Source organism: Geotrypetes seraphini, chromosome 4 (genome assembly GCF_902459505.1).
Source record: "Geotrypetes seraphini chromosome 4, aGeoSer1.1, whole genome shotgun sequence".
NCBI lineage: Eukaryota > Metazoa > Chordata > Amphibia > Gymnophiona > Dermophiidae > Geotrypetes > Geotrypetes seraphini.
The window spans coordinates 166,416,857-166,660,649 of NC_047087.1; the positions used below are offsets into that span (position 1 = coordinate 166,416,857).

Sequence of the window (243,793 nt, forward strand, 5' to 3'; positions counted from 1 at the left end):
ATGGTGGTAGCAGCTCTGATACACACTACAGTTTTGTAAAAGAGAGAGGGGTTAGTTTGTGATGACATATTCCATACTAGGCGAAGGTGTTTTCTGTGTTCTGTGTGTTCGAAAGACACGGTTTTTTGTTAGGATTGACTGCAGGATTGATCTGTACTAATCTGGCTTGTTTAGTTTTACAATGGGTGTATTGATGTTGTACTGCTCACTGCAGTATGTAAAATGCTGCCTTTTCCTAGGTACTCATGTGTGACGTGTAGATTGTTACTAAAAATCATGTTTTTCATTCAGATGGAGGAGTCATAAAATGATGGGTCCCGGGTGTCACATATGCTAGGTACGCCACTGGCTGGGGGTCCCACAGGACAGGTCTAAGAACCAGTTGTAGAACATTTGGATAGAAAAGTGATACAGAGGCATTATAACATTCTTAATCCTGTTAAAAAAGGGATGGTTAACAAGACTAAGAATGTCATAATGCCCCTGTATCGCTCCATGGTACGACTTCATCTGGAGTATTGCATTCAATTCTGGTCTCCTTATCTCAAGATATGGTGGCGCTAGAAAAGGTTCAAAGAAGAGCGACCAAGATGATAAAGGGGATGGAACTGCTCTCATATGAGGAAAGACTAAAATGGTAAGGGCTCTTCAGCTTGGAAAAGAGATTGCTGAGGGGAGATATGATTGAAGTCTACAAAATCCTGAGTGGAGTAGAATGGGTTCAAGTGGATCGATTTTTCACTCTGTCAAAAATTACACAGACTAGGCGACACTCGATGAAGTTACAGGGAAATACTTTTAAAACCAATAGGAGAAAATTTTTTTCTCTCAGAGAATAGTTAAGTTCTGGAACGCATTGCCAGAGGTTGTGATAAGAGCGGATAGCATAGCTGGTTTTAAGAAAGATTTGGACAATTTCCTGGAGGAAAAGTTCATAGTCTGTTATTGAGAAAGTGATCTGTGGAAACCTCAGTGATTCAGCACCAGCGCTGCAGCGGAACCGGGACCAACTACAGCTAAGTCTCAATTGTATCATATGTAACCCTGTTTGAAATATTGAAAACTGGCTTTATTGACTTCCTGTAGGTTTTGGGTTAGGCTGAAAATAGAATCTGTGTGTCCGCAAAGCAAAGAGGACCAATTGTTCCAGAAAGGATTTTCCTTGTAGAGCTTTTTTAAAAAAAAAGATTCATGAAGATGAACTGAGATATTTTTTATCCATGTTTTTTTCCCCTCTATTACTGCTACCAGTGGCTCGTGTTAAGCGAGTTTAGCACGGTTAATAGAGCTAATATAATTCAGCTTTCCCAAACTAGTGTCAGCACATTTCTGTATTAGTAATTGAAATCACCCATTATTATACTATTGCCCAATTTGCCAGCTTTCCTAATCTTTGAAAACATTTCTTTATCTCTCTGCTCATTTTGTCTTGGGGAACAGTAGTATAACTAATGTGACCATTTATTTTTTTCATCAAAATGGGACATCTATTGATTGACAGTCCCCCCCCCAATCCCACCCTAGCCCTGCCCCCAATCCCGCCACAAATTTCTTCCATTCATTTTTCATGTACACATAATATCTTATTAATTCATAATGGTAACCATAAAATAAAAAACAAAACAAAACACAAAGCAGAGAAAATGGTAATTATCATTTATATTTGGGAGTTTTCAAAGATGTCAAGGCAGATGATTTTAAAATATGCAATGTCACCTCAGTAACTATAGAAAAATAGACAAATATAGTACAAAATATAGATAGCAGTTATAAATTCTCAAAACTGACACATTTTGATCACTAAATTGAAAATAAAATCATTTTTCTTACCTTTGCTGTCTGGTGATTTCATGAGTCTCTCGTTGCATTTCCTTCTGACTGTGTATCCTTTCTTTCATTTCTGTCTTTCTGCACTCAGGCACAACGATTGCCCCTTCCTATTCCCTCCCTCCTTCCTTCCTATGTCCTTAGTGCTCCTCCCTGTGTCCTTAGTGCCCCCAGTGCCTTCTTCCTATGTCCTTAGTGCCCCTCCCTGTGTCCTTAGTGCCCCAGTACCTCCTTCCTATGTTCTTAGTGCCCCTTCCCGTGTTCTTAGTGCCCCCAGTGCCTCCTTCCTATGTCCTTAGTGCCCTTTCCTGTGCCCTTAGTGCCCCCAGTGTCTCCTTCCTATGTCCTTAGTGCCCCTTCCTGTGTCCTTAGTGCCCCAGTGCCTCCTTCCTATGTCCATAGTGCCCCTTCCTGTGTCCTTAGTGTCCCCAGTGATCCTTCCTGTGTCCTTAGTGCCCCCAGTACCTCCTTCCTATGTCCTTAGTGCCCCTTCCCATGTCCTTAGTGCCCCCAGTGCCTCCTTCCTATGTCCTTAGTGCCCCTTCCCGTGTCCTTAGTGCCCCCTGTGCCTCCTTCCTATGTCCTTAGTGCCCCTTCCTGTGTCGTTAGTGCCCCCAGTGCCTCCTTCCTATGTCCTTAGTGCCCCTTCCTGTGTCCTTAGTGTCCCCAGTGCCCCTTCCTGTGTCCTTAGTGCCCCTAGTGCCTCCTTCCTATGTCCTTATTGTCCCTTCCTGTGTCCTTAGTGCCCCCAGTGCCTCCTTCCTATGTCCTTAGTGCCCCTTCCTGTGCCCTTAGTGCCCCCAGTGCCTCCTTCTTATGTCCTTAGTACTCCTTCCTGTGTCCATAGTGCCCCCAGTGCCTCCTACCTATGTTCTTAGTGCCCCTTCCTATGTCCTTAGTGTCCCTTCCTGTGTCCTTAGTGCCCCCAGTGCCTCCTTACTATGTCCTTATTGTCCCTTCCTGTGTCCTTAGTGTCCCCAGTGCCTCCTTCCTATGTCCTTAGTGCCCCTTCCTGTGCCCTTAGTGCCCCCAGTGCCTCCTTCTTATGTCCTTAGTACTCCTTCCTGTGTCCATAGTGCCCCCAGTGCCTCCTACCTATGTTCTTAGTGCCCCTTCCTTTGTCCTTAGTGTCCCTTCCTGTGTCCTTAGTGCCCCCAGTGCCTCCTTCCTATGTCCTTAGTGCCCTTTCCTATGTCCTTTGTGCCCCCAGTCCCTCCTTCCTATGTCCTTAGTGCCCCTTCCTGTGCCCCCAGTGCCTCCTTCCTATGTCCTTAGTGCCCCTTCCTGTGTCCTTTGTGCTCCTAGTGCCTCCTTTCTATGTCCTTAGTGCCCCTTCCTGTGCCCTTAGTGTCCCCAGTGCCTTCTTCCTATGTCCTTAGTGCCCCTTCCTGTGCCCTTAGTGCCCCCAGTGCCTCCTTCCTATGTCCTTAGTGCCCCTTCCTATGTCCTTTGTGCCCCCAGTCCCTCCTTCCTATGTCCTTAGTGCCCCTTCCTGTGCCCTTAGTGCCCCCAGTGCCTCCTTCCTATGTTCTTAGTGCCCCTTCCTGTGCCCCCAGTGCCTCATTCCTATGTCCTTAGTGCCCCTTCCTGTGTCCTTAGTGCTCCTAGTGCCTCCTACCTATGTCCTTAGTGCCCCTTCCTATGTCCTTAGTGCCCCTTCCTGTGTCTTTAGTGCCCCCAGTTCCTCCTTCCTGTGTCCCCTCACTGCCTTCCAGTCTTTGTCCCACCCTTTCCCCGAAGCCAGCCTGCCTGCCTGCCTACCTCCCTCCCTCCTGCTGCTCCAAAGCCTGCCTGCCTCTAGCACCCGATTCAACCCCCCTCTTGTCCGCCCCTGCTGCTGCCTGCCTACTAACCTTCCTCCTTCCCTCAGTCCAGCGCCGATTCAAACCCCTGCCCACTGCTGCACCTTTTTATTTTTGCTGCCCAGAAGCCTTCTTCCCGGCGTCAATTCTGACATCAGAGAGGAAGTTCCGGGCCAGCCAATCGCTGCCTAGCTGGCCCGGAACTTCCTCTCCAACGTCAGAATTGACGTCAGGAAGAAGGCCTCTGGGCAGCAAGAAGAAAATGCAGCAGCGGCGGGTTGGGGGTTTGAATCGGCGCTGGAGGAAGGGGAAGCAATTGCCTGTCCCGTTGTCCTGGCGCTCAACTTCGGGACGCTGTCCCTGAAAAAGGGGCATTTTGGCATTCCAAAGCGGTGGATCGTGCCAACGGGACGGTTGGTCCAATAACGGGACGGTCCCATTGATAAAAGGATGTATGGTCACCTTAAGTATAACCCTATCTTTACATTCCTTCTCTTCACACATGGAATTTCTATCCATATTGATTCCACACTGCTATCTATGTCATGTAGAATGTATATTTTATTTGATTCAATTCCCTCTTTAACATATAGCGCAACCACCACTCAAATTTGATCTACTCTATCCTTGCAATATAATTTGTACCCAGGTAATACAGTGTCCCATTGATTGTCCTCCTTCCACCAGGTCTTAAGTATATAGCACTGAATAATGAGGTAGATATTATAGGCATCTCAAAATCTCCTATTTAATTTTTTAGGCTTCTAGCATTTGTAAACATACACAACAAATTGTGTTTTTTCCTTGTAACTACAGGCAGCTGAGAAGACAGGGAAAATTGGAATCTTTTACTCTGCCTTCCTCTTAAACACTCCTGGCTTTCTTTCACCATTATTGAAACCTCTCTATCCTTCAAGGATACCTCACACTGAACTATCCACTCTTGGGTGACTGTCAGCTTTCCCCCACATCTCAGTTTAAAAGCTACTCTATCTCCTTTTTAAATGTTAGCATCAGCAGACTGGTTCCATCCTGGATAAGGTGGAGTCCATTCTTTCAGAACGAGCATAAAACTTCGCTGGAGTGAGGTCACATTTCTGAGACCACCCTCCAGGCAATCTCAAGAACTAGCTTGGCTTCTGGAAACTGCTGGAAACCAAAGACAGTTTCAAAGGTGCCTAACTGTCTGCATCTACCTTCCAATTCCCTTGGAAACCCAGGTGCAGGCAGCTTAGCATACACACACAGGTCAGAGGTCCACACTCCCAGCTGTAGAATACAGTAAAACACAGCACTGATATTTTAAAACTGCAAACCTCACAACTTCCAAACTTTTACACCATTTACTTATAGTCATGTGGAATATATACACTACTCCTTACCTCAAATGCATAATATTCAGCCAGGGCTGCAAATGGTATCTGCTCTTAACACATAGTTTGCCTGGCAAAGCCATTGCAGTGTGAACCAATGTCTTCTCTTATTTGTGTCTAAAGTATCACCATTTAACTTAATGGCCTGTCTCCTAGTGTCTCTAATTGCTGAAAGAGTTAAATATTCCAGGGACAAATGGGAGGTCAAGTAAGACCGATGACCTCAAGGCCTGAGATCTAAAATGTGAACCTAGTCTCATGGTGAGGGTTTTCAGGAAAGGTACTAAGGAGAAATGAGTAAAGCTGGTAGCTGTAAATGTCAACAATGATTGATAAAATTTTAAAAAGAAGGGTCATCCAGAGGGATGGTCACAGGCCCTACATAGCAATTACAGATAAAATGTAGACACATATGGCAGTATGATCACACATGGAACCTACAGTGCAACAGCGGTCTTTATGCACCCCTTAACATGTGAGTGATATGGAGGTGAACAGAGAGCACAGAATATGTGAGTACGGATGTGGACATGTCTAACATGTAGGATTGTACAGGAAGTGAGTCTTTTTCAAATGAGGGAAAACTGTGGAATGAGAGGGAATTGGATGATGTAAAGAGGTGATATGCTCAGGAATAATCTGAGGAAATATTTTGTCTGAATTTAAGACACACCATACTCCCACCATCTCCACTGGAAGGCTATTCCACACATTCACCAACCTTTCCATAACACAGTCCTTGTATCCACCATGGGACAGATAGTTGGGCTCTTGCAGGGGAAGGATATAAAGGATGCTGAAAATGGAGAAACTGGATGGGCCATGTGGTGCTTATCTGTGAGGTTATTAAATTTGCAGATGACACCAAACTATACAGCAGGGTTGAAAACATGGAGGACTGCGAAGATCTCCAAAAGGATCTGACAGCGCTGGAGGAGTGGGCCAAAAAGTGGCAAATGAGCTTCAACATAGGGAAATGCAAGGTCATGCATGTAGGGAAAAAGAACCCGATGTTCACTTACAAAATGGGGGGATCACCGCTAGGGGTGAGTAACCTTGAAAGAGACCTGGGAGTGATGGTAGACACATCATTAAAGGCGTTGGCGCAGTGCGCCACAGCCTCAAGGAAGGCGAACAAAATGTTGGGAATCATTAAGAAGGGTATCACGACCAGGACGAAGGAAGTCATCCTGCCACTGTATCGTGCAATGGTGCGCCCGCACCTGGAGTACTGTGTCCAGTACTGGTCGCCGAACCTCAAGAAGGACATGGCGGTACTTGAGAGAGTCCAGAGAAGAGCGACTAAACTAATAAAGGGTATGGAGGATCTCTCATATACTGATAGACTGAAAAAGCTGGGGCTTTTCTCCCTGGAAAAGCGGAGACTTAGAGGAGACATGATAAAACCTTCAAGATCATGAAGGGCATAGAAAGAGTAGACAGGGACAGATTTTTCAAATTATGGGGAACTACAAGCACAAGGGGGCACTCGGAGGAATTGAAAGGGGGAAGGTTTAGAATAAACGCCAGGAAGTTCTTTTTCACCCAGAGAGTGGTGGATACATGGAACGTGCTACCGGAGGACGTGATAAGCAGGAGCACGGTACAAGGCTTCAAAGAAGGTTTGGATAAGTACCTGGAAGACAAAGGGATTGAGGGGTACAGATAGGAGTAGAGGTAGGTTATAGGGATAGGATTAGAGGATTAGAAGTAGTTACAAAATTAGACAGGGACACTGTTCAGGCAATTAGGCCTGATGGGCCGACGCGGGAGCGGACCGCTGGGCAAGATGGACCTCTGGTCTGCCTCAGCGGAGGCAACTTCTTATGTTCTTATGCTGCTATGTTTGTATGTGTCTGTCCCAGATAGCTGAATGCAAAGTGCACTGTACATATATGCACCATATCCTAAAGTAAAAATAAATAAATAAATAAAACAAATATAATTTTTTTTTTCAACATTTGTTGTCTGGTTTCTGCTTTCCTCATCTTCTTATCATTCTCTTCCATCCACTGTCTGACTCTCTATCTCTCCTTCTCTTTGCCTCTTCATATGGCATCTGCTCTCTTTCTATGCCTCTTCCAGAAACTGTCTATCTCTCCTTTCCATCTTTCCCTCTCCCACCATTGGTCTGGTATCCATCTACTTTTCTCCCCTCCCTCATGGTATAGCATCTGTCTTCTTCCCTTCCATCTGTCCCTCCCTTTCAGCAGATTTTAGCATCTATCTCTCTCTCTCCTCCTTTCCTCTCCTCAGATTTGGTGTCTGTCTCCTTCTTCCTCCCAGGTCTGGTATCTGTCTCCTCCCCTTCCCCCCTTCTCTGGCAACTCTCTCTCCTCTCCTTTCCTCCTATTCTTCCCTGGTCTTCCTTCTCAATTTATTTTCTGTCTCTGTCTAAATTATTTCTTACTATTCAGTCCTCAATTTTCCTCTTTCATTGTGTCTACCTACAGCTTGCCACCTCTTTCCCTCACCCCCTTCCAGTATCTAACTCTATCCTATTCCCCCAATCCAGCATGTGCCCTTTTTTCTTTCAACTCCCCACTTTCTTTCAGCGTCTGCTCCCCTCTCTCACCCCTTTCCATTCAATGTCTTTCCCCCTCTCTCCCCCACTTCCATTCAGAATCTGCCCCATCTCTCACCTCCCCCACTTCCAATCAGTGTCTGTCCCCCTCTCTCTACTCCTTCCATCTACTGTCCACCCTCTCTCCCTGCCCCATCCACCGTCTGCCTTCTCTGCCCTTTCCATCCAGTGTTTACCCTCTCTCTCTCTTCCATATGGCATCTTCCCTCTTTCTATGTCCCTTCAATAAACTGTCTGTCCTGTGCTCCTTCTCTCCTTTGCACATGATTAATTTCAGCTTCACCCCCTCTCCATTTTTCTGTCTCCACCCCTTCCCCTATGCTCTGGCATCTCTCTCTTCTTTCCTTCTTTCCTTCCTTCCTTCCCACTCAACCCCATGGCATGGCATCTCTCTCCTCTCCTCTTATATTTCTCCCTCCCCCTCCATTATCTGGCATCTCCTCGCCTTCCTTTCTCTTCCTGCCTCCTTCCTTGCCCCTGGTCTCACATCTGTCCCCTTCCCTCCTTCTCCATGGCCTGGTATCGCCTTTCCTTCCCCTCTCACCCATGGTCTTGGCATCTCTTTCTTATCCTCTCCCTCCTTCCCTCTCTCTCTCCAATTGGGTGCAGCATTTCTCCTCCCTCCCCCCCCCCCAGCAGTGCAGCTTTCATAACGTGCTGTTCTTGCTGGCTTTGGACTTTCCTCACAGCCGGAAACAGGAAGTACTTGAGACTCGGCAGAGAGGAAAGCCTAATGCCAACAAGAGCAGCCAATTGTGACTGTTGCCACTGCTGGAAGCTGTCACTACAGGAGTGAATGGACTGCTCCTAACGCCTGCCATCCCCACAGCTCAAGGAGCCATCCATGGTAAGGAGCCTTCTTTGGGCCCATCTCTTTTCCCCTCACAAATTCTTTTCTTCCTCCTGGGCCCCCGACTGCCTGCTGAGGTGAGGTCAGCTTCCCTCCCTTCCACTCCCCTCGCTGCCCTCTTGCCCACTGCCTTAAGTGAACTGAACCCAGGCCGCGTGGCTCTAACACTGTGCACAGGCTTCCATTCTCCAAAACAGGAAGTTATGTCATGAGGAAGAGGGAGGAGAAGGGAAGTCAGCGTGCACAGTGTTAGAACCCTGCGGTCTGAGTTCAATTTGCTTATGGGCGGCAGGCGAGAGGGCAACAAGGGAGTGGAAGGGAGGGAAGCTGACCTCACCTCACCAGGCAGTCCGCGGCCCTCTGCAACTGTGGAGCCCAGGGCAGCTGCCTGTTTGCTCCCCTCTAACACCGGCCCTGGGGCCCCCTTGTTTTCAGGTCCGGGCCTACCCTTTAATATGGCCCTTGCAATACCTTTCAAGTGTTTAAACATCTCTATCATATCTCCCCTATCCCTCCTCTCCTCCAAAGTATACATATTTAGGTCTTCCAGTCTCTTCTCATACTTCTTTTGGTTCAAACCCCTTACCATTTTCATTGCTTTCCTCTGGACCACAGCAGGGTAAACAACTGTGCAAAGTTCCAAGCATCCTTGGTGGTAGCAGAAAGTTATCATGACACCCGTAGGCCACACATCTCTGTTCAGGCTGATACGAAAAGTGTGGTTCAGATGCATCTTGAACACAGTCTCTTAAGGTAACTCTGATATGAATTGGAGATCTCTAATAGTAATCTCCCAGCCTCCCTTCAGTCTCCATGTTGTTTATAGAATGCGGCACCATGTGCCAGCTGCTGAGGCTGCAAATCTTGCATACGATCGGTATGCTTTGCGTAAGACTGGCCAAAAGGTTTTGCTCCACAGGTGAGAATGTTGAGAGGTCTGTTTGGGCAAAATCAGGAGGTGAAAACACATGAGACCTACATGTTTATAATTTATTCAGATTTGCTATGTCCACTTCTATCACCATAGCCTGAGGTGGATGAGTGAGTTCAGTTTTGGGGAAATATGACCTTGCCCATTTGTTTTCTATTTTCTGTCTTTTCCCATAGCTGTTTTGCAACAAATACAGTGCTGCATACATCTGGTAGTGCTATAGAAATAATTAATAATAATAGTAGTAGTAGTAGTAGTAGTAAATAGCTATTGTACCTGGCCCATGTCTACCCCCAAGTTATATGGGCTGGTTCTATTAGTTCAGCAGTCCTTCCTCTGCAGCAGCACTACTCTCTATGATATGGGCTTGCTTTCACCAGATACTTGTTCCTCCAGTGTTAGCCTTGAAAGTTGGTAGAAATCATATAAACATAGATTTGACATCTATCAGCTTCAAGGATCAGAAGGTCAGGCACTGTATAGGAACAAGTATCTGAGGAATGTAACTTAAGAACATAAGAGTTGCCAAACTGGAACAGACCAAAGGTCCATCAAGCCCAGTATCCTGTTTTCAACAGTGGCCAATCCAGGTCCCAAATACCTGACAAGATCCCAAGGAGTAAAACAGATTTTATGCTGCTTATTCTAGAAATAAGAAGTGGATTTCTTCTAGCTCATCTTAATATTATTATTGACAGAAGCCAAAATGTTTTTAAAGCACTCACATAGACAATAGGTGCAGGGTTATAGGTAACTAAATAAATACAATAACATTGCAGGTGAGCTGCTCATGTTTGGCAAGCCTGTGTAACCCCTTGTACTGTTGTGAGGGATACAACCTGAGAAGCCTGGCCAACAGAGTTAGGAGATCCAATGTAAGCTATGTGACAGTAGGCTCATTTTGGGGAAATCATTTGGAAGCCATGTTAAACATATGACCATGACTCCAGATATATCTAATATATATATGAAAACCAAACATAGTACAGTTAAACACACTGTTATAATGTTTTATTTGGTGTGTGCAGTTTGAATGCCCCCAAAAAGACAGACTGGGTTAGCAACATACAATTCAAGCATATATCAGAACATTACATAAATGACAGAAATTAATATTCAGAAGAGGTCTATCACCATGATTCAGTCCAACAGGTGCCTCCTAATGCTCTACTCATGTAAAAGACCCCGTTTTCCACCTGGTTGTCGGGGAGCTCCTGCTCCCCCCTCCCCCCTCCAATCACACAGCATTCCGCTGCCTATAATTTAAAGATCAGAACATTTATTGACACATATACTTTATATATGTTTAGAAGATCCCCTCAGGTTAATTATTCTTCTGTCCTTGACATCTCAGCATCTCACCAAGGGATAGTTTTGCCTTCCCAATCCACAAAGATCCCATTGTGTTTTTCACTGAGGTTGCAGAGTACTTGCAGCATCCCGCTCACACTCTGGTCTACAGTCAGAGGAGCCTATAAGATTAAAATGGTACATGTTAGTAAGTGATGCCAACTTAGCAACTAGTGGGAGATATACAATGTTTCAGACATAGGTGCCCAATAAGCATCCTCAGCCAAAAGTGTGACCTTCATAAGTCAAAAACTTAGAGCACCTAAGAACCTTTTCTCTCAGCAGCAGTACTCTCTCTCCACCAACTCTCAGTGCAGGCACTGTCCTGGGCCAATCCAGATGCTGGTATCTCTCCTCTATCTTGCCTTAATTGCTGTAGGTAGCAGTTCTGCAGCGATTCATACAGGCTGCCTCAAGACCTATGTCTTCCCTGTGACACATCCCATCTCCTGTATTGCAATTTCTTATTTCTGCATGGATGGGATGTATCATAAAGAAGACTGCATGTTTGAGTTACCACAGAACTGATGCCAGTGACAATCAAGGCAAAGATAGAAGGAACATTAGACCATATGGAGGAAGGAACAGGAAAAGATGCTGGAACTAGGGGAGGAGGAAAAAAGGGGACAGACCTGCAGGATAGAGGAAAAGAGAAGTGCTGTAACTGGGGAAGAAAAGATGCAGGTACTGTTCTACTGGACCAGGGGTGGGCAGCAATAGAGGTTCTGGCCCCAGAAGTGAGAGGCGAGATATGGGACAGAGGAATAGTGGACCCAGAGAGAGAGACAGGACTGGGAGAGGGAACAAAAGGGGGAAAGGTACTGAATAGAAGAGATGGGGACAGATACTGGACCATGAAGGTGTGAAGTGGTAAGAGATAAGAAGTGGAATTGGGCCCAGGGTACAGGGTGTGGGAGGAAGGGAAGAGAGAGGGAAGGAACAGAAAGATTAAAAAAAAAAAATTGCTGAATATGGAGGGAGCGGGACTTAGAGCCACTGCTGGACAGAAAAGGGATAGAGTTAATGCTGGGCAGGGGGGTTAGGGACACTTAGGGTCAATGCTGGATATAGAGGTATGTCAGGGATATACAGGGGCAATGCTGACATGGGGAGATGGGGAAACACAGGGTCAGTGCTGAGTGGGAGTCCTCCATCTACAGTTCTGCCAATGGGGGGTACTGTTTCACTATCACTTTTTCAATATGAAGGACAGGAAAGATCTGCGAGACTCCAGGGAACCTGTTTGTCTCTAGCAATTGAAAACACAATATTGAAGCGCTGCCGCCTACTGGCAGCAATGCAGTTGGAGGACTCCTGTTCAACTTAGAGGAAACAGTGACGATAGGGTCACAAATGGTAACACAGGATGAATGAAAAGGACTCACAGGGTCAACGCTAGAATGAGGGGGTTATAGGGACACACAAAGTCGATGCTGGATATGAGGGAGGGGGGATAGGGACACAAAGGGGCAATGCTCGTTACAAAGAGGAGAGATAGATACACAGGGGAAAATATAGGACAGGTTAAAGTAGAGACACTGTAGGGAGATAGTAACATAGTAAATGACTGCAGATAAAGACCTGCATGGTCCATCCAATCTGCCCAGTAATCACATTCATTATCAAGAACATAAGAATTGCCGCTGCTGGGTCAGACCAGTTGTCCATCGTGCCCAGCAGTCCGCTCCCAAGATGACCCTTAGATCAAAGACCAGTGCACTAACTGAGTCTAGCTTACCTGTGTACGTTCTGGTTCAGCAGGAGCTTATCTAACTTTGTCTTGAATACCTGGAGGGTGTTTTCCCCTATAACAGGCTCCGGAAGAGCATTCCATATTTCTAACACTCTCTGGGTTAAGAAGAAACTTCCTTACATTTGTACAGAATCTATCCCCTTTTAACTTAAGAGAGTGCCCTCTTGTTCTCTCTACCTTGGAGAAAGTGAACAATCTGTCTTTATCTACCAAGTCTATTTCCTTCATTATCTTGAATGTTTCGATCATGTCCCCTCTCAGTCTCCTCTTTTCAAGGGAGAAGAGGCCCAGTTTCTTTAATCTCTCACTGTATGGCAACTCCTCCAGCCCTTTAACCATTTTAGTCGCTCTTCTCTGGACCCTTTCGAGTAGTACTGTGTCCTTCTTCATGTAAGGCGACCAGTGCTGGACACAGTATTCCAGGTGGGAGCGTACCATGGCCCGGTACAGTGGCATGATAACCTTCTCCAATCTGTTTCTGATCCCCTTCTTAATCATTCCTAGCATTTTGTTCGCTCTTTTTGCTGCCGCTGCACATTGCGCGGACAGCTTCATTGACTTCTCGACCAGTACTCCCAGGTTTCTTTCCTGGAGTGTCTCTCCGAGTACTGCACTGGACATCCTGTATTCTTGTATAAGAATGTGCGCGCATGGCAGGAATGGGTGGAGAAGGAGTGTATAGGGTTGGGGTCAGAGAAGAAGGCTCTCACCCTTGCTACACTACTGCTGGCATCAGCTTCACTTCCTCACTGCTGGAGCTGACATTTAAGCAACATGGATTTACTAAAGGGAAGCAAAAGTCAGAATAGAATTGTCCAGATCAGAATGATGTGCAGTAATAACAGTGTCCTCCAACTCATCTGATAATATAAGAATCTTTATTCATCCAATAGTACAATGATACCTCCAATGACTCAATGACTCGACATGTACATGTTTCAGCCAACACTTAAAGGAAGAAAAACACACAAAAGGGTTCCAAATCATTTTACGTTGGCGAGCACATCCTTGACGAACAACTAGTTGTTTTCAAGGAAAATTCTTTCAACAGATTAAAGGAACCACCATGGGTTCTTCAATGGCTCCAGACATCGCTAATCTTTATGTAGCTGATTTTGAGGAGAAGTTTTTGGAATCACATCCTTTTCAAGAAAATATTGCACTCTATAAGAGGTATACTGATGATGTGTTCATTTTATGGAGGGGTGATAGTGAGAAATTGGCTGCTTTTCATCAGTGGCTTAATACATGTGATGTTAATTTGAAATTTAAGATGGAATATGATGATCAATCCATCTCATTTTTAGACATTCATATTTATAAAACAAGGTATTGCTTTAAAACTTCAATCCACAGGAAAGATACTGACAGGAATACTTACCTTCATTTTACCAGTTTTCACAATAAAAGTTTGAAAAAGAATCTTCCATATTCACAGTTTTTAAGATTACGAAGATTGTGTACTGACTTTGATGAATTTGAACGACAGGCACCATTGATGACAAGGCTATCCAGAGGATTGTGTGCAAACGTGTCTTGAAATGGCACAAACCAAACACAGAGAGGAGTTGCTAAATCTGGTATTGGTTAAACCTAAACCAGCTCTAGTGTGTACACTTAGATTTTCTCACCTTTCTCATGATATTCAAGATATAATTAAGAAGAATTGGCATATTTTAGAAACTCATGAATGTTTCAGGAAGATCACACCTGTGGTTGCATTCTCTAGAAATAGGAACCTCGGGAATATGTTAGTACCTTTCACATTTCCGGATCCAATATTGAATAACATTGGTCCATTTAGACATACACCTTGCGGACATTGCTCAATATGTAAACATAGCATGACTATTTCAAATTTTGTACATCCTGTTACTGGTGTTAATGTCACATTAAAAGAGCATAGTGACTGTAATACTACCCAGATGATTTATGCAATTATATGTCCATGTCTGAAGTGGTATATTGGTAAAACTAAACGTATGATTAAAACCAGTATGATTGAGCATAGAAGCTGTATTAGTAGGAATATACAGTCTGGACCAGTAGTGGAACATTGGTATGAAAAAGTGTTACATGCATAACTTTAATACAGTCATTCCCAGTGGGTTGAATATGGAACTTGATCTGAAACCGTTTATGTGATTTTGTTTATTTATTTCTTACTAGTCTTATAGCCCGTTACATTAACTAGTGCTAGAATATATATGTGTGTGTGTCTGTCTTTATTTCTTTCTCTCTCTCTCTCCTTAGCCGCTTTCTTTCTTTCTGTCTTTTTTTTTCCTTGGCTGTCCATCAATACCCCTTGCCTGCTCCCCCTGTCCATTCTCCCTTCCTTTTACTTCTCCTGTGTCCACCACCACCCCTTCACTGCTCTCCTTATGCAGCAGCAGCCCTTCTCCCTTTGTTTTACCTCCCCACTGTCCAGCAGCACCTCTTTCCTTCTCCCCCTGTCCAACATTAGGCCTCCGTTCCTTTTTCTTCACACCCCCGTCCATCAGCACCTCTTTCCTTCTCCCCCTATCCAGCAGTAGGCATTCCTTCCTTTTTCTCCCCCCCCTCCTCCTTCTTATCCCTATGATACACTTACCTTGCTCTGCCCCTGATCAGAGGTTCCCGACAGCCGCCCAGTTGTACCCATTGGAAAAGTTCCCTCTGCCGCATCCCACACCCCTCCTGATGCGACTCCCGCTGTCTTTCTTTCTGTCTGTCTCTGTCCCTGGCCCCCTTTGTCTGTCTGTCTTTCTGTGTATCTCCCTGCCCCTGTGTCTTTCTTCTTTTCTTTCTGTCTCCCTTCCTCCCTCTGTCTGTCTGTCCAAAGCAGCATTCCCTCCCCCTCCATTTTCCTCCCCCCACACCAGTTCCCTGTACAGCAGCATTAGCGTTTCCTCTACCCCCCTTTCCCTTCCTGCGGTCCCGACTACAAACGCGGTTCCGAGTCCTTTGCCGCCCCCCTTTCCCTTCCCTTCCCACGGGCCCGACTACACATGGCGATTCAAGCAGCGTGTGCAGCAGTCTTCATACGCTGCTTCGGGTCCTTCTACTGCCCTGATTTACTCTTGCACGTCCCTGATGACATAATCAGAGACACGGCAGAGCAAAACAGGGCAGTAGAAGGGCCCGAAGCAGCGTGTGAAGACTGCTGCACACGCTGCTTAAATCGCCAGTCGGGCCCGCGGGAAGGGAAGGGGGGAGTGGCAAAGGACTCGGGTCCCGGGCAGCGGAAAGTTGCTGGGCTCCTCGGTGGGGGCCGCGATCCCTCTCCTCCCAGACCCCCCCCCCCCCCCACCCGCTGGAAGAACGGAGATCGGCGTCTAGCTGCGGTCCCGGCTAGGATAAGCGTGCATGTGCACTCCTGCGACCACAGACCTACTGATCACGGAAGCACGCAAATAGGAGTGCGCATGCGCGGCTAGCCTTTTATTATATAGGATTGTTGCTTCTTTTACCACTTTACATATATATGTCAAATATATTCTTTGGGATATATACTTAGGTGTTTATGTTATGCCCTGAGCGGACTGCTGGGCACGATAGACCTCAGGTCTGACCCAGTGAAGGCATTGCTTATGTTCTTATGTATTATTATTTTGTTCATTTTTTTCACACTATTGTTGCATATGTATGACTGGTATATGTTTTGGTTCTTATGTCAAGCCATTTGTACTATCCATGTATTATAATATTTTCAGTATCCCTCTTTAGGATTGGTTTTGTGATTATTTTTATGTATTGTTTTCATATTCATGATTTTATTATCGTGTTATGACTATTTTATGCACACGTATGTTCAATATATGCCTTTTATTATTTATATATAACATTTATGTATTATTATAACATGGTTTACATTTTTAATCATTCTATGTTTTTTGTATATGTTTTAGCCTTACTGGTTTTTATATATTCTTTAATATATTGCTTTATGTGTTTAGAATCATGGTTCATTTGGAACTGTCCGTGTTTCGGACAACACACCTTCCTCAGGGGTCCATGGTAAATAAGGAAAACGCATAAAAATAAATGACAGACAAATGACAGGCAATTGTTTGTCATTTATTTTTATGCAGTTTGCTTCATACCTTATTTACCATGGACCCCTGAGGAAGGTGTGTTGTCCAAAACACGGACAGTGTCGGGTCCTTTGGTCGGTAATAAGGTTGTATATTACTGCATTTTAATATTGGAACAATAAATTTTGCCTGCATCTTGTACATAGCCTGCAGTTTTTGTTTGGTTTTTCCTTGTTGTTTGGTATACTGCAGAGTTTGTTGGATTTTCCTTGTTTTGTCATTTGGAACTGTAACATTCATGTTGGTTTATCTGCGATAATCATTAAGTTTGAAGTCTTCTGTATGCTTATTTCATGCCCATACATTGCTAGCCTCTTCTGGTAATATTTAGATTGTCCTTTTGTACATCAGCTGTCCATGCAACGTGCTACGTCATGCGTTTTTGAATGCTTTATATTTAGATCCTTCAATGGGCTTTCTTTATAGCAGCAGGACGCTCGTCACCTGATGTTAGCACTTGTTTCCTGAGAAATTGTAAGTAAATTTTGGAAGGATTTCAATATGTATTCGGTAGTTCTGTCTTAAGTAAGAGTTTTTTAGCCTGGTTTCCAGTTAGGTTTTGCCATTTTATTTTTATGCCGTTTTTAAATTCATGAAGACCTTAGAAGCGTATGTCGGTTTGTTGTTGTTTTTTCATATATTTTTCATATGGAGCTTTAGTTTCTTCATATATTTTTCATATGGAGCTTTAGTTTTTTAGTAGTTCATGTTTTTTATGCGCACCCCTCCCCCCCCTTTTTTGCTCGCAACAAACACAGTTTATAATTCAACCGCCTGTTTCAGCACATTTTATTGCCCACGTCTTTTTATTTTTTTATTGTTTTGTTTCGTTGATACTTTTCATAGTATGGCATTCGTTGGTTAAGTTTGTTCCCAAACATGTTTCAGCATGTCGATTGACCTTTTTTAAAAAACATTTTCTATACAATTTCAACCCGACATCAGTCTATAATTCAACAGTCTGTTTCGGCACATTTTATTGACCATGTCTTTTTATTTATTTAATTTTTGGGTTTCGTTGTTTTCATATATATTTTTCATTAGTTGGTTAAGTTTGCTCCCAACATGTTTCAGCATGTCGATCCACCTTTTTTAGAAATTTCCTATACAATTTATTCCTGCTTTGGTATGGGCTTTATTTATCAGTAGCCCCAGTTATTTATTTATATAACTCTGTAGCTTTGGTCAGTCTTCATATGTTGTGTCTATAGATTTCTTTTGGTGATTCAAGCATCGGTTTCTCCTTTTTTTCCTTCCTTTTTGGCAAAATCTATCTGAGCGGAAGCACATTCCAGATATTATCATTGGTGGCTCTTAAGATATGTTTGAGCATTAATTTTTATTTTTTTATTATTTATTAATATTTTTTATTATCTTTTTAGGCTTTCCTATAGTTAATGAGGCTTTATTGCATGATGAAGTTCATAGCAATAGATTGCATATTAGTTCATATTGGTCTTTTTAATGGGTCCTTGGTGCTTTATTTCTATTTTTTTTCTTGCTATTTATTATTCATATCTCAAGGATGCTTATGAGATTGGAGTTTTCTCTCTTCATTTTATAAAATGCTTTATGGTTGTAGTAGTTTTGTATTATTAATTTTATAAAGTTTGATGTGTTCTACTACATCATATTTATTTATGAATTTGATAATTGCATTATTAATTTTTAAGTATTGTTTAAATATTAGTTAATGTTTTTAATATGCACATATTCTTGGTGCTATATGTCATTATTGCCGCTCTTTTTAAGGTGTCCTATTTTATAAATATGCATTATCTGTTGTTGGTTCTTTATTCTTAATGTATTCATGATTTGATGCATTATTTAACATGATGTTGTTATTACTCTTTTTATATGTTTATATACATACTTGTAGACTCCTGAAGCGGGCCTGTTGGCCAAAACATATATATGTCGAGTCATTGGATGTTTCATTGTGCTATTGGATGAATAAAGATTCTTATATTATCAGATGAGTTGGAGGACATTTTTATTAGTGCACATCATTCTGATCTGGACAATTCCATTCTGTCTTTTGCATATTTGTTTGTGGTTTTGTTTTCCCCTGTTTCGTTCCTTTACTAAAGATAAATCATGCCAAACAAGTCTGAATGAATTTTTTGACTAGGTAACCAGAGAATTAGATAAAGAAGTGTGCTAGATATAATTTACTTAGATTTCAGCAAAGCCTTTGACTTGGTTCCTCATAGGAGGCTCTTGAACAAATTTGACTAGCTGAAGTTAGGACCCAAAATGGTGAACTAGTTTAGAAACTGGTTGGCAGTCAGACGTCAGAGGGTGGTGGTTAATGGAATTTGCTCGGAGGAAGGAAAGGTGAGTAGTGGAGTGCCTCAAAGATTGGCGATGGGGCCAGTTCTGTTCAATATGTTTGTGAGCGATATTGCGGATGATACCAAGATTGGTAACAGAGTGTATAGGGAGTGGAAAACATGAAAAAGATTCTGCAAAAGTTGGAAGAATGGTCCGAAGTCTAGCAACTAAAATTCAATGCAAAGATGTGCAGAGTGATGCATTTGGGGAGTAGAAATTCTAGGGAGATGTATGTGCTGGAAGACGAAAGAATGATATGCATAGATGGGGAGAGGGACTTTGGGGTGTGAAGGGACAAAGCAGTATGAAAAGGCAGTGGCTGTAGCCAGGAGGAGGCTAGGCTATATAAAAAGAGGCATAACCAACAACAGAAGGGAGGTGTTGATGCCACTTGTCATAGGGAAGATCCTGTGAGCAATGAGAAAATCCTACAGAAGCCAGTGACAGACATATGTGGGTATTTGTCTCCCATCCTGTGTGTACTAAACCTATACCCGATTTTATTTTTGGTTTTATTTTTTTAATATTGTAATTTAAGCTGCCCTCTTCCCTAATGTTTTAATATCAATTGGCAGTATATGTGATATATGTGGATTTTATTATTTTATCTGATTTTTATTTGATGTAAATCGCATTGAAATGAGATTTTGCGATCTAATCAAAGAATTTATTAAACTTGAAACTTGAAACATAAAAGTCAGCGGATGTGCTCAGATTCCTGCACAGCATAGACCTAGTGCACCACTCAGGCTAGAACTCAGGGAGAGCAAAGTGGCTAAGAGTACTGCACAGTCTGGTATTCTGCAACCATTTACCATCATTTCCTAGAACTAAACCTACCATCTACCTACCATCCTACCTACTATCTACCTACCTACCAAAGCTACCATCTACCTACCATCTACCATTTCCCAGTACTAAACCTACCAGCAACCACCTACCATCATTTCCTAGAACTAAACCTAAACCCATTACATCAGGAGCGAAAACTCTAGGTAAACAGGTCAGGAAGAGTTAAACCCCTATAGCTAAGGCAGTTACCCTGAATGGTAGGCAAAGAGCTAGTTCAGACCAGTTTAGAGCATTGAGAAGCACCCAGCTAATCAAGCAGAGAGTCACACCTTGGGTTATATAGAAACATAGAAACATGATGGCAGATAAAGGCCAAATGGCCCATCTAGTTTACCCATATGTAGTAACCATTATCTCTTCCTCTCTCTAAGAGATCCACATGCCTATCCCATGCTTTCTTGAATTCAGACACAATCTCTGTCTTCACCACTTCTTCCAGGAGACTGTTCCACGCATCTACCACCCTTTTTGGTAAAAAAAAAAAAAGTATTTCCTTAGATTACTTCTGAGCCTATTACCTCTTATCTTCATCCAATGCCCTCTCATTCTAAAGCTTACTTTCAATTGAAAGAGACTCGACTCATGCGCATTTACACCATGTAGGTATTTAAATGTCTCTATCATATCTCCCCTCCCCGCCTTTCCTCTAAAGTATACATATTGAGATCTTTAAAACTATGTTGACCTTGATTATCACATTGCAAGGAAAGAAAAGGAAGGTTCCTTTAGCAGCATAGGAGAGCAGCATTAGAAACACCCTGTAGCGAAGCCAAGAGGGAGCAGGAGTGCTACCACAGTTCCAAGGAAACAGCAGAACCCTATTGAACCTGAAGCATAGGTAGACCTTTTGATAGGGAGATGCAATGGAATTGTCTTAGGGTTCTGACCTTAAGGAAGCCATGGAAGTGGAGGAAAGCTTGAGCTTTTATGAAAATGATAATGAAGATTTAGCTGCTTCTGAGGAAGTAGAATGGACACTGCTTAACTGGCTAAGGCACTGCTCTGACAAAGTGAAAGTAAGCTAAACACTATATCACACCTTTATGTTTAAGGAAGCCAGGAGAAGAGACAGAGGAAACAGCAGGGGAGAGACTGAGGAAAGAAACAGCAGGGGAGAGAAGGCAGGAGAGAGCTAGGGGCAGCGGCGAGAGTTAGCTCCGCCCACCCCCTGACATCATCCACCGGAGCTCCTCCTTAAAAGGGGAAGGGCCAAAGGCACTCAGCCATTTGGCGAGTGTTGAAGGCAAGCATTAAAGGCGCTCGCCTTAGTGAGAGCGCCTTTGCGAAGGGCCTTAAGAAGGGACGAGTCATTGCAAACGAGAGTGGAGGGCAACCGCAGTAGACACAGAGGACATACAAACAAGCAAGGAGAACAGAGAGTGACCGCAGCAGACACAGAGGACAACCGCAACAATCACAGAGAACAGCCACAGCAGACACAAAGGACCACATCAGCCACAGAGGATAGCCGCAGCAGATGCAGAGGACAGCCACAGGAGTCACAGAGGACAGCCACAGCAGACCGGCAAGTGGACAGCAATGGAAGCAGCAGACAGAAGCAGGAAGTTGAGCTACCCAGTTTTTTGCACCATCTGCCATATGTATGACTACCCTCCCCCCCCCCCCCCCGGGAGGCGGTCTTATGTATGCACTCGATGCGGGGAACTGGAGAGCCTGAAGAAACAAGTCAGACTCCTGGAGGGCAGAATACTGGAATTGGAAGCTCTTCAAGCAGTGGAGGAGGAGGACAGGGATGCAGAGAACATCAAGACAGAGGAAACCATCGAGGAAGAAGTCCAGGAGTTAGAGAAGTTCATCGAGGAAGCATACAGGGAGGCCCTGGAAAATCACCAGCAACAGTGGAACTGCCGAGATACACCTACAGAGAGTGAGGACCATCTGGAGGACAACTACAAGGAAGAAATGGATGAAACAGTAGCGAGATCTGGAAACAGCAGAGGGAACCCACAAGAAGATGAGTCCGGTGCAAGCCAACGCCAGGATGAGGGAAGATGGAAGTGCACAGAGGACATGAACCTATGGCTGGAGAGATGGACATACACCAGGGACACGGACCTGCGGCTAGAGAAGCAAGAGAAGTCAGAGAGGACAACAATCGTCATGGGGGACTCAATCATCAGACAAGTCGACAGCCACATAGTGGGAGGAAGACAGGATCGGGTGGTGATCTGCCTACCGGGAGCCACGTCGACAGGATCATCGACAGCGTGGATGAGGAAAATATGGTGGTGGTGATCCATGTGGGGACAAATAACGTGAACAACAGAAACTACAACAGGGAAGTACTGAAGGACCAGTTCCGGATGCTAGGAAGGAAGCTGAAGACCAGAACACAGAGGGTAGCGTTCTCAGAGATCCTGTCAGTACCCAGGGCCGACGAGAAGAGGCAGACGAAGTTGCAAGCAGTCAACGCGTGGATGCAGCACTGGTGTGAGGAAGAAGGATTCCATTTCGTGCGCAACTGGACAACATTCTGGGGGAAGAGCAAGCTATTCAGGAAGGATGGACTCCACCTCAGCGGAGACAGAATGAGGTTACTTGCAGGCAACATCAACAGAGAAATTGAGAAGTTTTTAAACTAAGAAGAAGGGGAAAACCAATAGTCAACCGAGAGTTGATGGTTCGGGAACCGGTATACCCAGAGGATACTGTGCAGAAAGACAGCGGGGAAGACTCACCGGATCATAGGCAAGACATAAATCCTGACAGATCGAAAGGGACACAAGAGGGAAGGAAATGCAAGAAAGTAATAGGCCGCAAACTCAAGAACACAAGGAGCCAAAAGAATAAGATGGGTGAATTAGAAGCTATGGCACAAAAAGATAACCTTGACATCATCGGCATCACAGAAACATGGTGGAATGAGGAAAACGTCTGGGACACTGTGCTACTGGGATACAAGCTATACCGCAGAGACAGAGTGGCTCAAAAAGGTGGGGACATTGCCCTATACGTCAAAGAGGGAATTGAGTCTACCGGAGAGAACACGAAGAATAAGTTAGAGTCTCTATGGGTCAAAATTCCTGGAACAAATGAAATGGAAATGAAGATCAGCATCTACTATCGACTCACAGGGCAGTCCAGAGAAATTGATGGGGAAATGACGGACGAGATTAAACTCAACTGCAAGGGAGGCAACAAAGTGTCATGGGTGACTTCAATTATCTGGGGATAGACTGGAACCTAGGCACCTCCAGCTGCGGTAGGGAGACCAAGTTTCTGGATGCTGTAGGTGATTGCTTCCTGGAACAATTTGTCAAGGAAAATACGAGAGGAAATGCAATTCTGGACTTAATTCTAAATAGACTACAATGACCAGCACAAGGTGTAGAAGTAGAGGGGATGCTGGGAACCAATGGTCACAATATGATCCACTTTGACCTGGGCACAGAGGTGAAACATCGATCCAGAATGACGGGCACGGTGCTGAACTTCCAAAAAGGGAATTATGAAGGGATGAGACTTATGGTGGAGAAGAAGATTAAGAAGATGATAAGCACTGTAAAGACGCTAGAACAAGCATGGTCCCTTTTTAAGGACACAGGTACCGAGGCACAAACTCTATATATACCATGTATCAACAAGGGATCCAAGAGGAAAAGGAACATGTAACCGGCGTGGCTAACTGTAGCAGTGAAGGAAGCGATCAGAGACAAGAAGACTTTGTTTAATGAATGGAAATGGTCGAAAACAGACGAAAACTGGAAAAAGCACAAACAGCATCAAAGCAATAATAACAATAATTTATTTGTAAGTCACCATACCGGGGAGGTTCTAAGCGGCTCACAACACAAGAAATAATACATACAATTCCGTAAAAAATATCCTGGTAACATACAGCAAGGAAACTATACATATATTTCAATAATGCATCAGAATAAAAAGCAGACCATATAAATAAAAATGCAAATGATAAAATAACATAAATTAAGTTAAGAGAGAAGCATTAAGATAGCTTATTAAATAACTGAGTCTTTAGTAATTTCCTAACATCTAAATAAGAAGTTTCTAACATCATTTTACCGAGCCATGTATTGAGTTTGGCAGCCTGAAAAGAAAAGGTTCTATCAAGGAACTTCTTGTAATGACAGGATTTTACAGAAGGATATGTAAATAGCTGTGCTCTCCATGTGTGGGCGAGAATATAATATTGAACAATCTATAAAAATATTGGGTGTAACTCTTGACAAACATCTGATTCTAGAAAAACATATAGACGTGGATGGGCATAATCGAAAGGGACATCTTAGTCCGTTTAGTTCCATCTCACAAGTCGTCCAAAGTTAAAAAGAGCCTAAGACACATTTTCGAAAGATACGTCCAACTTTTTTTTACTTTTGAAAATCATCTAATTATACATCCTGCTGATCTGATCGTTTAAGCCACTAAATTGTCTATCTTTATACCACATTTCTGTCCAACCTTCCGTCCAAGTCCAAAATGCCTAGAACAAGCCCTGTTGGACGTGGGAGGGGTCTTCAAAGTGATGGACTGCACACCCAGACATGCCACCTAAATAGTGGGTTACCTTACAGGGCACTGCTGTGAACTTCACAAAAAGGGTGCCATGGCTTCTCCTCACTACAGCTCCCTTATAGGTGAGCCCCCCAAACCACCTCTGGAATCCCCTAGACCCACTTATCTACCACCCCAATAGCCCTTATGGCTGCAGGAGCCACTTATATGCCAGTAAAAAAGGGTTTTGGGGGTGTATAAGGCAGTGCACATGTTTCAGTATCAATGCAGTGATTACAGGGGCTTATGGGCATGGGTCCTCCTCTCTATGGGTCCCTAACCCACTCCCAAGATGACTTAAGCTGCCTCTGGGCTGGACGACTAGGCTTTCCTATGCCAGGCGGCCAGGTGATGATGGTTTGGAGGCTGAAATTTAAAGATGTGAATAAAATTTTTATGGGGGTGGGAGGGGGTTGGTGATCACTGGGATAGTGTGTGGGGGTCTGTGTTATGTGTTTGCAGTGCTTATCTAGTAAGTTTAGGTGGGTTTTTGTGACTTAGACCATGTTTTACATGGTCTAAGTCACAACGTCCAAGTTCCGTCTAGGCTCTGTAGTTAAACTTTCGGTTATACATGCTGTACGACTAAGTCTATGCCGGCCCACGTCCCGCCCAACTCCCACCCTCGACACGCCTCCCAAAACACCCCGTTTAGCTTTGGATGTTGAGCGGCACTAAGAAGGCCTAGGTCGTTTAGAAATATGTCCAAAACCCGGTTTTATTATCGGCGCTTGGACATTTTTGAGAAATGTTCGTCCAAGTGCCGACTTAGACCGGTTTTTGGACATTTTTATCTTTCGATTATGAGCCCCCTACTGTTTAAGAAATGTATCTTGGTTTTATGGAAGCTCCGCACCATCAAGAAGTTTTTTGATGAACCTTCGTTTCGTTTGCTGGTGCAGACATCCATTTTGAGTATTTTAGATTACTGTAATATTAAGGCTTTATAAAAAAATACTCAAAAAACTGAGATTGATTCAGAACACTGCGGTTCGCCTCATTTTTGGACTAAAAAAATGGGAGCGCATTACCCCTTTTTATCAAAAACTTCACTGGTTGCCAGTAGAATCCAGAGTTTTGTTCAAGTTTTCCTGTATTTGTTACAAAGCAGTCTTTGGGATGAACATAAGAACATAAGAATTTGCTTTCGCTGGGTCAGACCAAGGGTCCATCGAGCCCAGCGGTCCTCTCCCGCGGCGGCCCATCAGGTCCATGACCTAACCTGTTGATTCCTACTCCCTTATATCCTGAAAAACCCCTTTTTTTCCCTTTATCTATGCCCTATTTTGCTCCTGTGTCCTCCTTTATCTGTAGCCTTCAATCCCTTTATCCTTCAGGAATTTATCTAGTCCCTCTTTGAAACCCCTTAATGTAGTCTGTCCTATTACATCTTCCGGAAGTGCATTCCAGGTATCCACCACCCTCTGAGTGAAGAACTTTCTAGCATTGGTTCTAAACCTGTCCCCTTTCAATTTCTCCGAGTGCCCTCTTGTTTTTGTTGTTCCTAGTACACTGAAGAACCTGTCCCTCCCCACCCTCTCTATGCCTTTCATAATCTTGTAAGTCTCTATCATGTCACCTCTGTGTCTCCGCTTTTCCAGGGGGAAGAGCCCCAGTTTCTCTAACCTTTCAGCGTATGAAAGGTTCTCCATACCCTTAATCATTCATGCCGCTCTCCTCTGGACCCTCTCAAGTATCGCCATGTCCTTCTTAAGGTACGGTGACCAATATTGGACACAGTACTCTAGGTGCGGGTGCACCATCACCCGATACAGCAGCAGGATGACTTCCTTCATTCTTGTTGTAATACCCTTCTTGATAATACCCAACATTCTGTTTGCTTTCTTTGAGGCCGCCACGCATTGCGCCGTTGGTTTCATTGTTGTATCCACCAACACTCCCAAGTCTTTTTCAAGGTTACTTTCCCCCAGTACCAACCCCCCCATTTTTCCCTATATGCATGTCCTTGCATTTCTCTATATTGAAGTTCATCTGCCATTTATTCGCTCACTCCTCCAATGTTGTCAGGACTCTTTGCAGTTCTTCACATTCCCCTTTAGTTTTAACCCTGCTACAGAGTTTAGTGTCATCTGCAAACTTTATAACTTCGCACTTTGTCCCTGTTTCCAGGTCATTTATAAATACATTGAACAGCAGCGGCCCAAGTACAGACCCCTGTGGGACATCGCTCGTTACCCTTCTCCAGCCCGAGTAGTGGCCCTTCACTGCAACCCTCTGCTTTCTGTCTGCCAACCAGTGTTTAACCCATCTATGTACGTCCCCTTCCACCCCGTGGTGCCACAGTTTCCTAAGTAGCCGCTCATGAGGTAACTTGTCAAAGGCTTTTTGGAAGTCGAGATATATGATGTCTATGGGGTCCCCTTTGTCCATCTGGCTGTTTATCCCTTCAAAGAAGTGTAGTAAGTTCGTTTGGAATGATCTTCCTTTGCAGAAGCTATGTTGGCTCGTTTTCATTAGCCTATTCCTTTCTATATGCTCACAGATACTGTCTGTTATCAGTGCTTCTACCATCTTGCCCGGCACTGAAGTCAAACTCACCGGTCTGTAGTTTCCTGGATCACCTCTCGATCCCTTTTTGAAGATAGGTGTGACATTTGCTATTTTCCAATCCTCCGGGATCACCATGTTTTCAAGGACAGGTTGCAAACTTTTTGGAGTATTTCCGCTATTTCAGTTTTCAGTTCCTTTAATACCCTTGGGTGGATCCCATCCGGGCCCGGGGATTTGTCGGTTTTCAATCTGTTTATCTGTTGGAGGACATCTTGGAGACTTACCTCTAATGTCGATAGTTTTTCTTCTGGGTCTCCGTTAAAGATTTCTTCGGATTCCGGTATATTGGATGTGTCCTCACTTGTGAAGACTGACGAGAAGAACATGTTTAATCTGTCAGCCACCTCCTCTTCCCCCCTTATCACTCCTTTTATGTCCCCATCGTCCAACGGTCCCACTTCCTCTCTCGCCGGTTGCTTCCCTTTAATATATCTGAAGAAAGATTTGATGCTACCAGATTATCTTGCTTCTCAGTTTCCTTTGAACTATTCTATTAAGAGTACACGTAGAATAAATCTATTTAATTACCCTTCACTAAAATCATGTCAATATAAGAAGTTTTTTGACAGAATTTTATTATTCCAGGCCGCTAAATTGAATACTTGGCTTGGAAAAAACACGCCTGTTTGACATGTTTACATTTTAGTTACTGTACGGTTTAACTTCTTGCTTTTTAACTTTATATCGATGCATTTTTGACTGTTTCAATGTATTTTATATATATTGATTGTATAAATATTCAATGTATTTTATACATATTGATTGTTGTGAACCGCTTTGAACTTCTGGTATAGGGGTATACAAAAAAAAAAAATTATTATTATTAGAATGACTCAAAGGAAAATGAGAAAGTAACCTGGTGACAGCAGGTGCCATAAAGCAGTAAGAGGGGCCAAACGAGACTACAAAGAAAAAATAGCCAAGGAGGCAAAAACTTCAAGCCATTCTTTCAATATATTAAGGGGAAATGACCAGCGAAGGAAGCGTTGGGGCAGTTAGATGACCATGGAATAAAGGGAGTGCTAAAGGAGGACAAAGCCATTGCCGACAATCTGAACACAGTTTTTGCATCTGTGTTTACCAAAGAGGATATACACAACATACTGGAAGCCGTCAGGCTATACATAGGAAACGAAGACAGAAAACTGACAGGGTTGACGGTCAGTCTAAAAGAGGTATGCAGGCAGATTAATAGGTTTAAAAATGATAAATTCCCGGGACCGGAGGGCATCTATCCGAGGGTAATCAAGCAACTGAAAGGGACTATAGCTGAACTGCTTCAACTAATAGCCAATCTGTTGATCAAATCAGGAAGGATTCTGGAAGACTGGAAGGTGGCAAATGTACGTCGATCTTCAAGAAAGGTTTGAGGGGTAATCCGGCAAACCACAGACTGGTGAGTCTGACCTCAGTACCGGGAAAGATGGTAGAGGCGCTGATAAAGGAATGCATCATTGAGCACCTTGATGGGCAAAATCTGATGAGGACCAGCCAGCACGGCTTCAGCAAAGGAAGATCTTGCTTGACAAACTTGCTACACTTCTTTGAGGGAGTAAACAGGCAGATAGACAAAGGAGATCCCCATCGACATTGTATATCTGGATTTTCACAAGGCGTTAAACAAGGTTCCGCATGAACGACTACTTTGAAAAATTGTGAGCCATAGAATCGATGATGAAATACATTAGAAAACTGTAATGTACTTCCGGAGTCTTTCATAGGGGAAAACACTCTTCAGGGATTCAAGACAAAGTTAGACAAGTTGCTGCTGAACCAGAACATACGCAGGTAGGGCTAGTCTCAGTTAGGGTGCTGGTCTTTGACCAGAGGGCCACCGCATGAGCGGACTGCTGGGCACGATGGACCACTGGTCTGACCCAGCAGCGGCAATTCTTATGTTCTTATTAAAAACTGGTTGGCAGATAGGAAATAGAGTAAATGGACAATACTTGGACTTGAAAAGCGTCACCAGTCTAATACTTTTATTTTTTTAAAATCTTTATTAAGTTTTCAAGGCTAATAAAAAGTGCAAAACATTATATATACATTAATAATAATAGTAAGCACTTATAATCAGTCTAATACTGATTACAATACATGGTGGAATATAGTTTGTTTAACTAGATCATACCACAAAATTTGGGAACCTTAAATGATTACTGTAAATCACATCTTTGACTGTAGCTATAAGTCAAATACTGAGTTTACATCAATAGTTGTTTCTTTCATTTGTATTTGTACAAGTTGATTTCATCTAATTCCATCAGATGTAGACTATTCTTTAATGTTAACTTACCATTGTTTAACATTGTAATTTCTGGTGTGTATGTTACTATCAGTGACGTACCGGGGGGGCAGGGGGCGGGGGGGGGGCCGCCTCGGATGCACGCCTTAGGGGGGGTGCACAGCTGGCCAGGTCCGGGTCATTTGGTGCTGATCCACAGAAAATTCCTGCTGGTCCGGCAAGATCGGATTGGGGCTATTGGCAATGTCTGGGCTGCAACAACAATGAGCTGCATCGGCAGCCCCCCCGCGACGCAATTCATGATTGGCAACAGCCCCCCCAGCACTGAAATTCGGAAACGGGCCTCCTTCTCCCCCCAGTATCAACAGAACTTCAGATCAGCAATGCGGTGCTCAGCCCAAAGCTTCCCTTTGACTCAGCTTCCTGTTTCTGCCCAGGCAGTTCGAGTCAGAAGGAAGCTTTGGACTGAGCACCGCGTTGCCGATCTGAATTTCTGTTGATGTCGGGGGGAGAAGGAGGCCCGTTGCCAATCTTGAGTGTCATCGCGGGGGGGTTGGTGGGGCGTTGCCGATCTTGTTGCCAAAATCAGAAAGAAAGGTAAGAGGAAGGGAGAGAGATGGGCCTGTGGTGGATGGAGAGATTGAGAGAAGGGGGCAGATGATGCAAGTGGGGGAAAGAGAGAGAAGGGGCAGATGATGCAATTGGGGGAAAGAGAGAGAAGGGGCAGATGATGCAAGTGGGGAGAAGGGGCAGATGATGGAAGTGGGGATAAGGGGAAGATGATGGAAGTGGGAGAAAGAGAGAGAAGGGGTAGATGATGGAAATGGGGAGAAGGGGCAGATGAGGGAAGTGGGGAGAAGAGAGGAAGGGGCAGATGATGGAAATTGGGAGAAGGGGGAGAGAAGAGGGCAGATGATGGAAGTGGGGAGAGAGAAAAGGGCAGATGATGTAAGTGGGTAAAAGGGAGAGCAAATGCTGAATAAAAATGGAGAAAGAGAACACATACTGGATGAAAGGAGGGATAAAAAAAAGGACATATGCTGGATGGGGGAAGAAGATAGAGTTAGTGAGATAGTGGAGGGGTGAAGGAAAGGGGTGGCATGCTGTGGGTAGACACAGTGAAAAGAGGGAAACTGAGGACTGCATAGTAAGAAATAATTTAATTTAGACGGAGGCAGAAAATAAAGAAGGAAGACCAAAGAAGGAAAGGGAAGAGAGAGAGAAGAGAAAGATGCCAGAGAACGGGGAAGGAGACAGAGATATCATATCTGAGCAGAGAAAATGAGAAGAGAGAGATGCTAAAAACGACAGGGGGGAGGGAAAGAGAGATGAAAGGAGAAAGATGCCAGACCATGAGGGAACAGAGGGAAGATGATGGATGCCAGACCAAAGGGGGGGTATAGAGGAGAGATGGCAGGGGGAGACAGACAGTTTCTGGAAGGGGCAGATAGTGAATGGAGCAGGCAGAAGCTGGATTGAAGAGACAGGGCAGACTCTGGAAGGAAAAGAGTGAAAAGAAGATAAAAGCAGAAACCAGAGACAACAAAAGGTAGAAAAAAATCATTTTATTTCTATTTTGTCATAAGAACATAAGAACATAAGCAGTGCCTCTGCTGAGTAAGACAAGAGGTCCATAATGCCCAGCAGCACGCTCATGCGGCGGCCCATCAGGTCCAGGACCTGCATATTATCTATACCTTTCAATCCCCTTTTCCTTCAGGATAACATCTAATCCTTTCTTGAAACCCAATACTGTACTCTATCCTACCACACCCTCTGGAAGCACATTCCAGGTATCCACCACCCTCTGGGTGAAGAAGAACTTCCTAGTATTGGTTCTGAATCTGTCCCCTTTTAATTTATCCGAATGCCCTCTCGTTCTTGTAGTCTTCGAAGGTTTGAAGAATCTGTCCCTCTCCACTTTCTCTATTCCCTTCATGATCTTGTAAGTCTCTATCATGTCACCTCTAAGCCTCCGATTTTCCAGGGAAAAGAGCCCCAGTTTTTCCAATCTTTCAGCATATGAAAGGTTTTCCATACCTTTTATCAATCTCTTCACTCTTTTCTGAACCCTCTCGAGTATCGCCATGTCCTTCTTAAGATACAACAACCAATATTGGACGCAGTATTCCAGATGTGGGCGCACCATCGCCTGATACAATGGCAAGACAACTTCCTTCATTCTGGTTGTAATACCTTTCTTGATAATACCTAGAATTCTGTTTGCCTTCTTAGAGGCCACTGCACACTGTGCCGACAGTTTCATTGTCTTGTCTACCAGTACCCCCAAGTCCTTTTCTAGGCTACTTTCACCCATTACCAGCCCTCCCATCGTGTAGTTGTACCTCGGGTTTCTGTTTCCTACACGCAAGACTTTTACATTTCTCTACATTGAACGTCATCTGCCATCTCGTCGCCCACTCCCCTAGTTTGTTCAAGTCCCTTTGTAAATCTTTGCAGTCCTCTTTAGTCCTAGCCCCATTAAATAGTTTGGTGTCATCTGCAAATTTTATTACTTCGCAATTCGTCCCTGTTTCTAGATCATTAGAATATATCAGATTTGAAATATATATCCTGCTAGAGACATAACTGGGGACTGCAAAGCCCAGGCAGTGCTTCTTTAGCTTCCAGCTGGCTTAGGGTTCTCTCGGACCAGGGGGCACTCCCCTAACACTATTCCTGTCATGTGTGACTGCAGTATTCTGTTAGCATGAGATTTCTGTGTAGCATTCTGTAATAATTTGGCTTTTTCAGTTTTCTTGATAGTAGAGTGGACATATGTGAAGGGGAGGGGAGACAGGGGTTTTGTTGGTCCTTGCTCTGTATATTTATATTTATAAAATGACAATTGTACAGAATATTGTTTCTTTTTATACTTTAATAAAATACGTTCAATATAAAATCATAACTGAGGCTTGTGCAGATGGGATCAGATGGTTTGCGTGGACTGAGCTTGCGGAGACGAGGCGGAAATGTGGTTTTTTTTTTATTTCAGTCTTAGTAGTTTGCCGGTCCACAAAGTAATTCTTTTATTTCTGCCGGTCCACGGGTGTAAAAAGGTTGAAAAACACTGCTTCTCCTCGCTAAAACTCTGTCACTATAAAAGATTCATAGACAAAACCTTCGCCTACCAAGCAGCCAAGCTCAACACATGGCTGGCCCAAATGATACTCGAGGCCCCCCTCATACTTCGACTTCAGAAAATCTCTCAAAACTTACCTTTTCAGCAAACAAGACCCCTAGCAGCCCCACCTGCTCACATTTTCCTCTCCCCCCCCCCTGCTCTCCCCCCCCTTTACAGCTCCTCTCTTCCCTGTCTTCAACAACCTCCCTCCATCCTCTGTCAATTTCGGTTTTACTTGTTACTGAATTGTTTTATTTGTTTGTAAATCTGCTTGAAAACGTAGATCCTTTTTTAATTGATGTAAACCGCCTAGAACTCGCTGGGTATGGCGATATATAAAAAATAAAATTATTATTATTATTAAATTATTAAAATTGGCAGCTGCGCTGAGTTGCAGGAAGGTCCCCCGATGACTTGTCTGCCGGCTTTGCTCCGGAAGAAGTAAGTTATGGACAGTAGAGAAACAACAAAACCAGTAAGCTCAAATGTTTTGATCAACAACACATACACACACTCTCCTAGAATAGGGAAGAAGTCATAATGCACTTTGCTTAATTTAATTATATTGCTTCTGGCACTAACCACTAACCAATGAGTGAAATAGCAAGTGCCACTTTCCTACCCACCTCTGGTCCTCCCATATCAGTCTGCACCCAACCTGGATAGATAGCAGTACACAGGATGCCGTCTTTCATGTATCCCAATGCCTGGCAACGTGTGAGCATGTTCAGAGCAGTCTGCAGTGGAGACATTCAAAAGATAAGACATGGATCCACAGTGAATTCATTTTGATTTTGGAAAATTATTGGATCTAGGTCAGATTTCTTTGAGAATTGGGAGAAAGTTTGATGGATTTGTTCTGCAGACCTTGAACAAATACACATTTTCCTTCCAACTCAAAACAGGCAGAATTCTACGTGGTTTAAGTTCAACATCTGAGAAATTCAACATCCAGGGTTATGACAGCAATTCACCCAGTTCTGTACAAGAGTCTATGGAGACTGTACAAGTATAGAACTGTATTTGCCAAAGAGCAGTTCTTTGGCTTGGCTTAGTCCATTGCAGCTCAGACTTTTCCAGTGATTCATATTCTAGACTTTTGTATGTGGAAAGTACAGACAATGATATGTACTAGGACAGAAATAATTCATGTAAGATTGGGATAAAATAAAAACTGAAAATAACAGATATAGGAATTGCAGAGGATAGATTATATACAGAAATAGAAGAGAAGAAACTCAAAATCATGATGAAAAAGTAGTTAAGATGTATGGTAGGAGCCAATTTTACATCAGGATCCCACGCTGAAATTTTTTTAAAAAGTGCCTATTTGTTTCCTATTTTATTGAAGCAATATAGGCAACAATATGCTTTGGGTATAGGCAGCCTTTCAGAACTATACCCAATAACACAAAAATTCTTTCACATAAACTTTCATTTGCTCCAAATGAATTGTAATATGTCTGTATAAATCTCTTCCATATTCTATATAATAGGTCAGCCAAAGTTGGGCACGCAAATATGAGTGCTGATCCAAGATCCACTTGCAAGCTAATTAAGTTACTGAGCTGTTAAACAATTCATAATTGGTGTTAATTGGCACTCATTTGAAGTTACATGTGATCTGCTTGCACACTATTTTATAACATGGTACCCAATTCAAAGGGGTGCCATGGGAGGGGCATGGGTGGGCATTCCAAGAATTTAGGCACAGTGTTATAGAATTCTGTTATTTATGCGCCCAGCTGTCTTTAGTTGCATACCAGCATTTACACCAAGTTTTAGCAGGCATAAGTGCTCATGCCCAAAAAGTTAGGCATGAGATCCATGCTAAACTAGTATTCTGTAAAGAGCTCTTTGGGCAGAGTGCCCTTTGCAAAATACTATTTTAGCATGGATGTTACTAGCGCCTAACTTTGAGAAATATTTACTGTATTTTTCCCTCTGTGTATATATACTTTTTTTTTTAACCGGTAATAAAATATGCATACACATTACAACTATGCCCCCAGCTTTACTTAGGTTTTAAAAGTATGTGTGCTTTGTAATAATGGTCACTTGTTTGAGCATATAGCCTCTGTGCAATTTTTTAATAAACATTTTCTACTTATAAAATATGCATTACATGTGGAAAATATTTTATAAAACTTCCCCCAAAGCATAGAGAAGGGACTGAGGTAGAGCAGAACAGAACAGAATAATATTACTAGCTTGTCACTGGTTAGAATTCCGTACCTTGCTGCAACGGTAGGAAACAAATGGCCAGCAGAGAAAGGTTTCTGAAGTTTTTTCTATAGATGCCCCCATCGTTGACATATTTATCACAGCAGCTCTAGTCCAACTCATTTTGCCCTGAGGGTTCTCTTGAGCTGCTTTCTTCAGCAAGGGTAGGAATGCCTGCAAAGAAATACAAACTGTGTCACATTAGGGGCAATGTTACCCGTTCTGAGCTCGTTGGGGAGGATGGGATATAAAACTAACCAAATAAATAAATATATCGCTCCTTACCTTAAGTCAGGGGTGTCCAATGTCGGTCCTCGAGGGCCGCAGTCCAGTCGGGTTTTCTGGATTTCCCCAATGAATATGTATGAGATCTATTTGCATGCACTGCTTTCAATGCATATTCATTGAGGAAATCTTGAAAACCTGACTGGATTGCGGCCCTCGAGGACCGACATTGGACACCCCTGCCTTAAGTATTATACTCAATTTGGTTACTGTATCTCAAAAAAAGATACCGCTGAATTAATAAAGACTTCAAGAAGAGTGACCATATTGATAAAGAGAAAGGACACCTCTCCCTCCCACATCCAACAGGGCTTGTTCTAGGCGTTTTTGACTTGGACAAAAAGTTGGACGAAAATGTGGTATAAAGTTGGATGATTTAGTGCAGGGGTAGGGAACTCCGGTCCTCGAGAGCCATATTCCAGTCAGGGTTTCAGAATTTTCCCAATGAATATGCATTGAAAGCAGTGCATGCAAATAGATCTCATGCATATGCATTGGGGAAATCCTGAAAACCCGACTGGAATACGGCTCTCGAGGACCGGAGTTCCATACCCCTGATTTAGTGACTAAGACGATTTTCGAAAGGGGAAAAAGATTTGGACGTATTTTTCGAAAATGTGTCCTAATCTGTTTTATACTAAGGGTGACTTGCAACTTAGACATTCCTTTCGATTATGCCCCTCCACATCTCTTTCCCTCTCATGCCACACATCTATGTCCAACAATTCTCCGTTCCTTTTCCCTCTCCCATTGGCAGCATTTATTTCTCTCCCTTCCCACTACTCTACCTGGGCAGCATCTCTCTTTTCCTCCTTTCTTAACCTCCCCCCAGCCCGAGCATTATTCTTCCCAACCCTCTCCCAGTATATGTAGTATCTATCTTTCCCAACCCCTGAGCATCTGTCCTCCCTGCCTTCCCAACTCCTTACCCCCTGCACCCAGCTTCTCCCTACCAGGCACTGCACCCAACCCTCTTCCCTCCCTCCCCTGTCTGGCTCTTCACCCAGCCCCCCTTCCTTCCTTCCCTCCCCTGTCAGACTCTGCACCCAGTCCCCTTTCCTCCCCTTTCCTCCCAACCCCTTTCTGGCTCTTCACTCAGCCCCCTTCCTTTCTTCCCTCCCCTGTCAGACTGCACCCAGCTCCCTTCCCTCCCAACCCCTGTCAGACTCTTCACCCAGCCCCCTTCCTTCCTTCTTTCCCTCCTTTGTCAGACTCTGCACCCTGCCCCCTCCCTCCCAGGCTCTTCAGTACACTCTGCCCATCTTTAAAAAGGGATCAAGAGGTGACCCAGGAAACTACAGACTGGTGAGTCTGACCTCGGTTCCGGGGAAAATGGCGGAAGCACTGATAAAAGAAAACATCGATGAACATTTTGAAAGAAACAAACTTCTGATAACCAGCCAACATGAATTCTGCAAGGGGAGATCGTGCCTAATGAACTTATTGCACTTCTTCGAAGGAATTAACAAACAGATGGACAAAGGAAACCCCATAGACATCATATATCTAGATTTCCAAAAAGCCTTTGACAAGGTGCCCCATGAACGCCTACTCCGGAAACTGAAGAACCATGGGGTGGAAGGAGAAGTACATAGATGGATCAGAAACTGGTTGGCGGGTAGGAAACAGAGGGTAGGAGTGAAGGGCCACTACTCGGACTGAAGGAGGGTCACAAGTGGGGTCCCACAGGGCTTGGTGCTTGGGCCGTTGCTATTTAATATATTCATAAATGATCTAGAAACAGGGACGATGTGCGAAATAATAAAATTTGCAGACGAGACCAAACTATTTAGTGGAGCTCGGACTAAAGAGGACTGCGAAGAATTGCAAAGGGACTTGAACAAACTAGGGGAATGGGCGACGAGATGGCAGATGAAGTTCAACGTTGAGAAATGTAAAGTATTACATGTGGGAAACAGAAACCCGAGGTACAACTATACAATGGGAGGGATGTTATTAAATAAGAGTACCCAAGAAAGGGACTTGGGGGTAATGGTGGACATGACAATGAAGCTGACGGCACAGTGCGCAGCGGCCGCTAAGAAGGCAAACAGAATGCTAGGCATAATCAAGAAGGGTATTACAACCAGAACGAAAGAAGTTATCCTGCCATTGTATCGGGCGATGGTGCGTCCGCATCTGGAATACTGCGTCCAATATTGGTCGCCGTATCTTAAGAAGGACATGGCGTTACTCGAGAGAGTTCAGAGGAGAGCGACGCGTCTGATAAAGGGATGGAAAACCTTTCATACGCTGAGAGATTAGAGAAACTGGATCTCTTTTCTCTAGAGAAGAGGAGACTTAGAGGGGATATGATAGAGACTTACAAGATCATGAAGGGCATAGAGAGAGTAGAGAGGGACAGATTCTTCAAACTTTCAAATAATAAAAGAACAAGAGGGCATTCAGAAAAGTTGAAAGGGGACAAATTCAAAATGAATGCTAGGAAGTTCTTCTTTATCCAACGTGTGGTGGACACCTGGAATGCGCTTCCAAAGAGCGTAATAGGTACTGGGGTTCAAGAAGGATTGGACAATTTCCTGCTGGAAAAGGGGATATAGGGGTATAGATAGAGGATTACTGCACAGGTCCTGGACTTGTTGGGCCGCAGCGCGAGTGGGCTGATAGGCACGTGGACCTCAGGTCTGAACCAGTAGAGGCATTGCATATGTTCTTATGTTCTTATGTTCTTCCTACCTCCTCCTGGTCAGTAGCAGCTGATTTATTCCACCGCTGAGCGGCAACCTGTAGGAGAGCGCTTCAGTGCTACCTACTTGGCACTCAGTGGCTTCTTTGACTGGGTTAGCAGTGGGCAGGAGTTCAGAAAGCTCGCTCCTGCCTGCTGCTCCCCTGGATCACCAGGGATCAAATTTTGGGGGAGGCCAGGGCCCTGTGGCCCCCCTCCCCTATTCCAGCACCTATGTATCCAAACATCTCCTTTGCGAGATGACTTTAGAGAGGAACTTGGTAGAATCTGGTATAGGGTGGATCCAATACAAGCACAGAAACTTAATTTAATTAGGTATTTATATATTATCTATCAAGGTTATATAAACAGTTTACAATCAGAGACTCAAGCATTTTTCCCTATCTGTTCCAGTGAGCACACATTCTAACATACTTAGGGCAATAGAGGATTGAGTGACTTGTCCAGGGTCACAAGGAGCAGTGTGGGGTTTGAACCCACAACCTCAGGGTGCTGAGGCTGTAGCTCTAACCACCAAGTCATTCCTTTCCAGGATGCACGTAAGGGCTATGAAGAACACTGTTGTGAGGTTGAAGGAGCCTTCTTAGTTCATCTGCTAAGATGTCGTGTTTCCCTGCAAGATAAACTATTCTGAGCAGTATGTTGTGAGCAATTGCCCAAGTCCATATTTCCATAGCTTCCTGGCAGAGAGGACGAGACTACGTGCCTCCTTGTTTATTCAAGTAGAACATGGCAATTTGATTGTCAGTGCAAATGAGGACTACCTGATTCTGAAAGTGATCCTGGAAAGTGCGGAGGGCATTGCAAAATGCTCAGAGCTCCAGCAGAGTGTTGGCGATAGTTCTCTCATGAGGAGTCCAGACTCCTTGAGTGTGGAGGCCATCAAGATGGTCTCCCCAGCCCAGCATGGAAGTGTCTGTAGTGAGAAGCTTCTGGTGTGGTGGAGGCTGGATGAGAAGGCCTCTGGAGAGATTGGATAGAAGCATTCATCACTGGAGGGAGTGACAAAGGTCTGGGGTCACCTGTATAATTGCAGAGAGAGATCCAGTGGCCTGAGTCCACTTGGATGAGAGAGTCTATGGGGGAACTCTGAAGAGCTGACATGCAAACAGAGGATGTGAACCGTCAAAGTCATATGACCCAGAAGCCGTAACATTTGTTATGCAGTAATGTGTGGTAGGGAGGAGACTTTCTGGCACAGGTGGATAAGATTGTTGATTCTTTGTTGAGGTAGAAAAGCTTCACTGAGTAGAGTCTAGAAGAGCTCCTATGAACTACAAGATCTGGGTTGGCTGGAGATATGACTTCAGGTGGTTCACTGCAAACCCCAGCAATTCCAATAGACAAACTTTCACATTGATGGCATGCTGAGCTTGTTGCGATGATGAGGCCTTGATCAACCAGTCATCTAGATAAGGGAACATGTGCGCAGAGTTGCAGCTATCATTACCAGGCATTATGTGAACACTTTCAGTGCTAATGCCAGGCCAAATGGTAAGACTCTATACTGGAAATGGCATGAGCTCACTGGAAAGGGAAGATATTTCCTGTGGGCAGGTATGATTGGAATGTGAGTGTACACTTCTTTTGAGGTCTGGAAAGCAGAGCCAATAATTCTTCTCCAATAGTGGTAACAGGGTTCCCAGAGAGTTCATGCAAAACTTCTCTTTCACTAAATATTTGTTTGAGAGCGCGAAGGTCTAGAATTTAGAAAAGACCTCTGGTCTTTTTCAGTATCAGGAATTACTTGGAATAGAACCCTCAGCCCCTCTCCTGCAGAACAATTTTTTCTATTGCATTGAGCTGGAGAAGGGCTGAGAGCTCTTGGTGAAGGTTCTTCTGGAGGGAGCTGAAAAGAGACTCTCTTGTAGGGTGGTCCAGAAGTTTCTGTAGTAAGCGCAGAGCAAAACCCAGAGCCAATACCTGGCACATCCATTGATCTGATGTTATGAGAGTTCAACGTTGGTAGACGTGATGAAGCCTGCCTCCTACTGGAAGATCCAGAGGAAGCCTGAGGGAGTTGATGCAATACTCTCTAGCAGGGAGGCAAAAAGACAATTGCTGTTTGGATTGATTCTGAGACTGTGATTTCTGTTGTCTAGGATGTCTCTGATTATTAGAGCTTGCAGACGAAGAAGGCTGGTTGAAATTATGTCTGGAATTGTAAAAGGAAGAACATTTAGAGGTAATGGAATACTTTTGAGAAGACTAAAATTTTTGTGACATCTGAGCCTTTGATAAGGTAGTCATATAGTCATATATATTTCTTAATTTTGTCTGCAGCTTCTTTGATGTTGTCCCAAAAAGGTAAATTACCTTTACATGACTTCTGCCTCAAACATGCGTGTAAGTGGTTCTAAACACTTGTATCTTCAGGCTGCCAGCCAAACCAATAAATGTGATTGAGACCTTAAACCCTCTAGCTCCACGCATGTTGATGAGGTGAGGGAACTGCAGGTGGCACCCAGTAAAGCCCTCAGGACTGTCATGGGGCCACATAGCCTGTGCTCAAGCTCTGGATAACCATGAGCAAGCTCTACTATCAGAGGAATGGTCCACAAGCCTCCAAATTAATAGTGCAGGCTGGCTAGGCAGCCCTAAGGGTTGCCCTGCTAGTTGCAGACTCAATCCAGAGAGGCCATGTCTTCTCACAGTCAACCCAGCCAACTGATTAACTGTTCCCCTTAACTGTATCCATGACATCCTGGTTATCTGTCTTATACTAAACTAAACTAAATTAAACCTTGGGTTTACATACCGCACCATCTCCACGAATGCGGAGCTCGGCACGGTTTACAGGAAGAAGGATGAGAGAGGAACTACAGTGGAGAGATTAAAGAGTTAGGTGTAAAGGGGGAAGGTGAGAGGCCTAAGAGGGGGGAAGTGTTACAGTTTTGAGAATAGCCAGGTTTTTAGGTGTTTGCGGAAGAGTTGGAGGGAGCTTGAGGTTCGGAGTGGGGAGGTGAGGTTATTTCAGATCTCAGTGATTCTAAAGGGGAGGGATGACCCAAGTTTGCCTGCATGGGAAATACCTTTTATGGAAGGGAAGGATAGTTTAAAAATTTGGGAGGATCTGGAGGAAGTAGGGGTTGGGGAGTTCCAGGATAGAGGGATAACAGCAGGAAGGATGCCATGTAGGATCTTGTAGGCCAGACACGCACATTTGAAGTGGATCCTGGGGATTACTGGGAGCCAATGGAGCTTAGACAGGAGTGGTGAGACGTGATCAAATTTGCTTTTCGCGAAAACAAGCTTAGCTGCGGCGTTCTGAATCCGCTGAAGTCTGTGAAGGCTTTTCTTGGTTAGGCTGAGGTAGATAGAATTGCAATAATCCAATCTGGAGAGGATGATGGATTGTACTAGGACTGCGAAGTGTTTTTGGTGAAAATAGGGTCTGACTTTCCTTAGCATGTGAAGGCTGAAGAAGCATTTCTTCACCAGGGATTGGAGATGTTCGTTGAAGGATAGAGAAGAGTCTAAGGTGACACCCAGAACTTTGCTTGAGAACTCGAGCTGTAATGGGGGGCCAGAGGACAATGGGATGGAGGAAGGTAGATGGTCTAATTTTGGGCCGAGCCAAAGGAGTTTTGTTTTGGACTCGTTTAGTTTCATATGCATTGTGAATGCCCAGGATTGGAGGTTCTTTATGCATGAGGATATGTTCGTGGAGAGGTTAGTGAGGTTTGAGTCGGTCTCAAGGAGGACGAGGATGTCATCAGCGTAAGTGTAAAGAGTTTCAAGGGGGGATAGTTGGAGTAGTTTCAGGGAGGACATGTAAATGTTAAAGAGGATTGGGGAGAGGGGTGAGCCTTGTGGGACACCACAAGTCGGGGTCCAGGGGGAGGATGAGGTGCCGCTCATGTTAACTCATGTTAATCTGTTTAGATTGTAAGCTCTTTCAAGCAGGGACTTTTTTTCTTCTTCTTTGTGACTCTGTACAGCAGTAGGTACATCTGGTAGTGCTCTAGAAATAATTAATAGTAGTAGTAGTAGGCAGAGCTGTCCCAGGAGCACTGGGAACTTCTGCAGCACTGAAAGCCTCACAGTCCAGATAAAATACCCAAAAATAATAAAAATGATCTCAGAGCAGATCATAAAACCACCTTCCAACTTGCATGTAGAAGGTACAACTGAGGAGGATCTGGAGCCCCCAAAAAATTTCTACACAAACTTGCAAGTGGGGATATATGACCCACCTCTCAAGACTCCTGTAGGTAGATAGATAGATTAGATAGATAAGAGTGTTGTGATGGGAAGGAAATCTTATACTATGTCTACATACTCATATTTTCTGTTGCAGCATCACATACATTGGGGAGAGGAGAGAATGCACCTCCAATACTTGTCCTGTAGTGAGGTAGTTTGTGAAGACACTTGCTGCTGCTTGTGCTGTAACCAGACACAGTTTTGTGTTTCTTTTATAGTATATCCTATCACATAATGAAGGAAGCATTATAATATGTTACCTTGGTCACCAACATTGGCCCAACCACATTAGTTGTAAAGGCATTTAGCAAATCTTTTTCATCTACTGATTCCAATGTATTGTTTTTGCATATCCCTGCGTTATTTATCAGCACATTCAGTCCACATCCTTTTAGTTGTTTCTCAACCTCCTTCATGGCTTCTGCCACACTTGCAGGATCTGTTGTTTCTAGAAAGAGAAAAGAGTGAAGGATATTTGATTGTATACTTCCCACACTGATTTGCTTTATAAAATCTTTGTGAAAATCAATCATTATTACAAAGGTGCAATTCTTTCATATCTCTGACTTCATGTTTTTTAATTTTATTCTAGTGAGACTTTTGAGCTGTTCTATGATATTTACTTATTCAAATCACTTTTTACACACATTCTATTACTGCAGAACAAAAGTGGAATATGAATAATAATAATAACAATTTATATACTGCAGGACCATAAAGTTCTATGCGGTTTACAATAGTTAAAAATGCTACAAATTAAGTAAAACTTGCAAAGATTAAGAACTAGTAATGGAGAGTCCTAAGGATCAATCATTGTGTAATGAGATTATACAAATCAGCTACCTAAATACATCAGGAACAGATATGTTTATAGGTGTCTCCTAAATTCCCCATACGTGTTAGCAAGCAGAAGCAATTGTTCTAGATCTTTACCCCTTAATGCTGCCTGATATGAAAGAAGTCTGGATGTGTTCTTTCTAGAATTGATGCACTTGAATATAAATTGCTTGGAGCTTGTATTTGTAAAAGATGTGTACTAAATCTAAATCCAGACAGTGGGATAGCTGTTAGTTACTGTCAAATAATGCTGATCTAGAAAACAACATATCCTAAGCTTGTCATTAACCCCTCTAAAACTATCACTGCTTGAATCAATGGATATCTGTCATGTCTGTCTCATGCCCTCCCATTTCTCAGGACACATATTATGCTGGCAGATTCATACAAATAAATGTCTGGTCATATGTATTGATTTCAGGATACCATTACTTTGAAATCATGCTTCATACCTCTATCATACCTCCACGTGGTTCGCCGATACTTGAATGAATCAGCTTAGTTGACTTTTCTCTATGGGTCCAACATTCAGTGCTATTTAGCTGGCCAGGGACAGCTCCTGGTTGACTAAATTGCACACAGCCAGCTATCCAGTGAGAGATTTCCGGCTATCTCCCGCTGGACAACCTGTTTGGCGAATAGCCTGATGACCAGCCATGTCATGCGATAGTCAGTTACCATCAAAATTCATCAGCAGCATGTCTTGGTTGCCAGATAGATCCACATAAATAGCAGGTCTATCTTTGACTGCTTTAACTTAGCCAGCCAGCTGGTGAATATCAATCTGCCAAACAAATCCTCCCAAAACAAATTCAATGCTGGTCGCCGGATACAGTGCCGGTATTGAATTTCCAGGTTTGCCGCAGACCACGGGAGACAGCTGGCTATCTCATGAAGTCTCAATCAATATTGGGTGGCAGACATTTATCACATTGTGATTTATCTGTTGTAACATCATCTTATGTTTTGTTTTTGTTGAAAATGCTACAGTCAATCCAGAACACTATCACAGGTACAAAAATTTGACATATAATCTCCCCCCCCCAACTCCTTATTCATTATGGCTACCCATACCTTAGAGTCCAATTTAAAATTTTGAGCCTAAACATAAGGTTCTTCACTCCAGAAACCCATTGTACCTGGCAGCCTCATTTTCACTATACACCCCATCAGAGTGCTGTGATCCACTCAAGACATATGTTTCTTCAGTCCCTCTGGGCTTGTTTAGAATCCACTTGCCAAAGTGCCTTTTCTTTACTACTCTGACCCTCTGAAATATGCTACCTGTCCTACAAGAAATTCTGTTCTGGTATGAAGACAAACCTTTTCACACAAGCCTTTGGTGTTGTGCTAGGTGCTGTGAACACCTAGGGTGGAGTTCTTGATTGTCTTTTGAACTATGACTTTCCTTTCTTTCTTTTTGTCTGGCCTCACTCCATTTTTCCTCTTTCCTATTAATATCTTGATATTCCTTTCCCCCTTTGTTTTTGTATAAATTGCTTTTATTGGTAGACCTTGAAAGGTGGTATACAAAAGAACCAATAAAAAATATATATGAGTCCATACTCACAACAATTTAAATGGCCAGAAATGGTTTCTGGTCAGTTAAATCACCTGTTCAGGGCTAACTGCTCATTTGTAGCAGCACTGTTAATTAGCACCTCACTAAAACCTGGCTGTTTTAAGGGCATTCTGTGAGTGGGGTTGGCACTTGGCAAGTTAAATGTCAATATTCAGCACTTAACTAGTCAGGGTTACCACATAAATGGACCACATGAAAGTCAGCCCTATCTTTATGTGATGCTTCATAGCACTTAGGGCTAGATTCACAAAAGTCGGCAATCATCACTAAACCTGTTTTCACAGGTTTAGCGACTATCGCTGCTACCCACTTGATTCACTAAACGACCCACCGCGTGTTGTCCGATCCAATCCAACCCATGCAAATTAGTAAAACCCCATGCAAAATAGTCAAGCGATTGATTCGCTAACAATTGTTGGCTATTTTGAATCGGATTTTACTATCCTAAAACCCGACTGCTGCAGACCTGTCGGTAACTGTGTTACCGATAGGTCTGCTGGTTTTTTGACAGGTCTGCCTGTCTTATTTATTCATTTTTTTTCCATGACACAGATATTTTGCGTGTGTTACATATGCAAAATATCTGCCTCATTTTTTTCTTTTAAATGAGTAAAAGATAGTCAGAGACCTGTCAAGAACCTCTCCCCCTATGACCCACAAATGGCAGAAGGAATGCCTGGTCCTCTTGCCATTGGCGCCATTGGCCCCCTCTTCCCCAACCTGCCCTGGTCGGCCAAACACCCCCCTGCCCGCCCGCCCGCCAAACACCTGACTGCGCTTAAAAATATGACAGGAGGGATGCTCACTCCCTCCTGCCATCGGCCCCTCTCCCCCCAAACAAACAGCAGGAGGGATGCTCACTCTCTCCTGCCAGTGGAAACCCCCTCCCCCTCCCCGTACCTTTAATAGTTGTAAGTAGGAGGGGTGCTCACTTCCTCCTGCTCCTCCAGCCTCCTGCACTGCAATGCAGGCCTTAGGCCCCGCCCTGGTGCATCATGTGATGCATGGGGAGGGGCCTAAGGCCCTGATTGGCTCAGGCACCTCGGGCTCAAGCCTTGCAAAAAAGATCGTGAATCAATTGCTGTTTCAAAATTGGCCAGAGAATCAGGCAACAGCAATTGAATCACTATCTTTAGTGAATCTGGGCCTTAACTGTCTATGCTTTAGTTGGCTTCACAAACCTGGAAATTAAAAACTGAAGCCCAGACATGGCCCAGCACTGAATTTCCAGGCATAATGTCAGTGGTAATCAGCAAAACGCTGAGCGCCGTTGGCTAAACATGAGGCATTATGTTTGTAACAGCCAGTAAGGAAATACACAGTGCCAATATGAAACCAATGAAATAATACTTCTGCTGTGACGTCAGTATTAGGGAGGCAGAACACATTTGACTATCTAGAGACATTCCAACTTCTTCTGAAAAGAGGAAGTGCCATAGTATAATCAGAGGGAGGAACCAATGTGAAAAGAAACTTGACTACTATAAAATTCTAATTTGTAACTCAATATTGAAACCCTTGTCTTAGATTTTGATCTATGTATGTTCCCACTAAGCGGAACTTGTGAGTAATCACTCATACATTTTAAATGTTCATTACATGGTTGCTCTCAAACATACTAACCCAATATGACTTTCAAACATAATTAAGCTATAAAAAATTAATTAAATTATATCTGTTACCATATGTGTGATGTTTTTTGTACTATATACAGAAATGCATTGCTACTACTGGAATCAAAACGTGTTGGTTTTTAGAACTTTTCGCTCACACAAAAAAAAAAAAAACATTTGCACACACCCAGCCATTCCTTAGAGAGAGCATTGGTTTTGATCCTCCTTGGCCTCTGGCTTCTTACTATTAGATGAGAACCTTATGGCCAGAGCCTTAACAAGTAGAAGCCTGTATGCTGTGACATCCAGGCTAGTATTCTGAAAGGCATGACATAAGAACCATGAGTCAAAACTGGTTAAGTTTCTGCCCTGTTAGAGGGATCATAAAAAAACCCTCTAGTATCCATTGCCCCTTCTGTTTGCACTCAAGAGGAAAGCCTGGATTATACATTTAGTATTTCAGCAAGGTGCCCTGATCATGTGGAGGAACATTTTCAATACAGAAAATGTTCCAACTTTTTATTTCAAAAATGGCCATTTGCTACATGATTTTGAGCTAAGTGCATTTATTTTTTAGGACCATTTTCGGGGGAGGGGGAAACATCCAAGGGAAAAGCACACAAAATTAATCCATTAATATGTATGGGTGGGCCAGCATTCTTAGTAAACTGACCACTCAGACATCCCAGAAGAGCAGTAGAGCACCCTAGGGGCACTGCAGTGAACCTAACATTAAAACATAAGAATTTCCATACGGGGACAAACTGTAGGTCCATCAAGCCCAGTATCCTGTTTCCAACAGTGGCTAACCCAGGTCACAAGTATCTAGCTAGATCCCAAGTAGTAAAAACAGATTTTACATAAAAGGTCTCAGGAACACATCTCATCATTACCCCCTTATAGTGTATGGGAAGCCCTCCAAAACTTACCCAAAACCTACTGGACCCAACTGTATACCACAACAATAGCCCATATGCCTGCAGGTTTCACCTATGTGTACGTACAATGGGTTTTAGAGGGCTCACACTTTCCACCACATGTGTGCTAGTTAGAGTGGGATATAGACCTGGGTCACCATCTCTATAGACCACTACACCGACTACTAGGCTATTCCAGGAGCCTGTTTGCTGGTCTAATAGAACTGGCCGTAACATCTGAAGCTGGTTTACAGGCTAGTATGTACTGTTTCTTTCACATCTTTGGTAGATGGAAGGGGGTCAGTTAACACTGGAATAGTAAGGGGGAATCATGCTTTATTCTTTCCAGTGGTCATCTTGTCAGTTTGGGCACCTTTTTGGCACTTATTCATTACTGAAACAGGCCTAGCTTCAAATGTCCAATGTTTGCCTGGGACGATTTCTATAATAATAATAATAATTTATTTCTTATATACCGCTATACCGTGAAGTTCGAAGCAGTTTACAATAAAGATACATTTGACAGTACATGGGATAGAAACGGTTTACAATAAAGATACATTTAGTCAGTACATGGGATGCAAGTGGTTTACATTAAAGATTCATTTTGTCAGTACATGGGATACAAGTGGGTTACAGTAAAGATATATTTTGTCAGTACATGGGATGCAAGTGGGTTACAATACAAGTGGTTTACTATCAAGGTGCATTTTGTCAGTGTAAGGGATACAGGTGGGTTACCATCAGTACATGGGTTACAATAAAGATACGTTTTGTCTATAATGTTCCATTATTGCAGAAAAATGTCCAAATCATAAACCCACTCTAGCCCCACCTAAAACATACCCCAACATGCCCCCTTGAGATTTAGATGCATTACATATGAACAGCATAAAAAACCGTCTACAAAATTGGTTTCAAAGAATGGCAAACCAAGGGCAGGGCAGTGGGGTGTCCTGCCTTGGGTGCAGACCATAAAGGGGTGCTTACTGCTTCTACCAATTTTCCCTCTTGTGCAGCCCCAAGCCTTCAGTTGTTGCAGTCTTCATCTCCACTGGGCCACCACTGCTGCCTCTTTTTCTTGCAGCAGGGGTATAGCCACAGGTGGGCCTAGGTTGGCCTCCTTCCATAGGAAGCAGCAGCGATTCCCAAAAGCTGCCTGTTGCTGAGTCTTGCCCAGGCAGAAACAGGAAGTTGTAACAAAGGAGGCGGGATGTGGCAGAGGAGAGGCTTCCAGGTTAGCGGCAGGCAGCATGTGGGAATTGCTTCCGCTAACCCATTGAAGTAAGAGAGTTGTGAGTGGGGTGGGGAGGGAACGAATGAAAGATTCTGTAGGCAGAAGGAGAGCTAAGATAGGAAAAATTGTTGGACATGGGGTGGATGGGAAGAAGGGAGGAATGTAGAAAAGGGGTAGAGTGGCGTGAAAGACAGATTAAGTTTTTACCTTGATAATCTTCTTTCCTGTAGACAGGTGTAGAGGTCCTGAATATTTGGGTAGTAACCCTCAAACCACTTGTTTCATGCATAAGGCAACAATCATTTTCTTCGGCTCCGCCTTCTTTCTCAGTGGGCTGTGCTGTAGCCCTTCAGTTTGTAACAAAGCAATTTAAAATGCATATGGATTGTGAAAAATTGCAGGCAGGAAATTAGAAGACTGGGCATCAAAGTGGCAAATTGTGAAGAATAACTCGAATCATAGTTACCAGATGCTAGGGTCCATGTTGGGGGTTAGCACCCACGAAAAAGATCTGGGTGTTTTCGTAGACAATATGATGAAACCTTCCATTCAATGTGCGGTAGCAGCCACAAAAGCAAACTGGATGCTAAGAATTATTTTAAAAAGGGATGGTTAACAAGACTAAGAATGTATCGCTCTATGGTTTGACCTCATCTGGAGTATTCTGTTCAATTCTGGTCTCCTTACCTCAAGAAAGATATAGTGGCTCTAGAAGATATAGTGGCTCAAAGAAGAGCGACCAAGATGATAAAGGGGATAGAACTCCTTTCATATGAGGAAAGACTAAAGGTTAGGGCTTTTCAGCTTGGAAGAGAGATGACTGAGGGGAGATATGATTGAAGTCTACAAAATCCTGTGTGGAGTAGAATGGGTACAAGTGGATCAATTTTTCCATCCATTTATTTTCAAGGGTCCTTGTATAAAAAATTGAATGGGATCCTTACAAAATTTATTTGGCTGGGTAAAACTGCTAGAATAGGTTTAGTATCTTTACAAAAATCACAATCAGCGGGGGGGGAGGGGGGTAAATTTTCCAAATTTTTATAGATATCATCAAGCCTTCATTTTGCATCAGGATATGTATTGGATCCTTCCTGAACTCATAGATAATCTGCCGGATTGGCTGATCTTAGAGAGTCATCTTATGTCCCCATTATGTTTGTGCCACATTTTGAGTATCAAGCTGCCCAGAATATATAAGGATAATAGTATTCTTTTTTCCACCTGGAACACATTAAAATTAACATCTATTCCAATACAACAATCCACATGTCAATCCTTATGGTTGAACTCCAAGATTCAAATTGGCGAGTCTAAGATCCTCTGGAAACATTGGCTACAAGCAAGTATACATACTTTAGATCAGTGGTTCCCAACCCTGTCCTGGAGGAACACCAGGCCAATTGGGTTTTCAGGCTAGCCCTAATGAATATGCATGAAGCAAATTTGCATGCCTATCACTTCCATCATATGCAAATCTCTCTCATGCATATTCATTAGGGCTAGCCTGAAAACCCGATTGGCCTGGTGTTCCTCCAGGACAGGGTTGGGAATCACTGCTTTAGATGATGTGATCTCAAATGGGAAAATTCTAAATTTATTACAACTGCAACAATCATTTGGCATCTCAAAGTCTGAAGCTTTTAAATGGTTGCAGTTGAAACAGGCCAATCAGAAAGGGTTCCCTGATTGGCAAAATTTTAAAAAATCAGTATAGCTTGCTGGGCCTATGTTTCCAGACAGATTTCCAAGAGCATCAGGCCACCAAGTGGTACAAATTAATATCTGAATATTTAAATAAAAAAACAAAAACAAGCTTACAAGACATTTGGAGCATTGAGATAAAGCAGCAGATTTCTGCTATTCAATGGCCACAGATTTGGACTTGGAGAATGAGATCTACAGCATCAGCATCTATGAGACAAACCTGGTTCTTTTTGTTACATAGAATTTTTTGGACCCCAGTTCGTTTACAAAAGTTGGACAGTTCAAAGTCTAATAGATGCTGGCACTGTCATCTTGAAATAGGGACACTGGATCAGCTGTTGTTCTATTGTCTCTTAATACTCAATTTTTGGAACTCAATATGGGGACAAATTAATTTGATACTGGAATCTTCGATTCCGTTGTCCTGTGAGATGGTAATCTGTGGAACATTGTTGTCAACTAAACCTCCGTTAGAAAGGTATAAAAGCAGACTCTTTATCATCGTGACTGGGATAGCCATGCAAATGATTACCAAGAACTGGAAAAATTGGGACTTAATTTTTCCTTTTGGTGGGAAACTTTATGTTTATGTTATAAATATGAAAAAATGAATTCAGATATATTGTGTCATAATAAACTATTTAAATTAACATGGGGTCCATTGATGAATTTTGTTAACTCTGATTAGTTGGATTATGCCTTTATTTCCTATTTGATTTGCACATCCAAGGAGGGGGTAATATATTTTGTTGTATTCATTGATCAATTGAAGTGCAGTCTATGACATTAATTGTATGTATATATTTAATGCACTGTTCTCAAATTGAAAATTAATAAAGATTTATTTTTTAAAAAATTACAAAGACTAGGGGACACTCAATGAAGTTACAGGGAAATACTTTTAAAACCAATAAGAGGAAATATTTTTTTTCACTCAGAGAATAGTTAAGCTCTGGAACACATTGCCAGAGGTTGTGGTAAGAGCGGAGAGCATAGCTGGTTTTAAGTAAGGTCTGGACAATTTCTTGGATGAAAAGTCCATAGTCTGTTATTGAGAAAGGCATGGGGGAAGCCACTGCTTGCCCTGGATTGGTAGCATGGAATGTTGGTACTCCTTGGGTTTTGGCCAGGTACTAGGGACCTGGATTGGCTACCTTGAGAACGGGCTATTGGGCTTGATAGATCATTGGTCTGACCCAGTAAGGCTATTCTTATGTTCTTATGTTCTAATATCACCACAAAAAACATAGAAAGGAGGGGAATGGGAAAACTCCCCTACCAACACTAGTAGTTCTGTTCTGTTTTGTAAATAACATGCATAAACACATGGACTAAAACCAGCAACCTAACTGAATGCAACTTGCACCAATAGTTAAGGATTTTTATACCAACCCTTGTTGGGCTCTTGACCTGAAGAAGCCTCTTCGTTCTGCAACCCTACTTGATATGGGAATGCAAACATATGTTAAAATATACTTGACTGAGGCAGACCATTCAGTATATTGCCGTACTTGTCTTTAAATTGCCAGCAGGTGAAAGTATTATTGACAGGTGGGTTTCAGGACCTCTATACCCACCTAAAGGAAAGAAGATTATCTAGGTATGAGCCTAATCTTTCTTTCCAGTGCAACAAGTATATAGAGGCCCTGAACAGTTGTGACATACCTAAGCATTACCTCAGTAGTTCCGGGGGAGTTTCTAGCCTTGCCTACATAGGGGACAGGACAGATAAGCCTGCTTCCAGCACTGGGGACCCAAAAGCTGTGTCCAGGTAATCTGCTACATCAACCCTTTAAAATTTGGAGGGTGGACCACATAGTTGCCCTACAAATCTTTTCAGGCAGAAGTAGCCACCCCGTTAGTGGAGTGCATGTGCAAAGAGACTAGAGATTGTTTACCATTCCCAATGTATGCTGCCAATATGACCATGCAAATCCATCTTGAAATTGATGCTTTGGAAGCTGGCCTTCCCCGCCAACTCAGATTCATCAAGACAAACAGGTGATGGGGGGCGCTAGAGGGCACAGAGAGACATGGCAGCTTGATTGCATCGCTCCGGCATCGCAGATATAAAACCGTTTATTTCATCAGTGATCAACTTGTATAGCAACACAAATTTTTCCTCCAGGGTATTTCTAACATGTCTGCAACCAAAATCAACAAGAGGCATAAGCCAGATCCTGCTTCCATGAGCAAGAAATCGGATGAAAAGGATGAGGCAGAAATTTGCGCCATGCGTGAAACGCTTAATGAAACCAGGGTGGAAATAACCGAAATGAGATCTGACCTAACCTCACTGAGGACGGACTTTGCACAAATTAGGCTGCAGGTTGACGAAATAGAAGCTAAACACACAGGCATGCAGGCTAATGTATCCACACTACAACACCAGTTTAAGCGCGTGGCAATGCTCGAAAAAGAGTTTGAAGAGGCAAATTTGAGGTCCCGTAGGAATAACTTGCGGATCCTCGGTGTGCCGGAAGGCAAGGAAGGAGCAGACACTCTCAAGTTCATCAAACCATTTATTCCAAAATTACTAGATCTACAATTTTTGAGAGACTTTGAGCTCGATAGAGCACACCGAGTCCCGTTCTTCAGACCGACAAATGCGCGTTACCCCAGACCTATCATCATATGTTTCCTGAAATACAGCCAGCTTACGGAGGTAATGCAAAAGGCAAAGGCCAAAGCGCCACTTAAGATGGATACATACATCCTGATTGTGCTTCACCTAAGTAAAAATACTGCACAGCAGCGCAAGCAGCTTCTCGCGCTTCGTCCACGACTTTGAGAGTTGAAGGCACAGTTCGGCTTGCTGTATCCAGCCACAATGAGGGTTACCCTGAATAATACTACGAAGAATTTCACCGATCCCAAACAACTCGCTGACTATTTGGAGGAACATCATCCCACGAATATTGATAGAGTTTGACTTCCGTCTACTTACATCGACAAAGGTTGCTGAATATGAACGTGCATGGTTCCTGGGCTCGTATCCAAGTTTTCTCACCTCGTGGCGTCTGCTCCGTTTCATGAGTAATATGGCCAGAAATGAGGAACGTGTTCTTTTTGTTGTTGAACACTAGTTGAAAGTTTATGATGTTATGATTAACTAGTTCTCCTAATTATTGCTTTTCTTTATCGAGAAATTTACTTAATCTCATATTTGATAGCATGATCTCTATGACAATTAGCATTGATGTAATTACATTTCTATCGTTAATGCTTCTATAATCAACTTAATCGATAATGCATCCCTATGCAGTGCACCGGTATTTTATTTTTACTCATGAATTTCTGATCTGAAATGCTTAATGAATTCCGTATTATACATATTCTAGTTATCTGAACTTTTAAGCGCTATCATTACATTGCAGTGCATTTTTCCACTCCTCTAATTGTAATCATTATTCTTCCTTAATTGAAATATTTGTCATGAGTTGGACAAACAATGATTTTAGCTTAATTCACCTTCGCTACTTGTTTTGATTTTAATGCTCATATATAGTATGACTGATCAATTCCTGTTTATTTGAGATAGAATAGATCAGTGATGGCTAACCTTTTTGAGCCCGAGTGCCCAAACTGCCGCACAAAACCAAAGAATTTCCTCAAAGTGCCAGCACATCAATTAAACCTTAATAACAAGATTTTAGTATTTAAAAACTCTTTATAAAGTTGCCTGAACTATGTAACATCATTTTTAAAGGTTGGAATCTTTGTATTGTCAGAGAATCAATTTGATTCACAATCCTTTGGTTTTCATTTCAATTTATTGGCAATTTATAATGTTTTAATGATTTCATTCAATTTAATGAATTTAGGAAGAATTTGATTCAGTTACACAATATATTTTAAATGTATTATTCACATAACATGTCAAATGTATCCTGAGTAAAAAAAAAAGATAAACTTCTTAAAACTGTTAACTGTGTCAAGACTCGGTGTGTATTCCCAAAGAGTCTATACATGTTTTTTTGTAAAATTTACAATCAAATTAGAAAATAGTTAAATCATTACATTTCTAATAATATGATGTAAAGAAAACAAAAGACCTTTCAATTAAACCAACCGTTTTTATTGGAAATTCCAGATTGGAATACAACAGGGCCATGTAAAGTCCCTTTTTTAAATAACATCTTTAAATAATATTTAAATAACTTAGAAAGTGTCTTAACTGCAAACTGAAAACACTGCTTCATGTAAACATATGCATTGGGCATGCTCTGAAAAAAATTAATGTGATTTTTGTTGTTGCATGCATGCTGATAACTTGTCAATCCTTGGCTCATAGTGCGTTAATTTCAGAGCAACACATGCAGCACTCATGTCATCCGTTAATCTGTTTCTAGCATCAGATTTTATATGATTCAAAGCCGAAAACAGCTGCTCACAAGCATAGGATGACCCAAACAAAGTAAGAAGAGCAATCCCAAGTGCTTTCATGGACTTAAAATTGTCTGGCAGAGAATTCCACGCTTTTAGGATTTCATTTTCAGAACTGCTAGCAGTGATTTCATTTGTCACCCTTTCACACTCAATACGTTCAAGAGCCGCACGCAGGTCATTGAATTTACTTTTCCAGATAGAGCTTTCTTGAAATTCCAGTAGCTCCATTTCCAAATTTTGAATATCCAACCACTGTAAGCAGGAAAGATCAAGATCTTCAAATGTGGACTTTTCTGGGGAAGTGATAAATGAAAGGGTTGTCTCCATCTTACGGAACTGAGAAAATCTTTTACTAAAATTCTCCTTTGCTTCGGCTACAATGGTGGAATATGCTTTGTGGATTTCCTGGTGTTTTTTATGACTGTCCACAAATGTTGTAGAATTATCCAAATGTATTTTTAGGTTGGGAAAATATTTTAGCTGTCCACTCTCAAGGTCTTTTTCAAAAACATGCAATTTTCTCTCAAAAGCTTTGATGTCACTAAACATGCTTTCTGCTGTTTTTCCCATGCCTTGTAATTTTTTGTTTAGTACATTAAAGTGGTTAGTAAAATCTGTAAAGAACATGAGGTTGGTAAGCCAGCCCATGTTGGTGAGTTGAGGATAGTCTTCCCCCTTTTCGTTCATAAATAGCCTAACTTCTTCCAAGCAGGCCACAAATCTCTCTAACACTCGTCCTCTGCTCAGCCACCGGACATTATTGTACATCAGTAAAGTGTTATATTGTGCCTGAACCTCATCAAGAAGGGCTTGAAATTGTCAAAAATTAAGAGCACGCGCCATGATGAAGTTCACCATTTTTGTTACATCTTTGAGGACATCGTCAAGTTTTTTGCTGCTTTCTTTGGCGCAGAGAGCCTCTTGATGTATTATGCAGTGAAATTGAATCAGTGGATGTTTTGCTTCCTTAGCAAAGAAATGAATGAATCCTGATGTTGTCCCCACCATGCTAGGTGCTCCATCGCTAGTAACTGAAACCACTTTTTCTGGACTTATGTCTAGTGATGAAAAAGCCTCCATCACAGCATTGTGGATATCTATCCCTTGTGTTCTTCCAGGCAAAGACAGCAGTTTTACCAGCTCTTCTTTCATGATGTCACCAGTAGCATAACGCAAAATGAGCGCTAGTCTTGCATGGTTAGTAATATCTGTACTTTCATCCAAGCACATGGAGTAGAAGGGTGCTTTTTGTAAGTCGCAAGTAAGCTGTTGACTAACATCAGCAGCCATTCGCAGAACCCTATCTTTTGCAGTATTTCTGCTTAGCGGCATCTCAGAGATGCGCTGCACAATTTTATCCTTGTTTTGGAAATCATGGAAGAATGAATTACTCCCAGCCAAAATTGCCTTTTTGATAAAATCTCCATCAGAGAGGGGCTTACCATGTTTTGCCATGCACAGTGAAATTTGAAAGCTGGCAACTGTAAGATGATTAGTTTTTGAAAGATAGTTGCTAAAACTAAGAGACTGGGAGTGATATTTCTTTAATTTTCCTACAAGGAACTCTTTTCTTTGAGTTAAACCAAGTTCAGCAACACTGTTATGGTTGGTCTCAAAGTGACGTTTGACACTTGATGTGCGAGACACAACACTTTCATTACACATAATACACAATGCTTTCCCACTGCGTTCAATCACTCCATATGTCTCTGTCCAGGCCTCTTGGAATGGTCTTCCACTATCTGTTTTTGCTTTTTTTGCTGTAATCATTTTCTTTGTTCAAGACTTCAAGTCTACAAAAAGATAAAATTTGTATAATAAAAAAAATCTAATGAAGTGCTGTATACAAATCCGTCCCCATAAAAAAATATGTGATTGGGGAATTTTACTAATTGTAGACATCCGTTTTGGTCAAAAAAATATACTGTCCGAGTGAAAACCGGACTTGTGCAACCTGAGTGTATGGGAAAAGGACTTTTATTTTTCATTATTGGAGCCTTTGTTATTTTATTATGATGTTTACAAAAGCACTGTGAAGGGCCACATATACACTTTACTGTTTTTTGCTATATTGAGTTTTCCATAAGGTACAGCACAGAGGATTAGTGTGTTGGTTGTTCACAGAGAGCACAGCCCTCCTCTCAGCTTACTGAACTTCTCTATGCAATCATCATAAGCAGCTTTTATATTTCCTTGAATTTAGCATGTCCCCCATGGAAGATACAGAGGTTTTTACAGAGGAGCACATTATTAGACACATTAACATCCCCCCATATCCTCACCTCTCTAGCATGGGAGCACTAGGAACTGTTCCTGATTACAGATGTCACATGTGGAGTCACACTACAGCCTCACTGAGTTCCTGTGACAGACTCAGTGTGAAGCTTCTCTTCCTCCCCCCACTTCCCCCTCACACACTGCCTGGCTCATAGGATACTAAGGGGAAGACAGGCAGGCTAAATATCCACTCACAGGACTGCAGCCAGCACAGGAGGATGGGCCACAGCCCACCGGGACAATGCCCGGTCCTCCCAATGGCCAGTCTGGCCCTGTTGCCAGGTGAGCTGCAAAGCAGACACCGGCACACTCGCCTCCCACCACGCCGCATATCTTAATTGCGGACTAGAGAATTGCGCGGGGACAGAAATCCCACCCGTCCCCGCCAAAGTCTCACCCGTCCCCACCCGTCCCTGTGAGGAATCCCACCCGTCCCCACCCGTCCCCGTGAGGAATCCCTCCGTCCCCACCCGTCCCCATGAGGAATGTCCTCCGTCCCCGCCCATCCCCGTGAGGAATCCCCTCCATCCCCGCCCGTCCCTATAAACTTCAGAAATAGTTATTTCATTTAATTATGCTACTGAATTAAAGGCTCTGGTAGAAACCCATTTACAAATAAGCAAAAAGACTTTATTAATTTGGAAATATTAATTGGGAAGAATACACACTTTGTAAACGAGTTTCTACCAGAGCCTCTTTTGTTTATAAATTTTTATCAACACAACTAATATACTACTTTATCCTGAAGCAAAAAAAAAAAAGAAAAAAAGAAATAGAATTATTTTCCTACCTTTGTTGCCTGGTTTCTGCTTTCCTCATGTTCTCATTCAGTTCCTTCCATCCACTGTCTCTCTTCCTTCTGCGTCTTCCATTTGCTCTGTTACTGTGCCTCTCCCTTTCTCCCCCCTTCCAAATTGGTCTGGCACCCATCTTCTTCCCTCCACTCCCCCCATAGTCTGGCATCTCTGCCTTCTTCCCTGTCAGCGTCTTCTCCCCACTCTCTCTTCCCCATTTCCTTTCAGCATCCTTCTCCCCCCCATCTTCCCCATGTCCTGTCAGCGTCCTTCTCCCCCCTCTGTCTTCCCCATGGCCTTTCAGCATCCTTCTCCACCACCCCCCACATCTTCCCCATGTCCTTTCAGCGTCCTTCTCCACCCCTTTGTCTTCCCCATGTGCTTTCAGCGTCCTTCTCCCCCCTCCCATCTTCCCCATGTCCTGTCAGCGTCCTTCTCCCCTTCTGTCTTCCACAAATGCTTTCAGTGTCCTTCCCCCCCACCCCGTCTTCCCCATGTCCTTTCAGCATCCTTCTCCACCCCTTTGTCTTCCCCATGTGCTTTCAGCGTCCTTCTCCCCCCCCCAGTCTTCCCCATGTCCTGTCAGCGTCCTTCTCCCCCTTCTGTCTTCCACAAATGCTTTCAGTGTCCTTCCCCCCACCCCGTCTTCCCCATGGCCTTTCAGCATCCTTCTCCACCCCTTTTGTCTTCCCCAGTGCTTTCAGCGTCCTTCTCCCCCCTCCTTCTCTCCCGCCCCGGGTGCAGCACAGCCGGCCAGGTCCCTTACTTTTGTGGTGCTTCCCCGACCGAAAGACCGACAACAGCCCCGGTCTGACAAACCTCCCTGCCCTTAACCGCGAATCTAAATTTCCTTCTTACAGCTGCTGTAAGAAGGTAATTTAGATTCGCGGTTAAGGGCAGGGAGGTTTGTCGGACCAGGGCTGTTGTCGGTCGGTCGGGTTAGCGCCACAAAAGTAAGGGGACCTGGCCGGCTGTGCTGCACACGGGGTGGGGCGGGGCAGACCGCCCCCCTCCCTTGATAGCCACTTGAGCCGCGAGGCTACTCCTCCTTACCTACCCTGCCTGCAGTACAGAGCCGAACGGAAGTCTTCCCGACGTCAGCCCTCCCTCCCTCCGACGTCAGCGCTGACGTCGGGAAGACTTCCGTTCAGGTCTGTGCTGCAAGCAGAGCAGGTAGGGAGAAAAGCCGCGCGACTTAGTACATCCAGCCCCGCAGGAACCCCTCGACCCTCGGAGGCGTCCCCACGGGATCCCCGTGACCCGTGCAGCTCTCTATTGCGGACCTTCCCGCATGCCAGCTGCAAGGCTTTCGCGTGCCACAGCTGGCACACGTGCCATAGGTTCGCCATCGCTGGAATAGATTGTTAGATTAATTACTGATTGCAAATGAATTTCTCCTGCTTATTTATTCAATCATTTTCCCCTTATCATTGATACAACATATGAACTGCTGCTAATATTCAACTCTCCTTACTACTGATGCTTAATTGATTTAACCTTTGATTCCTCTATTAATTGCATTGAATGCATTTTACTGAAATACCAACTAACAATATGCTGACAATAATTTATACCCTCAATATTAATAATGACATATTATCAATTCAGGTACTGCTTTACTCATCAGACAATCCTAATATCATATTGATTTTCACTACTGGATCTTGGTATAACAAATCCTTCTGTTTATTGTCTTCATTGCGCTGATAGCAAATCATACAATTGATATTTAGAGATTTGCTCTTGCAATAATGAAATGATTTCACAATCTCCTTTATTACTTATATATGGCAACATTGCAATACTCTTCTAAGCCCTTAATCTATGTTGCATTATTAAACTAAATACTTTTGGAGGAGGATGTTCAAACCCAGTTTTAACATCACATTGACTTTGTTTTGATAACTATTAGACTTCTTTCACTTTCATGCTAGCGATATTATCAGGGATGTACTTCTGGCATCTTTACTCTAAGTATTGTTATAAGTCTTGGCTTTTATGTTGAATTTGCAGCTAACATACTTTATACAAAATGGTACAATATACCTGACAGCTTAAGTATGATACCTCTGAGTTTACTTTCCTTACAAAGCTATGCTTTATTCCCCTACTTTAGTGTTCTGTATGAACGCCTGTCAAACTTACACACTAATATATAATGGATGAATATTAATAATCAATCTTTACTTTCTTGCCGCAGTAGCGATTGAGCAACACTCTCACGCTCTCTAACCATGGTGTTTTTCTACTATCAGCTTTTCTTACAGCTGACTAGTGGTATTGGTCACTTGGATGTCATCTTTTTACCTGTTTGCCTTGTTAACACCCTTTTGTCCTTCAGTCTTCAAGCAGAGACACTCATATATTAGCTCTCTACTCAGCAGTGTTCCTACCTGAAAATGTACCACATGATTTTCCAATGCTAAAAATAATATCATTAAATGTCAAGGGATTTCATAACCCTATAAAAAGGAAAAATATATTGGACTATGTAATGAAGAAGTCCCCTGACATCGTGTGCTTTCAAGAAACACACCTCAATGCTCTTGAATCCTCTAAATTGAAAACTAAATGGGCCATACCTGTACTTGCTTCTCTGGCATTGCATAAGAAGAATGGTACAGATATCCTCATAAGATCCAGACCCGACATAAAAGTATTGTCCCAATCTAATGACGCTGAGGGCCGCTGGATAAAAGTTAATTTAATGATAGGCCACACTTCGCTAACCCTAATCAATGTATATGCGCCTATTGCAGACAAGCCTGAGTTCTTCAACGACATCATGCAGACGTTACTGGAAGATAATTCCCAAGCACACATAGTAGTGGAAGACTTCAACTTAATATTAGATCCTGTGAGTGACCGAAAATCATTAGCCATGCACAAACCTACTAACTCATGGCATAGCCTACATAATATGATCTCGCAGTTAAAGTTAGTAGATGCGTGGAGATCGATGCATGGCAACGATAGACAATACTCCTTTTATTCTCCCCCACACAATTCCTATTCCAGAATTGATTTCTTTTTGGTGAGCAACAATCTTGTTAACAATCTTTCACACACGGACATTAATGAAATATCAATTTCTGATCACGCTGCCATCGAACTAACACTAAACATTCAAATTGGAGATTTAATAATTCATTATTGCAAGAACCTGACTTCGTACAACATGCTCGGACAGCAATCCAAGAATTGTTTTCATTCAATAAACCTGAAGATATGAGCTGGTTGTGCTTATGGGACGCTTTCAAAGCTTACGTTAGAAGGGTCACTATATCTTTTCAAGCGAGAAAACAGAAAGAACTTAACAAAAATATTTTGGAATATGTTAACACAATAAAATCACTGGAAATCAGTCATCAGACAAATCCAATGGATATGATCACACTGCAGAAACTTCATAAATCAAGAATGGAATATAACTTGTTTCTTAGCAGGAAAGCAGGAAATGCCATCTTTATGCAATTAGCCAACTATTATAGTGATAACAACAAGAGTGGGCATACCTTGGCTAACTATCTCAAAGTAAGAGAGGAAAGACTTAATATACACACCATTATCGATGCAGATGGTGTCTCCACGTCTGATGCAAAGAAGATCATACAATGCTTTCAGGAATTTTATGAGCACCTATATACCTCTGAGGTTACTTTATCAGCAACTGACACATTACTTCGAGATCAAATATGCCACTCTACTATCACAGAAGAGGATAATAAATACCTATCCTCCCCTATCACTTTGGAAGATATTCATACGTCGCTGAAAGGGATAGCAAAAAAGAAATCACCGGGGCCGGATGGCCTCACATCAGAATTTTACAGCACTTTTCAGGATATACTGAGCATACAACTTCTTGCTTTCTTTAATCACCTGATTAGCTCTGGTCATGTGGCTGGATCTTTTACAGAGGATAGTATTATAGTCCTTCCTAAGCCAGATAAAGATCCTTTACTTATCCCTAACTATAGACCATTTTCACTAATAAATGTAGATGCAAAATGATATGCTAAGATCCTAGCATCTCGTTTACAAGGGATACTACCTAAACTCATAGGAACAGAGCAGAATGAATTCATAACAGGCAGGATGGCCAGTGACAATGCTAGAATGTTTGCAAATGTGTTACAACACGCCAGTCAATGTCAAATTACACTATTAGCTTTGGCCCTTGATGCTGAAAAGGCATTTGACCTAGTTGAATGGAACTTCATCTTTGACACACTACGTTGGTTTGGAATTGGCAAGGAATTCATAAATATGATCAAAATACTCTAAACTGCTCCCACTACAAATGTGCACATTAATGGTTCGTCCTCAGCTTCATTTCATCCCACAAGAGACACGAGGCAAGGATGCCCACTCTCACCACTTCTTTTTAATCTTGCATTAGAATCGTTACTGATATCCATATGCAATAACCCCAATATTATAGGAGTTAAACAGGGTCAAGTTGAAGTGAAATTTAGAGGTCTGCACGGGAACGGGGATCGCAGGAATCCCGCGGTTCCCGTGGGGGTCCCGTGGGAATCCCCCCCTAATCCACGGAACTCCCATGGGGATGGAAGGCTTTGGAAGCAGGGTTCGTCCATATAATATAATGGACACGTCAGCCTTAGTAAAATAGGGGGTTTATAAGTTAATTACCTGAACAGAAAACAAAAAAAGGGTTCCACCAAAGAGAAGGCTAAAAGATGCTGGGAACCAATATGTGGAAGGTGATGAGGAGAAAGCGAATGTGCTAAACAAATACTTCTGTTCTGTGTTCACAGAAGAAAATCCTGGAGAAGGACCGAGATTGTCTAGCAAAGTTACACGAGAAAATGGAGCAGATTCTGCGCCGTTCACGGAGGAGGGTGTTTATGAGCAACTTGAAAAACTGAAGGTGGACAAAGCAATCGGACCAGACAGGATCCATCCCAGGATACTAAGGGAGCTCAGAGAGGTTCTGGTGAGTCCTATTAAAGACTTGTTCAACAAATCTGTGGAGACGGGAGTGATTCCTGGGGATTGGAGGAGAGCGGATGTGGTTCCTATTCATAAATGTGGTCACAGGGATGAAGCAGGAAACCACAGGCCGGTGAGCCTCACTTCAGTTGTTGGAAAAATAATGGAAGTTTTGCTGAAAGAAAGGATAGTGTACTTCCTTGAATCTAATAGGTTACAGGATCCGAGGCAACATGGCTTTACAAAAGGTAATTCGTGCCAAACGAACATGATTGAATTTTTGGATTGGGTGACCGGAGAGCTGGATCGAGGACATATGCTAGATGTAATTTACTTGGATTTCAGCAAAGCCTTTGATACATTTCCTCATAGGAGGCTGTTGAACAAACTTGAAGGGCTGAAGTTAGGACCCAAAGTGGTGAACTGGGTCAGAAACTGGCTGTCGGACAGACGCCAGAGGGTGGTGGTTAACGGAAGTCGCTCGAAGGAAGGAAAGGTGAGTAGTGGAGTCCCTCAGGGATCGGTGCTGGGGCCAATCCTGTTCAATATGTTTGTGAGTGACATTGCTGAAGGGTTAGAAGGAAAAGTGTGCCTTTTTGCAGATGATACCAAGATTTGTAACAGAGTAGACACCGAAGAGGGAGTGGAAAATATGAAAAAGGATCTGCAAAAGTTAGAGGAATGGTCTAATGCCTGGCAACTAAAATTCAATGCAAAGAAATGCAGAGTAATGCATTTGGGGATTAATAATAGGAAGGAACCGTATATACTGGGAGGAGAGAAGCTGATATGCATGGACGGGGAGAGGGACCTTGGGGTGATAGTGTCCGAAGATCTAAAGGTGAAAAAACAGTGTGATAAGGCAGTGGCTGCTGCCAGAAGGATGCTGGGCTGTATAAAGAGAGGCGTAGTCAGTAGAAGGAAGAAGGTGTTGATGCCCCTGTACAGGTCATTGGTAAGGCCCCACTTGGAGTATTGTGTTCAGTTTTGGAGACCGTATCTGGTGAAGGACGTAAGAAGACTTGAGGCGGTCCAGAGGAGGGGGACGAAAATGATAGGAGGCTTGCGCCAGAAGACGTATGAGGAGAGACTGGAAGCCCTGAATATGTATACCCTACAGGAGAGACAGGGGAGATAAGATTCAGACGTTCAAATACTTGAAGAGTATTAAAGTAGAACAAAATCTTTTTCAGAGAAAGGAAAATGGTAAAACCAGAGGACATAATTTGAGGTTGAGGGGTGGTAGATTCAAAGGCAATGTTAGGAAATTCTACTTTATGGAGAGGGTAGTGGATGCCTGGAATGCGCTCCCGAGAGAGGTGGTGGAGAGTAAAACTGTGACTGAGTTCAAAGAAGCGTGGGATGAACACAGAGGATTTAGAATCAGAAAATAATATTAAATATTGAACTAAGGCCAGTACTGGGCAGACTTGCACGGTCTGTGTCTGTATATGGCCATTTGGTGGAGGATGGGTTGGGGAGGGCTTCAATAGCTGGGAGGATGTAGATGGGCTGGAGTAAGTCTTAACAGAGATTTCGGCAGTTGGAACCCAAGCACAGTGCAGGGTAAAGCTTTGGATTCTTGCTCAGAAATAGCTAAGAAGAAAAAATTAAAAATTTAAATTGAATCATGTTGGGCAGACTGGATGGACCATTTGGGTCTTTATCTGCAGTCATCTACTATGTTACTATGAGATTCCACAAAGAAAACAGCAGCACAAACACAAAAGAAACTGGAATTGATGATCCTGTCAGAAGTAATTGCTGCTTTTTATGGGGACGGGCGAGGATGGAGATAATTCCTTGCAGGGATGGGTGGGGATGGAGAGGATCCTGAAGGGGACGGGTGGGGACGGAGAGGATCCTGGCGGGGGTCAGTTGGGGATGGAGAGGATCCTGGCGGGGACGGGCGGGGACTGTCCTCGCGCAACTCTCTAGTGAAATTCTCAGCCTACGCTGACGATGTCTTGATCTATACGACTCCTGATTCGTTGCAATTTCTAACGGAGGCTATAGAATCATATGCTAAGGTGTCTGGATACAAACTGAACACAAACAAGACCGAGCTAATGCCGTTGAATATGCTGGTGCAAAAAGCGAATGTTGAGAATTATAATTTTCAATGGTCACCTAAGAAACTGAAATATTTTGGTATAAATTTCAGTAATTCCATTCTTCAGACAATGGAATTGTGCTCATTACAACTAATGCAAAACATAAATTCTTTAACTCTTCGATGGTCTCCATTAAAATTATCCTGGTGGGGTAGATTAGACTCTATAAAAATGATATTAACCCAGAAAATCAATTATATATTGAGTATGTTGCCGTTTTTTCTATCACCTTCATTTTATAAAAAAATTGACTCTCTATTAACCTAATTTTTATGGATCAGAGGAATACCGAGGATTGCTCTAAAGAAATTGAAAGCGTCAAAAAAGGATGGAGGGGTAAACTTCCCTTGCTTTTATGACTATCACTGTGCATCCCATCCGAAGCTTGGAGGAACCTTTGGTCTAGAACATCTAAGATATGTCGATTAGAGAATGACACAGTGGCGGTTACCCGTGGCTAGCCGTGTTTAGCTGCGGGTAACCCGCCAAAACGAGGAAAGAAAAATAGCAGTCGCTGCGGGGACAGGGACAAGGCCATTCACCGCCCCGTGGAGCGGTGAATGGTCTTGTCTCCGCAGTGAGGCATCAAGGATCGTGTGGTCCCCGCAGCCCCTGCCCGCCCGATGGATCTTAGCCAGCTCCCTCCCTTCACCTCACCTTAGTTTGCAGGCTTTCCTTTTCGGCGACCTGCACGCTTTCAAAGAGCCGCGCACACACGGCTGCTCAGTGTTCAATCTTCTGCTCTGACGCAACCGGAAACAGGAAGTTGCAGCAGAGCAGAAGATTGAACACTGAGCAGCCGGCGACGGGCAGATTCTGGCCCGGGAGGCCGATGGGTTCAGGTCAAGCGCCCCGAGGAAAATGGCCTCATTGGTGTGAGAGTGATGGGTGCCCCTCCCCCATGGATCCGCCGCCCCCTCCCCAGAAGAATGCCTACGCCTGGCTCGTGCAGCAGCACCACAGCCCCTGCTTCAGGCTCTTCTTGAACCACATCGCTGACATAATGCACCTACACGAGGGTGCCCCAAAGGAGGAGCCGGACGCGGCCCCAGCAAAGGCCCTGCGCCGGCCAAAATGAGAGGAGAGGATAGTCGAGGAAAGCCGGGCTGCTCATCGGCATTGATGCTTCTGGCAGCAGAGTCATGTTCAGTTGCGCAAATGAAGAGGAGGGCGGCAAAGTGCAACCGAGAAGAAAGAGCGCCGAGAAAGAGGGCAGGTTGGCCAAGGAGCAGCCTCGCCCCGCTTCCTTGCTCTCGAGTCCAATTCAAGGTGAGGCTTTTGGCCCCTTCCTTCTGCGCTGGCAAGACTAGGCATGAGAAATCAGTGCTAGGAAGTAGATAGTGGGGGGAAATGATGGGTTTTCAATGGGTGAAAACTCCAGAGGGAGCTCAAGAAGCTCCTTTGAACTTCGGCTGGTGAAGGAAATGCTGGCACAGGAAGTAGAGGGTTCCTTCTGCTTTCTGGGACTCATTTGTAAGTAAACTTCCTTAGACAATGACATCCTAAGCCTTCCTTCACAACCACCCCGGGTGCTTTTTCTCTATCTGCTCCTCATCAACTAGCCCTGGTCTTAGCTGTGGATGATATCTCCTTCAATTTATTTATCCAACTAATACCAAAGAAGGTTCAAGGTGAAGAAGGTAGATAGATAGGCCACGCGAGAGGAGCTGAAGGGTAGTAGAAAGGAACAGATGGTAAAGGAGGGAGGGAAGGGTGGTGGTGGAAAGGAATAGAACAGACATTGAAGGAGGGTGAAGGGAAATGTGGAAGACAAGTGGGGGAGAAGATGCTGGAAGGGAAGAAGACAGATGTCAGGCTATGGGGGAGCGGAGGGAAGAAGATGGGTGCTAGACCAATTGGGGGGGGGGTGAAGGGAGAGGCACAGTAACAGCAAATGGAAGACGCAGAGAGAAGACACACAGTGGATGGAAGGAATTGAATGAGAAGATGTGGAAAGCATAAACCAGACAACAAAGGTAGAAAAAAATAATTCTATTTATTTATTTATTTATTTTTTGCTTTAGGATAAAGTAGTATATTAGTTGGGTTGATAAAAATTTATAAACAAAGCCCTGCCAGCTGAACATCTCTTTCTCTAGTTCAGCAGCCAGAACTTTGATTTATAAGAAAGGAATAAGCTAAATGCTGCGGAGACGGTGATGGGGCGGTGAATGGGATGGCAGTGGCGGTGATGGGGCGGTGAAAGGGATGGCAGTGACGGTGATGGGGCGGTGAAAGGAATGGCGGTGATGGGGCGGTACAGAGGATAGATTTTTTTCCCCGTGTCATTCTCTAATGTCGATCTGCTGCATATTGTCAAACCACATTCTTCTTATTGCACAGAGCTTACTGGACCCCACAGCGTTTATCTAAAATCAATACTAATAATGATGGTACCTGTTGGTCATGTGGTGGTACTGATGGCTCCTTATGACATATGATTTATGATTGTCTTTCACTGCGTGATTACTGGAGCTGTATATGGAATAATATTTGCTCAATATTAAACATCGCTCAACCACTCTCCTTCAATATTCTCATTCTGGCTAGTGAACAAGGACAATTGACCTTTTCTCAAGACGAAAATGATCTATTACGTCTACTATTAATAATAGCCATCAAAATAATCTTGACCAACTGGAAGAATCTAGCTGCAACCGAATATAATACTTGGTGGAACACTGTATGTCTGGTGGCCAAATATGAATGCATTGCTGCGGAAAGATCTCATGCTCTAGGTAAATTTAATAGGATGTGGGCTCCTTTAATGCCTTATACTCAATCTCCATATCACCTTGAAAACTGATTTATAAATCGGAATGAACAAATACAATACTCCCATACACAATGAATTATACAACATAACTCTGCTAGCTTTTTTCCATACATCGGCTGACCCAGAAAGAAGTGAACCTTTCTTTCTTCACTTCTTCCTCATCCTAATTGGGTATACTCAGTTATATTTCCTACTAATGATCTTCATTCCTCTCACCCAATTTCTCCCTTTTTCTCTTTTTATTTCCTTCTACTTCTTATCAACTCGCTTGATGCTTTTAACCTACTCAACAATATTAAATGTTACTTGATTTCTTGTTATTATATGGAATAGCATCTTGTGATTATGACTATGTGCACTACGATGTTTGCCTTTATGTATAGTTCCGTTTATTTTGCTAAAACTTCAATAAAACTTATTGAACATAAAAAAAAGACAAACAGATGATTAGTTGGACAAAACTCATTGGTCACTTCGAGATACCTGAGAAGACATCTAACATCCAGCAATTGCAAAATCTTATCTTTATTCTTGGGCCCCATTGGACTGAATGCTGGCAAGCAAACTTACTGATTTACATGGAAAGACAAAATGACCTTTGGCAAGAATGAAAGAACCCTTCGTATTGATACTCCGACCTCAGAAAATCTGAGGAAGGGCTCCCTACAGGACAAAGCCTGTAGCTTTGAAACCCATCTCGCCAAGGTGAAAGCCAAAGCCACTACATTGTGAGGTCCATGAGAGACATTTCGTGTAAGAGCTCATACTGAGCCCCCCTCAAACAGCCTTCAGAACCAAGTTAAGATTCCACGTTGGACAAGGTTGTCTCACTGAAGGACACAGCCACAACACTTCCTTCAAGAATCTGGTGACATTCGAATGAGCTGCTAGAAGGACTTTATCCACCCTCGCTCTAAAGCACAAGAGTCCTTCTATCTGTACCTTAAGGGACTCGACTGCTAGACCCTTCTCGAGAAGTACCAGGACTAAAGTAATCAGTCCACTTTTCTACTATTGCACAAAGCTCTAAATGTTTTCCAAGCCTTTGCATAGGCAGCAATCATTGCTGGTTTCTTTGACTTGAGGAAAGTAGTAACCACTTAGTCCATGTAGCCATTACCCTTTAGAGTCTCTCGTTCAACAGCTATGACATATGCCCAAAGTGTTCAGGATCCTTCAAGGCAATCATCCCCTGCAAAAGCATAGTTGGATAAAGAGGCAACCTGAGACTCCTGTCCCAATCTGGGTCTATGCGATTCACCAAGCCTGAGTGAGATGCTATTTTTTTGAATGACCCTTTCTATCATGGGCCAAGGAGGAAAAATGTACAGCAGTCATGTCACTGGCCACCACTGCATCAAGGCATCCATGCCTGCACTTCCTGGTTCATATCATCACTGAAGTACTACACAGTCTTCTTGTTGGTTGTTGTTGCCATGAGATTGAATGATGGGTGGTCCCACCATCACACAATGCAATCGAACCTTCTCTGGAACAAGGACAGCTACAGGGGATCCAGTGTTTGCTGGCTCAGATAGTTTGCCTGAACATTGTCCACTCCCACTACATGTGCGGCCGAGAGAGCCTATAGTGAACTTCTGCCCATTGGAATAATAAGTGGGCTTCCAATCACAGGGGAAAACTCTTTATGCTTCCATGCCTGTTTTGACATATGCCACTGTCGTGGCATTGTATGAGAAGACCCTGACCGCTTTGCCTTCCAGATTGTTTTTCAGCATCCAAAGCACTAGACCAGTGGTAGGCAATTCCAGTCCTTAAGAGCTGGAGCCAGGTCACCCACAATAAATATGCATGAGATAGATTTGCATCTCAAGGAGGCAGTGCATACAAATTCATCTCATACATATTCATTGTGGATATCCTGAAAACCTGACTTGGCTCCTGCTCTCGAGGACCAGAATTGCCTACCCCTGCACTAGGTGAATGGCTCTCATTTCTAACCAACTGTCCATTTCTTCTGAGAGGGCGACCATTTTCCCTATTCTAGATGACCAATGCAATAACCTCCCCAGCCATAAAGACTGGCATCCATTGTGAGGATCACCCTAGAATCTATGTGAAGTTGCATACCCCTGGCCAGCGTGCTTTCTGGAGCTACCAAACAGGCTGTGCCATGCATTCAGAATCCAGGCCTTCAGTGGAGTCTGAGGTGACCATCGGGACAACAGCATGTTCTGAAGAGAGCATTAAGTGTGTCTTCACCAATGACACCACCTCTATGGGTGCCACTAGGGTCTAGCACCTGAAGATAATGCCAGGTCATGAGAGCCTGCACTGCTAAGATTTCTGCAATTTGGCATTGCAGCTTCTGTCTATGTGGCTTGGGAAGAAAAACACAGCCTACAGCCATGTGAAATCAAATTCCCAGGTATTCCAGGAATTGAGTTGGCTCCAGATGGCTGAACCGAGAATTGATTATCCAGCCTAGAAATTGCATTCCACTGTAATCTTCCCTTAGGCATTGGACAGGGCTCTGATTAGTCAGTCGTCCAGACATGGGTGTACCTGGATCCCTGCCTTGCGTAGATGTGCTGCAGCAACAACAATCATCTTGATGAACATCCGAGGCACTGTGGTGAGCCTGAAGAGAACAGCTAAGAACTGAAAATGTCTCTCCAATAGCTGGAACCAGAGGTACCGCCTGTTAGCAGGGATGTGTAAATAGGCCTCCATCAAATCTAGCAAGGCTAAAAACTCCCCCAGCACTACTGAGGTAATGACTGGCCATATGATCTCCATGTGGAAGCATGGAACCGTCAGTGCTGCATTGACTGTCTGTAGGTCCAGGATTGGCCCCCAGTCCTCAGAGTCTCTTTTTGGGCACAATGAAGTATATAGAGTATCTGCCTAAGCCCAATTCTCCCTCAGGTACAGGCTCTATGGTTCAAATATCTAAGATCTGCTTCACTGTCGCTCAGATCTTGATTGCCTTTTCTAGTTGACCAGCCAGAGAATCCAGAAATAAATCTTGTAATCTTCCTGAATTATGTTTAGTACCCACTAAGCCAAGCAAAACTCCTCCCAAGCCTCCCAGAATTCCGATAGCCTCCCTCCAATCTACATGGTTGTGTCTTGGAGGCTGCTGAAGGGCATCTGATATCTCTTAAGATCTGCCTAGACCCCTGGTAGGCTATCTGACCAGAGGATCCCTTGTATGCTTGCAAAAATGCCAAGAGCCCCAAAATATACCACACCTGGACCCTTTAGTGGTCCTGGGACAAGCATCCAGCAAGGTCTTCGGATGTCGTTCCACCACACTGGCCATCAGATCATCCAAACCCTTGCCAAAGAGCATTTGTTCCTTGAAAGGTAGCCTGCTCAAAGTGGCTTTGGATGAAGAGTCACCTGCCCATTGCTTGATCCAGAGCATTCTGTGTCATAAAAATCAGAATAAAAACATACATACCTGCCTCAAGAAATCAACACCTGGCATCGAAAAGCCTAGTACAGCAGAAGAGAGAAGGCTTAAGTCAGGGATGTCCAACTTTGGCTTCACTGGGCCACATTGGCTGAAAAAAAAGTTTCTGGGGCCGCACAAACGCTGCAGCAAGACAGAGGAGGAAGCAGGCAAGACGGTAAACACCCGAGGCAGCAGAGGAAAACACTGCATCACCCTCGACCGTGGCCATACAAAATACTTCACGGTGCCGCATGCGGCCCTCGGGCCACAAGTTGGACACCCCTGGCTTAGGTAGTCAGAGGTGGGAGTGGGGAGAATGGGCTAGTGAGAGAAGGACCCAGGCCTATAAGCCACTCTAACCACTGCATTCATGGTGAAAAATGTGAGTCCACCAACCCACTCCCAAAAAAACCCCAACTCCTACTGTACTGCCATTTAGGTGCCATCTGCAGCCATAAGGGCTATTGGGGTGGTAGCAGGTAGGTATAGTAGGATTTGGGGAGTGTTTTGGAGGGCTTAATATGGCCTGCAAGGGAGTTTTGGTGAGATGTTTATGTGGCACCCTTTTTGTGAAGTTCACAGCAGTACCCTGTAAGGTGCTCCACTACTCTGTTTTCATGTCTGGATGGCCAGTCCATCACTTTTCTGGACCCTCCCATGTCCAAAAGGTCTTGTTCTAGGCATTTCAGACTTAGATAATTTTTTGGATGAGAATGTGATAGACAACTTGGCGGTCTGGACGATCAAACGGCTGGACGTAGAAGTAGACGATATTCGTGGAAAAAATATTTGGGACATATTTTTAAGAATGGAATTTAGATGCTGCCAACTTTGGGTGACTAGCACCCTATGCCAAAACGGACATAGACGTATATTTTTTTATTATACCACTCCACGTGTTTGGTTATTGCAGACCAATTTCTGTAATGTCTATTGCTGGAAAAGTGAGAGAACGTGTGGTGTGTCACAATCCTATCCCTAAGGCGCAGCTTTTGCCAGGACGCCTTATAGCTAAAGCCAGCCCTTCCATTCAGAGTGCTAACCATGGGGATAGGGTTGTGACTAAGAATAGGGAAAAACCTTACTTTCCCTTTAATCCTGAAAATGCTGATCTCAAGGGGGTAGAGGGGTGTGAGGAGAATCACCTAGAACAGCCTCAGAGAAATCTCTCTCCCTCCAGTAACTCCCAGCTGAAGGAGATAACGAGAAAGCCTAGGAAGACTAGGCAAGCTTTGCAGGCAGCTCCTCCTCCTCAGAGAGCAGGGTGTGTTCGCCTGGATACTTTAGAAGCTGCTCTGAGGAGGAGAAAGGCAGTTCACCCTGGGCCAGCCCAGGAGGAGGTCACTCCAGGCTATTCTCCTGAGTCCCAGGACATTGAAATGCAGGAGATTGACACTGACCCTTTTGCCAGCCAGCCAGCACAGCAAGAACCCATGGACTGTTTGGAAACTCCCAGTCTGCCTGAAGACATTCTAATGGAGGAAAGCTAAGTGGCAGGGCTGGGTTGTTTGGGATTGATAACATGTTCTATCTGTTGATGCACTGCTAAGGAAATGTCCTTTTAACTGAGAGTTTAATGGGACTTGTGCTGCCCTGCTTATATGAGGCAGGAAGAAAGGAAAAAAAAAAAAACGTTTTTGTTTCTGGGCTTGTTTTTGGTTACAAGTTCCAGCATAGTTAAGCTTGCTTTGGGGTTGAGTATGCAATTAGGAGAAAAGGGAGTAATTCATCGGGGAGAATCCACTTTCCATACAGGTTGGGTTAGTGGGGCCATTAGTGGCATTCTGAAATTCAGAAGATTAATTGGTGGATTCACTTGCTCCCCCTTCCCCCACACCAACTCCAGGGAATTGGTGAGAGCCAAGCTAACATAGCTTGTAGGCTGGTGTACAGAACTGTTGAAAGTGCTAGCCGTAGTGGGGAGGTTGTTGTCTGAAAGGTAAAGGCAACATCACTTATTATTTTTCCTTACCTGAGCTGTTTGAATGAAGCTGAGAGCGGACACTTAAACGTTTGGTCAGCCCATGCTCGTGTTTTGTATGGATTTATTTCTTGGCCGCTGCTGGGAGTATGGACGGACTGGAAGTTAACTCCCAGTGTCATACCACTGAATAAAGTGAGCATTGCATGGGAAATGAATTGACTCTTTTTGCCTTTTTGTTTTTTTTATTATTCCATGCCTTGAGAGTGAATGTCATACAGCAGGACTTCCTTCCTTCAGGGGAAGCACGCAGAAGTATCTTTAATGTGAACGTGGTCCGGTCCTAATTGAGGTACAGGTATCGGGTGCGTTACAGGTGTTGGAGCATTTGGAGGATGTGGTTGAGAAGTAGAAATGGTTGGATAAAAATCAGTATGGGTTCAGGAAATCACTTGGGGTTAAAACTTTGATGTTGTCAGCATTGTTGTCAGTTTTTTGACAAGGCATGTATAAGGGGACTATGTTTTGTCTACTATATTTGGATGTGTCAGCAGCTTTCAACACTGTTGATGTGGGGATACTATTGTGTAGATCAGGGTTGTCCAGTGTCGGTCCTCGAGGATCCCCAGAGTCTGCAATTCATTATATTCAGTGTATTTGCATGAGATTTATTTGTATGCACTGCTTCCATTGTATACAAATAGGTCTCATGCACATTAATTTGGGAAATCCTGAAAATCTGACCTGGCTAGGGCAGAGGTTGGATGCCTTTGGTGTAGATTGTTGAGGGTAAAGCGAGTGGTAAAGTGTTGAAATGGTTCCATTCATTAATGGGGCGTAGATTTGTGGTTAAGAGTAGAGGGGGTATTCCCAGTTATGTTATTATTGAAGGGGATGCTTCAGGGATCAGCCTTATCAGCTCTGTTGTTTAATATTTATATGGCATCTTTGGGAAGAGATCTTGGAAATTTAGAGGTTCATTATCACATCTACGCCAATGATGTGCAATTACAAGGGGAATTAATTGGGTCTCTGTGAAGTTGACATTGTATGACATAAATTGGTGACTGGATGAGGGGAAATGGATTAGTTTTGAATTTAGATAAGACTGAGATTATGTTTATTGGAAAGGATCAACCTCTGATGCAGGCTTCAGTGATATGGGTGGGTGATACAAATATACTTGTATTGTCACAAATGAGGTTATTATCTATTTGCACTCAAAATTAACAATGCAAGCGTATATTTTGCCGGTGGTAAAGGCATCATTTTTTCAACTACGGATGCTGTCTAGAGTCAAGCCAATGTTGTCTGTGTGATTTTAGGACAATGGTACAATATCTGGTGATCTGTAGCAGTGGAATAGTAAGAGGGGGGGCTGTCTACCCCAAGCGTCATGTTATTGGGGCGCTAGCATCCATCCTCCTCTCCACCACCCTGCCTCTTCCCACTCCTCGCCATGTGTGCACCCCCTTCCCTTCCCCGTACCTCTAGTTGTAGCTGTTGCTCGTGGCAGTCAACCACGTGCTCCTCCAACCCTGTCGGCTCTCCCACTGACATCACTTCTGGGTGCCGTGCATAGGAAGTGATGTCAGAGGGAGAGCTGACAGGGGTTGCAAGAAGCACATGGTTTACCGCCACGAGCAACAACTTCAACTAGAGGTATGGGGGAAGGGATGGGGACGCACGAGGTGAGAAGTGGGAAGAGGCAGGGCGGAAAGGGAGGGTGCCACCACTCAGGGAGCCTCTCATCCTCACTACGCCACTGATCTGTAGACTCTGCTCTGTGGTTAGGGTTGGCACAATCAAACATATGAGCATTGCAGGTAAATCAGAATACAGCTGCTAGGATGATTACGGGAGCCTCACGTTCTGAACATGTACAACCACTTCTGAAGCAGCTACATTGGTGGCCTGTAATATATAGAATTGAATATAAAATCTTACCAATTCATCAAGTTGTGTATGGCCATTCCTCCTGGCATCTGTCTTAAGTCTTAACAAAATTATGTACCTAGCAGATATTTATGATCTGAATCTGCTTTGAGACCATATGTGACTACACAATCCTCTGTGATTTCTATTTCTGGTTCATGTTTGTGGAATGCTTTGCCAGAAGCCCTTAGACTGTGCAGTAATGTGGGAACATTTAAGAAAATGCTAAAGACTAACTTGTTTGTAAAAGCCTTTTTGCCCCTTTGACTTGTGTGTGACTGGCAGTTGACAGATATGATGTGTTTCAGATATTTATGATGCCATTATTATGCCTTGATTGTGTATGTTGTTGTTATGCTCCACTTAGGTTTTAAGTGGAATACAAGTTTTTAAAATAAATTAAAATGAATGGGGATGTTAAACACAATCCAGGTGATTATTCAAATTGATTAAAGTGGGCAGGAGAGGCTTCTGCTGCTTAAATCACTTGTCTCTGCAACCCAAAGATATTCAGCAGTATTTAACTGGTTAGTATTGCTGAATATTTGTGGTCAGTGAGTGCACCAGGCAGCTTACTTACCGTCTTTACGTTCCAGGGGCAGAGTTGGCACTTATGTAATTAAGAGCTGATATTCAGCCCTTGACCACATAATATACCGTAACTGCTTAAATTGGGCCACATAAATAACAGTCCCATCTTTACGCAGTTCAGGTTATGTGGCCAACCTAAAAACTGGATATTAAAAATGCTAGCCTCTGGCATTGCAGCCGGTAGCATACATAAAAAAAAAAAAGATCCTCTTGTGTGAAAGTTTTTTGGAGGGCCGTACTCCGCTTTCTAGAAAGGCTTTTTGGCCAATCTCTTCCAATGTCGACGGTAGGCTTACTTCTAGATTGGTCTGAATCTTTGAGGGTGTCTGCTCGGGGATATCGGATGCTGATTTGGAAGGCTTCTGTTGTAGGTAAGAAGATCATACTTAGTGTATGGATGCAACCGACCGCACCTGCTTACTGGGCTTGGAGGAACCATTTTCATAATTTGATGTTCTTGGAGCAACGGCATGCACGCTTGTCTTTCAAGCGGAAAAAAGGTTTTTTGCAGATCTGGGACTCCTATTTTCAATTGCTTTCCCCTAGGGCCAGAAGTCTACCAATGAGGTTCACCAGTCCTTTATTTGCTTACATCCTCTTTCCTGACACCATTTATTACTAAAGGAAAAAATTGAGGAAAAGGAGGGTTAGTAAAGAATCAAAAAAAGCAGGAGAGGGATGGATGGGAAAGCGAGGGAGAAAGAAATTCTAACCAGGCGGTCAGTGAGATGAAAAAAGGAGAAGATGTAGTTATTTTGTATAACTTCTTTGTTATTATTTATTGAGAGGTGGTATAAAAGATACTTAAACATGACATACCTAGCTTGATCACAGAAAGGTTGGGATGCTGTGCAGCCAAATTTGTCAGTTCCTAAAATATAAACATGTTAAAGATAAGTACAAACCCATTATATAGATGAAGTTCATGAAGTTCTCAAAATTTTAAAAAGAATTTATCTATTTATTATATCCCATCATATATACAGTATACAAGATTATAATTTTATAACTTCAAACATGCATAAAAGGTAGGTGCCTACTTTGTGGGCTGTGGTAAGTTTTTAAAAGGAATATATATGAATATTCTGCTGAGAGCTTATCCCGCTAAAGACATTAGCAGACTTTTATACCTGAACACAAGAAATGCACTGCTGAGTCAGAGCAAGGTCCTACAAGCCCAGCATCCTATCTCCAACAGTAGCCAGTCCAGAAGTCAAGTACTCCGAAGATCCCAAAAAGGTAAAAAGGATTGTGGATTTGATATACTGTCTTTTTGGCGTACAAACAGTTTTACATTTATTACACACCAGTGGCGTACCTAGCATATGTGACACCCAGGGCCCATCATTTTTTGACACACCCCCTCCCCCATCTATATGAAAAATATGATTTTTAGTAACAATCCACATATCGCACAAGAGAGTACTTAGGAAAAGGCAGCATCTTAAACACTGCAGTGAGCTCTAGAACACCAACACATACATTGTAAAACTAAACTAGCCAGATCCCAAAAAGTCAATTGACCCTGCAGTCAATGCCAACTGAAAACTATGGTTCTTTTCATACAGAACAGAGATACACCCACGCCCAATATGGAATAATCACAAACTAAAAATAGAAATACGTAGACAAAAATTAAATTGAACAGCCAAGAAACCAGACTCTGCATACAATGCAACACCACAACACCACAAAAACAGTAACACATGTCCTCTAATACTGTGCAAAATATAAAGACAGTAGATGTAAATTTGAAAAAACTGATACATAGCAATCACCACTTTATAAATTTACAAATAAAAACAAAACAAATAATGAGAAATAAGAAAATATAATTTTATTGGACTAATCCATTTTTCAATTAGATTTCATAGACCAAATCTTTCTTCAGGACAGTACTGTTATGGTATCCTGTCCTGACCTGAGGAAAAGGGGTTAGTACAAAAAGTTGCCTTATTTCCATTTCCTATTTATAAAATTATATCAATACAGTTGCAATACTACTTGATTCTAAGTAAAGCAACAAAAAACTCTTTCTATCTTTTGTCATTTCTGCTTTAATCATGTTCTCTTCTTTCTATACAGCATTTGTCCTCTCTCCCTTCCATGTAACATCTGTCCTCTCTTTGCCCCTGCTACCCAGCTTGTGCCCTCTCTACCCCTTCCATCTACTGTCCACCCTCTCTCTGCCCCTTGCATCCACTGTTCACCCTCTCTCTGTTCCATATGGCATCTTCCCTCTTTCTATGTCCCTTCAATAAGCTGTATATCCTGTGCCCTTTCTCTCCTTTGTACATGATTCATTTTGGCTTCACCCCCTCCCCTATGCTCTTGCATCTCTCTTCTCCTTTCCTTCCTTCCTTCTCACTCCACCCCATGGTCTGGCATCTCTATCTCCTTCCCTTCTCTCCCCCATGCCCTGGCATCTCCCTCCTATCTCTCCCTCTGGCACCTCCTCTCCTTTCTTTCCCTCTGGTCTGGCATTTTGTCTCCTTTAGTTTCCCTTCCTTCCCCCCATGCTCAGTCCCACTCCATTATCTAGCATCTCTTCTCCTTCCTTTCTCTCCTTCCTAACACCTGGTCTGGCATCTGCCTCCTCCCCCTCCCCCTGACATCTCTCCCCCCCCCCATGGTCTGGTAGCTCCTTTCCTTTCCTTTACTCCCATGGTCTTGGCATCTCTTTCCTCTCCCTTCCCTGGTGTTCCTTCTCCCCTCTCTCTCCCCAATTGGGTGCTGCAGCAGCAGCACTTCTCTTCCCCTCCCCAATTGGGTGCTGAAGCATTTCTCTTCCCCTCCCCCCAAAAAATTGGGTGCAACAGCAGAACATTTCTCTTCCCCCTCCCCTCCCCCATTGGGTGTAGCAACATACCTCTTCCCCCTCCCCCATGGATGCAGCAGCAGCATTTCTTTCTTGCCCCCTCCCCAAATGGGTGCAGCAGCAGCATCTCTCTTCCCCCTCCCCCCTTGGGTGCAGCAACAGCATCTCTCTTCTCCCCTGCCCCACTTGGGTGCAGCAGCAGCATTTCTCTTCCCATCTTTTCCATCGGCAGAGTCGCAAGCTTCCCTCAATTGTTGACCTCTTGCTGCTCTTCCTTTGGGCCTTCCTCATTGCGGGGTCCTGCCTTCGCGGAAACAGAAAGTAGGCAGGACCTGGCAGCCAGGAAGGCCCGAAGCAAGGAAGAGCAACAAGACAAGTTTTAACTTCCCTCCGTCGCTGACCTATCTCCCTTAGCTTCCCTCCGTCGCTGACCTTAGCCCTAGTGAACTCATGCTCGGGGGCTCAAACTTGTGCATGATGACTTCTCTTCTCCTCCACCCCCCACCCCCCGAACTTAACTTCCAGTTTCGGAGGGAAGAGAAGGGAAGCTGGCACGCACACCTTAAAGTCTCAAAGCATGAGTTCGCTAGGGACTAAGGTGGGAAATCGCCAAGCCGGTGAGAGGTGGGGGTTGTTCTTTTTTAAAAAAATGTTGAGCAGCGGCAGGATTCGCGATAGATGGCAACCGGGTGATCACCTAAATTAGCCGGGCGCAGCACCCGGCTAAAAGGCCCTAGGGCAGTGGTAGGCAAACTCATTAGTCAAAAGAGCCAAAATTGGCACTACAACGATTAAGATTTTTTTTGAGAGCCATACCCCGTGCCCGCTTGCGCTACAATGGCTATGTCAACCCGATTGACACCCCGCTCATCCACACGTAGTCAAAATTGATTTGTGGCAGAGCCTAGAGAATGACAGGGGAAAAAATTTGTCTCTGTCCCTTCCCCGTCAGCTCAGTCCCCATCCCCGCAAACCACCTGATTCCATCCACACAAGCCTTGAATTGTTTTATATTGAACTTATTATATTAAAGTATAAAAAGAAATAATATGCTGTACAATTGTCAATTTATAAATCAGCATCTTCTCCCTACTCTCTCTTACCCATTTTCCTTCAGCGTCCTCAGCCCACTCTCTCTCCACTTCCCTTCAGCGCACGAATATAAAAACAAGCATGCAATTTTATATCATTTTCATTCTATTCATTTATAGAAATTACAATCTAAATAATGCCAGTCACATAACAAAACATGATTTTATACAAATAATTCCCTGCACAGTCAAGCCTGCAAGGATTACTAGATGTCTTTCAGCAGCTCCCCTCCCTCCCTCCCTCCCCCTCACCTTCGTGGCCAAGTCAAAATGATCTACCAACAATAAAATTTTAAAAACACAAAGCACACTGTACACAGAGAAAATGTTAATTATCATTTATATTCCGCGGGTTTTTAAAGAAGTCAAGGCAGATGACTTTATGCAATGTCACCTCAGTAACAACTATACAAAAATAGACAAATATACCCCCTCCCTTTTTACTAAACTGCGATAGCGTTTTTTAGCGCAGGGAGCTGTGCTGAATATTCTGCGCTGCTCTTGATGCTCATAGGCTCTCTGCGCTAAAAAACGCTATTGCAGTTTAGTAAAAGGGGGCCATAGTGCAAAATATAGACAGCGGATATAAATTCTCAAAACGAACACATTTTGATCACTAAATTGAAAATAAAATCATTTTTCCTACCTTTGTTTGGTAATTTCATCAGTCTCTAGTGAAGCTTTCTTCTTCTGACTGTGCATCCAATATTTCTTCCCTTCTTTCAGGCTCCTGTATGCTTCCTCTCCTCCAGACCTCATTCCCTCCCCCAACTTTTTCTTTTCTTTCACCCTGCCCCCTTCTTTCTTTCTCTTTCCATACCTCCTTCTCAACATCACTGGTACATCTTACCCATGGTTTAGTTCATATTTGACGGATCAGACCTATTCTGTTTCTCATTCTGGTATTCTTTCCAGTTCTCATCCGCTCTTATCTGGTGTTCCACAGGGTTCTGTTCTTGGGCCTATTCTCTTTAATATCTTTCTCGTGCCCCCAACACTATTACTACATACACTCAGCTTTACCTTTTCATTTATGCTGATGATATACAGTTATTGCATCCTTTCAATTCTAATAATCCCAATGACCATTCTCTGATATCTGCAAAACTGGATGAGGTTTTTGACTCGTTAACCATAGATAGATTAAAAATCAATTTTCAGAAAACTTTTACCATGATCTTTTCTCCAATTAAGCATGCATTGAGTCTTCCAGTTCATATTTTTAGTTTGAAAGGTAATCCTTTATCATATTCAACATCGATTAAAATCCTATGTGTCACCTTGGGTTTTCCAAAGTAATTTCATCTTCTTTTCTACAGCTTCATCAGCTTCGCTCAGTCAGGTCACTATTAAATCGTAATTCTTTACGAATCCTTGTACATTAACTAGTTGTTTCTAGATTGGATTATTGCAATTCATTACTAATTGGACTTCCACAGTACCAACGGTGTCAACTCTAGCTAGTACAAAATACTGCGCTTAGGCTTCTTTATAATCGTTCAAAATTTGATCATATTACACCACTTCTCAAAATTGAGCTCATGCTTCCAGTCTCTTTCAGGATACCTTCCAAATATAACCTCACTTTTCAGATTCTGGACTCTGGTTTTCCTCTATTTTTATTTTCTCATTTGATTCCATATTCACCCAGGAGGGAGTTGCATTCCGCCAATCAATCCTTACTACCTATTTCATCCTTTAGGCAGTTGTTTCTGGATATTTACAGAGACTCTTTGGTTATCAAATGGTATCGCCCTTCCTTTTGCATTTCCCCTATATTGTTCTCTTTCCTATCGTTCCAGTAGATCCTGTGTATTTTAATATATGTTACCCTAGTTTACTAGTTTTATTATGTACACACCGCTTAGAAGACTGATAAGTGGTATATAAAATTTTTATTAAACTTGAAACTCTAGTTTCTCTGTAATGGCTCCAACACTCTCTTCCATTATATATGGGAACAGAAAAATCTCTTAAGCCATTTAAGTCTCACTTGAAAGCATATTATTTCAAAATGGCATTTGAACCTAGTTCCTAATAGTTTGTCACTTTGCAACTTTTTCCCATTACCTGTGACTAGGAAGTCATTGTCTTTGCAACTTTTTCTCATTACTTCTGACTTGGTAGTCATTATCCTTGTAACTTTTTCTCACTACTTGTGACTACTTGTGACATCATCTTATGCTTCTCTCTACTTTTCTTACTTCCTATTCTTTCCTTATCCTTAATCTACCCTCTTGTTCCTATCCTGCTTGTTTTTTCCCCTCAAGATATTGTAAACCTTTCCTGCTCTTTATTGTCCTCTTGTGCCTAGTTTGGTTAATTGGTCTGCGCACAGTTCCCTTGTTATGTTTTTATTTTATTGATTTTAAATATAGCCCACTGTTTTTATTTATTGTACACCACTTTGATTTGACTTTTTTGTTAAAAATGGCGGTATATCAAATAAAATAACTACACTTCTCTCTCTGTATTCGCTGTGATAGGGGATTAACAGACCTGCGAATACAGAAAAAACGCAAATAACTTTTTCATATGTTATTTGCTGTTTTCTTTTTTTTTTTTAATAATCTTTATTCATTTTCAAACAATAAGTATATCAATATGTTAAATCAAATTAATCATAAATATATCACTTAATAATCATCAATAGTACAAATAATATGCTATTATCATCCACCCTTCCCACCCCTTTCTATTATATAATCAAATACATTGTACAATATATAATAAAAAAAACTCATAAAATTATCCCCCCACCCCCCTCATAATTGAACCTGTAAAATTAAGGGGAAAATGTCATCTAATCAGAACAATATTTTGTTAATGGCTCCCACACATCTTGAAATTTTCTAAAACACCCTCGCTGTATTGCAATAAATCTTTCCATTTTATATATGTGACATAGGCACGAAGAACAAGGAACATGAATATAAGATGCTAGGTGTGACATTGAGCAAGAGCGGACAGGAAAGAGACCTGGGGATACTGATAGACCGGACACTTAAACCGTTGGCACAATGCGCAGCGGCTGCAAAGAAAGCAAACGGGATGTTGGGCATGATTAAGAAGGGAATCACAAGTAGATCGGCTAACGTCATAATGCCGCTTTACAGAGCAATGGTCAGGCCACACCTGGAGTATTGTATCCAATACTGGTCTCCCTACCTAAAAAAGGATAACCCTGCTGGAAAGGGTGCAGAGGCGAGCTACAAAGTTAGTAAAAGGTATGGGAAATTTGAGCTACAAAGAACGCCTTAGAAAACTGAGCTTGTTCACCCTTGAGAAGAGAAGAATGCGTGGAGATATGATAGAGACTTTTAAAATACTAAAAGGATTTGATAAAATCCAGCAAGATGCATTGTTATTCACGTTGTCAAATGTGACTCGGACAAGAGGTCATGTACTGAAATTGAGAGGCAACAGACCCAAGACAAATGTCAGGAAGTTCTGTTTCACACAGCGAGTGGTGGACACTTGGAACGCTCTCCCGGAGGAGGTTGTGACGGAGACCTCCATTATAGGATTCAAGGGCAAGTTGGATGCATACCTCCTTGCAAATCACATTGAGGGATACAAGTAAACAAGGTCTCATCTGGGAACACCTGGGTCTTCATTAGGAAGCACCTAGTTGGGCCTCCGCGTGTGCGGGTCACCAGACTGGATGGACCAAGGGTCTGATTCGGTGAAGGCATTTCTTATGTTCTTACTCTAGTTCTTCCAATTATAAGTACTATCTTTGAAAGGAGAATGTATGTAAAAACAAAGCAGCATATCATAAAATACAATAGTATGCAAATCTGCTGATGGTGCATCTTCAGGGCCATAATTATATTGAGAGTCATTCTATTCTTTCTTATTGGCCGTAGTGATGACACTCCAATATCAAGGGTTAAGCTGGAATCCCCATCCGGATATTATATCATTCAAAAACTACTCTTTCCCTCAGGAAAACCCCCAGAAAAAGTAAAGATGTTTGGGATCTTGAGGCTCACCATGAATCATAACTGGAGGTCTCAACAGCTTAATCTCCATTGGAATTTATGAACGAACCATTTGCTGAGTCCTCAACAGTACTCTTCTAACAAATTGATGTCCCTGAGATTTCTGAAAGAAAGTTTTGTATCAGCAACCAGGGCCTGACACACGCATTGTCCCCCCGTAGATATTCTGAGAAGTAGGAACCAGTAATGTATGCCTCAGAACCGGCAATATCCATATATTCCAGGTTAAGGACGCTGGTCAGAAGCACGTTGAAATGAATCGGGAAAGGCAGTTTCAATTTATACTGGAGAGCGAATTAAGTCTCAGCTTCGATGAGATCTTCAGTATATATCAAAACTCGCCAACTAGCTAAAGCTCGTCACCTCTGTCTCAACCCAGAACCAGAAATTTTTAATCAATAATCCGGAAACATGTGATGGGGACAAACCAATAAGTTCTCCTTCAACGATTCCCCAGGCCTTTTCAGGAGCCCTCCAGTCAAAGGACGAGGCAAAAAGAAAAAAGAAAATCGATCCAACTTCCGTTTCTGAGACCCACCGTGATTTTTCACACGATCCAATGTGGGCATCTACACCAGGGCTCTCTCTAAAGCTCCCCCACACTTCTTCCAATACAATTGAATTCAGAGCCATAGCGATCACCACTGTGAGTATCTTCTCTGTTTCATTTCCGCATTGTATCTTTTATTTGACTTTACTTAAAGCCTCTTTATATTTTATTTACTTTCTTTCTTTAAACAATAACCAGTTTAAAGAGGAGGGAACAGAATTCAATGTTCTCATAGATCCATATTTAGAACTTCCAAACGTCAGATAGTTTCTGCATACATTAAATTACAGCATCAGGTATTTTATTAAAACTTAGAATCTTATCCTGTTTTAAAATGCTTCTAATTCCAACTGTTCTAATTCAGTTAAAAGTCTGTTGTAGTGGCCCTCTTAATGATAAAAATAAAACTTAAAATATATATTCATTTAATTCAATAGATCTGAATTTTTATTATTTTTCAAGCTAAATTTTTCCTCTTACCAGCATTTTAATTCTCAATTCATGGGTATTTTTTGAGAAGATAAGAACTCCTTAAGTTTTTCCGGGTCATCAAAGAAGTAAAACTTATCTTTATAAGTGATTTTCATTTGTGCTGGGTAGAATATTCCATACTTTGCTCCTATTTCTTGTAAAGGTTCTCTTAGCTGTAAAAACTTTTGCCGTAGGTGAACAGTTTCCTTAGCTAAATCCGGAGTGAAAAACAATTTAGAGTCTTTATATACTATATTTTGTATTTCTCTAGCCGCTTTTAAAATATCCAGAACATGTTGGAATCTCAATAATTTGAGTATTACAGTTCTTGGCTTACCTGACTTTTGGATTTTTTTGCTCCTATTCTGTGAGCTCTTTCTATTTCTATTGGTGTTTTTATCTTTAGTGAAAGAACCTTTGGAATCATTTCTTCTAAAAATGAAATCATATTTTTTACTTCACTTCCTTCTTTTAATTATGTAATTCTTAAATTCTGTTTTCTAGAACAATTTTCAAGATCTATCATTCTCTTCAGCATTACTTTTAACATTTCAAGATCCTCTTTATTCTCTTGCTGTATTTGTTCTATTTTTCCTACTCTTGTTTCCATATTATCAATTCTGTTGGTAATTATATCTAGTTTGCTGTTCATTTGATTCATTTTCTTTCTCATCTCCATTAAATTCAGACATGTTTACCAATTTGTCCATAAGATCTATAACATCCAGTGCATCTATAGATGATAAACTTCCACTTGATGTCTGTGGATCCTCCTTTAATCTTTTTTTTTTCCTATAGACTTTGTTGAAATTTCCTGTATCTTCTGTTTAGTAGATGTCATCCTTAAAAATTTTCCCACAAATAAGACAAAAAAGAATAATTATTGTATATTAAATTCTTGTATCAGATGCTCAGAGAAGGGAGCTCAGACTTTAGCCAGCCATTCACTCAGGCTCCGGAATACTTATTTGCTGTTTTCTATTAAAAGCTATCATGGATATGATGAAACCGCGAATAACATGGTGGGAGACCTGGCCTGTTCCTGAAGGAGAGGCAAAACACAGTGAAGATACTGCTGGGAATCAGTGATTTCTCTATGCAAGCTTATGTAATTTGGGGGAGGAGCCAGCAAGCTAAAAACCATGAATAATCGAAACCGCGAATATGGAGGGAGAAGTGTAACTGTATATGTAGTGGGCAAGAGCTTAGGGGGTGCATAACAGTAGCACTGCTTTAGGCTTGTGCTACAAGAGCACATAGAGGGGCAAACAACAAACAATTTGTATGTTGTGACCAATGTTCCCTCTAATTTTTCATAGGCTGTGTGCGCAAAAAATTTAATCTGTGTGCATTTTAAAGAAAAACTAAATTTGTGTGCACTATAAAAATGATTACCAGAGAGCCCGGAGTTCAGTTATGGGCATTTATGGGCAGGTCTTTGAGTTTAGTCTAAATTAACGAAAACACAATGTAATTTTAGTTACACTTTATGTTAGTTACACTTTATGTAACATAAAGTTTCATTTCAATAAACATAAATTATGTTTCATTGAAATGTTTCATTGAGTGCTACCTATAAATAAGGTATCATTGTACTTTATACTTAAAATTTAGAAAATAACAGCAATTTAGTTTTCAAAGTTTTTCCCTGCGATCTTTCATATTTATCCAGTCCGAATAAATTATGTCAAGATCTGTTGAGCCTCCATCTTGAAGGTGACTCTTAACACGCATCAGCATTTCCAAATGTTCTAAATGTAAACGATTCCTTTGTTTAGTCTTCAAATTGTTCATTAGACTAAAACCACGCTCACAATCTGAACTAGATGCTAAGAATGTGGCACCATGTCCATCAATTTTGCTAAATCTGCAAATTGATCATTCTGAAATGCAAATTTCATCATATCTGGAAAACTGTTTATCAGATTGCTTTTGATTTTTTCTGCAACAAGGAATTTAAAGTCATTGTATTGCTGAATAATAACACTTTCCTCCGGAAGAAATTGTTTATACTTTAAACAAAGAGATCTGACATGTCCATTTCCGAAGTCAAAGTCGCATTGTGATATTGCTGTACAGTCAAAAGCAAACCATTTCTCAACGTCATTTTCAGGAAATCTTTCACCCAGATGCAAACATAGGATGCTGATGAAGATTAATATGGAATTAGTATCCACTGAAACTTTTTCTCCAGACCTCATCCTGTTGTGAAGTTTCAAGTTTATTAAGTTTCAAGTTTATTAAAGTTTTTGATTAATCGCTTAATCATACTTCAAAGCGATGAACATACATTAAAAAAACAATTAAAATTACAATATTAAAAGTAATACATTATTTAAACATAAACATTAAAATAAACTAGACTATATACAAACTTAACAAACAAGAACAAAAAGGCGAAGGGGATTTGAACTACAAATTATTATAGAAAAGGTGATCAGGTAAAAAACACAAGGTTAGGAATTTAAGATGCATGGTCAAATACAACATTATTAATAAATTCAAGATTAAGAATTATTGCTCAAAAGCATCTTTGAAAATGAATGTTTTTAAATTAGTCTTAAATTTATCAATATTATGTTCTTCTCTTAAATAAATTGGAAGAGAATTCCAGATTTGTGGGGCAGTAACGGAAAAGATAAATTGTCGTCTAGTGTTGATAAATTGTCATCTAGTGAGAGAAGGAATTGTCAGTAAATGTTGTTCGTTTGACCGCAATGTTCTGTTTGAGGAGTAAGGAATCAGTGATTTAAAAATAAATGCGGGTGTTTTAAAAAAGTATTGATTTAAAAGTGAGTAGGCATAGTTTATAAGTTATTCTATGAGATACCGGAAGCCAATGAGCGTTCTTAAGAAGTGGTGTTACGTGATCAAATTTTTTTGTTTTTGTTATAAATTTGATGGAAGTATTTTGTATGATTTGTAGACGTCTAATTTCACTTTGTGCAATTCCTTTAAAAAGGGCGTTGCAGTAATCGATTTTAGAGATTACTAAGGAGTGGATAAGAATATTAAGTGATTTAGAACAAAGATATTGTGAAAGGGAACGGATTTGACGAAGTCTATAGAAAGATGATTTGACGATACTACCAATATGTTCGTGAAAAGTTAATTTACTGTCGAATATAACTCCTAGGATTTTAATGGTATTAACCAATTGCAAGGGAATATTTTTTTATAGTAATAGGGGCAATAAGTTTAGGAGTTTCTTTCCATGGGAAAAGCATCGTCTTTGTTTTTTCAATATTAAGGGCTAACCTATTTATATCTAACCATTGATAAATTTGTTCAAGTTTATTGTTAATTGCTATGATATCCAAAGAAGACTGTTGACTTTATCACTCCACTTAACCTTGTCGCCTAAGTATTGCATTTGAAGTTTGTTCAATTTACCCTGTGCAAGATTATAAGCTTCCAATGGTATCAAACCATGTTTTTGGAATACCATGGTTAAGGAAGCCAGTTCTGATAAGACATCATTCAAAACTTCAAGTGTAATATGAAATTGTTCACTGTTCAGCTTCTTATAGCAGTACTTTGCAATAGGATCATTATCTTTGTCTTCTTCAAAATATTTTAACAGGGGATCATAATTTCGAATAATTGCTTTAAGTGCAAAGTGTCTAGATAACCAGCGCACTTCATTCAGAGGTCTGAAAGTAATTGATTCACATTCAGATGCATCTGCTATTTCTTGAAATTTGCATCGTTTAGTAGAAGACCGACAGAACACCGTGTACACAGTTCTCATTGCAGTTTCTACTTCTTTCATCAATTTTACTTCTTTCCATGAATCAGAAAGTCCCAAATCTTCCCAATGTGCAACACAATGTTGCTGCACTAAATGTGGAATGTCTTTTCTCAGCTGTGCTGCAACAGCATCTATTTTGCCCAACATAACAGAGCACCATCAGAGGTGAGCATAACCATTTTATTCAGGTCAAATTCATGTTTCCTATAGAATTCCCTAATTGCTGTTACTATTGATGTAGCATCATATGCTTCCAACTGTAGCATCCCATGTCCTATACTCATTTGAATTGACTGGCTGATACTTAAAGTAGAGTATTAAGTACTTGTTGACAGAAATGTCTGTGCTTTCATCAACAGTTAACATATGATACGTTGCTAATTTAATGTCTGCCATGCGATCATCTTGCACGATTCCATTGATAATTCCAAGAAATTCAAACGCATAGTTTTTGCTTCTCCAGCTATCAGATATACTAACATACTTCGCCATGTGCTCATTGATATCTTGAACAAAGAGCATTGAGATATTCATCTTAATAGCCAGCACAACACTGTCGACAAGAACCTTAATTTCATCAGGACTGGAACGCTTCCATTCATTACTAATTTGCCTGTTTTCTTTTTTGGTTGGGCTTTCAAGCAACATGTTAACTAGTCCCCCTCTTAAATTTGGATTTTTACTTCTGAGTTTCCTAATATTGTTGGTATAAGATTTACTTGATAGATGGCATTTCAGAAAGTCCAGTTTCCAAACATCATCCCATATTTTTCCAGTAGAGAATTTTCCAGTTGCTTTGGCATCTTGACAATAACAACACACAACTCCATTGTCTTCCTCATAGGTAAATATTTCACACAGTTGAACACGCATTGTATTTTGAGATTCCGGTGTCTCCATTTCAACAATTTCTTCAAGCTATTCAGACCTAAAAGCAGTTGCAGCTCTCTTGCGTTTTACACTTTTCACCATTCGTGGTTTAGACATTTTAAGAGTTATATCTGGTTGCAATTTAATAAACAAATACAGTTATACAACCGCAGTACCATGCTGCACACTACGATTCCACGAAATAAATAATATGGCGGAACTTCAGGAAGTCAAAGAATCGGACGTGTTTCATATCCTATGGGCCATAGGCTATGGCCCTATGGGGCACGTGACGTGTCAAATTCAACTGCCAAAGATAACGGAATCACGTGAATGACTTAAAATTTATATTATAGCGCTTCAATAAATGTGATAAATGGGAAATCGGAACAGCTGGTCTTCTGCAACATTTCATTTTAGCAGTGAAAATCATTTTAGGCAAAAATTTATTTTTTTGTGCACGCTATTTTAATTTGTGTGCACGCGCACAAGCGCACAGCTTAGAGAGAACAGTGGTTGTGACAGGTGACTGAGATGGGAAGCATCCACATATGCTCTCCTTTTCCTATACAGATGGCACATCTGAGGAGGATGCAGGACCTAGTGGGCAGCAATGTCATGGTGGGCCAGGAGACAGGCAGAGGCAGGGAGTTAGTCCTAGCTGCTGGCCCATGAAAGCCTGCAGGAGCAGCCAATGGAACATGCTGAGAAGGCGACAGCAACTGTGGCAGGGGAGGCTGAAGATGAGGATGCCATTTTGAGTCAAACAGGGCCTTAAGCCACTCCCACTGCATCCCACGATGTATTAGGAGGGGGAAGGCCTGACATTCTGAACAAGTGGCCCTATAGGCAGAAGGGAATGTGCTCCCAATGCTGTTCAGATAGGGTAGGGCAATTTGATACCACATCTGAACAGCTTGCTTAAATGCGTTTTTCATGTGGACGTCTTTATATTTGAGAATGTCAAAAAAAGATAGATGTAATATGGGTTAAAACATCTTTATTGTTTATTTTTTTAAAAAGTTAGATGTGTGGCAGTTTTGAGAATGGACATTTTTACTACAGAATTTCTGGACATCTTTCTCAAACCGTCCAAACTCTTACTTAGACGTCCTATCAAAAATGCTGCGGCATTGAAATCAAATCAAAAAAACAATTCAAAAGGGTGAATTGAATTGAAAACTTTTTCCCTGAATCGGGCAGCACTAGTACAGAGGATAGACATGTGGTAATGGGAATAGAAGGCTGGGGAAGGGGCAAGATGGGAAATGGGAGAACTAGGGGGTGACAGAATGAGATGAAAAGTTGATATGTAGGTGTAAAGTAGAAAGGAGTATGGTGAAATTTGAGTGGACAGGGACAAAAAAAAGGAAGGAAAGAGCTAAAAAGGAAAAATCAGTACGTCAAGAGACAGATACTGTATATTAAGGGAACAAGGCAGGAGAGAGGGGAATTGAAAAAAAGAGACAACAGCCATTGGAAACAGAAGAAAGATAGGAAAGCAGACAAGTACCAGTAACTAGAACCAACATAATAGAATATGAAACTGTCCAGAAAGCAAAGGTAGAATGGAATGTATTAATTGAAATGTTAGCTTTGGGACATATTAATTGCAGATGTCTTTGTTCTGTATTCAGTACAAAATATGGAGCCTCTTTTTCAGGTTTTGTATTTCACAATGTGCCTGGTAATGGAGAGCTTTGTGTTGCTATTGCTCCGGTAACATGAAAATCAGGATTTTCTTTTGTATGGTGACTTCCATGGAGAAATGTTCTAGTTCTGATCTGCACGTTGTGGAGAGATAGAATATCAATTCCCATATAACTAATTTTATTATGGTGTGTTAAACTAAGCTTTTCTTTTGCATTTTGCTCCTTGTTGTTTAAGTAATATGCATCTCCTTTCTGTTTTTGCAGAAAAGCAAGTTAAAGTAAGTGTGGTGAGAAACTGGTTCTTTGAGTTTGTCTGGCAGGATCTACTGTTTTGCTTTAAACATGGGTGACCTGAGCCTAAAAGGAGTGGTGCACGAGGCTCTGCTGTCATTTAATGTGTTTCTGAAGCTGCTACCCTCTAAGAAGAAGCTGCCATAGGCAGCTGGCCAGTCTTGCCTAATAGTTGGGACAGCCCTTGCCCCACCCTCATTTTGGTTGCTCGGGGGAGGGGAGCACCAGCTCATTCCTCGCCTCAGGCAGAAGATTGCCTGAGCCACCCCTGATAGTGCCTATAAATGCCAAAGGTTTGTAGGGCCCAGGGGGACGAGGTGCAGAAGGAGGTAGGAAGGCAATGCCAGATCCATAGGAAGGAAGTGGAGGGGGGTGGAGGAACTTAAGGAGAGCTTCTAGATCTGCATGAGTAGGGTTACCAAATGTCCGGAATCCGGATTTCCCCTGGCCTGCTCGTACTCGGTGGGGGGAGGGCATGATCGCCGGGGAAAGAGGGCTTGAGCTCCCTCTTGCCCCAATGTTGTCGGGGGGGTCGCGGTTCAACGGGGCAAGAGGGCTTGGGCTCACACTTGCCCTGATGTTGTCGGGGGGGGAGGGTCGCGGTTCAACGGGGCAAGGGGGCTTGGGCTCCCTCTTGCCCCGATGTTGTTGGGGGGGTTTTCACGATTTGACATGGCAGGAGCGCTTGGGCACCCTCCTGCCTGGATCGTTGTATGGGGGGGGGGGGATTCTGTAACCGGTGTTGTTTTTGACAGGCACCGGTTACAGAATCCAGCTTTTAGGCAAAGGACTGTTGGACGTTTGGGGCTTAGGCGTTTTTTTGGTTCATTATGGGCAAAAAGTGTAGACGTCGTGGGGGTGTTCTTGTAGACGTAGTGGTGATCTGGGCGTTTAGTAGAGGCAGGCCATAATCAAAACAAGGACGTTTGTTTTGGTTATGGACACTTTCCCTGCTTCTGCTTTTGAATGTTTAAGGACTTAGGCCAAAAGGGGACTTAGATGTTTTTTTTAATTATGCCCCTCCACGTTTATTTTTACTTTTTATACCACTTTTTCTGGAAAAATAAACAGGCCAAGGTGGTGTACACAAGAAATAAAAACAATTCTAAAAGTTTAAGAAAATTAACTCCATTTAAAACAGGATAGCAGACACGTGCAAACAAGACCACTTGCTCAGTAACACATATCTGAATTAAATGGAGTCTCATGGTCTCAGAGAAGTCACTTGTGAGGGAGGCAGGTTGAAAGCTAAAGAAAAGACAAAAACATTTTTTATTTTTAATGTGTTTCAAGTTAAATCATTATGCATCACAGAATAGCACAATAATTAAACCATAACATTAAAGAAAAGAAGAAAATGGTCCTGTTCAAAAGTTTGAATACCCTTAGGACCTGATTCTGCAAATGGGCGTCCCAATAGTAGGTGGCGGTAGGCATCCTACCATATGGCAGCCAATTGGGACGCACATTTTTTTAAAAAATTTCCCGAGGCAGGACACCCACACTTTAGGTGTTTGTCGTGGGTCTATGGAGATGAGTAGGACACTTAAGCTTGCCCAAGACTCGGTGTGGGCTCGCCCAGAAATGGCCTTGAGCGAGTTTAAGTATCCCTATGTGTCTCCCCAGAGCTGCAACAGATGCCTGAAATATAGGCCTGCAAAATGCTAGCCTACATTTCATTGGAAAAGTAGAAAAACCGGCTGAACTAATCAGGGCATGGGAATCCCCAATAAGCTGAGCCGGCAAGACTCCTCAAAACCGTGGCTTCGGGGAGTCCTGCCAGCTCTGCCAATCTCAGGGGGTCTTCTGCCACAGCAGAGTATTTTCCCCCTGATCAGCTGAGCAGGCAGGACTCCCTAAAGCCACAGTTTTGGGGAGTCCTGCTGGCCCAGCTGATCGTGGAACCCTGTGCTGCGATCAGTTCAGCTGGCGCGTCTAGATTTACAATTGAAATATGGGATTCTCTAACCAAAGCCAGTCGACATGAGCGCCAGTTAGAGAGTTGGGGGATTAGGCATCTGTTTTGTAGGGCACCAGTACGTGATTCTCAGCCACTTCATATGCGGCTGCTGAGACCGGGGTCCTATACAGAATCAGGGCCCTAGTTCTTAATATTGTGTATTGCCCTCTTTTCTGATAATTGTAAATGAGGCCTTTTATTTTCTTATGTGGTAAAGCTGCACATTCTTCTTGGCAAAAAGTCTCCAGCTTTATGTAAATTCTTTGGTTGTCTAGCATGATGAACTGCATGATTGGAGTTCTCCCTAAAGTGTCTTAGTGATGTTGAGGTCAGGACACTCTGATGGGCCTCTTCAGAACCTTCGCTTTTTTTCTGCTGCAGCCAGTGAAGGGTCAACTTGGCCTTATGTTTCAGATCATTGTCATATTGGAAAGTCCAAGTGCATCCTATGTGCAGCTTCCTGGCTGATGAATGCAAATTCTCCTCCAATATTTTCTTTTTTTTTATTATAATTCTTTATTCATTTTATAACTTACATCAAGTACATCAACATTGGTATTAACATTTTAACATAGATATATCACTTGAAATTCTACAATTAATCTTATCAAATTAAATTTATCCCCTTCACTCCCATCCTTTTATATTTCATAAAAACATTTTCCAATAATACATACCCCCCTCCCCCACCCAATTTCTATTTGTACTAATCAGGGAAGAAAAATATATACTCATTCTTTACAATAATCTGATAATGGCCTCCACGCATCCTGAAATTTATTAAAGTTCCCTTTTTGAATGGCTAATGTTCTTTCCATTTTATAAATATGGCATACTGAATTCCACCAAAAACTAAAGTTCAATCTTGACTCCAAATTGATTTCCAAAATTCCATAATAAATGGACAATAGAATAATAAATGGTCTAAAGTCACATATTTCAAAACAGCAGAGATCCACTTGCATGCTCCACATTAGACCTTGATGAATCCTCTTCAAACACAGCATTTATGTTGTGACAATAAAAGTTCAATTTTGGTCTTATTACCTCAAATTATTTTGTATCAGAAATTTTGAGGCTTGTCTATGTGCTCTTTGACATATTGTAAGTGGGTGGACACTGGTGCAGCAATGGCTTTTTTGCTCTACCAGGCAGCCCATTTCAGTTCAAATATCTCTGAATTGTACATGCTGAAACAGCCATACAACTTTGTTTCAGAGAATCCTGTATTTCAGTAGAAATCCCTACAAAGTTTCCTGGCAGTTGTGTCTGAATTCTTTCTGACCGTGACTTGGTATTAACAGAACCCATAATATTCCATTTCTTGATCAAAGTCTGAACAGCACTGATTGGTATTTTCATATCTTTGGATGCCTTTTTATGTCCTTCTTCTGTTTATAAAATTGAACTACTTTTGCTCACAGATCCTTTGATGGTTCTTTTGCTTTCCTCATGCTTAGTTACCAAGAAAGTGCAGCCATGGATGAAATGCAAAAGGGCTTCTCAAGAGCTAAGAAACTCATTGACTATAGACACTAATTACAATCAAACAAGGCACAGATGTTGATACTTACCCTTCATTGCCATCTCACTCTGTGTGTGTCAACATGTGTATATTATCAGCCCAAATATTCAAGGGTGTGTAAAATTTTGATCAGAGCGATCTGTGTGAGTTCAGTTATTATGATTACTAAAGGACATACACAATTCTGTGATGATAGCTTCACTTGACCAATATTTCTAAATTAAAAAATGGAGTTTTGCATGATCACTCATATTTTTCACAAATGGTACACATCTTACAAATTCTGCCAGGGGTATGTAAACTTATGAGCACAACTGTAAATTGAGTCTTATAAAACAGTTTTCTTAATATACCGTATTTTTCAGTATATATTTCCTCCTCTACATGGGGATGCGTCTGGTGGTCTGGTGATTTTGGTGCTAAGCAGCCCGCAGCCCACAGTCAGAAGCAGCCCAAAGCTGCCTGTACCCGAAGCCGCCAGCAGCCGTAGCAGCCTACCCGCAGCTCACACTCAGAAGCCGCCTGCAGCCGAAGGAGCCAGTCCGAAACCACCCTGGTACCTTTTTAAAGTTGTGTTGCTCTCCTGGAACTTTAAAAATGTATCGGGGAGGGAGGTGAAAGGTGTATTCGCTTCATAAGACACACCCACTTTTCCACTCCGTTAATTGCCTAACTCAAAAATCTCAATTTTATAAAAAGAAGGTGCCTAGCTCAAAGTGCCTACACTAACCCCCTCTTCTACGAAACTGTGCTAGCAGTTTCTAGTACGGGGAGACGCACTGAATGGCCCACACTGCTTCTGACTCTCAAAGAGTTCCTATGAGTGTTGGGAGCAGCGCGGACTATTCAGCGCGGCTCTCTGCGCTAAAAACTGCTAATGCAGTTTAATAGAAGAGGGGGTAAAAGTGGGCTCTGATATCAGCACTTAACTTTAGGCATGGAAACCCTGGCATGAATTGGAGACAACTAAATGTTAGGATGCTGAGTGCCGCCTAAGCACATTTATGCGACACTGAGCTTAATTCTATAATGGATGCCTAAGTTTTATAGAATTGATGCTGATATCAGTGCCTAACTTTAGGCAGACTTTATAGAATCAGGGCCAGAGAAAATATGGACTGTGGCCATGGAGAGAAAAGAATTGCCCACTCAACAAGGAAACTCTGTCAACACAGTTAAGAAAGAGGAAACCAGAATCTGGAGCCAACATAATAAGAAAATAAAATGACTAAAGAAAAGTAGAAAAAAATTATTTTCTATTTATTGTTTGGAATATGTCAATTTTTGGAATTTGCTTCTGCCAGAATTGACTTTAGACATAGGCGTTAGAATGGTGGAGGAGGGGTGGGGAGGGAAGGGGAGCACAGAGGCTATGGCAGGCAGGCAGCATGCTCATAGAAGTGGCATTTTGCCGCCAGCTAGCATACCTACTGGTCGGCTCTCTCTGCTTCATCCCTTCCTCGACTACTTTCCACCCCTGAGTGTCTACCTTCAATTTCTTGTAAAAGCACAGATTTCCTGAAGCTGCCCAAGCGGAAAAAGGAAGTTGTCAGAGAGGGTGTGCAGCAGTGGAGAAAAGACGCTGGGACTGGTGGCAGTGCAGTGCTGCACTTTCACAAGAAATTTAAGGTAGACACGTGAGGAGGGGGGAAGGACAACATGTCAAGGAAGGGCCGCAGCAGAGAGAGAGCTGACCAACAGGTACGCTGGCCAGTAGCAAGATGCTTCCACCGGAGTGCCACCTAGAAATAAGGCCCCACTCGAGCCATTTCAATTCAGGGTAGAGGTAGAAAGGGAGCGATATAGGACTTGGGGGAGGGAGTGGGAAGAGAGAAATGTTGGACTCAAATGAGGGAAGGAGGAAGATATGTGAGACTCAGAAATAGGGTAAGGGAGGGAGAGGAGATGCCTGATTTCTGAGGGATAAGGAGAAATGGACTTGGAGAAGTGACAGAGGGGGTGAGTGAGAAGGGTTTGTTGGAACACAGAAAAAAAGAAGGAAGGAAGGAGGGAGGGGGCACAAAAGTGGGACACAGAATGGAGAGAGGGTACATGTTGGGAGAGAGGGGGCACAAGCTTGGGACAAAGCCTGAAAGGAAAGAGGGTGGGGACATGAACATGGGACATTGAAGGGAGGGAGGGGCATAAACTTGGGACATAGGATGAAGGGAGGAAAGGAAAGAGATGCTGAGGTGGAGGAGGGAATAGAAAGGGAAAATTGTTGAGCATGGGTGTGAGTGAGAAGGAAAGAAATGGTGCACACAGGGAATGGAAGAAAGAGGAGAATTGTTGGGCACAGGGAGGGAGAGATTTATTGGACATGATGGTGGGAGAGGAGTGAGGCAGAGAGAGATGAGAAGGAAAAATGTTAGATGTGGTGGAGAGGGAACAGTGAGACAAATGGACATGGATGCAAGAGGGATGAATTTTAGATATATTGGTGGAGGGAATGGAGGAAGAGATGTGGCACAGTGATGGAGAGGGGTAATAGAAGAAGAAATGTTGGGCATGGGACTGGAGGGCAGGGGTGAAAGATGCACAAAGTCTGGGAGATAAGAGAAGAAGAAATGTTGGATGTGGTGTTAGAGGGAGCTGAAGAGATGCACTCTGGATCCCTCCCTCTCTCTCTTTCTTACCCAACTCCCTTTGCAGCAAGGATGAGAATGAGAGAGAGAGAGAGAGACGTTGCACATGGGGGTGGAGGAGAGAGGAAGAAATACAGTGGTTACCATTATGTATTGTTATGAAAAATAAAAAGAAGACATGGCATTTACAATTAGTCACCAAAAAGGGAGCCCAAGGAGCCTCAACGACGAGACAATCATGGCACAACAAAGGAGTCGTGACAATGTGATGTCAATAATTCAGCCATAATGATGGGGGCAGGGTCTGAGGTGGAACTTGGGCAGGCCTGGGGCGGGATCTAAGGCAGAGGTTTTCAGCCCCCTCAAATAAAAAAAGCATTCTGCTGCCTATGGCTTTAGACATAGCTTGGGCCCAGGAGAAAAACTTCACTCATTGGTCTTCAGTCTCCAGCAAAGTAGTGGCATGGGCCACCCGTGGCATCTTATACACATCTCATCCAATGTGCCCGTGACATACGCATGTCCCCTGCACCTTAAACATTTTATCACTGCACACACCACACATCTATAGTTCAGTTGTTTGGGGAAGCTAAAGTGAGGCATGGTTAAGGTGAGGTTATGAGGTAGGGCTATGGTCACAGTATGGGGAAGGCTGAAAACAAACACAGCAAGTTAAAATCCTTGGGGTGGGGGCCACATCTATGTCAGCAGTAAAAAGGACAGTTCTATACTGTGCAACTGCATCCGCTATCTTTCTTATCTTCCCCTCCCCCATCTTCACCAAGTACCTCTGTTAACAAAGGTAACATATCCAGTAAATATAGTCCAGGAGTTGGGTGCAAAAAAAAATATCCACCAAAATACAGCATATAAAAAAGAATATTATTTGCCATATTCTGGAAATATAAACACGTTCTTTAATCCCAATCCTTCATCTTCCAGTTGTAGTGTTCAGGCACCTCTGTAACAGATAGCCTGTGGTTACTGACGAGCATACAATGATTTACCTGTCAATGTGTTTGGTAGGTTTCCAAATTCCACCAAGCTTCAGGTCTGCTAGCCTATAACTTATTGTTGAGTTGCCATTTAGCATTCTCGCTCCTCCCTCCACCATTCAATATCACTTCTCTATCTCATCCCTGCCAGCCAGCATTGGCTCTAACTTTCTTCCCCTCCTAAGCTGCATATCCCTGTCTCTCTGCAGCCCATCCGGTACTAATTATGTCTCTCTGCCACTTATTCAGCATTGCCTCTCTCTTCCTCAATATATAGTATTGCAGATTGCTCTCTCTCTCTTTCTCCCCCTCCCACCCAATATTGCCCCATTCCTCTTCCTGTCACTCAGTATTGCTTCTCTATCTTTTTCTTAAGCAGCACCTTGTTGCTGTCATTGCAGTTGCCTTCTCCACAGGGACTATGTTACTAAACAAACAGGGAAGACGCATGGGAAAAGCAGCAGCAGTGGTAGACAGAGAGCCAAAGTCCTGCACATCTTCCCTGTTTAGTAGTGTGGGTCTGGCAGAAGTGGCAATAAGGAGGGAGGAAAAGGGTGCTGTATAGCAGTGAATAGGATAAAAGGGAGAGAGAGAAGGACAATACTGGTTGGCAGGAAGGAGAGTTGTGGCACCATAGAATGGGAAGGGAGAGACAAAACAGAGCAATACTAGGAAGGCAGCTGTAGTTAAGAGCACTATTGTGGAAGCCAAAGCCTTAAAATGTCAAGTAGAGCCAGAAAAACCGACCCACTAACTGATATTTAAAAGGACTCATCCCACACAGAAATCTAATATTTCCGAGAGCCCCAAAACAGTAAGGCGCACCCAGAACATTTCCAAAAGCAATTAAAAACATGTTCATGCAACACAAGCAAACAGTGGACCTCGTGACCTTGAAGTGCCGGGACGTCAAGAGTCATAAAGGATTATAAAAGCATTTAAACCTATAACAAAGTCTTAAAACAATGGGACATCAAGAGCTATAAAGGGTCAAAGCTATAACAATTTAGCTCTGACGGATCCTAACCTATGCTGAGACTAAAAGTGACCTCAGATTTTTAAGGATGTGCAGTTCAGATCCGTGAGGTCAGATGCACAGCAGACCTTTGTACACATTTTTTAACCCCACCCCCTAGCCCCAAAACCCAGCTATTTGCCATCCAGTGTCATATTGCGGGGGCTCTCGGAATCAGCGCGGAGGGAGAGATCTGGAGGAAGGGACGATCGGGCTAATTAGCATAAGCCACGGTGTGCCTCCTCCCTCCTTAGCCATTAGGGAAGGCAGAGCCGGGGGCCTGAGCTGAGCATGCAGGGAAAGTTGTAAGCTAAAAGGCGGACTTGTCAATGCACAGACCTCAGATTTTTAAGGACGTGCGGTTTTAGGTCCGCGAGATCCATAAGGTCCGTGTTTTACCCCTTCCCCTAAGAAAGATCTGCTCAGATGCCCAGGAAACTCAGCCGAGACTTAGTAGTGCCGGAACCTATGATGTCAACAAATCAGCCCGCTTGCTATCCACAAGAATGTGAACCCATAACTAAGGTGTTTTTTAAAGGGACCCTTTCCATCAACCAAATCCTGAATGCTATACAAAAACCTGCCATTTTCATTGCAATACAAAAACTGAAACAAAACAGAACAAAAACTCCTAAACTCATGCTATATCTAATATCCCTAAACTAACTCCTTAAAGGAAAACCAAAGTGAATCAAAATAAATATGAATATATATTTAAATATGAAGCAAAAGGCATTATTTCTGAAAATAATTTACAAATTCACAGGAAAGCATACCACTCCACTTCCCGATTCAATCCCCTGGGGTGGACCGTATTAAGTCGGAAAACCCAAAGTTGTTCCTGTTTCCACAGGACTCTTGCAAGGTTACCACCCTAGGGAAGAGAAATGGTTTCAAGCACAATAAATTTGAGGTCCATAAGAGCATGAGTAGGGTTACTAGATTTTCCTGAAGGAAAATCTGGACCCATGGCCATGCCCCAGGCCAGCTCAGTTCAGCCCCTTTCCACCTGTGTCACGCCCTATTCCGTCTCCCAGCCCTACCTCTAGACTGTATCCGTATATGTTTCAAGTTTATTAAAAAAAATTTTATACCACTTAATCAAATTTCTATGCGGTGTACAGTAATTTAAAAAAAATCTTAAAAGAAACAAAACAAGTTGGAGTTAAAATACGATACAGAACTGGGTTAGGTTAGTAGACACATACAAAAACATATATACTAACCACACAATTAGGAAAGAAGGGTAGAACTACAATCTTTGAGAAAAAGCACACTTAGGGGTAAAACAATAGGTGAGGGTAGAAACTGCAATTGTTTTAGTCCTTAAAAGGACAGTTTAATCCAAAACCATCTTGGAATAAGAATGTTTTTAGTTTTGCTTTAAATTGTTTTATCGTGGTTTCGATCCGTAAATGATTCCAAAGAGAGGATGCAGTGACAGCGAAGTTGTTGGATCTCAACGTGTTAATTAGTTTTAATGATGGTACAACAAGGAGATTTTGTGATGTAGAACGAAGAGATTTAGTGGGATAATAGGGAATTAGGAGTCTATCAATAAACTCTGGTTGATTATTTGAGCTAGTTGTAAAAGTTAATAGTAAAATTTTGTAGCTAATTCTATGTTCAACGGGTAGCCAATGTGCGTTGAATAGTAGAGGAGAAACATGGTCATATTTCTTTGCGCCATAAATGATCTTGATAGCAGTATTCTGCACTATCTGAAGGCGTCTTATTTCCTTTTTTGTAGTGCCCTTATAAAGGGCATTACAATAATCTATACAAGAAATTACCAAAGAATGGATTAATGTATTCAGAGATGCTGAGTCTAATAGTTTGGAAAGGGAACGTATCATTCTAAGGCGGTGGAAGCATTTCTGGACCACCGTACTAATATGATTGTGATAGGAAAATTTACAGTCAAGAGTGACTCCTAGCAGCTTTAAAGTGGGTATGACTTTAATTGGAAGGGATTCAAATTTCAAGGGGGCCTGAAGAGTTATTCCCTCTTTAAAGGGAAAAATCATTAGTTTTGATTTATTGATGTTGAGGGACAACCTATTTGAATCTAACCACAATTTGATTTTTTTCTAGTTTGTGGTTGATGAAGCAACATCCTCTATGTTATTAAGATCGATAGGGTGAATTAATTGCACATCATCGGCGTAAGTAAATGTGGTGAAGCCGATGGATAGACCCACAGTCAAAAGAGGGGACATAAAGATGTTAAAAAGTAATGGTGACAGGATAGATCCTTGTGGAATTCCTTGTTTAATGGAAGAAGGCTCAGATGATGTATCGTTAAACATAACCTTGGATGACCTATCTGAAAAGTAAGAGGTGAACCAGTCCATGCGCAAATGCAATGCAATGACATCACACGCATGTGCGCATGATGTCACCGCGTTGCATGTGTAGATGCCCCTTCCTGACACAATTTTGATGGGAAGTATTTCAAAACCTGGACAAAGTGCTGGGTTTTGAAAAGCCGTCCGGACCCCCGGACATTTGGATGGGTAAATTTGGACTTCTGGTAATCCTAAGCATGAGAGCTCTCCTTCCGATGTAAAGCCAGGGGAGCCTCCAACACTTCCCTGCGGATTCTACAAAGATATTCTTGAATACAGTGATGAACAGCCCTTATCATGCATCCAATGTACATCTTTTCACAAGGGTGCAAGATCATGTAAATTGCTACAGTCACTTGTATCACATGACAAAAAAGAAGAACCAGGGAAATCCACCAATTCTAAGGAAAGTGCATGTTTACACACAGAACATCTACCTCATGGACTATGTCCCCCACGGGATTCTGTGTTAGTTAAGGTAACAGTTGTGAATTGAGATTTTGTCAATTGTTCTCTCAAATTGCGATCACGTGAAAATGCAAACCTAGGCTCTTCCTTAAACACATCATGCGCCCTCAAGATATGCCAGTACTGTTTAATAATTTTATTAATGGCAAAAGCTTGAGAAAAATATGGAAGGACACAGATCAACCCAGGACACTGTCTGGGTGGAGTCGACTATAGCAGTATCTCACATGAGGCATATAAAGCCTGCTTGTGCAGGCTTATATCCATCTTTGACATTAACTTTTAACATTCCTTTTTTTTTTTGCTTCCTCCTAAAATCTATCTACTTTTCCATGTCTTCCCTGCCCATCTATCCATGTTTACCATCTTCTCCCCTATTCCCATCTATGTATAAACAACATTTCTTTCATTTTCTTCCCTTCCCCACTCCTCCTCCCTCCCTCTCCCCTTCTCCTTCCCTACCCCTCACATCCATGTGCACCATGTCCTCCCTCTCTCTCCCTTTCCCCTCCATCCCTGTGTACTATCTCCTCCTCTTTTCCTCTCCTATGGACTGATATCTGCCTTCCCCCTTTCCCTCTCCTATGGTCTGAGATCTTTATCCTCTCCTTCCCACAGTCTGGCATCTCTCTCTCTCCTCTTTCCTTTCCCTCCTCCCCCTTTGTGGTCTGGCATCTGTCTATCTTTCCCTTCCCCCCCCCATCCAGTGGTCTGATATCTCTCTCTTTCCCCCATCACATGGTTTGCTATCTCTATCTGCCCCTTCTGTTCCCTTTCTTCCCCTGGAGGTTTGGCATCTTTCCTTCTTTTTCCTCCTCATCCCCATGGTCCAGCATGTCTCTTAGGGTATCCCCCCTGCCCACTGTGTGGGATCCGATGCTTGCTCAGCCAACGCAGCTGTAACTCTTTGCTTCACTCATGCTGCTGATGGCCAAACACGCTGCCTTCAGTGACCCAGAAGCTTTCTCTCTACTATTGCATCCCGCCTATGCAGGGACAGGAAACAGTAGCAGAGAGAAAGCTTCTGGGTTTCCAAAGGCAGCATGTTTGTTTCACTCATGCTGCTGACGGGCAAGTTACAGCAGCGCCGGGTGAGCAAGCACTGGATCCCATGGGGAGTGGGGGAAGGTGTGTGAGCTGCTATAGGGTTACTAGAGGTCCGGTTCACCCGGACAAAAGTTGTAAAATTAAAAAGCCACCCGGACTCCCAATAAAGTCCTCAAAAAGAGAAAATAGCTGGGGAAATAAGGACATCTGGTAACCCTAGTATGCACACACCACTACAGTCTTAAGATGCATATACACCACTGCTACAGAAGTCTTTGATGGAGGTTAATCGGTTTACTTCAATGCATCCAGAGTTGAAAAAACTGCATTGTTGCCCATTGAAAGGACAAATTTTATTTGTTTATGTATTTAACAATTTATATACCACATAAAACTACGCGGTTTACACGTTGCATACATACATATTATCCTGCTCGCCCTTTACTCCCTATACCTATAACACCAACAATAAACAGACACAATTTTTCCCATCCCCCCCCATGGTAGATGACACAATACCAATACAGACATTCTCAAATCAAGGTTTCAACACTTAAAATACAGAAAAACGTTGAATCTTAAGTTCAACACAAAAATTTTTTTAGCACTGTATCTTAAAACTGAAGAGACTGCATAAGCATTAACGAAAAGCTGCGTTTTCAACATTTTCTTAAAGTTCATCTTCCCAGTACAAAATCATAACATACCAGGCAGGGCATTCCAAAATACTGATGATGGTACATAAGATCTTATATGGACAAACACTATTGTATTTACAACAAATAATGTCTGTATATTTACCAAGCAGAACATTGAGATCTGTAAAAAACATTGTGACAAGGTGTTCAGCTATGGAACAAGTTACTGGGTGTGTTCCATTTATGTAAGAGTACTGAACAATTTGGAAAATTGCTTAAGGCACATTATGCAGGTTTTCTTTGACAAATGAATTTTGAAAGAATTATTTTATGATTGTTTTATTGGTAATGGTCTGTATGTGTCTGAATTATTAACCCCCCTTTTACTAAACCGCAATAGAGGTTTCTACCGCAGCCCAGAGCACTAAACACTTTAACACTCATAGGAAGCGGTGTCAGAGAATTTAGCGTCCTGGATTACATTAGAAACCTCTACTGCAGTTTAGTAAAAGGGGGTATGTTTGTTGATTGGGGCCCACCTAGATATTAGGCAGGAGAAAAAGGTTTAAATAAATTAAAAATATATAATTATTTTACTCAGTTTCTTCCTAGTGGCCAGAAACAGCTTTTCAGTTATGTGCCCTGTGACAAGTATGAGGAGGCACTGCCAGACTGAAAATTCCCTTCCACGTTATTTTGGAAAAGGGTGAAAGGAGTGAAGGGGTTGAGGTAATGCTGACGGTAGATGCTGAACATAGAAAAAAGAGAAAAGGGATTGCTGTGCCAAAACAACCATCACTACTGAACTGTGCTAGAGGTGAAAGGACTAGGTGGTCTAAATCCAGCCTTACCTTCTGTCGTAGGCATGCACTTAAAGTTACAGCTACCTGTTTGGAGATGTCTATTGTCATTTTGCAGGGAAGGTAAATCAGAGAAAGAGAGCTAGACCAAGCAGAATGTGCACAACTGATAAAATTAATTTCTTACCTGGCTCTGAGAGGTGCCTGGGCTCCGACAAGTAGCAAAGACTTTTTCTGGCGGATTGGGCTTTGCAAGAAGCTGTTTGACCAGCTCCAGTCCGATGCCACGATTGCAACCAGTTATTAAGAACGTGCAAGGCACTGACTCTGCCATTCTCACTCTGCTGCTATCTCTGCCTCACTTTTTCAGTGGCACTCTCTTTCTTTCCCCTCTGCTCTCTGTTTCTAGAGTTGTTATCTTCCCCTGCTAGGCAGTTTTAAGCCCTTTGGAAAGGTGTCTCCTCCTACTTTTAAACTCCCTGCACAGTGCAGCTTCACCAGGAAAGGAAGTCCACAACTAAAATCTCTAACAGGAGGAATGAATCTATAGTAAGGAGGAAAGAAGGCTAGATGCACAAAACAAGGTCATTAAGACTGTGCGAGTCACTGTTGGCGGATTCTTTGGCTGATTCTGGAACAGCAATCCATGTTCCAACAAGTTTGTATGCACATGATTTGCACAGGGGTTCACCGTAATTCTATCCAATCAGTTGCTGTGAGAGCAATTTTGACACATGCACAGAGCCGATTTGGGGAAGCCTAAACAGCTGAGCGGCAGGGGAAGCCCCAAAGCAGCCTCCTGCCACTCAGCTGTAGGGGCTTTTTTTTTCTTTTATTTTAATGACACAGATGTGCTTGTTACACATGCACAGTAACTGTCCCATTTTTAAAAAGGTGAGCCCCCCCAATGAAGGTCCCTCCCCATCAATCCCCCCAGATCAAAAAAAAAAAAAAATCAGTAGGGGGGATGCCCACTCCTTTCTGCCACCAAATATCCTCTCCCCTTACTGGTCTCCTCCCCCCCATAAGGACTCCCCAAACTAGAAACATAGAAACATAGAAATTGACGGCAGAAAAGGGCCATAGCCCATCGAGTCTGCCCATACCAGTGACCCACTCCCTGATTCTTACTCTCCTATAGATCCCACATGAATATCCCATTTCCTCTTGAAATCTAACAAACTGACCCCTCCCCTCTCCATCTCCACTCCCCTTCCCCCCAAAAAAAAATATCGACAGGAGGGATGTGCACTCCTACCTATCGGATGCCTCCTGCCCTCCACCCCCACCCCATAAACCTCCCCTGTACCAATTAGGCCCCTCTCCTTGCATCCCAAGATGTACAAAAAAGGGGAAGGCCTGCCATTTTGGAGTGGTGGGCCTGCAAAAAGGATGGACTGGGCATCCCTGCTGCTGTCATCTAGTTTTGAGGTAAAGGGGAGATTCGGGATGGGGTTGGGAGTGTTCGGGTAAGCCAGGGGCATCCGGGGACAGGATGGAGTGGGTATCCCTCCTGCCGATATATTTTTTTTAGGAAGGGGAGTGGGGAAGGGGAGGGGAGGATTTGGTTTGGGAGGTCCTTTCATGGGAGGTCATCAGTGTGGAGGCTCACAGTAGTAGTAGGGAATGGGCATCCATCCTGCCAGTTTTTGGGGAAGGGGAGGGGTCGGTTTGGGGGGGGTCGTTGCGGGGGGGGGGTCGCGGCGACAGGAGGGAGTGGGCATCCTATCTGCCAATTTTTTGGTATCAGGGGAAGAGGCTGGAACGGCATGGCATTTTTTTTTTATAGGCAACCTCGAAGGTGACAGTCCCCTCTGCACACGCAGCAGCAAGATGCAAGATAAGGAGCAGAGTGTGCCTGGTCTTCAAAACCCTTCTTTATTGGTTGCAATTAAAATGTGTGCAAACAGTCTAAGAAAAGTCACATAAATATGGTGGATAATAATTTCAAATCATGGACTCGACACGGCCTGTGTTTCGGCTATAGTGCCTGCATCAGGAGTCCCAAGTAATAAAAACAAACCACTAATGATAAATTCCACCAAAAGATAAAACCAACCATAAATGAAATCCAAATGCAGAATGGCAGCTGCAACTTCACAAAGAGTCAGTGTGGCAGGAGAGGTAGGAGAGAGCAGCCGGAGCATCGGCGAGTGAAGGAAATCACTCGTGGTATACTCCGACCGCCTCTTCCTGCACTAAAGTCGGGCCTCGCCAATCAGGAGCTGTTTTGACTACGCAAGTTCCTGATTGATGAGGCCCGACTTTAGTGCAGGAAGAGGCGGTCGGAGTATACCACGAGTGATTTCCTTCACTCGCCGGCACTCCGGCTTCCCTCTCCTGCCCAGTCATTTGCGGTTAGAAAATACAGCATATGACTGGGACCGCAAATCGCTGACCATGAATGACCGGGGGAGCACTGTACATCGATGAAATGGTTCATGAGGTGTCAAAGATTTCTAGCAGTAGGGAAGAAGAGGTTGTGCTGAGGGAAGACAGCTGGACTCAAATTATGGAACCCTGCAAGATTGGTACTGTTACTCCACCCCCACTTGAATTGAAGAACCGGCATGCTGCCCTGGAAGTGGAGGAGATGAGAGCATCCCAGGGAGAGGAAAGACCAGAGCTTGAAATCCCTATAATTGCTGGATCCATGACCACTAGGAGGTGTAAAGTAGTGGTGGTTGGCGATTCCCTTCTGAGGGGTACAAAAACATCCATATGCAGACAAGAAATGATGTCCCAGGAGGTATGCTATCTACCTGGTGCTAAAATCCAAGATGTTACAGAGAGATTAGCTAGACTCATCAAGCCTGATGACTATTATCCAATGCTGCTCATCCACATTGGCAGTAATGATACTGCCAGGTATCCCTGCAAACGTATCAAAAGTGACATTGTGGATCTGGGAGAGAAGGTGAAGCAGTCAGGTGCATAGGTAGTATTCTTATCCATCCTCTCTGTCCAGGGTATGGGCCAGGTCAGAGAAGCACACATCCTGGAGATGAATGTGTGGCTACGTGGATGGTATCATCGAGAGCATTTTGGCTTCCTGAACCATGGGATGATTTTCCAAGAACTGCTGAGCAGGGATGGTATACATCTATCAAAGAAGGGAAGAAGTTTGTTCAGTGGCAAGTTGGCTAATCTACTGAAGAGGGCTTTAAACTAGAAGTGATGGGTAAGGGTGATCAAAGCCACCAGGTGAATATAAGCCCTCAGGTTAGTAAATCACTGAATACCTCTACATCAGGGGTCTCAAAGTCCCTCCTTGAGGGCCGCAATCCAGTCGGGTTTTCAGGATTTCCTCAATGAATATGCATGAGAACTATGGGCATGCACTGCTTTCAATGCATATTCATTGGGGAAATCCTGAAAACCCGACTGGATTGTGGCCCTCAAGGAGGGACTTTGAGATCCCTGCTCTACATGGATGGGAAAAGGGGACAATGTCTAGAAAGCAGTACATACTAATGCTTAAAGTATGGTAAACAAAATTCTGGATCTAGAAGCAGTGATGGAAGAAGATGAGTTGTGGCAATCAAAGAGACATGGTTCACGGAGAACCATGAATGGGATGTAGTTATACCGAGCTATAATCTGTTCAGGAAAGACAGGGTAGGAAGAAAAGGAAGGGAAGTAGCGTTATATGTTAAAGATCATATTAAAGCCACACAATTGCAGGATCTGCAGGGCAAGGAAGAGGCACTGTGGATCAATTTAGAAAGAGAGAATGGTAAATATATTTACAATAGTGTGATATACAGGCTTCCTTCACAGACAGAAGAAGTGGGCGGGCATTTAATAGTAGAGATTCCATTCCCGGAACCCCCGCGAATCTCAAAAAACTGTCAAAGCAGCTCCTGATTGCATAAGGCCCGACTTCGTGCAGGAAGAGGCGGTTGGAGCGAACCACGAGTGATTTCCTGCACTCGCGGCGCTCTGGCTGCTCGCTTCTGCCTCTCCTGCTGCCCTCTCCTTGTCGGTGGTCCAAAAATACCGCGAATGACCGGGAATTGGTAATGGAACCTACGTGGGATGGAGTCATACTGGACTTAGTGCTTACAAACGGGAAAAGAAGGTTGCTTTGGTTCTCAAAATTAGTATCTGAGAAGGTAAGGAATAAAAGGTTAGCTTTCATAAACTACAAAAGATCGCAGAAAGAGGAAGACAGGCAAAAATATCTGGAAAAGTTAAGAGAGGCTGGTTGAGAAGTCAGGAAAGCAAAGAAACAAATGGAACAAAAAATAGCTGACATGATAAAACGGGGAGACAAAACATTTTTTTACATACTGTATATCAGTGATAAGAAAAAGTACAAAAATGGCATTGTGAGACTCAAAAGTGAAAGGGAGGAATATGTAGAAGCTGATAAAGAAAAGGCTGAATTGCTTAACAAATATTTCTGAAGATCTGGGAGTGGGATCACAAAAGACATATGAATAAGGTTGGTGGAGTGGTAGACCCCGATCAATTTTCAGAGGGTTGTGTTCATGAGGAGCTAGCTAAATTAAAGGTAGAAAAAGCTATGGGGCCAGATGGTATATATTTGAGGGTGCTGAATGAAGTTATGGGGGCTCCACTGACTGACCTTTTCAAAGCTTCTCTAAAGTCGAGAGTGGTACAGATGGACTGGAGAAAGGTTCACAAAAGTTCACAAGTTCAAGTAAAGTTTACACAAAAGTTCAAGTAAAGAGAAGTAGAGAATTACAGACCAATCTGACTTCTGTGGTAAGCAAATTAATGAAAACACTTTTAAAACAGAGAATGAAGTTTCTGGAATCCAGTGGATTATAGGACCAGAGGCAACATGGATTCACTAGAGATAGTTCTTGTCATACAAATCTGATCAATTTCTTTGACTGGGTGACCAGAGAACTGGATAAAGGGAGTGCTCTAGATGTAGTGTATTTAGATTTTAGCAAAGCCTTTGACAGTGTACTACACAGACGGCTAATAAATAAACTGAGTGCTCTTGGGATGGGCCCCAACATGATGGGCTGGGTCAGGAACTGGTTAAGTGGAAGACAAAAGAGGGTAGTGGTCAATGGAGATCGCTCTGAGGAAAGGGATGTTACCAGTGGTGTGCCTCAAGGTTCTGTTCTTGGGCCTGTTCTTAGCATTTTTATAGGTAATATTGCTGAAGGGCTGTCAGGTAAGATTTGTCTCTTTGTAGATGATACCAAAATCTGCAATAGAGTAGACATTCCAGATGGTGTGAATGGCATGAAGAAAGACCTTGAAGAATGGTCTGAAATTTGTCAGCTCAAATATAATGTTAAGAAATGCAAGTTTATGCATATGGGCTGCAAAATCCCGAAGGAACGGTACAGTTTGGGGGGTGAAGAACTTTTGTGCATGACAGAAGAGCAGGACTTGGATGTGATTGTATTAAGGTAGACAAACAGGTTGAAAGGTGATGGTGAAAGTTAGAAGGATGCTAGGGTACACAGGATGAGGTATGGCCTGTAGGTATTGATGCCCCTGTATAAGACTCTGATGAGATCTCATTTTGAATATTGTATACAATTCTGGAGACCGCATCTTCAAAAAGATATAAAAAGGATGGAGTTCAGAGGAAGGCTACTAACATGGTTTGTGGTCTTCATCATAAAGCGTATGGGGACAGACTGTTGTGTCCTTCTTCCCTATTCCACGTGCCAACATCTCTTTCTCTTCCTTCCCTCCTGTCTCTTCCCGACCAGCATCTCTCCCTCTCTGACCCCTCTCTCCCCTAGGGGTCCAGCAAATATTCCTCTCTCTTCTTTCATTGCTGTTCTTTCATTCCTTTGCAGGACGTTAGAATTGATGTCAGGTGGCAAGAGTTGGTTGGCCTTGCGCTTCAGCTGGGAAAAAGAGAGAAAGAAAGAAGGGGGCAGGGTGAAAGAAAGAAAAAGTTGGGGGAGGGAATGAGGTCTGGAGGAGAGGAAGCATACAGGAGGCTGAAAGAAGGGAAGAAATATTGGATGCACAGTCAGAAGAAGAAAGTGCAACCAGAGACTCATGAAATCACCAAAGGTAGGAAAAATTATTTTATTTTCAATTTAGTGATCAAAATGTGTCCGTTTTGAGAATTTATATCTGCTCTCTATATTTTGCACTATGGCCCCCTTTTACTAAACTGCAATAGCGTTTTTTAGCACAGGGAACCTATGAGCATCAAGAGCAGTGCAGGGCATTCAGCTTAGCTCCCTGCGCTAAAAAAACGTTATCGCAGTTTAGTAAAAGGGGAGTGGGTATATTTGTCTATTTTTGTATAATTGTTACTGAGGTGACATAACACAAAGTCATCTGCCTTGACCTTTTTGAAAACCTGCGGAATATAAATGATAATTAATATTTTCTCTGCGTACAGTGTGCTTTGTGTTTTTAAAAATTTTATTGTTGGTAGATCATTTTGACTTGGCCACGAAGGTAAGGGGGAGGGAGGGAGGGGAGCTGCTGAAAGACATCTAGTAATCCTTGCAGGCTTGACTGTGCAGGGAATTATTTTTGTAAAATCATGTTTTGTTATGTGACTGGCATTATTTAGACTTTAATTTCTATGAATGAATAGAATGAAAATGATATAAAATTGCATGCTTGTTTTTATATTTGTGCGCTGAAGGGAAGTGGAGAGAGAGTGGGCTGAGGACGCTGAAGGGAAATGGGGAAGAGAGAGTGGGGAGAAGATGCTGATTTATAAATTGACAATTGTACAGAGAGCTTGGACAGGCAAGCAGGAGAGAGGGGAAAGTAGGAGACAGCAGCAGAGGGAGAGGGAAGCAAAAAGCAATAAAAAAAAAAGCGAAAGAGGGAAGCAGAGGCAGGAGACTACAGGGGGAATCGGCAAGTTAGCTCCACCCACCTCCGATGTCAACCAGCGAAGCTCCCCCTTAAAGGAGAGGGCCAATGAGCGGAGTCAATTGAAAGCTTGGACAGGCAAGCAGGAGAGAGGGGAAAGTAGAACACAGCAGCAGACAGAGAGGGAAGCAAAAAGCAAAGAAAAAAAGCAAAAGAGGGAAGCCGAGGCAGGAGACTAGAGGGAAATCGGCGAGAGTTAGCTCCGCCCACCCCGACATCGACCAACAAAGCTCCCCCTTAAAAGGGGAGGAGCCAATAAGCGAAGTCAATCGAGAGCTTGGACAGGCAAGCAGGAGAGAGGGGAAAGTAGGAGACAGCAGCAGAGGGAGAGGGAAGCAAAAAGCAAAGAAAAAAAAGCAAAAGAGGGAAGCAGAGGCAGGAGACTACAGGTGGAATCGGCGAGAGTTAGCTCCACCCACCCCCAACATTGACCAATGAAGCTCCCCCTTAAAAGGGGAGGGGCCAATGGCGCTCAGCCATTCGGCGCGCGTCAAAGGCGAGCGTTAAATGCGCTCGCCTTAGCGAGAGCGCCTTTGCAAAGGGATCTGGAAACAGCAGAGGGAACTCACAAGAAGACGAACACCAGGATGAGAGGAAATGGATAGGAACAAAGGACAAGGATCTACGGCTGGAGAGATGGACATACACCAGGGATATGGATCTGTGACTGGAGAATCATGAGAAGATAGAGAGGAAAGCAATCATCGTGGGGGACTCTATCATCAGACAAGTTGACAGCCACATAGTGAGAGGATCAACTGGTGACCTGGCTACCCGGGGCCAAGGTAGAAGACATAGTGAGCCGCATCGATAGGATTGTCGACAGTGTGGAAGAAGAAGACAGGGCAGTGGTGATCCATGTGGGGACGAACAATGTGAGCAACAGGAACTACAACAGAGAAGTACTGAAGGACCAGTTCCAGATTCTAGGAGGGAAGCAGAAGACCAGAACGCAGTGGATAGCATTCTCGGAGATCCTGCCGGTACCCAAGGCAGATGAGAAGAGACAGATGGAGCTGCAAGCAGTCAACGTGTGGATGCGGCGCTGGTGTGAGGAAGAAGGTTTGCACTTCGTGCGCAACTGGACAACGTTCTGGGGGAAGAGCAAGCTATTCAGGAAGGACGGACTCCACCTCAGCAGAGACAAAACAAGGCTACTTGCAAGCAACATCAAGAGCGATGTTGAGAAGTTTTTAAATTAGGAAGAAGGGGAAAGCCGACAGTCGACCGAGAGAGACAGTCAATGATTCGGGAACCGGTACTCCCAGAGGATACCATGCAGGAAGGTGGAGGGGAAGACTCACCAGATTGCAGACAAGACAGAACAAAAGGGACACAAGAGGGAAGGACACGCAAGAAGGAACAGGCTGCAAACTCAAGTGTATGTACACAAATGCAAGGAGCCTTAGAAATAAGATGGGTGAATTAGAAGCTATGGCACAAAAGGATGACGTTGACATCATCGGCATCACGGAAACATGATGGACTGATGAAAATGTCTGGGACACAGTGCTACCAGGATACAAACTATACCGCAGAGACAGAGTGGCTCAAAAAGGAGGAGGCATTGCCATATACGTCAAAGAGGGAATTGAATCTACTGGAGAAAACATGCCACAACGGACAGATAAGTTAGAATCTCTATGGGTCAAAATTCCAGGAACAAATGGACCAGAAACGAGGATAGGCATCTTCTACCGACCCCCAGGGCAGTCCGAAGAAATTGATGAAGAAATGACGGATGGGATTAAACGCAACTGCAAGGGAGGCAACGCAGTTATCATGGGCGACTTCAACTATCCGGGGATAGATTGGAACCTAGGCACCTCCAGCTGTGCTAGAGAGACCAAGTTCCTGGAAACTGTAGGCGATTGCTTCCTGGAACAACTTGTCAAGGAAAACACAAAAGGAAATGTAATTCTGGACTTAGTTCTAAATGGGCTGCGAGGACCGGCACAGGATATAGAAGTAGAAGGGATGCTGGAAATGGTGATCACAATATGATATGCTTCAACCTGGAAATAGGGGCGAAACGTCGGTCCAGAACGATGGCCATGGCCCTAAACTTCTGAAAAGAAAATTACGAAGAGATGAGACCCTTGGTGGGGAAGAAAATTAAGAAGAGGATAAACACTATAAAGACGCTGGAGCAAGCTTGGTCTCTTTTTAAGGATACGGTCATCAAAGCACAAAATCTATATATACCATGTATCAACAAGGAATCAAAGAGGAAAAAGAACAAAGAACCGGCGTGGCTCACTGTAGAGCTTAAGGAAGCGATTAAAGACAAAAAAACTTTGTTTAAGGAATGGAAAAGATCAAAAACAGATGAAGACTGGAATAAGCATAAACAACATCAACACAGGTGCCATAAGGTGGTAAAAGTAGCAAAAAGAGACTACAAGGAAAAAATAGCCAAAGAGGCGAAAAACTTCAAGCCGTTCTTTTGATATATTAAAGGGAAACAACCCGCAAAGGAAGAGGTAGGACTGTTGGATGACCAAGGAATAAAGGGAGTGTTAAAGGAAAACAAAGCAATCGCCGATAGACTGAATACATTTTTTGCGTCTGTATTTACAAAAGAGGATATACACAGCATATCATTGTAATGTAATTCTCTCGGTAATGTCCTGATCTCTTTTAACTGTAATCCGCTTAGAACCGCAAGGCACAGGCGGAATAGAAATCACAAATGTAATGTAATGTAATACCGGAACCTATCAGGCTATATGCTGGAAGCGAAAACGGGAAACTGACAGGGTCTACAGTCAGTCTAGAAGAGGTATACAGGCAGATCGATAGGCTTAAGAGCGATAAATCTCCGGGACCAGATGGCATCCATCCGAGGGTCATCATGGAACTGAAAGGGGCCATAGCTGAACTGCTTCAACTAATTGCCAATCTGTCAATTAAAACAGGAAAGATTCCAGAGGACTGGAAGGTGGCGAATGTCACACTGATCTTCAAAAAAGATTCGAGGGGAGATCCAGGAAACTACAGACCAGTGAGTCTGACCTCGGTACCGGGAAAGATGATAGAGGCGCTGATAAAGGAACGCATCATTGATCACCTCGATGGACACGGTCTGATGAGGACCAGCCAGCATGGTTTCAGCAAAGGCAGATCTTGTCTGTCAAACTTGCTGCACTTCTTCGAGGGAGTAAACAAGCAGATAGATAAGGGCAACCCGGTCGACATTGTATATCTGGACTTTCAGAAGGCGTTCGACAAGGTTCCGCATGAACGACTACTTCGGAAAATTGCGAGCCATGGAATCGAGGGAGAAATACTCACGTGGATTAAAAACTGGCTGGAGCATAGGAAACATAGAGTGGGAGAAAATGGGCAATACTCGGACTGGAAGAGCGTCACCAGTGGGGTGCCGTAGGGATCGGTGCTTGGACCTGTACTCTTCAACATCTTTATAAATGATCTGGACATAGGTACGACGAACGAGGTGATTAAATTTGCGGACGATACGAAGTTATTCAGAGTAGTGAAGACGCAGGGGAATTGCGAAGATCTACAACGTGACATAATCAGGCTCGAGGAATGGGCATCGACATGGCAGATGAGGTTCAACGTGGATAAGTGTAAAGTGATGCATGTCAGTATCAAAAATCTCAAGCATGAGTACAGGATGTCCGGGGCGGTACTTGGAGAGACCTTCCAGGAAAGGGACTTGGGAGTTCTGATAGACAAGTCGATGAAGCCGTCTACACAATGTGCGGCGGCGGCAGCGAAAAGGGCGAACAGAATGCTAGGAATGATAAAGAAGGGGATCACGAACAGATCGGAGAAGGTTATCATGCCGCTGTACCAGGCCATGGTGCGTCCCCACCTGGAGTACTGCATACAGCACTAGTCGCCGTACATGAAGAAAGACACAGTACTACTCGAGAGGGTCCAGAGAAGAGCGACTAAGATGGTTAAGGGATTGGAGGAGCTGCCGTACAGCGAAAGATTAGAGAAACTGGGCCTCTTCTCCCTCGAACAGAGGAAATTGAGAGGGGACATGATCAAAACATTCAAGGTACTGAAGGGAATAGACTTAATAGATAAGGACAGGTTGTTCACCCTCTCCAAGGTAGGAAAAACGAGAGGGCACTCTTTAATGTTGAAAGGGGATAGATTCCGTACAAACGTAAGGAAGTTCTTCTTCACCCAGAGAGTAGTGGGAAACTGGAATGCTCTCCCTCCAGGGATTCAAGACTTAGTTAGACAAGTTCCTACTGAACAAGGCCGTACGCTGGTAGGGCTAGTCTCAGTTAGGGCGGTGTTCTTTAACCAAAAGGGCCGCTGCGTGAGCAGACTGCTGGGCATGATGGACCACTGGTCTGACCCAACAGCGGCAACTCTTATGTTCTTATGTACTTTAGTATAATTAGTTCAGTATAAAACTATTCGAGGCTTGTGTGGATGGGAACAGATGGTTTGCGGGGATGGGGACCGAGCTCACTGGGACCGAGCAGGGACGGAGACAAATTTTTTCCCCATGTCATTCTCTAGGCTCTGCCATGAACCGATTTCGACTACATGAGGGCAAGCGGGGTGTCAGTCAGGTTGACGTAGCTGTCGTAGCGCAAGCAGGCACGGGGTATGGCTCTCAAAAAAAATCTTAATCGTTGTACTGCTGATTTTGGCTCTTTTGATTAATGAGTTTGCCTACCACTGCCTTACCCCGATGCAGCACCTCCCTCCTTATATTGCCCAGGTGCAGCACCTCTCTTCCCTTCTTCCCCTTCCTGATGCAGCACTTGTCTCCCTCCTTACCCCTCCATTGCAGCACCCCTCTTTGGCCTTCTGCAAGGCAGTATCTGGCTTTTCTTTCTTTCCTTTCCACATTGCAGGCAGTGTGTCAACAATAGTAGGCTGCTTCAACCAATCTGGGGGCCTTACTTCAGCCATGTCCCACCCTTCTGAAGCAACTCCCTGTTTCCTTAAGGGTGGGATACAGTTAAAGAAGGACCCTGGGTAGGTTGAAGCAGCCTGTTATTAATGACATGCTGTCAGAGAATGAAGAAAGAAGAGGAAGGAATGAAGGGGGGTAAAAGAGGCACTGCATTATGGCTGGGATTAGGATTATCACATGGCTCCAGAAAAAGGAGGATAGATTGAGATATCTGGGTTTTACTTCTATTGAAAGCAATGGAAGTAAAATCTCATTCTGTCCTCCTTTTTCTAGAGCCATATGGTAACCCTAACTGGGATGGGAGAGCATAATGACAGCCCCGGAAGGAGATAATGCATGAGTGTGGGCTCCTTATGCATGTGGGCTGGAGAACTAAACTAAACTAAACTAAACCTTAGGTTTGTATACCGCATCATCTCCACATTCGTAGAGCTCGGCATGGTTTACAGGAGATGGGATAGAAAGGAACTACAATGAAAGGTAGAGGTTTACAGGAGATGGGAAAGAAAGGAGCTACAGTGAAGGGTTAGAGGACCAAGTATGAAGAGTTTTTGAGGGCTTAGAATGTCATAGATGGAAAAAGAATCAGATTTTTGAGAATAGCCAGGTCTTCAGATGTTTGCGGAAAAGTTGGAGGGAGCTCATGTTCCGTAGAGGGGAGGAAAGGTTGTTCCAGAGCTCGGTGATTCTGAAGGGAAGGGAGATCTCTAGTTTTCCTTTATGGGAGATGCCTCTTACTGAGGGGAAGGATAATTTTAATTTGTGGGTGGATCTAGTGGTATTAGGGTTTGAGGAATTCCAAGAAAGCGGGATACATGGAGGGAGGATCCCATGTAGGAATTTGAAAGCTAGACAGGCGCATTTGAAGTGGACCCTGGCGATTATCGGTAGCCAGTGAAGCTTGGACAGAAGCGGAGAGACATGGTCAAATTTACTTTTTGCGAAAATCAGCTTGGCCGCGGCATTCTGAATCCGCTGGTGTCTATGAAGGTTTTTCTTAGTTAGGCTTAAGTAGATAGAGTTGCAATAGTCCAATCTGGAAAGGATGATGGATTGGACAAGGACGGTAAAGTCATTTTGATGGAAACAGGATCTAACTTTCTTCAGCATGTGAAAGCTGAAAAAGCATTTTTTTACCAAGGAATTGAGGTGGTCTTTGAAGGACAATGTAGAATCAATAGTGATGCCCAAAACATTGCTTGAGAAGTCAAGCTGCAGAGTGGAGCCAGAGGGCAGAGAGAAGGAGGAGGGTAGTTGGTTAAGTTTTGGACCAAGCCAAAGGAGTCTTGTTTTTGACTTGTTTAGTTTCATTTGAACAATACGGGCCCAGGATTGGAGGTTCATTATACTGGAGGCTATGTTCTCAGAAAGGTTGGTGAGGTTCGAATCAGTCTCCAGGAGGATGAGGATGCCATCAGCATAAGTGTAAATAGTTTCAAGGGGGAATAGGTGGAGGAGTTTTAGGGAGGTCATGTAAATGTTGAAAAGGATGGGAGATAAAGGTGAACCTTGTGGGACTTCACATAACGGTTTCCAGGGGGAGGATGAGGTGCCATTCATGTTGACGGCGTAAGAACGAGAACGTAGGAATTTTGAGAACCAGTCAAGGACTGTGGAGTTAATACCTATCTCAGAGAGTTGGTATACGAGAATGTCGTGATGAACAATGTCGAAAGCAGCGGAAAGTTCGAATTGTAGGAGAACGGCAAACTTATTTCGAGAATGAAGTTGTTGAACCTTTGAGATCAAGGAGGTCAATAGGGATTCGGTGCTGAAGTTGGGACGAAAGCCATATTGGTAAGGGAGAAGAATAGAGAATCTCTCTAAGTATGATAAGAGTTGGGTAGATATGATAGATTCTAGCATCTTGATTAAGAGAGGAATATTTGCTATTGGGCGATAGCTGGATGGTGTGGAAGGGTCTAGATCAGATTTTTTCAGTAGAGGGATCAAGGCAATATGACCCATTTCTGGGGAAAAAAGGCCTGAATGTAGGGTGGAGTTTATGAGTTTGGTAATAGCAGAGATGGCCAGTGCGGGAATTTTCTCATATAGGTAGGAGGGGAATGGGTCCAAGGAACAGTTGCAGGATTTCAGTTTGAGGCAGAGTTTGAAAACTAGGGATTCAGATACGTGCTCAAAGGTAGTCCAAGATCTGTCGGCTGGGATAGAGTTGGAGACCGTTTGGGTAGAATTGGAGTCGGCGGTTATTAGGGAGTTGTAGGAGACTGAAGGTGGGAAGGAGCATCTCAGGGTAGAGACCTTTTCGTTGAAGAATTTTGCCAGAACATTGGCTGATGGAGAGGAGGGGAGCGAGGTGGGGTCTTTTTTGGAGGTTAAGGAGCGCCAGATATTAAATAGTTTACTGCTCTGGTTGTTAGATCTGGAGAATTTTTCGCCGTAGAAGTTCTTCCTAGCTTTTTTTAGCACTGCATTGTACAGCTTAATATTGACTCTCCAGGACTGTCTATCTATAGGAGATTTAGATTTTTTCCAAATGCGCTCCAGGGCTCGACATTTTTGCTTTAGTTCTCTGTGATATGGGAGGTAGCAAGGGGCCTTGCGGAGGTAGGAGATGGATTTAGTGGAGAGAGGGGTGAGGGAGTGGTAGGTGGACTCAGAGAGAGCAACCCAGTTATGCCAATTAGCTTCTGAGTCTGCAGGCTTAGGAGCGGAGGAGAATAGGTTAAGAAATTTAGACCAAAACAGATCGCTCGTAATTTTTTTGTGATAGGTAATGGAAATGGAACTGCGGGGTGGAGCCCCAAGGTGCGACATGAAGATGGGGAGACAGAAAGCCCCTAAGAAGTGGTCGGACCAGGGGACATGATCCCAGCGGATGTCATCGGCTGAAGTTTTGTAAGCGGTAAGATTGAGGAAACTAATGAGGTCTAGTGTGTGCCCCTTTTCATGAGTTGGGGATGGAGCAGGAGGGGAGGCCCGAACACATGTGTCATACATGTCGGGGGGGAGGCCCGAACACATGTGTCATACACCAAGTGCCTGTGACTTGGCAGGTCTATGGTTGGCAGAGGGGTTTTGTGTATGAGTCATTCCCTGAGGCAGAGAGGAAGACTAAGGAACTGAAAGTGAAAGCATTAGCAGGGGCAATGGAAAAAAGATGAATAACGTTCACTAAGAATGAGATGTTTATTAAAAACATACATATGTCATAGCTCCTCCAGTTGAATTACTTTTTTGTCCTTGACATCTCAGCTTCTCATCAAGGGATAATTTTGCCTTCCCAATCCAAAAGGATCCCATTATGGTTTTCAGTGAGGCTGCAGAGTACTTTCAAGATCCCATTGACACTCTGGCCTACAGTCAAAGAAGCCTGTAAGATTTAAAAAAAAAAAAAAAAAGGAATATGTTAAAAAGTAATGCCAACAGGGGCAATGGAATGCCATTTTATTTGGGAGATGTCCAAGCTCCACCCCAATTCTACCCCACCCTCAGAATCTCCTCTTCCCTACTATTCTCTAGCCCTCCCATTTTTCTCTTCTTTCCAACCTATCCTCCATAGTTTCTATCATTTCTTTCCTTCTTCCCTCCCTCCCCTCCTCCCTTCCAGCATTTATCTCCCTCCTCATCTCCCAACCAAGGTGGTCAAGAATTTCTCTCCTTCCCTACTGCCATCCCCCCTCATTGATCAACAACATCTTTCTATCTCCCTCCCCTACCTAGAGTCAGCAGCATCCCCCACCTGAGTCTGTAGCATTTTTCTCCCTCTCTTTCCCAATCTAACTATGAAAAATCAGATTGATTCCTTGGGCCAAAGGGGTTCTACACATTATGGAAACTCCATACCATTAGACTATACTTTGACATTCCTGCATTCAAAATCCTGTTCCAATCACTGCTATTAAGTCAGTTAAATTACTGTAACATCATTTATCTTGCTAATACAAAGAAAAATATTACCAGATTGAGACTCATTCAGAACACCGCGGTAAGACTTATTTACAGATTAAAGAAATTTGACCATGTATCACCCTTCTACCGGGAGCTGCATTGGCTTCCGATAGAGGCCCGTATAACTTTTAAACTGGGTTGTATATATTATAAAGTCATTTTTGGTCAGGTTCCTTTGTATTTGGCTAATATATTCTTTATGACTTCCCAGAGGAATAGCAGACGATCTCATGCCTTTTTACATTTCCACCTGTTAAGGGCTGTCAAAGTAAGAAATAACATGATCGTACACTCTCCTTTCAAGCGGCATCACACGACAAGATCTTCCGTCACCACCTTCTTACATCACATTTTATTTAAATTTCAGAAGTCAATTAAAAACTTACCTTTTTTCAAAATTTATAATCAATTAGTCTTCTCTGATTCCTCTATTTTGTTTTTGTATTTTGTCTTTTAATTAATCTTTTGTGAACTGCATTGAACTCTATGGTTATGTGGTATAGAAGCCCAATTTTATGTTATGTTAGTCTGCAGCATCTTCCCCATCGCCTGGTCTGCAGCATTTCTCTCCTACTACTACTTATCATTTCTATAGCACTGCTAGATGTACTCAGCGTTATATATTAAAACATTCAAAAGACAGTTCCTGCTCAGTAGACCTTATAATCTAATAAAACAGGACAAGTAGGTGTCAGAAATTCACATTTCCCTCCACGACCATGGTGTCAGAAGAAATGCTCTTTTCTTTTGTTCTTTTGTGAGTTGAGCCCTTTTTCTTAAAGCAGCGCAAGTGCATGAAACAAGGCTCTTATAGAGGTTGGGTTCATTATTTTTTTTTTCTACCATTGGCCTGGAGTGCAACCTGTGAAAGTGGAGGAGTGAAGTGGAGATTGAGGGCAGGGCTGAGATTAATGCGAATGTGGGCTCTGGTCCATTTATGGCACAGCAGCAATTGGAGGTTGAAACAGCAACGACTAGACTGTTGGGAAGGAATCCAAAGGATTACAAGTATCGCAATAGTGCATTAAGGTCTTAAGAACATTAGAATTTGCCTCCGCTGGGTCAGACCAGAGGTCCATTGCGCCCAGCGGTCCACTCCCGCGGCGGACCATCAGGTCCATGACCTGTAAAGTGATCTTTTGTCTAGAACCTGTTCTTCCCTAATCCTTTATATCCTTCAAACCCCTTTTCTTTTTTATCTATACCCTTTCTTTCTCCTTTATCTGTAACCTTCAATCCCCTTATCCTTCAGGAATTTATCAAGTCCCTCTTTGAAACCCCATAATGTAGTCTGACCTATTACACCCTCCGGAAGCGCATTCCAGGTATCCACCACTCTCTGTGTGAAGAACTTTCTAGCATTGATTCTAAACCTGTTCCCTTTCAATTTCTCTGGATGTCCTCTTGTTCTTGTAGTTCCCAGTACGCTGAAGAACTTGTCCCTCTCCACCCTTTCTATGCCTTTCATAATCTTGTAAGTCTCTATCATGTCTCCTCTGAGTCTCCGCTTCTCCAGGGAGAAGAGCCCAAGTTTCTCTAACCTCTCAGCGTATGAAAGATTTTCCATACCCTTTATCATTCGTGTGGCTCTTCTCTGGACCCTCTCAAGTATCACCATGTCCTTCTTAAGGTACGGTGACCAATATTGGACACAGTACTCCAGATGCGGGCGCACCATCGCCCGATACAGCGGCAGGATAACTTCCTTCGTTCTGGATGTAATACCCTTCTTGATAATACCCAACATTCTGTTTGCTTTCTTAGAGGCCGCTGCGCATTGCGCCATCGGTTTCATTGTTGTATCCACCAACACTCTCAAGTCCTTTTCAAGGTTGCTTTCCCCCAGTACCAACTCCCCCATTATGTAGCTGAACATCGGGTTCTTTTTCTCTATATACATGACCTTGCATTTCTCCACATTGAATTTCATCTGCCATTTATTCACCCACTCTTCCAGTTTGGTCAGATCCCTTTGCAGTTCTTCACATTCCCCTACAGTTCGGACCCTGCTACAGAGTTTGGTGTCATCCGCAAATTTTATAACTTCGCACTTTGTCCTTGTTTCCAGGTCATTAATAAATACATTGTACAGCAGCGGCCCAAGTACCGACCCCTGCGGGACACCGCTTGTGACCCTTCTCCAGCCTGAGTAGTGGCCCTTCACTGCAACCCGCTGCTTCCTGCCTGTCAACCAATGTTTAACCCATCTGTATACGTCCCCTTCTACCCCGTGGTTCCACAGTTTCTTAAGTAGCCGCTCATGTGGTACCTTGTCAAAGGCCTTTTGGAAGTCAAGATATATGATGTCTATGGGATCCCCTTTGTCCATATGGCTGTTTATCCCTTCAAAGAAGTGCAGCAAGTTCGTTTGGCACGATCTTCCTTTGCAGAAGCCATATTGACTCGTTTTCATTAGCCTGTTTCTTTCTATGTACTCACAGATGCTGTCTTTTATCAGTGCTTCTATCATCTTGCCCGGTACTGAAGTAAAACTCACCGGTCTGTAGTTTCCCGGGTCACCTCTCGATTCCTTTTTAAAGATAGGTGTGACATTTGCTATTTTCCAGTCTTCCGGGATCATTCCTGTTTTCAGGGATAGGTTGCAAACTTTTTGGAGTATTTCCACTATTTCGGTTTTCAGTTCTTTTAATACCCTTGGGTGGATTCCGTCCGGGCCCGGGGATTTGTCAGTTTTCAGTCTGTCTATCTGTTGGAGGACATCTTCGAGACGTACCTCTATCATCGATAGTTTTTCTTCCGGTTCTCCATTGAAGATTTTTTTCGGGTTTCGGTACATTGGATATGTCCTCGCTTGTAAAGACTGACGAGAAGAACATGTTTAATCTGTCAGCCACCTCTTTTTCCCCCCTTATCGCTCCTTTTTTGTCTCCATCGTCCAGCAGTCCCACTTCCTCCTGCGCCGGTTGTTTCCCATTAACATATCTGAAGAACGATTTGAAATTCCTTCCTTCCCCAGCCAGTCTCTCTTCGTATTCTCTCTTTGCTCTCCTAACCACTCGGTGACATTCTTTTTGGTGTTTCCTGTGCTCTTTCCCATTTTCCTCAGTTTTGTCCTTTTTCCACTTCCGGAATGATTTTTTCTTGTCCTTTATCGCTTTCTTCACTTCCTTGGTTATCCACACCGGGTCCTTTGTTTGATTCTTTTTGCACCCTTTTCTAAATCTGGGGACGTACAGATTTTGTGCTTCTTATACCGTGTCCTTGAATAGGGACCAGGCTTCCTCCATGGTCTTTGTTTTTCTTGAGCTTTTCCTGAGTTTCCTTCTCACCATTTCTCTCATAGCGTCATAGTTCCCTTTCTTGAAGTTGAGCGTTGTCACTGTGGTTCTTTTCTCTTTTGATGTTCCTACTTCTAGTTTGTACTGGATCATGTTGTGATCACTGTTTCCTAGTGGTCCTAGTACTTCTACTCCCTTTGCAGGTCCCCCCAGCCCGTTGAGTAGTAGGTCGAGAGTGGCATTCCCTCTCGTTGGTTCCTTGACGAGTTGTTCCATGAAGTAGTCCTGCATGGCCTCTAGGAATTCCGTTTCCCTCATGTTGTTTGAATCATCAAAAGGTTAATGCTACAATGCTTATTGGCAAGCTTTTCCAAGTGACGCCCCAACTGTTCCCAGCTAAGTACTTGACTTTTTTGTATTTTTGTTTTTTGTATTTTGTGTTTTGTTTTTTGTGCCACCACGTGTTGAGACATTGTTTGTTCTGTAGCTCTGTGAATTATTTACTCTGCACTTGGGTACAGCACATGCTTTTCTCTGATTTTCTGAGTATTTTTTACTGTGACTACCCCCAGGCGCAAGAAGAGTCTAAGATTCTTGAACTCTAGCCTATTTGGCTTGAACTGTCTGGCTTGGACTTATTTGTCCTGCCTGTTACTCTGAGGCTCGTTTTGTTAAAGGTACTCATTTATAGTCAGTAGCTCATGACAACACAGTGTCTTTGTGTGTTTTGTCAAGTGATTGGAATTACTATAAGTATTTAAATTTTTGGTGACAAAATTACCTTTTAGATATTTTTTGCATGCAAAATATGTGTGATACAACCCTCAATCCCTTACTATCATGTATTGTCTCACTGTACTTCCCTACTCCCCATTTAGAATATAAACCATCTAGATGGTTTGACAGATTGGTGGGATAGAAAACTTTAATAAACTTGAAACCTTGAAACCTTTTTCGGTGGCACTCATTCTTTATAGAACCAGAGGTGCCAAATACAATAGGTATGCTTGAGGACTGTAAGTGTCATATGATCTTTTACTGTCCCTCCATCTATTACTGTTGCTATGCCAGCTGTCCTAGACACTCCCACATAAGAGATACACATTATATGGGGCAAGGAGTTATAGGACGTGGAAGGGAGAATATGCAACTTGGGATTTTCTCAGTATGCCCATGAGACTTGGGGTGACTGTATCTGAGCCATGGGTGGGAATATAATATAGAACAGTAAAGAAATTACTAATCCAGCAACATCTTTAGTGTTCTGATCAACACATACAGTTAAGGGAGAAATTATAGGGCACTTTACTTTACTTTATTTTTTTTTTAATTCTAGGTCAAATCACTAGCCCAATGAATAAATTAATCTTTGAGTGCCACATTCCAACCCACCTTGGGTCCTCCCATGTCCGTCTGCACCCAGCCAGGATGTATAGCAGTGCACAGGATGCCGTCCTTCTTGTACCCCACTGCCTGGCAATTTGTGAGCATGTTCAGAGCAGCCTGCAGGGAAGACATTCAAAAATACGGCATGGATCCACAGCATATCCATCATGATTTTGTGAATCAGTTGATGTGTCTCATATTTCCTTGAGAGTTGGGGAAATGTTTGATGGATGTTCCCAGTAGATCTCTGGAAAAATCCACATTTCCTTCCAACTCAAACCAGATTGAAATCCACCTAGTTTGAGTTTCACATTAAAAAATGTAAATAATAAAACTTGTATCAAACAATACAAAGGAAAAATACAAACCCCCACATATAAACTATGGGAACAAAAAAAAGTGGGGAAGGGACACTGGTCAAACTGCTGCAAGGACAATCAGTTTATTGAACTATCAACAAATTTCATATTAAAACTACAAGTACACATATATAACCTATGCACAAAATATGACAGGCATAAAACAGTCCTTTGTAATGAAATGAATACTGGTGTCAAATTGCAAGAAAAATCAAGCCAAAATCTGGACTAAAAAGTAAAACGGATAAATAAATGAATATTCACTGCAATACTAAAACAAAAACAATCAGATACAAACTAAATAAAAGAAAAAAGTGCAACAAGTATGTGCCCAAATGGAAAAGGGACATGACAAAAACAACAAAAGAAAGAATCCAGGAGAAATAGATCCATACAAGTATAAGCACAATGAAAGATCTTAAAAACATATTTAAATTACCTTGCGGTATGTACTAAACAAGTCCAACTGCAGCCCTGAACATATGGCCCAAAACGGATCTCACTGCGACCCGGCCCAATATGGCTCTCACTCCGCGCTCCTACTCTTCCCCCCTAGTCTCACCTTTAAAAGCACCGCTGCCACTTATCAAGAACCAACAAGCTAATTACGGCAGCCTGCAGAGTGAACCTAGCAGGCTGCCATCAGTCTCCGCACACGTTCCCTCTGCTGCAGAGGAGGGGAGGGACCACGGCAGAGGGAACGTGTGCGGAGACACTGACGGCAGCCTGCTAGGTTCGCTCTTTAGGCTGTCGTAATTAGCTTGTTAGTCCTCGATAACAAAGGTATGAAAAAAAAATTTATTTTCAATTTAGTGATCCAAATGTGTCAGTTCGAGGATAGATCTATTCTCGAATACAATGGTTCTTCCTGGGGGAGCAGACGAGGATTTATGGATTTTAGGCAGAGTATAGATTGTGGGTATCCTGGGATTTTTTACTGTAAGAAAATCTTTTTTTGGGAGGTTATGTAGCCTGCTTCATGAGTAATTTTCAATAATTGAGATATTTCCTCCTGTAATTTTGGTCTAGGGTCTTGTTGTAAGGGCAAGTAATAATTTCTCTCTTGTAACTGTCATAGGATCTCAGTTATATAGTTCTTCCAGTTTGTATCTGGTTTTTATTGTTTTAGCATTGCAGTGAATGATTTTTCTTGCAATTTGGCGCCATCTACTGAATAGGTTTGGTTTTACTTTGTTTTTTACTTTGGATCATTTCTGCTGTGCAGTATTCATTTTGTTTGTTATTTTATTCATTGATACAATATTGTTATTTTAAAGAATCTATATCTCATATGTATTTATTATTTTTTATTCTCTGATTGTGTATTTATCATTTAAAATGTGTTTTATTATATCATTTTATTGTGTTTTACAATGTTATTTATGTGTATACCTTAGTAGTATTTTAAAGTCTAACCTCTGGTAGATACTGCATACTGTTTGTATTTTTATGGTTTATTTTTTTCATTGTGCTGTTTTGTTCTCTTGGGCTATTCTTTACACCCCTGAGGAAGGCTCTTCTAGCCGAAACATGGACCGTATTGGGGTCCAGTATACAAAAATTATATTACGAAGGACTAGGGTCCAGTATATTGTACATTTCATTGCAAAGGACTGTTTTATGCCTCTCACAAGATGTAGAAGGGATGCTGGGAAGCAGTGATCACAATATGATCTGCTTCAACCTGGACACGGGGGCGAAACAACAATCCAGAGCAACAGCCACGCCGTTGAACTTATGAAAAGGGAATTACGAAGGGATGAGACTCTTGGTGGGAAAAAAGATTAAGAAGAGGATAGGAGCTGTAAAAAAGCTAGAGCAAGCGTGGTCCCTTTTTAAGGACACAGTCACCGAGGGGCAAAATCTATATATACTGCGTATCAACAAGGGATCCAAGAGGAAAAAGAACAAGGAACCGGCGTGGCTCACTGTAGCGGTGAAGGAAGCGATCAGAGACAAGAAGATTTCTTTTAAAGTATGGAAGAGGTCAAAAATGGACGAAAACTGGAAAAAGCACAAGCCACATCAACGCAGGTGCCATAAGGCGGTAAGAGGGGCCAAAAGGGACTACAAGGAAAAAATTGCCAAGGAGGCAAAAAACTTCAAGCCGTTCTTTCGAAACATTAAGGGGAAACGACCCGTGAAGGAAGCGGTGGGGCCGTTGGACAACAATGGAATAAAGGGAGTGCTAAAAGAGGACAAAGCCATCACCGACAAACTGAATACGTTTTTTGGCATCTGTGTTTACAGAAGAGGATATACGCAGCACACCGGAAGCTGACAGGCTATACACAGGAAACGAAGATGGGAAACTTACTGGGTTGACGGTCAGTCTAGAAGAGGTATGCAGGCAGATTGACAGGCTTAAAAATGACAAATCCCTTGGACCGGATGGCATCCATCCGAGGGTAATCAAGGAAATGTCGTTCAAATCGGGAAGGATTCCAGAAGCCTGGAAAGTGGCGAATGTTATGCTGATATTCAAGAAAGGTTCGAGGGGAGATTTGGGAAACTACAAGCCGGTGAGTCTGATTTTGGTACCAGGAAAGATGGTAGAGGCACTGATAAAGGACCGCTTCAATGACCACCTAGACCAAGGGTAGGCAATTCCGGTCTTTGAGAGCCAGAGCCAGGTCAGGTTTTCAAAATATTCATAATAAATATGCATGAGATAGATTTGCATCCCAAGGAGGCAGTGCATGCAAATCCATCTCATACATATTCACATATTCATTGTGGATATCCTGAAAACCTGACCTGGCTCCGGCTCTCAAGGACTGGAATTGCCTACCCCTGACCTAGACGGACACAATCTGATGAGGTCCAGTCAGCACGGCTTCAGCAAAGGAAGATCTTGCTTGATGAACTTGCTGCACTTCTTCAAGGGAGTTAACAGGAAGATAGACAAAGGTGACCTGGTCGACATTGTATATCTGGACTTTCAGAAGGCATTTGACAAGGTACCAAATGAACGACCACTTCAAAAAATTGTGAGCCATGGGATTGAGGGTGAAATACTCACGTGGATCAAAAACTGGTTGGTGGATAGAAAACAGAGAGTGGGGGTAAATAGACAATACTCGAACTGGAAAAGCGTCACCAGTGGAGTGCCGCAGGGTTCGGTGCTTGGGCTTGTGCTCTTCAACATATTTATAAACGACCTGGAAATTGGAATGACGAGCGAGGTGATTAAATTTGCAGACGATACAAAGTTATTTAGAGTAGTGAAGATTCAGGAGGATTGTGAAGACCTGCAACAGGACATAAATACGCTCAAGAAATGGGCCATGACATGGTAAATGAGGTTTAACGTGGATAAGTGTAAGGTGAGGCATGTCAGTAACAAAATTCCTGTACACGAATACAGGATATATGGTGCAGTACTCAGAGAGACTCCCCAGGAAAGAGACTTGGGAGTACTGGTCAACAAGTCGATGAAGGCGTCCGCGCAATGTGCGGTGGCGGCGAAAAGGGCGAACAGAATGCTTGGAATGATTAAGAAGGGGATCATGAACAGATCGGAGAAGGTTATCATGCCGCTGTACCGGGCCATGGTGTGACCCCACCTGGAATACTACGTCCAGCACTGGTCACCGTACTTGAAGAAGGACACGGTATTACTCGAAAGGGTCCAGAGAAGAACGACTAAAATGGTTAAGGGGCTGGAGGAGTTGATGTACAGCGACAGATTAGAGAAATTAGGCCTCTTCTCTATTGAAAAGAGGAGACTGAGAGGGGACATGATAATGAACGTTCAATATAATGAAGGAAATAGACTTAGTAGATAAAAACAGGTTGTTCACCTTCTCCAAGATAGGGAGAACATAAGAACATAAGAACATAAGAAGTTGCCTCCGCTGAGGCAGACCATAGGTCCATCCTGCCCAGCGGTCCGCTCCCGCGGCGGCCCATCAGGCCCATCGCCTGGGTAGTGGTCTATATCTATCTATACCCTTCAATCCCTTTTTCTTCTAGGAATCTATCCAAACTTTCTTTGAAACCATTTAATGTTTTCTTGTCTACAACAGCCTCTGGAAGCACGTTCCATGTATCCACCACCCTCTGAGTGAAAAAGAACTTCCTAGCGTTTGTTCTAAACCTGTCCCCTTTCAATTTCTCCGAGTGCCCCCTTGTACTTGTGGTGGTCCTTAATTTGAAAAATCTGTCCCTGTCTACTTTTTCTATGCCCTTCAGGATCTTGAAGGTTTCTATCATGTCTCCTCTAAGTCTCCGCTTTTCCAGTGAGAAAAGTCCCAACTGCTTCAACCTGTCGGTATATGGGAGATTTTCCATTCCCTTTATCAGTTTAGTTGCTCTTCTCTGTACTCCCTCAAGTACTGCCATGTCCTTCTTGAGGTACGGCGACCAGTACTGGACACAGTACTCCAGATGCGGCCGCACCATTGCACGATACAGCGGCATGATGACTTCCTTCGTCCTGGTCGTAATACCCTTCTTAATGATACCCAACATTCTGTTAGCTTTCTTTGAGGCTGTAGCGCACTGCGCCGATGCCTTCAGTGTTGCGTCTACCATCACTCCCAGGTCTCTCTCCAGGTTACTGATCCCTAGCGGTTTTCCCCCCATTCTGTATGTGAACATTGGGTTCTTTTTCCCCACGTGCATGACCTTGCATTTCCCTATGTTGAAGCTCATTTGCCATTTTTCGGCCCACTTTTCCAGCTGCGTTAGATCCTTTTGGAGATTTTCGCAGTCTCCCCTGGTTTGAGCCCTGCTGTATAGTTTGGTGTCATCTGCAAATTTAATAACCTCACACTTGGTTCCCGCCTCTAGGTCGTTTATGTAGATATTGAACAGGAGCGGTCCCAGCACCGACCCCTGCGGAACTCCGCTCGTGACCCCTTTCCAGTCTGAGTAATGGCCCTTTACGCCAACCCTCTGTTCCCTGTTCGCCAGCCAGTTTTTGATCCATCGGTGGATCACCCCTTGTACCCCGTGGTTCCATATCTTCTTAAGCAGCCTTTCGTGTGGTACCTTGTCGAAGGCTTTTTGGAAGTCAAGGTAAATGATATCTATAGATTCCCCTTTATCCACCTGGCTGTTTACCCCCTCGAAGAAGTGCAATAAGTTTGTGAGGCATGACCTACCCTTGCAGAAGCCATGCTGACTCGGTTTTAGCTGCTCATTGTTTTCGATGTGTTCACAGATGATGTCCTTAATCAGTGCCTCCATCATCTTTCCTGGGACTGAGGTCAGGCTCACTGGCCTGTAGTTTCCTGGGTCTCCCCTTGAGCCCTTCTTGAAGATGGGCGTGACATTTGCTATTTTCCAGTCCTTCGGGATCTCTCCGGTTTTTAAGGATAGGCTGTATATTTGTCGAAGTGGCTCCGCTATTTCGTTTTTTAGTTCCTTGAGTACCCTTGGGTGAATGCCGTCCGGACCTGGAGATTTGTCGCTCTTTAGTCTGTCTATCTGCTTGAGTACATCTTCTTGGCTTACCTCTAAATTGACCAGTTTTACACCTTGGTCTCCTTTTCCGCTCTCTTCAGGTTCTGGGATGTTGGTTATATCTTCCCTCGTGAAAACTGACGTGAAGAACTCATTTAACCTGTCAGCTATTTCTTTCTCTTCCTTTACCACTCCCTTCCTGTCTCCATCATCCAATGGTCCCACTTCTTCTCTTGCCGGTTGCTTCCCCTTGACGTATCTGAAGAACGACTTGAAGTTTGTTGCTTCCTCTGCCAGTCTCTCTTCATATTCTCTTTTTGCTTTTCTAACCGCTCAGTGACACTCCTTCTAGTGTTCTTTGTGCACTTTTTGGTTCTCCTCTGTTTTGTCTTTTTTCCATTTTCTGAACGATGCTTTCTTGTCGCTTATCGCCTTCTTCACTGCATTTGTTATCCACACTGGGTTTTTTGTTCTGTTTTTTTTGCACCCTTTCCTGAACTTGGGGATGCACAGGTTTTGCGCTTCGTGCACAGTTCCCTTGAGTAAGGTCCAGGCTTTTTCTACGGAATCCATCTTCCCTCTGTTACCTTTGAGTTTTTTTCCCACCATATCCCTCATGGCATCATAATTTCCTTTTTTGAAGTTGAGTGCCGTCGTTGTGGTTCTTTTCCCCTTTGATGATCCAATTTCTAGCCTGCACTGGATCGTGTTGTGATCACTGTTATCTAGCGGGGCTAATACTGTCACCTCCTTTGCTGGCCCCTCTAGTCCATTGAAGATTAGGTCAAGAGTGGCGTCACCCCGTGTTGGTTCCTTGACCAGTTGCTCCATGAAGCAGTCCCTCATGACCTCTAGGAATTTGGTCTCCCTTGCGCAGTTTGAGTGCCCAATACTCCAGTCTATCCCTGGATAGTTGAAGTCCCCCATCACCATCACCTTTCCGCTTCTGCATACCTGCCTCAGTTCTGCCTCCAGGTCCTGGTCGATTTCTTCAGGTTGTCCTGGTGGGCGGTAGTACAGACCCATTTTAATGTCTGCCCCAGTTCCTCCCTGTAGCTTAACCCATAGTGATTCCAAGCCATCCGCCTGAACTGTTGTTTCCATCCTGGTTGAGGGTATGGAGTCTTTTACGTACAGCGCTATTCCTCCACCCTTTTTATGTGCCCTGTCTCTCCTGTATAGTTTGTACCCTGGTATGGCCACATCCCATTGATTTTCCTCAGTCCACCATGTTTCTGTGACTCCAATTATGTCTAGGTCCTTTTTGCTAGCAGTGATTTCTAGTTCTCCCATTTTGGCCCTCAGGCTCCTAGCATTTGTGTACAGGCAGTTTAAGACCCAGTTTTTTGCCCTCTCTTTTTGTTCTCCTCGTGTTTTGGTACTCCTGCAGTCCTCCTCATGGTTTGCCAGCCCCCGAGTTTCATCCTCCTCCTGCTGCTGTGTGTCTGTGACGTCCTCAGCCTGTTTCCCTTGCACCACTTGTTCTTGTAATTTTCTCTCAGTTCTGGTCTCTATTTCACAAGGTCCTTGCTCCTCTGGCTCCTGTTGTTCCATGTTGGTGCCTCTTACGAGTTCCATTTATGCCCTCGGTCCCTGCAATGCGTCCTTAGGTCCTTTTTCAAAACATACACACTCAGTCCCAAGCTTTCCTTCCCAACGAAAGGGCACTCTCGAAAGTTAAAAGGGGATAGGTTCCGTACAAACATATGGAAGTTCTTTTTCACCCAGAGAGTGGTGGAAAACTGGAACGCTCTTCCAGAGGCTGTCATAGGGGAAAACACCCTCCAGGGATTCAAGACAAAGTTAAGACAAGTTCCTGCTAGACCAGAACGTATGCAGGTAAGGGTAGACTCAGTTAGGGTTCAGGCCCTTGACCTAGGGGCCACCGTGGGAATGGACCTCTGGGCACGATGGACCACTGGTCTGACCCAGCAGCGGCAATTCTTATGTTCTTATGTTTTTATATGTGTACTTGTAGTTTTAATATGAAATTTGTTGATACTTCAATAAACTGATTGTCCTTGCAGCGGTTTGACTAGTGTCCCTTCCCCACTTTTTTTTGTTACAACATCAAAACTTGTGACAGTACTTCATGTAGTTTTGCATGGAACCATCTTTGATTACTGCTGGAACAATAAAAGAAATATTTTGATCAAATGACCTGGCTTAATCCACTGTCAGCTCAGGTTTTTCCAGTGGAAAGAACAGAATATAGCACATGTGAGTAGAGTATACGATAAATATAAGATTGTGATAGCTTAGGGATGTAATTAAAATGGAAAAGAACAGATACGATCATAATTAGTGTAGAAATAGCCATGGATAAATTATATGAAGAAACAGAACAGTTTCAAGACCATGATAAAACAGAGTAGTTATAAAATTAGTCTTCAAAATAAATTCTTATATCAGAACACCTGTGTGAAATGTCCATAATTAATACTTGCTTCAACATAGTGTAAAACTGAGTGTCCTCTATAGCAGTGTTTCTCAGCTCAGTCCTTGAGCCTCACCTAGTCCAATCAGGTTTTCAGGCTATCTACAATGAATATGCATGAGATAGATTTACATACCAGATTTGCATGCAGTGCCTCAATATCTCCTGAAGTCACTTCATTGGCTCTCCCTCCATTTCCGTATACAGTTCAAACTTTTTTTACTGACTTGCAAATGCATCCACTCTGCAGCCCCCAATATCTTTCCTCACTCATCTCCCCCTATGTTCTGCCCCCCCTCCCCCCGTGAACTCCGTTCATCAGGTTCCCCTCCACTGCCAACTCCAGACCTCATCCCTTTTATTTTGCTGCACCATACGCCTGAATCAATATGTCAAGCTCTATCTCTAACAGTATTAAAATCAAAGCTAAAAACACATTTTTTCAAGGCTGCTTTCAACACATAACTCCCCAACCCTATATGTCCTGTATGTCAGTCCAAATTAGGTTCTAAGCTCTATTGAGCAAGGACCATCTATTGCTTGTTAAATGTACAGTGCTGTGTACACCTTTCAGCGCTATAGAAATGATAAATATAAAATACCACCTTTCCTCTGCAGAGTGGCATAGCAAGGGAGAGAGGCACCTGGGGCAGTGGTGCCCCTCCCTCGCCCTCTTCTCCACACATTCCTTTCCCGTCCTCTCCTGCCGCGTGTGCTGCTTCCCTTCTGCCATATCTCTGTAATGTTCCTGGCACAAGCTGCTGTCGTGCCAGCACCGGCTCTTCCTCTGACACAAACATATCGGAGAAGGTTATCATGCTGCTGTACCGGGCCATGATACACCCTCACCTGGAATACTGTGTCCAGCACTGGTCGCCGTACATGAAGAAGGACCCAGTACTACTCAAAAGGGTCCAGAGAAGAGCGACTAAAATGGTTAAGGGGTTGGAGGAGTTGCTGTACAGTGAGAGATTAGAGAAACTGGGCCTCTTCTCTCTTGAAAAGCGGAGACTGAGAGGGGACATGATAGAAACATTCAAGATACTGAAGGGAATAGACTTATTAGATATAGACAGGTTGTTCACCCTCTCCAAGGTAGGAAGAACGAGAGGGCACTCTCTAAAGTTAAAAGGGGATAGATTCCGTACAAACGTAAGGCAGTTCTTCTTCACCCAGAGAGTGATGAAAAACTGGAATGCTCTTCCGGAGGCTGTTATATGAGAAAACACCCTCCAGGGATTCAAGACAAAGTTAGACAAGTCCCTGCTGAACCAGAACATACGCAGGTAAGGTTAGTCTCAGGGCACGTGAGCAGACTGCTGGGCTTGAAGGACCACTGGTCTGACCCAACAGTGGCAATTCTTATGTTCACTTCCTAGGCATGGGTCCAGAAATGACATCAGAGGAAGAGCTGACACTGGTATAACAGCAGCTTGGGGGTTGCTGCTCGTGTCGGGAACGTTACAGAGGTACGGTGGAAGTGAAACAGTGCACACACGCGGCAGTGGGGGGCAAAGAGGAGGACGGGTACCTGCGCCCTCAGCAAGATGGCACACGGGCTGCACCACCTTCTACCTCCCTCCCGTACTACACCACTTTCTCAGCAGATATCGAAGCAGTTTACAATACATTGAATAGTAAGCAGGTACTCTAAGTAATTTCCCTATGTGTTCCAACAGGTTCACAATCTAACCATGGTACCTGGGGCAATGAAGGGTTAAATGACTTGCCCAAGGTCACAAGAAGTGGTGCTGGGATTGAACCCACAAAATCAGGGTGCTGAGGCAGCAGCTCTAGCCACTAGGCCACTCTTCCTCTGTAAATATGATGTACTTAGATTTAGCAAAGCCTCTGTCATGATATGTCTGATAAATAAGCTGAATGCCCTTGGTTTTGGCCCTTAAGTGACAGACTGGGTTAGAAACTGGTTAAGTGGAAGGACACAAAGGGCCTGGTTTTGTGTAGGATGCTTAGTCTCAGCAGCCGCCTAAGCGACTTTTGAGAATCGCACACAGGTGTCCTATATAGAATTGCATCTGTCCTAAAGGACAGACGCCTAACCCCACATAACCACCCCGATTCTCTAACCGGCATCCATGTCACAGATGCTGTTTAGATAATCGCATTGCTGCTGAGCTGATCATGACAAGTGAATCTCCCTGCCATGATCAGCTGAGCGGTAGGGAATCCCCGAACACCCCCACCACCACTGTCCAAAGCAGGAGGGAAGCTCACTCCCTCCTGCCAACATCCCTCCCAACATTTCTGGCAGAAGGAATGCCCAGTCCCTCCTGCAGGTACCCCCCACCAACATCCCTGGCAAGAGGGATGCCCAGTCCTTCCTGCCAGCACACACCCCAACATCCCTGGCAGGAGGGATGCCCATCGGAGTGGCCATAGGGATCAGGCCAATTGGAGTCTTAGGCCTATCCCAGTGTATCCCAGAATGCACTGGGAAGGAACCCTAAGAATCCAGCTGGCCCAGGTGCCTAAAGGCTTTAGGCCCCTTCCCGGTCCATTCCAGGATGCACCGGAAAGGGGAAGGTCCGCTATTCTGAAGAGGCAGGTCTGCCAGCCAGAGGAAGTATGCATCCCTCTGGCCGGCCTTCCTGTTAAACGTATGAGGGGGTCCAGGTAGACTTTGGAGGGTGTGGGTTCGGGAGAGTGCTTGCAGGAGGGAATGGGCATCCCTCCTGCCAGAGATGTTGAGGAGGTGCTGGCATGAGGGAGTGGGCATCCTTCCTGCCAGGGATTGCGTAGGAGTTTGCAGCAGGAGGGAGTGGGCATCCCTCCAGCCAGGGATTGTTTAGGGGTTTGCGGCAGGAGGAATTGGGGGTGGCAGTGGGAGAGAGTTGGCATCCCTCCTGCCAACCAACTTGCTGTGGGGTTCAGGGGTTCCCTGCCACAGCTGCGGCCAATCAGCTGATCGCAGCATGGCAATTTCCTTGCTGCGATCAGTTTAGCGGTCGCATCTATTTGAAATCTAGGCCAGCATTTTGCTAGCCTACATTTCAGGCACCTATCGTGGCCCTAGGGAGTTGCCTAGAGCTGCTTAAACTCACCTAAGGCCACTTCCGTGTGAAACCATGCTCACACCCAGCCTTGGGCAAGTTTAAGCGGCCCTAGGTGCCTCTCTGGACTCATGACAGACGCCTACAGTGAATGCAGCCTGCCTCGGGTTGTTTTATTTGGGGTTTTTTTAAACATGCGCCCAATTACCGACACCTACAATCAAGACACCATTTATACAATATGGCTCAAAGGGTGGTAGTAAATGGAGTTCATTCTAAGAAAAAGGATGTTACCAGTGGTGTGTCACAGGGATCAATCAAAGGTCCAGCTCTTTTTAACATCTTTTAGTGATAGTGCAGAAAGGAGTCTAGTAATGTTTTCCTCTTTACAGATGATAAACAAACAGGATCTAGCAAAATTAAAAGAATTGCCCAAGGATCCAAGATGGTGTCGAGAACAGATGCTAGGCGGTGAGCGCCTCCCTAGCACTTTTTCACAAGCCCTCTTCCATTTTATCTGCTGTGCGCAGATTTTTCATAAGGTACTGTAGTATCACCGATATTTCTTGCTGGCATTTTGAGATTTTTTTTCCTGCAGGCTCCAAATGGTGCTGTGGTACCAGGCATGGAACGAGATCCGAAATGAGGAAGAGGAAGGGAGCTACCAGGCTGACTCCTCCAGTGACTGGACCTCCAAGACCATGGTGCAGATGATGCTGGATGGAGGATTACCCGCCAGTTGAGGGAGACACCCCCGACTCTGGGAGGAACGCCGAGTTCGGTGATCCTCAGTGACGATCAGGTTTCCCTTAGCCTGATTCAGGGGCGAAGTCTTGTTAAAGCCGGAAGAAGCCCTGCAGAGAGTGTAGCCAACCAGCTTACCCAGGAAGGTGGATTGCTGTGTAGCGCCAGAGGAGTAGTGGGAGGAGAAGTGGAAGAACTCCCCACTGGAGCCCAGACATCAGCTTTCAAAGCAGAGGCAGGAAAAAACTCAACTTCTGTGAGTAGTAACATTCAGTTTGGACAATTGACTAAGCCAGCAATAGTGAATTTAGAGGAACTGTGGATGGCTATTGAAATCATAGACTCTAACCCCCAAAAAGCAATGACTAAGATACAGGTGGATGTGTCTGTCAGCTCTCAGGTAGGGTCCCATGAGAAAATGTTAAAAAAACATCCCTCCTGCCAGAGATGTTGAGGAGGTGCTGGCGTGAGGGAGTGGGCATCCCTCCTGCCAGGGATTGTGTAGGAGTTTGCAGCAGGAGGGAGTGGGCATCCCTCCAGCCAGGGATTGTTTAGGGATTTGCGGCAAGAGGGATTGGGGGTGGCAGTGGGAGAGAGTTGGCATCCCTCCTGCCAACCAACTTGCTGTGGGGTTTAGTGGTTCCCTGCCACAGCTGCGGCCAATCAGCTGATCGTAGCATGGAGATTTCCTTGCTGCAATCAGTTTAGCGGCCGCGTCTATTTGAAATCTAGGCCAGCATTTTGCTAGCCTACATTTCAGGCACCTATCATGGCCCTAGAGAGTTGCCTAGAGCTGTTTAAACTCAACTAAGCCACTTCCGAGTGAAACCATGCTCACACCAAGCCTTGGGCAAGTTTAAGCGGCCCTAGGTGCCTCCCTGGACCCATGACAGACGCCTACAGTGAATGCAGCCTGCCTCGGGTTGTTTTTTTTTAAACATGCGCCCAATTACCGCCACCTACAATCAGGACACCATTTATACAATACTAATGTTTTAGCCCGTTACATTAACAGGTGCTAGAGTAGATGTTTGTCTGTCTGTCTGTCTGGTTTTGTTTTGTTTTTATTTGTCTCTCTCTCCTTGGACATTGTCATTCTTTCTGTCTGTGTCTTTCCCTGGCCCCCTGTCTGTCTATCTTTATTTCTAACTCTATCCTCTTCCCTCAATCCTGCATATGCCCTTTTTTCTTTCTCCTCCCCACTTCCTTCCAACGTCTGCTCCTCCTGTCCTCCACACTTCCATTCAGTGTCTGTCTCCCTCTCTCTACCCCTTCCATCTACTGTTCACCCTCTGTCTTGCCCCTTCCATTCACTGCCCTCTCTTCTCTTTCCATCCAGTGTCCGCCCTCTGTCTCTCTGTTCCATATGGCCTCTCTCCATCTCCTCCTTCCTTTTCCCTTAGTCTGGCATACTTTCCTCCTTCCCTCCAAGCCCTGCCATCTCTTCTTCCCTCCAAGCCATTCTCTCCCCCTCTGCTCCCTTTCCTCCTTGAACTACTTCATCAGGCAGCAGCAGCATTCACAATTCATTGCTGTTGCTGGCTTCAGGTCTTCCTCTCTGGCGGGTCCTGTCTTCATGAAAACAGGAAGTAGGCAGGACCGGCCAGAGAGGAAGGCCTGAAGCCGGCAACAGCAGCGCATTGTAAACGCTGCTGCTGCCTGAAGCACCCGAGGCAGACGCTTCTCTCCCCTCCCAGCCCAACCCCCGCTGACTCTGCGACCCTCCCAGCGAGATGACTTTAATAACAAACTTCCCTCCAGCGTTGGCAGCCACAGCACGTTAAACAGGCTGCTTCGCGGCTTTCTTCTGCCGTTGAGTCCCTCTGTCGCGTCATTGATGATGTCATCAGTGACACGGCAGAGGGACTCAACTGCAGGAGAAAGCCGCGAAGCAGCCTATTTAGCGTGTTGCGGCTGCCAACACTGGAGGTAGGTTTGTGCCGGTATGTGCAGAAGCGTTATATCCCTCCCCCTCCAGTACCTGTGCAGCACTTTGCGCAGCGCATCCTCCCACAATCCTGAGTCGGCCACAGCGCTCGAGTGTGGGCCCTAACCGCGCATCCACTCTCCTGCCTGCCACGGACCTATGGATCACGGAATACGCAGGTAGGATTGCGCATGCACGGCTAGCGTTTTATTATATAGGATGGCTCAAAGGGTGGTAGTAAATGGAGTTCTTTCTAAGAAAAAGGATGTTACCAGTGGTGTGTCACAGGGATCAATCAAAGGTCCAGCTCTTTTTAACATCTTTTAGTGATAGTGCAGAAGGGAGTCCAGTAATGTTTTCCTCTTTACAGATGATAAACAAACAGGATCTAGCAAAATTAAAAGAATTGCCCAAGGATCCAAGATGGTGTCGAGAACACAGATGCTAGGCGGTGAGCTCCTCCCTAGCGTTGTTTCACAAGCCCTCTTCCATTTTATCTGCTGTGCGCAGATTTTTCGTATGGTACTGTAGTATCGCCGGCAGCTGATTATTCTTGCTGGCATTTTGAGATTTTTTTCCCTGCAGGCTCTGAATGGTGCTGTGGGGCCAGGCACGCAACGAGACCCAAAATGGGGAAGAGGAAGGGAGCTACCCGGCTGACTCCTCCAGTGACTGGACCTCCAAGATCATGGTGCAGATGATGCTGGATGGAGAATTACCCGCCAGTTGAGGGAGACACCCCCAACTCTGGGAGGAACGCCGAGTTTGGTGATCCTCAGTGACGATCAGGTTTCCCTTAGCCCGATTCAGGGACAAAGTCTTGTTAAAGCCAGAAGAAGCCCTGCAGAGAGTGTGGCCAACCAACTTACCCAGGAAGGTGGATTGCTGTTTAGCGCCAGAGGAGTAGTGGGAGGAGAAGTAATGGAGGAAGAACTCCCCACTGGAGCCCAGACATCAGCTTTCAAAGCAGAGGCAGGAAAAAACTCAATTTCTGTGAGTAGTAACATTCAGTTTGGACAATTGACTAAGCCAGCAGTAGTGAATTTAGAGGAACTGTGGATGGCTATTGAAATCATGGACTCTAACCCCCAAAAGCCGATGACTAAGGTACAGGTGGATTGGGTCTCTGTCAGCTGTCATGAGAAAATGTTAAAAAAACAGGGAGATGAAATAAAAAGACATGAGGAACAGATTACTCAAATTAAAAAAGTAGAAACTTAGATTATTAACGAAAAATCTTTTATATTTTAAAAAACTTGAATATATGGAAAACAAACAGAGAAGAAACAACGTAAGATTATTAAACTTTCCTAAATCTCCAATATTATCTCCGCTTGAAATGGTGCGTAAATATCTGAAGGAAAATGTAATGATCCCGCAGAAAATTTACCGTCTATTACCGGGGCTCAATATATATCTCCAGGGAAGAAGCAGGATAGTTCAACTCCTGTTGAAATTGTAGAAATGGAGAAGGGAGGAACGAACTTAACAGATTTTTTTGGAGAATTCTCTGGAAGTAGTCGTGGAAAGAATTATTTATTTATTCATTCAAAGGAGCCCAGAAAAGGTTACAAAGTACATCTATAAAGCACAGTTACTTACCGTAACAGGTGTTATCCAGGGACAGCAGGCATATATTCTCACATGTGGGTGACGTCATCTACGGAGCCCCGATGCGGACAGCTTTTTCAAGCAAACTTGATTGAAGATTTTAAGTTTGCTCTGCTGCTCCACGCATGCGTGCCTTCCTGCTCCACTAGAGGGCGCATCTCCCCCTCGTGGTCTCCAGTTCACTTAACCAGCAAAGAAGCCAACCTCGGGGAGGCGGGCGGGTTGTGAGAATATATGCCTGTTGTTCCTGGATAACACCTGTTAAGGTAAGTAACTGTGCTTTATCCCAGGACAAGCAGACATGATATTCTCACATGTGGGTGACCTCCAAGCTAACTGAAAAAGGGATGGAGGGAAGTTGGCAATTTAAGCAAATAGATTACGCAATACCGATTGGCCAAAACGGCCATTGCTCCTGGACAATGTATCCAGGCAGTAGTGGGAGGTGAAAGTATGAACCGAGGACCACGTGGCAGCCTTGCAGATTTCCTCAATGGGTGTGGACCGGAGGAAAGCAACGGAGGCTGCCATCGCTCGGACTTTATGTCCCGTTACTCGACCATGCAGCGCGAAGACCAGCCTGAGCGTAGCAAAAAGAAATACAAGCCGCCAACCAGTTGGACAAGGTGCGCTTGGAAACTGGGCGACCCAGCCGATTAGGGTCGAAGGACAAAAACAATTGTGGGACTGTCCGATGAGACTGAGTGCGTTGGAGGTAAAAGGCCAACGCTCTCTTACAGTCAAGCGTGTGTAGCGCCGTCTCTCCGGGATGAGAGTGGGGCTTGGGGAAAAATACTGGCAAGACGATGGACTGGTTGAGATGGAAATCAGACACCACTTTAGGTAAGAACTTGGAGTTAGTGCAGAGGACCACCTTGTCATGATGAAATACACCAGAGCCTGTAGCTTGCTAACCCGCCGAGCAGAAGTGAGTGCGAGCAGGAAGATCACCTTCCAAGTGAGGAATTTCAGATGGCATTTGTCTAACGGCTCGAATGGGGGTTTCATGAGTTGAGCCAGCACCACATTAAGGTCCCAAACCACCGGGGGAGGTTTGAGAGGAGGGTGGACATTCAAAAGACCTTTCATGAAACGAGAAACTAAGGGATGGAGTGAAAGGGCTTTTCCTTCCAGGGGTTGATGGAAGGCAGCAATTGCACTAAGATGTACCCGAATGGAGTTAGTCTTCAGGCCGGAGTGAGAAAGATGGAGCAAATACTCCAGGACCAGGGGGACCGGGACCGACACCGGGTCCTGGTCGTGCGAGGAGCACCATGACGAGAATCTGGTCCACTTTTGGGAATAGCAGGTTCTAGTCGAGGCCTTCCTTGAGGCTTCCAGTATTTCCTTGACTGATTGCGACACAGGGAGAGAAGTCAGGGGGGAGAGAAACAAGCATTCAGATGAAGAGACTGAAGATTTGGATGCAACAGCAAACCCTGGCTCTGCGATAGCAGAGAGGGAAACAGAGGTAGAGGCAGTGGATCTCTGGTACTGAGTTGAAGTAGAAGGGAAAACCAAGGCTGGCATGGCCACCGAGGAGCAATCAAGATCATAGTGGCTCGCACTGGTTTGAGATGGACCAGCGTACGCAGAATCAGAGGAAAAGGTGGAAACGCGTATAGAAACCTTCCCTCCCAATCTAGGAGGAAGGCGTCGGCCTCGAGACGGTCCGGGGAGGACATCCGGGAGCAGAATTGAAGGAGTTTGTGGTTGAGGGGGGAGGCGAACAGATCTATCTGAGGAGTCCCCCACTTCTCGAACACCTGTCGTAAGGTTTGAGCGTGCAGCGACCACTCGTGTGGCTGGAGGAGGCGGCTGAGTCTGTCTACCAGACAGTTCCGCTCTCCTTGTATGTACACCGCTCGAAGGAAGATGTTGTTGGAGATTGCCCACTTCCAGAGGCGCAGGGCTTCCTGACAGAGGGCCCGAGACCCCATCCACCCTTGCTTGTTTACGTAGTACATTGCTACCTGGTTGTCGGTTCGGATGAGAACCACCCAGTCGTGGAGCAGATGTTGAAAGGCTACAGCGGCGAGATAGATGGCCCGAAGCTCCAGCACGTTGATGTGGCAGCGACGGTCCTCTGTTGACCACATCCCCTGAGTGCGTAGGCCATCCAGGTGAGCTCCCCAAGCGTACTCTGACGAATCCGTGGTGAGTACCTTGCTGTGTGGAGGGGCGAGAAAAAGTAAACCTTTGGACAGATTTGAAGAGTCGGCCCACCAGAGGAGCGATCGTTGCAAGGAAGGAGTCACTGTCACGGGACGGTCGATTGAGTCCCGGACCTGACGCCATTGGGAGGCCAGGGTCCATTGAGGAATCCTCAGGTGGAGGCGGGCGAAGGCCATGTGGCCCAGAAGAGTCATCATCTGCCGAGCTGATACCGAGGTCAGCAGTGAAATCCTTTGACTCAGGCTTACTAGCGCCTCTTGACGTGGAGGGGGAAGGAAGGAGCGGAGTCGAACCGTATCCAGCACGGCCCCGATGAACTGTAAGGACTGAGAGTGGCGCAGCTGGGATTTTAGGAAGTTTACCTCGAACCCCAGACCTTGAAGGTAGATAATAGTCTGTTGGGTCGCTGAGATAACCCCCTCCCTGGACGGGGCTTATGACTCAGCCAGTCGTCCAGGGAGGGGAATACCTGGAGGCCCTGCGAGCGTAAGGCAGCTGCGACCACCACGAGGCACTTCGTGAAGACTCGGGGTGACGACGCCAGGCCAAAGGGGAGGACTCGGTATTGTAGGTGCAGGTCCCCCACCTGAAAGCGCAGGTACTTGCGGTGAGCGGGGTGCACTGGAACATTTGTGTAGGCTTCCTTCAGATCGAGGGAGCAGAGCCAATCGCCCTCGTCGAAGAGAGGGTAGAGAATCGGTAGGGAAAGCATCCGGAACTTTTCCCGCACCAGAAATTTGTTGAGTCGCCTCAAGTCTAGAATTGGGCGCAGGTCTCCCATCTTCTTCGGTACCAGGAAGTAACGGGAGTAGAACCCTTTCCCCGTTGGTCGGGGGAACCACCTCCACCGCCCTTAGGCGAAGCAGTTCTCGAGATTCTGAGAGAAGGAGGGGTAACTGAGTTCGGTTGGGAGGGCACACCCTTGGAGGATTGTCTGGAGGGTTTTCCCGAAAGTTGAGAGAGTATCTTGATGAGATCATGCCAAGGACCCATGCGTCCGACGTGATTTGTTCCCAGCGTGGGTAGAAGGCTCTGAGGCGTCCCCTGATGGGAAGGAGGCCTGGGGCTGTGGTGGAGGGGGCCAGCCCCCATCCGCTTATCCCGTCAAAAGGATGGGGATGGTTTGGCGGTCGCAGGCGGCTGGGACTTGGGGGGAGCCCGATGGTGAGCTTGCGGGAGTCGGGGTGGAGGCTGTGAGAAGGCAGGGGTAGATTTTTGAGGGTAGCGGCGTGGAGGGGCCCTGAATGGCCTGGACGCTGGCGGTTTAGGCTTTTGCCGAACGAGGGAGGCAAACGAGCGTTCGTGCTCCGAAAGACGTTTCGTAGCTGCCTCGATAGTGTCATCAAAAAGTTCTTTGCCCACGCAGGGGAGGTTAGCCAACCGGTCCTGTAAGTTGGGGTCCATGTCGATGAGGCATAACCAGGCTAGGCGGCACATGGCGATAGCGAAGGCTGCCACTCTGGAGGAAAGTTCGAAGCCATCATAGGCCACGTGAAATAAATGGAGGCGTAGGTTGGAGAAAACCTCCAGGAGCAAGTTAAAGGCTCCTTGGCGTGAGGCCGGCAGGTCGGTCGCAAAGGCTCCCAACAGGTCCAATGAGATGTTTCAAGTAGGACGTGAAGGTGAAAGTGTAACTTTGTACCCTAGCGGCCATCATAGAGTTCTGGTACAGTCTTCTGCCGAACTTGTCAAGGGTCCGACCCTCTCGACCTGGGGGGACCGCTGCTGAGACCCGGGAGGGGTGAGCCTTTTTCAGGGAAGATTCTACCAACAGCGACTGGTGGGAGAGCTGTGGTTGCTCAAACCCGGGGTATGGTACTGTACGGTATTTGGACTCCATTTTGGAGGGGACAGCTGTTACCATATAGGGGGTCTCCAGATTCCTGAAGAAAGCCTGTTGGAGTACCGGATTGGGTGGTAAGCGAAGGGACTCTCTGGGAGGTGACGGTAAATCCAGCTCCGCCAGGTACTCTTTAGAGTATCTTAAGTCGGACTGGAGGTCTAAGTCCAGAGCGTGGCCCATGTCCTGGACAAAGCAAGTGAAGGAGGGGCAGGTTGTTCCCGGGGCCTCGTGTGGGGATGGTGAGCGAGACCTCCGTCGGGCGGAGAAGGATGGGGAGGCTTCCCTCGAGTATCGAGGTTCATGCTCCGACCTGCGATCCGAGACCGGGGAAACACTGTGGCAGTGTTCCGGGGTCGAGGACCTACGTCGTCTCGAGGAGCCCCTCGGAGACGATGCCAGGGTACAGGGTACCGATCGATGTCGAATCGGTGACCTCGACCCGGACTCCCTCGGCGAAAGCCTGGGACCTCGGCTCGGAGCTCTGGTCCGAGGGGGAGTTAGGAGGATGTGAGGGTTGGAGAGTGATAACTCAGTCACCTTCAGCGGTCCTGTATGGGGCGTCGGTGAACGGCCTCGTAGTGTGGGCGAACTCCGGGCCTTCTTAGAGGTACAGTGGTTTGAGGTTTCGGTCGTTTTAGCGCGACGCTTTGCCCCGCGGCGGTCCGTGGAGGGAGAGCGTCTCGGGCACCTCGGCGAGGAATCCGAGGAGGATGGAATGCGGCAAAGCTGGCGCACTTTGCCCCGAGGGGGCTCGACGCGAGGCTCAGGCTGGTCCGGCACACGCGAGGTCGAGGTCGGGGCCGGTTGTAGATGGGCTAGCGCAGCGGACAGCTCCAACGAGATCATCGCCCGGAGCAGGTCCTGGAAAACGGGCACGGACAGCATCGAGGGCATGTCCGATGCCTCGGTGCACTCCACCGGGGGCGACCTCGTATCAGAGTATTCCCGTGTGGTGGAGGCACGGCCCGAAGGCTTGGAGGGCTTCGCCGGGGCTGAAAGCATGGGGCTTCCACCATGCGTCGCCGGTGTCCCCGAGGCTGGCTTCTTCGCTGGTGCGGAACCTGAAGAAGGAAGAGGAGATTTACCCGGAGCCGAGGCTTTTTGCTGTCCCGAGGTCTTCGGGTCGAGTCTTGAGGTGGTGCTGAGGTATTCGGGGCCGAGGTCAAGGTCGGGGCCGAGGCCGGGGCCGACCTCGAGGCCGAGGTAGTGGGTTGGTCGGCGGTGAAAAGGTCCGCCATGCGGGCTTTTCTTCGACGAAGGGCCCGGTTCTGAAAAGTAGCGCACTGGGGGCAGGAGTCGGTTAGATGGGCGGCCCCGAGGCAGAGGATGCACCGGCGATGCGGGTCTGTGACGGAAAGAAGCCGCTCGCACCGGGTGCACTTTTAAAGCCGGTCAAAGGCCGGTGAAGGGACACGTATCATGTCCTTAGGCCATGTTTTCCAGCTGTAAGAAAGCCAGACTCTGTTTGTCTTTCCCTCTTTGAAAATACTACAAGGACATGTATGTTTGAACAGAGATGTTGTGAAGTGAATTCAATTGTTTTGTTAAGCCGTATTTACAGACAGATTTAGATTAGAAGCTCTGCTGGTTAAGGCTTTTTCTGACCTTTTGGACTCCAATCTCCAGATAGAAAAAAATGCTGATGTGTTTAAAGTTTCATGTGACCTGTGTCCATATATGGTTTGTGTTTACGTCACATGCTGACACATGCTGACAACACTGATTCATGTAGAATAATATAAAAGGAATGTGAAGTTCATAATAAAATTGGATATGTTTGGAGATCATTTCTGGCCTCTACAATATGTCCCCAGATGCATCTGACTTTCAAATGACAGAGACTCAGAAAGTATGGGGCAGGAATTGGGACCTAAGCCTTTTCAGTTGGGGGCTCGTCCGGGATGGGCAGATGATATCACCAATATTTTGTGAGTATTTCTGAATTTTTTTCTGTTCTTTAATACTCACTAGGTAGTGGTGACCTGTACCCACCCCTTATTTTAAGTTCAAGCTTTGGGTTCTATTATGGAGTTTTTTTGGGGAAAATTCTCGGGGTACTTTCGGTAAGCGCTCCTTGTGAATATAAGCAGCTGCCATTCTTTCGGGAAGAATGAAATTATTTATAGAACCCCCCTGCCCACTCTGTCATTTGTAAGGTTAAAACTTTTATAGAGTATAAGATTTTATTGTCTCTTATTACTGTACCTCGCTTATAAGGTAAGATAAGCGAATATTTTTGCATTGTTATATTGGTTTTGTAATGAGTCATAAGGTATTTAGGATACTCCTAGACAATTGAGACTTGTACGGCTGTGTGTGTATGACATTCTTCCTTCAGCTCCACCAATGTTTAACACTGAGGTAGGGCGTGCTGTTATGTGGAATGAATTGAAAGCGCTGTTTGAATCAGTCTAAGATCTTTCCCTTGTAGTTTGTACACAAGCACTATTTCTTGTCTTCCTTTTGATCCTGACTAATTTTGTGCGTTTCTTCTACGGCTGCTTCCTTTGTGTTCTGTGCTGGATCATAAAAAAAAAAAAAAAAAAGAAACAAGAAAAAGAAAAAGAAAAAATTCCGTTTTAGAGGCTTTCTTTCTTGTGCAGAGCAAAGCTAATCTGTTCTTTGCTTTCATTATCAGGGTCTGTGCATGAATGCTTTTGCCCCTTCCCCCAGACTTCTCAGTTTGGGCTTACACTGACCCCCTATAGTGTTTCTCTGAAGTTACTCATTCTTGTTTTTATCAAGCAATACGGTGTGATTCCACTGCTTATCACTTATCTTTTCTCCGGCATTATCAAAACCACCATCTCTTCTTACAATACGCCCATCGCTCTTGTTGTCAAAGCTGATGGCATTCCCCGTTTCGTCCTAGATTTTAGGGCTGTTTTCTTATGTTTCTTCCTCTCCCCCATTCCACCGGCAGCCAATGTTTTTTTTTCTGTTATTGTCCTAAAGAATGTTTTATTTTTGTCCCTGTTGGTGAGGCTTTTCAGCTCTTTTTTGCCTTTACCTTTAAGCAACAGTATACCTAGTGTGGAATGCCCCAGGGCTATGTTGACTTCATTGTCCTTCGGGCTATTCTACAGTCATGCACTGCCCCTCATGGTCCTATTCTCATTTTGTACATCTTTTTGTGTTCCATAATTCAGGAGACCTGTCAGGCTGATAGCTTGCACCTTTTATAATGGTTGTCTGTAAATCTGAAGTGAAATACCTGGGTTTTGTCCTGTCTCATGGTCAGAGGAAAATCTGCACTTTCCGCACTGCTGCTGTTCTGGGTCTGCCCCGCCCAGCTACCAAGAAAGACATGCTTACTTTTCTTGCTATGATTGGTCACAGCCGCCAATGGATCTCTGCTTGTTCCTTCTATGACCAGATTCTGAGACAGAACCTGGTTTCTGAAATGACTGCTCTTATCAGATGGACTTATGAAATGTTGGACATTTAAGATGTGCTTTGGTTTCTAGCTCGTCTGGGTTTTCCTGCTTATGCCCACATGTTTTAAATCTCTTTGTTTGGGACTATTGTAACACCATGAAGGGAGAACATGGCGGTAAGTTACGCTCTGTTGCCTTTTTTTTTATAGTCACTCCTGTTCAAGTTCCCTGGCTGCATGTGCTATGGTGGTAGAGATGGTTACTCTTCTGACCCTTGGTCACCCCACTACCCTTCACACTCTTCACGATGTACAAGCCCTTCTTTTAATTGGGCTTCTGGGTCTCACGGGTGAACAGGATTCTCTTCCCTTCTAGTCCTTTGTTACCCCCCCCCCCTCTGAATTTGATGCCTGGCGTTTGGCAGGTGCCCAAAGCCGCCCTTTTGGACGGACTTTGGTGCAAAGAGGGGAAACCCTGGATACCAGCTGCTAGCTCTCCCTTATTCATTGCCCAATATCATGGTATTGGTTATCGTAGTGCTCGCTCGACATTTTAACTTCTTGCTAGTGATATTTTCATTCTTGACCTTTTGCTCCTTGATACAGAGATATATAGTTCGATAATTACAGCTGGCACGGTTGTGAATTGAAAATAAATTGGAAAATACAATTCCTTTCTATTGTTTTAGCTGAAATTAGGATGTTGCTAATTTAAAATGTTTTGTCCGGATTTATACATAGCCATCCCAGATCAGTTTTGGCACAGATATTTCTAATGTTTTCCAAGGGTCCTCTTTATCACTGCAGAGATAGAGACGCTCCAAAGAGACATTAGCTTTATGCCTTTTTCCAAATATGAGATGGTTATGATATACATTATTTGTTGTTTTGGTTTTTTTATATCAATGTGTTTATTTGCAGAGTTAAATTCAGCCCTGCACACTTGACAGATGGAGTAATAGCTCCACGCTTAAAATTTTATGTTTTGTCTGTGTCATGTCTACTTGTTTTAGTTTAGTGGGTACCCCAGGATACATAATATTGGCCATTTCTAGAGTTCTTTTTACACTTCTTACTAGCCTAACTGCGCAATGTTCTTTTACTTATAGCTTTTATATTCTGAATATAGTTTAGTTAAGGGTTATATGTTTAAGAAAAAGTTTTACTTTATACAGCGTTTATTTCGTGGTGTTCCCTACATATGATCCATTCAATATACATTTCTGAATACATTCAGTACATCAGTATGGTCTCTCTGAAGTGCATAATAAGTTATATGCAGCACGATAAAAACATATCCTTTTGGATTGTTCAATTAAGAACCTTAAGTAACTGAGTATTGTCTCTCTTTTGCCATAGCTATGCTAAGTAAATGAATTGGTATTGTTACATGTTGCCACATTCAGTAAAGGCAACATGGTTTCTCTTGTTTTCTATCTCTTATTTGGATCACATTGGAGTACAGCTGCTGAATGATATTTGGAATGCTTTTCAAGCATTTCTTTTCAAGTATCTCTTTCTGTATGCACAGACATCTGGCTGCTCTCCCTTTGAGATTCTCACGGGATGACCTTTCCCCACCCCATGGGTAGATTTTCCCTTGATACAGGAGGAATACATCCAAAAGCTAATTGAAATATTAGGGCTTGTTCAAAGAAACGTGTCTTGCACTTCTCCTTTCTCTCCACAGATTCCTACCCATTTTTTCCAGCCTGATGATTGTCCAGAAGCTTTCCAAGGATCGGAAGCAGACAGATTTCCCCTTTGGCCTTCCCACTACTGTGATTGCTGTGACCAGGCCCGCTGCACTCACTGAGGAGTTTCCTGTTTGGATCCACGCAAGTCGCTTGAAGAGGGTTAACCTAAAACCCCAGAAGCAAGTCTTCCCTGCGCAGATTTCACCTCCTCCAGTGGAACAACATGATGATCTCATTGCAGCATTCTACCAACTTTATCATTCTCTTACTGGCAACGCTGCTGCTAGTTTTTCTCCCTGTATGGATCATTTCTAACTGGGTCTACAGGGATGATGTGTTCTGGGTCCACGACACTTTCTGCCCATACCCATCTGTAAATGACACTTCTGCTGTAAACAGCACCCCCGGCATCTCTTTGCGAACACACGTTAAGCTGGACTACTCCCTCGCAAAGGCTGTCCTTCAATTGGAATCCAGAAAGACAGACAGACTACCTTATGGTATAATTCCAGCAGTGTGCAAGTTGCCATCTTCTCCTTTGAGTATTGTGACATTGTGGACTGTTCATCAATTGATATCCCAAGGCTGTGCCATTGGTCCTCAGAGATTCCTAAAACTAAGGACATATATATATATATGTTACTGACTCACGTTGGGGGATAAGTGTGCATTCTGGGGAGCGGTAGGGTGGAATATTGATACTGACTGGGCTTATAAACTAGAAAATACTCTGAAAAACTGGACCAAAATAGTAAATCACTGCTTACTTGTATGACCCTTCATAAGGTTGGACACTGTTATAGGAAAAGTGTTCCTGCACAAATTATTAAGCTTTCTCTTACTATTGACAACCCTAGACCTACTGATGAAGGTATGTACATTATGGACATGTGGTTTAAGGGTGGGTCTAGCTATCCGACCCATCAGTTTTCTTACGGGATCTATCTACCTCCACTCATCCTCTCCCGCCATTTTGTGGGGGCCCCAAAAAATACTAACCCACTGGCCCCTACATTCAATAAACTTACTGACATGATGGCTATTGCCAATCCTACTTTTGAAGATATTGTGGATGTTGAGGTAGGGTTTTCAGAACGTAACCTTTGGTTAGAATGGATGAAATTCACTGCTGATCAACATAATAAGAGTAATTGTTACATATGTGCTCAAGCTAGACCCCATCTAGGAACCGTACCTCTGGACCTCCCTCCTGGTATTCAACTAATTTTACCTATCCCCTTTGTGCACTGTGGTGTTCTAAATACCTTTTGCTGCCAGGACAGCAAAAGCTTGATATTGCCGTTATTATCTATACGGCAATTACACATGTCATGTTTCTAATCTGACACAGGGTAGTTTTGTAGGTAATTTACCCCCAGGTTACTGTTCTGTCTTGGCTCATAGGTATGCCCTATTGTTGCTACATCAGATTTGATATTTACTGGCTTTATGGAGACTTTCGGCTCCGTGTTAAGCTACCCAGCCAGTGGATAGGCCAGTGCACTTTAGTTAAGGTTACCATGCTTCTGCATATTCTTTCTGAAAGGCATCCTTCCTATTCACATGGTTTTTCGTTTTATTTGTCTTGATATAAATCTGATCACATGTATACATAGATGCTATAGGGGTCCCAAGAGGGGTCCCAGATGAATTTAAGGCCCGAGCTCAGGTTAAGGCTGGGTTTGAGTTCCTTATTCCCTTTATTACTATTAATAAGAATGTTGATTGGATTAATTAAAATTATTATAATCAGCAACGCTTTGTGAACTATTCTAGGGACGCCTTGCAAGAAGTATTACTTATCAATTAGGCTCCACTTCTCAGATGGTTTTCAAAATCGTGTGGCCCTAGATATGATTCTAGCTGAGAATTCTGTTAAATTCTCCTCAGTACTTTAAGCTGTTGTACTTTTCTTTCTGACAATATAGGTCCTACTATGGACATTCAGAAATTAGTAGACCTCTTTGCTGAGCTCAAATGTAACTCTGATTTATCTAATTCTTGGGATCAGCACTTTAGTTGAATGCAGGGTTGGGTAAAAGACCTTTTTATTGTTATAATCTCTATTATTATCTGCACTCTTGTCTTGACTGCTCATGTACTGTGTTATTTGTATTACAGCTCCTAAAAAACCCTTCCTCGAGAGACATATCTAGAGCAGTGATTCCCAACCCTGTCCTGGAGGAACACCAGGCCAATCGGGTTTTCAGGCTAGCCCTAATGAATATGCATGAGAGAGATTTGCATATGATGGAAGTGATAGGCATGCAAATTTGCTTCATGCATATTCATTAGGGCTAGCCTGAAAACCCAATTGGCCTGGTGTTCCTCCAGGACAGGGTTGGGAACCACTGATCTAGAGTATCACTCCCTTCCAGCTCATGCTGTGTATTTATGATGTCATTTTCATGACGTAAGAGGGGATTGAAGGGACACGTATCATGTCCTTAGGCCATGTTTTCCAGCTGTAAGAAAGCCAGACTCTGTTTGTCTTTCCCTCTTTGAAAATACTACAAGGACATGTATGTTTGAACAGAGATGTTGTGAAGTGAATTCAATTGTTTTGTTAAGCCGTATTTACAGACAGATTTAGATTAGAAGCTCTGCTGGTTAAGGCTTTTTCTGACCTTTTGGACTCCAATCTCCAGATAGAAAAAATGCTGATGTGTTTAAAGTTTCATGTGACCTGTGTCCATATATGGTTTGTGTTTACGTCACATGCTGACAACACTGATTCATGTAGAATAATATAAAAGGAATGTGAAGTTCATAATAAAATTGGATATGTTTGGAGATCATTTCTGGCCTCTACAATATGTCCCCAGATGCATCTGACTTTCAAATAACAGAGACTCAGAAAGTATGGGGCAGGAATTGGGACCTAAGCCTTTTCAGCCGGGACATAGAAAACGAAACTGGCCGCGGTCCAAGTAGCCACGCGGCCGCGGCGACCCGGAAGCCTCCAGGTCAGTCAAAATGAAGCAGGAACAGATAAATAAAAATGCGCACAGCGACTAAATCAATTAAACAAGAAAAAATCACGGTGCTAGAAGGTAGTTGGGGCAGAGCCTAAAAATACACGACTTCTAGGCTCAGCGGAAAAATTTGAACTGGAGACCACGAGGGGGAGATGCGCCCTCTAGTGGAGCAGGAAGGCACGCATGCGTGGAACAGCAGAGCAAACTTAAAATCTTCAATCAAGTTTGCTTGAAAAAGCTGTCCGCATCGGGGCTCCGTAGATGACGTCACCCACATGTGAGAATATCATGCCTGCTTGTCCTGGGATAATAATCGAGACAGGATAGAGATGACATAATTTACATGAATTACAATATGGACATGACAATAATTTACAATATAGACATGACAATAAAACATATGCACTAAGTAGCGTCTGGTGAGATTAGGTGCTGTAGGTGCGTTGACTGAGTGGCATTTCAGGGTGCATGACTTCAAGGCGTTGGGTTTGTAAATAGGAAGGTTTTCACAGCCTTCCTGAAGCTCCAAAGTCCATTTAGTGATCTAACAGATGGGGAGATTGTGTGCCAAAGTCTGGGTATGAAATGTGAGTAGGAGCTTTTGCTGGCTGTTTCAGTTTTGAGGGAGCGGCCAGGAGGTATGGTCAGTCATTTTTCTTCTTGGGACCTGAGTGGTCGCTTTGGGAAATAGATTTGTAGTTGGTGACATTTGTCTTGGAGCATGACAGAGATTTAGTTTTTAGACTTTACTTTGGTCATATGAATGATAAGTTCTCTGGTTCGGCAGTTCGGATTTTTCCAGACATTGTTCAAGTGACACAGAAGAGGAGAAAAGAATTCCTGCTTTATACACCCAGGGCTTTGGCCCTGGATAAATCCTTTATATTGAAATTTCCAGCAAGGTGCTGTGTTTCACTACAAGGAAAAAACTTTATTTTTTGAACCAAAGCAATTGCTAGAATTTATTTTAGCCAAGGAAGGGTGATTGGTCCGATATTGCTTCCTGCAGTTTAATACAGGCCGTTGCCTTAAAACTAGTGTCTGAGCTTCTGATTTAGAAGAAGCTAGTCTCTGAATCTGTTTCATAGGGAGAGGTAGCTCTTCCTTTCCCTGTCACAGCACATATGTTGCAACTCACCCTCGTTCTGCCCAAATGTCTTCAGGTATGCTTACATGCAAACTGCATAAAAGTACAAATGCTCTTATCTGCATGCACGTAAACCCCATATTTGCTATGAGGTAATTCTATAAAGTATGTTCCACATGTATACATGTGGAACATACTTTATAGAATAACCCCATAGCACAGAGCTTCCCAAACAATGGGTTGGGACACCAAAGTGGTAACAACCTAGGTGGACTCTCCATAGGTGCATCGTTATTCTGCACCTCCAGGGAGTCACAAAATTTTATTTGGCCACAATCATGAAGTCACAGCTATAAAAATATTGGGGAGCACTGCCCTAGTATATAGAAGGGAATGAGGTAGAATAGAACAGAACAGAATGTTACTAGCTTATCTCTGGTTGGGATTACATACTTTGCTGCAACGGTAGGAGAGTACAGGATTTCTTAGAAAACTTTCTGCATTGAGTTTTATAGATCCCAGTATAGATGACATATTTATCACAGCAGCTCTGGTCCAGTTCATATGTGCCTGGGGATTCTCCTCAGCTGCCTTCTTCAGTAAGGGCAGGAATGCCTGCAATAAAATACAGATTGCATCACTTAAGGGGAAAGTTTCAAGAGCCTTTATGTAACTGGCAAGGGTATGTACCCATAAACAATTGCACCCATAAACAATTGTACCCATAAACAATTGCTTAAAATCTCTCTGAAAAATAATTCATGAGGTTTGAAAATACAGTTTACAGTAGGTATATTTTTGAAACTGATAGTTTGTGCAGGAACGTGTACTCGCAGGAGCGCTGGTTAAATGTTTTTTTCACCCCTGATGCAGCTTTCACTAGCGAAATGGGGGCTCCCTGTTGGGTTCTTTTGAAGGGTAACTTACTGTACTGAACCAGAGGATAGTAGCAGCAGGATAAGTCACAATGCTGGATCCTGGGTGTGAAGCTAAGTACCCTTCTATGCACTTAAAACAAGTGGCGCTGATGTCAGAACGTTGTTGATTGATAGCACATTTGTGGGACTGTCAGTCGTCTTGGATTTATACCCTATTGAAATAAAGATTATTGGATTTTGAAAGTTTGAGTTGCAGCACTGTAATTGGAGTTTTTGTAGACCCATGAAGTCGTTCAACCTACTTGATGGTGCTCCTCGCTGCTTTAGTTAAGTCTTTTGACTGGGATTTGTTATAATCAAGACTGTCTGAACGAAGTGTCTAGCATATTCTTTTTTTCTTTATATGTGATTTATGATATATGCTTCTCATATTTGATATAGTAAGATTACACGGATGGTGTAGGGAGATGAACTTCGGATTCCTAAACCATGGTGAGGCACTGCAGGGACTTCAGGGACCAGACGGACTACACCTGACCAGCAGAGGTAAGAACGTCTTCGGACATCGACTAGCCCGCCTACTTCGTAGGGCTTTAAACTAGGTAAGTTGGGGGAGGGTATCTATTCACTTACCAGAGCAGTAAGTAACTATCCTGAGGAGGTTAGTCACGACTCCACTTCTGAGTCCGAGGTAAGTACTCACATCGCAAACAATTCTTTAGGAGTCACACTAACTCAGGCGGGGCTTAGAAAACGTAAGGTATGGAGGGATATGTATGTTAATGCACACAGTTTAGGCAACAAAATTCTGGAACTGGAGACGGAAATACTGAACGCCGAGCTTGACGTGGTAGCGATTTCTGAGACCTGGTTCACGGACTCTCATGAGTGGGATATGGCTATACCGGGTTACAACTTACTTCATCAAGACAGAGAGGGCAAGTTAGGAGGGGTGGTGGCGCTATACACTAAAGAAGACATCAAAACTACCAGAATCACAGATGTCAAGTACACCAGAGAATCCCTCTGGGTGAACCTGGCCAGAGGTACCGAAAAATGCCTGTACCTCGGTGTAGTATACAGGCCTCCAAGACAACTGGAAGACAAGGGCTTGGAATTAATTGAGGACATAGAGAACATCACTTTACGAGGGGACACCGTACTGTTAGGGGACTTCAACATGCCCGATGTAGATTGGAACACACTTTCTGCTACAACCAGCGGCAGCAGAAGGCTATTAACCTCCATAAAAGGGGCACAACTCAAACAAATGGTATTAGAACCCACTAGGAATCAAGCGATACTGGACCTAGTACTCACAAACGGAGAGAGCGTCTCAGAAGTCTCGGTAGGCGATACGCTAGCCTCAAGCGACCACAACATGGTATGGTTCAACCTCAGGAAAGGTTGCATTAGATCGAACACGTCAACAAAGGTACTCTACTTTCGGGGCACTGACTTCAAACTCATGGCAGATTTCATCCATGGGGCACTGCAAAACCAAGCTGAAAACAATGACATGGAAGCGATGTGGTCAACCCTGAAATCTACCCTACATGAAGCAACGAACCGCTACATAAAAACAGTGAGCAAACGACGAAGAAACAGACCCCAATGGTTCACTACGGAGATCTCGGACCTCATCAAAATTAAGAAAAAAGCATTTATTTCCTACAAACAATCTGGGACAAGGGAGGCTAAAGCAGACTATATAGCCAGGTCTAAAGCAGTCAAAACGGCAGTCGGAGAGGCCAAACTTCAAATAGAGGAAAATCTAGCAAAGAACATTAAGAAAGGGGACAAATCCTTCTTCAGGTATGTTAGCGACATAAAAAAAAAACCACAGACGGGATAGTACACCTTAGAAAACCAGAAGGGAATTATGCAGAGTCAGATTCCGATACAGCAGAACTTCTAAATGAATACTTCTGCTCAGTCTTCACCTGCGAGGCACCGGGGTCCAGTCCACAGTTGAAGAAAAGGCAAAGCTCGGACGACCCGTTCCGGAATTTTGAATTTACACCCAGCGATGTCTACCATGAATTATCAAGACTCAAGGTGAACAAGGCCATGGGACTGGACAATCTACACCCCAGGGTGCTCAGAGAGTTGTGTGTTGTCCTAGCAGAACCGCTATCCGTGCTCTTCAATCTCTCCCTAAGTACGGGAAGAGTCCCCTTAGACTGGAAAACGGCCAACGTCACTCCACTGCACAAAAAGGGTTGCAGGACAGAAGCTGCAAATTACAGACCGGTGAGTCTCACATCGATAGTGAGTAAACTCATGGAAACGCTAATTAAACATGAATTAGATATGATTCTGAGCAAAGAGAATCTACAGGATCCCCACCAACACAGATTTACCAAGGGTAGGTCCTGCCAATCCAATTTAATTAGTTTCTTTGATTTGGTCACCAAAAAACTAGATTTGGGAGAGTCCTTAGATGTCGTGTACTTGGACTTCAGTAAAGCTTTTGATAGCGTTCCACACTGTAGGTTATTAAGCAAGATGAAATCGATGGGATTAGGAGAAACACTAACTGCATGGGTCAACGATTGGCTAAGTGGTAGACTTCAGAGGGTGATGGTAATGGCACCCTCTCCAAAACGTCGGAAGTAGCTAGTGGAGTGCCGCAGGGCTCGGTGTTGGGCCCGATCCTTTTAAACATATTCGTAGGAGACCTGGCTCAGGGGCTTCAAGGTAAAATAACATTATTCGCAGATGACGCCAAACTGTGTATAGTAGGTAATAGCACTTTGCCCGACGTTATGACACAGGACTTACTCTTGTTGGAATGTTGGTCCTCGACTTGGCAACTTAGCTTTAACGCTAAGAAATGTAAGGTCATGCACCTTGGCAGCAGAAATCCGTGCAGGAATTACACCCTAAATGGTGAGACCTTAGCTAGGACCACAGCAGAGCATGATTTAGGAGAAATCATTAGTGAAAACCTGAAAGCTGCCAATCAAGTGGAGAAGGCTTCATCCAAGGCTAGACAAATGTTGGGTTGTATCCGTAGAAGTTTCGTCAGCCGGAAGCCCGAAGTCATAATACCATTGTACAGAACCATGGTGAGACCTCATCTGGAATACTGTGTGCAATTCTGGAGGCCACACAACCCGTAAATATGTACTGAGAGTCGAGTCGGTTCAGCGTATGGCCACCAGGATGGTCTCAGGGCTCAAGAATATTTCATACGAAGAGAGACTGAATAAATTGCGGCTTACTCTCTCGAGGAATGTAGGGAGAGGGGAGACATGATTGAGACTTTTAAGTATATCACCGGTTGTATCGAGGAGGAAGATGATATTTTCTTTCTTAAAGAACTCTCGGCCACAAGGGGGCATCCGCTAAAAATCAGAGGCGGGAAATTTCATAGTGACTTCAGGAAGTATTTCTTCACCGAAAGAGTGGTTGATCATTGGAATAGACTTCCTGTGCAGGTGGTCAAGGCCAGCAGCGTGCCAGATTTTAACAATAAATGGGTAATAGTGGGGGGAGAGTCATCAGAATAGGCAGACTTGATGAGATATAGGATATCTGGGAGAATAAATTTAGGGAAGGGGATCTTTAGTGTGGGCAGACTAGATGGGCTATGGCCCTTTTCTGCTGTCATTTTTCTATGTTTCTATGTTTCTAAACCGCTTTTAAGAAGTGATCCCCTTTCCTGATGTTATATACTCCCCTCTCTTCTCCTTTTAATTTGTTTTTTAATGATGTAATTATTAACTTTCCCTTCCCCCTTTACCCTCAAGCTCACGTTCATATTTGTAATTTGTCTATTTAATGTTCACATTTCCCCTCCCCTCATAATAATTTAATTTTAACCTTTCATTTATAACATTGTAAACCGGCCAGGTGTCTGTCGATGGCCGGTATATTAAAATTAATAAACTTGAACTTGAGAGTAATTGAAATCACCCATTATTATGCTGTTGCCCAATTCTCCAGCTTTCCTTTTTTTTTTAGTTCCAATCTTTTTATTAAGTGAAAACATAAACAAAATTACATTCAAGAATCATCAGAATTCACAAAAGCCACAGAACACAATTCTGCAAATTATAACATACTTAAATAAATAATAGTTGTCATACATATCTAAATAATTACATAGATTGCAAGTATTCGTCAATGGGAGACCAAAGGGTTTTAGTCAGTTGTCCCTGTCTATATGGTAATTTCTCAGCTGCATATTGTTCAAAACGCTTATATAAGCATAAAGAGTGCCACCAGAAGGTAAAATTCAGTCTTGAAGCAGATTTCCAATTTTGCAAAACATGTTGAATACCAACTGATATCATAATATCTATCAATTTATCTTCACATTTACTAAATTCAAAACAGGGATGTAAAGAGCGTTTGATAATAATATCAAAAGAGAGATCTGCAGTACAGTTGGTAATGTGACAAATAAGGGACCAAACTTGAATCCAAAAAAGCTGGATTTGAGGACTTGAAAATAGCATGTGTTTAAGCGTTCCTTGTGATTTTAGACAATGCCAGCATGTATAATCAGATGCAAGATTCGCTTTCTTCTTCTTATAGGGAGTCCATATTACTCTCCACATGACAAATAGTAATGACTGAGACATACTAGCAGATAACAGTGGTCTATTGATTTTAGACCATAGATGACACCATTCTTTGTCTGTTAAAGAGGTTTCAAAATCCATAGACCATTTATCCATAACAATTAAAGAAGGAACATAACAAGAATCCCTTAATATCTTGTAATAAAATGACATTTCTTTCCCCATTTCTTTAGACAGGATACTCCATTCTGAGATAGTTGAAGTGTCATTGAGATGGAGAGTAGATAGGATAGAAGAAAGAATTAACCATTGGTGTCGTTTAGACGACAATGTAGGGTATGTTGTACAAAAAACAGAAAAGGATAATAATACCGATCCATTAAATAAGGATCTAGCAGTCCATACGCCAGCAGCTTTCCATCTTTTCCAATTTAAGCATCTCTTATTAATTTTCAGGGAATTATTATTCCAAAGAGACATATTATTGTGGGAAAAGATGGATTTAAGAGCAACTTTATCCAAAGCATGCAGTACAGTAAGAGTTGCCGGAAAAAGAGAAAATTGTTTCAGAGTTTTAGGGATATGCATAGTAGGGAGAGCATAAATAGGTATTGGGCTACTAATGGAGATTTCTAGATTTAACCAGGAAGGTATGGTAGAAATATCATCAGATTCACTATAAGTAATCCAATATGACCCATATTTAGCTAACGAAGCTAGGTGATATTTATAAAAATCAGGAAGATTAACTCCTCCATGATTTTTAGTAGCTTTTAATTTATCTAGAGCTATTTTAGGACATTTATTGTGCCAAATAAAGGAAGATAATTGTCGGTCAATCCATTTATACACTTGTGATTTACATAAGTTAGGCAGCATAATAAGTTTAAATAAAATTTGGGGTGCCAGAGTCATTTTAAGTGCTGAAATGCGACCCCACCATGTAATATAGAGTGGGGACCAATTCGAGATGGTATGAGTAATTAAATCTTTTAGTTTGGTAATATTGAAATCCATAATAGTTTCAGGATCTTTATGTACAAACGTACCCAAATATCTTACAGGTGAAGTAGTCCATGAAAATGGAAAGTCATGAATGTCTGAGTGTGAAGCGTATTCATTTAGTGGAAAAATAACGGATTTAGTCCAATTAACTTTATACCCTGAAAATGTTGAATATAATTTTGTCAATGAGATAAGGGCCGAAAGCGATTGTTTAGGATTTTTAAGATATAGCATAATATCATCGGCATATGCTGCAATCTTAAATTCTCGAGAGGTAGTGGGGATTCCTTGTATATTGGGGGACTGTCTAATGGCAGATAAAAAGGGTTCTAAAGAAAGATTAAAGAGAAGAGGTGAAAGGGGACAACCCTGTCTTGTTCCCCTACATAAGTAAATTGGATTTGAAAGAGAATTATTTATTAAAATTCTTGAACATGGTTTCCAATATAATGCACGAATCCAAGCCACAAAACTATCTCCAAAATGATACCATTTCAGAACCTGTAGTAGGAATCTCCATTCCACACGATCAAAAGCCTTTTCGGCATCAATTGTTAATCCCACTACAGATTCATCAACGGTTTTGGCTAAGCTAGAGATATTATGAAAAATTCGAAGATTATCTCCAATATAACGTTGTTTGACAAATCCTACTTGATCAGAAGATATCAGCAGCTGGATTACCTTATTAATTCTATTCGCAAGAATTTTTGCAAGTATCTTATAATCTGTATTTAGCAGCGAGATTGGCCAGTAATTACCAACCCTTGTCGAATCTTTATCTGGTTTGGGGAATATAACTATATTAGCTTCTGTGAAATTACGCTGCAAGTCTGGATAGGAATGAATAAAATTATAATATTGTAGTAAATGGGGGCTTAATTGAATAGACAAAGTTTTATAAAATTCACTGGTAATGCCATCTGGACCAGGAGATTTATTTGAAGCTAGTGACTGAATCGCATTTTGAATTTCTTGAATAGTTATTGGAGTCTCTAAATCTGTTTTAAGATTGGAAGGTAGGGTTGGGTGGGAAATAGTCTCTAAATAATTATTTATTTCAGCTTGTGATGAATCTGATTCTGACTGAAATAGTTCAGTATAGAATTGTTCAAATTCAGAACTAATACCAGCCTGATCAGTGATAATTTGATTTTTAGAATTTACAATAGAGGATATATGATGTGTTTCATTTTTCTTTTTCAAGTAACAAGCTAAGTTTTTACCCATCTTATTTCCTCCAATATAATGTCCAGATTTCAGAATAAAAATATCATTATTAGCAAGTGCAGATGCAGTAACATTATACTCATATTTTTTCTTAAGCAGTTGTGTTTGTGAGATCATATCTGCGGGATTAGAAAAGAATTGGGCTTCAAGAGTTGTTATTTCTGATTCTAAGCTATTTAATTTTGTATTGGATTGTTTACGCTTCCATGCCATCAGACTGATAATTTCTCCTCGTAATGTGGCTTTATAAGATTCCCAAATCGTAGCCGGTGTTAGTGAAGGGTCTGAATTAGTGACAAAAAAAATTAGTAGTAAAAGAACTCAATTGAGAAACAATGGTGTCATCTGAAAGAATACTATTATTTAATCTCCAAGTTTGTTTATTAGTGGGAGAGAAGGAAATAGAAAGAAAAAGTGAAATAGGTGCATGATCAGAAATTATAATAGAGTGATTAATAGCATTTGAAATGTATGGAGATAAAGAGGAGGAAACCAAAAAATAATCTAATCTGGCATAAGTATTGTGAGGAGCTGAAAAGTGCGTATATTCACGTTCAGTAGGGTTCAAAGTTCTCCAAGGGTCAATAAGGGCAAAATTTTTCATAAGACTTTTAAGTTCTTCTAGGGTTTTAGATTTAGTCAATCTGCATTTGGACGTCCTATCTAATACAAGATCTAAAGGTTGGTTATGATCTCCCCCTATAATAAGTGGAACATTCGGAAATTTTAGTAGAACATTTTGAATGGATCGGTAAAATTCAGGTTTATCTGAAACTGGAGCATATATACTGAGAATTATCACAGGCTTTTTATCAAGAGTAACATATACCAAACACCATCTTCCTTCTAAATCAAATTCTGTAGTAATAACTGAACAGTTAAGGGAAGACTTAAAGTAAGTGGAAATACCATTCTTTTTTTTTTTGAGCAGGAGAGAAGTGAGGAGAAGTATATCCAGGAATTAATGTTTTAGCACTATCAGTGTGATTAAGATGCGTTTCCTGAAACATGATAATATCCGGTTTAAGGGAACGCAAATAATTGGTCACCTTTTTTCTTTTAATGCAGTGGTTTAAACCATTGACATTAAATGAAAGAATATGCAAAGTAGTCATATATTATCATACATTACACTTTTTGAAATATAAATAATATACAAATGAGAAGTAATGAAGTATAATATAACCAAGAAACATGAGAAGTACAAGTAGCTTTTGGAACTGATGAACAAATGAAAATGCCATCTCAAAAAAGGCAAACAGTGCCAGAGAGAAGGCATTCAAACAACAACTGTAAATCTGGGTGGATTTGTGACTTCAAGAGGACGATCAGTGCACCTCACGAAGCCCTCCAATAACAGCAGGATCCATGTTAATAATTGTCGAAGTACGGGAAAAACTGTCTCCATACATTATAAACTGTATCAGGAAAAAGTGATTCAGCATAATCAATTTATTGCATCTTGATAGAATCAATATAGCGCTGCAGCTCAGCCGGATCTAAATGGGTGATGGTTTTATTCTGATGGGTGACCAGCATTTTGGCCGGATATAAGAGGCCGAATCGGGCACCAATATCTTTCAGATCTTGCCTTTGCTGTAAGAAAGTTATCCTGCGATTCGCTGTCATCTTCGCCAGGTCAGGCACCAAGAGGATTTTTCTTCCTTGATATAAAATTTGTTTTCTTTCCTTTCCAGCAAGCAGAATCTGTAGCGCATGTTGGTATCGTAGAACTTTAGCTACTATAGGACGTGGCGCTTTATTTGTAGGGTTGATCCTAGATGGAACACGATGCGCTCTTTCGAATTCAAGCGGCATATCGAATTTAACATCCAGTAATGAAGGAATCAATTTTGTCAGAAATTCAATTGTATTATTTCCTTCAGCCGATTCTGGAATCCCTAAGATTCTAATATTATTTCTACGACTTCTATTCGAAAGGTCTTCCAGATCAGTTTTTATGGCTGCAATATCCCGTTCATGTTTGGGGATCAGGGAGACATCTTGAACATGTGCCGCCTGAAAAGATTCAAGCGCGTCCAGTCTGTGGCGCGCATCTGTGAATTGTGAGTTTAAAGCTTCGATTTCCACACGTATCAATTGTGATTCTTCTACTTGCTTTGTCATTATGTTTTTGAAAGCTCGCATCTCCGTTTTCAGGAGCTCTAGTTGTGAGTCCACAGACTTTGGCGCCTGTTTTTCTGGCTATGGGGCCTCGTGTTTAGGCCGTTTTCCACTGGGGGTTGCGGTGGGTGATTGTTCCGCTTTGCTGCCTTTTGAAAGCGACATGCTGAGTTAGCCGACTAATTTCGGAGCTGATAAAGCTATTTTTGAAATCTGAAAGGAGACTATATTCTATTAAGACCCCGCTGCCTCGGAGAGCATTCAATCCGTGCGTCCGATCGCCATGTTGCACAAGCTCCGCCCTCTCCAGCTTTCCTAATCTCTGAAAATATTTCACCATCTGTCTGCTCATTTTGTCCCAGGGGACGGTAGTATTAAGTGTAGTTACTTACCTGTAATGTAGGTTCTCCGTGGACAGCAGGATAGTCAGCCACATATGGGTGTTGTCCCAACAGCTCCCAATTTGCGGATAAGCTCTCCAATAGCTCAGAGAGATTTTTTTTTTTTTTCCTCTGAGCATGTGCAGTGTCCGGGCCCCACTGGGCATGCCCGAGCCCTACCCATTTCCCCCTGCTTCCCCCTAATCCCCAGGATGTTCCTAGCTGTGGCCGGGTCGGCTGTATGGGGAGGCGGGTGAGTTGTGTGGCTGACTACCCTGCTGTCCACGGAGAACCTACGTTACAGGTAAGTAACGACACTTTGTCCTAGGACAAGCAGGATGAGTCAGCCACATACGGGTGACTCCCTAGCCGAGGGATATACCGACTGGACCTGCGCCTTAGCGCTCTTGGCATCCCTCGCCTAGCTGTGGAGGCCGAGCCGGGCAGGGTAATCAGGCAAAGCAGGTGAAGTTGTGGAAACAAGGTTTTTGATAAAGTGCTGTATTAACTGAGCAATAATACTCACAGAACAGTGAAACTGGTCAATAACAATCAATGAACAGTGAGAAACCAACTGTTCAACAGTGACAATTCATACTTGCATATTCAACATTCAGTCTAGACAGGTAGTGCTGGAAGACCTACTTAATCGATATCTATAACACCCTACTTGATCAGTGTTTGTCAAGGCTGTGCTAGTGGTTCCTGTCCCTCCTGGGAGGGAAGGGCCGCTTGCAAGACTGTTCGGCCGAAAGCATTTGGAGTGTGGAATGCTATATCGAGGCAGTAGTGCTTAGTGAAGGTGTGCATGGAGGATCAAATGGCTGAATTGCAGATGTCCCCTATTGGTGTGTGGTGCAGATGAGCTGGAGTGGTGGCTATGGCTCTGAGCTGGTGGGCGTGGACTCCCACTGGCAGTTCACGCTGCGCTCTTCTATAGGTGAAGGAGATGCACTGGGATATCCAGCGCAAGAGCCTGCGTTTGGTGGCCAGCAGTCCTGTTCTGTTTTGGTCGTAGGAGACGAACAATTGTGAGGCTTGTCTGGTTTGTTTCATAGTCAGGGCCCGCACACAGTCCAGGAGGTGTCGCTGAGGTGGCTTTGTGCCTCCCTGTGGGGGGATGTAGAGTGCAGGGAGGATGATAGACTGGTTGATGTGGAACGCTGAAGACACCTTCGGCATGAATCGGGGGTGGGTTCTGAGTACCACCCTGTTCTCATGGAGGAGTGTGACAGGGGGTGATGGACCAGGGCCTGGATCTCGCTGATACATCTTGCCGCCGCGATGGAGGTCAGGGTTTTCCTGGCAAGGAATCCGGGATCTGCCTCCCACAAAGGTTTGAGGGGGTCGAGGGTGAGCTGATGCGGCACCAAGTTGAGGTCCCATCCGGGCGGAGGTGGTCTGACCAGTGGGTGCAAATTGGACAGTCCCTTCATGAAATTTTGTGATTACTGGATGCTCCGACACTGGTTTGTTGTCTAGGCCAGTGTGGTACGCCGCAATCGCACTTAGGTGGACCTTGATGGAAGTGGGTTTTAGGTCCCCCTGAGATAAGCTCAGTATGTACTGCAGGATGTCCGGTATGGGGCAGTTGTAGGGGTCTCGCTGCGTGTCTGTGCACCGGTAGTGGAACCTTCTCCATTTCAACCCATAGCATTTTCTGGTTGAAAGTCTTCTGGCTGCCATAAGAATGTGCTCCACGTCTTGTGGTAGGTTCATCCTCTCAACATCCATGCGGTCAGGGCTAAGGAACGCAGGTGGTGGAGGGTAAGGCTCCCGTGTTGTGTTATGAGAACTGCGCTGATTGGGAGGCGGAGAGGTGGGTGAACCGATATCCATTGCCGGAACGGAACCATGGTTGCTGGGGCCCACACAGGGCAATCATGATCACGGTTGCTCTGTCCTGAAGGATCTTCTGCAGAACTTAGGGTATGAAAGGTGTTGGCGGGTAGGCATATAAGAGTCTGTGGTTCCAACTCACAGACAGACCGTCGGGGCTGAGACGGCGATGGGTCGATCTCTTTGAGAAGGTTGTGTATTTTTAGCTCAGTTCAGTTGCAAACAGGTCGATGCTTGGTGTGCCCCAGGTGCTGAAGATCTTTTTTGTCACCGCTAGGTTGAGACACCACTCATAGGGATCCAGCTGGCGGCTGAGGCTTTCTGCCAGGTCGTTCTGCTCCCCCGGGAGGTAAGTTGCCTGGATGGGGCATTGAATGGAGTTGGCGAACTCCCTTATGCGGCACGCTTCCTTGCATAGCGAGGCTGACCCTGTCCCTCCCTGCTTGTTGATGTAGTACATGGCCACCTGGTTTTCTGTTTGGGTGAGGACTGCCCTGCCTGTCACCCATTTTTTGAAGGTTTCGAGGGCATTCCCTATGGCCCTGAGCTCCAGTAGGTTGATATGGAGTGAGGACGCCTGGGCAGACCATATGTCCCCTGTGCGAAGATGGAGAAGGTATGTCCCCCATGCATGTTTGGAGGCATCCATGGTCACCACAAGCTGGTGAGGTGGTGGTCTGGTTTCCCTTTCACTAAGTTATCTCGGGCCATTCACCAGTGAAGCGTCTTGTGTATGGGTTGGTGAATGGGTATCTGGGTGGTCAGAGGTTGGGTATGCTGGTCCCAGTGACATCTGAGGTGCCCTTGCAGGGATCTCATGTGTAGTCTGGTGTGCTGGACAACAAAGACCGCAGCCACCATGTGGTCAATGAGACGCAGGAGGGTGCGTGCTGACGATGAGCTGCTGGCAGAGATGCACTGGGCCAGGGATATCATGGTGTCGATCTGGCAGTCCGGTAGGAAGGCCTTGGTCTGTGTGGTGTTGATGACTGCCCCGATGAATGATATCCCCTGGGTGGGTATCAGGTGGGATTTTTTGTAGTTGATGAGGAACCCCAGTTCTTGGAGGAGGGTTATGGTGGTTGCCAGGGCTGCCTGTGCCTCCCTTGGAGGGTGGGCCACTATTAGCCAGTCATTGAGATAAGATAGGACGCACACCCCCTGAAGGCGAGGATGTGCCATGGCCACACACTTTGTGAACACTCTTGGAGCCGTTGAGAGTCCAAAGGGTAGAACCTTGTACTGGAAGTGTCTGTCTTGGCTTTAGAAGCGACGATGCCTCCTGTGGGCTGGGTGCATGGGCATGTGAGTGTATGCATCCTTTAAGTCCAGGGATACTAGCCAATACTCGGGCTGTAACAGGGGCAAGACTGTACCCAGAGAGTGCATCTGGAATCGTTCCTTGTGTATGCACCTGTTGAGCTTGCAGAGATCCAGAATCGAGCATTTGTCCTCTCCTTGCTGCAGGAAAATTGGGTCGTCAGATGAAGGGTGTCCCGCCCACTCTGGGGGGCGAGAGTGGAGATGAATTCGGAATCTCTGCTTGATGATGCTGAGGACCCACTGGTCGATGGTGATCCTGGGCCAAGCCTTCGCCGACAAATCTGATCCTGCTTCTCCTGACCCCTGCTGGGCCGGAGGGTGGTCAAGGTTCTGTTTTTGTTTTGGAGAGAGGGCTGCCCTTGGCTGCCCCTGCTCCTCGGGCGGCGCTTGTTTACATAGCAGTTATGTTACTGTTGCGAGCACTGGGGCACGGACTTCTGCTAGTGTTGTGTTCTGGGGTATCACTTGGGGGCGGTGAAAGACATGCGAGGATGGTTCCTCTGGTGTCTTCATGGGTGTGCCCAGCGTTTTAAGGGTGTTGAAGTCATCTTTGGTGCCGTTGACTGTCTCCTTAACCTTGTCCCCGAACAGGTTAACCTCTGTGCATGGTGCATTTGCTAGAGACTCTCATCATGGAGCGCCCAGGCACAAGGCTAGGCTAAGTGCTTGGCAGGGATGGCTTTTCCCCCAGTGCGGCTGGAAGTTTCAAAGAATTCAAAGGCCGTCTTGGAGAGGCGATAGCTTCATTCCTCTAAATTATGGAGGAGGAATGAAAGAGACTCCTGGACTGGCTTGGTCCCTGTTTTATTTTATTTATTTATTTTCTCTCAATGGCCTCTTGATAAAGCCGCATCTGGAACTGGAGCACAGCAATTCGTGCACTCAGCATTGCGCCCTCGAAGGTCTTTTCCCTGTGGAATCCAGGGTTTTTCAGGTCCTTCCCTGGAGGGGTGTTGAAGGGGGGTTCATGCTGCCCTGTTTCTCTTGAGTGCCAAGGCTACCGCAATGTCCTTGTATGGCTGCTGCAGGATGTCGAACACCCGGGCCAGAAAGATCTGGTACTTCACTTCCAGTCTCCTTGATGTTGGTTGCCCTGAAGAGGGAGTCTGCCAAATCTTGTCTCTGCAGTCCAGGAAGTTCTTGTGGACTAGAATCGCCACCGCCTGCCTGAAGTAGTTCAGGCATTGTAGTAATCTGTCTTGGGTACTGGTGGTCCACCCATATGGATCTTGAGAAAGGCTGTGAGTTTCTGGAGGAACTTGGGGTAAGTCCTCATTTGTGGGTTGTTTTTTTTTTTTTTTTTTAAATAGTTATTTATTTATTTATTTATTTTTGTGGGTGGTGACTCGGAGCGTGGCTGGAGGCTGCTATGTTGCTTGTTCCTCCATTGCTTGGGTGCATGGCATGCTGCTGGAATGCGCCATGTTGTTGTGTGTGGCTCCCTCTAAAGGGGGGCATTGGGGGAGAGTGTTGCCCGCTGAGAGAGGAGTTGGGTCCGCAGGAGGATTAACTGTTGCTGCTGGTCCCACCCCTGGTGGTTCGCAGGTTCATGTGCTGCTCCACTTGACTGGTTGGGTGGCTCCATGTACCCCACCGACATTCTCTGTCCTTCTTGAGAGGGGGTGAGCCTGCAGAGAGGGGGCAGGATGCTCCCCTTCATCTGTGCCAGTGACCCTGGCTGCGTTTCCCGTTGTGCCTGGAGGCAGAGGAAGAGGAGTAGTAATGATGCCTCCTGTGTGGGCTTCTCCTGCTGTACTGCCTATTGTATATTAAACTGTACAGCGCTGCATATCCCTTTCAGCGCTATAGAAATAATAAATAGCAGAGTCCCTCATGCTGGCTGTGAGCTGTGGAAAAGCACTCTCTGTCTAGGTTTCTGAAGTACAGTGAACAGCTCTTTAGGCTGAGGAGTTTCAAACCCCCACCTTTGGGGATGCATGGTCTGACATGCTGCATCACTGATGATATCAGCACCACACTCTGAGAAGAGTTCCCCAGGACTGCCCCTGTTGCCGGGGAGGAAGGAAAAATCTGTGCTGCAATTGGTTGCCAGCGGTTTCCATCATGGCTGGTTGCTGAGACAGGGAGGATGGACACTTCTGGGATTGCTTACCAAGTGCACTGCCCATGTCTGAGCTCCAAGCTTAATGTGAAAGGCAGACTCCTGTGCCGCTAAGGTTCTTCCTGACATGAGGGGGGAGGTGGGAGAGGTCTGCACTGCAGACTCTGCAGGTCCCCAAGAGGGAAAGAAGCATCAAGTTTCTTTTTCTTTTTCAGAATGGGAGGAGGGAGGGAGATTATCAGAAGTTTCCCAGAGCAGGCAGATAAGGCACTTACCTTGATGGCTGTTGCAGGGAGTCAGGGCAGAGCCAGGGTATCCTGAAGGCTCCTTACCCCTGCCAATTTTACATACCCCATTGCTGCCTTACGATTAGGCTGTGCAGGCTGATTCTTAGGCTTCACTCCTTTCCATGGAGTTTCTCAGCGCCATCTTCCTCAACTGGAGTGCTCATGAAAAAGGTGGGCATAGTTCCAGGAAGGCTGGCTTACGTGCGTGCGGATACAAGCAGGCACAAATGTAAGAAGGGCTGGTTCGGCTTATGTGCTTGTGGATACAAGCAGGCACGATGTAAGCAGGGGTCAGCTTGCATGCGCACAAAGACATGTGCGCACAGTGCAAGCAACATGGAACCTCGTGCGCAGGATCCAATCCGTGGACGCACAATTCATGAGGATCCAGTGCATTCATCCTTCTCCTGCATCCCAGTCATTTCTTTTGATGATTCAGGCATCTTCAAGGTGATGAGTAGAAAAGTTGTAATGGAGAGCTGTAGAAAAACTGACTGATGGGAACGGGCGGAAACTAAAGACTGAGGATTAGGGGGAAATGAGTAGGGCTCGGGCATGCCCAGTGGGGCCCGGGCACTGCACGTGCTCAGAAAAAAAAAAAAAAAATCTCTCTGAGCTATTGGAGAGCTTATCCGCAAATTGGGAGCTGTTGGGACAACACCCATATGTGGCTGACTCATCCTGCTTGTCCTAGGAGAACCTACCTTTATATTCCTTCCCTTCACACATGGAATTTGTATCCATATGGATTTCACACTGTTATCTATGTTTATTTTATTTGATTCAATTCTCTCTTTAACATATAGCGCAACCCTCCCCCCCTTCAATTTGATTTACTCTATCCTTACAATATAATTTGTACCCATTGATTGTCCTCTTTCCACTAGGTCTCTGAGATGCCTATTATATCTATCTCATCATTTAGTGCTATATACTCTTAACTCTCCTATTTTATTTTTTAGGCTTCTAGCATTTGTATACATATGCAACAAATTGTGTTTTTTCCTTGTAACTAAGGCTGCTGAGAAGATAGGGAAAATTTGAATCTTTTACTCTGCCTTCCTCTTAAACTTTCCTGGCTTTCTTTCACCATTATTGGAACCTCTCTATCAGGACTCCCTAAATATCCTGTTTCAATAGTATTCTTCAAGGATACCTCACACCGAACTATCCGCTCCTGGGCGACTGTCGGCTTTCCCCTGCATCTCAGTTTAAAAGCTACTGTCTCCTTTTTAAACATTAGCGCCAGCAGCCTGGTTACATCCTGGTTAAGATGGAGTTCATCCTTTCAGAACAAGCTCCCTCTTTCCCAGAAGGTTGCCCAGTTTCTAACAAATCTAAATCTTTCATTCCTGCACCATCATCTATTCTATACCATGCATTGAGACTTTGGAGCGCTGCCTGCTTCTTGGGTCCTATGTGTGAAACTGGGAGCATTTTTGAAAATGCTATTCTGGAGGATCTGGATTTCAGCTTTCTACCTAAGAGCCTAAATTTGGCTTCCAGAACCTCCCTCCCAAATTTTCCTATGTCATTGGTACCTACGTGTTTCAAGACAGATGGCTTCTCCCCAGCACTAAAATCCTATCAATGTGATGCGTGAGGTCAGCCACTTTCGCACGAGGCAGGCAAGTATCCAGGCAGTCCTCATGCCCACCAGCCACATATCTATCTATCTACATGACTAATGATTGAATCACCAACTACAACAGTTGTCACATCTGACGTCAGAGAAAGGGCGGGACTGCCGGAAGAGGAAGCAGCGCAGGTGCAGGGCTCACAGAAGGGCCGGGACTGCAAAGAGGAAGCAGCAGGATACCGGTAGGAGCGTCTACAAGATGGGGGGGGGGTCGGGAGGCTGTGGGGGTGCGAGCGGTCCTTCAGGGTGGGGGTGCGGGTGCGGATGGAAGTGCGTGCGAGCGGTCCTTCGGGGTGGGGGTGCGGGTGCGTGCGTGCGAGCGGTCCTTCGGGGTGGGGGTGCGAGCGGTCCTGCGGGGGGTGAATCGGACGTCGGGGGGGAACTATGTAAAAAAAATTTGTACAACACGCTCACGCGTATAACGCGCAAGGTTATGCACGGTTTGTAAAATCGTGTATAATGCGTGCGTTATATGCGTGAAAATGCGGTACTGCGTCTCAATGGCCACGAATTTGGACTTGCAGGATGAAATGTATGGTGTCTGCATCTATGAGAAAAACATATTTTTTCTTATTACATAGAGCATTTTGGACCCCAGTTCGTTTACAGAAATTAGATAGTTCAAAGTCTAATAGATGTTGGCACTGTCATCTCGAAGCTGGGACTATGGATCATTTATTATACTATTGTCCTTTGATACTTAAATTTTGGAGATCTATCTGGGGTCAAGTGAACAATATATTGGAAAATCCAGTGGCATTGACGTACGATACTATCCTATTTGGTACGTTAATGAGAGCTAAAAGTCAAATATCTGCTAGGAATAACAAACTTCTCTTTGTAATGACAGGGGTTGCCATACAACTTATTTTGAAGAATTGGAAGAACTGGGATAGGTTAAATTACACTTTCTGGTGGGAATCCCTTTGTTATACAGTGGTGCCTCACACAACGGACGCCTCGCACAGCGCACGCTGCGCACAACGAACTTTATGTCTTGATTCGTACAACGAACTTCGTTTCACACAACGAAGTCGCCCGAGCTGCATCCTTCCGCGCAGGCACTGCGCTTAACTGCCCTCTCTCCGCCTGGCTCCCTCTTGCCCCCCCGACTCCCCGACACGATCGGGGCAAAAAGGAGCCCAAGCCCTCTTGCCCCGCCGATTCCCCAACTCCCCGACAATATCGGGCCAGGAGGGAGCCCAAGTCCTCCTGGCCACGGCGACCCCCTAACCCCACCCTGCACATTACGGGCAGGAGAGATCCCAGGCCCTCCTGCCCTCGACGCAAACCCCCCCTCCCCCCAACGACCGCCCCCCCCAAGAACCTCCGACCGCCCCCCCAGCTGACCCGCGACCCCCCTGGCCGACCCCCACGACACCCCCAACCCCCTTCCCCGTACCTTTCTGTAGTTGGCCGGACAGACGGGAGCCAAACCCGCCTGTCCGGCAGGCAGCCAACGACGGAATGAGGCCGGATTGGCCCATCCGTCCCAAAGCTCCGCCTACTGGTGGGGCCTAAGGCGCCTGGGCCAATCAGAATAGGCCCGGGAGCCTTAGGTCCCTCCTGGGGGCGGGGCCTGAGGCACATGGGCCCAACCCGACCGTGTCGGGGGTGCCAGGGACCACACGGTGTCACCCACCGTACCACCCGATTCGGGTAAGCGCAGGTATCGGTGGGTGGCTTATTTGCGGGGGGGGGTGCCTTATTTTACATTTTTTTCTAAAAAGGGGGGGCTGTCTTATTTGATGGCCCTGCCTTATCATCGGGGAAACACGGTAGAAAAAAAAAAAAAAAATGAACAGTTAAGTCCCAGTTTTTGCCGCTGAGACTCTGCCCTCTCTCACTGTAAAATTAGACTCTACTTAGTCTGTCTTTAAATTTAAAAAATGTGTGTTGTTTTAAAAAACAATTATGTTTTTAGATGTATCTAAATAAAAATAATAACCAAAAATTTATCTTTTTTTATGTCATCTTAGCATATTTTATGCTACAGAACGAATTATTTTTTTTAATATGTATTGTTATGGGAAAACGCGTTTCACATAACGAACTTTTCGCATAACAAACTTGCTCCTGGAACGAATTAAGTTTGTTGTGTGAGGCACCACTGTACTTTTAAAATGGAGCGTTTGATGGCTATACAGCAGGGAAGGTACAGGAAATTTATGGATGTTTGGGAGTTGTTGACTAAATTTTATAAGGAATGATAACTAACTTTATTTTACTGACCTTTAAACATACACATCCAGAGTGAGATGGAGGAAGGAGGGGTTTGGGAAATTTTAAAATATTTTCTTGTGGGGGAAAATAACTGCTTATTACAACATGTAAGTTTATTATGCTTTTCTTGTAATATTATATGTACATGAATTATTTGTATGCACAACTGTAGTTGGAAAATTTAATAAAGATATATATAAAAAAAAAGAATGTTTCACCAGAGGACACTGATTCATGCCATATCTTGTACACACAATCCATGAAAGGCTTATTCAAACAAATAGTCAGTGAAAGTAAAATAACTGGTATAACTGCTAGAGTAGACTTTGCCTTCTGTTTGATGTCCTCAGGGTTGATGACTTTTTAAACTTGTCTCAAACAATGATGGGGGGGTTTTCTACTTCAAAGCAACACCTAGTTATCTATTCCAAATCTTGCCAAGCCATATTTTGGTTCCATCTTCAGCCATTCAGCTCTTAATATGCACATGCACAGTAATTTGTGATAGGGATTTAATGGGGGGGGGGGGGGAAATGGCAATGTTTTCCTTTTTAAAATGACTACAGGCTACAACTTGATCCCATTCATCAAACAAGAGGGAACAACGGTGAAATGGTTCTTTTCATACCTAGTTTTCCTTTTTTTAAAAAAATCAATTTTATCTCCTAGGCTTGCTACAGTTCTGTTGCTAGGAAGCGCAAACCTGCAATTTAGGAAGCTCAAATGTCATTGGTGTTTCATCCATGTTTCCAATTTCCCTGAACTCAAAATTAAACAATATTTACTGTTTTATAATAAATTTCGCTTTTTGACAATTGGTTGCGGTATGCATCATATCAGTGACCTTTTCCGGGGTACTTCTACTTTTACTAACACCTCCCTAGAACTTTCCTGTTATACTATGACTCACTTTAGTGCATTTCTTCATTCTGCTCTTCTCCCTCAGCCGGGGACCCTCCCCAGAGCAGTATTGCATGGTTCTCTGCAGAGGGTCTGGCATTGGGTCTGTAAATTTCATTCTCTTAGTCCCACTGTTTCTCCCTTTCTGCCCTTACGTTTTAACAAGAACTTTCTGCCTGGGGTCCGATGGGAAGCAGGGGGGATTCATTATTTGTTCCACTTGTTGGAAGAAGATGGGACGATCAAGTTCTTTGCCCAATTATGTGAGGAATTTGCCCTTCCTCCCACCGATGGCTTTGCCTATATGCAAATTCGTCATTAGATTTCTTCCCTACCGCAAGGCCACCTTATGGCTTCCTGTCAAGAGCAATTGTCTACTGCATTTACATTTGGTTCCCAATTGCCTGTCCCCTTGAAATTTCACCATAGGCATTTAAAAGATGGAGTTCCCCCTGCTTGATACTGTCCGCTTACGGGCGGCATGGGCTCGCCATCTTAATGTGGACTTGCCTGAGGATGTGATCTTGCATGCGGTTAAAAAAATTACCTGCTTTAAGTACATTACATTACATTAGAGATTTCTATTCCGCTATTACCTTGCGGTTCAAGGCGGATTACAAAAGAGATTAAAAAATGGAGGGTTACACCCAAGTAAGTACACCACGTTTTGGGAACAACATTCTACATTGGTTTTACGTCTGTATGTATCACCTAAACGAGCCCACCTGGTAGGGATTCGAGCCTCAGCTGCTTGCCTCCACTGTAGTGCCCTTGAAGCAGGATTGGGCCACATGTTCTGGACCTGCCCCTCCATTCAATCCTTTTATGATTCTATTTTTCTCTTTGTATATGGACCATGACTACACATCGTTCTCCTCTCCTGTTGTTTGGTACCTCTATTTTTTTCATCCTCGCCGACCGGGAGCGGCAGCTTTCCTTCGGTGGGCGGTGCTGATTGGCCTGAAGTGCATCTTGCTCAAGTGGTTGGAAGTGGAGGCACCTGACTATTCTCTCTGGCGCTGTCACCTGATTATGCTCCTGATGTGGGAGCGCAGGGGAGTGCAAGATTTCTCCTCCTCGCTTGAGCGAGCCTTCCAACGTACATGGGAACCCTTTTGGAACACGATGACACCAGTGGCTCATAGTCGCGTGCTGAACTGTTGATTTGTTGTTTTGTTCTGTTGCCTGCATCATAGACCTTACATGCATACTTCTCTCTTTTCTTTTGGGTACATTTCTCCACGGTGGCTAGAAGGAAGACTGTAGTGGGGAGGTGATTGGGGGGAAGGGCGAGGGGGTAGGGTGGTTTGATATTTGTTGAAATTTTGAGCTGGTTTGCTGTATTGCTATGTTCTCGGTTTGCTGCTCTTGTTGGGCTCAATAAACATATTTGACAATAATAAATTTATGAAATGAAGATACCTTATCCTGTGGCAGATTCTGAGAAATATTTACTCTTGGTCATAAAGAAAGACCATACCTGTTCATAAAGCAGTTATATCAGCCTGCTGATGCAATGAATTTGTCTTTATCTAGTTTTATATTTGTCCTGTATTAACCATATGAAGGGCATATTCAAAAAGTTGATAAATCCTAATAAATAAATAACACAGTATAATAATAATAACAGTTTATATACCGCAGGACCGTGAAGTTCTATGTGGTTTACAATGATTAAAAGGTATTACAGATCAAGTGGAATAAACAAAGTTCAGAGTTAGAGAATAATAGTTCTAAAGATCGTTTGTTGAGGACTAAGATTTTATAGGTCAGTTACCTAAGTACTTCAGGAACAGATGTGTTTTTAGGCGTTTCCTGAATTCCCTATAAGTAGTAGGTACGACCAGTTGTTCCAGGTCTTTACCCCATAATGCTGCTTGATGTGAGAAAAGATGTTGGTGATGACTTTTAAATTTACAACCTCTAACCGGTGGAAAAACAAAGTTCAGATGTGAGGTTCTCCTGAATCTGTTGGTTGTGAAGCAGAAAAGGTCATAAGAACATAAGAGTTGCGTCCGCTGGGTCAGACCAGAGGTCCATCGCACCCAGCGGTCCGCTCTCGCGGCGGCCCATCAGGTCTATGACCTCTGAAGTGGTTTCTTTACCATCTCTATAACCTCTGCTTTTATCTGTACCCCTCAATCCCCTTATCCTTTAGGAATCTATCTAAACCTTCCTTGAACCCCTGTACTGTGCTCTGGCTTATCACAACCTCCGGAAGCGCGTTCCATGTGTCCACCACCCTCTGGGTAAAAAAGAACTTCCTAGCATTTGTTCTAAACCTGTCCCCTTTCAATTTCACCGAGTAACCCCTAGTATTTGTGGTTCCCCACAATCTGAAGAATCTGTCCCTGTCTACCTTCTCTATGCCCTTCAGGATTTTGAAGGTTTCTATCATGTCTCCTCTAAGTCTCCTCTTCTCCAGGGAGAACAGCCCCAGCATTTTCAACCTGTCAGCGTATGAAAAGTTTTCCATACCTTTTATCAGTTTAGTCGCTCTCTTCTGGACCCCCTCAAGAACTGCCATGTCCTTCTTGAGGTACGGCGACCAGTACTGGACACAGTACTCCAGGTGCGGGCGCACCATTGCACGATACAGCGGCATGATGACTTCCTTCGTCCTGGTTGTGATGCCCTTTTTAATGATACCCAACATCCTGTTTGCTTTCTTTGAGGCTGTCGCACACTGTTCTGATGGTTTCGATGTTGTGTCCACCATCACCCCCAGGTCTCTTTCAAGATTGCTCACCCCTAGCAGTGATCCCCCCATTTTGTAGCTGAACATTGGGTTCTTTTTCCCTACATGTATGACCTTGCATTTCTCTATGTTAAAACTCATCTGCCACTTTTTTGCCCACTCTTCTAGTTTTGTTAGGACCCTTTGTAGGTAATCGCAGTCTTCCGTGGTTCTAACCCTGCCGCAGAGTTTGGTGTCATCAGCAAATTTAATTACCTCACATTTCGTCCCCGTCTCCAGGTCATTAATAAATATATTGAAAAGGAGCGGTCCCAGCATCGATCCCTTTGGGACTCCGCTCGTGATCCATTGCCAGTCTGAGTAATGGCCCTTTACTCCAACCCTCTGTTTCCTGCCTGCCAGCCAGTGTTTGATCCATCGGTGGACATCTCCTTGCACCCCGTGGTTCCACAGCTTCTTGAGTAGTCGTTCGTGAGATACTTTGTCAGAGGCTTTTTGGAAGTCAAGGTAAATGATATCTATGGGTTCCCCTTTATCCATCTGGCTGTTTATTCCCTCAAAGAAGTACAGGAGGTTCGTGAGGCACGACCTCCCCTTGCAGAAGCCGTGCTGGCTCGCCTTCAGTTGTCCATTGTTTTCTATGTGTTTGCAGATTGTGTCCTTAACCAGCGCTTCCATCATCTTTCCCGGGACCGAGGTCAAGCTCACTGGCCTGTAGTTTCCCGGGTCACCCCTTGATCCCTTCTTAAAGATGGGCGTGACGTTTGCTATTTTCCAGTCCTCTGGGATCTCCCCAGTTTTTAAGGATAGATTACATATTTGGCAAAGTGTTTCCGCTATTTCGTTTCTCAGTTCTTTTAGTATCCTTGGGTGGATGCCATCTGGACCAGGTGATTTGTCGCTCTTCAGTCTATCCTCCTGTCGGAGGACATCCTCTCAGCTTACCTCTAGTTGGACCAGCTTTTCATCTTGGTCTCTGTTTATGATCTCCTCGGGTTCTGGGATATTGGATGTGTCCTCTCTCATGAAGACTGACGAGAAGAAATTGTTTAACCTGTCAGCTATCTCTCTTTCCTCCTTTACCACTACCTTCCTGTCTCCATCGTCCAATGGTCCCACTTCCTCCCTGGCTGGTTGTTTCCCCTTCACATACTGGAAGAATGGTTTAAAGTTTCTTGCTTCCCCCGCCAGTCTCTCCTCATATTCTTTTTTCGCTTTCCTAACCACTCGCTGACAGTCTTTTTGTTGCCTTTTGTGCTCCTTCTGGTTGTCCTTTGTTGGGTCCTTTTTCCATTTTCTGAATGATGTTTTCTTGTCAGTTATTGCCTTTTTCACGTCATTTGTTATCCACGCCGGGTTTTTTGTCTGATTTTTTTTGCACCCTTTCCTAAAACTGGGGACGTACAGGTTTTGTGCTTCGTGCACCGTGCCCTTGAGTAGGGCCCAGGCTTCCTTTACGGTCGCCATCTTCCCTGAGCTGTTGCTGAGTTTCTTTCCCACCATTTTCCTCATGGCCTCGTAATTTCCTTTTCTAAAATTGAGTGCTGTCGTTGTAGTTCTTTTCACCTTTGATGTTCCTGTTTCTAGCTTGCACTGGATCATGTTGTGATCGCTGTTTCCTAGTGGCTCTAGTACTACCACCTCCTTTGTGGGTCCCCCTAGCCCGTTGAGGATTAGGTCAAGAGTGGCATCTCCTCGTGTTGGTTCCGTGACCAGCTGTTCCATGAAACAGTCCCTCACCGCCTCCAGGAATTTTGTTTCTCTCTTGCAATTTGAGTGTCCAATGCTCCAGTCTATTCCAGGGTAGTTGAAATCCCCCATTACCACCACACTTCCGCTTTTGCATACCTGCCTCATTTCAGCCTCCAGGTCCTGGTCGTTTCTTCCGGTTGTCCTGGCGGGCGATAGTACAGTCCCAATTTTATATCTGCTCCATTTCCTCCTGTCAGCTTAACCCATAGCGATTCCAAGCCATCCGCCCTTACTGTTGTTTCCATCCTGTTCGAAGATATGGAGTCCTTTATATATAGCGCTATTCCTCCACCCTTCTTGTGTGTCCTGTCCCTCCTATAGAGTTTGTACCCTGGTAGGACCACATCCCATTTGTTGTCCTCGGACCACCATGTTTCTGTAACTCCAATTATGTCTAGGTCCTCCTTACTGGCTATAAGTTCTAGCTCTCCCATTTTGGTTCTTAGGCTCCTAGCATTTGTGTATAGGCAAAATAAGTCCCAGCTGTTTACCTTCTTTGTTGGTTTTCCTCATGGTGTGGTGCTCCTGTTGACCCCTTCAAGGACTACCAGTCCCTGAGCCTCGCTCCGTTCATCCTCCTCCTGTGGTGTGTCTGTTTCGTCCTCATTCCCCTCCTGCAGTGTGTCTATCTCATCCTCTACCTGCTTCCCCATTTTTGGATGTCCCTCTGGTTCCGGCTGTTTCCTCCTTTTCCCGCTCTTTAGTTTCATTTGTTCCTTGGGCCCCTGGATTGTGTCTGTTTTTTTTTTTTCAAAAAGTGTCCACTCAGTCTCGAGTCCTCTATCGCCCTTTCCCTGTTCAGCATCCTTGTTTGATACTGTAGTCCGATGTGTCGATGTCAGATCGACTATCGGCTTTCCCCTTGTCCTCGGTTTAAAGCCATGTCTATGCAGGTCTGGATGTTGCGTGCCAGCATCCTCGTCCCAGCCACGCTCAGGTGCAGTCCGTCCCTCCTGTAAAGGTCTGTTATATATTTAGGGGGCTAAGCCATAAAACAACCAAACTTGAAGCAAAAACAACCAAACTTGAATTTCACACGTGCCTCCATCGGCAGCCAGTGCAGAAGTCGATAGGAAGGTGTCTGTATCTGTTTTGCCTGAATTCTAGAAGCTAGCTGTTCAAGTCGTCTTCAAGAAATGATGGTGTTAAATTGTGATGAGCTATTTTGGATTTTGGCATCTATTCTAATTTGGCCTTCTGATTTCTTCAGTCTCATATTTGTTTTTCATCAATACCAAATTCCCTGCTTGCAATTCAATTATTGCTCTCTTCTGCTCTCAACATGACTTTTAATCTACATCCAACATCGTATGATATCCGTTTTTGCTTTCCACGAAGACTAGCCATTCCTAACAGAAAACAACATACAGGGAAAAAACTGTAAAGGAAAAACTTGGTTTTCTTATTTTCCCCCAGACCAGTCCAGTTTTTGGACTGCACCCTTCTATAAGCAAATGGAGACAGAGGACAAAAGTCTGGGTGTTTTGCCCTCTAAGAGGCACCAGATAGCAGAAGGGCCATGGGTTATGATGATCTGATGGGATCGCAGAATCTAAGATCACCTGGGCCCTAAATAAATTAAATACCTGTAAGTCTCCTATGGGACCATTGCCTCAGGTACAAATTAACCCCCCCACCCTCCCCTTTTACTAAGTTACGGTAGAGGTTTCTACTGTGGCCCGGAGCGCTCAATGCTCATCAAATTCCTATGAGCATCAGAGCAGCATCAGAGCATTTAGGGTTCCTTTTAAAAAGGTGCACTAGCCGCTACCACCTCCTTTTAAGCAGGTGGTAATTTTTCAGCTAGCGTGCACTATAGCGCACGCTAATCTTGTGTGTGCACTAAAAATGCTAGCGAACCTTTGTAAAAGGAGCCCTTAGTGCCCCAGACCACAGTAGAAGCCTCTACCTTGGCTTAGTAAAAGAGGGCCTTAGATCCCTTTGGGAATAGATAAATATCTACTGGGCCTGAATGTACTGCATGTACCAGCAATTCACCTTGAGCTGCTACAGAAAAGGCACTGATTAAATCCCAAACTATCTAAACATATCTTATTATGAGAAACATCACTCTTGCTAAAAAAAAAAAAAAAAAAACCAAAACCTGGATACTCTTTAGATAACAGATGGCTATCATATCAATTTCCTTTTTCTCCATTTAAACTTAACTTTATTTGATATAAGATGCAGCTGATGTAAGAGGGAAGCACCTATATTAGAGCACTGTTTACCACAGCCATATGCATTTATTGATCTGAAAAGTTTCATCTTGGATCATACCCTGAGAATCCATGAGGAGAAAACTGATGATTACAGTTCCAGAGAAGGGAACAACTTTGAAGGTCATTTTCTCCGGAGGAGCCTGCCTTCTCCTCCGGCACCCCCTGCACCGAGAGAGGAGCGTGGGAGCCCTGCTCCGCCCCCCTCCCGACACAGAGGAATCCATCTTTGAAGGACTTTTTCACCGGAGGAGCCTGCCTTCTCCTCCGGCACCCCCTGCACCGAGAGAGGAGCGTGGGAGCCCTGCTCCGCCCCCCTCCCGACACAGAGGAATCCGACTTTGAAGGTCTTTTTCTCCGGAGGAGCCTGCCTTCTCCTCTGGCACCCCCTGCACCGAGAGAGGAGCGTGGGAGCCCTGCTCCGCCCCCCTCCCGACACAGAGGAATCCATCTTTGAAGGACTTTTTCACCGGAGGAGCCTGCCTTCTCCTCCGGCACCCCCTGCACCGAGAGAGGAGCGTGGGAGCCCTGCTCTGCCCCCCTCCCGACACAGAGGAATCCAACTTTGAAGGACTTTTTCTCCGGAGGAGCCTGCCTTCTCCTCCGGCACCCCCTGCACCGAGAGAGGAGCGTGGGAGCCCTGCTCCGCCCCCCTCCCGACACAGAGGAATCCAACTTGAAAGGACTTTTTCACCGGAGGAGCCTGCCTTCTCCTCCGGCACCCCCTGCACCGAGAGAGGAGCGAGGGAGCCCTGCTCCGCTCCCCTCCCGACACAGAGGAATCCAACTTGAAAGGACTTTTTCACCGGAGGAGCTTGCCTTCTCCTCCGGCACCCCCTGCACCGAGAGAGGAGCGTGGGAGCCCTGCTCCGCCCCCCTCCCGACACAGAGGAATCCAACTTTGAAGGTCTTTTTCTCCGGACGAGCCTGCCTTCTCCTCCGGCACCCCCTGCACCGAGAGAGGAGCGTGGGAGCCCTGCTCCGCCCCCCTCCCGACACAGAAGAGCCATCTTTGCAAGCCATCCTTTTTCTCAGAAAGGACCGCTCTGACAGGCCCAAAAAACCCCTTTCTCACACTGCATAATTCTCTTACAGGACTGCTTCTACTTGCTCCGATATTATCCAGTTACCTACTTTCCAGCATTCCGTGTTCTCCAGTTGTTCTCACTCCTACCTCATTTACTGTTGTTTAAACATCACCTGTTTTTCCTGCCTGTTATTATCCTACTACCAAGTATAACCTTCCAACCGCTCTGATTCTTTCCCCTCCTACCACTATCCATCCTGCCCATAGCCTAGCAAATCACCCAGCCCTCTCTCCTACCGCTCAGCCAGTTTAGATAGTACAGCTCACCCTCTGCCTAGGTTCCTGCTCCATCCCAACCCTCTTCCTCTCCTGATACATATTGCCCAGCACTCCCCCCGACAAAGCTCTCCCCAAAAAAACAACAACAACAAAAAAAAACATGAAGCCACCTTTCTGGTTCCTTCTCCTCCTGCTCTGCTCTTCTCCATACACCACCCCCTGCCTGAAACCTCCCTCCCCTAACCTTCCCGACCCTTCAATTGACTCCAACTTATGTCCTGGCCTCAGAATCCCCACGCTTCTTCACTCCAGAAACCATCCCTCCAAAAAAAATCCTCGAAGAGTCAACCACACATCCTTAAAGCCCGTTCCCCCCGCCAACCTCCCTAACCTTGCCTCTGACTCGCTTACCCCAGTCCCAACACTCTACTGTAATGCCAGATCCGCTTGCAATAAGACTCAAATCCTGAAGGATCTTCTTGAGGACTCTGACCCGGGATTCCTATGTATCACAGAATCCTGGATCACGAAAGATGACACATTTACAGAAAATGAACTCTGCTCCCACGGCTACCAAGGTCTGTTCTCTCCCAGATCTAACAGAATAGGAGGCGGACTGGCACTAATTTACAAATCCTTCTTCGATGTCCAGCTCATCGAAAAGAGCTGCCACACCTCCCTAGAATACATGTTGGCCTCGGTCAACGACGAACTCCAACCTCACCCACTGGGTATCCTACTTCTTTATCGCCCTCCTGCCCCCTGGAACAAATCCTCCGATCTCGTTCTCAAAACCATATCAAACGCCTTCCTCAAATTTCAAAGGCTCTTGATCATCGGGGACATCAATCTCCACCTTGACCACAATACCAACAAGGATACAATCGAACTGAAGAGCTTCCTCGCCTCTCTCGGTTTTTCACCCCCCTCACCATCCCCATCCCATGAAAAGGGTCACACTCTAGACCTTATCACTTTCCTTGATCTCACCGCTTACAAAACCTCAGTCGGTGACACCTACTGGGAACAGGTCCCCTGGTCTGACCACTTCCTTGGGTCCTTCTCCATCCCCATTTTCATGTCACGTCTCGGGGCTCCTCCTCTCTCCTCTAAATCCATCACCTTTCGCAAAAAAATTTCAAGCGACCTATTCTGGATAAAATTTCTCAATCAACTCTCCTCCGCTCCTAAACCTGCAGACCCCGAATCCAACTGGCATAACTGGACCGCCCTCTCCGAATCCACCTACCACTCCCTTGCCCCCCTTTCCACCAAATCCATTTCTTATTCTCGCAAAGCCCCCTGGTACCTCCCTTATCATAGAGAACTAAAACAGAAATGTCGAGCCCTGGAGCGCATATGGAAAAAATCCAATTCCCCTACTGACAAACAATCCTGGAGAGCCAACATTAAGCACTATAATTCTACATTAAAAAAAGCAAGAAAGAACTTCTATGGCAAGAAAATCTCCAGATCCAATAACCAGAGTAGCACACTCTTCAAAATCTGGCGCTCTCTAACCTCCAAAAAAGACTCCACCTCTTTCCCCTCCTCTTCCTCAGCCGATGTTCTGGCAAATTTCTTCAATGAAAAGGTCACTATCCTACGCTGCTCCTTCCCACCCGCTGTCTCCTACAACTCCTTGGTGCTCACCGACCCCAACCCCACTCTACCGGCCTCTAGCGCTATCCCTGCCGACAGACTCTGGGCCACCTTCGACCAAGTATCCGATTCCACCATCCTCAAATTCTGTCTCAAAATGAAATCCTGCAACTGTTCCTTAGACCCTTTCCCCTCCTACCTCTACGAGGAAATACCCACTCAAGCCAATCTCTTCCATCACCAAACTCCTAAACTCCGCTCTACATTCGGGCCTTTTCTCCCCAGAAATGGGCCATATCGCCTTAACCCCTCTATTGAAAAAACCCGACCTCGACCTTTCCACTTCATCCAGCTATCGCCCAATAGCAAATATCCCTCTCCTAACCAAGTTGCTCGAGTCCATCATATCGACTCAACTCTCATCCTACCTAGAGAAATTCTCCATCCTCTTACCCTACCAATACGGCTTTCGTCCCAATTTCAGAACCGAATCCCTTCTGACCTCCCTAATCTCTAAGGTCCAACAACTTCACTCCCGCAACAAGTTCGCTCTCCTCTTGCAATTCGACCTCTCTGCCGCTTTCGATGTCGTTCATCACGACATTCTACTTTACCAGCTTTCCGAGATCGGCATCACCTCCACCATCCTTGAATGGTTATCAAAATTCCTTCGTTCCCGCTCCTACATTGTCAACATGAATGGTACCTCTTCCTCCCCCTGGACACCAATCTGTGGAGTCCCGCAAGGTTCACCTCTTTCCCCTATCCTCTTCAACATTTATATGTCCTCCCTAAAACTCCTCCATCTATCCCCCCTTGAAACAATCTACACCTATGCTGATGACATCCTTGTCCTTCTCGAGACCGACTCGAACCTCACCGATCTCCCATTGAACATATCCTCCTGTATCTCAAACCTCCAATCTTGGGCCCATTCCGTCCAAATGAAATTGAACGAATCTAAGACAAAACTACTTTGGCTTGGCCCAAAATTAGCTCAGCTACCCCCCTCAATCCCACTGCCTTCCGGCTCCTCTCTTCAGCTCGAATTCTCCAGCAAGGTCCTGGGCGTCATCATTGATTCTACACTGTCCTTCAACGACCACCTCAACTCCCTGGTAAAAAAAATGCTATTTCAGCCTTCACATGCTGAGATCAGTAAGATCCTGTTTCCATCAAAATCATTTTGCCGTTCTCGTCCAATCCATCATCCTCTCCAGACTGGACTATTTCAATTCCATCTTCATATGCCTAACGAAGATAAACCTCCACAGACTCCAGCGGATCCAAAATGCCGCGGCCAAGCTTATCTTTTCTAAAAGCAAATTCGATCACGTCTCACCACTCCTTTCCAAGCTTCACTGTCTTCCAATAACTTCCAGAATCCACTTCAAATGCATCAGCCTAACCTTCAAGATCCTCCACGGCATCCTTCCTCCATTAATTCCTCTCTCCTGGAATTCCCCGAATCTTAGTACCTCCAGACATACCCAAAAATCGAAACTATCCGTCCCCTCACTAAAAGGCATCTCCCACCCAGGAAAACTGGGGACTTCCCTCCTCTTCAGATTCACCGAGCTCTGGAATAACCTCACCTCCCCCCTTCGGAACCTGGGTGCTCTCCAACCCTTCCGCAAACATCTGAAAACCTGGCTTTTCTCCAAAATCTAACTTCTCCCCTTCTCTGTCATCCCAGCTCTCTGACATTCTTCTCCCCTCCTATCTTCACCTAACTCTTTCCCTGGAGTTCCTTTCTTATTACAATCCCTGTAAACCGTGCCGAGCTCCACGACCATGGAGATGGTGCGGTATAAAAACCTAAGGTTTAGTTTAGTTTTAGTTTAGAACAATTCTAGATATATACTGAACCTCTGTTAGGCTAAGCTTGAATAGCAGCGTTATAGAAATGATAAGCAGTAGTAGTATTCCATGAGTCATGCTCTGCCTACATTCCCCAAAACAAATGTCAGCAAGGGCAATATGTGCACTTGCCTAGGGTGTCAAATTATGAAGTTGCTCTGAAACTATATACTTCCCAATCTTAGAAAGAGAATCCCACCATGTGTGCTCTAGACTCCAGAGAAACTGACTTCATCCTGCCTAAAAGTGCCATATTTTTAAAATTTTACTGACCCTACCTGTTCTATTGTTCAGCAATGTGTATATAGCTTGGATGGAGTAATATAATAAACCACACTTTCACAAAATTGAAGATGTCATAAATAGGTGTAGGCAGTGCTGCTTTAGTTAAAAGGGGTGTATATTTCAGAAAAATGGAGGAAAAAGCCTGACAAATGCCCTCCCACCACCACAATGGTGGTTGGGTGGTAACCTCACTGGCAAAAAACCTCCATTGCACTCCCTAATATGTAAACTATAAGCAGGGCTGTCTATGCAGAGTTGATAGATGAAAAAACTTTCAACTTATCTCTGTTGATCGGTGTATATAGCTTGGATGGAGTAATATAATAAACCACCGATCAACAGAGATAAGTTGAAAGTTTTTTCATCTATCAACTCTGCATAGACAGCCCTGCTTATAGTTTACATATTAGGGAGTGCAATGGAGGTTTTTTGCCAGTGAGGTTACCACCCAACCACCTTTATCCACCATTGTGGTGGTGGGAGGGCATTTGTCTGAGGCTTTTTCCTCCATTTTCTGAAATATACACCCCTTTTAACTAAAGCAGCACTGCCCACACCTATTTATGACATCTTCAATTTTGTGAAAGTGTGGTTTATTATATTATTGATATTTCACATATCCGAGTATTTTGTGCTATAGCTTGGATGGAGTACAGAGAGTGTGATGAGGTTGTTTCTGAGAGAAGTTTCCTCTGCTGCTGCCTGTGCTATGATCAGACAAAGATTTGTGTTTCAATTATAGAGTTTCCTGTGATATAGTTTAAAAAAATATATATATTACAAGAAAGAGCATTCTACCTTGGTCACCAACATTGGCCCAACCACATTAGTTGAATAGACATTCAGTAAATCTTTTTCATCCACTGTTTCCAATGTAGTCTCCGATATTATCCCTGCATTATTTATCAGCACATTCAACCCACGTCCCTTTAGCTGTTTCTCAACTTCCTTCATAGCTTCTGCCACACTTGCAGGATCTGTTGTTTCTAAAAGGAAAATAGAGGAATTCATGAATGTCCATTTCTCACACAGTTTTTGCAAGATAAAGAATTTAGAAAGAAAAGTTATTATAGGAAAAGATACAATTTTCACCTTTCTGACCTCACTTTTAAAATTGTTTTCTAATGATAAAAAGTCACTGTGGATTCCTAAGACCTTTAGGCTACTCTGTGATATACTTATTCAAAATACTTTTCATACATAGTTCATTACTATAGAACATTAATGGAATCTGAAGTTTGAGATGGGTTCTTTCCAGAGTTGATGTACTTGAATGTACCTTGTCTTAGCTTGGATTTGAAATAGATATGTAATAAAACACAGTTGCTCACCTTTAGCAGGTGTTCTCCGAGGACAGCAGACAGATATTCTCACATATGGGCGACATTTTCCAGAGCCCAGCACAGACATATACCAAAGTGTATTGTAACTTTAAAACTTTAGTACTGCCTGAACCACGCATGCATGTATATCTCCTGCCCAACCACGGTTCATGGGATCATCAGTTTCATGCAAAAGCTAAGAAGCCAGCTAGGGGAGGTGGGTGGGTTGTGAGAATATCTGCCTGCTGTCCTCAGAGAACACCTGTTACAGTTGAGTAACTATGCTTTCTCTGAGGACAAGCAAATAGCATATTCTCACATATCAGATTTCTAAGCTGCCAGGCTCATGCCTCTGGGAAGAGGGTTAAATATAACTGTCATGAGGCTGGTGAAATCCCTGAGGATGGAGGGAAGATGGTTTCTAAAAAAGAATACATTTTTGAGAACTGCCTGACCAAACTGATTATCTCTTCTAGAGTGTTGATCTATTCTAAGCAGTAGTGAGTAGTGAAAATATGGACTGAGGACCAAGTGGCTGGGTCTTTCCTAACCAGCTTGTTTTTTCTAGTTAGTTTTTGACTAATTTCAGGCTCCCGCCTGCCAGTTATATGCGAAAGTTTTTTGCCAGTGATGCTTGGGTGGAAGAGAGTGGGAACACCTCTCCGTGTCTGAGGCTTTTCTTTTGCCTTAAAATACTTTTTCTGGTGTTGGTGTATACTGATCAAATGGAGTGATTTTTATTTTTAGTATATTGCATATTTTCCCTCCATTCCTCTTTTTTTGCTATTTGTGTTTAATAGGAGTGGAACACAAATGGGTAATAGAAGTAGCCATAGCTCATAAGTTATGAGCTGTGACATGGCCATTTAACATCAGCCCAGCTTGAGAATATACAAAGGAAATACAATCTGTTAGCCAGCATGAGACAGTCCATTTAGTAACCAAAACTCCTAGTCTGTTTGGGTCAAAGGATTCAAACAATTGAGTTGTAGTCCAGTGTGATTTGGTGCAGTCCAGGTAGTAGGAAAGAGCTCTCTTGCAGTCCAGGGTGCGGAGAGTTGACTCATCAGGATGTGCCTGTGGTTTTGGAAAGAAAATGGGTAAAACAATGGACTGGTTGAGATGGAATTCAGAGACTATTTCTGGTAGGAACTTTGGATGAGTACGTAGGATAACCCTATTGTGGTAAAATCTGGTATAGGGTGGATTCAATGCCAGTGCATGTAATTCACTGACTCGACGTGCAGAGGTAAGAGCAATGAAGAAAATCACTTTTCAAGAAAGATGTTTTAATGAAGCAGATGAGAGTGGATCAAAGGGTGGCTTCATCAGTATGGAAGGAATAACTTTCAAATCCCAAACAACAGGCAGTGGCCTGAGTGGAAACTTGGTGTGGTAAAGACCAGTCATGAATCTGGAGAATAAAGGATGCACAGAGGTGGGTTTACTGTCCAAGTGTACATGAAAAGCACTAATTGCAGCGAGGTGTACATGGACTGAAGTTTGAAGTCCAGAATTGGAAAGGTGCAGGAGATAGTCCAGCACAGATGGCATAGGTCAGGTGCTTGGATTAAGTACATGGAGGTTACACCAGATAGAGAAACATTTCCATTTGAACTGATAATAGGATCTAATACTGTAAATGGTTTTCTGGAGGCTTCAAGGATGTCTATAACTGGAGCTGAAAGAGGGGTGATAGTTATGTCTAGGAAGATAGATACCAGGCTGTGAGGGTTAATGAGCACAGATTGAGGTGAAGGAGAGATCCTTTGTTCTGAGTAAGCAGAATTGGAAACAATCAGAAAGTGAAGGTTCTCGTTGAGTGAGTGGCAGGAGAGGAAACCAGGACTGACATGGCCAATATGGAGCAATGAGAATCATTGACGTACGTTCAAGTTTGAGTAGAGTTTTCCCAATTAGCAGCAGTGAAGGGAATGCATACAGGAAGCGATTGCTCCTGTCAAGGAGAAAAGCATCCAATTCAAGACGGTAACGTAGAAACATGATAGCAGATAAAGGCCATATGGCCCATCCAGTCTGCCCATCCGCAGTAACCATTATCTCTTCCTCTCTCTAAGAGATCCCGCGTGCTTATCCCACATTTTCTTAAATTCAGTCTCTGCCTCCACTACCTCTTCTGGGAGACTGTTACACACATCTACCACCCTTTCTGTAAAAAAATATTTCTTTAGATTACTCCATGGCCTATCACCTCTTAACTTCATTCTATGCCCTCTCATTCCAGAGCTTCATTTCAAATGAAAGAGATTCGACTCATGCGTATTTATGCCATGTAAACATAAAAGTCTCTATCATATCTCCCCTTTCCCGCCTTTCCTCCAAAATATGCATATTGAGATCTTTAAGTCTGTCTCCATACATCTTATCACGAAGACCACACACCATTTTAGTAGCCTTCCTCTGGACTGACTCCATCCTTTTTATATCTTTTTGAAGGTGCAGTCTCCAGAATTGTACACAATACAGTATTCTAAATGAGGTCTCACTAGAGTTTTTTATACAAGGGCATCACCTTAAGATCATCACATACAATCACACCCAAATCCTGCTCTCTATCGTGCACATAAGTTCTTCACCCCCTAAACTGTACCATTCATTCAGGTTTTTGCAGCCCTAATGCATGACCTTGCATTTTTTAGAATTAAATTTTAGCTGCCAAATTTCAGACCATTCTTCAAGTTTTGCTAGGTCTTTCTTCATGTTATTCACACCATCCATAATGTCTACTGTATTGCAGATTTTGGCATCATCTGCACAGAGGCAATCTTACCTGACAGCCCTTCAGCAATATCGCTTATAAAAATGTTAAAGAGAACAGGCCCAAGAACAGAACCTTGAGGCACACCATTGGTAATATCCCTTTCCTCAGAGCAATCTCTATTGACCACTACCCTCTGTCATCTTCCACTCAACCAGTTTCTGACCCAGTCTGTTACTTTGGGGCTCATCCCGAGGGCACTCAGTTTATTTATTAGACATCTGTGTGGAACACTGTCAAAGGCTTTGCTAAAATCTAAATACACCACATCTAGCATATCCCCCTCTATCCAATTCTCTTGTCACCCAGTCAAAGAAATTGATCAGATTTATCTGACAAGACCTACTTCTAGGAATCCATGTTGCATTTGGTTCTGTAATTCACCAGATTCCAGAAACTTCACCATTCTAAGTTTCCAAGTTTATTTAAGATTTGATGAATCACTTAATCAAACTTCAAAGCGATGTACATAGCTAAAATTCATACAACTTTCGGTGGGACAAACATACCACATTTAGCCATAAACAAAACTTACACATAAGGAGGAAAGAGTGAAAGAAATACAATATTTTAAAGAAAGTAAGACAAAAAGGGAATGGACAAAAGGGAGAGTAACAATAAATAAGGAAAATCACACGGCAGACCCTAGAGAATGAATCAAGACAAGAGTACTATCAGTTGAAAGCATCTTTAAAAAGAAAGCCTTTCAACTTACACTTGAATTGGTCTAGCATGTGTTCTTCCCTTAGATCAGTGGTTTCCAAACCTGTCCTGGGGGACCCCCAGCGAGTCAGGTTTTCAAGATATCCCTAATGAATATGCATGAGAGAGATTTGCATAACTGTCACTTCCATTATATGCAAATCTCTCTCATGCATATTCATTAGGGATATATTGAAAACCTGACTGGCTGGGGGTCCCCCAGGATAGGTTTGGGAACCACTGCCTTAGATGAATGGGAGAGAGTTCCACAATTGCGGAGCTATTACAGAGAAGATGTATTGTCGACGCATATTGATGACCTTAAGAGAAGGGACTGAAAGTAAATGCTGATCAGTAGACCTAAGGATTCTTGTAGGAGGGCGTAAGGAATTAAGAGCCTATCAATAAAAACGGGTTTTGTGAAGAAGGCATTTAAAGGTTAGTAGACATATTTTATAGGATATTCTGTAAGTAACGGGAAGCCAATGTGTTTTTTTTGAGAAGAGGCGAGACATGATCAAATCTTTTTGCTTTCATGATAAGTTGTATTGAAACATTTTGAATAATTTGAAGCCGTCATTTCTTTTTTGGCAATTCCCATGAAAAGGGCATTGCAGTAATCAATTTTTGAGATCACCAAAGAATGTATTAATATATTCAAAGAGGTTGGTTCTAAAAATTTCAAAACAGAGCAAATTTGATGTAATCTGAAAAAGGTAGATTTAACAACACTGTTAATATGCTTATGAAATGACAGCTTTTTAAAAAAGTGTTTTCATTAATTTGCTTACCACAGAAGTCAGACTGGTCTGTAATTCTCTTTCTCCTTACTTACACTTTTGTGTAGAGGAAGCACATCCGCCTTTCTCCAGTCCTTCAATACCACTCCCAACTCTAGAGAAGCATTGAAAAGGTCAGTCAGCAGAGCCACCTGAACATCCCTAAGTTCTTTGAGCACCCTCAGATGTACAACATCTGGCCCCATCACTTTGTCTACCTTTAATTTAGCTAGCTCCTCACAAACACAATCCTCTGAAAATCAATCAGGGTCTACCACTACTCCATCTCAATTCATGTTTGTCTTCTGTGGTCCCACTCCCAGCTCTTCAGCCGTGAACACAGAACAGAAATATTTATTAAGCAATTGAGCCTTTTCTTTATCAGCTTCTACATATGTCTCCCCTTCACTTTTGAGTCTCACAATGCCACTTTTGCACTTCTTCTCGTCACTGATATATCTAAAAAATGTTTTGTCTCCTCATTTTACCATGTCAGCAGTGGCGTACCAAGGGGGCAGGGGGCGATCCGCCCCGGGTGCACACCCCAAGAGGGTGCACAGCCGGCCACCCTCCCTATTCTGCCACTGCTGCTTTCCTTAACCAACAGCAGCGGCAGTAAACAGGGGTGTCCGCGGGTGCTCCTTCCGGCGGTTCTTCAGCTTCTGGCCATTTCCCCTGCTCAAAGCCTTGGACGTCGGCTCCTCGCACAATCCACGGTTGCGTCGGAAGCATTCCCTCTGACATCACAACATTATTGAGCACCTTGATGGACACGATATGATAAGGACCAGCCAGCACGGCTTCAGTAAAGGAAGATCTTGCTTGACAAACTTGCTGCATTTCTTTGAGGGAGTAAACAGGCAGATAGACAAAGGCGACATTGTATATCTAGATTTTCAGAAGGCGTTCGATAAGGTTCCGCATGAACGACTACTTCAAAAAATTGCGAGCCATGGAATCGAGGGTGAAATACTCACGTGGATTAAAAACTGGCTAGAGCATAGGAAACAGAGAGTGGGGGTAAATGGACAATACTCGGACTGGAAGAGCGTCACCAGTGGGGTGCCGCAGGGCTCAGTGCTTGGACCCGTGCTCTTCAAAATATTTATAAACGATCTGGAAATTGGTACGTTGAGTAAGGTGATTAAATTTGCAGACGATGCTAAATTATTCAGAGTAGTGAAGATGCAGGAGGTTTGCGAAGATCTGCAACGTGACAAACACGCTCGAGAAATAGGCTGCAACATGGCAAACGGGGTTCAAAGTACATAAGTGTAAGGTGATGCATGTCAGTAACAAAAATCTTATATACGAATACAGGATGTCCAGGGTGTTACTTGGAGAGACCACCCAGGAAAGAGACTTGGGAGTGCTGGTCAACAGGTTGATGAAGCCATCCACGCAATATGTGGCGGCGGCGAAAAGGGCAAATAGGATGCTAGGAATGCTTAAAAAGGGGATCACGAACAAATTGGAGGTTATCATGCCGCTATACCGGGCCATGATACGCCCTCACCTGGAATACTGCGTCCAGCACTGGTCGCCGTACATGAAGAAGGACACAGTACTATTCGAAAGGGTCCAGAGAAGAGCGACTAAAATGGTTAAGGGGCTGGAGGAGTTGCCGTACAGCAAGAGATTAGAGAAACTGGGCCTCTTCTCCCTTGAAAAGAGGAGACTGAGATGGGACATGATGAAAACATTCAACATAATGAAGGGAATAGACTTAGTAGATAAGGTAGGGAGAACGAGAGGGCACTCTGTAAAGTTAAAAGAGGATAGATTCTTCTTCACCCAGAGAGTAGTGGAAAACTGGAACGCTCTTCCGGAGGCTGTTATAGGGGAAAAAACCCTCCAGGGATTCAAGACAAAGTTAGACAAGTTCCTGCTGAACAGGAACGTACGCAGGTAGGGCTGGTCTCAGGGCACTGGTCTTTGACCTAGGGGACGCCGCGGGAGCGGACTGCTGGGCACGATGGACCACTGCAGCAGCGTGGAGGTAGCAAGTGCAGGCAGCGGCTGAGGAGGCAGGCAAAGTAGATGGGAGGAGGAAAGAGGTGAAAGCAAGAGGTAGGAAGTCGGAGGAAGCAGGGGTTAGCGGCGGTGAGCAGCGGGTAGCGGCGAGAGTTAGCTCCGCCCATCCACACCGTGTCACCAGCAGCGTCAGAGCCAGGACTCCCCCTTAAAGAGCCTTAAGAAGAGCCAGCCCACTACGCCCAAGAACACACACAAGGAGAGTCAGCACGGTAAGGGAATAGCAGGCGCAAAGGAGAAAGTCAATAGAAAAAACCACACACACACATACAGATAAGTGAAGCCAAGGGTCAGAAGGCGCTGAAGACAAGGAGCAGGTAGGCCAGAGGGAACCACATCCACACAAGAGCAAGGAGAAGAGGCAAGTGCCAAGGGAGCAGAAGAAAAGCAGCGGGAACAGACGACAGGAAAAGGGTAGGCCCAGGAAGAAGGCCCAAGAGGTAGGCCCAGGAGAGCACACACGAGCAGAGAGAACTCACAAGCAGAGGGAGCTCACAAAAGCAGAGAGAACTCACACAAGCAGAGAGAACTCGCACAAGCAGAGAGAACACACGCATGCACGCACAAGCGGAAGGAAGCATAGGACATAGAAGATCAGAAAGAGCCAGGAACAGGAGCAAACGCACAAGCAAGAGTACAGGAGCTTCTAGAAGGCGGACAAGAATGGAAGCTGCAGGAGCCCAGAGGTTGAGCTTCCCAGTGTACTGCACGTACTGTCACATGTACGACTACCTCTCCTCGGAGAGGCAGTCGTATGTGTGCGCACGATGTCGAGAACTGAAGAGCTTGAAGAGTGAAGTCAGCCATCTGAAGCACAGGATCCGGGAATTGGAGGGACTCTACATCACAGAAGATCCCTTCCAGACAGACGATTACCCTATGAGAGAGAGGCACATCGAGGATCAAGTCAGGGAACTTGAGAAGTTCATTGAAGACGCCTACAAGAGAGTGGAAGAGCATCGAGGAGATGAGAAATACATCGAGGACAACTACAGGAGGGTGGAAGAGCAAGAACACGAGCAACACAGGAGGATGCACAGAACGGAGGACACGAACCATCTGACACAGAGGCAGAAGGATCCCATGGAGGAAACCCGTAGGAGAAGAGGCAAGATACTACCAGCACCTTGAGGGAGAAGAAAGAAGAACCACCAAGGACACTGATCTGCGACCACAGCAGACACTGAAAAAGGGAAATCTGCAATCCTGGTGGGAGACTCGATCCTAAGACAGGTGGACAGTCACATAGCAGGGGGGAGAGAGGATCGGCTGGTGATCTGCCTCCCAGGAGCAAGAACCAAGGATATCATCGACAGAATAGAAAGGATTCTGGAGGGAGCAGAGACGGAAGAGACGGCAGTGTTAGTCCACATCGGGACAAATGATGTCGCCAGGAGAGACTACAGCAGGAAGGCAATCACCGAACAGTTCAAGACCTTGGGAAGAAAGCTGAAGATGAGGACCCAGAGGATAGCATTCTCGGAGATCCTACCAGTACCGAGGGCAGATGTGAAGAGGCAGATGGAACTACAATCAATAAATGCATGGATGAAGAGATGGTGTGAAGAAGAGGGATTTCACTTCATAAGGAACTGGACAACGTTCTAGGGAAAGTGTAAGTTCTTCAGGAGAGATGGACTACACCTGGGCACGGCGGGAACTATACTACTAGCAAGCAACATCAAGAGAAGAATAGAGCAAGCTTTAAACTAAGAGGAAGGGGAAAGCCGACAGTCGACCAAGTGTTGATGATTCGGAAGACAGTATCCCAAAAGGATACTGAGGGGGGAGAGTGCTGGGAAGACACCAAAAAAACAACAAAAAACACCAAACAGGCATTGAATAACCAACGGAGCCAGACAAATCCAGAAGGGGATAGGAGGAGTCTACTACAACTGGAAGGCAAAAGGGAACAAGAGGAAAGGAAAAAACACAAAAAGGATGGGAAAAAACACAACAAGGAAGCATACCAAGTACCACAAGGGGAAGACAAGAGAGACAATAAACAAGAGTCTGCAGAAGGGGACGGAAAGAATAATGAATCACATGGGAAAATAACAAGAAAACAGAAATATGGAGACTTACATTGTATGTACACTAATGCAAGAAGCCTGAAGAACAAAATGGGGGAACTGGAAATCATGGCCAAGGATGAGAACCTAGACATCATAGCAATCACGAAAACATGGTGGAACGAGGAAAACAGATGGGACACAGTACTGCCAGGGTACAAGCTATACCGGAGAGACAGGACACATCAGAGAGGAGGAGGAATAGCACTGTACGTAAGGGATACCATTCAATCAACCGGAGTGGATGCAGCATCGGCAAATGACCAACTGGAATCAATATGGATTAAAATATCAGGAAGAAAGGGAACCGAAATAAAGATGGGCTTGTACTATCGCCCACCTGGGCAAGCAGAAGCAAAGGATGAAGAACTGAGAGCCGAGTTGAGGCGAGAATGTAAAAATGCAACCACCATAGTTATGGGAGATTTAAACTATCCTGGGATAGACTGGAGCCATGGAGTTTCAAAATGCTCAAAGGAATTGGAGTTCTTGGTGTGGTACGGGACTGCTACTTGGAACAGCTTGTCAAAGATCTAACGAGAGGGACAGCTACTCTGGATTTAACCCTCAACGGATTGAGAGGACCTGCCCACGAAGTGGAAGTAGTGGGACCATTAGGAAACAGTGATCACAAAATGATCCAATTCAAAATGGAAATAGGTAGGCCAAAGGGGAGGAGAACCATTGCAACAACGTTCAACTTCAAGAAAGGGAACTATGATGCCATGAGACAAATGGTTAAGAGAAAACTCAGGGACAGGCCCAGAAAGGCACAGACGGTGGAGCAAGCCAGGACCCTATTCAAGGACACGGTGAACGAAGCGCAAAATCTGCATATACCCAGGTTTAGAAAAGGGTGCAGAAAGAACCAAACGAGAGACCCAGCATGGTTAACCAATGAAGTTAAGAAGGTGATAGGAGACAAGAAAAAATCCTTCAAGACGTGGAAAAAGAATAAAACCGAGGAACATTGGAAAGAACACAGGAAGCATCAAAAAGAATATCACCGCGTGGTCAGAACAGCAAAAAAAGAGTATGAAGAGAGACTTGCCAAGGAGGCATGGAATTTTAAACCATTCTTTCGATATGTGAAAGGAAAACAACTGGTGAGGGAGGAGGTGGGACCCCTGGATGAGGGACACAGAAAGGAGTGGTAAAGGAAGAAAAGGAGGTGGCGGATAGAATAAACACGTTCTTCTCGTCGGTATTCACAAAAGAGGACACATCCAAATTGCCGGAACCCAAAAAATTCTTCAAGGGGGATCAAGAGGAAAAATTATTGTGCATGGAAGTAAGCCTCGAGGACGTACTCAAACAGATAGATCGACTAAAAACGGACAAATCTCCAGGCCCAGACGGAATCCACCCGAGAATAATAAAAGAGCTTAGAGACGAAATAGCAGAGTTACTACAGCAGATTTGCAACCTATCCTTGAAAATGGGTAATCCCGGAGGACTGGAGGATAGCGAATGTTACACCTATCTTCAAGAAAGGATCCAGAGGCGACCCAGGGAATTATAGACCGGTCAGCTTGACCTCAGTTCCAGGGAAGATGGCCAAATCACTAATCAAGGACAGTATCAATGAGCATATAGAAAAAAATAAGCTGATGAGAACAAGCCAGCATGGTTTCTGTAATGGTAGATCATGCCAGACAAACCTACTACACTTCTTTGAGGGGATAAGCGAAAAATTGGACAAAGGTGACCCCATAGACATAGTGTACCTGGACTTCCAAAAAGTCTTTGACAAGATGCCTCACGAGCACCTCCTAAGGAAACTGTGGAACCATGGAGTGGAAGGGGACATACACAGATGGATCAGAAACTGGCTGGCAAATAGGAAACAGAGAGTAGGAGTGAAAGGTCACTATTCTGACTGGAAAGAAGTCACGAGTGGTGTCCCGCAGGGGTCAGTGCTGGGACCACTCCTGTTCAATATATTTATTAATGACCTGGAAGCAGGGACGAAGTGCAAAATTATAAAATTTGCGGACGACACAAAACTCTCCAGTAAGGTTAGTACAGTTGAGGAATGTAGAGAACTCCAAAGGGACCTGAACAAACTGAGTGAGTGGGCAATTAAATTGCAGATGAGCTTCAATGTGGAGAAATGTAAAGTTATGCATGTGGGGAAAGGAAACCCGATGTACAATTGCACAATGGGGGGGGATATTAGTGGGAGAAGGCAACCTAGAAAGAGACTTGGGGGTTATGGTGGATAAAACAATGAAACCGGCCCACAATGTGCTGCGGCCTTGAAAAAGGCGAACAGAATGTTGGGCATTATCAAGAAAGGTAACGCTACCAGAAGCAAGGAGGTTATCTTCCCGCTGTATAAGGCGATGGTGCGAACGCCTCTGGGAGTACTGCGTTCAATTCTGTACCTTAAGAAGGATATGGCGATACTGGAGAGGGTCCAGAGAAGCGCAACAAAAATGATAAAGGGCCTGGAGAACCTTTCGTATGCTGAGAGACTGGATAAGCTGGGGCTCTTTTCCCTCGAAAAGCGGAGACTTAGAGGGGATATGATAGAAACTTACAAGATCATGAAAGGTATAGAGAAGGTAGAGAAGGACAGATTCTTCAGATTGGCGGGGGCAACAATAACTAGAGGGCATTCGGAAAAATTGAAGGGAGACAGATTCAGAACAAATGCCAGGAGGTTCTTCTTCACTCAAAGGGTGGTTGACACCTGAATTGCACTTCCAGAGGAGGTAGTAAAGCAGAGTACGATTTTGGGTTTCAAAATGGGACTGGACAAATTTCTGAAGGAAAAGGGGATTGAAGGGTACAATTAGAGGGGTACTATACAGTACAAATGCTTTAGAGTAATAGATCACTTACAGGTCATCGACCTGGGGGGCTGCTACGGGAGCGAACTGCTGGGCATGATGGACCTATGGTCTGACTCAGCGGAGGCGAGGCTTATGTTCTTATGGTCTTACCCAGCAGCGGCAATTCTTATGTTCTTATTACAACACTTGCCTGATCCCACAGCACTGTGGCCTTGACATTTTCTGCTGACTTTTAGGTCTTGAATTTCCTTGGCCTTGGAGAACCTGAGTGCCACCATTGTTGTTTTGTCTCAGGATCAAAGTGGTAAACCATGTTTCATCAACAGTAACTAGTCATTCAACAAAGTTGGCACCAATTCGCTGAAAATGCTGTAAAATCAACTTGGAGGCGTCCATTTGACATTGTTTCTCGTCAGCATTCAAATATTTAGGTACTCACTTGGCTGACAGCTTCTGCATACCCAGCTGCTCACAGATTATACACCCAACATGTTCTCTGGATATCTATAGTGAGTGTCTCAGCAATTGTTTTAACCGATATTCACTGATCTGCCAAAATCAGGTCATGAACATGGTCAACAGTTTCAGGCGTTGACATTGTTTGAGGCCTCTCATACCTTGTTTGTTTATTTCTCATCCGCCCTTATCCAGGGCGAGTTACGGTACATATTAACATACAAAATAAAAAATTTACATTTATCGTACAAAACACTTCAGAGACACGCTATAACAAATTACATACTTACATATCAAATCAAATTACATATAACATACAAGTCGCATCAACGACAAATTTCATTTAAGTCCAAAACTGGACAAACCCACACATACATCAAAATATAAAATTCCATAAGTCATACAAGAAACCTCAATACCAGACATCAATAAATCAAATAAAACAAACCAGACCATCGAACACCTCCATGACCAGCACTCGGCACTCAAGAGTCATCACTCCTTCACCTTCAGCCAAACTCAGACCCTATATTTTTACAGAACAGATGTCTTTTCAGCAGTTTCCTAAAGTTCAGAACATTTTGCTGCTGGCGAATGTATCCTGGAAGATTGTTCCACTCCCAGGGACCGATGCAGTGAAAGAAACTGTTTCTGGAGGAGGAAAGCCTTAACTCCCCCACAGATGGTACAGACAGATCACAATGCTCTGCTTTGACCACCACCACCGCTTCTACAGGAGGCCAGGGAGAGGGAGAGCAGAGAAAGAGGCAAGCTGTGTGAGGCGCTGGGAGAGAGAGAAGCGCCGCACAGCATCGGAGACCTCGGAGCTGCGGCGTGAGTAGCTCCGCCCACCCCATTAGATCAGCAGCCAGCGACCGGGCTCCTCCATAAAGGGAGACGAGCCAACAGGCGCTGCCACTGCTTTGACCACCACCACCGCTTCTACAGGAGGCCAGGGAGAGGGAGAGCAGAGAAAGAGGCAAGCTGTGTGAGGCGCTGGGAGAGAGAGAAGCGCCGCACAGCATCGGAGACCTCGGGGCTGCGGCGTGAGTAGCTCCGCCCACCCCATTAGATCAGCAGCCAGCGACCGGGCTCCTCCATAAAGGGAGACGAGCCAACGGCGCGCTGCCATTCGGCGCGCGGCGAAGGCGAGCGGCAAAGGCGCTCGCCTTAGCGAGAGCGCCTTTGCGAAGAGCCTTAAGAAGAGCCTAATTGCAGAAGCGTCAAACTTCTCTGTTAGGACAGAGTTTTCTGTTAGGACAGAGTTACTAATCTAATCTTCTCTATTGTCTAATCTTTTACAGACAGGCAGCCCCCACGCGGCACAACTTGAACATGGCGGGGAGGACGAGAAACACCAAGACAACTATCAAACCCAGCATTCCAGCCACCGAGAGGACTCAGGAGGTGGTTACGACCAGCGCGCTGCAGGACGAGGACCCAAGACGGTGGACAGAGGCCTCTGTACAGACCGAGGCCATCCCCCAGCAGTACACTTCAGTCTCCACGCAGACAGATGGAGAGGACATGCCGGACGGAGACATTTTCCAGGAATTAAAGAACCTAAGGGAGGAGGTAAAACGCTTGAGGAGCATCCGTGAGGACGAGACCTTCATAGACGGAGTCATCCAGGAGCTATCCCTCATCACCGAGCAGACACAGGACATATCTACCCTAGAAATACCTGAGCCTTCAGCTGCAAAACCAACATTTGGGGTACAGGAAATGGCTGTGGACACCGATTCCTGGCAGCTGGTCACCTCCTCCACAGGTAAACGCAGGCGACCCCTCCCCATTTTCTCAAATTCCTCACCTTCTTCTCTTTTTCACCAACAGGGCAGCTTTACAACAACTCCTCATCTCACCCTGAAGAACAGATTCCAAATCCTACAGGAAGAGACTGCCGACGAGGAGGAGAATGAGGTCCAACCCACGGCTCCAACCCCAGGGACAGCTGATCGACTTCCTCCACTGAGGCGAAGGGTAGTGGTCATTGGGGATTCCATGCTGAGGGGCACCGAGGGACCAATCTGCAGACCGGACATGCAGTCAAGGGAAGTTTGCTGCCTACCTGGAGCCAGAATCCGTGATGTCACCGCCTGTCTAGATAGACTCCTCAAGCCCCAGGACCACTTCCCTATGCTTCTCATCCACATCGGAACAAACGACACTGCCAAGAACACCTCAGAGAACATACTTAGGGACTTTGGAGCCCTGGGTGAGAAGCTGAAGCGTGCCGGAGCTCAGGTGGTCTTCTCCTCGATCCTCCCAGTCAGAGGCAAGGGGAGAGCCAGGGATGAGCGTATCCAGAGGACAAACGAGTGGCTACGCAGCTGGTGCAGGGAGATGAACTTCGGATTCCTAAACCACGGAGAGTCACTTCAGGGACTTCAGGGATCAGACAGACTGCATCTAACCAGCAGAGGTAAGAATGTCTTCGGACACCGATTGGCTCGACTACTAAGCAGGGCTTTAAACTAGGTAAGTTGGGGGAGGGTACCAGTATAGTAAATAACTATCCAGAGGAGGGGAGACACTACTCCAATTCCACACCCAAGGTATGTAGTCACCTTGCAAACAATTCTTTAGGTACCACATTAGTTCAGTTGGAAAACTCCCCTCGGGAGCCTAGCAAACACAGGGTATGGAAAGCTATGTATGTTAATGCACACAGTCTAGGCAACAAAATTCTGGAATTAGAGACTGAAATAATGTCTGCTGACCTACATGTGGTAGCAATTTCTGAGACTTGGTTCACGGACTCTCATGGGTGGGATATGGCTATACCGGGTTACAACTTGCTTCGTCAAGACAGAGAGGGAAAGGTAGGGGGAGGGGTAGCACTATACACCAGAGAAGGCATCAAACTTACGAGAATCACAGATGTCAGGTACACCGGGGAATCCCTCTGGGTTAACCTAGCCAGAGGCAACGAAAAATCCCTATACATTGGTGTAATATATAGACCTCCAAGACAGTTGGAAGACAAAGACACAGAACTAATCAAGGACATTGAGAATATCACTTTACGGGGGGGATACGGTACTACTAGGGGACTTCAATATGCCTGATGCAGACTGGAACACACTTTCAGCATCTACCAGCGGAAGTAAAAGGCTATTGTCCTCCATAAGGGGAGCACAACTCAAACAATTGGTATTGGAGCCTACCAGGGCCCAGGCGATACTGGATCTGGTACTCACCAACGGTGGAAGTGTCTCGGAGGTATCAGTGGGCGACAAGCTAGCCTCCAGCGACCACAACATGATATGGTTTGACCTCAAGAAAGGGTTCAATAGATCTAACACGACAACAAAAGTACTCAGCTTTCGAGGTACTGACTTTAAAGGCATGGGGGATTTTGTCCATCAAGCACTGCGTCACAAAGCAGTGACCAACGATGTGGAGGCTATGTGGTCAACCTTGAAATCAACCCTACATGCAGCAACAGACCGTTACATAAAATCTGTGAGTAAACGGCGAATAAAAAACAGACCTCAATGGTTCACCTCAGAGATATCTGACCTCGTTAAAGACAAGAAACGAGCATTCATTCACTACAAATGCACGAAGGGTAAAGAGGCTATAATAAAATATATGACTAAGTCGTCAGCAGTCAAACTGGCAGTCAAAGAAGCCAAGCTCCGAGTAGAAGAAAACTTAGCGAATAACATTAAAAAGGGGGACAAATCTTTCTTCAGGTATATTAGTGATAGAAAAAGAAACACAGATGGAATAGTACGCCTCAGAAAACCCGACGGAAAATATGCAGAATCGAACACAGATAAAGCCGAACTACTAAATAAGTACTTCTGCTCAGTCTTCACCTGCGAGGCGCCAGGGTCAGGTCCAAAGTTAAAGGTGAAGCATAACTCGAGAGACCCATTTCAGAATCACGAGTTTACACCCAGTGACGTCTACGACGAACTATCGAAACTCAAGGTGAACAAAGCCATGGGACCGGACAATCTGCACCCAAGGGTGCTCAGAGAGCTGTGTGACGTTCTGGCGGAACCGTTAGCCGTACTCTTCAATCTCTCTCTCAGTACGGGAAAAGTCCCACTGGACTGGAAAACAGCTAACGTCGTTCCTCTGCACAAAAAGGGTTGCAAGGCAGAAGCTGCAAATTACAGACCGGTGAGTCTCACTTCGATTGTGAGTAAGCTCATGGAAACACTAGTCAAACACAAACTAGACACGATCCTTGATAAGGAGAACCTACGCAACCCCCACCAACACGGTTTCACCAAGGGTAAGTCATGCCAATCCAATCTTATCAGCTTCTTTGACTGGGTAACTAGGAGGCTGGACCTGGGAGAGTCCCTAGATGTCGTGTACTTGGACTTCAGCAAAGCTTTTGACAGCGTCCCCCACCGTAGATTACTGAGCAAGATGAAATCAATGGGATTGGGTGATACACTGACTGCATGGGTCGGCGACTGACTAAGCGGGAGACTTCAGAGGGTGTTAGTTAACGGTACCCTCTCTGAAACGTCGAGGGTGACCAGTGGAGTGCCGCAGGGATCAGTCTTGGGCCCGATCCTTTTCAACATATTTATAGGAGACATGACTCAGGGGCTTCAAGGTAAAATAGCATTATTCGCCGACGATGCCAAATTATGTAACACTGTGAGTGACACCGCAAGTAAAAATGATTTGTCCGACAGCATGAGGCAGGACCTGCTTTTACTGGAACATTGGTCCACAACCTGGCAGCTGGGCTTTAATGCGAAAAAATGCAAGGTCATGCACCTTGGTAACAATAATCTGTGTAAGACATACACACTGAATGGTGAAACCTTGTCCAGGACTACAGCAGAGCGGGATTTGGGGGTAATCATTAGTGGAGACATGAAATCAGCCAATCAAGTGGAGAAGGCTTCATCTAAGGCTAGACAAATGCTGGGATGTATCCGTAGAGGCTTTGTTAGCCGGAAGCCAGAGGTCATTATGCCGCTGTACAGAAGCATGGTGAGACCTCATCTGGAATACTGTGTGCAATTCTGGAGACCGCACTACCGTAAGGATGTGCTGAGAGTTGAGTCGGTTCAGCGAATGGCCACCAGGATGATCCTGGGGCTCAAGGATGTCTCGTATGAAGACAGGCTGCACAAGTTGCGGCTATACTCTCTCGAGGAACGTAGGGAGAGGGGAGATATGATAGAGACGTTTAAGTACATCACTGGTCGAATAGAGGTGGAAGACAACATTTTCCTTCTAAAAGGGCCCTCGTCCACAAGGGGACATCCGTTGAAAATCAGGGGGGGGAAATTTCATGGGGATACCAGGAAGTACTTCTTCACTGAAAGAGTGGTGGACCATTGGAACGAGCTCCCGGAGCAGGTGATCATGGCCAGCAGCATACAAGATTTTAAGAATAAATGGGATGCCCACGTCGGATCCCTACGAGGGTAGCATAGAGGAGGGCAGATTGGGGACAAGTGATAGAGTGTAGATTAGGGGAGGGTTGTTGGAGTGGGCAGACTTGATGGGCTATGGCCCTTTTCTGCCGTCATTTTCTATGTTTCTATGTAATTGAGCGAAGCAGTTGAGCCGGCTCATGCGGCAAGATGCTGTGGACCAGGTATTTAGGGGCCAACTTCTGTAAGCACATAAAGACATTCACCAGTAGCTTGTACTGGATATCATCCTTTACTTTCAACCAATACAACCTTATAAAATATTGTTACATGCTCAAGTCTGTCCAATTTAAACAGAGAGCGCACTACTGAATTTTGGGCCACCTGAAGCACCCCCACACTGATTCTGGTACTCCCAAGAACATCAGACTGCAATAGTCGAAAATGGACAAAACCATCGACTGTAACACCATCCTAAACAATGTGGCTGCTAGATAAGGTCTCAATCCATTAACTAACCAAAGATGAAAATACACCTTCTGAACTACAGCAAGCACCTGCCCTGTCATAGCGAGTCCTGAATCCAAAAGCACACCAAGATACTTCACCTTGCGCCTTACCAATACTCTCTTTCCCAGCAACTCAACTGTCTCCGGACCATTAGCACCCAGGGTTCTTGTACCATACCACACCTGTGTCTTCCGAATACTTAATTTCAGCCTGTTACAGTCCATCCAGTGTTTAATCACTACCACTACCGACTGTAAGCGTGTTGAAACCCCATCATAATCCCCTTCAATGGGGAAAAAGAATTGGATGTCATCAGCACACAGTCGGTATGATTTGTCCAGGTCCAAAAGCAGTTTACACAGCAGAACAAGATACAGATTGAACAAGGCCGCAGAAAGAGCAGATCCCTGTAGTACCCCTATTTTAACCTCCTTATGGCTCAACAGTTTTTCAAACCTAATGTAGTATAACCCAGTGGTATATAACACAAATATAAAAATTAGCAAAATACCACTATATCATACAGTACACAACAGTATTATCAAACCTTCATCTATGAAGGCATCCTAAATGGCCTCAGAAATGGAGCCTACGCACAGCAATGCAGTCACAAACTGAGACAATCCGCGTAGTAGAAATGCTCCTGCTCCAATCATTGGCCTTTAAAACTATTTTATAAGTGCTATTTTTTACTATAAACCCTACACCACTCAATATTTGCTTAATCAAAAAATCTGCATCAAATACTGTGTGTAATATCAAAATTTGAAAAAACTCGACCAGAAAAAAACTTATCTTATTTGTTTAGTAGTCTTCACTGTCGGAGCTTTAATAGTAAAATCTCAAATCATGTCCATTCGCCAACGCGGCCAGCGTTTCGCGAGAAGTCCATACATCCGCTGCATCAGGGCCAACGCGGCCAGCGTTTCGCGGGAAGTCCATACATCCGCTGCATCAGGGCCACCTGGACATTACCACACACATTCTCACTACAGATAAATACAAACATTAATATATCTACATTCACAAACCCAAAAGAAAACATCTTTTAAAAATTTAAATAGTACAACACTCACATCAATGCATTCGGTCACAGCTTTTCAAACAGTGCCAAAATGGCAGCAACAACTTTATATAGTCTAGTTACCGTCGCAATGTGTTGACATCATCGGAACGTGACCAATGCACGTTCCACATTTGAAAGAATGGCTACTAATAAAAATGTTGCCATTCCAACGACCTATTAAGGCCCTTAGGCCACAAAGTGTCTAGTCTATCGATCCAACGCTGTTCTTTTTGAGCGAGGTACCGCCTAAAGTCCCCTCCTCTATTCCCCGGAGCAACCACTTCTAAGACTAAAATTCTTAAAGACCAGAACTCATGCTCATGCTCTATACAATGTTTGGCCAGGGGTGCCCCAAATACTACTAGTTTTTTGATTAAGCAAATATTGAGTGGTGTAGGGTTTATAGTAAAAAATAGCACTAATACTACTAGTATTTGGGGCACCCCTGGTACCTCGCTCAAAAAGAACAGCGTTGGATCGATAGACTAGACACTTTGTGGCCTAAGGGCCTTAATAGGTCGTTGGAATGGCAACATTTTTATTAGTAGCCATTCTTTCAAATGTGGAACGTGCATTGGTCACGTTCCGATGATGTCAACACGTTGTGACGGTAACTAGACTATATAAAGTTGTTGCTGCCATTTTGGCACTGTTTGAAAAGCTGTGACCGAATGCATTGATGTGAGTGTTGTACTATTTAAATTTTTAAACACACAGTATTTGATGCAGATTTTTTGATTAAGCAAATATTGAGTGGTGTAGGGTTTATAGTAAAAAATAGCACTTATAAAATAGTTTTAAAGGCCAATGATTGGAGCAGGAGCATTTCTACTACGCGGATTGTCTCAGTTTGTGACTGCATTGCTGTGCGTAGGCTCCATTTCTGAGGCCATTTAGGATGCCTTCATAGATGAAGGTTTGATAATACTGTTGTGTACTGTATGATATAGTGGTATTTTGCTAATTTTTATATCAACAGTTTTTCACCCATAAGCACCTCCTGTTGTCTCCCCCTCAGAAAAGACTCAAACCAGACTAGAATCTATCCACGAATCTCACATCCCCTCAGTCTGCTTAACAAAAATTGCATGATCCACCGTATTAAATGCTGCTGAGATATCCATAAACACCATCAAGAATTGTTTTCCCTCATCCAGACTCTTCTGTCTCAAAATCTCATACCACTTCTTCACTGTGGAGTTTGATGGGCATTTGTCACTCAATGTTTGCATCATATATTCATGGATTTCCTTTGGACTTTTCTTCTGCAGGAATAGGAACTCCATGACAACTCAGAGTTCCACTCTTTTCAATGATTATGGTTCAATCAATGATCTGGCACATTGCAAAATAAAACAACACTCTTTTCGGCTACAGTGGCAAAATAATGCTCAGAATTTATAAGGTTGGTTGGGCTTAGAATTTTTCAGCACCCCCTAATACCAAAAAGGGTTTCTATAGAATGAAATAACTGAGAACAATACAACCTTATTTTTTCAGATCAGCACTTTGCAATATTGGTACAAGGTTTAATACTATCTCAGACTATTGCAACACATTCTATCTTGGCATATATATACAGTATTATTTATTTATATATCACTTATATTCTAAGTGGTTTACATTCAGGTACTTTATCATATTTCCTTATCTGTCCTGGTGGGCTCAAACTCTATCTAGTGTACCTGGGGCAATGAGGGGATTAAGTGACTTGCCCAGGGTCACAAGGAGCAGTGAGGGTTTGAGCCCACAACCTCAGAGTGCCAAGGCTGTAGCTCTAACCACTGCACCACACACTCCCTTCTGTTAAAGTGCAAAAAAGGCTTTGGTTACTACAAAACACAGCAGTTTGTTTGATTTTCAGGTAACATAAATTTGATCATGTTACAGTGTTATTAAGAACATTTCTATGTCTATTGAAATATTAAATGTACTGCACTGCGTACGCCTTTCTGCGCTATAGAAATTTCAGCACTGAATCCCTGCTGGCCTCTTTAATCTCAAAGATTCAACAACTTCAATCTCGTAATGTTTGCTATCCTACTACAATTCGATCTATCTGCGCCTTTGATGTTGTCCACCATGATATCCTAATTTACCAACTTTCTGAGATAGGCACTGATTCCACAGTCTTAGACAGGTTCTCGAAATTTTTACGATCCCGCTCTTACACTGTTAACATGAATGGAACCATGTCTTCTCCTTGGAGACCGCTATGTGGTGTTCCCCAGGGATCACCCCTGTCCCCTATTCTTTTCAGCATTTATATGTCTTCTTTTAAATTATTCCATCTGTCTCCCTTTGAAACTCTATTTCTCGAGATAGAACATAAGAACATAAGAACATAAGAAGTTGCCTCCACTGGGTCAGACCGAGGTCCATCTCGCCCAGCGGTCCGCTCCCGCGGCGGCCCATCAGGTCCGTGACCTGTGAAGTGGTTTCTGCCTATTTCTATAAACTACCTCTAGTTATATCTGTACCCCTCTATCTCCTTATCCTCCAGGAACCTATCCAAACCCTCCTTGAACCCCTGTACAGAGTTCTGGCCTATCACATTCTCTGGAAGCGCGTTCCATGTGTCCACCACCCTCTGGGTAAAAAAGAACTTCCTAGCATTTGTTTTAAACCTGTCCCCTTTCAGTTTCTCTGAGTGACCCCTAGTGCTTGTGGCTCCCCACAGTTTGAAAAATCTGTCCTTATTCACTTTCTCTATGCCCTTAAGGATTTTGAAGGTTTCTATCATGTCCCCTCTAAGTCTCCTCTTCTCCAGGGAGAACAGCCCCAGCATTTTTAACCTGTCAGCGTATGAAAAATTTTCCATACCATTTATTAGTTTAGTCGCCCTCCTCTGCACTCCCTCGAGTATCGCCATGTCCTTCTTGAGGTACGGTGACCAGTATTGAACACAGTACTCCAGGTGCGGGCGCACCATTGCGCGATACAGCGGCATGATGACTTCCTTCGTCCTGGTTGTAATACCTTTTTTGATGATGCCCAGCATTCTGTTTGCTTTCTTTGAGGCTGTCGCACATTGCGCCGATGGTTTCAGTGATGTGTCGACCATCACCCCCAGGTCCCTTTCAAGGTTACTCACCCCTAGCCGTGTTCCCCCCATTTTGTAGCTGAACATCGGGTTCTTTTTCCCTACATGCATGACCTTGCATTTTTCTACGTTAAAACTCATTTGCCACTTTTTTGCCCAGTCTTCCAGTTTCGTTAGGTCCCTTTGCAGGTCTTCACAGTCTTCCGTGTTTCTAACCCTGCTGCAGAGTTTGGTGTCATCAGCAAATTTGATAACCTCACATTTTGTCCCTGCCTCCAGATCATTAATAAATATGTTGAACAGTAGAGGTCCCAGCACTGACCCCTGTGGAACTCCGCTCGTGACCCATTGCCAGTCAGAGTATTGGCCTTTTACTCCAACCCTCTGCTTCCTGCCAGCCAACCAGTGTTTGATCCATCGGTAGATATCCCCTTGCACCCCGTGGTACCACAGCTTTTTAAGTAGCCGTTCATGAGGTACCTTGTCGAAGGCTTTTTGGAAGTCAAGGTAAATGATGTCTATGGATTCCCCCTTATCCATCTGGCTGTTTATTCCCTCAAAGAAGTACAGCAAGTTCGTGAGGCATGACCTTCCCTTGCAGAAGCCATGTTGGCTCGCCTTCAGTTGTCCATGGTTTTCTATGTATTCGCATATTGTGTCCTTTACCATTGCTTCCATCATCTTCCCTGGAACCGAGGTCAAGCTCACAGGCCTGTAGTTTCCCGGGTTACCCCTTGATCCCTTCTTAAAGATAGATTGGAACCTCACTAACCTCATCGAAAATATAACAGCTTGCATAACGAAAGTCCAATCCTGGGCCCTCTCTGTACAAATGAAGCTGAATGAGTCCAAAACAAAACTACTCTTGCTTGGCCCAAAATTAGATCAGTTACCCACACTCATTCTACTACCTTCTGATCCTACACTACAGATCGAATTCTCAAGCAAAGTTTTGGGCATCATTATTGACTCTTCACTTTCCTTTAATGATCATCTCAACTCTCTGGTAAAAAAAATGGTTTTTTAGTCTTCACATGTTGAGGAAAGTGAGATCCTGCTTCCACCAACAACATTTTGCTGTCCTTGTACAATCAATCATTCTTTCCAGACTGGAATATTGTAATTCCATCTATCTAAGTCTAACCAAGAAAAATCTTCAAAGACTTCAGCGGATCCAGAACACTGCAAATTCGATCATGTTTCCCTGCTTCTGTCAAAACTTTTATTGATCTGGTGATTTCTAGGATTCACTTTAAATGTACCTGCCTAATTTTCAAGATCCTACATGGCATTCTTCCTCCCCTAATCCCACTATCCTGGAATTCTTCGAGACCTGACACTACCAGATCCGTCCACATTCTCAAACTATCTTTCCCCTCGTTAAAAGGCGTCATGTATGCAGGTAAATTAGGAAAATCCCTTTTCTTCAAATTCACTGAGCTTTGGAATAACCTCCCTGCCCCGCTGCGGAACCTAATTCCAATTATTCCGAAAGCATCTGAAATCCTGGCTTTTCTCCAAAACGTAAAGCTATCTATTTAAAATGTAAAGCTAGCTATCCTCTTTATAACCTCTAATTTCTTATTATGTCCTTCCCTCATTTATTGAATTACCTGTAAACCGTGCCGAGCTCTATCTTTATGGAGATGATGTGGTATACAAACTTAAGGTTTAGTTTAGTTTAGGTTAATTTAGAAAGGACAAGTTGTAGTAGTATTCTGATGGCTTCTTATCTGTGTCAAATTCAAGTCCTCTTTATTATTTTAACATACTGCAAGCCCTGGTACCTATTTATCTGACAAGATTCAATTTTGTCCCAACAACCGCTCATAGAAATTGTATGCTTGACTGCCAGACTGTTAATTTTCTTCTTTTAAGAGAGTTTGATACAAAACAATTCTGGAAACATCTTTTATATCCTAAGCAATGCAGATCTGGACTAGTCTTCACATAGCTACGTATAAAGCAAATTTCACCTTAAATCCTTTTCCATAAGAATTTGAAAACTAAGGCCCCCTTTTATCAAGCTGTATTAGGAATTCTATGAAAGTTGAAGCTTTTACCGCAGGAGTCTGCAATAAAAAATCATCCATAGCTTGACAAAAGGGGGCCTAATTTATTCCAGAAATACTTGTGTTAAAGCAGCTGGTAATGATTACCTTTCTGTCATTACTTAAATTACAAATTTATTGGCTTATAGTCTGTGTAAACCATTTGGACCTTATAGGGAAAAAAGATAAATGCAGCAATAAGCCAAAGAGCACAACAGAAATCAGAAACTCCCATCACACTAACAAAAGCTGGGAACAACAATAATTACACACCATAAGATTTGCAGCAATTGTCCAAAGATGCTCACATACTTTTAAAAATCTGCACAAATCCTCCTTTTTTGCAGGTCACTTCTTCATACTTACGAACTGAACTCACCACATTCCACAACACATACATTGTTAATTCAGTATTATTCTTCCATTCAGACAATATAATTTGGAGTGCAATACCCATGAATATATCAAATAGCCTAGCATTATCATTGTGCGGTAAACAATGCAATCTCAATGTAATTATTTTATAAGAAAGATCAACCTTAATACCTAATACGCAACAAATCCTTTCCCACGCTGAATCTCAAATTAGGACTCTCGTGCAACATAAGAGAAAAAGTACCCATATCCATTCTGCATGACAACAGAATTAAACTCCTTGTCAGCCAACTTTGATTAGATTGTATGACAAAGTAGTCACCCTCTGGACCAACTCTACCTATTAGACAGTTACAACCAAATCCTGAAATGATGCAAATTAGACTTGGCCAGAGAATACAAGTACAAATGACGAAAACTGGAAAAAGCACAAACAACATCAAACAAGGTGTCATAAGGCGGTAAGAGGGACCCAAAGAGACTATGAGGAAAAAATTGCCAAGGAGGCAAAAAACTTCAAGCCATTCTTTCAATATAATAAGAGGAAATGACCCGCAAAGGAAGCGGTGGGGCCATTGGATGACCATGAAATAAAGGGAGTACTAAAGGAGGACAAAGCCATCGCCAACAAATTAAACACATTTTTTGCGTCTGTATTTACCAAAGAGGATATATCCAATAAACCAGAAGCCGACAGGCTATATGCAGGAAATGAAGACGGGAAACTGACAGGGTTGACGGTCAGTCTAGAAGGGGTATGCAGGCAGATTGATAGGCTTAAAACTGATAAATCCCCGGGACTGGACAGTATCCATCTGAGGATAATCAAGGAACTGAAAGAGATTATAGCTGAACTGCTTCAACTAATAGCCAATCTGTCGATCAAATCAGAAAGGATTCCGGAAGACTGGAAAGCAAAGAATGTTATGCCGATCTTCAAGAAAGTTTTGCGGGGAGATCTGGGAAACTACAGACCTGTGAGTCTGACCTCAGTATTGGGAAAGATCATAGAGGCGCTGATAAAGGACCGCATCATTGATCACCTTGACGGACACAATCTGATGAGGACCAGTCAGCACGGCTTTAGCAAAGGAAGATCTTGCTTGATGAACTTACTGCACTTCTTCGAGGGAGTAAACAGGCAGATGGACATGGGTGACCCAGTCAACATTGAATATCTGGATTTTCAAAAGGCGTTCTACAAGGTCTTGCATGAATGATTGCTTTGAAAAATTGCAAGCCATGGATTTGAGGGTGAAATATTCACGTGAATTAAGAATTGGTTGGTGGATAGGAAACAGAGAGTGGGGGTAAATGGACAATACTCGGACTGGAAAAGCATTGCCAGTGGAGTGCCGCAGAGTTCGGTGCTCGAGCCCATGCTCTTCAACATATTTATAAATGGCCTGGAAATTGGTATGATGAGCAAAGTGATTAAATTTGCGGATGATATAAAGTTGTTCAGAGTAGTGAAGACACAGAAGGATGGCGAAGACCTGCAATGTGACATAAACATGCTCGAGGAATGGGTTGTGACATGGCAAATGAAGTTTAACGTGAATAAGTGCAAGGTAATGCATGTTGGTAACAAAAATCTTATACACAAATACAGGATGTCCGGTGCACTACTCGGAGAGACCCCCCAGGAAAGAGACTTAGGAGTACTGGTAGACAAGTCAATGAAGCCGTCTGCGCAAAAAGGGTGAACAGAATGCTAGAAATGATTAAGAAGGGGATCATAAACACATCAGAGAAGGTATCATGCTGCTGTACAGGGCCATGTTATGCCCCCACCTGGAAAACTGCGTCCAGCACTGGTCACCATACATGAAGAAGGACATTGTACTACTCAAAAGTGTCTAGAGAAGAGCGACTAAAATGGTTAAGGGGCTGAAGGAGTTGCTGTACAGTGAGAGATTAGAGAAACTGGGCCTCTTCTCCCTTGAAAAGATGAGACTGAGAGGGGACTTAGTAGATAAAGGCAGGTTGTTCACCCTCTCCAAGGTAGAGAGAACGAGAGGGCATTCTCTAAAGTTAAAAGGGGACAGATTCCATACAAAAGTAAGGAAGTTCATCACCCAGAGAGTGGTGGAAATCTGGAACGCTCTTCTGGAAGCTATTATAGGGGAAAGCACCCTCCAGGGAGTCAAGACAAGGTTAGACAAGTTCCTGCTGAACCGAAACGTACATAGGTAAGGCTAAACTCAATCAGGGCACTGGTCTTTGACCTAAGGGCCATTGCGTGAGCGGACTTTTGGGTACGATGGAACACTGGTCTGACCCAGCAGCAGCAATTCTTATGTTCTTATGACAACAGTTTGCAGAACTTTTTAAATACATGAAATCACATGCCCTTGACATAAACCATAACTGATATACACTGAGAAAATCCATAGGAAATATGAATTCTATATCTAATATCACACAAGAAGTCCATAACTTATAGAGGGGCATCTGAGTCAGAAAATGGACATCCAGTGATGGAAGTACCAAAAAAATCACCCCATAACTGAAATAGAACAATAGACATTTTCATGTGTTCCAAAATTATCACAGAGACATCCAAAAGAACACTTCCTACACAGGCATGGATATCTCAAGATAACCTAAAATAACCTACCATTGCCGAATATTGTAAAGACATCCAAATATGGAAGTGGACATTAACCATATTGGCTGCATGGACCATGATGAGATGTGTCATTTAGTTCTTGTGCATGTGGAACAGCGTCCTCTGTAGAGCACGAGGATGTCTATTAGAAGGGAACCAAATTTCAATGTGGAGGAGAGCAACCACCTAGCAGTGTTCTGCATAATTCATAGAAGACAAATTTTGAGGCACCATAGGAGGCTCCCATCCAAGAATCAGGAATACTGATCTGGAGGCCCATCAGCAAGTCCTTGCAAAGCTACTGTCATGCAGTACAACTATGAGCCCAGCATCAGCCATGTACAATCACCAAGAGTGAGGGCTCCAAGGCAAGGGTGAAGATACTCCATCTAATCCTTAGAGACCAGAACTATCAACTGGGGCCAGAGAGAGAGGTGGGATAGGTGCATGCAGGATGGTACATGGGAGGGGAAGGGGCTGTTATGCCTATGGCCAGCATATAACTGAAACTTCGAATGATACGTGACATGTCTCCTCAAGTTTGCTTGATTGCGATCCTGACCGTTGCAGAAACCAAGAACAAAAGAATAGTAAAACCAGGTGTGTCTGATTCATAGTTAAGGAAGCTGTGTACTGCAGAAATCCAGCTTGTGTGACCATGGACTCAGCAGTTCTCACCCTATATAAGAAACGGGACTGTCCAACAGAATCAGAATCCATATATTGTTCAAATAAGGGGGAGTCCTGTGGTCCACCCATCCATCAATCGAAAGGGATTCCTGATTGTGAGGAGTGGTGTTGGAGGCTATGGTGATGTTCTTCTATTTTTATATTCATATATATCTAATATAATAAAGAGCTAGCCGCGCATGCACACTCCTATTTGCGTGTTCCGTGCATGTAGGTCTGTGGCCAAAGGAGTGCGCATGTGCGCTAATACGTCACCAGCCGATCGCCTCCACAAGCCGGACCGCAGCCAGACGACGATCTCTGTTCCTCCTGTCGCCGCCGATCTCCGTTCCTCCTGCCACCGCCCACCCCCTTCTCTTCCCGCGGACCCAAATGGCGATTCCAGCAGCGTGTGCATCAGTCTCCACTTGCTGCTTCGGGCCCTTCTACTGCCCTGATTTGCTCTGCCGCGTCTCTGATGATGTCATCAGACACGTGCCAGAGTAAATCAGGGCAGTAGAAGGACCCGAAGCAGCGTGTGGAGACTGATGCAAGCGCTGCTGGAATCACCACCTTTGTAGTCCGGACCGCGGGAAGGGAAAGGGGGGGTAGAGGAAACGCTAATGCTGCTGCACAGGGAACTGGTGGGGGGGAGGGAAATGGAGGGGGAGGGAATGCTGCTTTGCACAGACAGATAGAGAGAGGAAGGGAAACACAAAGAAAATAAGAAAGACACAGGGGCAGGTGCACAGGGAACTGGTGTGGGGGAGGGGAAATGGAAAGGGATGGAATGCTGCTTTTTGGGGCAGGGAGATATACAGAAAGACAGACAGGCAAAGGGGGCCAGGGGCAGAGACAGACAGAAAGGACAGCGGGAGCCGCGTCAGGAGGGGTGCGGGATGCGGCAGTGGGAACTTTTCCAATGGGTGCAACTGGGCGGCTGTCGGGAACCTCTGATCAGGGGCAGAGCAAGGTAAGAGTATCATAGGGATAAGAAAGAGGAGGGGGGATAAAAAAGGAAGAGATGCCTACTGCTGGACAGGGGGAGAAGGAAAGAGGTGCTGCTGGACAGGGGGGAGGTAAAACAAAGGGAGAAGGGCTGCTGCTGCATAAGGAGAGCAGTGAAGGGGTGGTGGTGGACACGGGAGGTAAAGGAAGGGAAAATGGACAGGGGGAGCAGGCAAGGAGTGGTGATGGACAGCCAAGGAAAAAGAAAGGCAGAAAGAAAGAAAGACAGACACACACACATATGTTCTAGCACCCGTTAATGTAATGAGCTTAAAGACTAGTATATATATATATATATATATATATATATATATATAAGTATAATAAAGGGTCTTTGTCTATGCATTTATATTGTCTGTGTGCTTTTCTGAGTGTCACAGATATATTAGTGAAAGGAGGAAGATAAAAAATGGAATTGCTAGGCTAAAAGATGCTGGGAACAAATATTTGGAGAGTGATGAGGAGAAAGCAAATGTGCTAAACAAATACTTCTGTTCTGTGTTCACAGAAGAAAATCCTGGAGAAGGACCGAGATTGTCCGGCAAAGTTACACGAGAAAATGGAGTAGATTCTGCGCCATTCACGGAGGAGGGTGTTTATGAGCAACTTGAAAAACTGAAGGTGGACAAAGCGATGGGACCAGACGGGATCCATCCCAGGATACTAAGGGAACTCAGAGAGGTTCTGGCGAGTCCTATTAAAGACTTGTTCAACAAATCTCTGGAGACGGGAGTGATTCCTGGGGATTGGAGGAGAGCGGATGTGGTCCCTATTCATAAAAGTGGTCACAGGGATGAAGCAGGAAACTACAGGCCGGTGAGCCTCACTTCAGTTGTTGGAAAAATAATGGAAGTGTTGCTGAAAGAAAGGATAGTGTATTTCCTTGAATCTAATGGGTTACAGGATCCGAGGCTTTACAAAAGGTAAATCGTGCCAAACGAACCTGATTGAATTTTTTGATTGGGTGACCAGAGAGCTGGATCGAGGACATATGCTAGATGTAATTTACTTGGATTTCAGCAAAGCCTTTGATACAGTTCCTCATAGGAGGCTGTTGAACAAACTTGAAGGGCTGAAGTTAGGACCCAAAGTGGTGAACTGGGTCAGAAACTGGCTGTCGGACAGACGCCAGAGGGTGGTGGTTAATGGAAGTCGCTCGAAGGAAGGAAAGGTGACTAGTGGAGTCCCTCAGGGTTCGGTGCTGGGGCCAATCCTGTTCAATATGTATGTAAGTGGCATTGCTGAAGGGTTAGAAGGAAAAGTGTGCCTTTTTGCAGATGATACCAAGATTTGTAACAGAGTAGACACCGTAGAGGGAGTGGAAAATATGAAAAAGGATCTGCAAAAGTTAGAGGAATGGTCTAATGCCTGGCAACTAAAATTCAATGCAAAGAAATGCAGAGTAATGCATTTGGGGATTAATAATGGGAAGGAACCGTATATGCTGGGAGGAGAGAAGCTGATATGCACGGACGGGGAGAGGGACCTTGGGGTGATAGTGTCCGAAGATCTAAAGGCGAAAAAACAGTGTGACAAGGCAGTGGCTGCTGCCAGAAGGATTCTGGGCTGTATAAAGAGAGGCGTAGTCAGTAGAAGGAAGAAGGTGTTGATGCCCCTGTACAGGTCATTGGTGAGGCCCCACTTGGAGTATTGTGTTCAGTTTTGGAGACCGTATCTGGCGAAAGACGTAAGAAGACTTGAGGCGGTCCAGAGGAGGGCGACGAAAATGATAGGAGGCTTGCGCCAGAAGACGTATGAGGAGAGACTGGAAGCCCTGAATATGTATACCCTAGAGGAAAGGAGAGACAGGGGAGATATGATTCAGACGTTCAAATACTTAAAGGGTATTAACGTAGAACAAAATCTTTTCCAGAGAAAGGAAAATGGTAAAACCAGAGGACATAATTTGAGGTTGAGGGGTGGTAGATTCAGGGGCAATGTTAGGAAATTCTACTTTACGGAGAGGGTGGTGGATGCCTGGAATGCGCTCCCGAGAGAGGTGGTGGAGAGTAAAACTGTGACTGAGTTCAAAGAAGCGTGGGATGAACACAGAAGATTTAGAATCAGAAAATAATATTAAAGATTGAACTAGGCAAGTTACTGGGCAGACTTGTACGGTCTGTGTCTGTGCATGGCCGTTTGGAGGAGGATGGGCAGGGGAGGGCTTCAATGGCTGGGAGGGTGTAGATGGGCTGGAGTAAGTCTTAACAGAGATTTCGGCAGTTGGAACCCAAGCACAGTACCGGGAAAAGCTTTGGATTCTCGCCCAGAAATAGCTAAGAAGAAAAAAAAAAAAATTTAAATTGAATCAGGTTGGGCAGACTGGATGGACCATTCGGGTCTTTATCTGCCGTCATCTACTATGTTACTATGTTTTATCCCATCTGACAGAAATAAGTGGCGGAACATGGGCAAATAACTATCACAAGAAAGGGGTGTGCTTTGAGCCATATAGTAGTAATGGCTTGGTGGTTGTGGGGAGGAGAGGCTACTTGTGTGGTAATGGTGGGAGTTTCACATGTTAAACAATAAGGCCCCAACTAGATAGTCGCCTATCTAAATTGAATAACAAGCTAGGCCCCGTTCAGTGCAATTCACTAAACACCATACCAACTGTACTTGAATCGCGCTGAACGGGACTTGGGGGTAATGGTAGACATGACAATGAAGCCAACGGCACAGTGCGCAGCGGCCGCTAAGAGAGCGAATAGAATGCTAGGTATAATCAAGAAGGGTATTACTACCAGAACGAAAGAAGTTATTCTGCCGTTGTATCGGGCGATGGTGCGCCCGCATCTGGAGTACTGCGTCCAATATTGGTCGCCGTACGTTAAGAAAGACATGGCGTTACTAGAGAGGGTTCAGAGGAGGGCGACACGTCTGATAAAAGGGATGGAAAATCTTTCATACGCTGAAAGATTGGAGAAACTGGGACTCTTTTCCCTGGAGAAGAGGAGACTTAGAGGGGATATGATAGAGACTTACAAGATCTTGAAGGGCATAGAGAGAGTAGAGAGGGGCAGATTCTTCAAACTTTCGAAAAATAAAAGAACAAGAGGGCATTCAGAGAAGTTGGAAGGGGACAGATTCAAAACGAATGCTAGGAAGTTCTTCTTTACTCAACGTGTGGTAGACACCTGGAATGCGCTTCCAGAGGACGTAATAGGGCAGAGTACGGTATTGGAGTTTAAGAAAGGATTGGACATTTTCCTACTAGAAAAGGGGATAGAAGGGTATAGATAGAAGAGTACTATGCAGGTCCTGGACCTGTTGGGCGGCCGCGTGAGCGGACTGCTGGGCGCGATGGACCTCGGGTCTGACCCAGCAGAGGCAATGCTTATGTTCTTATGTTCTTATGTTAACGGTGCCTATATCGGCACCTAACGTTTGGGCGCTTCTTATAGAATTTGCCCCTAAACGTTGCACTTACTTTCACTGAAAATGTCTGTGTTTCAGATCTTGTCAGCTACAGAGGCCATACTAGTGTGGTTCAGTGTCAGTTCTCCGGGGGGGGGGGGGGGGGGTTATTATCCTCATCTATATCTCTTGGGGGCTGCTGTTGTGGTACTGGAAGGGGCTGTCTTCATTGTTGGGCAAAATGATGCAGCATGTAACAGGCCATGAAGATCTTGCAGATCTTTTCAGGGGTACAGAGTAGTTCTCCCCAGAGTTGAGCACCTTCCTGCCGGCGATCTTATGGGGGGGTGTTGGGAGTTCCGGCAGGAGTAGTTGGGCACCCTCCTGCCGGCGATCATAGGGGGGCCGTTGGGGAGGGGCAGGGGAGGGAGGTTGGGCATGTTAAACCCGATTCTGTAACCGGCGACTGCAACATGGATGCCGGTTACAGAATCGGGTTAACTTTGGGCGGGTGTAGGCCCGATTCTGTATAGGACGCCCGGGACCAGCGTCCTATACAGAATCCGGGCCTTATTGTATACAGCAATCTATGAATTAATGTACTTTCATTATAATGTAATTATTTACATGTCTGTCACTAATGCAGCTATTGCTATCCTATATAATAAAAGGCTAACTCGCGCATGCGCACTTCTATTTGCGTGTTCCGTGCGCTGTAGGTCTGTGGCCGAAGGAGTGCGCATGCGCGCGAATACGTCACCATCCGATCGCCTCCACAAGCCGGACCGCAGCCAGATGACGATCTCCGTTCCTCCTGCACCATGGCACACCAGGCATGTCCCTGCCTCCCCCTCCGCCGGCCTCGGGTTCCTGGGGGCCGGCGGTGCGAGCCGCCCGGCTGGTGCTGAGGCCCCGCCTCCCCGCTACACAGCGCCGTCAGACCCGACAAAACGGCCCTACACTCACAGACCCGCGAGCAGGGTTGCCATGGAAACCCAGCCGGAATAACATGCAGTCGCGCAAGGGTCAGTGAGAGGGGATCAGGAGCTAAAGAGAGATTGAAAAAAACAAACAAACAACAGTGCACAAGTAGAGAGAGACACACAGACAGTCACAGAAGGACAGGGAGCTAAAGACACAGATTGAAAAAATAACAAAACACAGAGGACAAGGAGAGAGAGACACACACAGACACTCACAGAAGGACAGGGGGCTAAAGAGACAGATTGAAAAAATAACAAAACACAGAGGACAAGGAGAGAGAGACACACAGACACTCACAGAAGGACAGGGGGCTAAAGAGACAGATTGAAAAAATAACAAAACACAGAGGACAAGGAGAGAGAGACACACAGACACTCACAGAAGGACAGGGGGCTAAAGAGACAGATTGAAAAAATAACAAAACACAGAGGACAAGGAGAGAGAGACACACAGACACTCACAGAAGGACAGGGGGCTAAAGAGACAGATTGAAAAAATAACAAAACACAGAGGACAAGGAGAGAGAGACACACAGACACTCACAGAAGGACAGGGGGCTAAAGAGACAGATTGAAAAAATAACAAAACACAGAGGACAAGGAGAGAGACACACACAGACACTCACAGAAGGACAGGGGCTAAAGAGACAGATTGAAAAAATAACAAAACACAGAGGACAAGGAGAGAGAGAGACACAGGGAAAAAAATGACAAACAGACATACAGCAGCCAAGGAGACAGACAGAGAGACAGTGGGCAAGGAGACAGCAAAAAATATATATATATATATAAACAGCCAATGAGACAAACAGAAAAAAATAAAAAATACAATGCCCAAGGATAAATTCAGGAAAATAAACCATACAGACATACAGTGGCCAAGTAGTTAGACTGCAAAAAACACAAAAAAAAGTAACCTGAAAACTTTTTTATTTAATGATGCCTTCATAAACCAATAATAATTTCATTGTAAAATAATTCCAAGACTCTTATTTACCCTGCCCTCTTGTACCTTCTCTAAATGTTTTCCCCATCTTTATATTATATTGTAACTTCTAGCCCTTCTTTTTCCTACGTGTGTCTAGTATTGTTAAATTTGTCATTAGTTTAGTCAATTTTCTTTAATGTACTAATTCTCTATATTGTAATTTTATTATGTACATCGCTTTGAATTAAGATAAAGCGATTAATCAAACCTAAATAAACTTGAAACTTGAAACATACAGCAGCCAATGAGACAGACAGACTGACAGCGACCAAGTAGACAATCAGCAAAAAAACACAAACAAACACAGAAAGCAAAAAAAGAGAAACATACAGCGACCAAGGAGACAGGCATGCAACAAATAGGAAAAATATAAAAACTTTTAATAAATCAACCATACGTGAAGAAGGAATTAAAAAAAAAAAGGAAGAGACACCTACAGGGAAACACAGGATCAAGAGCATACAGAGAAAACAGAAGTTTGCAGGAATCAGGAACATATAGAGAAAGGAGAGCAGAGACCCCTGCAAGAAGAGAAAAATAGCAAAGAGACTGGGGATGAGAAAGAGGGCAGAGATGCTTGCAGGGAGAAAAAGCTAAGCAGTAATGTTACAGCTCGAGAGTGGAGACTGAGGAAGAAAGCAGAGACAGCGCTACACAGGGAAATGGAGGGAGGAAAGAGACAGAAAGAAAAATACAGACATAAATTCTAGCACCCGTTAATGTAACGGGCTTAACGACTAGTTGTTATATATTTATATATTTGTAGAAAAATTCATAAATAAAAAAAACCACCTATTTGAGTATACTTTTAAATCCTAACTCCTCTCACCTTGGGTTCTGCATCCCCAACCCTATATGTCATGCCTGTCTGTCCAAATTAGATTGTAAGCTCTTCCGAGTAGGGACCGTCTATAGATGTCAAAATGTACAGCGCTGTGTACGCCTTTCATTGCTATATAAGTGATAAGTAGTAATAGTAACCCTGGCTTAATATGCCAATACCTAAGGTATACACGCCTACTGGCGCCTAAATCAATTTAGGCGCCGGCAGGCATGATTCTACAAATAGTGCCTAACTTTGGTAAGTGATGTTTTTACAGGGGGCTACCGCGTTAGGCTCTGTGTATAGAATCTGTCCCTACATATATCGACGCTAGTTGCAATCAAGATACCATGTGCTGATGTACAGTTTTACTGCAGGAACAGCAAGGAGACATGCTTGCATGCTCCCAATAGCTGCTGAATTAGATTTTGTCCTTATCACATGTTAAGTTTTTTGTGTTAAGTTACACTAAGGGCAAAATTTAACACTCTTTAGTACAAGGGCCTCATAATCAAAATTCATCAAACCCAGTCATATATTTTCAGTTATTTTCTTTTAAATGTAAATTATTTGATTGTACCATGGCCTATAATATATATTTATATTGTCTGTGTAGCCTTTGGAATACTAAAGGTTCTAGGAATTCATAAATGATGCAAATTATTTTGGATGTTTGCGTTACTAATCAGACTGATGAATCAGTTGTAGGAGCTCAGCTTTCTGGGATGAAAATTTAATGTCTTTCTGCTCTTTTTGTGATATTTACTGAGAGAAAGTGGTTACTATGTAATGAAAGAAGAAGGATGGTATTGCACATACCCAGTTTGATCACTGAAAGGTTCGAATATTTTGCAGACAAATTTGTCAATTCCTAAAACATAAAAAAGTTAAAGAAAGATAAGGTTGGAGTTATAAACGTTATAGATATTTTTAATTACAGTTACCATATAGGCTCACACATATAATGAGGATAATATTATAAATGCATGCTTGCGTAAAACAGGTGCTTGGGTCTCCTTCATGGGCTTAAGTGAGACTGAGAAAAGAACCCCTCCTCCCAAAATTCAGCCGACAGCAGTGAGTGAATTAGACCTGGATATTCAGTGCAAGATCATGTCCAAGCATCCAGTTATATGAGTCCCAGTCGATATTCCATGCTGGCACCTGTATAGCTAAGTAGACAACAATAGCCCTGGCTTTTGTGCAAGCCCTATTTGTCCACTTAGTTATGTGGGCACCAGCAATGAATACAGTTGGTGACCACATAACTGCCAGCTCCTCCCCATTTCCACCCCCAGACCAACAGTGCCACAACAGTCAAAGGGGATATTCAGCCACACTGTGTGGTTAAATACTGCTGGGGGTTTAAGTGGGCAGGAGTCTCTCTCCTACCTGCTTAAACTCCTTTTGAATATCTTCCCCATCATATACACATATTCTGCTGTAAAAATGATACCACTGAATACAGCATAGTTTTATACCTGAATATCAGAACATAAATGCCCTGGGTCCCCCAAATCCAGCATCCTGATTCCAACAGTAAGCAGTTTAGGTGACAAGGACCCAGAAGATCTCAAAATGTAGATCCAATTAATTATAGCTCATTTCTATGAAAAAGTGATGGCCCTACCTGCTCTTTAACATGCAGAAAGCTTTCAAGAAAATGTATACATGCACTTTGCCCCTCTTGCTGTCAACTCTCCCAGGGCAAAAGGTTATATCCTAAACCAGGAGTAGGCAATTCCGGTCCTCCAGAGCCAGAGCCAGGTCAGGTTTTCAGGATATCCACAATAAATATGCATGAGATAGATTTGCATCTCAAGGAGGCAGTGCATGCAAATCCATCTCATACATATTCATGGTGGAATTCCTGAAAACCTGACTTGGCTCCAGCTCCCCTGTCCTAAACTGAAATGCAGTATCTTTAGAAAAATGGTCAAGTCCCTATCAGCACTTTGGCAGGGCAGACAACATAAGCATCAGAGCTAGACAATAGCAGGGGGAATTCTGCACAAAATATCTGAAAATTCTGTGCACTTTGTTATATTCTACCCTCTAACACAGAGGTGGGCAACTCCGGTCCGGAATCCAGCTGGGTTTTCAGGATTTTCCCAATGCATATGCATTGAAAGCAGTGCATGCAAATAGATCTCATGCATATGCATTGGGAAATCCTGAAAACTGGATTCCGGCCTTCGAGGACCAGAGTTGCCCACTCATGCTCTAGCACCTCTCTCTCTAGCTCAGTGTCTCTCAAACTTTCTCAAGCTGGGGCACACTAAAGGTAGTGGCCACGGCTTGAGGCACCCAGAAGTGTGTGTATGTCGCCGTGATGACATCACGCATATGCGTGACATCATCACTTCGACGTCCGCATATGTGAAGAGGCCCTCCAGATGGGCCCTGAGATGCCAGTAGGGAGTGCCAGCAGGGAAGAGGGCTGGAGAGAAGGAGAGGCACTGGCGCCAGCTGATTGCCTACAGCAGTGTTTCTCAACTACTTCAAGCTAAGTACCCCCTAAATCTAACAAATATCAACTGAGTACTCCAACCACAGACCTCCCTAGGTCCAAGCTCTGCCCCAGATCCCATCCCCTTTACTAATTGTAATGCAATTTTTTCCATTCATTTTTCATATGCACACAATATACACAGCAGATATAAATTCTCAAAACTGACAAATTTCAATCACTATATTGAAAATAAAATCATTTTACCTACCAGCGATCCTCTGCAGGCTGCTGTAATTAGCTTTAAAGGTGAGAACGGGAGGCCAGGGAGGAAGCCAGAGGATGCTATAGAGAAGGGGAAAACACGCAGGCCTTTGGCAAATCGGGCAGCGCTGGTACTGTATCATGTAGGGAAGTCAGCTGGCAGGCGCCTCGCTTCCTCCTCAGTGTGCCGCGGCACACTTGGAATCTCAGGAGGCACACTAGTGAGTCTCAGCACACAGTTTGAGATACACTGCTCTAGCTCCACAGTTCTCTATCCCTAACTCCTAACAAGATCCTAGTTTGTCCATCCCCAAGATCTCTCTTGGCACTAGTGCTGCCTGATTCATGATTCGAATCAGTTCACTGATTCACTTCAGGTGAATCGATTCAAATTGATTTAACACAACAAAAAATCGGCTTCCCGATTCAACTGACCCTCCCCCCTCGCCCCCTAAAGCAGGAGCGGCAGCGCTGCTCATGCTGGCCAGCCGCTATTGCACCTGCTTTAGAGGGCGAGAGGGAAGGGTCAGTCGGGAAGTGCTGCTATCCGGCTTCCCCCCCTGGCATCCTTTTCTCTCCCCTCGCGTTCAGCTTCCCAGCCCTGGCCTCCATGCTGGCTGGTCCTCATCATATTGTGTCTGTCAAGAGTGCAGGTCCCTTTAAATCTTCTCCTGTCCCAGCCAGAGGGAGGGGGTGATGCCCTGGAGCGCAGAACTTTAGAGAGCAGGTTTCCTCCTTAGAAAGAGACCCTGCTCCTGGCCAAAGAGGAAGGAAGCAACCCAGAAAGGCAAACATAGAGCTGCTAATAAAACTACTTGAGAGAAAACCTGAGCAGGTAGATTTGCATGATGTTGAAATGCAGGAATTGGATTCAGAAGAGGCTGTTTGTGACCCACAAGGGGAAGTAATGGATCGGCAGCCTGCTCCTGAAACGCTGGGAAATGCAGAGGAAAGCATGGACTTTGAACAGTGTCCCCAGAACATGGAGGAACTGTGAGTAACTGCACAAGTGTTTTGAACTTTTTTTCTGCTAGAAAAGACTGAAGCTGATGGAGGTGTTTTTTCGGCTTTATTTTGAAGAAGTACTTAAAGCTAATTGATTGCTGGTGATAAAGCCCAGGAGAGAAAACGTAAACTCCCTGTGTATGGGGTTTTTTTTCTTCTCTGAAGAGAACTGTGCTCTGTTTTGAAAGCTACCAGCAAGGATTTTTGAGGGCTGGAAGCTGTATACCAGGGGTGCCCAAAAGGTTGATCGCGATCTACCAGTAGATCGCTAAGGAAACGGGAGTTGATTGCAGAGCCCATCCCAGGCTCCGCGATAGACTCGCATTGCCTTGTTCTGTTTTTCCTGCTTCCTCGACTCCAGGCCAGGCATGTGCAGTGGTTGCACAAGCGCCGGGCCCACAATCCTCCCCCCACATTCCCATCGGCCCCAAGCTGCAAGTCTTTCAAACATGGAGGTGGAGAAGAGGCAGCGGCCGTCTACAGCGGGGGATCGACTCGGTCCGCACTTGTTGACGAGCGCCTAGACGTCGGCTCGGAGCTCTTCGATCCCCTCCTGGCCCTTTACTCCTCCCAAATATGAGCGCATCATGCAGCAAGAGGAGCTCCGGTCCCGCACAAGCAGTGAGGCCCGCCGATCCTGGACCCAACCAGGATCGAGAGGCTGAAGCGGTTGGTGATGCCCAAGGAAGGAGAGGAGCAGGAGGGGCCGGAAGAAGAGGAACCCCAAGAACGTGTTCACTCAGATGCCTGGCGAGTGGCTGCAGTTCAAGTTCAAATCCCACCCCGGCCCCGATTCCATGACACTGCATCGCCGCCCTTTTTCTCCTGCCGTAGCAGAAGTTGAGGTTATTTACATCCAGAGGAGCCACAATTGAACCAGTTCCTTAATTATGTCCCATAACAAGCCATTTATATTGGGTTTAGCACCCCACATAAGTTAGAAAAGTTGACTCCTGAGATTCCTTTCCGCCTGAACTACTTCCATGAAAAGTATATATCCCTTTCTCTGGATACAAGAAAAGAGCACCTTACTTAAGCGTGACATTTTAAGGCAGTGGGTCCTGAGAGGCTTTATGTATCCCAGTCTCATGTGGGTGACATTGGGCCAACTTAATAGGTTTGTGACTAGCATTTGCCAGCTGGTTCCTCCCTTTGTTAGGTAATACAGTACCCTTATTCCAATATGACCCAGAATCTGCCTGCTGATTACTAAACCGCAATAGCGTTTTTTAGTGCAGGGAGCCTATGAGTGTCGGGAGCAGCACGGGGCATTCAGCACAGCTCCCTGTGCTAAAAACCACTATCGCGGTTTAGTAAAAGGGGAGGGGGTATATGTGTCTATTTTGTATAGTTTCTTTCTTTCTCTCTCCCTGCCCCTTCTTTCTTTTTCTCTCCCTGCCCCCCCCCCCAAGCAAGGTGACATTGCATATTTTAAAGTCATCTGCCTTTACATCTTTGAAAAAAAAAAACCCGAATATAAATGATAATTAACATTATCCCAGGACAAGCAGGCAGCATATTCTCTACATGTGGGTGATGTCACCAACGGAGCCCCCTAGCGGACGCTTTTGCAAGCAGACTTGCTTGAAGACCTTCAAGCTTGTGATTGGCGCGTGCCCCTCCCGCCCGGTCTAGAGCATGTGTCTCCTCAGTGTGTCCTCAGTTCTGTTTTCCGCGGAGCCAGAAGCACTGCTCCCTTGCTTTGCGCGATATCGTTGTCCCTCTTGCACCGCGGCTTGTTTAGTTAGTTTCATTTGAGTCGCTGTGCTCGCGTCTGTGTTTTTTCTTTCTTTTTGTTTGTTTTTCAGTTCGTATCTTTTTGACCGGGTTCCCGGTCTTACTCTGGCTGCCTGGCCTCATGGGGCTGCAGCCATCTTTTTTATTATGTCCTGGCCTCGTTCCTGGTTTATAAATTGTACTAAATGCAACCGGGTTATCTCTATCACCAACCCTCATCATTGGTGTGTGGAGTGCCTGGGTGCAGAGCACCGCGCTGGGTCGTGCCCCTGTTGTGCGACTTTGCAACTGCGGGCTCTTCGTAGGAGGGTGGCCAAGATTCTCCAAATCTTTGACCCCATGGATCCTGCGGGACAGGCCTCAAGCTCGGCCTCAGCGCCCCCATTGGGCGTTTCGGCTTCAAAGTCCTCAGCCTCGAAGTCCCCGTCGACCTCAAAGTCTCCGGCCTCGGCCCCTCCTGTTACTCTGGCCTCGGGTAATTCTCCTCTTTCCTCCTCAGGTGTGCCAGCAAAGAAGCCTACCTCCGAGCCTCGTCGGCATCTTCGAGACATCACTCTAAGCGTGTCTCCTCACGTAGGGAATACTTTTCTTTAAGGTCGCCCCCGAAGGAGTGCACTGCTGCACCTAAGATCCAACCATCCTTGGTCTTGGTGCCTATGTTCGAGGACATGCTTATGGCTATTCTTACCACGCAGCTTTCCTCGGTGGTGAGCCAACTGGTCCCGACTTCGATGTCTCTGACCTCGGTCTCGACCCAGTCTCGGTCTGACCAGCCTGAGCATCCCCTTGTTTCTCGAGGCCCTGTCTGCAAGACTCGCCAGGTTCCCTCGAGCGATTCTTCATCCCCCGAGTCACCTGTTACTTTTCGGGGATCCAGGCCAGGGGGCCATTTTTCCCCCGCTACTTTGTCGAGGTTTGCCCCTCCTAAAAAGACCCGGTCTTCTCCGCCCCTTCGGGGCAGGTCTCCGACCCCAAAACCTTCTAGACACACGCTTGTCCTCGAGTTGGACTCTGGGTTGTGTTCCCCATCGAGGCTGCTACTAGCCTCTAAGGGGTCTTCTTTGAAACCGGTGGAAGAATTTTCCTTTACCCAGTCTTCCCCGAGGCATCGCTAGCTAATTCCTCGGACCCCAGGGTCTTCCTCAGCCCACCTAGCAGGGGGGTCGTTCCTCAATGCCCCCAGACACTTTAGTAGAGCCTCTTCAGTCTCCCATTCGCGGGACTCCGAGGCCCCGGCTTACTATTCGAGGGAAATTTCTCCCTCTTTCTCGGCTGCCCCCAGATCTCGCTCGGGGTCTCCTCAGGAGGATGAGTCTTCTTCTCAAAACTCCTCCTTTACTCGTTTCATCTCTGACATGGGTAGGGCCTTGAAATTGGACCTCCAGTCTGAGTCCTGTTATACCCAGGAATATCTGGAGGAGATGGGTGTTGATTGTCCGCCCTGTGAGGCGTTGCGCTTGCCATTGCATCAGGTTCTCCGGCAAACCTTTCTCTGGAACCTGGAGACCCCCTATGTGGTCATGGCCATTCCCTCCAGGTTGGAGTCCCATTACCGGACGATTCTCAGCTTTCTCATCAGTCCTTGGTGGTTGAGTCTTCCTTGAAGAAGTCCAATCCGTCTAAGGTTTACGCTGCCGTCCCTCCAGGCCGGGAGGGCCGTACGATGGACAAATTTGGTCACCGTCTTTACCAAAACTCAATGATGGCAAATCGTGTCCTTAACTATAACTTTATTTTCATGTGCTACCTCTGGTTCTGTGTGGACGCCCTCCGCTCATTCCGGAAGGACATCCTGGATTCTCAGCGTCAGGAGTTTCGTCTCCTCAAGGAGACCCTCTCCCAGCTCCACCTCTATATGTTTCAGGCAGCCTATGACGCCTTCGAGTTGTCCTCGAGGGTCACGACCTTTGCGGTTGCCATGCGTCGCCTCGCTTGGCTCCACATTGTGGATATGGATCCGAATCTACAGGATCGTCTTGCCAATCTCCCGTGTGTGGGTCATGAGCTCTTCGATGATTCCATCGAAGCGACCACCAAGCGCCTCTCTGGTGAAACTTAAACTGAAGGCCCCTCCGGCTCGGCAATACAAAATTCCTCTCCGGAGGTACCCGCAGATATCTACGCCTGCCTTCTCTCGGCCTCTTTCGAAGCAGCCGCAGCAGCAGCAGCAACGTCAAACTAAGACCCAGCCGCCAGCTCCGGCGAAACTTGGGCTGTCCTTTTGACAATTCCAGTCCGAGCCTTCCACCTGGAGCCTTCCCCCCTCCCCATCGGGGGTCATCTTACCACCGACAGTTGGGTGCTGTCTATCATCCGGGAAGGGTACTCCCTTCACTTCAGTCACGTACCCCCAGACCTGCCTCCAAGAGAGTTTCTTTCTACTCGGTCTCAGCTGCCTCTCCTTCTGCAGGAAGCTCAGACCCTTCTTCGCTTACGGGCAGTCGAGGAGGTTCCCCGGACCAATGGAAAATCGGATTTTATTCCCGGTACTTTCTGGTACCCAAGAAGATGGGGGATCTGCGTCCAATCCTGGACCTCCATGCTCTGAATAAGTTTCTGGTCAAGGAATGGTTTAGAATGCTCACCCTTCCTACTTTGTACCCCCTTTTGGACGAGGGGTACTGGCTGTGCTCACTGAACCTCAAGGAGGCGTACACACACATTCCGATACACCCGGCCTCTTGCCGGTATCTGAGATTCTGGGTGGGGGATCTCCATCTCCAGTATCGTGTTCTTTCCTTCGGCCTGGCAGCCTCTCCAAGGGTCTTTACGAAATGTCTAATGGTGGTTGCTGCGGCCCTGCGTCTCCGCGGCCTGCAGGTGTTTCCCTACCTCGACGACTGGTTGATCAAAGCGTCTTCTCGGCACAAAGTTCTACAAGCGACGAATCAAACCATCTTGATCCTTCTGAGCCTCGGCTTCGAGGTAAACATCCCCAAGTCTCAGCTCTGCCCGTCCCAGTCTCTGGAATTCATCGGAGCGGTCCTGGTCACGGCTCGTCTTTGCTCCTTCTTGCCTCGGCCTCGACAGGAGGCCCTTGTTCGCTTATGCCAGAGGGTAGCCCATCTGTCTTTGGCCCCGGCTCGGCTCATGATGGTCCTCCTAGGTCACATGGCCTCCATGGTTCACGTGACTCCTTTTGCCAGACTTCACCTCTGTATTCCTCAATGGATTCTAGCATCCCAATGGAACCAGGATCGGGACCCTGTCTCTCGACTCATTGTCGTGACTCCTTTGTTGAGGCAGTCTCTCCATTGGTGGATGCTCTCTTCCAATCTTTCCAGAGGTTTTCTGTTTCATGCTCCTCCTCTGCAGAAGGTCCTGACTACGGACTCGTCGGCCTACGCTTGGGGGGCTCACCTGGATGGTCTTCGCACTCAGGGTCTTTGGTCCAGTGCCGACCGACTTTGTTACATCAATCTGCTGGAGCTTCGAGTGATCTTCCTCGTCCTAAAGGCTTTTTGTCACCTGCTTTGCGACCAAGTGGTGCTGGTCTGCACGGACAACCAGGTCGCCATGTATTATATCAACAAACAGGGGGGAACGGGGTCCCGGTCCCTGTGCCAGGAGGCGATGCGGCTCTGGAATTGGGCCATCCGCTGCAACATATTCCTTTGAGCGGTCTACATTCAGGGCCTGCACAATTGTCTGGCAGACAAGTTGAGTCGTCTTCTGCAGCCTCACGAATGGTCCATCCATTCCTTGACCCTGTGTCAGGTATTTGCTCATTGGGGGACTTCGGACATCGATCTGTTCGTGTACCCCCCACAATCACAAGTTACCCCGCTTCTGCTCCAGGGTCTACACCCCACTCAGACTCGAGGCGGATGCTTTCCTGCTGGATTGGACGAACCTGTTTCTGTATGCGTTCCCTCCATTCCCTCTGATTCTGAAGGCTCTCGTCAGGCTCAAGTCCACGAGTGCCACCATGATCCTGATAGCTCCTCGGTGGCCCCGACAGCCGTGGTTCTCCCTTCTGTTGCAACTCAGTTCCAGGAAGCCTCTCCTTCTGCCTGTGTTTCCTTCTCTGCTTACGCAGAGTCGAGGTTTTCTACTTCATCCCAATCTTCAGTCTTTGCACTTAACGGCTTGGTTCCTCGAGACTTAATGCCTTCGTTCCAGTTCTCGCAGCCTGTGCTGGACGTCCTGAAGGCGTCTTGGAAGGAGTCCACTCGCCAATGTTACCATCAGAAGTGAACCCGCTTTTCTTCCTGGTGTGCTACTCGACAGCAGGAGCCGCTGTCTGCCTCCTTATCTGCTGTCCTTGACTATCTGTTACACTTATCTGGCACTGGACTCAAGTCCTCCTTGGTTCGAGTCCACCTTAGTGCCATTGCTGCTTTTCATCAGCCAATTGACGGGAAGCCTATCTCTGTTCATCCTGTGGTTTCCCGCTTCATAAAAGGCCTTTTCCATGTTCTTCCGCCCCTTAAACCTCCTCCTGTGGTTTGGAATCTTAACGTGGTCCTTGCTCGTTTAATGAAACCCCCGTTCGAGCCGCTAGCGCGGGCTCACTTGAAGTATCTTACTTGGAAGATTGTATTTCTTTTTGCTCTCACTTCTGCCCGTCGAGTCAGTGAGCTTCAAGCCTTGGTGGCGGACTCTCCTTTCACTGTCTTCCATCATGATAAGGTGGTTCTCCGTACCCATCCTAAGTTCTTGCCTAAGGTTGTTTCTGAGTTTCACATCAACCAATCCATTGTTCTCCCTGTTTTTTTTCCGAAGCTCCATTCTCATCCTGGAGAAGTGGCTCTGCATTCTCTTGATTGTAAGCGTGCACTGGTCTTCTACTTAAAGCGCACCGCTCCTCATCGTACTGCTCCCTAGCTATTCATCTCTTTCGATCCTAATCGCTTGGGTCGTTCTGTTTCTAAGCAGACCATTTCTAACTGGTTGGCCACTTGTATCTCTTTTTGTTACGCTCAGGCTGGTCTTTCCCTCCCGGGTCAAGTCACTGGCCACAAGGTCAGAGCGATGGCGGAGTCTGTTGCTTTCCTCCTCTCGACTCCACTTGAGGAAATCTGTAATGCTGCCACTTGGTCCTCGGTTCATACGTTTACCTCGCACTACTGTCTGGATGCTTTCTCCAGGTGTGATGGCCATTTTGGCCAGTCCGTTTTGCAAAATCTGTTCTCCTAAATTGCCAACTCTCCCTCCATCCCTTTTTGGTTAGCTTGGAGGTCTCCCATATGTAGAGAATATGCTGCCTGCTTTTCCTGGGATAAAGCACAGTTACTTACCGTAACAGGTGTTATCCAGGGATAGCAGGCAGATATTCTCGCAACCCACCCACCTCCCCGTGGTTGGCTTCTTTGCTTGCTATCTGAACTGAGGAAACGCTGAGGATATGCATGCCCTAGGCAAGGCGGGAGGGGCACGCGCACATGTATGGGCCAATCGCAAGCCTGAAGGTCTTCGAGCAAGTCTATTTGCGAAAACGTCCCCCAGGGGGCTCAGTGGGTGACGTCACCCACATGTAGAGAATATCTGCCTGCTGTCCCTGGATAACACCTGTTAAGGTAAGTAACTGTGCTTTTTTCTCTACATACAGTGTGCATTGTGTTTTTTTAAATTTTATTCTTGATAGATCATTTTGAACAGGTCATTTTAAAAGTATCTCGCAAGCCAAAAAAGCCAAAGTATCTCGCAAGCCAAAAAAGCCAAAGTATCTTGCAAGCCAAAAAAGTATCTCGCAAGCCAAAAAAGCACCTCTGCTCTATACTTTTGGGGAGGATGGAAAGACCAGCAGGTATTAGCTCCACCACCATGAGAAGGCTTATGTTATGACCTGGCACAAAGCCCTGCCTTGCTAAGATCAGAGCTAGAAGGGGGAGAGGAGCATTTTTGTGAAACATTTTGTTTTGGCTGTTGGTGCTGGCAGTTGGCTGCTCCAGAGAAGGACAGAGCTTTGTGTTCCAGTTTGGATTTCAGAAAAGGAACAGCACTAAAAGGAACTTGCTGGTTTAAATCTTATGTTGTGCTAGCTATCAGGAAACTAAAAAGGAAGTCCAAAGCAGTACCTTTTTTCTTTTGTTTGACTCTGTTTGCCAGAACAGGGGAATTGGACTGAGAAGTCTGAGCCTTGCTCAGAATCCAGAGAACTGTGGGGGGGAAGGGGGGGGGTTCTAAAGCAAAGTGGGACACTTTGAATGCATGTTGAAAATTGTTCTTGCTGGGGGGGGGGGTTTCTCTGCTGATTATGTATTTGAAAATCCCGTCAACCTGACATCCTGAATAAGGAAAATTGTTGGTGTTTTTTTTTGGGGTGCTAATAAACCAGTTTTGTTTCCTTTCCAAGAGTCCTGAAATGCCTTGGGAGATACCGGAGAAGGGGAAACTGGGAGTAAGACCAAGTAGCTATCTTGACTTTGTGACACTGCGCAGGCATTCACTCAGCCAGTTGCGGGTCCCTATCACAATATACTGCATCCAGCCTCCCCCCCCCCCCCCCCCCCCCAAGATATGAGTTAAATCAACTTGTGGTATTTTATGTGTTTTGCCCACTTTTACATTATATAAAACTTCATTCTGTAAAAATATTAGTGTAAATTGGATAAAATGCAGTATGGTAATACCATTTTACTCAGTGAAACAATACTTGTGATATTTTGGGCATTCTGCCCCGTGATCGAGGCTGGCTTTTGATATGTATGACCTGCACTGGCATTCTCATTCCTTCTTGTGCCTTTCCTCATTATGCAAGAAGAGGAAGAAGAAAGGGATTCGAGATAATGATGAGGGTTGGGGGCTGACAGAAAGGGATACAAAACAGAGGAAACAGAAAAGAGACAACTACTGAACTTTGCCAAATCTGACATTGCTAAAAGGGCAGGTATTTTTTACCCTAAAGCCAGGCCTGCCTGTGGCAATATTTACATGAAATACAGTGTTCTCCCTAGCGTCTTTTAGCCGGGCGCTCCACCCGGCTAATTTAGGTGACCGCCCGGCTGTCTTCCTCAAATGAAGCGCTTCCCCCTCAGCATCTTCCGGATTCCCCCTTAGTCAGTGGCTCACCTTTAAAACGCTTCTCCCTCAGTGTCTTCCCGCCGGTCATGCCGCATCCGCACCACCACCTGCACACCGCCTCCCTGCTGCCAATGCCCCACAACTCGTGCATCACCTGCCCGCAGTACCACCGCAGCCTGACCCTGGATGAGCTGGGACTGCACGGCTTATCTACAGCTACCAACAGAGCAAGGCAGCAGTGCTCAAGTGCCAGCTCTGCGAGAAGATCCACAAGCAGGCGACAGTGATGTGCGAGCAGTGCAATGTCTTCTACTGCGAGCCCTGCTGCCTGCCTCACGGTCCCCTGGCTAAGCACCGTCTGGTACCCCCCACTCAGGGCCGGGTAAGCTGCAGGCTGAGCCCCCCCAAGATCACTACCTGCACGGACCACGAGCTGGAGAACCACAGCATGTACTGCCACGCAAGATGCCCATCTGCTACCTGTGCCTGGAGTTGGGCAAACATTGCAGGGGCCATGTGGAAGTTGCACAAGGTGAATATACATAAATAGTGCTGGAGATGAGGAAGGGGTGCGGCAGCAAACAATACAATCTGTGCATTGGCACTCTGCATGGGCAGGCCACCTCGAGGGATGGCAGGATGGGCAAGCTGCAAGCATAGAAAGTCTAAATAAATAGCTTAGCCTGCGTTGAAAGGATGATTGGGCTACCCTGTATTCATTCGATTGATTTTGCGGGCACGGTGGGGGCGGATAGCAGTGCTGCACACTGCAAGCTTCCCTGAATACTGATCAGCATGCGGGGGTTGTGTGTTCTCACTGCTTTTCCTTTCTCAGAGTACATTGCCAAAATCCAGGCTTCCTTTTCTGCAGTGTAAAGGATTTTCTGCAGAAAGGGGAATTATCAGAGGAGTTGTGCATATTTGGTTACTGAGGGGAAAGGCAATACCTAAAATGTAAACAAGCTTAAACTAATCTGACCTTCCAGAAGGAAGCAGGATAATAGGAGGGGCCTAGTTACTAAAGATTTTATTCCGTTTGGTGCCTATGGGAATGGAATGAGTGCTTAGTAAATAGGGCTCTCATTTTAGATTTTTATTTTACTGGCTTTTCCTTACAAATTTTTGCTGAAAGCCAGTTATATTCAGGTGCAATGTTAATCTCTGTGCAAGTGGACTTAGCAATCAAGCTGTAATTAGGTCTGTATGCATTCTAGCAGGATATAAATCTAAATTACTCTAAATTGATGTTTGAAAGGTTTAAATTTAGGGAATTTAGGGCTCCTTTTACAAAGGTGCGTTATGGCCTTAACACGTGGAATAATGCACTAAAATGCCGTGCGCACTAGATGCTATCGCTGCCTCTTGAGCAGGCGGTAGTTTTTCAGCTAGCGCTAATCCAGTGCGTGCCCTAAAAACGCTAGCGCACCTTTATAAAAGGAGCCCTTAGTTTGCTACTTGAACTATCAATAGGATTAGTTTTACTTTAACACAATTTTACAGTGTTCACACAAAAATAACTTTCCTATCTAGAACCTACAGTGCATCATCTGTTCTTTTCTGATTCATTTGTGCTGTGTATTGTGTTTTCTTTCTTCCTAAGTTGTCATCCAAAATTGATATGAAATACTTAAGCAGGTAGGGGTGAGTGAGCGATGACTTTAGCAGTTTAACAATTGTATAAGGTGGTTAGGAAATGCACTTTACTCTCCATTTCGTAACTTTTAGAAACAGAGAATTTCAGAAGGGACATTTCAGAATAATGGACTGGTAGAATTTTGCAAATGTAAATAATATGCATTGAAAAACAAGTACTGTAGTATTATGTACATCTGATAGCTGCATGTAATTGATGTGAAGAATATACAATTGATTGGTTTTCATAAATAATTACAGACTAAAATACAGTAATATGATAATTTTGTGAGATTGTTTCCTCTTATATGCTTTTCAGCTTTGCTAGTGCCCCATGGCCCTTCATTTGCAACTACGATGTGCTGCTGAAATGTTCTCAGCCCAACTAAGATGAGCAATGTTCTCCCTAGTGTCTTTTAGCCAGGTGCTTCCCCATCAGCGTCCTCCGGATTCCCCCCTAAATGTCTCACCTTTAAAACACTACCCCTTCAAAGTCCTCCAGATTCCTCCTTAGTCTCACTAATTACCTTTAAAGCTAATTATGGCAGTCTACAGAGCAAACCTAGCAGGCTGCCGTCGGCCTCTGCAGCACGTTCCCTTTGCTGCGGTCCTGCCCCTTGGTTTTGGCCAGGTACCAGTGACCTGGATTAGCCACCATGAGAACGAGCTACTGGGCTTGATGGACCATTGGTCTGACCCAGTAAGGTTATTCTTATGTTCTTAACATGCTGCACAGGCCAACGGCAGTCTATTAGGTTCGCTCTGCAGACTGCCGTAATTAACTTTAAAGATTGGTCCTCTATAAGTGGCGATCACAGCGTGGAAGACAACCTCTCTCGTTGGGTGCAGGAAGCAGCGGAAGTAAGGCCTCGTCTGTCACGAGGGCCCCAGCAGGATGGGGATTGCCATAGAGACACTGGATCTGGACACCGGGGGGAGAGGGAGAGAGAAAAGGACCTTGAGGAGGGGCATGAAATCAGACTTGAACCAAAAGGGAGGGGGAAGACAGGGCAGATGCTGGACTAGAGGGGGTAGAGAGGGGAAACACCCTGAATCGAGGAGAGAGAGATGCCAGGCCCTGGAGAGGGGGAAGACAGAGTGAGAGAGACAGAAAGACCTGGATCAAAGGTAGGAGGACTCAAAATGTTAGAAGGAAGATAGAGAGATGGAGAAACCTGAAACAAAGAGGAGGCAGAAGAGAGGGGGCAGATGTTGGGACTTAGGGGTATATAGAGGGAAGAGAGAGAGAGAGACTGCAGAGACATGGAAAGATTCTGGACCAGGGAGGGAGGAAGGAAGAGAGAGGGGTAGAGAAAGACCTGGAAGAAAGGAAAACAAATGCTAGACATGGCGGGGGGAGGTGTTTTAAGTAGAAGAAAGACAGAGAGAGATAGGCATGGACCAAAGGGGAAAGACAGGAGGCAGATGCTGGACTATGGGAGGTGCAGACAGAAGAGACAAGACGGGGAGAGACCCTGAGGAAGAACAAAGAAATGCAAGATCATAACAGAGGAGGGAGAGAGAGGGAGACATTAATAGGGGTGGAGGAGAGAGGAAGAAAAGTTGGACTCATGGAGGGACAGAGAGATGTTGGTTGGGGAAAGGAATGAAGTCTGGAGGAGAGGAAATGCAGGAGGCAGAAATAAAAAAAAATGTTGGATGCATAGTCAGAAAGAAGTCCAACCAGAAACTAATTAAATCACCAGACAACAAAGGTAGGAAAAATGATTTTATTTTCAATTCAGTGATCGAAATATATCAGTTTTGAGAATTTTATAATCTGCTGTCTGTTTTTCTATAGTTGTTACTGAGGTGACATTGCATATTTTAAAGGGATCTGCCTTGACCTCTTTGAAAAATAAAACAAATATAAATGATAATTAACATTTTCTCTGCATACAGTGTGCTTTGTGTTTATTTTAAATTTGGAGTTACCATTATGAATTAATAAAATTATATTGTGTGTACATGAAAAATGAATGGAAGAAATTGCATTACAAGTACTATTATAAGGGGGTTGGGGGGTCGGGGATGGAGCTTGGGCTGGAGTACTTGGTTGGTATTTGTTAGACTTAGGGGGTACTTGGCTTGAAAAAGTCTAGGTGACTATGGAGTTCAGTAAGGACCCCTTTTACAGAGTCACAGTAGTGATTCTCCCATGGCAAATGCACCAAAATACATTCAGTTCCTATAGGCTTCAGTGCATTTGCTGTGGCAGAATTACTATCACAGCTTTGTATAAGAAGCCCTACGGCAGGAACTACTGTCTCTGTGCATTACTGATTCAACATGAGTTTGAAGTTGGTTGAATATCACGCTGTCAAGTATAATAATAATAATAATAATAATAACTTTATTTTTGTATACCGCCATACCCATACTAGGTATACAAAATAGTAGGCGGTTCACATTTGTTTATCAAAGTTACAAGCGGTTCATGAACAATTGAACAAAGTTGCAAGCAACGAAGTAATTAAGGTTAGAAAGAGAAGGAACGAGTAGGTCATGGGAGGAGAAGGTGGGGTGAGTAGGTTGGGGGTTATGGTAGTACAGTAGAGGGGGATAGGGGAGGTTTCGGTTCATTGAGGGGGGTACTAAGGGTCCTGTCCATGGAATAGGTGAGTTTTGAGTAATTTTCTAAATCCGAGGTAGGTGGGGGGCCTCGAGGACCATTTGGGCTAGCCATGGGTTCAGCTTGGCAGCCTGGAAGGCGAAGGTTTTGTCAAGGAATCTTTTGGAGTGACATAGTTTTAGGGAGGGGAAGGCGAACAGATGAATTCTGCGGGAGTGCTTGTTATTGCGATTCAGGTAGAAGTATGGTTTGATGTAGTTTGGGGATAAACCAAATACTGTTTTATAACAGAAGCAGGCGAACTTGAATAGGACTCTGGATTCTAATGGTAACCAATGAAGTTTGTGGTAAAAAGGGGTAATGTGTTCCCATTTATTTAGGCCGAATATGAGGCGGACAGCGGTGTTCTGGATCATTTTAAGTCTCCTGATGGTTTTCTTTGTGGAGCTCAAGTAAATGATATTGCAGTAGTCCAGTATGCTGAGGATGGAGGATTGTACTAGCAGGTGGAATGAGGTGTCGTCAAAGTATTTTTTTATGGTGCGGAGTTTCCAGAGCACCGAGATGCTTTTCCTGACTGTGATATCCATGTGTTTCTCCAGGGATAGATGTTTGTCTGGTGTGACACCCAGTATTTTTAAGGTTTGGTTGAGGGGAAAAGCCGATCCTTTCACTTGAATTGTGGTGTCTTTGATTTTGTCTTTGGGGGTAGCTAGAAAAATTTTGTTTTGTCAGGGTTTAGTTTTAGTCTGTAGGATAACATCCAGAGTTCTACCTGATTAAGTATACTTGAAAAGGAGGTGAGGAACTCTGGTGTGAAGCTGGTTAGCAGGATGACTATTGTAATGTCATCCACGTAGATGAAAAATTTGAGTTTGAGGCTTTGCAGAAGGTTTCCCAGGGAGGCACTGTAGACATTAAACAGGGTGGGGGACAGGGGGGAGCCCTGTGGAACATCACAGGAGTTATCCCAGCTGTATGAGAAGGAGTCATTCTGAAATACCCTGTATGATCTGTTTCGTAGGAACCCGTGAAACCAGTTGAGGACCTGGCCGGAGATGCCGATGTATGCAAGGCAGTCTAGGAGAATGGTGTGGTCGACTAGGTCGAATGCACTGCTCAGGTTGAGTTGAACGATCAAGACGCTAGAGCCCTGGCTGAAGAGTGTGTGTAGGTGGTCAAGTAGAGAGGCTATAATGGTTTCGGTGCTGTGATCAGAGCGAAAGCCTGATTGATTGACATTTAAGATATTAAATTTTTCCAGATGTGTGGTGAGTTCGGCATTTACCACCCCTTCTGCTATTTTGGTGAATAGCGGGATGCTTGCGATCGGTCTGTAATTAGACGGGGCATTGGGTGGTTCTTTCGTGTTTTTTATAATTGGAGTTATAAGCATGGTAGTTTTGAAAGAAATGGAAGGTTTGATACTGGCCAGTAGTTATTTGGAATAAGAGGATCTGCATTACTTTTTTCAAGGGTAGCTTAAATGCTACTGGAACACTGCCTAAGTGTCAAATCTTAAGGGAAGTCATATTGAGCATTGGAAAATAATTAATAAAAATAGTGCACATTTAATTTTCCCCACCACCAAATTTTCCCATCCCACCCCACCCCACCTGGCTACTTTTTTGTGCCAGCCAGCTGGAAAAAATTTCGGAGGAGAACACTGGAAATATATGTTCCTGATTCCGTGTTTTATACAGTACATGCATTTAAAGCTACAGTTACATGGCTAGTGGTGTCTTTTGTGATTTTGTAGGGAAGGTTATTTATTTATTATTTCAATTTTTATCCCGTTTTCCCAAAAGCTCAGAACGGGTTACAATTTAACATTTACAATCCATACAAGATGAGAGCTAGAGTAGAGAATGACATGGGGAAAAAATTTGTTCCCGTCCCCATGAGCACGGTCCCCGTCCCTGCAAATCATCTGATCCTATCCACACAAGCCTCGAATAGTTTTATATTGAACTTATTTTATTAAAGTATAAAAAGAAACAATATTCTGTACAATTGTCATTTTATAAATCAAATTTCTGACTGCTGAACTAGAGAAAGAGATGTTCTGCTGGCAGGACTTTGTTTATAAATATTTATCAACACAACTAATATGCTACTTTATTCTAAAGCAAAAAAGAAAATAGACTTTTTTTTTCTACCTTTGTTGTCTGGTTTCTGCTTTCTTCATCTTTTCCTCATTCAATTCCTTCTATCCACTGTTTGCCTCTCTCTCTTCCCTCTCTCCCCCCCCCCACCCTATCTGGCACCCATCTTCTTCCCTCCACTCCCCCCATGGTCTGGCATCTCTCTCTTCCCCATTTCCCTTCAGCATCTGTTCCTCTCCACCCCCTTCCTCTCTCCATCCCCCTTCAGCACCTTTCATGCGATCCAAACATCTCCCTCACTCCCTTCCCCTTATGGTAAGGGAACTTCCTAGCTCAGGGTTTGGCCGGCTAGCTAAGTGTGGCTCTTGAAATGTTTCGGCTGTTACTCTTTGTTTCTGGAAAGTGTCAGTGATGTAGAGCCAGCTCCCTGCCTGTGCCTTCCCCTCATTCCCCCACAGGTGGCACAAGACCATAGCCAAACCCTTACTGTTTATTCTGTTCTGCATATGTGTTTGCAAACATTGATTGAATGCCAAGCTAATAGAACGTCAGTGGTGACCTCAAGATGTGGCTAAGAGCCCTTCATGCAGGAGTAATAACACTATAGTCCTCCTCCCTCTTCTTCCATTATTTGTCTGGCATGTTTACTTAAGTCAGTGGAAGACAAATTTATCCAGAAAACTTTTCTAAAACTGAACAGAGAGAAGAGAAAGGAAAGTGTCCCCCATAATAACTTAGCTTTCTTCTCCAAAGTCTGCTTCTTTATCGAGGGCGTGAGTGCTGCTAATGTTTCTTGGATGTTGTCGACGTCATCGCCTCAGCCGCAGCTGTCCATCCGGGCATCTCCCTCCCTTCAGGCGATTTAACATTTTTTTTTCTACAAGCAGCCGGAGCTGCGTGTGGCTGCCGGAAAGTCCTCCTCTGATGCAACTTCCGGTTTCCGGTTGAGTCAGAGAAGGACTTTCCAGCAGCCACACACAGCTTTGGCAGCTTGTAGAAAAAATTCTAAATTGCCTGAAGGGAAGGGGAAGGGAGGGAGATGTCCGGACGGAGGGCGACGACGGCCTTTAGGAAGGAGGGAGGTGGCTGCACGCGATCGGTGACCACGCGTGTTGCCTCCCTTAACTGTGGAGACAAGGCCATTCACCGCTCCACGGAGCGGTGAATAGCCTCCCCATACCTGCGGTGACTATTTTTTTCCCCCCACCGTTTTGGCAGGTTACCCACAGCTAGCTGCGGGTAACAGCCACCGTGTCAATCTCTAAGCTAGAGTAAAGAGGGAAGTGAAAGGACAAGGGGTTTTGCTGAAACCTTTGATCAGTAATAAACACAAGGCACGTTACATTCAGGTACAATAGACATTTTCATTTTCCCAGAGGGCTTACAAAACTGTCATAGTGGAATCTGAACTAGATTTCCCTTGTTCTCAGTCCTCTGCCACTAACCAGGTTCCTTGTGTGCACATGACTGATAAAATTAGTTTCATACCTGGCTCTGATGGGTGCCTGGACTCCGACAAGTAGCAAAGATTTGTTCTGGGGAATGAGGCTTTGCAAGAAGCTGTTTGACTAGTTCCAGTCCAATGCCACGATTACAACCAGTTATTAAAAACGAGTGAGGTATTGACCCTGCCATTCTCACTCTGCTGCTATCTCTGTCTCACTTTTTCCAGTCGTTCTCTTTGCAATCTGCCTCCTCCCACTCTATGTAACTCTTTCAATCCCTGTACAATTCTAGGATATAAAATTCCATGTCCACAACTCTAACAGACTCTCAAAGAGGAATGAACAACAACAACAAAAAATTAACACATCTGTAGTTGTTACATTAATATGTATTAGGTTTTCTTTAAGGAAAAAGAAAATAAGCAAATCAACATGTTATTCATGCAGCAACAAAATAACCAATTTTCATGTACTGTGTATATATTCCCTTCATAAGATCATTAACTTGATTTCAAATGCAGTGTGGTACTGGGCTATGTCACGCCCAATTGTGCTACTCTGCTTTTGACGGGTTGGGCTATTATTCAGGAAGAGCGTTCCAGTTTTCTACCACTCTCTGGGTGAAGAAGAACTTCCTTACGTTTGTACGGAATCTATCTCCTTTCAACTTTAGAGAGTGCCCTTTCGTTGTCCCTACCTTGGAGAGGGTGAACAATCTGTCCTTATCTACTAAGTCTATCCCATTCAGTATCTTGAAGTTTCGATCATGTCCCCTCTCAATCTCCTCTGTTTTAGGGAGAAGAAGCCCAGTTTCTCTAACCTCTCACTGTACGGCAACTCCTCCAGCCACTTAACCATTTTGGTCGCTCTTCTCTGGACTCTTTCGAGTAGTACAGTGTCCTTCTTCACGCAGTATTCCAGGTGAGGGCATACCTTGGCCCGGTACAGCGGCATGATAACCCTCTCCGATCTGTTCGTGATCCCATTCTTAATCATTCCCAGCATTCTGTTTGCCCTTTTTGCCGCCGCCGCACTTTGCGCGGACGGCTTCATTGACTTATCAACCAGTACTCCCAAGTCTCTTTCCTGGGGGGTCTTTCCAAGTACCGCACCGAACATCCTGTATTCGTGTATAAGATTTTTGGTTTTTTCCATTGTTTTATTCTTCATTTATAAAAAAAAAAGAAATCTCTTTAATTTTTTTCCTTCCCTTGCATTGGAGGGTCTTTGGCCCGGCAGGGTCTCTTCGTCCACCTTGGCCACCAGTTTTGTTTTGGCTGAGGCAGTGTTCCTGTCAATATCATGCTCGGGTACAGGATTTAAAAAGTGCGGTCACTATGAGCTATTTCTATGACTGACTCTCATCGCTGGTGTCTCCAGTGTTTGGCACCAGAGCACTGTCCTGAAACCTGCATGCGCTGCTCTTCTCTACAGAAAAGGACTTTAAAGAATTGCCTTCTTCAACAAACTGTTCAGTGTCATCATGGAAGAGGAGCTGACATTATCACCAACACTGACCAAGACGACACCGCAAGCATTGACACCAGCAGATCCACTGACACTGACTCCGGTGTTGCAGTACACCATTCCTTTTGGTAAGCTGGCCTTTCCCTTCCTCATCCAGGACGCAGGTCAAAGTTGTATTGAGCCAAGTCATGCCGACCTTGCGTAAGTCCCGTAAGCGCATGGTCCCTATTGAGGTGAGTACCTCTACATCGACATCTTCTACACTGGACCGTGTCGAGTTCCCTAGTTCCTCTCTAAGCAAGTTGTCAATTTTTTGCTTAAGGGAAAGCACCGGTACTATTGGTTTCTTTGCTGGTACCTCTGATGCCGTGGCATAGTCCATTGAAGATGTAGAGGCGCTAGTCTTCGGGAGGAATACTCTTTGAATCCTAGAGATATCTTTTCTTATTTATAGCTTCAGCACTACATTCAGAGTCTTCAGTGGGATGACTTGACTGAGGATGTACAGGATGAATTGGCCACTTGTTATACTGTAAGAGCGCAGTATGGCCACCGGGCCCTGGACTAGGCTGATAGCACCCTGAGTGGACCACAGGAAAACTCTGCTGGTGTGCTGCTCAATAAGGAGACAGTCCCCACAGGCAAAATATAAAATAAAACAGTCACAAGGAAAACCAGGTAATTAGTCAAAATCCTATCCAGGGTTCTTTATTCCACAAAACAAAATCAGAATGGCAAACAAGAAACAAAAAGGAAAAACTCAAAGCAATAATCCTGGTCAGCAAATCAGGATATACACAGTTCCTGTGCTTTAGCAAGTGCAGCACATCCCAGCCACAGAGTCCTGCCCCCTCCTGGGGCCTTGCATTGTGCCTCACTAGAGTTGTGAGCCCAGGTAGCAGAAAAAAGAAAAAACAAACCTCTTCCTTTCTAAGCTGCAGGCTGCAACACAAGCCTCGATAATTGTCCAAGGAAACTACAAACCAACATTCAAAATAGTGGCTTGTTGGAAAAATTTCACAAAAAAAAAAAAGGAAACAGTTTTTCAGTTGCTAACCTTGCAAGCTATACCAATTTCCATGGCTTCATGTTCTGGCACTAACTGCTCACAAACCTCCATTTGTTCCACTTGCGGTGTGGCCTCAGCTTCCTGGCAAGGAGCTACATTCTCCACTTCCATCGGCTCCAGGCTATCCACTTGCTCTGGCTGGCTGTTGAGCACAGGAGAGAGGACCTTTTCCCTTCCTTGGCCTCTCTGATTCTGAAGGGAAAGTAGCTGGCTTTTCAGGGGGAAAGCCACACCCTGCTCTCAAGGTGCCTGTGCTGTTCTGAGGCTCTCTTGGGCTCCCCCTGTGGATTTTGTGGTAACTGCAGGGTTTTCTTACAGGAGTATTCTGTCTAAACCTAATATTCACAGGCTTAGGAGCAAACCTAGCAGAGCTGGGCTGAGTTACCATGTCCTCAGCTTCTGAATAATCAGATAGGACCTCATCCTCAGCGGATTCCTCCCTAGTGTACTCCTGGAACCTAGGCTGCTGGGCTCTGCGGGGTTTGGGAAAAACTTTCCTAGCCCTGTCTCTGCCTCTCCTGGGGTTTCTAGCTGGGAGCACGTCAGGCACAGAGTCTGACTGGTCACAGCAACTTAAGGTTTCTTTGAGGTTCCATCACCAATATTTACAGGATTCAACTCTAGAGCTTTATTA

General features: G+C 44.4%; 1 protein-coding gene across 4 annotated transcripts; it reads right to left on the bottom strand.

Annotated features, from left to right (window-relative positions):
• Positions 1 to 10,361: 10,361 nt before the first annotated feature.
• LOC117359509 (C-factor-like) lies at positions 10,362 to 243,338 on the bottom strand. 4 transcript variants are annotated; one of them, XM_033942427.1, is made up of 8 exons: positions 152,972 to 153,116; positions 123,871 to 123,981; positions 118,493 to 118,661; positions 75,513 to 75,564; positions 41,887 to 42,074; positions 34,441 to 34,602; positions 32,832 to 32,942; positions 10,362 to 10,839 (listed from the first exon to the last, which is right to left on the bottom strand). In XM_033942427.1, exons 3-8 carry the CDS (start codon positions 118,589 to 118,591, stop codon positions 10,726 to 10,728), a joined length of 726 nt encoding a protein of 241 aa, XP_033798318.1. In that variant the 5' UTR covers positions 118,592 to 118,661; positions 123,871 to 123,981; positions 152,972 to 153,116; the 3' UTR covers positions 10,362 to 10,725. The 4 variants fall into 4 exon arrangements, with proteins under 4 accessions (XP_033798318.1, XP_033798315.1, XP_033798319.1 ...); XM_033942428.1 differs by lacking the exons at positions 10,362 to 10,839; positions 32,832 to 32,942; positions 34,441 to 34,602 and adding exons at positions 185,461 to 185,648; positions 221,268 to 221,319; positions 243,205 to 243,338 and having other exon boundaries at positions 42,019 to 42,074; positions 152,972 to 153,133; XM_033942426.1 differs by lacking the exons at positions 10,362 to 10,839; positions 32,832 to 32,942; positions 34,441 to 34,602 and adding exons at positions 185,461 to 185,648; positions 221,268 to 221,319; positions 240,667 to 240,861 and having other exon boundaries at positions 42,021 to 42,074; positions 152,972 to 153,133.
• Between the last annotated feature and the right edge of the window lie 455 nt (positions 243,339 to 243,793).

Coding starts and splice junctions, on each gene's coding strand:
- LOC117359509 (XM_033942424.1), bottom strand. CDS start 103,906: ATGGCAGAGTCAGTGCCTTGCACGTTCTTAATAACTGGTTGCAATCGT. Junction 42,075..75,512: donor CCTTTCTGTGATCAAGCTAG/GTATGTCATGTT, acceptor TTCTCTTTCTAG/AAACAACAGATCCTGCAAGT. Junction 32,943..34,440: donor TTTCCTACCGTTGCAGCAAG/GTACGGAATTCT, acceptor TCTCCACTGCAG/ACTGCTCTGAACATGCTCAC.